A 288,358-nucleotide genomic window follows, 5' to 3' on the forward strand; every position below is an offset into this window, starting at 1 on the left:
TTATAGTAGTTATATTCTTGTATATAGGAACAGTATTATAGTAGTTATATTCTTGTACATAGGGGGCAGTATTATAGTAGTTATATTCTTGTATATAGGAGCAGTATTATACTAGTTATATTCTTGTACATAGGGGGCAGTATTATAGTAGTTATATTCTTGTACATAGGAGCAGTATTATAGTAGTTATATTCTTGTACATAGGAGCAGTATTATAGTAGTTATATTCTTGTACATAGGGGCAGTATTATAGTAGTTATATTCTTGTATATAGGAGCAGTATTATAGTAGTTATATTCGTGTACACAATTACAGTATTACAGTAGTTATATTCTTGTACATAGGAGCAGTATTATAGTAGTTATATTCTTGTACATAGGAGCAGTATTATAGTAGTTATATTCTTGTACATAGGGGGCAGTACTATAGTAGTTATATTCTTGTATATAGGAGCAGTATTATAGTAGTTATATTCTTGTACATAGGAGCAGTATTATAGTAGTTATATTCTTGTACATAGGAGTAGTATTATAGTAGTAATATTCTTGTACATAGGGGCAGTATTATAGTTGTTATATTCTTGTACATAGGGGCAGTATTATAGTAGTTATATTCTTGTATATAGGAGCAGTATTATAGTAGTTATATTCTTGTACATAGGAGGCAGTATTATAGTAGTTATATTCTTGTATATAGGAGCAGTATTATAGTAGTTATATTCATGTACATAGGGGGCAGTATTATAGTAGTTATATTCTTATACACAATTACAGTATTACAGTAGTTATATTCTTGTACATAGGAGCAGTATTATAGTAGTTATATTCTTGTACATAGGAGTAGTATTATAGTAGTAATATTCTTGTACATAGGGGCAGTATTATAGTTGTTATATTCTTGTACATAGGGGTAGTATTATAGTAGTTGTATTCTTGTACATAGGGGCAGTATTATAGTTGTTATATTCTTGTACATAGGAGCAGTATTATAGTAGTTATATTCTTGTACATAGGAGCAGTATTATAGTAGTTATATTCTTGTACATAGGGGGCAGTATTAGTGTAGTTATATTCTTGTACATAGGAGCAGTATTATAGTAGTTATATTCTTGTACATAGGAGTAGTATTATAGTAGTTATATTCTTGTACATAGGGGACAGTATTATAGTAGTTATATTCTTGTACATAGGAGTAGTATTATAGTAGTTATATTCTTGTACATAGGAGCAGTATTATAGTAGTTATATTCTTGTATATAGGAGCAGTATTATAGTAGTTATATTCTTGTACATAGGGGGCAGTATTATAGTAGTTATATTCTTGTACATAGGGGCAATATTATAGTAGTTATATTCTTGTACATAGGAGCAGTATTATAGTAGTTATATTCTTGTATATAGGAGCAGTATTATAGTAGTTATATTCTTGTACATAGGAGCAGTATTATAGTAGTTATATTCTTGTACATAGGAGTAGTATTATAGTAGTAATATTCTTGTACATAGGGGCAGTATTATAGTTGTTATATTCTTGTACATAGGGGCAGTATTATAGTAGTTATATTCTTGTATATAGGAGCAGTATTATAGTAGTTATATTCTTGTACATAGGGGGCAGTATTATAGTAGTTATATTCTTGTATATAGGAGCAGTATTATACTAGTTATATTCTTGTACATAGGGGGCAGTATTATAGTAGTTATATTCTTGTACATAGGAGCAGTATTATAGTAGTTATATTCTTGTACATAGGAGCAGTATTATAGTAGTTATATTCTTGTACATAGGGGCAGTATTATAGTAGTTATATTCTTGTATATAGGAGCAGTATTATAGTAGTTATATTCTTGTACACAATTACAGTATTACAATAGTTATATTCTTGTACATAGGAGCAGTATTATAGTAGTTATATTCTTGTACATAGGAGCAGTATTATAGTAGTTATATTCTTGTACATAGGGGGCAGTACTATAGTAGTTATATTCTTGTATATAGGAGCAGTATTATAGTTGTTATATTCTTGTACATAGGAGCAGTATTATAGTAGTTATATTCTTGTACATAGGAGTAGTATTATAGTAGTAATATTCTTGTACATAGGGGCAGTATTATAGTTGTTATATTCTTGTACATAGGGGCAGTATTATAGTAGTTATATTCTTGTATATAGGAGCAGTATTATAGTAGTTATATTCTTGTACATAGGGGGCAGTATTATAGTAGTTATATTCTTGTATATAGGAGCAGTATTATAGTAGTTATATTCTTGTACATAGGGGACAGTATTATAGTAGTTATATTCTTGTACATAGGAGCAGTATTATAGTAGTTATATTCTTGTACATAGGGGGCAGTATTATAGTAGTTATATTCTTGTACATAGGGGGCAGTATTATAGTAGTTATATTCTTGTACATAGGGGCAATATTATAGTAGTTATATTCTTGTACATAGGAGCAGTATTATAGTAGTTACATTCTTGTATATAGGAGCAGTATTATAGTAGTTATATTCTTGTACATAGGAGCAGTATTATAGTAGTTATATTCTTGTACATAGGAGTAGTATTATAGTAGTAATATTCTTGTACATAGGGGCAGTATTATAGTTGTTATATTCTTGTACATAGGGGCAGTATTATAGTAGTTATATTCTTGTATATAGGAACAGTATTATAGTAGTTATATTCTTGTACATAGGGGGCAGTATTATAGTAGTTATATTCTTGTATATAGGAGCAGTATTATACTAGTTATATTCTTGTACATAGGGGGCAGTATTATAGTAGTTATATTCTTGTACATAGGAGCAGTATTATAGTAGTTATATTCTTGTACATAGGAGCAGTATTATAGTAGTTATATTCTTGTACATAGGGGCAGTATTATAGTAGTTATATTCTTGTATATAGGAGCAGTATTATAGTAGTTATATTCGTGTACACAATTACAGTATTACAGTAGTTATATTCTTGTACATAGGAGCAGTATTATAGTAGTTATATTCTTGTACATAGGAGCAGTATTATAGTAGTTATATTCTTGTACATAGGGGGCAGTACTATAGTAGTTATATTCTTGTATATAGGAGCAGTATTATAGTAGTTATATTCTTGTACATAGGAGCAGTATTATAGTAGTTATATTCTTGTACATAGGAGTAGTATTATAGTAGTAATATTCTTGTACATAGGGGCAGTATTATAGTTGTTATATTCTTGTACATAGGGGCAGTATTATAGTAGTTATATTCTTGTATATAGGAGCAGTATTATAGTAGTTATATTCTTGTACATAGGAGGCAGTATTATAGTAGTTATATTCTTGTATATAGGAGCAGTATTATAGTAGTTATATTCATGTACATAGGGGGCAGTATTATAGTAGTTATATTCTTATACACAATTACAGTATTACAGTAGTTATATTCTTGTACATAGGAGCAGTATTATAGTAGTTATATTCTTGTACATAGGAGTAGTATTATAGTAGTAATATTCTTGTACATAGGGGCAGTATTATAGTTGTTATATTCTTGTACATAGGGGTAGTATTATAGTAGTTGTATTCTTGTACATAGGGGCAGTATTATAGTTGTTATATTCTTGTACATAGGAGCAGTATTATAGTAGTTATATTCTTGTACATAGGAGCAGTATTATAGTAGTTATATTCTTGTACATAGGGGGCAGTATTAGTGTAGTTATATTCTTGTACATAGGAGCAGTATTATAGTAGTTATATTCTTGTACATAGGAGTAGTATTATAGTAGTTATATTCTTGTACATAGGGGACAGTATTATAGTAGTTATATTCTTGTACATAGGAGTAGTATTATAGTAGTTATATTCTTGTACATAGGAGCAGTATTATAGTAGTTATATTCTTGTATATAGGAGCAGTATTATAGTAGTTATATTCTTGTACATAGGGGGCAGTATTATAGTAGTTATATTCTTGTACATAGGGGCAATATTATAGTAGTTATATTCTTGTACATAGGAGCAGTATTATAGTAGTTATATTCTTGTATATAGGAGCAGTATTATAGTAGTTATATTCTTGTACATAGGAGCAGTATTATAGTAGTTATATTCTTGTACATAGGAGTAGTATTATAGTAGTAATATTCTTGTACATAGGGGCAGTATTATAGTTGTTATATTCTTGTACATAGGGGCAGTATTATAGTAGTTATATTCTTGTATATAGGAGCAGTATTATAGTAGTTATATTCTTGTACATAGGGGGCAGTATTATAGTAGTTATATTCTTGTATATAGGAGCAGTATTATACTAGTTATATTCTTGTACATAGGGGGCAGTATTATAGTAGTTATATTCTTGTACATAGGAGCAGTATTATAGTAGTTATATTCTTGTACATAGGAGCAGTATTATAGTAGTTATATTCTTGTACATAGGGGCAGTATTATAGTAGTTATATTCTTGTATATAGGAGCAGTATTATAGTAGTTATATTCTTGTACACAATTACAGTATTACAATAGTTATATTCTTGTACATAGGAGCAGTATTATAGTAGTTATATTCTTGTACATAGGAGCAGTATTATAGTAGTTATATTCTTGTACATAGGGGGCAGTACTATAGTAGTTATATTCTTGTATATAGGAGCAGTATTATAGTTGTTATATTCTTGTACATAGGAGCAGTATTATAGTAGTTATATTCTTGTACATAGGAGTAGTATTATAGTAGTAATATTCTTGTACATAGGGGCAGTATTATAGTTGTTATATTCTTGTACATAGGGGCAGTATTATAGTAGTTATATTCTTGTATATAGGAGCAGTATTATAGTAGTTATATTCTTGTACATAGGGGGCAGTATTATAGTAGTTATATTCTTGTATATAGGAGCAGTATTATAGTAGTTATATTCTTGTACATAGGGGGCAGTATTCTAGTAGTTATATTCTTGTATATAGCAGCAGTATTATAGTAGTTATATTCTTGTACATAGGAGCAGTGTTATAGTAGTTATATTCTTGTACATAGGGGCAGTATTATAGTAGTTATATTCTTGTATATAGGAGCAGTATTATAGTAGTTATATTCGTGTACACAATTACAGTATTACAGTAGTTATATTCTTGTACATAGGAGCAGTATTATAGTAGTTATATTCTTGTACATTGGAGTACTATTATAGTAGTAATATTCTTGTACATAGGGGCAGTATTATAGTTATATTCTTGTACATAGGGGTAGTATTATAGTAGTTGTATTCTTGTATATAGGGGGCAGTATTATAGTCATTATATTCTTGTACATAGGAGCAGTATTATAGTAGTTATATTCTTGTACATAGGAGCAGAATTATAGTAGTTATATTCTTGTACATGGGGGCAGTACTATAGTAGTTATATTTTTCTACATAGGAGCAGTATTATAGTAGTTATATTCTTGTACATAGGGGGCAGTATTATAGTAGCTATATTCTTGTACATAGGAGCAGTATTATAGTAGTTATATTCTTGTACATAGGGGGCAGTATTATAGTAGTTATATTCTTGTACATAGGAAGCAGTATTATAGTAGTTATATTCTTGTACATAGGGGGCAGTATTATAGTAGTTATATTCTTGTACATAGGGGGCAGTATTTATAGTAGTTATATTCTTGTACATAGGAGCAGTATTATAGTAGTTATATTCTTGTACATATGAGCAGTATTATAGTACTTATATTCTTGTACATAGGAGCAGAATTATAGTAGTTATATTCTTGTACATAGGGGGCAGTATTATAGTAGTTATATTCTTGTACATAGGAGCAGTATTATAGTAGTTATATTCTTGTACATAGGAGCAGTATTATAGTAGATATATTCTTGTACATAGGGGGCAGTATTATAGTAGTTATATTCTTGTACATAGGAGCAGTATTATAGTAGTTATATTCTTGTACATAGGGGCAGTATTATAATAGGTATATTCTTGTACATGGGGGCAGTATTATAGTAGTATAGTAGTTATATTCTTGTATATGGGGGCAGTATTATAGTAGCTATATTCTTGTACATGGGGGCAGTATTATAGCAGTATAGTAGTTATATTCTGGTACATAGGGGCAGTATTATAGTAGTTATATTCTTGTACATAGGGCCAGTATTATAGTAGTTATATTCTTGTACATAGGGGCAGTATTATAGTAGTTATATTCTTGTACATAGGAGCAGTATTATAGTACTTATATTCTTGTACATAGGAGCAGAATTATAGTAGTTATATTCTTGTACATAGGGGGCAGTATTATAGTAGTTATATTCTTGTACATAGGAGCAGTATTATAGCAGTTATATTCTTGTACATTGGAGTACTATTATAGTAGTAATATTCTTGTACATAGGGGCAGTATTATAGTTATATTCTTGTACATAGGGGTAGTATTATAGTAGTTGTATTCTTGTATATAGGGGGCAGTATTATAGTCATTATATTCTTGTACATAGGAGCAGTATTATAGTAGTTATATTCTTGTACATAGGAGCAGAATTATAGTAGTTATATTCTTGTACATGGGGGCAGTACTATAGTAGTTATATTTTTCTACATAGGAGCAGTATTATAGTAGTTATATTCTTGTACATAGGGGGCAGTATTATAGTAGCTATATTCTTGTACATAGGAGCAGTATTATAGTAGTTATATTCTTGTACATAGGGGGCAGTATTATAGTAGTTATATTCTTGTACATAGGAAGCAGTATTATAGTAGTTATATTCTTGTACATAGGGGGCAGTATTATAGTAGTTATATTCTTGTACATAGGGGGCAGTATTTATAGTAGTTATATTCTTGTACATAGGAGCAGTATTATAGTAGTTATATTCTTGTACATATGAGCAGTATTATAGTACTTATATTCTTGTACATAGGAGCAGAATTATAGTAGTTATATTCTTGTACATAGGGGGCAGTATTATAGTAGTTATATTCTTGTACATAGGAGCAGTATTATAGTAGTTATATTCTTGTACATAGGAGCAGTATTATAGTAGATATATTCTTGTACATAGGGGGCAGTATTATAGTAGTTATATTCTTGTACATAGGAGCAGTATTATAGTAGATATATTCTTGTACATAGGGGCAGTATTATAATAGGTATATTCTTGTACATGGGGGCAGTATTATAGTAGTATAGTAGTTATATTCTTGTACATGGGGGCAGTATTATAGTAGCTATATTCTTGTACATGGGGGCAGTATTATAGCAGTATAGTAGTTATATTCTGGTACATAGGGGCAGTATTATAGTAGTTATATTCTTGTACATAGGGCCAGTATTATAGTAGTTATATTCTTGTACATAGGGGCAGTATTATAGTAGTTATATTCTTGTACATAGGAGCAGTATTATAGTACTTATATTCTTGTACATAGGAGCAGAATTATAGTAGTTATATTCTTCTACATAGGGGGCAGTATTATAGTAGTTATATTCTTGTACATAGGAGCAGTATTATAGTAGTTATATTCTTGTACATAGGAGCAGTATTATAGTAGATATATTCTTGTACATAGGGGACAGTATTATAGTAGTTATATTCTTGTACATAGGAGCAGTATTATAGTAGTTATATTCTTGTACATAGGGGGCAGTATTATAGTAGTTATATTCTTGTACATAGGGGGCAGTATTATATTAGTTATATTCTTGTACATAGGGAGCAGTATTATAGTAGTTATATTCTTGTACAAAGGGGCAGTATTATAATAGGTATATTCTTGTACATGGGGGCAGTATTATAGTAGTTATATTCTTGTATATATGGGGCAGTATTATAGTAGTTATATTCTTGTACATAGGAGCAGTATTATAGTAGTTATATTCTTGTACATAGGGGCAGTATTATAATAGGTACAGTTATATGAAAAAGTTTGGGCACCCCTATTAATCTTAAGCTTATTGTTTTATAAAAATTGGTGTTTTGCAACAGCTATTTCAGTTTGATATATGTAATAACTGTTGGACACAGTAATATTTCTGCCTTGAAATGAGGTTTATTGTACTAACAGAAAATGTGCAATCTGCATTCAAACAAAATTTGACAGGTGCATAAGTATGGGCACCTCACCAGAAAAGTGACATTAATACTTAGTAGATCCTCCTTTTGCAAAAATAACAGCCTCTAGTCGCTTTCTGTAGCTTTTAATGAGTTCCTGGATCCTGGATGAAGGTATTTTTGACCATTCCTCTTTACAAAACAATTCCAGTTCAGCTAAGTGTGATGGTCACCGAGCATGGGCAGCCCTCTTCAAATGATCCCACAGATGTTCAATGATATTCAGGTCTGGGGACTGGGATGGCCATTCCAGAACATTGTAATTGTTCCTCTGCATGAATGCCTGAGTAGATTTGGAGCGGTGTTTAGGATCATTGTCTTGCTGAAAGATCCATCCCCTGCGTAACTTCAACTTTATCACTGATTCTTGAACATTATTGACAAGAATCTGCTGATACTGAGTGGAATCCATGCGTCCCTCAACTTTAACAAGATTCCCGGTGCCGGCATTTACCACACAGCCCCAAAGCATGATGGAACCTCCACCAAATTTTACTGTGGGTAGCAAGTGTTTTTCTTGGAATGCTGTGTTTTTTTGCCGCCATGCATAACGCTTTTTTGTATGACCAAACAACTCAATCTTCGTTTCATCAGTCCACAGGACCTTCTTCCAAAAAGAAATTGACTTCTCCAAATGTGCTTTTGCATACCTCAGCCGACTCTGTTTGTGGCGTGCTTCTTTCGCATCACTCTCCCATACAGCTTCTCCTTGTGCAAAGTGCGTTGTGTAGTTGACCGATGCACAGTGACACCATCTGCAGCAAGTTGATGCTGCAGCTCTCTGGAGGTGGTCTGAGGATTGTCCTTGACTGATCTCACCATTCTTCTTCTCTGCCTTTCTGATGTTTTTCTTGGCCTGCCACTTCTGGCCTTAACAAGAACTTTCCCTGTGTTCTTCCATTTCCTTACTATGTTCCTCACAGTGGAAACTGACAGGTTAAATCTCTGAGACAGCTTTTTGTATCCTTCCCCTGAACAACTATGTTGAATAATCTTTGTTTTCAGATCATTTGACAGTTGTTTTGAGGAGCCCATGATGCCACTCTTCAGAGGAGATTCAAACAGGAGAACAACTTGCAAGTGGCCACTTTAAGTAGCTTTTCTCATGATTGCATACACCTGGCTATGAAGTTTAAAGCTCAATGAGGTTACAAAACCAAAAAAACTCAGTAAAAAGTAGGTAGGAGTGTTTAAAACAAGAAAATGATAAGGGTGTCCATACTTATGCACCTGTCAAATTTTGTTTGAATGCAGATTGCATATTTTCTGTTAGTACAATAAACCTCATTTCAAGGCAGAAACATTACTGTGTCCAACAGTTATTACATATATCAAACTGAAATAGCTGTTGCAAAAACACCAATTTTTATAAAACATTAAGCTTAAGATTAATAGGGGTGCCCAAACTTTTTCATATAACTGTATATTCTTGTACATGGGGGCAGTATTATAGTAGTATAGTAGTTATATTCTTGTACATGGGGGCAGTATTATAGTAGCTATATTCTTGTACATGGGGGCAGTATTATAGCAGCATAGTAGTTATATTCTGGTACATAGGGGCAGTATTATAGTAGTTATATTCTTGTACATAGGGGCAGTATTATAGTAGTTATATTCTTGTACATAGGAGCAGTATTATAGTACTTATTTTCTTGTACATAGGAGCAGAATTATAGTAGTTATATTCTTGTACATAGGGGGCAGTATTATAGTAGTTATATTCTTGTACAAAGGAGCAGTATTATAGTAGTTATATTCTTGTACATAGGAGCAGTATTATAGTAGATATATTCTTGTACATAGGGGGTAGTATTATAGTAGTTATATTCTTGTACATAGGAGCAGTATTATAGTAGTTATATTCTTGTACATAGGGGCAGTATTATAATAGGTATATTCTTGTACATAGGTTGCAGTATTATAGTATTTATATTCTTGTACATAGGGGGCAGTATTATAGTAGTTATATTCTTGTACATAGGAGCAGTATTATAGTAGTTATATTCTTGTACATAGGGGGCAGTATTATAGTAGTTATATTCTTGTACATACGGGGCAGTATTATAGTAGTTATATTCTTGTACATAGGGAGCAGCATTATAGTAGTTATATTCTTGTATATAGGGAGCAGTATTATAGTAGTTATATTCTTGTACATAGGAGCAGTATTATAGTAGTTATATTCTTGTACAAAGGGGGCAGTATTATAGTAGTTATATTCTTGTATATAGGGAGCAGTATTATAGTATTTATATTCTTGTACATAGGGGCAGTATTATAGTAGTTATATTCTTGTATATAGGGAGCAGTATTATAGTAGTTATATTCTTGTACATATGAGCAGTATTATAGTAGTTATATTCTTGTACATAGGAGCAGTATTATAGTAGTTATATTCTTGTACATAGGAGCAGTATTATAGTAGTTATATTCATATACATAGGGGGCAGTATTATAGTAGTTATATTCTAGTATATAGGAGCAGTATTATAGTAGTTATATTCTTGTACATAGGGGGCAGTATTATAGTAGTAATATTCTTGTACATAGGAGCAGTATTATAGTAGTTATATTCTTGTACATAGGAGCAGTATTATAGTAGTTATATTCTTGTACATAGGAGCAGTATTACAGTAGTTATATTCTTGTACATAGGAACAGTATTATAGTAGTTATATTCTTGTACATAGGAGCAGTATTATAGTAGTTATATTCTTATACACAATTACAGTATTACAGTAGTTATATTCTTGTACATAGGAGCAGTATTATAGTAGTTATATTTTGTACATAGGAGTAGTATTATAGTAGTAATATTCTTGCACATAGGGGCAGTATGATAGTTGTTATATTCTTGTACATAGGGGCAGTATTATAGTAGTTATATTCTTGTATATAGGAGCAGTATTATAGTAGTTATATTCTTGTACATAGTGGGCAGTATTATAGTAGTTATATTCTTGTACATAGGAGCAGTATTATAGTAGTTATATTCTTGTACATAGGGGGCAGTATTATAATAGTTATATTCTTGTACATAGGAGCAGTATTATAGTAGTTATATTCTTGTACATAGGAGCAGTATTATAGTAGTTATATTCTTGTACATAGGGGCAGTATTATAGTAGTTATATTCTTGTATATAGGAGCAGTATTATAGTAGTTATATTCATGTACATAGGGGGCAGTATTATAGTAGTTATATTCTTATACACAATTACAGTATTACAGTAGTTATATTCTTGTACATAGGAGCAGTATTATAGTAGTTATATTCTTGTACATAGGAGTAGTATTATAGTAGTAATATTCTTGTACATAGGGGCAGTATTATAGTAGTTATATTCTTGTATATAGGAGCAGTATTATAGTAGTTATATTCATGTACATAGGGGGCAGTATTATAGTAGTTATATTCTTATACACAATTACAGTATTACAGTAGTTATATTCTTGTACATAGGAGCAGTATTATAGTAGTTATATTCTTGTACATAGGAGTAGTATTATAGTAGTAATATTCTTGTACATAGGGGTAGTATTATAGTAGTTATATTCTTGTACATAGGGGGCAGTATTATAGTCGTTATATTCTTGTACATAGGAGCAGTATTATAGTAGTTATATTCTTGTACATAGGAGCAGTATTATAGTAGTTATATTCTTGTACATAGGGGGCAGTATTAGTGTAGTTATATTCTTGTACATAGGAGCAGTATTATAGTATTTATATTCTTGTACATAGGGGCAGTATTATAGTAGTTATATTCTTGTACATAGGAGCAGTATTATAGTAGTTATATTCTTGTATATAGGAGCAGTATTATAGTAGTTATATTCTTGTACATAGGAGCAGTATTATAGTAGTTATATTCTTGTACATAGGAGTAGTATTATAGTAGTAATATTCTTGTTCATAGGGGCAGTATTATAGTTGTTATATTCTTGTACATAGGGGCAGTATTATAGTAGTTATATTCTTGTATATAGGAGCAGTATTATAGTAGTTATATTCTTGTACATAGGGGGCAGTATTATAGTAGTTATATTCTTGTATATAGGAGCAGTATTATACTAGTTACATTCTTGTACATAGGGGGCAGTATTATAGTAGTTATATTCTTGTACATAGGAGCAGTATTATAGTAGTTATATTCTTGTACATAGGAGCAGTATTATAGTAGTTATATTCTTGTACATAGGGGCAGTATTATAGTAGTTATATTCTTGTATATAGGAGCAGTATTATAGTAGTTATATTCGTGTACACAATTACAGTATTACAGTAGTTATATTCTTGTACATAGGAGCAGTATTATAGTAGTTATATTCTTGTACATAGGAGCAGTATTATAGTAGTTATATTCTTGTACATAGGGGCAGTACTATAGTAGTTATATTCTTGTATATAGGAGCAGTATTATAGTAGTTATATTCTTGTACATAGGAGCAGTATTATAGTAGTTATATTCTTGTACATAGGAGTAGTATTATAGTAGTAATATTCTTGTACATAGGGGCAGTATTATAGTTGTTATATTCTTGTACATAGGGGCAGTATTATAGTAGTTATATTCTTGTATATAGGAGCAGTATTATAGTAGTTATATTCTTGTACATAGGGGGCAGTATTATAGTAGTTATATTCTTGTATATAGGAGCAGTATTATAGTAGTTATATTCTTGTACATAGGGGGCAGTATTCTAGTAGTTATATTCTTGTACATAGGAGCAGTATTATAGTAGTTATATTCTTGTACATAGGAGCAGTGTTATAGTAGTTATATTCTTGTACATAGGGGCAGTATTATAGTAGTTATATTCTTGTATATAGGAGCAGTATTATAGTAGTTATATTCGTGTACACAATTACAGTATTACAGTAGTTATATTCTTGTACATAGGAGCAGTATTATAGTAGTTATATTCTTGTACATAGGAGTACTATTATAGTAGTAATATTCTTGTACATAGGGGCAGTATTATAGTTATATTCTTGTACATAGGGGTAGTATTATAGAAGTTGTATTCTTGTACATAGGGGGCAGTATTATAGTCGTTATATTCTTGTACATAGGAGCAGTATTATAGTAGTTATATTCTTGTACATAGGAGTAGTATTATAGTAGTTATATTCTTGTACATGGGGGCAGTACTATAGTAGTTATATTTTTCTACATAGGAGCAGTATTATAGTAGTTATATTCTTGTACATAGGGGGCAGTATTATAGTAGCTATATTCTTGTACATAGGAGCAGTATTATAGTAGTTATATTCTTGTACATAGGGGGCAGTATTATAGTAGTTATATTCTTGTACATAGGAAGCAGTATTATAGTAGTTATATTCTTGTACATAGGGGGCAGTATTATAGTAGTTATATTCTTGTACATAGGGGGCAGTATTTATAGTAGTTATATTCTTGTACATAGGAGCAGTATTATAGTAGTTATATTCTTGTACATATGAGCAGTATTATAGTACTTATATTCTTGTACATAGGAGCAGAATTATAGTAGTTATATTCTTGTACATAGGGGGCAGTATTATAGTAGTTATATTCTTGTACATAGGAGCAGTATTATAGTAGTTATATTCTTGTACATAGGAGCAGTATTATAGTAGATATATTCTTGTACATAGGGGGCAGTATTATAGTAGTTATATTCTTGTACATAGGAGCAGTATTATAGTAGTTATATTCTTGTACATAGGGGCAGTATTATAATAGGTATATTCTTGTACATGGGGGCAGTATTATAGTAGTATAGTAGTTATATTCTTGTACATGGGGGCAGTATTATAGTAGCTATATTCTTGTACATGGGGGCAGTATTATAGCAGTATAGTAGTTATATTCTGGTACATAGGGGCAATATTATAGTAGTTATATTCTTGTACATAGGGCCAGTATTATAGTAGTTATATTCTTGTACATGGGGGCATTATTATAGTAGTTATATTCTTGTACATAGGAGCAGTATTATAGTACTTATATTCTTGTACATAGGAGCAGAATTATAGTAGTTATATTCTTGTACATAGGGGGCAGTATTATAGTAGTTATATTCTTGTACATAGGAGCAGTATTATAGTAGTTATATTCTTGTACATAGGAGCAGTATTATAGTAGATATATTCTTGTACATAGGGGGCAGTATTATAGTAGTTATATTCTTGTACATAGGAGCAGTATTATAGTAGTTATATTCTTGTACATAGGGGGCAGTATTATAGTAGTTATATTCTTGTACATAGGGGGCAGTATTATAGTAGTTATATTCTTGTACATAGGGAGCAGTATTATAGTAGTTATATTCTTGTACATAGGGGCAGTATTATAATAGGTATATTCTTGTACATGGGGGCAGTATTATAGTAGTTATATTCTTGTACATATGGGGCAGTATTATAGTAGTTATATTCTTGTACATAGGAGCAGTATTATAGTAGTTATATTCTTGTACATAGGGGCAGTATTATAATAGGTACAGTTATATGAAAAAGTTTGGGCACCCCTATTAATCTTAAGCTTATTGTTTTATAAAAATTGGTGTTTTTGCAACAGCTATTTCAGTTTGATATATGTAATAACTGTTGGACACAGTAATGTTTCTGCCTTTAAATGAGGTTTATTGTACTAACAGAAAATGTGCAATCTGCATTCAAACAAAATTTGACAGGTGCATAAGTATGGGCACCTCACCAGAAAAGTGATATTAATATTTAGTAGATCCTCCTTTTGCAAAAATAACAGCCTCTAGTCACTTCCTGTAGCTTTTAATGAGTTCCTGGATCCTGGATGAAGGTATTTTTGACCATTCCTCTTTACAAAACAATTCCAGTTCAGTTAAGTTTGATGGTCACCGAGCATGGGCAGCCCTCTTCAAATGATCCCACAGATGTTCAATGATATTCAGGTCTGGGGACTGGGATGGCCATTCCAGAACATTGTAATTGTTCCTCTGCATGAATGCCTGAGTAGATTTGGAGCGGTGTTTAGGATCATTGTCTTGCTGAAAGATCCATCCCCTGCGTAACTTCAACTTTATCACTGATTCTTGAACATTATTGACAAGAATCTGCTGATACTGAGTGGAATCCATGCGTCCCTCAACTTTAACAAGATTCCCGGTGCCGGCATTGGCCACACAGCCCCAAAGCATGATGGAACCTCCACCAAATTTTACTGTGGGTAGCAAGTGTTTTTCTTGGAATGCTGTGTTTTTTTGCCGCCATGCATAACGCCTTTTTGTATGACCAAACAACTCAATCTTGGTTTCATCAGTCCACAGGACCTTCTTCCAAAAAGAAATTGACTTCTCCAAATGTGCTTTTGCATTCCTCAGCCGACTCTGTTTGTGGCGTGCTTCTTTCGCATCACTCTCCCATACAGCTTCTCCTTGTGCAAAGTGCGTTGTATAGTTGACCGATGCACAGTGACACCATCTGCAGCAAGTTGATGCTGCAGCTCTCTGGAGGTGGTCTGAGGATTGTCCTTGACTGATCTCACCATTCTTCTTCTCTGCCTTTCTGATGTTTTTCTTGGCCTGCCACTTCTGGCCTTAACAAGAACTTTCCCTGTGTTCTTCCATTTCCTTACTATGTTCCTCACAGTGGAAACTGACAGGTTAAATCTCTGAGACAGCTTTTTGTATCCTTCCCCTGAACAACTATGTTGAATAATCTTTGTTTTCAGATCATTTGACAGTTGTTTTGAGGAGCCCATGATGCCACTCTTCAGAGGAGATTCAAACAGGAGAACAACTTGCAAGTGGCCACTTTAAGTAGCTTTTCTCATGATTGCATACACCTGGCTATGAAGTTTAAAGCTCAATGAGGTTACAAAACCAAAAAAACTCAGTAAAAAGTAGGTAGGAGTGTTTAAAACAAGAAAATGATAAGGGTGTCCATACTTATGAACCTGTCAAATTTTGTTTGAATGCAGATTGCATATTTTCTGTTAGTACAATAAACCTCATTTCAAGGCAGAAACATTACTGTGTCCAACAGTTATTACATATATCAAACTGAAATAGCTGTTGCAAAAACACCAATTTTTATAAAACATTAAGCTTAAGATTAATAGGGGTGCCCAAACTTTTTCATATAACTGTATATTTTTGTACATGGGGGCAGAATTATAGTAGTATAGTAGTTATATTCTTGTACATGGGGGCAGTATTATAGTAGCTATATTCTTGTACATGGGGGCAGTATTATAGCAGCATAGTAGATATATTCTGGTACATAGGGGCAGTATTATAGTAGTTATATTCTTGTACATAGGGGCAGTATTATAGTAGTTATATTCTTGTACATAGGAGCAGTATTATAGTACTTATTTTCTTGTACATAGGAGCAGAATTATAGTAGTTATATTCTTGTACATAGGGGGCAGTATTATAGTAGTTATATTCTTGTACAAAGGAGCAGTATTATAGTAGTTATATTCTTGTACATAGGAGCAGTATTATAGTAGATATATTCTTGTACATAGGGGGCAGTATTATAGTAGTTATATTCTTGTACATAGGAGCAGTATTATAGTAGTTATATTCTTGTACATAGGGGCAGTATTATAATAGGTATATTCTTGTACATAGGTTGCAGTATTATAGTATTTATATTCTTGTATATAGGGGGCAGTATTATAGTAGTTATATTCTTGTACATAGGAGCAGTATTATAGTAGTTATATTCTTGTACATAGGGGGCAGTATTATAGTAGTTATATTCTTGAACATAGGGGGCAGTATTATAGTAGTTATATTCTTGTACATAGGGAGCAGCATTATAGTAGTTATATTCTTGTATATAGGGAGCAGTATTATAGTAGTTATATTCTTGTACATAGGAGCAGTATTATAGTAGTTATATTCTTGTACATAGGGGGCAGTATTATAGTAGTTATATTCTTGTATATAGGGAGCAGTATTATAGTATTTATATTCTTGTACATAGGGGCAGTATTATAGTAGTTATATTCTTGTATATAGGGAGCAGTATTATAGTAGTTATATTCTTGTACATAGGAGCAGTATTATAGTAGTTATATTCTTGTACATAGGAGCAGTATTATAGTAGTTATATTCTTGTACATAGGAGCAGTATTATAGTAGTTATATTCTTGTATATAGGGAGCAGTATTATAGTAGTTATATTCTTGTACATAGGAAGCAGTATTATAGTAGTTATATTCTTGTACATAGGGGCAGTATTATAGTAGTTATATTCTTGTACATAGGAGCAGTATTATAGTAGTTATATTCTTGTACATAGGAGCAGTATTATAGTAGTTATATTCTTGTACATAGGGGGCAGTATTATAGTAGTTATATTCTTGTACATGGGGGCAGTATTATAGTAGTTATAGTCTTGTACATAGGAGCAGTATTATAGTAGTTATCTTCTTGTACATAGGAGCAGTATTATAGTAGTTATATTCTTGTACATAGGGGCAGTATTATAGTAGTTATATTCTTGTACAACAGCAGTATTATAGTAGTTATATTCTTGTACATAGGAGCAGTATTATAGTAGTTATATTCATGTACATAGGGGGCAGTATTATAGTAGTTATATTCTAGTATATAGGAGCAGTATTATAGTAGTTATATTCTTGTACATAGGGGGCAGTATTATAGTAGTTATATTCTTGTACATAGGAGCAGTATTATAGTAGTTATATTCTTGTACATAGGAGCAGTATTATAGTAGTTATATTCTTGTACATAGGAGCAGTATTACAGTAGTTATATTCTTGTACATAGGAACAGTATTATAGTAGTTATATTCTTGTACATAGGAGCAGTATTATAGTAGTTATATTCTTATACACAATTACAGTATTACAGTAGTTATATTCTTGTACATAGGAGCAGTATTATAGTAGTTATATTCTTGTACATAGGAGTAGTATTATAGTAGTAATATTCTTGCACATAGGGGCAGTATTATAGTTGTTATATTCTTGTACATAGGGGCAGTATTATAGTAGTTATATTCTTGTATATAGGAGCAGTATTATAGTAGTTATATTCTTGTACATAGTGGGCAGTATTATAGTAGTTATATTCTTGTACATAGGAGCAGTATTATAGTAGTTATATTCTTGTACATAGGGGGCAGTATTATAGTAGTTATATTCTTGTACATAGGAGCAGTATTATAGTAGTTATATTCTTGTACATAGGAGCAGTATTATAGTAGTTATATTCTTGTACATAGGGGCAGTATTATAGTAGTTATATTCTTGTATATAGGAGCAGTATTATAGTAGTTATATTCATGTACATAGGGGGCAGTATTATAGTAGTTATATTCTTATACACAATTACAGTATTACAGTAGTTATATTCTTGTACATAGGAGCAGTATTATAGTAGTTATATTCTTGTACATAGGAGTAGTATTATAGTAGTAATATTCTTGTGCATAGGGGCAGTATTATAGTTGTTATATTCTTGTACATAGGGGTAGTATTATAGTAGTTGTATTCTTGTACATAGGGGGCAGTATTATAGCAGTTATATTCTTGTACATAGGGGGCAGTATTATTGTAGTTATATTCTTGTACATAGGAGCAGTATTATAGTAGTTATATTCTTGTACATAGGAGTAGTATTATAGTAGTTATATTCTTGTACATAGGGGGCAGTATTATAGTAGTTATATTCTTGTACATAGGAGTAGTATTATAGTAGTTATATTCTTGTACATAGGAGCAGTATTATAGTAGTTATATTCTTGTATATAGGAGCAGTATTATAGTAGTTATATTCTTGTACATAGGGGGCAGTATTATAGTAGTTATATTCTTGTACATAGGGGCAATATTATAGTAGTTATATTCTTGTACATAGGAGCAGTATTATAGTAGTTATATTCTTGTATATAGGAGCAGTATTATAGTAGTTATATTCTTGTACATAGGAACAGTATTATAGTAGTTATATTCTTGTACATAGGAGTAGTATTATAGTAGTAATATTCTTGTACATAGGGGCAGTATTATAGTTGTTATATTCTTGTACATAGGGGCAGTATTATAGTAGTTATATTCTTGTATATAGGAGCAGTATTATAGTAGTTATATTCTTGTACATAGGGGGCAGTATTATAGTAGTTATATTCTTGTATATAGGAGCAGTATTATACTAGTTATATTCTTGTACATAGGGGGCAGTATTATAGTAGTTATATTCTTGTACATAGGAGCAGTATTATAGTAGTTATATTCTTGTACATAGGGGCAGTATTATAGTAGTTATATTCTTGTATATAGGAGCAGTATTATAGTAGTTATATTCGTGTACACAATTACAGTATTACAGTAGTTATATTCTTGTACATAGGAGCAGTATTATAGTAGTTATATTCTTGTACATAGGGGCAGTATTATAGTAGTTATATTCTTGTACATAGGAGCAGTATTATAGTAGTTATATTCTTGTACATAGGGGGCAGTATTATAGTAGTTATATTCTTGTACATAGGAGCAGTATTATAGTAGTTATATTCTTGTACGTAGGGGGCAGTATTATAGTAGTTATATTCTTGTACATAGGAAGCAGTATTATAGTAGTTATATCCTTGTACATAGGGGGCAGTATTATAGTATTTATATTCTTGTACATAGGGGGCAGTATTATAGTAGTTATATTCTTGTACATAGGGGGCAGTATTATAGTAGTTATATTCTTGTACATAGGAGCAGTATTATAGTAGTTATATTCTTGTATATAGGAGCAGTATTATAGTAGTTATATTCTTGTACATAGGGGGCAGTATTATAGTAGTTATATTCTTGTACATAGGGGGCAGTATTATAGTAGTTATATTCTTGTACATAGGAGCAGTATTATAGTAGTTATATTCTTGTACATAGGGAGCAGTATTATAGTAGTTATATTCTTGTACATAGGGGGCAGTTTTATAGTAGTTATATTCTTGTACATAGGGAGCAGTATTATAGTGGTTATATTCTTGTACATAGGGGGCAGTATTATAGTAGTTATATTCTTGTACATAGGAGCAGTATTATAGTAGTTATATTCTTGTACATAGGGAGCAGTATTATAGTAGTTATATTCTTGTACATAGGAGCAGTATTATAGTAGTTATATTCTTGTACATAGGGAGCAGTATTATAGTAGTTATATTCTTGTACATAGGAGCAGTATTATAGTAGTTATATTCTTGTACATAGGAGCAGTATTATAGTAGTTATATTCTTGTACATAGGGGGCAGTATTATAGTAGTTATATTCTTGTACATAGGGGGCAGTATTATAGTAGTTATATTCTTGTACATAGGAGCAGTATTATAGTAGTCATATTCTTGTATATAGGGGGCAGTATTATAGTAGTTATATTCTTGTACATAGGGAGCAGTATTATAGTAGTTATATTCTTGTACATAGGGGGCAGTATTATAGTAGTTATATTCTTGTACATAGGAGCAGTATTATAGTAGTTATATTCTTGTACATAGGGAGCAGTATTATAGTAGTTATATTCTTGTACATAGGAGCAGTATTATAGTAGTTATATTCTTGTACATAGGGAGCAGTATTATAGTAGTTATATTCTTGTACATAGGAGCAGTATTATAGTAGTTATATTCTTGTACATAGGGAGCAGTATTATAGTAGTTATATTCTTGTATATAGGGGCAGTATTATAGTAGTTATATTCTTGTACATAGGGGGCCTCATGATTTCTCTTCACACTTATGCACAAGATATATGATATGAGATGACATCTTTTATTATAATTTCTTTCCTTTCTTATTCTTCTTATGCTTTTCTTTTCCTCTTCCTATCTTTACCTATCTTAGATCAGTCACACATTTTACATCACTCGCTCAGGCGCCTCCTTCCCCAGAGACCTTTGTGTTAAAGTATTTTGTGTCTCAGGACTGGCACGTGAATGTGTGGACAACCAATCCGTCTTTACTCACCTGGGAATTGAGACCATGCTGGATCAGGAGCCCCGAGGCATCTTGTCTTCCTGGAGACTGGACCGTTCTGTACATTTATTCAGGAGCTGCAGTGATTCCTTCACAGACTTAATAATAATAAGAGATTATATACATTCAATTACCCAATGCAACGAGCAAATTACTATATTAGAAGAATAAAATACGTTGTCCACATAATGTACGCTCTATTTATTTCTATATAATCCAACCCTCAGGAGACCTGATTAATGGAAATGGTGAATTATTGGATTATAAAAAGTCCACAAAACCTCAGTTATGTAGGGTTACTGAAGTATCTGCAGATGGCCTGGTATGATCCCATGTGATCATTTGCTGCGCCTTTATAGTCTATGAAGACACACATCTTCCATGACCTCTGCTATGTGTCTGCCTACACTGTCCAGGACATCTCCTGCCCTCCTGCGGCTTCCATTACCTCTGCTACCTGTTCCTTGTCTTCTATGACATCTGTTACATGTCTTTCCTACTGCTTCCAGGATGTCTCCTGTCCGCCAGCAGCTTTGCAGATGGCCCAGCGCGCTCCCATGTGATCATCTTCCTGAGCCTATATAAGGCCTATTAAGACACACACTTGTGTCTTAGTAATCAGACTTTCTTGTTACTCCGCTACCTGTTTCTGGTCTTCCAGGAACTTGGTATGTGTCTGCCTATGGCTTCCAGAACATCTCCTGTCCTCCTGCAGCTTCCAGAATCTCTGCTCTCTGTTGTTGTCTTCCAGGACCTGTGCTACATATCTGCCTCCGTCTTTCAAGACGTATCCTGTACGCCTGTGGCTTCCTTACCTCTGCTACTTGTTCCCGGTCTTCCAGGACCCTCTGCTTTGTAACGAAAAAATCCAGCTTCCAAAAATCCAAATTTTATTGATAAAAAAGTAGCTTCACACAATTAGAAAAAGCTCCATGGCATAAGATAATCTCACATAGCAGAGCAGAGCGACATGTTTCAAACACACACTGGAGGTTTTTTTCAAAGCTTTTTTTTGTGTGAAGCTACTTTTTTATCAATAAACTTTGGATTTTTGGAAGCTGGATTTTTTTCGTCTCTTTGCTGTTTACCACGTGTGGCCACATGTTTCCCTTGCTTCCGTGCACCACAAGCGGTCCAGGTGAGCTGATTTTCTTGTTCACCCCTGCTTTGTGTCTGCCTACAGCTTCCAAGACGTCTCCTGTATGACTGCAGCTTCCAGTACCTCTGCTACCTATTCCCGCTCTTCTTCTCTGCTACATGTATTTCTGCGGCTTTCAGGATGTCTCCTGTCCTCCTGCAGATTGCAGAAGCTCTGCTATCTGCTCCTGGTCTTCCAAGACCTCTGCTACGTATCTGCCTGCAGCTTTCAAGACGTCTCTTGTCCGCCTGTGGCTCCCAATACCTCTGCTACCTGTTCCCAGTCTCCCAATACCTCTGCTTAATGTCTGCCTACAGCTTCCAGCACATCTCCTGTATGCCTGCGGCTTCCAGTACCTCTGCAACATATTCCTGCTCTTCTATAACCTCTGCTACGTGTCTTCCTGCGGCTTCCAGGATGTCTCCTGTCCTTCTGTAGATCCAAGAACCTCTGCTACCTGTTCCTGGTCTTCCGGGACCTATGCTACATGTCTACCTGCGCTTTCCAAGATGTCTCCTCTCCGCCTGAGGACTTTCGCTATCGGTTCCTGGTCCTTCAGGACCTTTTCTACCTGTTCCTGGTGTTCCAGGACCTCTGCTACCTATTACCAGTATTCCAGGACCTCTCCTACCTATTCCCAGTCTTCTAGGACCTCTGCTAGTTGTCTGTGGTCTCCAGGAACTCTATTACTTTTTTCGGGGCTCCTGCCTGTCATTGGTCTCCAGTACCTCTGCTACCTGTCTCCCACATGCCTCAGCTGCCTCCTTCACAGACGCCCATGGCCCATGTGCCCAAATAGACCTTGTGCTTTGAGGATCCACCTCACCAAGTGAGCCTAACAAATGCCTTAGGCAGCTACCTACGCTGCCTAAACATCACCTCGGAATAATAATGGAAGACTTTTTAAATATTGTAAATCTATATAATAGATATTAATGTGCAAAGAAACAGCTAACCGCTAGCAAAAAAAAAAAAAGAATCATTTTTATTCTGAAGTTTCCATCCACATGCTGGGACGAAAAAAGCCCACAATTACCATTAAGGGTGACTAAAACCTCTGAAATTCATTCATTTTTGGAAGAACTGACTACAGGGGATATTATGTTCGTGTTTAGAACAATTCTGCTCTTTTCTCAGCTTCTTGCCCTTTTATGAGCTCTCTGCTTTGTCGAATATCTCTTCCTCTAATGGGATTAATTAAATCTTGCTTGTCCTGGCTTTATGAATGTAGCTTCGCTCACCTATTGCATTAACTGGTCAACTTCAGCTCCATCACCATCTATCTTCATGTCAGCAGAACCGAGACATTTACAGTATTGCATTTTTTTCCAGCAAATGATACAATCCTTGATGCGCCTGAAGTACCAAGGCCAAGTATGCAGCAGATTCCTCGCCGTCCTGCTCCCGAATCTCGTCTATTCCTGCTACTTCCAGCGCCATAAACTTATATTCTTAAAGGGAACCTGTCATCAGAAAATTACCCATTGCTACATGTTTTGTGTTACATTCATTTTTGGGAAAAAAAACAATGTTTGACAATGATTGTTTTTCATATCATGATATTTATCCAAAAACTAAAATTAGGAATCTTGCACTTTTCACACTGGCCACTAGGGCTTTTTTTAAAGTCATATTTTCTGCCTTTTCAGGAAGAGTTTTGAGCAGTCTGCTTATCATCACAGGCAACATAATAATGATTGAAAACTCTTCTATACACAGCTGATAACTCAGGATTAGAGATGAGCCAACATTTGGGGTTCGTACAGGACAGTTCATGTCCGGTGCTAAACGTCGAACACGGACTTCTCCCGGAAGTCCGTTGCAATGTTCGGAGTTCTGGGGGAAGTCCGTTGGAATGTTCGGAGTTCTGGGGGAAGTCCGTTGGAATGTTCGGAGTTCTGGGGGAAGTCCGTTGGAATGTTCGGAATTTAGAGGGAAATCCGCTGGAATGTTCGGAATTTAGAGGGAAATCCGCTGGAATGTTCGGTATTCCAGGGGAAGTCTGATTACAGGCCCAGCGTCAGCACCCGGCGCACCCGAGCAAGTGCCGGAGCCCTGAGCAGGCAGGGGGGCCCACTCACCTTCGGGCACCCTGGCGTGCTATGGGACCCATGAGCAGTGTGGTGCTTGTGTCAGCGCCCCCCCGCTTGCTCAGGGCCTCAGGACCTCTCCCCGTGCCTCCGCAGCAGGTCCTATCTCCTCCGCGGCTGCTGCGCTGTGATGTCTCAAGTCAAAGGGCACAGTGACGTCTTTACACTGCGCTCTCTCCTGAGCAGTCACAGCGCACAGCGGGAAGACGCCAGCGACGCTGAGGAGTGCGGAGCAGGGGCAGCAGGTGAGAAGTGAGGTATTTGATTTTTTTTATATGTATGGAGGCATGGGGCATTATATGGGGGGGGGCAAGTGACATCCTGCATGGGGCATTATATTCGGGGGGGGAGAAGTGACATCTTGCATGGGGCATTATATGGGGGGAGAGGTGACATCCTGCATGGGGCATTATATTCGGGGGGGAGAAGTGACATCTTGCATGGGGCATTATATGGGGGGAGAGGTGATATCCTGCATGGGGCATTATATGGGGGGGAGAAGTGACATCCTGCATGGGGCATTATATGGGGGGAGAGGTGACATCCTGCATGGGGCATTATATGGGGGGAGAGGTGACATCTTGCATGGGGCACTATATGGGGGGAGAGGTGTTATCCTGCATGGGGCATTATATGGGGGGAGAGGTGACATCTTGCAAGGGGGAATTTTATGGGGGGAGAGGTGACATCCTGCATGGGGCATTATATGGGGGGGTGATATCCTGCATGGAGCATTACATGGGGGTATGACATCCTGCATGGGGCATTATATGGGAGGAGAGGTGACATCCTGCATGGGGCATTATATGGGGGGGAAGAGGTGACATCCTGCATGGGGCATTATATGGGAGGGTGACATCCTGCATTGGGCATTATATGGGATTAGAGGTGACATCCTGCATGGGGCATTATATGGGGGGGGGACATCCTGCATGGGGCATTATATGGGGAGGAAGTGAAATCCTGCATGGGGCTTTATGTGGGGGCACAACCTGCATGGGGCATTATGTGGAGGCCAGTATTCTGTATAGAGTGTTATAAGGGAGCCAGTATCCAGTATGGAGTGCTATATGGGGACCAGTATCCTGTATGGAGCGTTATATGGGGACGAGTATTCTTCATGGAGCGTTATATGGGGGCCAGTATCCTGTATGGAGCAATATATGGGGCCCATAGTACTGTATGGAGGACTATGATGTCTGGTCTGTGCTGTGCGCTGCGAGGATTCGCCAGTTTCTGAGCTATTGTAGAATTTACAATAGATATCGCTCATGTAATGTAAGAAGTGAAATCTTTGTCCTTGTACTATATATATATATATCTGTACATCATGAATCATGATATGTGTTAAAGCGGCCCACTGAGACACTTTCGCCCAGGGCCCACAAAAACTTGGAGCCGGGCCTGGTCCGATAGAATGTTCGGAGTTCCGGGGGAAGTCTGTTGGAATGTTCGGCATTCCAGGGGAAGTCCAATAGAGTGTTCGGTGTACCGGGGAAGTCCATTGAAATGTTCGGAGTTCCAGGGGAAGTCCGTTGGAATTTTCTGAGTTCCGGGGGAAGTTTTCTGCAGGGAGAGAGAGAGAATTTTTCTAGCTCAAAAGTTTGGGTCCTCATTGTTTTCAATGGGGTTTGGGTTCTGGTTCAAGTTCACGTAAAGTTTTGGTATCCAAATTGAACTTCCACGGGTCCACTCATCCCTACTCAGGTTCCACCAATCCCAATAGGCGATGTCACAGTTCCCCCTCCTCCTTTCAAAATGACCTTTGCACACGCTCATTAGACGCTTCCACAGGGTCAGACTCAGTTTATTGCTGCTAATGTACATGTGCATTTCCTGAAACAACAGAAAGTTAGAGTCTAAAAAGCCCCAGTGGCCGGTGTGAAAATTGTAAGAATTTTATTTTTATTTTTTAATAGATTGCGGTATCAAAAAAAATTGCCAAAAATTTAAAAAATAAAAATACATATAGTAGATAAACCTGATTTACACAATAGGTTATTTTCTGACCATAGCTTTCCTTTAATCTAAAGTACTAGGAAGGGTTAAGCACTTCATGACACAAAGGTTTCACCTCTTCTTCCTTTGGACACTTTGCATTGGCCGTGGGCGGCATGGAAGCGCAGTGGTTAGCACACGGCGGCGCAGTGGTTAGCACACGGCGGCGCAGTGGTTAGCACACGGCGGCGCAGTGGTTAGCACACGGCGGAGCAGTGGTTAGCACACGGCGGCGCAGTGGTTAGCACACGGCGGCGCAGTGGTTAGCACACGGCGGCGCAGTGGTTAGCACACGGCGGCGCAGTGGTTAGCACTGCAGCCTTGCAGCGCTGGGGTCCTGGGTTCAAATCCCCCGAAGGACAACATCTGCAAGGAGTTTGTATGTTCTCCCCGTGTTTGTGTGGGTTTCCTCCGGGTTCCTCCCACACTCCAAAGACATACTGATAGGGAATCTAGATTGTGAGCCCCAATGAGGACAGTGATGATAATGTATGTGAAGCTCTGCGGAATATGTTAGCGCTATATAAAAATAAAGATTATTATTATTTTTGGATTTTCGAATTCTAAAAAAAATTGATACATCTTAGCCAAAAGTATATGTACCCTTGAATCCATCGCATATAAAAACTCTGAACATTAATAGACATTCACTCTTTTGCTTGAAGAGCTGAGGTTGGGCGCGTATGAAGGTTGGGCACAGTTTAAGGTGGGGTACAGGATAAGGTTGGGTACGGATGAAGGTTGGGCACACATGAAGGTGGGGCACAGGATACGGTTGGGCACGGATGAAAGTTGGGCACAGATGAAGGTTGGGCACAGGATAAGATTGGACACAGGATAAGGTTGGGAGCAGATGAAGGTTAGGCACAGGATAAGATTGGGCATAGGATAAGATTGGGCACAGGATAAGGTTGGGCACAAGATAAGTTTGAGCATGGATGAAGGTGGGGCACAGGATAAGTTGGGGCACAGGATAAGTTGGGGCACATGATAAGGTGGGGCACAGGATAAGGTTGGGCATGGATGAAGGTTGGGCACACATGAAGGTGGGGCACAGGATACGGTTGGGCACACATGAAGGTGGGGCACAGGATAAGCTGAGGCACAGGATAATGTTGGGCACAGGATAAGGTTGGGCACAGGATAAGATTGGACACAGGATAAGGTTGGGAGCGGATGAAGGTTAGGCACAGGATAAGATTGGGCATAGGATAAGATTGGGCACAGGGTAAGGTTGGGCACAGGATAAGTTTGAGCATGGATGAAGGTGGGGCACAGGATAAGTTGGGGCACAGGATAAGGTTGGGCACAGGATAAGTTTGGGCACAGGATAAGGTTGGGCATAGGATAAGGTTGGGCATGGATGAAGGTGGGGCACAGGATACGTTGGGGCACAGGATAAGGTTGGGCACAGGATAAGGTTGTTCACGTAGTTGGTGTTCCAATTTATTACTATGGAAAATGGTACAAAACGCCATACAGTCAGATCTGCTTTTAGGTATAAATGTACCTTGTTATGGTGCGCACCACGTACATACACTAAGCGGGTGAAGAGTCAGTACTGATGTCACCAGGAGGATTGTACAGACCTGACATAAATTACTCATTCTTTTTTTTTTTCTATTGGGGGTTGTAACATTTTTCCAAAAATAGTGATGAGATATAACAACAAGTTAAAGGAGGGAGACATAGCATGGTGCATTATCAGTAAATCCAGTTCAACAGCAAAAATCCTGCAATCTGGCATCAAAGAGTCCTATTACCGCCACCGCTATTTGGTGCTGTAAGTAAATATGTCTATGAGAACCAATCATGGCTTGCTTGCTATTACAGCCTGGGTTATAATTTGGCCCTCTGAGCTCATATCGTCAGCAGATGTGCAGGGACGCATTGTGTTTACATGCACAACCATTGCCTTATGGATGTGATACATGTATAAGGTTCTTTATTGTTATCTTCCACATTTGGAGCATACAGGTGGTGGAGGATGCGGGCAGCACACGAAAACAAACAATGGCTTCCTGCAGCAGCACAACAGGTGCAGGATTCTTCCACAGTGGGTCCAAATTGACACAGATTGTGAAATTCATGACGTGCTGTTATACTTGGGCACCTCCTATAGATATTGGTGGTATATATATATATATATATATATGTATTGCACAATCTAGTCTCAGAAAGTGCTACAATATTGCATCCCTGACACCTCAATATATTTTACATTGAGATGCTTAGTAACTTTAGCCTTCATTATTTTGACCTAATCCAATAGTCAAAGAAAAATTGAGCCAAGACTGCTGGGGAACTAAAAGTCCCAGCATGGTCGAGACATGAAGAAGACCACAGGTTGCTCTAAATACTCTACAATCCTTTCTCTTCTTCCATTTCCTCTTCTTTCCCATCGCCTCCCTCCCCCCTTTTGTCCTCCCAATCTATGGGACCCTCTTCCAGCAGCTTCACTTGAGGGTCAGACAGTGGAAACTTAGAGGCAGTACGCCCCCTCCCTGTGACAGAGCCACCTCCTGGGTCTTCCCAGTCCACAGCTGTTTGGGAGGCTAGGATCCATCGCTGCTTGGTCTGCATTATTCTCTCCATCTATGAGGATGCAAAGGGGAATGTAAGGAGAGGAATCGCATGGAAGAAGCGAGAACTGCTCCATTATCATTGGCACAGATCTGAGCAGCGAGCTATCCACCGCCTTCCAGGGGATGATGTGAAATCCACATAGGAACAGGTTCATTTGCTCCATACATCTGACTGCTAAGCCTGATCCATCTGACTGCATAGGCTGGGGAGTGGGGGGGGAAGCTGGATTCAGCACTGATTGCTAACTTTGCAGAAAGGAAAGACTGGAAGAAGACCCCTTATTCCTGAAATAGTGCATAGAAAGGCTTGCCAGCTGAGGAGCCTGGAAGGATGCTGTCCCCAGCTCCTGCCATCATCCCCTGCAGTTCTTGGATTTTCTCTGAATCAGACACCAATGCTCTTCTGCATGATCTTCAGACTGCATGGCAGAGCTGAGAGGTGAGCAATCTATTTTATCTGCTGCTGATGATAATAAATACACTTATAGGGTACCTGTCCCCCCTCCTTACCCAAAACTGTGCACCCCCCTCTCTAATAATCCTGGAGCTGATCTTGGTTCCTCTAATCCTAGTCCAGAGAGAGAATGAAGTCATTGCATTAAAATAGGACGAGCAGGACTTCATTTTCTCCAGGACTTCATTATATCCATGGTGTAGGTGGCTTATAAAAGAGGAGGAGGGGGGTGTAGGATATAAGTTTTATGATAAGACGTATCTGTAGATCTTACATAGGTCTGCGTGTCCTTCACCATATGCTGGTTCAGAGTAGGGAGCTTAGAGTTGGGGGATTTTTGCAATGAAAATGAAATGCGTATATAAGAGGTATTATTAACCCATCCATGTAATGGGGGGGGGGATTTAATGGGGGCAGTAGATTTCAAATCTGAACGCAATGGGTTAAATTCTAATAGGGGATGGAGTGTGTGTGTGTGTGGGGGGGGATTCTTTTAATTTGCATTTTAATCCTTAAAGCGTGATAACCTTTCGATTAGATACAGTCACTTTCAGCTCCTGAGGCAAACAGGAAGCTGCCAAAGGGTTTTTTTGTTCCCATCAGTTGGGTTCACTTCGCCTCAATAGGGGATTTTAATGTCCCTATTGTTGCGACGAATGCATTCGCCTGATTCATGGGCTCCCCTATAGAGTCTCTTCCCCTGATTCATCGGCTCCCCTATAGAGTCTCTTCCCCTGATTCATGGGCTCCCCTATAGAGTCTCTTCCCCCCATTTCATGAGATCCTCATAGAGCGTCTTCCTCTGATTCATGAGATCCCCTATAGAGTCTCTCCCCTCAGTTCATGAGATCCCCTGTAGAGTCTCTCCCCCAATTCATGAGATCCCCATAGAGCCTCTTCCTCCAATTCATAAGATCCCCTATAGAGTCTCTTCTCCCCGATTCATGAGATCCCCTATAGAGTCTCTTCTCCCCGATTCATGAGATCCCCTGTAGAGTCTCTTCTCCCCGATTCATGAGATCCCCTATAGAGTCTCTTCTCCCCAATTCATGAGATCCCCTATAGAGTCCCTTCCTCCTTATTCATGAGATCCCCTATAGAGTCCCTTCCTCCTTATTCATGAGATCCCCTATAGAGTCTCTTCCCCTCGATTCATGGGCTCTCCTATAGAGTCTCTTCCCCATATTCATGAGATCCCCTATAGAGTCCCTTCCTCCTTATTCATGAGATCCCCTATAGAGTCTCTTCCCCTCGATTCATGGGCTCTCCTATAGAGTCTCTTCCCCCATATTCATGAGATTCTCTATAGAGTCTCTTCACCTGGTTCATGAGATCCCCTATAGAGTCTCTTCCCCTCAATTAATGAGATCCCCTATAGAATATCTTCACCCCAATTCATGAGATCCCCTATAGAGTCTCTTCACCCCATATTCATGAGATCCCCTATAGAATCTCTTCCCCTCAATTCATTAGATCCCCTATAGAGTCTCTTCACCCCATATTCATGAGATCCCCTATAGAATCTCTTCCCCTCAATTCATTAGATCCCCTATAGAGTCTCTTCACCCCATATTCATGACATCCCCTATAGAGTATCTTCCCGTAAATTCATGAGATCCCCTATAGAGTCTCTTCCCCTCAATTCACGAAATCCCCTATAGAGTCTCTTCACCCCAATTCATGACATCCCCTGTAGATTTTCTTCCCCTCAATTCACGAGATCCCCTATAGAGTCGCTTTCCCCCAATTCATGACATCCCCTATCGAGTGTCTTTTTCTCTTACTGTAAACAAAACAGTCTCTCTCTATATATATATATCCTCCCTCTTCCCTTGTAAAGAAAAAGGGAAAGAAGGTTGTCCTATAGTCTCCAGTCCTGGAGGTAGGTGGATGTAGGAGACATGATGAGCAGTATATGGAGGTGCTTCCAGGCTTGGAGGGGTTAAACAGACGTGCTCCATCACATCCCTCCCCTTCTGGCTTTAGTGAAGTGGAGACCAAGGCAGATGAAGTGATGAGGAGCATTTTTTGGCCAAAGTGGATGCTGGTTTCTACTCCCTCTGCCATTTGATGTTCCCCGAAGGACCTTTTTGCAGAATTTGGGGGGGCTCTTGGTTTCCTGGATGCTCTGGATGATGGGGACCCCCTATTTTCCTCCTTATTTTGCACTTGTTCAGGTCTTTGATGTGGATTTTGGAGTGTAAACACCAGTCATCATCTCCAACCCTTTGGTTCTCCTTGCAGATCTGTCCTATTCAGATTGGATCCAGAGAGGAGAAAGGATAGACGGGTGATCTTATCTGGATCTCCTCCACCCCAAAAAAAAAAAATCCAGGTCAGAAAACGACAAGGAATCGATTGCTCCAGTGATCAGGAGTGGGATGAAGACTTCTCCTTGAGTCTCTAGGGCTTCTGTCACCACCAGATTTCCTTTTTTTTTTGGCATGGGTTTTGGAAGGATCTGGTGTCTACTGGATCACAGCTGATCCCAGCAGCCTCAATGTGGATTTTATAATCGGGTTTTCCATTTCGTGAAGGAAATAACACTGATAACTTTACGCCTCCTACGTGTTCTGCACATTTTGCCATGGGATTGGAAATTGCCTAAATTCTTTCTCTCGTCGGAAACCAGTTGTGTATTTCGTTTTCCGCCTTCTATCCTACAAGTGAGATGTATGAGATGGAAAAGCAAGGATTGTTCAGTGCCCTTTGTTACCTGATGCTCAATTCCCCTCTCCTCTTCACTGTACACGGTGAGTACCTTTTATCTTGGATGATTTTGCTCCATTTTTTGTTGTTGCACCCTGCACCATTTTTTACAGGTGCAGCATTAAATGCCCAAAAAAATGTAAAAAAAATTAGAATTTCATATGAGAGATGTAGACAATAATGTAACATCTGCCTGGGATATAGATGCAAGAATAAAGGGGGGATGTAAATGGGTCATTGTGCAGGTGATCTAAAGGGGGGAGTAATGTGCATTGGGTTTGCTTTGATTTGCACAATTGCTGGTGGATTGGTCTGGGGGGGGGGGGGGTTCTGCACTAAGGGGGGGATGTCATTATCAGTGAGAGTAGCCAGGGATTGTTTTCCATGGAGAAGTGGATGCTGAGTAATATTGCATTATGTTACTTTTTAATCCACTGGAGTCTCATTGAACAGACCCCAGAGTAAAGCCAGATCAGATTAGAGCAGAACAGTCTGATCTTGTCTATTAATCTCTGCTGTTAACCACCCCCCCCCCTGTAAACTCTATCTTCTGCTCTCAGCCACATTCACCGAAGTCCCCAAAGATGTGACTATAAGGGAGGGAGATGATATAGAGATGCCTTGTGCTTTTCGTGCCAGCGGGTCCTCATCATTCTCTTTGGAAATCCAATGGTGGTACCTAAAGGAGGCGACCAGGGAAACTGCACTGGAGCTATCACTCACTGCTCCCGGGAGCAGGAACAAGGTAACGATCCGACTACGACTACGTTCCATGTGCAATGCAACACTGGACACATGAGTCACACAGCAATGGGCATAGGGGGTGGCAAAAAATCATCACTGCACCCCAAGAGGCTCCCTCCCAGCCCTGCAATTAGTTATTGAAATGGAGGTAAATAGCTATTGACAAGCAGAGTTATTGAGTTAAATGTATGCAAGGAAAGGCAGCAGAATGCAAGGAGCTGCCAAGAAGCATTGCACAGGATGAGCTGCTCCCAGAGCCCCCGGCTGGAAACCGAGGACTTGCTATTTTGGAGCTAGAAGTCAATTGACCCCTTTTTAATACAGGGGCAGCTCTGTGCTAAAGCAATCATTTACATTTATGTCATTTGGCCCAGGATGTGAAGAGGATCTGCTGTCCAAGAGCAGAGGCAGGGAGGCTGCAGAGGAGAGGTCCAAGAGCAGAGGCAGGGAGGCTGCAGAGGAGAGGTCCAAGAGCAGAGGCAGGGAGGCTGCAGAGGAGAGGTCCAAGAGCAGAGGCAGGGAGGCTGCAGAGGAGAGGTCCAAGAGCAGAGCCAGGGAGGCTGCAGAGGAGAGGTCCAAGAGCAGAGGCAGGGAGGCTGCAGAGGAGAGGTCCAAGAGCAGAGCCAGGGAGGCTGCAGAGGAGAGGTCCAAGAGCAGAGGCAGGGAGGCTGCAGAGGAGAAGTCCAAGAGCAGAGCCAGGGAGGCTGCAGAGGAGAGGTCCAAGAGCAGAGGCAAGGAGGCTGCAGAGGAGAGGTCCAAGAGCAGAGGCAGGGAGGCTGCAGAGGAGAGGTCCAAGAGCAGAGGCAGGGAGGCTGCAGAGGAGAGGTCCAAGAGCAGAGGCAGGGAGGCTGCAGAGGAGAGGTCCAAGAGCAGAGGCAGGGAGGCTGCAGAGGAGAAGTCCAAGAGCAGAGGCAGGGAGGCTGCAGAGGAGAGGTCCAAGAACAGAGGCAGGGAGGCTGCAGAGGAGAGGTCCAAGAGCAGAGGCAGGGAGGCTGCAGAGGAGAGGTCCAAGAGCAGAGGCAGGGAGGCTGCAGAGGAGAGGTCCAAGAGCAGAGCCAGGGAGGCTGCAGAGGAGAGGTCCAAGAGCAGAGGCAGGGAGGCTGCAGAGGAGAGGTCCAAGAGCAGAGGCAGGGAGGCTGCAGAGGAGAGGTCCAAGAGCAGAGGCAGGGAGGCTGCAGAGGAGAGGTCCAAGAGCAGAGGCAGGGAGGCTGCAGAGGAGAAGTCCAAGAGCAGAGCCAGGGAGGCTGCAGAGGAGAGGTCCAAGAGCAGAGGCAGGGAGGCTGCAGAGGAGAGGTCCAAGAGCAGAGGCAGGGAGGCTGCAGAGGAGAGGTCCAAGAGCAGAGCCAGGGAGTCTGCAGAGCAGAGGTCCAAGAGCAGAGGCAGGGAGGCTGCAGAGGAGAGGTCCAAGAGCAGAGGCAGGGAGGCTGCAGAGGAGAGGTCCAAGAGCAGAGGCAGGGAGGCTGCAGAGGAGAGGTCCAAGAGCGCAGGCAAGGAGGCTGCAGAGGAGAAGTCCAAGAGCAGAGCCAGGGAGGCTGCAGAGGAGAGGTCCAAGAGCAGAGCCAGGGAGTCTGCAGAGCAGAGGTCCAAGAGCAGAGGCAGGGAGGCTGCAGAGGAGAGGTCCAAGAGCAGAGGCAGGGAGGCTGCAGAGGAGAGGTCCAAGAGCAGAGCCAGGGAGGCTGCAGAGGAGAGGTCCAAGAGCAGAAGCAGGGAGGCTGCAGAGGAGAGGTCCAAGAGCAGAGGCAGGGAGGCTGCAGATGAGAGGTCCAAGAGCAGAGCCAGGGAGGCTGCAGAGGAGAGGTCCAAGAGCAGAGGCAGGGAGGCTGCAGAGGAGAGGTCCAAGAGCAGAGCCAGGGAGGCTGCAGAGGAGAGGTCCAAGAGCAGAGGCAGGGAGGCTGCAGAGGAGAGGTCCAAGAGCAGAGGCAGGGAGGCTGCAGAGGAGAGGTCCAAGAGCAGGGGCAGGGAGGCTGCAGAGGAGAGGTCCAAGAGAAGAGGCAGGGAGGCTGCAGAGGAGAGGTCCAAGAGCAGAGCCAGGGAGGCTGCAGAGGAGAGGTCCAAGAGCAGAGGCAGGGAGGCTGCAGATGAGAGGTCCAAGAGCAGAGCCAGGGAGGCTGCAGAGGAGAGGTCCAAGAGCAGAGCCAGGGAGGCTGCAGAGGAGAGGTCCAAGAGCAGAGGCAGGGAGGCTGCAGAGGAGAGGTCCAAGAGCAGAGCCAGGGAGGCTGCAGAGGAGAGGTCCAAGAGCAGAGCCAGGGAGGCTGCAGAGGAGAGGTCCAAGAGCAGAGCCAGGGAGGCTGCAGAGGAGAGGTCCAAGAGCAGAGCCAGGGAGGCTGCAGAGGAGAGGTCCAAGAGCAGAGGCAGGGAGGCTGCAGATGAGAGGTCCAAGAGCAGAGCCAGGGAGGCTGCAGAGGAGAGGTCCAAGAGCAGAGCCAGGGAGGCTGCAGAGGAGAGGTCCAAGAGCAGAGGCAGGGAGGCTGCAGAGGAGAGGTCCAAGAGCAGAGGCAGGGAGGCTGCAGAGGAGAGGTCCAAGAGCAGAGGCAGGGAGGCTGCAGAGGAGAGGTCCAAGAGCAGAGGCAGGGAGGCTGCAGAGGAGAGGTCCAAGAGCAGAGCCAGGGAGTCTGCAGAGCAGAGGTCCAAGAGCAGAGGCAGGGAGGCTGCAGAGGAGAGGTCCAAGAGCAGAGGCAGGGAGGCTGCAGAGGAGAGGTCCGAGAGCAGAGGCAGGGAGGCTGCAGAGGAGAGGTCCAAGAGCAGAGCCAGGGAGGCTGCAGAGGAGAGGTCCAAGAGCAGAAGCAGGGAGGCTGCAGAGGAGAGGTCCAAGATCAGAGGCAGGGAGGCTGCAGAGGAGAGGTCCAAGAGCAGAACCAGGGAAACTGCAGAGGAGAGGTCCAAGAGCAGAGGCAGGGAGGCTGCAGAGGAGAGGTCCAAGAGCAGAGGCAGGGAGGCTGCAGAGGAGAGGTCCAAGAGCAGAGGCAGGGAGGCTGCAGAGGAGAGGTCCAAGAGCAGAGGCAGGGAGGCTGCAGAGGAGAGGTCCAAGAGCAGAGCCAGGGAGGCTGCAGAGGAGAGGTCCAAGAGCAGAAGCAGGGAGGCTGCAGAGGAGAGGTCCAAGATCAGAGGCAGGGAGGCTGCAGAGGAGAGGTCCAAGAGCAGAACCAGGGAAACTGCAGAGGAGAGGTCCAAGAGCAGAGGCAGGGAGGCTGCAGAGGAGAGGTCCAAGAGCAGAGGCAGGGAGGCTGCAGAGGAGAGGTCCAAGAGCAGAGGCAGGGAGGCTGCAGAGGAGAGGTCCAAGAGCAGAGACAGGGAGGCTGCAGAGGAGAGGTCCAAGAGCAGAACCAGGGAGGCTGCAGAGGAGAGGTCCAAGAGCAGAGGCAGGGAGGCTGCAGAGGAGAGGTCCAAGAGCAGAGGCAGGGAGGCTGCAGAGGAGAGGTCCAAGAGCAGAGGCAGGGAGGCTGCAGAGGAGAGGTCCAAGAGCAGAGCCAGGGAGTCTGCAGAGCAGAGGTCCAAGAGCAGAGGCAGGGAGGCTGCAGAGGAGAGGTCCAAGAGCAGAGGCAGGGAGGCTGCAGAGGAGAGGTCCGAGAGCAGAGGCAGGGAGGCTGCAGAGGAGAGGTCCAAGAGCAGAGCCAGGGAGGCTGCAGAGGAGAGGTCCAAGAGCAGAGCCAAGGAGGCTGCAGAGGAGAGGTCCAAGAGCAGAAGCAGGGAGGCTGCAGAGGAGAGGTCCAAGATCAGAGGCAGGGAGGCTGCAGAGGAGAGGTCCAAGAGCAGAACCAGGGAAACTGCAGAGGAGAGGTCCAAGAGCAGAGGCAGGGAGGCTGCAGAGGAGAGGTCCAAGAGCAGAGGCAGGGAGGCTGCAGAGGAGAGGTCCAAGAGCAGAGGCAGGGAGGCTGCAGAGGAGAGGTCCAAGAGCAGAAGCAGGGAGGCTGCAGAGGAGAGGTCCAAGAGCAGAGGCAGGGAGGCTGCAGAGGAGAGGTCCAAGAGCAGAGGCAGGGAGGCTGCAGAGGAGAGGTTCAAGGGTGGTCTGATTTATTGGGTCATATTCTGTTAATATGGAGATCTGTCAGTCCAGAGAGGCTGGAGGAGGAGACACATGGAGGAGATTTATATACAGGAGATACATAGATGAGATACACAGGATCCACATATAAGGGATATTCATCCTGAACTCTGCAGATAATCTCCTGTCCCTCCTCTGCCCTCCACACATCTGTCTCTCATCACTCTCTCCCTCATCCTTCTTTCTCTCTCCTCACCCTCCATCGCTCTCCCTCACCTCCTCTTTCCTCTGCCTCTCTCACAGCCTCACCTTATTTCCCCATCTTTCTCCTTCTCTCTGTTCTTTCTCTTTTTTTGCTTTTCTGTCTCTTCTGTTATTTTCTTTATTTACCACTTTTTTTTCTTTTCTTTTTTTATTCTTTCTTTGACCTGTTATTTCTCAGTGTGCAAATAAATACTCCTCACTCTGCCTCATCCTAATTACACTGAAAGGTCAGATCAATCTCATATCTATCTATCATCTATTATCTATCATCTATTATCTATCATCTATTATCTATCATCTATCTATCTATTATCTATCTATTATCTATCTATTATCTATCTATCATCTATCTATCATCTATCTATCTATCTATCATCTATCTATCTATCTATTCTCTATCTATCATCTATCTATCATCTATCTATCTATCTATTATCTATCTATCTATCATCTATCTATCATCTATCTATCTATCTATCTATCATCTATCTATTATCTATCATCTATTATCTATCATTTATCTATTATCTATCTATTATCTATCTATATATCTATTATCTATCTATCATCTATCTATTATCTATCTATCTATATATCTATTATCTATCTATTATCTATTATCTATCTATCCATTATCTATCTATCTATCTATCATCTATTATCTATCTATTATCTATCTATCTATCTATCATCTATCTATTATCTATTATCTATCTATCTATTATCTATCTATCTATCTATTATCTATCTATTATCTATCTATTATCTATCTATCTATTATCTATCTATTATCTATCTATTATCTATCTATCTATTATCTATCTATCTATCTCTCTATTATCTATCTATCAATCTTTCCATCTATCTATTATCTATCTATTATTATCTATAGATTATCTTACTATCTATTTATTATCTATCATCTATTATCTATCATCTATCTATTATCTCTCTATGATCTATCTATGATCTCTCTATTATCTATCCCTCTATCTATCTATCTATTATCTATCTATCTATTATCTATCTATTATCTATCTATCTATCTATTAATCTATTATCTATCTATTATCTATCTATTATCTATCTATCTATTATCTATCTATCTATCCATCTATCTGCCTATTATTTGGGTTCCCACTCCCTTCCATATGTGCGGGGTTACACTATCTTTTTCCTGCCCGTCCTCCATAGACCCTGATGTGATATTTGAGGGGGTGCAGTGATGTCCCCTGGACTCTCCCCAGTATTTGTGGTTTCGCCTCCTCCGTTGCAGCAGAGATCGGCCGTTGATCTCTGCTACTTGTGTGTATACAGCCCTGAGGCGGCCGCGCACCGGGGAGCAGCACCGGCTCCTGCTTACGAGATGGTGATTACCGTCATGGCAGTGCGGCCCCCCAGATGGCCGGTGAAAGCCTCATTCACACTAGACCTTAGAAGGTGCGGTATTATTGCGCAGTGTCCCACAATGTCACCTTGCTGTCCACTCACTTCTGTTTCTCTCTCATTTTTTCAGGTCATTGCCAATAAGGACGGGACAAAAATCAGTGTAAGTGGCCGGGTCTCTTCTTTAATTTCATCCCATTTGTAAAAATTTGCAAAAATGAAGACTTCAATAGAGAGTCATTCGGACGAAGGTTTCGCTGTGATACATTAAAAGCGAAGCTGCGTAATCATAATGGTGGGCAAATAGGGAGTCGAATCACAAACGGGTGAAACCGCTCACCTCAGATGTAGCAGAGTTGGTCAGGTTTGGTGGGTGCCAACAAGTCACTCCTCTTTGGCCTGGTAAACGACTGAGGAAGCAAAGCGAAACCTAGAGGAAAGAAAATCCCAACTCCAACTAGTAGATTGACCTACAGTCCTATGTAAAATCACATGGCACGACCATGTGTCTTTATGGTGCACAAAGCTGGTATCCTGGTGTGGTAGATTGATCCAGATAGAAGAAGCCCCTTCTTCATAATGCACAATCCCACCTGCTTTGGGGCTAGATGTGGCCCCTGGACCTCTTGGGTCCCCGGTTGCACCTATGGTTTGTCCGCCCTGCGTTGCATCCTTCCAGCAAGGACCCCAATGGCGTTTTGTCCTCCCGAGGGATGAGATTAATAAGAGTGGGGGATGAGCTGCAGATTATGTGATGGTGGTCTTATTTCGATGCTTCATTCTTTGGCTCGGGATCGATGATGAATGAGTTGAGCTTTAAGTCCAGGATATTTTAGGAGGAAATCTATCTGTGATAAAGGCCATGGGTGAGACCTTTATGTTTGGGGAGGCTTAAACCACAATGGGTGAAAATTGGGAAGACTTGAAATGACGGAGATGAAAAAGAACCTAGAAGAAGCAATCAGAGTCTGGCACAATGGGGGCTTTATCCTCTACGGGGGGCCCTGCTGCGTGCATCATCATAGGGAAAACTGCTTACAGCCCCCCTGCCCCTCCCCCGTTCAGGCCAAACACAGAAATGTCCCCACGTGCATCTATGTACCGGTGCCTCTAGGGGGGGCCATAAGGAACTAAGCCTATAGTCAGCCCATCCATTGGTTTAAAAGCCGTTATCAATCCAATAGATCATTACCAGGCCATCACGTTGTGGTTATTGGGACACATGGGTAATGATAAAACTGCTTGCTGTCAGTAAATGGTGGCATTTGTGTGGATGGAAACTGGTGCAGAGAATGTGCATAACCCTGGAGTCCAGACTGATACATTGTATCAAGAGCAGAGAATGCACAGAACCCTGGAGTCCAGACTGATACATTGTATCAAGAGCAGAGAATGCACAGAACCCTGGAGTCCAGACTGATACATTGTATCAAGAGCAGAGAATGCACAGAACCCTGGAGTCCAGACTGATACATTGTATCAAGAGCAGAGAATGCACAGAACCCTGGAGTCCAGACTGATACATTGTATCAAGAGCAGAGAATGCGCACAACCCTGGAGTCCAGACTGATACATTGTATCAAGAGCAGAGAATGCACAGAAGCCTGAAGTCCAGACTGATACATTGTATCAAGAGCAGAGAATGCACAGAACCCTGGAGTCCAGACTGATACATTGTATCAAGAGCAGAGAATGCGCAGAACCCTGGAGTCCAGACTGATACATTGTATCAAGAGCAGAGAATGCACAGAAGCCTGAAGTCCAGACTGATACATTGTATCAAGAGCAGAGAATGTGGAATATACAAATAGAACAGTAAAGATGTAACCATAACAAACTCTCAGCTGTGAGGAGAAGGGCTCTCACCACCTGGGTGCAGTGAAGAACGTCCTCATTCACTGAGATATATATATGTATTTACATCAAAATTATAGTTTTTGAAATGCAGACACTATTCACAGAGCCGGGGGCTCGGGGGGCTGACACGTCCCAATACTGAAACATTTAGCAGGTTACAAGGTAACGAGGAGAATAGATGACATGGGTGTGTTTGTCGTTAGTAGGATTCACTATCAGGCGGCTTTCAGAATTAATTTTATTACAAAGCCCCCAGCAAATCCTCTCAACAAAATAGTAACCCACCTCCCACCGCAGATGATAAATTATCTATGTGCTCAGGATGTAGGAAGCCGAAGAGAAGGAAAAGCAGAGAGCAACATGAGGGAGGGATAGATAGATAGATAGATGATAGATAGATGATAGATAGATAATAGATAGATAGATAATAGATAGATAATAGATAATAGATAGATAGATAGATAATAGATAGATGATAGATAGATGATAGATAGATAATAGATAGATAGATAATAGATAGATAATAGATAGATAATAGATAGATAGATAGATAGATAGATAGATAATAGATAGATAGATGATAGATAGATAGATAATAGACAGATAGATAGATAGATAATAGATAGATAGATAATAGATAGATAGATAGATAGATAATAGATAGATGATAGATAGATAGATAATAGATAGATAGATAATAGATAGATAGATAGATAATAGATAGATAGATAGATGATAGATAGATAGATAGATAGATAATAGATAGATAGATAATAGATAGATAGATAGATAATAGATAGATAGATAGATGATAGATAGATAGATAATAGATAGATAGATAATAGATAGATAGATAGATAATAGATAGATAGATAGATGATAGATAGATAGATAGATAGATAATAGATAGATAGATAATAGATAGATAGATAATAGATAGATAAATAGATATATAGAGGGATAGATAATAGATAGATAGATAATAGATAGATAGATAGATAAATAGATATATAGAGGGATAGATAATATATAGATAGATAATAGATAGATAGATAGATAATAGATAGATAAATAGATATATAGAGGGATAGATATATGTAAAAAAAAACTGACCAGCACATCCCAAATGTGAACAGGTGCAAGCTGCAGAAACTGCATAAGATATATAAAAAGAAAGCGCAGCAGCACTCCATTATGGCCAAGATACATAAAGACAATAAAACCATTTAATTTAAACTGTGTTATTACTCAATAAGCTTTACTTACAAAAAACTGAGGTTCTTAGCGCATAAATTGGCCAATTCATGTGTGCCCATCAACCGCTGCAAGGTGACCTCCCGTCTGATGGGTACTACTCTGCCTACATGCCTCTCTTGGGCTACAAGCCTATAACTCTGGACAGGACATGCCACTTCTGGGCTGAAACACCTACAATTTAAATGGGCTGGTAGAATAGAACATACATCACCTGCTGGTTAAATGGGGGGAGTGCAAGGTCAAACAGGAGGCAGTTCCCACCTCCTATAGTAATATGTCAAAAAAAAAAAAGGGGATAGATAGATAGATGATAGATAATAGATAGATAATAGATAGATAATAGATAGATAGATAATAGATAGATAATAGATAGATGATAGATAGATGATAGATAATAGATAGATAATAGATAGATAGATAGATGATAGATAGATAATAGATAGATAGATGATAGATAATAGATAGATAATAGATAGATAATAGATAGATAGATAATAGATAGATATATAGATAATAGATAGATAGATAATAGATTGATAATAGATAGATAGATAATAGATAGATAATAGATAGATAGATAGATAGATAGATAATAGATAGATAGATAATAGATAGACAGATGATAGATAATAGATAGATAGATAGATAATAGATAGATAGATGATAGATAATAGATAGATAATAGATAGATAATAGATAGATAGATGATAGATAGATAGATAATAGATAGATAATAGATAGATAATAGATAGATAATAGATAGATAATAGATAGATAGATAGATGATAGATAGATAATAGATAGATAGATGATAGATAATAGATAGATAATAGATAGATAATAGATAGATAGATAATAGATAGATATATAGATAATAGATAGATAGATAGATAGATAGATAGGTAATAGATAGATAATAGATAGATAATAGATAGATAGATAATAGATAGATATATAGATAATAGATAGATAGATAATAGATTGATAATAGATAGATAGATAATAGATAGATAATAGATAGATAGATAGATAGATAGATAGATAGATAATAGATAGATAGATATATAGAGGGATAGATAATATATAGATAGATAATAGATCGATAGATAATAGATAGATAATAGATAGATAATAGATAGATAGATAGATAATAGATAGATAGATGATAGATAATAGATAGATAGATGATAGATAATAGATAGATAATAGATAGATGATAGATAATAGATAGATAGATGATAGATAATAGATAGATAATAGATAGATGATAGATAGATAATAGATAGATAGATAGATAATAGATGATAGATAGATAATAGATAGATAGATGATAGATAATAGATAGATAATAGATAGATAGATAATAGATAGATAATAGATAGATAGATAGATAATAGATAGATAATAGATAATAGATAGATAATAGATAGATAGATAGATAATAGATAGATAGATAGATAGATAGATAATAGATAGATAATGGATAGATAGAGGGATAGATAATAGATAGATAGATAATAGATAGATAATAGATAGATAATGGATAGATAGATAATAGATAGATAGATAATAGATAGATAGATAATAGATAGATAGAGGGATAGATAGATAGATGATAGATAGATAATAGATAGATAATAGATAGATGATAGATAGATAATAGATAGATGATAGATCGATAATAGATAGATAGATAATAGATAGATAGATGATAGATAGATAATAGATAGATAGATAATAGATAGATGATAGATAGATGATAGATAGATAATAGATAGATAGATGATAGATAGATAATAGATAGATGATAGATAATAGATAGATAGATAGATAATAGATAGATAGATAGATAATAGATAGATAATAGATAGATAATAGATAGATAGATAATAGATAGATGATAGATAATAGATAGATAATAGATAGATAGATAATAGATAGATAATAGATAGATAGATAGATAGATAGATAGATAGATAATAGATAGATAGATATATAGAGGGATAGATAATATATAGATAGATAATAGATCGATAGATAATAGATAGATAATAGATAGATAGATAGATAGATAATAGATAGATAGATGATAGATAATAGATAGATAGATGATAGATAATAGATAGATAATAGATAGATGATAGATAATAGATAGATAGATGATAGATAATAGATAGATAATAGATAGATGATAGATAGATAATAGATAGATAGATAGATAATAGATAATAGATAGATAATAGATAGATAGATAATAGATAGATAATAGATAGATAGATAGATAATAGATAGATAATAGATAATAGATAGATAATAGATAGATAGATAGATAATAGATAGATAGATAGATAGATAGATAGATAATAGATAGATAGATAATAGATAGATAGAGGGATAGATAATAGATAGATAGATAATAGATAGATAATAGATAGATAATGGATAGATAGATAATAGATAGATAGATAATAGATAGATAGATAATAGATAGATAGAGGGATAGATAGATAGATGATAGATAGATAATAGATAGATAATAGATAGATGATAGATAGATAATAGATAGATGATAGATCGATAATAGATAGATAGATAATAGATAGATAGATGATAGATAGATAATAGATAGATAGATAATAGATAGATGATAGATAGATGATAGATAGATAATAGATAGATAGATGATAGATAGATAATAGATAGATGATAGATAATAGATAGATAGATAGATAATAGATAGATGATAGATAGATAATAGATAGATAGATAATAGATAGATGATAGATAATAGATAGATAGATAGATGATAGATAGATGATAGATAGATGATAGATAGATAGATGATAGATAGATAGATAGACAGATGTATTATTCTCTGCCCCTATAACCAGCAGTGGGGGCGGCGCTGCTATAGTAATGTCACATAGAGGAAGAATCAGAAAATTAAGGGGTCACCATTGCCGGTATATTGAGGTCCTATGGTCATTTTCTATCTGTTTCTGGAGACGGTGGGTGACGATCACTATGGCGAGTGAGTTTTTGATGTTGCAGATTTTCCGCACCCGTCAATTAAAACAGGTAACTTGCATTTTTTTCAAAAAGACGCACCATCAAAAAACTCATTATGTGAACGCAGCCTTAGTGACAAAACACGCACCCACGTCATCAAGCCATGGTCCGGCTGAGTTTTCAGGTTGCAGTAATTAAACAATAATGTTTCTATTCACTGACAGCGAGCAGAGATCTCGAAGATGAATTAGAAATTGGAACAAACTTGTTAATCCATATTTTTTATTAGCATTTTGGCGCTGCTCTATAAATCTCTTGGAATGAGACGGGATGGATTAACGTCTGGTTCTCGTTGCAGACTGTTCGGGTCCAGGGCAATGACATCTCCCACCGGCTGAGGCTCTCCAACGTCAGGAAGCAGGACGAAGGAGTGTACGAGTGCCGGGTGTCAGACTATGGAGACGATGAGACTCAGGAACACAAAGCCCAGGCAATGCTTCGGGTGATTTCACGCTATTCTCCACCTGACATGCAGGCGGCCGAGGCTGTATCCCACATCCAGAGCAGTGGACCCCGTAGGAATAACCCTGGTAATAGAGCAACTCCAGAACCTGGAAACAAGCGCCCCAACCCTGCAGGAGAAAGCCTGGCCTCATCCCCAGCCACTGCAGCATCCTCCTCAGCCTCCCCTGCACCTGGGAAAGCAGCTATTCTGCGGCAGCAGCATGGTACCGGTGAGTTATCTGCTGATCTGCACTGCCATCTAGTGGATGCTACTAGGTACTGCGTGACAAAAAAATTCTTTGGCACGCTGGGTACTTTAGTGTCAAAAACAAACATGCAAAAAAAATCCATTACCAGGTCCATTCTTTTCTATGGGATCTATAAGGTCTCTGTGGGTAGGGATTTCTTTGGTGGTCACATGAGGACTTATGCGTTGCATTGTGATACTTTGTCTTTATTTTCTGACTACTTTGAAAGGAAAAACTTGCAGAAAGTTGGGTCCCTCCTAAATGAGAATCAGTCCTTCTGAATCCAGAATTGTTTCTTATAGAGTAATTATCCTTCGTAGAAGCGTTTGATATCTCCGTCATGTCGTGCCAATGATAAGTGTCGGCGGTACATATATATACGTATATATACCACTACTCGTAGCTGGACTTATCATCATAGTGCCGCCATCACTGTTCAGACGTCCTTACTTCAGAAGGTGATCATTGATGTCAGGCAGCCACCACAACTCAATGGGGTAATAAAGAAGATTTATAGGGGGTCTGCTAGACAAGGCAAGGGGAGAGGGCTCACAAAGTGTAATATTTTGGGATATATGAAGTGGGTAATCTGCCAATTCCTACAATTAAATGAATAACTTCAATTTTAGATTGCAGAATTCACATAATACTGCCATATAGGGCCTACATAATACCACCATACTGTGTCTACCAAATACTGCCATATAGGACGCACATAATACCACCATACAGTGTCTAACAAATACTGCAATATGGTGCCAATACATTACCACCGTACAGTGTCTACCAAATACTGCCATATAGTGCCTATAGGATACCACCATACAGTGTCTACCAAATATTGCCGTATAGGGCCCACATAATATCACCATACAGTGTCTACCAAATACTGCCATATAGGACACACATAATACCACCATACAGTGTCTACCAAATACTGCCATACAGTGCTTATACATTACCACCATAAAGTGTCTAACAAATACTGCCATATAGTGCCTATAGGATACCACCATACAGTGTCTACCAAATGCTGCCATATAGTGCCAACACAATACAACTATACAGTGTCTACCAAATACTGCCATATAGGGCCCACATAATACCACAATACAGTGTCTATCAAATACTGTCATATGGTGCCAGTGCCTATACAATACCACCATGCAATGTCTACCAAATACTGCCGTATCATGTTGTGGTAGTATGACTCACTCAGCTGCTCTCAGAGGTAGACACAGGAACACTTGGGGTTAATGTCCGTGGCTGGGTTATTACTTCATAAACCAGAAAACAAAATAGTAACACAAAACGGCTCACTTTGGCATAAATGAAAATCCACAACACTCAGAAAGTCCTTTCCACTGCGGCCCCGGCCTTGTGGAAAACAACACACGTCAGCTCACACTGGAGCACTGGACTGGAGACTTCCTTGTCCCCAAACATACAACAGAGAAAAAACTCAATAGATTTACATTTAACTTCCCCAACTGCACCCTTGGGGTGGAGATATGGTGAGTGTCCGTCCCACCCATCTCTTACAGTCACTCACAAAAAAAAAACAACCCTGTCATGGCCGATTAACCCATCAGCACATAACATGCTGGAGAGAAACGTCTGGGTTTCCATCAGGGAAGATAGCAATCTTCATGAGACATACAGTATCTCCCCTCACATGTACGTCGCCAGTGACCCTGTCACATATTCCCACCCTCTGCCCATAGCTTGGGGTTTTGGCACCTTCAGACACCAAACAGGGAATTCTAGAGAGGGCACCAGCGTTATCGTGTAAATTCCCGGGACTATGCTCTACGTGGAAACTAAAGTCGAGAGGCCTAAGAACCACCTAGTCACCTGGACATTCTTACCCTTCTTTTCCCTTAACCATCTCAGAGGAGCATGGTCTGACACTAGTTTAATCCTACGGCCTAGTAGGTAATACTTCAGCTTATCCATGGCCCATTTTATGGCTAAGCAATCTTTCTCGACAATGGCACAATTCTTCTCGCAGGAAGAGAGCTTCCGACTCAGATACAGAATGGGATGATCTTCACCATTTATCTCTTGAGACAGCATGGCTCCCAAGCCAAATTCTGAAGCATCTGTCTGGACCACAAATTCTTTACTAAAGTCCAGTGTGACCAGGACCAGCTACTTACATAGTGCCAGCTTCAGCTATTGGAACGCCATCTCCGTTTCAGCAGTCCATTTGGCCATCGTCGATTTGGTGCCTTTAAGAAGATCCATCAGAGGTCCGTCAATCATGGCAAAATTTGGGATAAACCGCCGGTAATATCCTACAATTCCAAGATAAGCTCGCACCTGCTTCTTGAAGAGCGGTTGCGGCCACTTCTGAATTGCCTTGACCTTGTTTACTTGTGGCTTCATTTCGCCTCTCCCGACGATATAGTCTAAGTACTTGGCTTCCTCCTTCGCAATGGCAACATTTTTAGGATTTATAGTAAACCCCGCTTTTCTCAGAGCATCCAGAATCGCCTGTACCTTTTGTAGATGACTACCCCAGTCTGAGCTGAAGACCACAATGTCATCAAGGTAGGCTGTGGCATACTTCTTGTGTGGGGCTAGGATCCGATCCATGGCCCTATGGAAGGTGGCTGGTGCCCCCTGTAGTCTGAAAGGCATTCTGATGCATTGAAAGCACCCATCAGGTGTCGAGAAGGCAATCTTTTCCTTGGCCCTCTGGGACATGAGAATCTGCCGGTAGCCCTTCGTCAGGTCGAGGGTGGTAATGTATCTCGCAGGTCCAAGCCTCTCAATGAGTTCTTTGAAGCGAGGCATCGGGTACACGTCAAACTTGGACACTTCATTCAGCTTGCGGTAGTCATTGCAAAACCACCACTCCCCGTCGGGCTTTGGCACGAGGACAATGGGACTCGACCATCTGCTTTTTGACTCCTCTTTCACCCTGAGGTCTAGCATTCGCTTCACCTTAGTTGAGATTACCTCACGGAGTGCTTCTGGAATCCTATATGGCTTAAGGTTCACCCTAATATGCGGTTCTGTCAGTACGTCATGCTTCACTCCCTGCGTACACCCCGGCAACTCCGAGAACAGGTCACGGTTTCACTACAACAGTTCTCGACACTGTTGCTTCTGGGCCAGCGATAGAGTTTCCGCAATCGTGACTTCCTCCACTTTGGCTTCGGGACGGACTTCCAGGCAAGGAGCTTCCAGCGTTTCCTGATCTCGTCACGGCTTGAGCAAGTTCACATGGTATACTTGGTGAGGCTTCCTTCATCCTGGCTGGTGGACCTTCTAATTAACCTTGCCCAGTTTTTCCACCAACTCATATGGGCCTTGCCACTTGGCTAGGAACTTGCTCTTGACCATGGGGATAAGCACCAGTACGCGGGACCCAGGCTGGAACTGCCTCAGCCTCGCTGATTGGTTGTACACCTTTGCCTGTGCCTCCTGTGCTTGGAGAAGACGCGCCTTCACAATAGGCATCACTTTCGCTATTCTCTTTTGCAACTGGGCAACGTGCTGTATGACGCTCCGGTGGGGCGTGACCTCGGCTTCCCAGGTTTCCTTGGCGATGTCTAGGAGCACTCACAGATGTCAACCATACAGAAGCTCGAACGGAGAGAAACCAGTGGAGGCTTGAGGAACTTCTCTGATGGAGAAGAGCAGAAATGGAAGCAGATAGTCCCAGTCTTGACCATCTTTCTCAATGACCTTCTTGAACATTGCCTTTAGGGTCTTATTGAAATGGTCTACTAGGCTGTCTGTCTGCGGATGGTAGACTGAGGTTTGCGTCTGGGCAATCTGGAGGACCTTACACAGCTCCTTGCTCATGAAGGAGCTGCTCCATCAAGATCTTCTTTGGCTGGCCCTACCTGGCCAAAATATGAATAAGTTCCCGGGCTATACTTTTGACTGAGGAGCTCCTTAGTGGTACTGCTTCTGGGTACCGGGTCGCATAGTCCATGACCACTAGGATGTATTGATGCCCACGTGCAGGTTTAACTAAGGGACCTACCAGGTCCATGGCAATCCTCTCAAATGGGACCTCTATCAAGGGTAACGGGACTGGGGGACTGCGGAAGTGAGAAGAGGGAGCAGTTATCTGGCAGGTGGGGCAGGACCTACAATAATTTAGGATCTCCCTGTAGAATCCGGGCCAATAGAACCTCCGCATTATCCTCTGCTGAGCTTTCTCTACACCCAGATGTGCCCTCAAAACATGCGAATGGGCCATGTCAAAAATTCTCCTCCAATAGGGTCCTGGAACAAACAGCTGCTCCAGTATCTCACCTCCCTTCAGTTTGGTTACCCGATACAATAACTCCCCACTAACTTCAAAGTGTGGGACTCTGGTGTCTGCCCCTGGCTCTTGAGCAACCACATTACAGACGGTAACATTGTCAAACACCCTCTTTAAGGTAAGGTCCCTAACTTGAGCAGTCTCAAAGTTCTCTCCGGACACTTCCAACTCAGGGAGGTTGGTCTCCTCGGTCACCGTCTCATCCTCCTCACCGACTAGGACACACAGGAGAAACTCCTCCATCTTTGTTTTCAATGGAGTTTCTTCCCGAAGGATCTGGCTTTTGTCCGACACACTCGATGCAATCCTCTTTTGCCACAAATCCCAAAACAAGGAAAAGTCTTGCCCCAATATGACAGGATGTATCAAGTCCTTGACTGCCCTGACCACATGGGACTGGGCATCGCAATCTGTTCCCATGGTTACTCTGGCCATAGGGTAGTCCTTGACGTTGCCATGTATACAGCCCATGGATTTGGCAGGGATCACCTTGTGGGGAAGTGTAGCTCTGATCAGGGTCACCAAACTTCCCGATTACAATGGTACAAGCACCATTACCCCATTAATTGATGCAGCACACAACGGCGCCTCATCCCATTGGGTTGACAGTCCACACTACAGGCCGGATAGGCGTAATAGGAACAATGCCGGCCTAGGCTGCAGTCCATTGGTTCAGGGGACATATGACTATGTTTCCAAGATTGCGACATAACCAACAGACCACATCCTTAACAACTGCCTTTTGGGAACCCTTACCAGGATTGGGACGCCCCCCGTTTGTGGTTCTAGACCCCCTCCGTGGTGAGCCCACCCTATTTGGGTATGCCAGTATGGGGAAGTGACCATGTCCGGTTTACCGAGGGATTTCTCGACCACCTGGTACCTCTCTACTAGCCCAACCAGGTCGTCCGCATTCCGTGGGTCGCCCTGGGCAACCAAGGTCTGCACTGGCCTGGGAAGGGAGTGGATGAATCTGTCCATCACCACACGCTCGACCATCTGGGCAGGAGTGGAAGACTCTGGCTGCAACCACTTTTGGACCAGATGCAGCAAGTCAAACATCTGCGAGCAAGGGGGTTTGTCGCCATCATATGCCCAGTGGTGAACTCGTTGGGCTCTAACCAACATAGTCACTCCCAGGCATGTCAAGATTTCGGCCTTCAACTTGGCATATTCCTTGGCATCCTGCAGTGCTAAGTCATAATATGCCTTTTGGGTTTCGCCTGTCAAATATGGCACCAGCACTTCCGCCCACTGCTCTTGCGGAAGTCTCTACCGATCCGCCACCCTCTCAAAAACTGTGAGAAAAGCTTCCACCTCATCCCCCGGGGTCATCTTCTGCATGGCCCATCTTACCAAATTCCGGACATCGGTGTTGTCACCTGGACTTAGGGGAGGGGTGGTTCCTCTGCTGCAGACATCCCCTGCCAGGAGTTCCATCTGCCTCATCAGGAGTTTATTTGTCTCCTGCTGGGCCTGCTGCTGCTCTTGGTGTTGTGGTAGCTGCTGCTGTTGCTGCTCTCAGTGCTGCTGTAGCTGCTGCTGTTGCTGTTGCTTTCAGTGCTGCTGTAGCTGTTGCTGGTGCAGCTGCTGTTAGCTTAGGATCAGGTGCTTGATCAGCTACTCCATTTTGTCTGACCACTGTTCCATTCCTATAGCCACCTTTATCCAGGACATGCAGATTTCCGTACTAGCTACACGTTTTCCTGGAACGTTGCCCGCATTCGAAACACCAACTGTAGTAGATCGGCACATTGAGCTGCTCTCAGAGGTAGGCACAGGAACACTTGGGGTTAATGTCCGTGGCTGGGTTATTACTTCATAAACCAGAAAAAAAATACTAACACAAAACGGCTCACTTTGGCATAAATGAAAATCCACAACACTCAGAAAGTCCTTTCCACTGCGGCCCCGGCCTTGTGGAAAACAACACACGTCAGCTCACACTGGAGCACAGGACTGGAGACTTCCTTGTCCCCAAACATACAACAGAGAAAAAACTCAATAGATTTACATTTAACTTCCCCAACTACACCCTTGGGGTGGAGATATGGTGAGTGTCCGTCCCACCCATCTCTTACAATCACTCACAAAAAAGCCAACCCTGTCATGGCCGATTAACCCCTCAGCACATAACATGCTGGAGAGAAACGTCTGGGTTTCACATTACGGAAGATAGCAATCTTCGTGATACATATCTCACTTACATTTCCAGTGACCCTGTCAGTGTCTATACAATACCACGATAAAGTGTCTACCAAATACTGCCATATAGTGCCTATACAATACCACCATACAGTGTCTACCAAATACTGCCATATGGTGCCTATACAATACCATCATACAGTGTCTACTAAATACTGCCATACAGTGCTTATACAATACCACCATACAGTCTCTACCAAATACTGCCATATAGTGCCTATATAATACCACCATACAGTGTCTATTAAAGACTGCCATATGATGCCTATATAATATCATCATACAGTATCTATTAAATACTGCCATATTGTGTCTATACAATACCACCATACAGTATCTACCAAATACTGCCATATAGTGCCTATACAATACCACCATACAGTGTCTACCAAATACTGCCATATAGTGCCTATATAATACCACCATACAGTGTCTATTAAAGACTGCCATATGATGCCTATATAATATCATCATACAGTATCTATTAAATACTGCCATATTGTGTCTATACAATACCACCATACAGTATCTACCAAATACTGCCATATAGTGCCTATACAATACCACCATACAGTGTCTACCAAATACTTCAATACTTCAATTTTGGACAAATAATACCTATGTGAATTATCTATATAATACTGCCCTATAATGCCCAATTGATGCCACCATATCGTTTTTATCAGATATCGCCATATACTGCTCAATGAATACCGCCGTACAGTGTCTATCAAGTACCACCATATAGTGGTTACATAATAACACTATATGCAGTGTCTGACATATACCATCACATAGCGCTCTCTGAATATCGCCATACACTATAATATATCATCCCAGATTGCAGGTTTAATACCTCCATACAGCGTCTACACGATGCCACCATATAGAGCTCACTTAAATTTACCATACAGTGTCTACAAAAAAACGCCATATAGTGCACACATAATACTACTATATTGTGCCTTCTTAATACCACGAAACAGTGTGTACAAAATCCTGCCATATAGTACTCACTATATAACACTGCTATACTGTGGTCCAGTCATAGTAAATAACCCCAGCAGTGGGTATAACGATACTATCCGTGACACTCCCCAGGGAGTGATGCAGTGCGTCTTCCCTGCAGGTTCCCTTTAATGGCGCCCTCAGTACAGTAGCATAGCGGTATGGAGTGTGTAGAGGGCTTTCTGCTAGTGGAGATCAGACGACCCCGGCTCCGAGCAAATGAGGAAAAAGTCACTTTTTGTCTATTTAAATTTTAAATATCCACTGATGTGATGAAATTGTCGGCCCTGGAGGCCCCCGGCGGAGCACAGAGTGCAGCCAGACAGTATTTAAAATTAATAATTAATACCGCAAACAGTGTCGTTAGCCTATCCGCTCTCCTCGGGAGTCCCAGCAGCCGGAGGTGATGAGATGAAAGCATCACTGGCTCTGGAGCCTATTCAATGAGATCGGCCGCTGCGGCTGGGACTGAGGTCCCTGAATGTCACTTAAGGTAAGAAATGGAGGATTTAAAGGGGAAGCGCCCAAAAAGAGATTCTTTAATGGAATGTATCTGAATGTGCGTGTACAGTTTTAAGTGAAGCTTGTTTGCTTTTTATGTGAATTTGATTCCGTGTTTTCAATCTTTCCAACTGTATAAAACTACAACTCCCAGCATGCCATTGAGAGAATTTAGCCTTATAGGGTAACATCTTACAACCTGAGGCTCCCCAGCTGTTTGCAAAACTACAACTCCCAACATGGCATAAAAACAGGAGATATTTGATCCCAGTGTCCAGTTTTAGAGCACAGTTTTGCAATCTAGTATTTGGCATCACTACAACTCCCAGCAAGTCCTGACAGACGAGGAAATTTAGTTCCATTGACCATTAATCTATATAACTGGACCTACAGGAGCCTGGGAAAGCTGAGTGTTGAGTGCACCCATGTATGGAGCGAGCCATTAATGTCTATACAGCTGGCCCTACAGGAGCCTGGGAAAGCTGAGTGCACCCATGTATGGAGCGAACCATTAATGTCTATACAGCTGCCCCTACAGGAGCCTGGGAAAGCTGAGTGCTGAGTGCACCCATGTATGGAGCAAGTCATTAATGTCTATACAGCTGGCCCTACAGGAGCCTGGGAAAGCTGAGTGCACCCATGTATGGAGCGAACCATTAATGTATATACAGCTGGCCCTACAGGAACCTGGGAAAGCTGAGTGCTAAGTGCACCCGTGTATGGAGCGAACCATTAATGTCTATACAGCTGGCCCTACAGGAGCCTGGGAAAGCTGAGTGCACCCATGTATGGAGCGAACCATTAATGTCTACACAGCTGGCCCTACAGGAGCCTGGGAAAGCTGAGTGCACCCATGTATGGAGCGAACCATTAATGTCTACACAGCTGGCCCTACAGGAGCCTGGGAAAGCTGAGTGCACCCATGTATGGAGCGAACCATGAATGTCTACACAGCTGGCCCTACAGGAGCCTGGGAAAGCTGAGTGCTGAGTGCACCCATGTATGGAGCGAACCATTGAGGTGAAGGGTGCATTGCTGGAAAAGGGAAAAAAAAAAAAACTCTTTAAATCTCTTAGTTTGCGAGTGTGAACGAGCTGCGTGTGTCCGGAGCGTAAGTGGGAACGAAAGTAAGTGTGTGACTTGTTTTTCAGTGACTTTGGATTCAGGGAGTTTGGAAGGGAGGACTTTGGACTGAATTGCTGTCTGTATTTCATTAATTCTTTACTTTTCTTTTTACTTAACATTCTGTCTATTGCAATCCCCATTAGGAAATGAGCTCCATTATTGACAATGCTATCCAGTGTACATCTTGCCACATGTATGCATTCCTTGAACAGCCGGTCGAGGTTGCTTACTGCTGCGCGAGATGTGTGCACATCTGGCAACACTGAGATCCATTGACAACATGGAAAGGAGTCTGCTGCTCACTGAGCAGCTGCTTACTGGGGTAGATGTGGGGGAGGGTGGTAGTCGGGAGCTGCAGGACAGTGAGGTCGCTAGCTGGGTGACAGTTAGAAGGGGTGGTAGAGGGAAGAGTGCCAGGGAGGCTAGTCCTGATCTGGCACACCCCAATAAGTTTGCAAAGTTGGCAGATGAGGGGAGTGACGGGGGGGGGGTGTTTATATATAAAATCATCCTTAAAACCTGTCTTGCGGGAGGATATATGTGAATCTAATGAAAATGTAGAGTCCCTGTGGGTGGAGATAAGGGGAGGGGGAAAAATAATAAATTACTGATAGGGGTTTGTTATAAGTCTCCAAAAATAATGGAAGTAGCGGAGAATATCCTCGTAAAGCAAATAGATGAAGCAGCGACTCAAGGAGAAGCCATTATTATGGGAGACTTCAACTACCCTGAAATACATTGGGGGACAGAAACATGTAGTTCAAGCAAAGGTAATAGGTTTTTGACAACTATGAGAGACAATTACCTTTCACAACTGGTTCAGGACCCAACAAGAAGGGGGGCACTGCAAGACCTAATATTAACCAACAGGCCAGACCGCATATCAAATATACGAGTTGGGGGTCACTTGGGTAATAGTGATCACAAAATAATACGTTTTCATGTAACCTTTAATAAGATGTGTAGTAGAGGGGTTAAAAGGACACTAAACTTCAGGAAGGCAAATTTCCAACGGTTAAGAGATGATCTTAGTGCAATAAACTGGGACGATATCCTGAGACATAAAGCTACACAAAGCAAATGGGAGACATTTATTAACATCCTGAATAGGACCTGTGCACAATATATACCCTATGGGAATAAACATGCTAGAAATAGGAGGAAACCACTATGGCTAAATAGAGCTGTAAGGGGTGCAATAAGTGACAAAAAGAAAGCATTTAGAGAACTAAAGCAAGTAGGTAGTGATGAGGCATTAAATAAATATAGAAAATTAAATAAATTATGTAAAAAACAAATCAAGGCAGCAAAGATTGAGGCAGAGAGAATCATTGCCAGAGAAAGTAAAAATAGCCCCAAAATATTCTTTAACTACATAAATAGTAAAAAACTAAAAAATGATAGTGTTGGCCCCCTTAAAAATAGTCTGGGTGAAATGGTGGATGAGGATGAGGAAAAAGCCAATATGCAAAATGATTTTTTTTCAACCGTATTTACACAAGAAAATCGTATGACAGAAAACATGATCAGTGATAACAAAAATTCTCCATTAAATGTCACTTGCTTAACCCAGCAGGAAGTACGGCGGCGTCTAAAAATCACTAAAGTTGACAAATCCCCGGGCCCGGATGGGATACACCCGTGAGTACTGCAGGAATTAAGTAACGTCATAGATAGACCATTATTTTTAATCTTTAAAGATTCCATAATAACAGGGTCTGTACCACAGGACTGGCGTATAGCAAATGTGGTGCCAATATTCAAAAAGGGGACAAAACCTGAACTTGGAAATTATAGGCCGGTAAGCTTAACCTCTACTGTGGGTAAAATCCTGGAGGGTTTCCTAAGAGATGCTATACTAGAGTATCTGAAGAAGAATAACCTCATGACCCAATATCAACATGGGTTTACAAGGGACCGTTCCTGTCAAACTAATCTGATCAGCTTTTATGAGGAGGCAAGTTCTGGACTGGACCAAAGAAATGCAGTGGATGTTGTGTATATGGACTTTTCAAAAGCATTTGATACGGTTCCACACAAAAAGTTCATGCATAAAATGAGAACAATGGGGATAGGGGGAAATATATGTATGTGGGTTAAGAATTGGCTCAGTGATAGGAAACAAAGGATGGTTATTAATGGAAAACACTCAGACTGGGTCTCAGTTAACAGTGGGGTACCACAGGGGTCAGTATTGGGCCAGCTTCTTTTTAACATATTTATTAATGACCTTGTAGGGGGCATACAGAGTAATATTTCAATATTTGCAGATGACACTAAACTCTGCAGGGTAATCAATACAGAGGAGGACAATTTTATATTACAGGAGGATCTATGTAAACTAGAAGCTTGGGCTGATAAATGGCAAATGAGCTTTAATGGGGATAAATGTAAGGTAATGCACTTGGGCAGAGGAAATAAAATGTATAATTATATGCTTAATTGTAAATCACTGGGCAAAACTGTAACTGAAAAAGACCTGGGTGTATTGGTGGACGATAAGCTCACGTTTAGTGGCCAGTGTCAGGCAGCTGCTGCAAAGCCAAATAAAATAATGGGATGCATTAAAAGAGGCATAGATGCTCATGAGGAGAAGATAATTTTACCTCTATACAAGTCATTAGTGCGACCACACTTAGAATACTGTGTACAGTTCTGGTCTCCGTTGTATAAGAAAGACATAGCTGAACTAGAGCGGGTGCAGAGAAGAGCGACCAAGGTTATTAGAGGACTGGGGGGTCTGCAATACCAAGACAGGTTATTAGAGGACTGGGGGGTCTGCAATACCAAGACAGGTTATTAGAGGACTGGGGGGTCTGCAATACCAAGACAGGTTATTAGAGGACTGGGGGGTCCGCAATACCAAGACAGGTTATTACACTTGGGGTTATTTAGTTTGGAATAACGAAGGCTTAGGGGTGATCTTATTACTATGTACAAGTATATGGGGGGACAGTACAAAGACCTTTCTACTGATCTTTTTACTCTGAGGCCAGAGACGGGGACAAGGGGGCATCTTCTACGTCTGGAGGAAAGAAGGTTTAATCATAATCACAGACGCGGATTCTTTACTGTAAGAGCAGTGAGACTATGGAGCTCTCTGCCGCATGATGTAATGAGGGATTCACTACCAAAATGTAAGAAGGGCATGGATGCCTTTCTTGAAAAGTATAATATTACAGGTTATAAATACTAGATTCCTTGATAGGGCGTTGATCCAGGGAACTAGTCTGATTGTCGTATGGAGTCGGGAAGGAATTTTTTTCACCAATGTGGAGCTTAGTGTTTGCCACATGGGGTTTTTTTTGCCTTCCTCTGGATCAACATGTTAGGATATGGGTTGAACTAGATGGACTTAGTCTTCCTTCAACCTTAAAAACTATGTTACTATGAATGTCTATACAGCTGGCCCTACAGGAGCCTGGGAAACCTGAGTGCTGAGTGCACCCATGTATGGAGCGAGCCATGAGGATGAATAATTCCATGATACTCTTGACTGTCTTTCCAGCAGATTGGTGCCCAAGATAGTACAAAACATCCTGTTCTGCCTCTCACCATCCTGTTTGCCTTGGCAGCAGCCGCCTGACACTAGTTGTAATATTTAAAGTTACATTCAGGTAAAGGTACATTATTTACTAAACAACAATGTTTCTCCAATTAGTAACTAATCATTCCCAGCATTGTCCCCTCCGATGAGAGTAATCTTACATTTATAAGTGATAAACATAATTTTACCATAATACACCATACAAATCTCCGGTAGCAAACACTGTATTACCGCAGTATATCATACATTGTACAGTGTATTACCACAGTATATCATACAGTGTACAGTGTATTACCACAGTATATCATACATTGTACAGTGTATTACCACAGTATATCATACAGTGTACAGTGTATTACCGCAGTATATCATACAATGTACAGAGTATTACCTCAGTATATCATACAGTGTACAGAGTATTACCTCAGTATATCATACAGTGTACAGAGTATTACCTCAGTATATCATACAGTGTACAGAGTATTACCACAGTATATCATACAGTGTACAGTGTATTACCTCAGTATATCATACATTGTACAGTGTATTACCACAGTATATCATACAGTGTACAGTGTATTACCTCAGTATATCATACAGTGTACAGTGTATTACCACAGTATATCATACAGTGTACAGTGTATTACCTCAGTATATCATACAGTGTACAGTGTATTACCGCAGTATATCATACATTGTACAGTGTATTACCACAGTATATCATACAGTGTACAGTGTATTACCACAGTATATCATACAGTGTACAGTGTATTACCTCAGTATATCATACAGTGTACAGAGTATTACCTCAGTATATCATACAGTGTACAGTGTATTACCTCAGTATATCATACAGTGTACAGAGTATTACCTCAGTATATCATACAGTGTACAGTGTATTACCACAGTATATCATACAGTGTACAGTGTATTACCTCAGTATATCATACAGTGTACAGAGTATTACCTCAGTATATCATACAGTGTACAGTGTATTACCTCAGTATATCATACAGTGTACAGAGTATTACCTCAGTATATCATACAGTGTACAGTGTATTACCGCAGTATATCATACAGTGTACAGTGTATTACCTCAGTATATCATACAGTGTACAGTGTATTACCACAGTATATCATACAGTGTACAGTGTATTACCACAGTATATCATACAGTGTACAGTGTATTACCTCAGTATATCATACAGTGTACAGAGTATTACCTCAGTATATCATACAGTGTACAGTGTATTACCTCAGTATATTATACAGTGTACAGTGTATTACCTCAGTATATCATACAGTGTACAGAGTATTACCACAGTATATCATACAGTGTACAGTGTATTACCTCAGTATATCATACAGTGTACAGTGTATTACCTCAGTATATCATACATTGTACAGTGTATTACCACAGTATATCATACAGTGTACAGTGTATTACCTCAGTATATCATACAGTGTACAGTGTATTACCGCAGTATATCATACATTGTACAGTGTATTACCACAGTATATCATACAGTGTACAGTGTATTACCACAGTATATCATACAGTGTACAGTGTATTACCTCAGTATATCATACAGTGTACAGAGTATTACCTCAGTATATCATACAGTGTACAGTGTATTACCTCAGTATATCATACAGTGTACAGTGTATTACCGCAGTATATCATACAGTGTACAGTGTATTACCTCAGTATATCATACAGTGTACAGTGTATTACCTCAGTATATCATACAGTATACAGAGTATTACCTCAGTATATCATACAGTATACAGTGTATTACCGCAGTATATCATACAGTGTACAGTGTATTACCACAGTATATCATACAGTGTACAGTGTATTACCTCAGTATATCATACAGTATACAGTGTATTACCTCAGTATATCATACACTGTACAGTGCATTACCTCAGTATATCATACAGTGTACAGTGTATTACCGCAGTATATCATACAGTGTACAGTGTATTACAACAGTATATCATACAGTATACAGAGTATTACCTCAGTATATCATACAGTGTACAGTGTATTACAACAGTATATCATACAGTATACAGAGTATTACCGCAGTATATCATACAGTGTACAGTGTATTACAACAGTATATCATACAGTATACAGTGTATTACCTCAGTATATCATACAGTGTACAGTGTATTACCTCAGTATATCATACAGTATACAGTGTATTACCGCAGTATATCATACAGTATACAGAGTATTACCTCAGTATATCATACAGTGTACAGTGTATTACCTCAGTATATCATACAGTATACAGAGTATTACCTCAGTATATCATACAGTGTACAGTGTATTACCTCAGTATATCATACAGTATACAGTGTATTACCGCAGTATATCATACAGTATACAGTGTATTACCGCAGTATATCATACAGTGTACAGTGTATTACCGCAGTATGTCATACAGTGTACAGTGTATTACCTCAGTATATCATACAGTGTACAGTGTATTACCTCAGTATATCATACAGTATACAGAGTATTACCTCAGTATATCATACAGTGTACAGTGTATTACCGCAGTACATCATACAGTGTACACTGTATTACCTCAGTACATCATACAGTGTACAGTGTATTACCTCAGTATATCATACAGTGTACAGTGTATTACCTCAGTATATCATACAGTGTACAGTGTATTACCGCAGTATATCATACAGTGTACAGTGTATTACCACAGTATATCATACAGTATACAGTGTATTACCACAGTATATCATACACTGTACAGTGCATTACCTCAGTATATCATACAGTGTACAGTGTATTACCGCAGTATATCATACAGTGTACAGTGTATTACAACAGTATATCATACAGTGTACAGTGTATTACCTCAGTATATCATACAGTATACAGAGTATTACCTCAGTATATCATACAGTGTACAGTGTATTACCTCAGTATATCATACAGTATACAGTGTATTACCGCAGTATATCATACAGTGTACAGTGTATTACCACAGTATATCATACAGTGTACAGTGTATTACCTCAGTATATCATACAGTATACAGAGTATTACCTCAGTATATCATACAGTGTACAGTGTATTACCACAGTATATCATACAGTGTACAGTGTATTACCGCAGTATATCATACAGTATACAGTGTATTACCGCAGTATATCATACAGTGTACAGTGTATTACCTCAGTATATCGTACAGTGTACAGTGTATTACCTCAGTATATCATACAGTATACAGTGTATTACCTCAGTATATCATACAGTATACAGAGTATTACCTCAGTATATCATACAGTATACAGTGTATTACCACAGTATATCATACAGTGTACAGTGTATTACCGCAGTATATCATACAGTGTACAGTGTATTACCACAGTATATCATACAGTATACAGTGTATTACCTCAGTATATCATACAGTGTACAGTGTATTACCGCAGTATATCATACAGTGTATTACCGCAGTATATCATACAGTGTACAGTGTATTACCTCAGTATATCATACAGTGTACAGTGTATTACCTCAGTATATCGTACAGTATACAGTGTATTACCTCAGTATATCATACAGTGTACAGTGTATTACCGCAGTATATCATACAGTATACAGTGTATTACCTCAGTATATCATACAGTGTACAGTGTATTACCGCAGTATATCATACAGTGTATTACCGCAGTATATCATACAGTGTACAGTGTATTACCTCAGTATATCATACAGTGTACAGTGTATTACCTCAGTATATCATACAGTGTACAGTGTATTACCGCAGTATATCATACAGTGTACAGTGTATTACCACAGTATATCATACAGTGTACAGTGTATTACCACAGTATATCATACAGTGTACAGTGTATTACCGCAGTATATCATACAGTGTATTACCGCAGTATATCATACAGTGTACAGTGTATTACCTCAGTATATCATACAGTATACAGAGTATTACCTCAGTATATCATACACTGTACAGTGTATTACCACAGTATATCATACAGTGTACAGTGTATTACCTCAGTATATCATACAGTATACAGTGTATTACCACAGTATATCATACACTGTACAGTGTATTACCACAGTATATCATACAGTGTACAGTGTATTACCGCAGTATATCATACAGTGTACAGTGTATTACCACAGTATATCATACAGTATACAGAGTATTACCTCAGTATATCATACACTGTACAGTGTATTACCACAGTATATCATACAGTGTACAGTGTATTACCTCAGTATATCATACAGTATACAGTGTATTACCTCAGTATATCATACACTGTACAGTGTATTACCACAGTATATCATACAGTGTACAGTGTATTACCTCAGTATATCATACAGTATACAGTGTATTACCACAGTATATCATACAGTGTACAGTGTATTACCTCAGTATATCATACAGTGTACAGTGTATTACCTCACTATATCATACAGTGTACAGTGTATTACTGCAGTATATCATACAGTGTACAGTGTATTACCGCAGTATATCATACAGTGTACAGTGTATTACCTCAGTATATCATACAGTGTACAGTGTATTACTGCAGTATATCATACAGTGTACAGTGTATTGCCTCAGTATATCATACAGTGTACAGTGTATTACCTCAGTATATCATACAGTATACAGTGTATTACTGCAGTATATCATACAGTGTACAGTGTATTACCTCAGTATATCATACAGTGTACAGTGTATTACCGCAGTATATCATACAGTGTACAGTGTATTACCTCAGTGTATCATACAGTGTACAGTGTATTACCACAGTGTATCATACAGTGTACAGTGTATTACCTCAGTATATCATACAGTGTACAGAGTATTACCTCAGTATATCATACACTGTACAGTGTATTACCTCAGTATATCATACAGTGTACAGTGTATTACCACAGTATATCATACAGTATACAGAGTATTACCTCAGTATATCATACACTGTACAGTGTATTACCACAGTATATCATACAGTGTACAGTGTATTACCTCAGTATATCATACAGTATACAGTGTATTACCTCAGTATATCATACACTGTACAGTGTATTACCACAGTATATCATACAGTGTACAGTGTATTACCTCAGTATATCATACAGTATACAGTGTATTACCGCAGTATATCATACAGTGTACAGTGTATTACCTCAGTATATCATACAGTGTACAGTGTATTACCACAGTATATCATACAGTGTACAGTGTATTACCTCAGTATATCATACAGTGTACAGTGTATTACCACAGTATATCATACAGTGTACAGTGTATTACCTCAGTATATCATACAGTGTACAGTGTATTACTGCAGTATATCATACAGTGTACAGTGTATTACCGCAGTATATCATACAGTGTACAGTGTATTACTGCAGTATATCATACAGTGTACAGTGTATTACCTCAGTGTATCATACAGTGTACAGTGTATTACCACAGTGTATCATACAGTATACAGTATATTACCGCAGTATATCATACAGTGTACAGTGTATTACCGCAGTATATCATACAGTGTACAGTGTATTACCTCAGTATATCATACAGTGTACAGTGTATTACTGCAGTATATCATACAGTGTACAGTGTATTACCTCAGTATATCATACAGTGTACAGTGTATTACCACAGTATATCATACAGTGTACAGTGTATTACCGCAGTATATCATACAGTGTAGAGTGTATTACCGCAGTATATCATACAGTATACAGTGTATTACCGCAGTATATCATACTGTGTACAGTGTATTACCTCAGTATATCATACAGTGTACAGTGTATTACCACAGTATATAATACAGTGTACAGTGTATTACTGCAGTATATCATACAGTGTACAGTGTATTACCGCAGTATATCATACAGTATACAGTGTATTACCGCAGTATATCATACAGTGTACAGTGTATTACCCCAGTATATCATACAGTGTACAGTGTATTACCGCAGTATATCATACAGTATACAGTGTATTACCTCAGTATATCATACAGTGTACAGTGTATTACCCCAGTATATCATACAGTGTACAGTGTATTACCTCAGTATATCATACAGTGTACAGTGTATTACCCCAGAATATCATACAGTGTGCAGTGTATTACCTCAGTATATCATACAGTGTACAGTGTATTACCCCAGAATATCATACAGTGTACAGTGTATTACCTCAGTATATCATACAGTATACAGTGTATTACCTCAGTATATCATACAGTGTACAGTGTATTACCGCAGTATATTATACAGTGTACAGTGTATTACCTCAGTATATCATACAGTGTACAGTGTATTACTGCAGTATATCATACAGTGTACAGTGTATTACCGCAGTATATCATACAGTGTACAGTGTATTACCTCAGTATATAATACAGTGTACAGTGTATTACTGCAGTATATCGTACAGTGTATTACCGCAGTATATCATACAGTGTACAGTGTATTACCACAGTATATCATTCAGTGTACAGTGTATTACCTCAGTATATCATACAGTGTACAGTGTATTACCTCACTATATCATACAGTGTACAGTGTATTACTGCAGTATATCATACAGTGTACAGTGTATTACCTCAGTATATCATACAGTGTACAGTGTATTACCTCACTATATCATACAGTGTACAGTGTATTACCTCAGTATATCATACAGTGTACAGTGTATTACCGCAGTATATCATACAGTGTACAGTGTATTACCTCAGTATGTCATACAGTGTACAGTGTATTACTGCAGTATATCATACAGTGTACAGTGTATTACCTCAGTATATCATACAGTATACAGTGTATTACTGCAGTATATCATACAGTGTACAGTGTATTACCTCAGTATATCATACAGTGTACAGTGTATTACCGCAGTATATCATACAGTGTACAGTGTATTACCTCAGTGTATCATACAGTGTACAGTGTATTACCACAGTGTATCATACAGTGTACAGTGTATTACCTCAGTGTATCATACAGTGTACAGTGTATTACCACAGTGTATCATACAGTATACAGTATATTACCGCAGTATATCATACAGTGTACAGTGTATTACCGCAGTATATCATACAGTGTACAGTGTATTACCTCAGTATATCATACAGTGTACAGTGTATTACTGCAGTATATCATACAGTGTACAGTGTATTACCTCAGGATATCATACAGTGTACAGTATATTACCACAGTATATCATACAGTGTACAGTGTATTACCGCAGTATATCATACAGTGTAGAGTGTATTACCGCAGTATATCATACAGTATACAGTGTATTACCGCAGTATATCATACTGTGTACAGTGTATTACCTCAGTATATCATACAGTGTACAGTGTATTACCACAGTATATAATACAGTGTACAGTGTATTACCCCAGTATATCATACAGTGTACAGTGTATTACCGCAGTATATCATACAGTATACAGTGTATTACCTCAGTATATCATACAGTGTACAGTGTATTACCCCAGTATATCATACAGTGTACAGTGTATTACCTCAGTATATCATACAGTGTACAGTGTATTACCTCAGTATATCATACAGTGTACAGTGTATTACCCCAGAATATCATACAGTGTACAGTGTATTACCTCAGTATATCATACAGTATACAGTGTATTACCTCAGTATATCATACAGTGTACAATGTATTACCGCAGTATATTATACAGTGTACAGTGTATTACCTCAGTATATCATACAGTGTACAGTGCATTACTGCAGTATATCATACAGTGTACAGTGTATTACCGCAGTATATCATACAGTGTACAGTGTATTACCTCAGTATATCATACAGTGTACAGTGTATTACTGCAGTATATCGTACAGTGTATTACCGCAGTATATCATACAGTGTACAGTGTATTACCTCAGTATATCATACAGTGTACAGTGTATTACCACAGTATATCATTCAGTGTACAGTGTATTACCTCAGTATATCATACAGTGTACAGTGTATTACTGCAGTATATCATACAGTGTACAGTGTATTACCACAGTATATCATTCAGTGTACAGTGTATTACCCCAGTATATCATACAGTGTACAGTGTATTACCTCAGTATATCATACAGTGTACAGTGTATTACCCCAGAATATCATACAGTGTACAGTGTATTACCTCAGTATATCATACAGTGTACAGTGTATTACCCCAGAATATCATACAGTGTACAGTGTATTACCTCAGTATATCATACAGTATACAGTGTATTACCTCAGTATATCATACAGTGTACAGTGTATTACCGCAGTATATTATACAGTGTACAGTGTATTACCTCAGTATATCATATAGTGTACAGTGTATTACTGCAGTATATCATACAGTGTACAGTGTATTACCTCAGTATATCATACAGTGTACAGTGTATTACTGCAGTATATCATACAGTGTACAGTGTATTACCTCAGTATATCATACAGTGTACAGTGTATTACTGCAGTATATCATACAGTGTACAGTGTATTACCACAGTATATCATTCAGTGTACAGTGTATTACCTCAGTATATCATACAGTGTACAGTGTATTACTGCAGTATATCATACAGTATACAGTGTATTACCTCAGCATATCATACAGTGTACAGTGTATTACCGCAGTATATCATACAGTGTACAGTGTATTACAACAGTATATCATACAGTATACAGTGTATTACTGAAGTATATAATTCAGTGTACAGTGTATTACCACAGTATATCATACAATGTACAGTGTATTACCGCAGTATATCATACAGTGTACAGAGTATTACAACAGTATATCATACAGTGTACAGTGTATTACCTCAGTATATCATACAGTGTACAGTGTATTACCACAGTATATCATACAGTGTACAGTGTATTACCACAGTATATCATACAGTGTACAGTGTATTACCGCAGTATATCATACAGTATACAGTGTATTACCGCAGTATATCATACAGTGTACAGTGTATTACCTCAGTATATCATACAGTGTACAGTGTATTACCACAGTATATCATACAGTGTACAGTGTATTACCGCAGTATATCATACAGTGTACAGTGTATTACCTCAGTGTATCATACAGTGTACAGTGTATTACCACAGTGTATCATACAGTATACAGTGTATTACCTCAGTATATCATACAGTGTACAGTGTATTACCTCAGTATATCATACAGTGTACAGTGTATTACCACAGTATATCATACAGTGTACAGTGTATTACTGCAGTATATCATACAGTATACAGTGTATTGCCACAGTATATCATACAGTGTACAGTGTATTACTGCAGTATATCATACAGTGTACAGTGTATTACCGCAGTATATCATACAGTGTAGAGTGTATTACCACAGTATATCATACAGTGTACAGTGTATTACTGCAGTATATCATACAGTGTACAGTGTATTACCGCAGTATATCATACAGTGTAGAGTGTATTACCACAGTATATCATACAGTATACAGTGTATTACCGCAGTATATCATACTGTGTACAGTGTATTACCTCAGTATATCATACAGTGTACAGTGTATTACCACAGTATATAATACAGTGTACAGTGTATTACTGCAGTATATCATACAGTGTACAGTGTATTACCACAGTATATCATACAGTATACAGTGTATTACCGCAGTATATTATACAGTGTACAGTGTATTACCACAGTATATCATACAGTGTACAGTGTATTACCCCAGTATATCATACAGTGTACAGTGTATTACCACAGTATATCATACAGTATACAGTGTATTACCTCAGTATATCATACAGTGTACAGTGTATTACCCCAGTATATCATACAGTGTACAGTGTATTACCTCAGTATATCATACAGTGTACAGTGTATTACCTCAGTATATCATACAATGTACAGTGTATTACCACAGTATATCATACAGTGTATAGTGTATTACCTCAGTATATCATACAGTGTACAGTGTATTACCGCAGTATATCATACAGTATACATTGTATTACCTCAGTATATCGTACAGTGTACAGTGTATTACCGCAGTATATCATACAGTGTACAGTGTATTACCGCAGTACATCATACAGTGTACAGTGTATTACCCCAGAATATCATACAGTGTACAGTGTATTACCTCAGTATATCATACAGTATACAGTATATTACCTCAGTATATCATACAGTGTACAGTGTATTACCGCAGTATATCATACAATGTACAGTGTATTACCGCAGTATATCATACAGTATACAGTATATTACCTCAGTATATCATACAGTGTACAGTGTATTACTGCAGTATATCATACAGTGTACAGTGTATTACCTCAGTATATCATACAGTGTATTACTACAGTATATCATTCAGTGTACAGTGTATTACCACAGTATATCATACAGTATACAGTGTATTACCTCAGTATATCATACAGTGTACAGTGTATTACCGCAGTATATCATACAGTGTACAGTGTATTACAACAGTATATCATACAGTATACAGTGTATTACTGAAGTATATAATTCAGTGTACAGTGTATTACCGCAGTATGTCATACAGTGTACAGTGTATTACCTCAGTATATCATACAGTGTACAGTGTATTACTGCAGTATATCATACAGTGTACAGTGTATTACCGCAGTATATCATACAGTGTACAGTATATTACCTCAGTATATCATACAATGTACAGTGTATTACCTCAGTATATCATACAGTGTACAGTGTATTACTGCAGTATATCATTCAGTGTACAGTGTATTACCTCAGTATATCATACAGTGTACAGTGTAGTACCACAGTATATCATACAGTATACAGTGTATTACCGCAGTATATCATGCAGTATACAGTGTATTACCTCAGTATCTCATACAGTGTACAGTGTATTACCTCAGTATATCATACAGTGTACAGTGTATTACCGCAGTATATCATACAGTATACAGTGTATTACCTCAGTATATCATACAGTGTAGAGTGTATTACCTCAGTATATCATACAGTGTACAGTGTATTACCACAGTATATCATACAGTGTACAGTGTATTACCTCAGTATATCATACAGTGTACAGTGTATTACCACAGTATATCATACAGTGTACAGTGTATTACCTCAGTATATTATACAGTGTACAGTGTATTACCTCAGTATATCATACAGTGTACAATGTATTACCTCAGTATATCATACAGTGTACAGTGTATTACCACAGTATATCATACAGTGTACAGTGTATTACCTCAGTATATCATACAGTATACAGTGTATTACCACAGTTTATCATACAGTGTACAGTGTATTACCTCAGTATATCATACAGTGTACAGTGTATTACCACAGTATATCATACAGTGTACAGTGTATTACCTCAGTATATCATACAGTATACAGTGTATTACCACAGTATATCATACAGTGTACAGTGTATTACCGCAGTATATTATACAGTGTACAGTGTATTACCACAGTATATCATACAGTATACAGTGTATTACCTCAGTATATCATACAGTGTACAGTGTATTACCTCAGTATATCATACAGTATACAGTGTATTACCACAGTATATCATACAGTGTACAGTGTATTACCGCAGTATATTATACAGTGTACAGTGTATTACCACAGTATATCATACAGTGTACAGTGTATTACCTCAGTATATCATACAGTATACAGTGTATTACCACAGTATATCATACAGTGTACAGTGTATTACCTCAGTATATCATACAGTATACAGTGTATTACCACAGTATATCATACAGTGTACAGTGTATTACCTCAGTATATCATACAGTGTACAGTGTATTACTGCAGTATATCATACAGTGTACAGTGTATTACCTCAGTATATCATACAGTGTATTACTACAGTATATCATTCAGTGTACAGTGTATTACCACAGTATATCATACAGTATACAGTGTATTACCTCAGTATATCATACAGTGTACAGTGTATTACCGCAGTATATCATACAGTGTACAGTGTATTACAACAGTATATCATACAGTATACAGTGTATTACTGAAGTATATAATTCAGTGTACAGTGTATTACCGCAGTATGTCATACAGTGTACAGTGTATTACCTCAGTATATCATACAGTGTACAGTGTATTACTGCAGTATATCATACAGTGTACAGTGTATTACCGCAGTATATCATACAGTGTACAGTATATTACCTCAGTATATCATACAATGTACAGTGTATTACCTCAGTATATCATACAGTGTACAGTGTATTACTGCAGTATATCATTCAGTGTACAGTGTATTACCTCAGTATATCATACAGTGTACAGTGTAGTACCACAGTATATCATACAGTATACAGTGTATTACCGCAGTATATCATGCAGTATACAGTGTATTACCTCAGTATCTCATACAGTGTACAGTGTATTACCTCAGTATATCATACAGTGTACAGTGTATTACCGCAGTATATCATACAGTATACAGTGTATTACCTCAGTATATCATACAGTGTAGAGTGTATTACCTCAGTATATCATACAGTGTACAGTGTATTACCACAGTATATCATACAGTGTACAGTGTATTACCTCAGTATATCATACAGTGTACAGTGTATTACCACAGTATATCATACAGTGTACAGTGTATTACCTCAGTATATTATACAGTGTACAGTGTATTACCTCAGTATATCATACAGTATACAGTGTATTACCACAGTATATCATACAGTGTACAGTGTATTACCGCAGTATATTATACAGTGTACAGTGTATTACCACAGTATATCATACAGTATACAGTGTATTACCTCAGTATATCATACAGTGTACAGTGTATTACCTCAGTATATCATACAGTATACAGTGTATTACCACAGTATATCATACAGTGTACAGTGTATTACCGCAGTATATTATACAGTGTACAGTGTATTACCACAGTATATCATACAGTGTACAGTGTATTACCTCAGTATATCATACAGTATACAGTGTATTACCACAGTATATCATACAGTGTACAGTGTATTACCTCAGTATATCATACAGTATACAGTGTATTACCACAGTATATCATACAGTGTACAGTGTATTACCTCAGTATATCATACAGTATACAGTGTATTACCTCAGTATATCATACAGTGTACAGTGTATTACCTCAGTATATCATACAGTATACAGTGTATTACCACAGTATATCATACAGTGTACAGTGTATTACCGCAGTATATTATACAGTGTACAGTGTATTACCACAGTATATCATACAGTGTACAGTGTATTACCTCAGTATATCATACAGTATACAGTGTATTACCACAGTATATCATACAGTGTACAGTGTATTACCTCAGTATATCATACAGTATACAGTGTATTACCTCAGTATATCATACAGTGTACAGTGTATTACCTCAGTATATCATACAGTATACAGTGTATTACCACAGTATATCATACAGTGTACAGTATATTACCTCAGTATATCATACAGTATACAGTGTATTACCACAGTATATCATACAGTGTACAGTGTATTACCTCAGTATATCATACAATATACAGTGTATTACCTCAGTATATCATACAGTATACAGTGTATTACCGCAGTATATCATACAGTGTACAGTGTATTACCTCAGTATATCATACAGTGTACAGTGTATTACCACAGTATATCATACAGTATACAGTGTATTACCACAGTATATCATACAGTGTACAGTGTATTACCGCAGTATATTATACAGTGTACAGTGTATTACCACAGTATATCATACAGTGTACAGTGTATTACCTCAGTATATCATACAGTATACAGTGTACTACCACAGTATATCATACAGTGTACAGTGTATTACCGCAGTATATTATACAGTGTACAGTGTATTACCACAGTATATCATACAGTGTACAGTGTATTACCTCAGTATATCATACAGTATACAGTGTATTACCACAGTATATCATACAGTGTACAGTGTATTACCGCAGTATATTATACAGTGTACAGTGTATTACCACAGTATATCATACAGTGTACAGTGTATTACCGCAGTATATCATACAGTATACAGTGTATTACCTCAGTATATCATACAGTGTACAGTGTATTACCTCAGTATATCATACAGTATACAGTGTATTACCACAGTATATCATACAGTGTACAGTGTATTACCTCAGTATATCATACAGTATACAGTGTATTACCTCAGTATATCATACAGTGTACAGTGTATTACCTCAGTATATCATACAGTATACAGTGTATTACCACAGTATATCATACAGTGTACAGTATATTACCTCAGTATATCATACAGTATACAGTGTATTACCACAGTATATCATACAGTGTACAGTGTATTACCTCAGTATATCATACAATATACAGTGTATTACCTCAGTATATCATACAGTATACAGTGTATTACCGCAGTATATCATACAGTGTATTACCTCAGTATATCATACAGTATACAGTGTATTACCACAGTATATCATACAGTGTACAGTGTATTACCGCAGTATATTATACAGTGTACAGTGTATTACCACAGTATATCATACAGTGTACAGTGTATTACCTCAGTATATCATACAGTATGCAGTGTATTACCACAGTATATCATACAGTGTACAGTGTATTACCTCAGTATATCATACAGTGTATTACCTCAGTATATCATACAGTGTACAGTGTATTACCTCAGTATATCATACAGTGTACAGTGTATTACCTCAGTATATCATACAGTATACAGTGTATTACCACAGTATATCATACAGTGTACAGTATATTACCTCAGTATATCATACAGTATACAGTGTATTACCACAGTATATCATACAGTGTACAGTGTATTACCTCAGTATATCATACAATATACAGTGTATTACCTCAGTATATCATACAGTATACAGTGTATTACCGCAGTATATCATACAGTGTACAGTGTATTACCGCAGTATATCATACAGTATACAGTGTATTACCACAGTATATCATACAGTGTACAGTGTATTACCTCAGTATATCATACAATATACAGTGTATTACCGCAGTATATCATACAGTGTACAGTGTATTACCTCAGTATATCATACAGTATGCAGTGTATTACCGCAGTATATCATACAGTATACAGTGTATTACCGCAGTATATCATACAGTATACAGTGTACTACCGCAGTATATCATACAGTATACAGTGTATTACTGCAGTATATCATACAGTATACAGTGTATTACCTCAGTATATCATACAGTGTACAGTGTATTACCGCAGTATATCATACAGTATACAGTGTATTACCTCAGTATATCATACAGTATACAGTGTATTACCGCAGTATATCATACAGAGTACAGTGTATTACCTCAGTATATCATACAGTGTACAGTGTATTACCGCAGTATATCATACAGTGTACAGTGTATTACCGCAGTATATCATACAGTAAACAGTGTATTACCACAGTATATCATACATTGTACAGTGTATTACCGCAGTATATCATACAGTGTACCGTGTATTACCGCAGTATATCATACAATGTACAGTGTATTACCGCAGTATATCATACAGTGTACAGTGTATTACCTCATTATATCATACAGTGTATTACCGCAGTATATCATACAGTAAACAGTGTATTACCACAGTATATCATACATTGTACAGTGTATTACCGCAGTATATCATACAGTGTACCGTGTATTACCGCAGTATATCATACACTGTACAGTGTATTACCGCAGTATATCATACAGTGTACAGTGTATTACCTCATTATATCATACAGTGTACAGTGTATTACCGCAGTATATCATACAGTGTACAGTGTATTACCTCATTATATCATACAGTGTACAGTGTATTACTGCAGTATATCATACAGTATACAGTGTATTACTGCAGTATATCATTCAGTGTACAGTGTATTACCGTGTTTCCTCGAAAGTAAGACCCCCCCGAAAGTAAGGCAGGGTGGGGGGTTTCGGGGGGGGGGGGTCCGCCAATGTAGGGCACCCCCCGAAAGTAAGGCAGGGTGGGACTTTTGGGGGTAAAATTAATGTAAGACAGGGCCTTACTTTCGGGGAAACACGGTACCTCAGTATATCATACAGTGTACAGTGTATTACTGCAGTATATCATACAGTATACAGTGTATTACCTCAGTATATCATACAGTATACAGTGTATTACCTCAGTATGTCATACAGTGTACAGTGTATTACTGCAGTATATCATACGGTGTACAGTGTATTACTGCAGTATTTCATACAGTGTACAGTGTATTACCTCAGTATATCATACAGTGTACAGTGTATTACCACAGTATATCATACAGAGTACAGTGTATTACCTCAGTATATCATACAGTATACAGTGTATTACCTCAGTATGTCATACAGTGTACAGTGTATTACTGCAGTATATCATACAGTGTATTACCACAGTATATCATACAGTATACAGCGTATTACCTCAGTATATCATACAGTGTACAGTGTATTACCGCAGTATATCATACAGTGTACAGTGTATTACCTCAGTATATCATACAGTATACAGCGTATTACCTCAGTATATCATACAGTGTACAGTGTATTACCACAGTATATCATACAGTATACAGCGTATTACCTCAGTATGTCATACAGTGTACAGTGTATTACTGCAGTATTTCATACAGTGTACAGTGTATTACCTCAGTATATCATACAGTATACAGTGTATTACCACAGTATATCATACAGTGTACAGTGTATTACTGCAGTATTTCATACAGTGTACAGTGTATTACCTCAGTATATCATACAGTATACAGTGTATTACCGCATTATATCATACAGTGTACAGTGTATTACCACAGTATATCATACAGTATACAGTGTATTACCTCAGTATATCATACAGTGTACAGTGTATTACCGCAGTATATCATACATTGTACAGTGTATTACCACAGTATATCATACAGTGTACAGTGTATTACCGCAGTATATCATACAGTATACAGTGTATTACCACAGTATATCATACAGTGTACAGTGTATTACCTCAGTATATCATACAGTGTACAGTGTATTACCGCAGTATATCATACAGTGTACAGTGTATTACTGCAGTATATCATACAGTATACAGTGTATTACCTCAGTATGTCATACAGTGTACAGTGTATTACTACAGTATATCATACAGTATACAGTGTATTACTGCAGTATATCATACAGTGTACAGTGTATTACCACAGTATATCATACAGTGTACAGTGTATTACCTCAGTATATCATACAGTGTACAGTGTATTACCGCAGTATATCATACATTGTACAGTGTATTACCACAGTATATCATACAGTGTACAATGTATTACTGCCGTATATCATACAGTGTACAGTGTATTACCGCAGTATATCATACAGTATACAGTGTATTACCTCAGTATATCATACAGTATACAGTGTATTACCACAGTATATCATACAGTGTACCGTGTATTACCTCAGTATATCATACAGTGTACAGTGTATTACCGCAGTATATCATACAGTGTACAGTGTATTACTGCAGTATATCATACAGTATACAGTGTATTACCTCAGTATGTCATACAGTGTACAGTGTATTACTACAGTATATCATACAGTATACAGTGTATTACTGCAGTATATCATACAGTGTACAGTGTATTACCACAGTATATCATACAGTATACAGTGTATTACTGCAGCATATCATACAGTATACAGTGTATTACCTCAGTATATCAAACAGTATACAGTGTATTACCTCAGTATGTCATACAGTGTACAGTGTATTACTGCAGTATATCATACAGTGTACAGTGTATTACCTCAGTATGTCATACGGTGTACAGCGTATTACCTCAGTATGTCATACGGTGTACAGTGTATTACTGCAGTATATCATACAGTATAGAGCGTATTACCTCAGTATATCATACAGTGTACAGCGTATTACCTCAGTATGTCATACGGTGTACAGTGTATTACTGCAGTATATCATACAGTGTACAGTGTATTACCTCAGTATATCATACAGTGTACAGTGTATTACCACAGTATATCATACAGAGTACAGTGTATTACCGCATTATATCATACAGTGTACAGTGTATTACCACAGTATATCATACAGTATACAGTGTATTACCTCAGTATATCATACAGTGTACAGTGTATTACCGCAGTATATCATACATTGTACAGTGTATTACCACAGTATATCATACAGTATACAGTGTATTACCTCAGTATATCATACAGTGTACAGTGTATTACCTCAGTATATCATACAGTGTACAGTGTATTACCGCAGTATATCATACAGTATACAGTGTATTACCTCAGTATATCATACAGTATACAGTGTATTACCACAGTATATCATACAGTGTACAGTGTATTACCTCAGTATATCATACAGTGTACAGTGTATTACCACCGTATATCATACAGTGTACAGTGTATTACCGCAGTATATCATACAGTATACAATGTATTACCTCAGTATATCATACAGTATACAGTGTATTACCACAGTATATCATACAGTGTACAGTGTATTACCGCATTATATCATACAGTGTACAGTGTATTACCGCAGTATATCATACAGTGTACAGTGTATTACCTCAGTATATCATACAGTATACAGTGTATTACTACAGTATATCATACAGTATACAGTGTATTACCGCAGTATATCATACAGTGTACAGTGTATTACCACAGTATATCATACAGAGTACATTGTATTACCGCATTATATCATACAGTGTACAGTGTATTACCACAGTATATCATACAATGTACAGTGTATTACCTCAGTATATCATACAATGTACAGTGTATTACCTCAGTATATCATACAGTGTACAGTGTATTACCACAGTATATCATACAGTGTACAATGTATTACCGCAGTATATCATACAGTATACAGTGTATTACCTCAGTATATCATACAATGTACAGTGTATTACCTCAGTATATCATACAGTGTACAGTGTATTACCACAGTATATCATAGAGTGTACAATGTATTACCGCAGTATATCATACAGTATACAGTGTATTACCACAGTATATCATACAGTGTACAGTGTATTAACGCAGTATATCATACAGTGTACAGTGTATTACCGTATTATATCATACAGTGTACAGTGTATTACCGCAGTATATCATACAGTGTACAGTGTATTACCGCATAATATCATACAGTGTACAGTGTATTACCGCAGTATATCATACAGTGTACAGTGTATTACCACAGTATATCATACAGTATACAGTGTATTACCTCAGTATATCATACAGTGTACAGTGTATTACCGCAGTATATCATACAGTGTACAGTGTATCACCGCATAATATCATACAGTGTACAGTGTATTACCGCAGTATATCATACAGTGTACAGTGTGTTACCGCAGTATATCATACAGTATACAGTGTATTACCTCAGTATATCATACAGTGTACAGTGTATTACTGCAGTATATCATACAGTGTACAGTGTATTACCGCAGTATATCATACAGTGTACAGTGTATTACTACAGTATATCGTACAGTGTATTACCGCAGTATATCATACAGTGTATTACCGCAGTATATCATACAGTGTACAGTGTATTACCACAGTATATCATACAGTATACAGTGTATTACCGCAGTATATCATACAGTATACAGTGTATTACTACGGTATATCATACAGTGTACAGTGTATTACCGCAGTATATCATACAGTGCACAGTGTATTACCGCAGTATATCATACAGTGTACAGTGTATTACCTCAGTATATCATACAGTGTACAGCGTATTACCGCAGTATATAATACAGTGTACAGCGTATTACCGCAGTATATCATAGTGTACAGTGTATTACCGCAGTATATCATACAGTGTACAGTGTATTACCGCAGTATATCATACAGTATACAGTGTATTACCGCAGTATATCATACAGTGTACAGTGTATTACCGCAGTATATCATACAGTGTATTACTGCAGTATATCATACAGTTTACAGTGTATTACCGCAGTATATCATACAGTATACAGTGTATTACCGCAGTATATCATACAGTGTACAGTGTATTACCGCAGTATATCATACAGTATACAGTGTATTACCGCAGTATATCATACAGTGTACAGTGTATTACCTCAGTATATCATACAGTATACAGTGTATTACCGCAGTATATCATACAGTGTACAGTGTATTGCCGCAGTATATCATACAGTATACAGTGTATTACCGCAGTATATCATACAGTGTACAGTGTATTGCCGCAGTATATCATACAGTGTATTACCGCAGTATATCATACAGTGTACAGTGTATTACCGCAGTATATCATACAGTGTATTACCGCAGTATATCATACAGTGTACAGTGTATTACTGCAGTATATCATACAGTGTACAGTGTATTACCACGGTATATCATACAGTGTACAGTGTATTACCTCAGTATATCATACAGTGTACAGTGCATTACCGCAGTATATCATACAGTGTACAGTGTATTACTGCAGTACATCATACAGTGTATAGTGTATTACCACAGTATATCATACAGTGTACAGTATATTACCTCAGTATATCATACAGTGTACAGTGTATTACCTCAGTGTATCATACAGTGTACAGTGTATTACCACAGTATATCATACAGTGTACAGTGTATTACCGCAGTATATCATACAGCGTACAGTGTATTACCTCAGTATATCATACAGTGTATTACCGCAGTATATCATACAGTGTACAGTGTATTACTGCAGTATATCATACAGTGTACAGTGTATTACCACATTATATCATACAGTATACAGTGTATTACCCCAGTACATCATACAGTGTACAGTGTATTACCACAGTATATCATACAGTGTACAGTGTATTACCTCAGTATATCATACAGTGTACAGTGTATTACCGCAGTATATCATACAGTGTACAGTGTATTACCTCAGTGTATCATACAGTGTACAATGTATTACCTCAGTATATCATACAGTGTACAGTGTATTACCGCAGTATATCATACAGTGTACAGTGTATTACCTCAGTGTATCATACAGTGTACAGTGTATTACCGCAGTACATCATACAGTGTACAGTGTATTACCACAGTATATCATACAGTGTACAGAGTATTACCTCAGTATATCATACAGTGTATAGTGTATTACCTCAGTGTATCATACAGTGTACAGTGTATTACCTCAGTATATCATACAGTGTACAGTGTATTACCGCAGTATATCATACAGTGTACAGTGTATTACCTCAGTTTATCATACAGTGTACAGTGTATTACCACAGTATATCATACAATGTACAGTGTATTACCTCAGTATATCATACAGTGTACAGTGTATTACCACAGTATATCATACAGTGTACAATGTATTACCGCAGTATATCATACAGTATACAGTGTATTACCACAGTATATCATACAGTGTACAGTGTATTAACGCAGTATATCATACAGTGTACAGTGTATTACCGCAGTATATCATACAATATACAGTGTATTACCGCAGTATATCATACAGTGTACAGTGTATTACCACAGTATATCATACAGTGTACAGTGTATTACCGCATAATATCATACAGTGTACAGTGTATTACCGCAGTATATCATACAGTGTACAGTGTATTACCACAGTATATCATACAGTGTACAGTGTATTACTGCAGTATATCATACAGTGTACAGTGTATTACCGCAGTATATCATACAGTATACAGTGTATTACCACGGTATATCATACAGTGTACAGTGTATTACCTCAGTATATCAAACAGTGTACAGTGCATTACCGCAGTATATCATACAGTGTACAGTGTATTACTGCAGTACATCATACAGTGTATAGTGTATTGCCACAGTATATCATACAGTGTACAGTGTATTACCTCAGTATATCATACAGTATACAGTGTATTACCTCAGTATATCATACAGTGTACAGTGTATTACCTCAGTGTATCATACAGTATACAGTGTATTACCACAGTATATCATACAGTGTACAGTGTATTACCGCAGTATATCATACAGCGTACAGTGTATTACCTCAGTATATCATACAGTATACAGTGTATTACCGCAGTATATCATACAGTGTACAGTGTATTACTGCAGTATATCATACAGTGTACAGTGTATTACCACAGTATATCATACAGTATACAGTGTATTACCACAGTATATCATACAGTGTACAGTGTATTACCGCAGTATATCATACAGTGTACAGTATATTACCCCAGTACATCATACAGTGTACAGTGTATTACCACAGTATATCATACAGTGTACAGTGTATTACCTCAGTATATCATACAGTGTACAGTGTATTACCGCAGTATATCATACAGTGTACAGTGTATTACCTCAGTATATTATACAGTGTACAGTGTATTACCACAGTATATCATACAGTGTACAGTGTATTACCTCAGTATATCATACAGTGTACAGTGTATTACCTCAGTTTATCATACAGTGTACAGTGTATTACCTCAGTATATCGTACAGTGTATTACCGCAGTACATCATACAGTGTACAGTGTATTACCTCAGTTTATCATAGTGTACAGAGTATTACCTCAGTGTATCATACAGTGTACAGTGTATTACCGCAGTACATCATACAGTGTACAGTGTATTACCGCAGTATATCATACAGTGTACAGTGTATTACCTCAGTTTATCATACAGTGTACAGTGTATTACCTCAGTATAACATACAGTGTACAGTGTATTACCGCAGTATATCATACAGTGTACAGTGTATTACCACAGTATATCATACAATGTACAGTGTATTACCTCAGTATATCATACAGTGTATTACCACAGTATATCATACAGTGTACAATGTATTACCGCAGTATATCATACAGTATACAGTGTATTACCACAGTATATCACACAGTGTACAGTGTATTAACGCAGTATATCATACAGTGTAAAGTGTATTACCGTATTATATCATACAGTGTACAGTGTATTACCGCAGTATATCATACAGTGTACAGTGTATTACCGCATAATATCATACAGTGTACAGTGTATTACCGCAGTATATCATACAGTGTACAGTGTATTACCGCAGTATATCATACAGTATACAGTGTATTACTGCAGTATATCATACAGTGTACAGTGTATTACCGCAGTATATCATACAGTATACAGCGTATTACCTCAGTTTATCATACAGTGTACAGTGTATTACTGCAGTATATCATGCAGTATACAGTGTATTACTGCAGTATATCATACAGTGTACAGTGTATTACCGCAGTATATCATACAGTATACAGTGTATTACTGCAGTATATCATACAGTGTACAGTGTATTACGCAGTATATCATACAGTGTATTACCGCAGTATATCATACAGTGTACAGTGTATTACCGCAGTATATCATACAGTATACAGTGTATTACCGCAGTATATCATACAGTGTACAGTGTATTACCGCAGTATATCATACAGTGTATTACTGCAGTATATCATACAGTATACAGTTTATTACCGCAGTATATCATACAGTGTACAGTGTATTACCTCAGTATATCATACAGTGTACAGTGTATTACTGCAGTATATCATACAGTGTACAGTGTATTACCTCAGTATATTATACAGTGTACAGTGTATTACCTCAGTATATCATACAGTATACAGTGTATTACCACAGTATATCATACAGTGTACAGTGTATTACCGCAGTATATTATACAGTGTACAGTGTATTACCACAGTATATCATACAGTATACAGTGTATTACCTCAGTATATCATACAGTGTACAGTGTATTACCTCAGTATATCATACAGTATACAGTGTATTACCACAGTATATCATACAGTGTACAGTGTATTACCGCAGTATATTATACAGTGTACAGTGTATTACCACAGTATATCATACAGTGTACAGTGTATTACCTCAGTATATCATACAGTATACAGTGTATTACCACAGTATATCATACAGTGTACAGTGTATTACCTCAGTATATCATACAGTATACAGTGTATTACCACAGTATATCATACAGTGTACAGTGTATTACCTCAGTATATCATACAGTATACAGTGTATTACCTCAGTATATCATACAGTGTACAGTGTATTACCTCAGTATATCATACAGTATACAGTGTATTACCACAGTATATCATACAGTGTACAGTGTATTACCGCAGTATATTATACAGTGTACAGTGTATTACCACAGTATATCATACAGTGTACAGTGTATTACCTCAGTATATCATACAGTATACAGTGTATTACCACAGTATATCATACAGTGTACAGTGTATTACCTCAGTATATCATACAGTATACAGTGTATTACCTCAGTATATCATACAGTGTACAGTGTATTACCTCAGTATATCATACAGTATACAGTGTATTACCACAGTATATCATACAGTGTACAGTATATTACCTCAGTATATCATACAGTATACAGTGTATTACCACAGTATATCATACAGTGTACAGTGTATTACCTCAGTATATCATACAATATACAGTGTATTACCTCAGTATATCATACAGTATACAGTGTATTACCGCAGTATATCATACAGTGTACAGTGTATTACCTCAGTATATCATACAGTGTACAGTGTATTACCACAGTATATCATACAGTATACAGTGTATTACCACAGTATATCATACAGTGTACAGTGTATTACCGCAGTATATTATACAGTGTACAGTGTATTACCACAGTATATCATACAGTGTACAGTGTATTACCTCAGTATATCATACAGTATACAGTGTATTACCACAGTATATCATACAGTGTACAGTGTATTACCTCAGTATATCATACAGTATACAGTGTATTACCACAGTATATCATACAGTGTACAGTGTATTACCGCAGTATATTATACAGTGTACAGTGTATTACCACAGTATATCATACAGTGTACAGTGTATTACCTCAGTATATCATACAGTATACAGTGTATTACCACAGTATATCATACAGTGTACAGTGTATTACCGCAGTATATTATACAGTGTACAGTGTATTACCACAGTATATCATACAGTGTACAGTGTATTACCTCAGTATATCATACAGTATACAGTGTATTACCACAGTATATCATACAGTGTACAGTGTATTACCGCAGTATATTATACAGTGTACAGTGTATTACCACAGTATATCATACAGTGTACAGTGTATTACCTCAGTATATCATACAGTATACAGTGTATTACCACAGTATATCATACAGTGTACAGTATATTACCTCAGTATATCATACAGTATACAGTGTATTACCACAGTATATCATACAGTGTACAGTGTATTACCTCAGTATATCATACAATATACAGTGTATTACCTCAGTATATCATACAGTATACAGTGTATTACCGCAGTATATCATACAGTGTATTACCTCAGTATATCATACAGTATACAGTGTATTACCACAGTATATCATACAGTGTACAGTGTATTACCGCAGTATATTATACAGTGTACAGTGTATTACCACAGTATATCATACAGTGTACAGTGTATTACCTCAGTATATCATACAGTATGCAGTGTATTACCACAGTATATCATACAGTGTACAGTGTATTACCTCAGTATATCATACAGTGTATTACCTCAGTATATCATACAGTGTACAGTGTATTACCTCAGTATATCATACAGTGTACAGTGTATTACCTCAGTATATCATACAGTATACAGTGTATTACCACAGTATATCATACAGTGTACAGTATATTACCTCAGTATATCATACAGTATACAGTGTATTACCACAGTATATCATACAGTGTACAGTGTATTACCTCAGTATATCATACAATATACAGTGTATTACCTCAGTATATCATACAGTATACAGTGTATTACCGCAGTATATCATACAGTGTACAGTGTATTACCTCAGTATATCATACAGTATACAGTGTATTACCACAGTATATCATACAGTGTACAGTGTATTACCTCAGTATATCATACAATATACAGTGTATTACCGCAGTATATCATACAGTGTACAGTGTATTACCTCAGTATATCATACAGTATGCAGTGTATTACCGCAGTATATCATACAGTATACAGTGTATTACCGCAGTATATCATACAGTATACAGTGTACTACCGCAGTATATCATACAGTATACAGTGTATTACTGCAGTATATCATACAGTATACAGTGTATTACCTCAGTATATCATACAGTGTACAGTGTATTACCGCAGTATATCATACAGTATACAGTGTATTACCTCAGTATATCATACAGTATACAGTGTATTACCGCAGTATATCATACAGAGTACAGTGTATTACCTCAGTATATCATACAGTGTACAGTGTATTACCGCAGTATATCATACAGTGTACAGTGTATTACCGCAGTATATCATACAGTAAACAGTGTATTACCACAGTATATCATACATTGTACAGTGTATTACCGCAGTATATCATACAGTGTACCGTGTATTACCGCAGTATATCATACAATGTACAGTGTATTACCGCAGTATATCATACAGTGTACAGTGTATTACCTCATTATATCATACAGTGTATTACCGCAGTATATCATACAGTAAACAGTGTATTACCACAGTATATCATACATTGTACAGTGTATTACCGCAGTATATCATACAGTGTACCGTGTATTACCGCAGTATATCATACACTGTACAGTGTATTACCGCAGTATATCATACAGTGTACAGTGTATTACCTCATTATATCATACAGTGTACAGTGTATTACCGCAGTATATCATACAGTGTACAGTGTATTACCTCATTATATCATACAGTGTACAGTGTATTACCGCAGTATATCATACAGTGTACAGTGTATTACCGCAGTATATCATACAGTGTACAGTGTATTACTGCAGTATATCATACAGTATACAGTGTATTACTGCAGTATATCATTCAGTGTACAGTGTATTACCGTGTTTCCTCGAAAGTAAGACCCCCCCGAAAGTAAGGCAGGGTGGGGGGTTTCGGGGGGGGGGGGTCCGCCAATGTAGGGCACCCCCCGAAAGTAAGGCAGGGTGGGACTTTTGGGGGTAAAATTAATGTAAGACAGGGCCTTACTTTCGGGGAAACACGGTACCTCAGTATATCATACAGTGTACAGTGTATTACTGCAGTATATCATACAGTATACAGTGTATTACCTCAGTATATCATACAGTATACAGTGTATTACCTCAGTATGTCATACAGTGTACAGTGTATTACTGCAGTATATCATACGGTGTACAGTGTATTACTGCAGTATATCATACAGTGTACAGTGTATTACCTCAGTATATCATACAGTATACAGTGTATTACCTCAGTATGTCATACAGTGTACAGTGTATTACCTCAGTATATCATACAGTGTACAGTGTATTACCACAGTATATCATACAGAGTACAGTGTATTACCTCAGTATATCATACAGTATACAGTGTATTACCTCAGTATGTCATACAGTGTACAGTGTATTACTGCAGTATATCATACAGTGTATTACCACAGTATATCATACAGTATACAGCGTATTACCTCAGTATATCATACAGTGTACAGTGTATTACCGCAGTATATCATACAGTGTACAGTGTATTACCTCAGTATATCATACAGTATACAGCGTATTACCTCAGTATATCATACAGTGTACAGTGTATTACCACAGTATATCATACAGTATACAGCGTATTACCTCAGTATGTCATACAGTGTACAGTGTATTACTGCAGTATTTCATACAGTGTACAGTGTATTACCTCAGTATATCATACAGTATACAGTGTATTACCACAGTATATCATACAGTGTACAGTGTATTACTGCAGTATTTCATACAGTGTACAGTGTATTACCTCAGTATATCATACAGTATACAGTGTATTACCGCATTATATCATACAGTGTACAGTGTATTACCACAGTATATCATACAGTATACAGTGTATTACCTCAGTATATCATACAGTGTACAGTGTATTACCGCAGTATATCATACATTGTACAGTGTATTACCACAGTATATCATACAGTGTACAGTGTATTACCGCAGTATATCATACAGTATACAGTGTATTACCACAGTATATCATACAGTGTACAGTGTATTACCGCAGTATATCATACAGTGTACAGTGTATTACTGCAGTATATCATACAGTATACAGTGTATTACCTCAGTATGTCATACAGTGTACAGTGTATTACTACAGTATATCATACAGTATACAGTGTATTACTGCAGTATATCATACAGTGTACAGTGTATTACCACAGTATATCATACAGTGTACAGTGTATTACCTCAGTATATCATACAGTGTACAGTGTATTACCGCAGTATATCATACATTGTACAGTGTATTACCACAGTATATCATACAGTGTACAATGTATTACTGCCGTATATCATACAGTGTACAGTGTATTACCGCAGTATATCATACAGTATACAGTGTATTACCTCAGTATATCATACAGTATACAGTGTATTACCACAGTATATCATACAGTGTACCGTGTATTACCTCAGTATATCATACAGTGTACAGTGTATTACCGCAGTATATCATACAGTGTACAGTGTATTACTGCAGTATATCATACAGTATACAGTGTATTACCTCAGTATGTCATACAGTGTACAGTGTATTACTACAGTATATCATACAGTATACAGTGTATTACTGCAGTATATCATACAGTGTACAGTGTATTACCACAGTATATCATACAGTATACAGTGTATTACTGCAGCATATCATACAGTATACAGTGTATTACCTCAGTATATCAAACAGTATACAGTGTATTACCTCAGTATGTCATACAGTGTACAGTGTATTACTGCAGTATATCATACAGTGTACAGTGTATTACCTCAGTATGTCATACGGTGTACAGTGTATTACTGCAGTATATCATACAGTATAGAGCGTATTACCTCAGTATATCATACAGTGTACAGTGTATTACTGCAGTATATCATACAGTGTACAGTGTATTACCTCAGTATATCATACAGTGTACAGTGTATTACCACAGTATATCATACAGAGTACAGTGTATTACCGCATTATATCATACAGTGTACAGTGTATTACCACAGTATATCATACAGTATACAGTGTATTACCTCAGTATATCATACAGTGTACAGTGTATTACCGCAGTATATCATACATTGTACAGTGTATTACCACAGTATATCATACAGTATACAGTGTATTACCTCAGTATATCATACAGTGTACAGTGTATTACCTCAGTATATCATACAGTGTACAGTGTATTACCGCAGTATATCATACAGTATACAGTGTATTACCACCGTATATCATACAGTGTACAGTGTATTACCGCAGTATATCATACAGTATACAATGTATTACCTCAGTATATCATACAGTATACAGTGTATTACCACAGTATATCATACAGTGTACAGTGTATTACCGCATTATATCATACAGTGTACAGTGTATTACCGCAGTATATCATACAGTGTACAGTGTATTACCTCAGTATATCATACAGTATACAGTGTATTACTACAGTATATCATACAGTATACAGTGTATTACCGCAGTATATCATACAGTGTACAGTGTATTACCACAGTATATCATACAGAGTACATTGTATTACCGCATTATATCATACAGTGTACAGTGTATTACCACAGTATATCATACAATGTACAGTGTATTACCTCAGTATATCATACAATGTACAGTGTATTACCTCAGTATATCATACAGTGTACAGTGTATTACCACAGTATATCATACAGTGTACAATGTATTACCGCAGTATATCATACAGTATACAGTGTATTACCTCAGTATATCATACAATGTACAGTGTATTACCACAGTATATCATACAGTGTACAGTGTATTACCTCAGTATATCATACAGTGTACAGTGTATTACCACAGTATATCATACAGTGTACAATGTATTACCTCAGTATATCATACAGTGTACAGTGTATTACCTCAGTATATCATACAGTGTACAGTGTATTACCACAGTATATCATACAGTGTACAATGTATTACCGCAGTATATCATACAGTATACAGTGTATTACCTCAGTATATCATACAATGTACAGAGTATTACCTCAGTATATCATACAGTGTACAGTGTATTACCACAGTATATCATAGAGTGTACAATGTATTACCGCAGTATATCATACAGTATACAGTGTATTACCACAGTATATCATACAGTGTACAGTGTATTAACGCAGTATATCATACAGTGTACAGTGTATTACCGTATTATATCATACAGTGTACAGTGTATTACCGCAGTATATCATACAGTGTACAGTGTATTACCGCATAATATCATACAGTGTACAGTGTATTACCGCAGTATATCATACAGTGTACAGTGTATTACCACAGTATATCATACAGTATACAGTGTATTACCTCAGTATATCATACAGTGTACAGTGTATTACCGCAGTATATCATACAGTGTACAGTGTATCACCGCATAATATCATACAGTGTACAGTGTATTACCGCAGTATATCATACAGTGTACAGTGTGTTACCACAGTATATCATACAGTATACAGTGTATTACCTCAGTATATCATACAGTGTACAGTGTATTACTGCAGTATATCATACAGTGTACAGTGTATTACCGCAGTATATCATACAGTGTACAGTGTATTACTACAGTATATCGTACAGTGTATTACCGCAGTATATCATACAGTGTATTACCGCAGTATATCATACAGTGTACAGTGTATTACCACAGTATATCATACAGTATACAGTGTATTACCGCAGTATATCATACAGTATACAGTGTATTACTACGGTATATCATACAGTGTACAGTGTATTACCGCAGTATATCATACAGTGCACAGTGTATTACCGCAGTATATCATACAGTGTACAGTGTATTACCTCAGTATATCATACAGTGTACAGCGTATTACCGCAGTATATAATACAGTGTACAGCGTATTACCGCAGTATATCATAGTGTACAGTGTATTACCGCAGTATATCATACAGTGTACAGTGTATTACCGCAGTATATCATACAGTATACAGTGTATTACCGCAGTATATCATACAGTGTACAGTGTATTACCGCAGTATATCATACAGTGTATTACTGCAGTATATCATACAGTTTACAGTGTATTACCGCAGTATATCATACAGTATACAGTGCATTACCGCAGTATATCATACAGTGTACAGTGTATTACCGCAGTATATCATACAGTATACAGTGTATTACCGCAGTATATCATACAGTGTACAGTGTATTACCTCAGTATATCATACAGTATACAGTGTATTACCGCAGTATATCATACAGTGTACAGTGTATTGCCGCAGTATATCATACAGTATACAGTGTATTACCGCAGTATATCATACAGTGTACAGTGTATTGCCGCAGTATATCATACAGTGTATTACCGCAGTATATCATACAGTGTACAGTGTATTACCGCAGTATATCATACAGTGTATTACCGCAGTATATCATACAGTGTACAGTGTATTACTGCAGTATATCATACAGTGTACAGTGTATTACCACGGTATATCATACAGTGTACAGTGTATTACCTCAGTATATCATACAGTGTACAGTGCATTACCGCAGTATATCATACAGTGTACAGTGTATTACTGCAGTACATCATACAGTGTATAGTGTATTACCACAGTATATCATACAGTGTACAGTATATTACCTCAGTATATCATACAGTGTACAGTGTATTACCTCAGTGTATCATACAGTGTACAGTGTATTACCACAGTATATCATACAGTGTACAGTGTATTACCGCAGTATATCATACAGCGTACAGTGTATTACCTCAGTATATCATACAGTGTATTACCGCAGTATATCATACAGTGTACAGTGTATTACTGCAGTATATCATACAGTGTACAGTGTATTACCACATTATATCATACAGTATACAGTGTATTACCCCAGTACATCATACAGTGTACAGTGTATTACCACAGTATATCATACAGTGTACAGTGTATTACCTCAGTATATCATACAGTGTACAGTGTATTACCGCAGTATATCATACAGTGTACAGTGTATTACCTCAGTGTATCATACAGTGTACAATGTATTACCTCAGTATATCATACAGTGTACAGTGTATTACCGCAGTATATCATACAGTGTACAGTGTATTACCTCAGTGTATCATACAGTGTACAGTGTATTACCGCAGTACATCATACAGTGTACAGTGTATTACCACAGTATATCATACAGTGTACAGAGTATTACCTCAGTATATCATACAGTGTATAGTGTATTACCTCAGTGTATCATACAGTGTACAGTGTATTACCTCAGTATATCATACAGTGTACAGTGTATTACCGCAGTATATCATACAGTGTACAGTGTATTACCTCAGTTTATCATACAGTGTACAGTGTATTACCACAGTATATCATACAATGTACAGTGTATTACCTCAGTATATCATACAGTGTACAGTGTATTACCACAGTATATCATACAGTGTACAATGTATTACCGCAGTATATCATACAGTATACAGTGTATTACCACAGTATATCATACAGTGTACAGTGTATTAACGCAGTATATCATACAGTGTACAGTGTATTACCGCAGTATATCATACAATATACAGTGTATTACCGCAGTATATCATACAGTGTACAGTGTATTACCACAGTATATCATACAGTGTACAGTGTATTACCGCATAATATCATACAGTGTACAGTGTATTACCGCAGTATATCATACAGTGTACAGTGTATTACCACAGTATATCATACAGTGTACAGTGTATTACTGCAGTATATCATACAGTGTACAGTGTATTACCGCAGTATATCATACAGTATACAGTGTATTACCACGGTATATCATACAGTGTACAGTGTATTACCTCAGTATATCATACAGTGTACAGTGCATTACCGCAGTATATCATACAGTGTACAGTGTATTACTGCAGTACATCATACAGTGTATAGTGTATTGCCACAGTATATCATACAGTGTACAGTGTATTACCTCAGTATATCATACAGTATACAGTGTATTACCTCAGTATATCATACAGTGTACAGTGTATTACCTCAGTGTATCATACAGTATACAGTGTATTACCACAGTATATCATACAGTGTACAGTGTATTACCGCAGTATATCATACAGCGTACAGTGTATTACCTCAGTATATCATACAGTATACAGTGTATTACCGCAGTATATCATACAGTGTACAGTGTATTACTGCAGTATATCATACAGTGTACAGTGTATTACCACAGTATATCATACAGTATACAGTGTATTACCACAGTATATCATACAGTGTACAGTGTATTACCGCAGTATATCATACAGTGTACAGTATATTACCCCAGTACATCATACAGTGTACAGTGTATTACCACAGTATATCATACAGTGTACAGTGTATTACCTCAGTATATCATACAGTGTACAGTGTATTACCGCAGTATATCATACAGTGTACAGTGTATTACCTCAGTATATTATACAGTGTACAGTGTATTACCACAGTATATCATACAGTGTACAGTGTATTACCTCAGTATATCATACAGTGTACAGTGTATTACCTCAGTTTATCATACAGTGTACAGTGTATTACCTCAGTATATCGTACAGTGTATTACCGCAGTACATCATACAGTGTACAGTGTATTACCTCAGTTTATCATAGTGTACAGAGTATTACCTCAGTGTATCATACAGTGTACAGTGTATTACCGCAGTACATCATACAGTGTACAGTGTATTACCGCAGTATATCATACAGTGTACAGTGTATTACCTCAGTTTATCATACAGTGTACAGTGTATTACCTCAGTATAACATACAGTGTACAGTGTATTACCGCAGTATATCATACAGTGTACAGTGTATTACCACAGTATATCATACAATGTACAGTGTATTACCTCAGTATATCATACAGTGTATTACCACAGTATATCATACAGTGTACAATGTATTACCGCAGTATATCATACAGTATACAGTGTATTACCACAGTATATCACACAGTGTACAGTGTATTAACGCAGTATATCATACAGTGTAAAGTGTATTACCGTATTATATCATACAGTGTACAGTGTATTACCGCAGTATATCATACAGTGTACAGTGTATTACCGCATAATATCATACAGTGTACAGTGTATTACCGCAGTATATCATACAGTGTACAGTGTATTACCGCAGTATATCATACAGTATACAGTGTATTACTGCAGTATATCATACAGTGTACAGTGTATTACCGCAGTATATCATACAGTATACAGCGTATTACCTCAGTATATCATACAGTGTACAGTGTATTACTGCAGTATATCATACAGTATACAGTGTATTACTGCAGTATATCATACAGTGTACAGTGTATTACCGCAGTATATCATACAGTATACAGTGTATTACTGCAGTATATCATACAGTGTACAGTGTATTACGCAGTATATCATACAGTGTATTACCGCAGTATATCATACAGTGTACAGTGTATTACCGCAGTATATCATACAGTATACAGTGTATTACCGCAGTATATCATACAGTGTACAGTGTATTACCGCAGTATATCATACAGTGTATTACTGCAGTATATCATACAGTATACAGTTTATTACCGCAGTATATCATACAGTGTACAGTGTATTACCTCAGTATATCATACAGTGTACAGTGTATTACTGCAGTATATCATACAGTGTACAGTGTATTATCTCAGTGTATCATACAGTATACAGTGTGTTACTGCAGTATATCATACAGTGTACAGTGTATTACCGCAGTATATCATACAGTATACAGTGTATTACCGCAGTATATCATACAGTGTACAGTGTATTACTGCAGTATATCATACAGTGTACAGTGTATTACCTCAGTATATCATACAGTATACAGTGTATAACCGCAGTATATCATACAGTGTACAGTGTATTACTGCAGTATATCATACAGTGTACAGTGTATTACCGCAGTATATCATACAGTGTACAGTGTATTACCTCAGTGTATCATACAGTGTACAGTGTATTAAAGCAGTTTATCATACAGTGTACAGTGTATTACTACAGTACATTATACAGTGTACAGTGTATTACTACAGTACATTATACAGTGTACAGTGTATTACCACAGTATATCATACAGTGTACAGTGTATTACCGCAGTATATCATACAGTGTACAGTGTATTACCTCAGTGTATCATACAGTGTATTACCACAGTATATCATACAGTGTACAGTGTATTACCGCAGTATATTATACAGTGTACAGTGTATTACCTCAGTGTATCATACAGTGTACAGTGTATTACCACAGTATATCATACAGCGTACAGTGTATTACCGCAGTATATCATACATCGTACAGTGTATTACCTCAGTATACCATACAGTGTACAGTGTATTACCACAGTATATCATAGAGTGTACAGTGTATTACCTCAGTATATCATACAGTGTACAGTGTATTACCGCAGTATATCATACAGTGTACAGTGTATTACCACGGTATATCATACAGTGTACAGTGTATTACCTCAGTATATCATAGAGTGTACAGTGTATTACCTCAGTATATCATACAGTGTACAGTGTATTACCGCAGTATATCATACAGTGTACAGTGTATTACTGCAGTACATCATACAGTGTATAGTGTATTACCACAGTATATCATACAGTGTACAGTATATTACCTCAGTATATCATACAGTGTACAGTGTATTACCTCAGTGTATCATACAGTGTACAGTGTATTACCACAGTATATCATACAGTGTACAGTGTATTACCGCAGTATATCATACAGTGTATTACCGCAGTATATCATACAGTGTACAGTGTATTACTGCAGTATATCATACAGTGTACAGTGTATTACCACATTATATCATACAGTATACAGTGTATTACCCCAGTACATCATACAGTGTACAGTGTATTACCTCAGTATATCATACAGTGTACAGTGTATTACCGCAGTATATCATACAGTGTACAGTGTATTACCTCAGTGTATCATACAGTGTACAGTGTATTACCGCAGTACATCATACAGTGTACAGTGTATTACCTCAGTATATCATACAGTGTACAGTGTATTACCTCAGTTTATCATACAGTGAACAGTGTATTACCTCAGTATATCGTACAGTGTATTACCGCAGTATATCATACAGTGTACAGTGTATTACCACAGTATATCATACAGTGTACAGTGTATTACCTCAGTATATCATACAGTGTACAGTGCATTACCGCAGTATATCATACAGTGTACAGTGTATTACTGCAGTACATCATACAGTGTATAGTGTATTACCACAGTATATCATACAGTGTACAGTGTATTACCTCAGTATATCATACAGTATACAGTGTATTACCTCAGTATATCATACAGTGTACAGTGTATTACCTCAGTGTATCATACAGTGTACAGTGTATTACCACAGTATATCATACAGTGTACAGTGTATTACCGCAGTATATCATACAGCGTACAGTGTATTACCTCAGTATATCATACAGTATACAGTGTATTACCGCAGTATATCATACAGTGTACAGTGTATTACTGCAGTATATCATACAGTGTACAGTGTATTACCACAGTATATCATACAGTATACAGTGTATTACCACAGTATATCATACAGTGTACAGTGTATTACCGCAGTATATCATACAGTGTACAGTATATTACCCCAGTACATCATACAGTGTACAGTGTATTACCACAGTATATCATACAGTGTACAGTGTATTACCTCAGTATATCATACAGTGTACAGTGTATTACCGCAGTATATCATACAGTGTACAGTGTATTACCTCAGTGTATCATACAGTGTACAGTGTATTACCGCAGTACATCATACAGTGTACAGTGTATTACCACAGTATATCATACAGTGTACAGTGTATTACCTCAGTTTATCATACAGTGTACAGTGTATTACCTCAGTATATCGTACAGTGTATTACCGCAGTACATCATACAGTGTACAGTGTATTACCTCAGTTTATCATAGTGTACAGAGTATTACCTCAGTATATCATACAGTGTACAGTGTATTACCGCAGTACATCATACAGTGTACAGTGTATTACCGCAGTATATCATACAGTGTACAGTGTATTACCTCAGTTTATCATACAGTGTACAGTGTATTACCTCAGTATAACATACAGTGTACAGTGTATTACCGCAGTATATCATACAGTGTACAGTGTATTACCACAGTATATCATACAATGTACAGTGTATTACCGCAGTATATCATACAGTATACAGTGTATTACCACAGTATATCATACAGTATACAGTGTATTACTGCAGTATATCATACAGCGTACAGTGTATTACCACAGTATATCATACAGTGTACAGTGTATTACCACAGTATATCATACAGTGTACAATGTATTACCGCAGTATATCATACAGTATACAGTGTATTACCACAGTATATCATACAGTGTACAGTGTATTAACGCAGTATATCATACAGTGTACAGTGTATTACCGTATTATATCATACAGTGTACAGTGTATTACCGCAGTATATCATACAGTGTACAGTGTATTACCGCAGTATACCATACAGTATACAGTGTATTACTGCAGTATATCATACAGTGTACAGTGTATTACCGCAGTATATCATACAGTATACAGCGTATTACCTCAGTATATCATACAGTGTACAGTGTATTACTGCAGTATATCATACAGTATACAGTGTATTACTGCAGTATATCATACAGTGTACAGTGTATTACCGCAGTATATCATACAGTATACAGTGTATTACTGCAGTATATCATACAGTGTACAGTGTATTACGCAGTATATCATACAGTGTATTACCGCAGTATATCATACAGTGTACAGTGTATTACCGCAGTATATCATACAGTATACAGTGTATTACCGCAGTATATCGTACAGTGTACAGTGTATTACCGCAGTATATCATACAGTGTATTACTGCAGTGTATCATACAGTATACAGTTTATTACCGCAGTATATCATACAGTGTACAGTGTATTACCGCAGTATATCATACAGTGTACAGTGTATTACTGCAGTATATCATACAGTGTACAGTGTATTATCTCAGTGTATCATACAGTATACAGTGTGTTACTGCAGTATATCATACAGTGTACAGTGTATTACCGCAGTATATCATACAGTGTACAGTGTATTACCTCAGTATATCATACAGTGTACAGTGTATTAAAGCAGTTTATCATACAGTGTACAGTGTATTACTACAGTACATTATACAGTGTACAGTGTATTACCACAGTATATCATACAGTGTACAGTGTATTACCGCAGTATATCATACAGTGTACAGTGTATTACCTCAGTATATTATACAGTGTACAGTGTATTACCTCAGTATATCATACAGTATACAGTGTATTACCGCAGTATATCATACAGTGTACAGTGCATTACTGCAGTATATCATACAGTGTACAGTGTATTACCTCAGTATATCATACAGTATACAGTGTATAACCGCAGTATATCATACAGTGTACAGTGTATTACTGCAGTATATCATACAGTGTACAGTGTATTACCGCAGTATATCATACAGTGTACAGTGTATTAAAGCAGTTTATCATACAGTGTACAGTGTATTACTACAGTACATTATACAGTGTACAGTGTATTACCACAGTATATCATACAGTGTACAGTGTATTACCGCAGTATATCATACAGTGTACAGTGTATTACCTCAGTGTATCATACAGTGTACAGTGTATTACCACAGTATATCATACAGTGTACAGTGTATTACCGCAGTATATCATACAGTGTACAGTGTATTACCTCAGTGTATCATACAGTGTACAGTGTATTACCACAGTATATCATACAGCGTACAGTGTATTACCGCAGTATATCATACATCGTACAGTGTATTACCTCAGTATACCATACAGCGTACAGTGTATTACCACAGTATATCATAGAGTGTACAGTGTATTACCTCAGTATATCATACAGTGTACAGTCTATTACCGCAGTATATCATACAGTGTACAGTGTATTACCACGGTATATCATACAGTGTACAGTGTATTAACTCAGTATATCATACAGTGTACAGTGCATTACCGCAGTATATCATACAGTGTACAGTGTATTACTGCAGTACATCATACAGTGTATAGTGTATTACCACAGTATATCATACAGTGTACAGTATATTACCTCAGTATATCATACAGTGTACAGTGTATTACCTCAGTGTATCATACAGTGTACAGTGTATTACCACAGTATATCATACAGTGTACAGTGTATTACCGCAGTATATCATACAGCGTACAGTGTATTACCTCAGTATATCATACAGTGTATTACCGCAGTATATCATACAGTGTACAGTGTATAACTGCAGTATATCATACAGTGTACAGTCTATTACCGCAGTATATCATACAGTATACAGTGTATTACCACAGTATATCATACAGTGTACAGTGTATTACCTCAGTATATCATACAGTGTACTGTGTATTACTACAGTACATCATACAGTGTACAGTGTATTACCACAGTATATCATACATTGTACAGTGTATTACCGCAGTATATCATACAGTGTACAGTGTATTACCTCAGTATATCATACAATGTACAGTGTATTACCTCAGTGTATCATACAGTGTACAGTGTATTACCACAGTATATCATACAGTGTACAGTGTATTACCTCAGTATATCATACAGTGTGCAGTGTATTACCTCAGTGTATCATACAGTGTACAGTGTATTACCACAGTATATCATACAGCGTACAGTGTATTACCGCAGTTTATCATACAGTGTACTGTGTATTACTATAGTACATCATACAGTGTACAGTGTATTACCACAGTATATCATACATTGTACAGTGTATTACCGCAGTATATCATACAGTGTACAGTGTATTACCTCAGTATATCATACAATGTACAGTGTATTACCTCAGTGTATCATACAGTGTACAGTGTATTACCGCAGTTTATCATACAGTGTACTGTGTATTACTACAGTACATCATACAGTGTACAGTGTATTACCACAGTATATCATACAGTGTACAGTGTATTACCTCAGTATATCATACAGTGTACAGTGTATTACCTCAGTGTATCATACAGTGTACAGTGTATTACCACAGTATATCATACAGCGTACAGTGTATTACCGCAGTATATCATACAGCGTACAGTGTATTACCTCAGTATATCATACAGTGTACAGTGTATTACTGCAGTATATCATACAGTGTACAGTGTATTACCACAGTATATCATACAGTGTACAGTGTATTACCGCAGTATATCATACAGTGTACAGTGTATTACCGCAGTACATCATACAGTGTACAGTGTATTACCTCAGTATATCATACAGTGTACAGTGTATTACCGCAGTACATCATACAGTGTACAGTGTATTACCACAGTATATCATACAGTGTACAGTGTATTACCTCAGTTTATCATACAGTGTACAGTGTATTACCTCAGTATATCGTACAGTGTATTACCGCAGTACATCATACAGTGTACAGTGTATTACCTCAGTTTATCATACAGTGTACAGTGTATTACCTCAGTTTATCATACAGTGTACAGTGTATTACCTCAGTATATCGTACAGTGTATTACCTCAGTATATCATACAGTATACAGTGTATTACCGCAGTATATCATACAGTATACAGAGTATTACCTCAGTATATCATACAGTGTACAGTGTATTACCTCAGTTTATCATACAGTGTACAGAGTAGTACCTCAGTGTATCATACAGTGTACAGTGTATTACCGCAGTACATCATACAGTGTACAGTGTATTACCGCAGTATATCATACAGTGTACAGTGTATTACCTCAGTTTATCATACAGTGTACAGTGTATTACCTCAGTATATCATACAGTGTACAGTGTATTACCACAGTACATCATACAGTGTACAGTGTATTACCTCAGTATATCATACAGTGTACAGTGTATTACCTCAGTATATCATACAGTGTACAGTGTATTACCTCAGTATATCATACAGTATACAGTGTATTACCTCAGTATATCATACAGTATACAGTGTATTACTGCAGTATATCATACAGTGTACAGTGTATTACCGCAGTATATCATACAGTATACAGTGTATTACCTCAGTATATCATACAGTGTACAGTGTATTACCGCAGTACATCATACAGTGTACAGTGTATTACCACAGTTTATCATACAGTGTACAGTGTATTACCTCAGTATATCATACAGTGTACAGTGTATTACCGCAGTATATCATACAGTGTACAGTGTATTACCTCAGTTTATCATACAGTGTACAGTGTATTACCACAGTATATCATACAGTATACAGTGTATTACCACAGTATATCATACAGTGTAGTGTATTAACGCAGTATATCATACAGTGTACAGTGTATTACCGTATTATATCATACAGTGTACAGTGTATTACCGCAGTATATCATACAGTGTACAGTGTATTACCGCATAATATCATACAGTGTACAGTGTATTACTGCAGTATATCATACAGTGTACAGTGTATTACCACAGTATATCATACAGTATACAGTGTATTACTGCAGTATATCATACAGTGTACAGTGTATTACCGCAGTATATCATACAGTATACAGTGTATTACCTCAGTATATCATACAGTGTACAGTGTATTACCGCAGTTTATCATACAGTGTACAGTGTATTACTACAGTATATCGTACAGTGTATTACCGCAGTATATCATACAGTGTACAGTGTATTACCGCAGTATATCATACAGTATACAGTGTATTACTACGGTATATCATACAGTGTACAGTGTATTACCGCAGTATATCATACAGTGTACAGTGTATTACCTCAGTATATCATACAGTGTACAGTGTATTACCTCAGTGTATCATACAGTGTACAGTGTATTACCGCAGTATATCATACAGTGTACAGTGTATTACTGCAGTATATCCTACAGTGTACAGTGTATTACCTCAGTATATCATACAGTGTACAGCGTATTACCGCAGTATATAATACAGTGTACAGCGTATTACCGCAGTATATCATAGTGTACAGTGTATTACCGCAGTATATCATACAGTATACAGTGTATTACCGCAGTATATCATACAGTGTACAGTGTATTACCGCAGTATATCATACAGTGTATTACTGCAGTATATCATACAGTGTACAGTGTATTACTGCAGTATATCATACAGTATACAGTTTATTACCGCAGTATATCATACAGTGTACAGTGTATTACCGCAGTATATCATACAGTGTACAGTGTATTACCTCAGTATATCATACAGTATACAGTGTATTACCGCAGTATATCATACAGTGTACAGTGTATTACCGCAGTATATCATACAGTGTACAGTGTATTACCACAGTGTACAGTGTATTAAAGCAGTTTATCATACAGTGTACAGTGTATTACTACAGTACATCATACAGTGTACAGTGTATTACCACAGTATATCATACAGTGTACAGTGTATTACCGCAGTATATCATACAGTGTACAGTGTATTACCTCAGTGTATCATACAGTGTACAGTGTATTACCACAGTATATCATACAGTGTACAGTGTATTACCGCAGTATATCATACAGTGTACAGTGTATTACCTCAGTGTATCATACAGTGTACAGTGTTTTACCACAGTAAATCATACAGCGTACAGTGTATTACCTCAGTATATCATACAGCGTACAGTGTATTACCACAGTATATCATACAGTGTACAGTGTATTACCTCAGTATATCATACAGTGTTCAGTGTATTACCGCAGTATATCATACAGTGTACAGTGTATTACTGCAGTATATCATACAGTGTACAGTGTATTACCGCAGTATATCATACAGTATACAGTGTATTACCACAGTATATCATACAGTGTACAGTGTATTACCTCAGTATATCATACAGTGTACAGTGTATTACCGCAGTATATCATACAGTGTACAGTGTATTACTGCAGTACATCATACAGTGTATAGTGTTTTACCACAGTATATCATACAGTGTACAGTGTATTACCTCAGTATATCATACAGTGTACTGTGTATTACTACAGTACATCATACAGTATACAGTGTATTACCTCAGTATATCATACAGTGTTCAGTGTATTACCGCAGTATATCATACAGTGTACAGTGTATTACTGCAGTATATCATACAGTGTACAGTGTATTACCGCAGTATATCATACAGTATACAGTGTATTACCACAGTATATCATACAGTGTACAGTGTATTACCTCAGTATATCATACAGTGTACAGTGTATTACCGCAGTATATCATACAGTGTACAGTGTATTACTGCAGTACATCATACAGTGTATAGTGTTTTACCACAGTACATCATACAGTGTACAGTGTATTACCACAGTATATCATACAGTGTACAGTGTATTACCACAGTATATCATACATTGTACAGTGTATTACCGCAGTATATCATACAGTGTACAGTGTATTACCTCAGTATATCATACAATGTACAGTGTATTACCTCAGTGTATCATACAGTGTACAGTGTATTACCACAGTATATCATACAGTGTACAGTGTATTACCTCAGTATATCATACAGTGTGCAGTGTATTACCTCAGTGTATCATACAGTGTACAGTGTATTACCACAGTATATCATACAGCGTACAGTGTATTACCGCAGTTTATCATACAGTGTACTGTGTATTACTATAGTACATCATACAGTGTACAGTGTATTACCACAGTATATCATACATTGTACAGTGTATTACCGCAGTATATCATACAGTGTACAGTGTATTACCTCAGTATATCATACAATGTACAGTGTATTACCTCAGTGTATCATACAGTGTACAGTGTATTACCGCAGTTTATCATACAGTGTACTGTGTATTACTACAGTACATCATACAGTGTACAGTGTATTACCACAGTATATCATACAGTGTACAGTGTATTACCTCAGTATATCATACAGTGTACAGTGTATTACCTCAGTGTATCATACAGTGTACAGTGTATTACCACAGTATATCATACAGCGTACAGTGTATTACCGCAGTATATCATACAGCGTACAGTGTATTACCTCAGTATATCATACAGTATACAGTGTATTACCGCAGTATATCATACAGTGTACAGTGTATTACTGCAGTATATCATACAGTGTACAGTGTATTACCACAGTATATCATACAGTGTACAGTGTATTACCGCAGTATATCATACAGTGTACAGTGTATTACCACAGTATATCATACAGTGTACAGTGTATTACCTCAGTATATCATACAGTGCACAGTGTATTACCGCAGTACATCATACAGTGTACAGTGTATTACCACAGTATATCATACAGTGTACAGTGTATTACCTCAGTTTATCATACAGTGTACAGTGTATTACCTCAGTATATCGTACAGTGTATTACCGCAGTACATCATACAGTGTACAGTGTATTACCTCAGTTTATCATACAGTGTACAGTGTATTACCTCAGTTTATCATACAGTGTACAGTGTATTACCTCAGTATATCGTACAGTGTATTACCTCAGTATATCATACAGTATACAGTGTATTACCGCAGTATATCATACAGTATACAGAGTATTACCTCAGTATATCATACAGTGTACAGTGTATTACCTCAGTTTATCATACAGTGTACAGAGTAGTACCTCAGTGTATCATACAGTGTACAGTGTATTACCGCAGTACATCATACAGTGTACAGTGTATTACCGCAGTATATCATACAGTGTACAGTGTATTACCTCAGTTTATCATACAGTGTACAGTGTATTACCTCAGTATATCATACAGTGTACAGTGTATTACCGCAGTACATCATACAGTGTACAGTGTATTACCACAGTATATCATACAGTGTACAGTGTATTACCTCAGTATATCATACAGTGTACAGTGTATTACCGCAGTATATCATAGTGGACAGTGTATTACCGCAGTTTATCATACAGTGTACAGTGTATTACCTCAGTATATCATACAGTATACAGTGTATTACCTCAGTATATCATACAGTATACAGTGTATTACTGCAGTATATCATACAGTGTACAGTGTATTACCGCAGTATATCATACAGTATACAGTGTATTACCACAGTATATCATACAGTGTAGTGTATTACCTCAGTATATCATACAGTGTACAGTGTATTACCTCAGTATATCATACAGTGTACAGTGTATTACCGCAGTACATCATACAGTGTACAGTGTATTACCACAGTATATCATACAGTGTACAGTGTATTACCTCAGTTTATCATACAGTGTACAGTGTATTACCTCAGTATATCATACAGTGTACAGTGTATTACCGCAGTATATCATACAGTGTACAGTGTATTACCTCAGTTTATCATACAGTGTACAGTGTATTACCACAGTATATCATACAGTATACAGTGTATTACCACAGTATATCATACAGTGTAGTGTATTAACGCAGTATATCATACAGTGTACAGTGTATTACCGTATTATATCATACAGTGTACAGTGTATTACCGCAGTATATCATACAGTGTACAGTGTATTACCGCATAATATCATACAGTGTACAGTGTATTACTGCAGTATATCATACAGTGTACAGTGTATTACCACAGTATATCATACAGTATACAGTGTATTACTGCAGTATATCATACAGTGTACAGTGTATTACCGCAGTATATCATACAGTATACAGTGTATTACCTCAGTATATCATACAGTGTACAGTGTATTACCGCAGTATATCATACAGTGTACAGTGTATTACTACAGTATATCGTACAGTGTATTACCGCAGTATATCATACAGTGTACAGTGTATTACCGCAGTATATCATACAGTATACAGTGTATTACTACGGTATATCATACAGTGTACAGTGTATTACCGCAGTATATCATACAGTGTACAGTTTATTACCTCAGTATATCATACAGTGTACAGTGTATTACCTCAGTGTATCATACAGTGTACAGTGTATTACCGCAGTATATCATACAGTGTACAGTGTATTACTGCAGTATATCCTACAGTGTACAGTGTATTACCTCAGTATATCATACAGTGTACAGCGTATTACCGCAGTATATAATACAGTGTACAGCGTATTACCGCAGTATATCATAGTGTACAGTGTATTACCGCAGTATATCATACAGTATACAGTGTATTACCGCAGTATATCATACAGTGTACAGTGTATTACCGCAGTATATCATACAGTGTATTACTGCAGTATATCATACAGTGTACAGTGTATTACCTCAGTGTATCATACAGTGTACAGAGTATTACCGCAGTATATCATACAGTGTACAGTTTATTACCGCAGTATATCATACAGTGTACAGTGTATTACCGCAGTATATCATACAGTGTACAGTGTATTACCTCAGTATATCATACAGTATACAGTGTATTACCGCAGTATATCATACAGTATACAGTGTATTACTGCAGTATATCATACAGTATACAGTTTATTACCGCAGTATATCATACAGTGTACAGTGTATTACCGCAGTATATCATACAGTGTACAGTGTATTACCTCAGTATATCATACAGTATACAGTGTATTACCGCAGTATATCATACAGTGTACAGTGTATTACCGCAGTATATCATACAGTGTACAGTGTATTACCTCAGTGTATCATACAGTGTACAGTGTATTACCACAGTATATCATACAGTGTACAGTGTATTACCGCAGTATATCATACAGTGTACAGTGTATTACCTCAGTGTATCATACAGTGTACAGTGTTTTACCACAGTAAATCATACAGCGTACAGTGTATTACCTCAGTATATCATACAGCGTACAGTGTATTACCACAGTATATCATACAGTGTACAGTGTATTACCTCAGTATATCATACAGTGTTCAGTGTATTACCGCAGTATATCATACAGTGTACAGTGTATTACTGCAGTATATCATACAGTGTACAGTGTATTACCGCAGTATATCATACAGTATACAGTGTATTACCACAGTATATCATACAGTGTACAGTGTATTACCTCAGTATATCATACAGTGTACAGTGTATTACCGCAGTATATCATACAGTGTACAGTGTATTACTGCAGTACATCATACATTGTACAGTGTATTACCGCAGTATATCATACAGTGTACAGTGTATTACCTCAGTATATCATACAATGTACAGTGTATTACCTCAGTGTATCATACAGTGTACAGTGTATTACCACAGTATATCATACAGTGTGCAGTGTATTACCTCAGTGTATCATACAGTGTACAGTGTATTACTGCAGTATATCATACAGTGTACAGTGTATTACCTCAGGTTATCATACAGTGTACAGTGTATTACCTCAGTATACCATACAGTGTACAGTGTATTACCGCAGTATATCATACAGTGTACAGTGTATTACCACAGTATATTGTAGCACCCTGAGGATTCGGCTGCTACAGGGGTATTGCACCTCAACCCAGAGGTGTGATATTCCACTCCCGGGTAAGGATGGAGTGTGGGACTGAGCTCAGTCAGCTGCATGCACTACACACATCCCATTTCCGAGGAGCAGACCGACGGTACTCCCACTTAGAAATGTGCAGGTACGACCGAGTCTGTTCCTGGCTGGAGTGGGAGGGGGGTGGTACATCCCAAGTAGTGTAGGGGCAGATAGGGGGAGCAGCCTGGGTAAAGATAGGAGCTCATTGGGTGCTGGTCACCTGAGCTCACACATAGAGGGTGTATATAAGGTGGGCACCAACTAAGATCAGGGTCAGTTGTAGAGAACAAGTCAGTTGGAGAGGAGCCTGTCTGATGCAGAGAACAAATCAGCAGAGAGAAGGAAACAGCAGCCCTGGAGAGAGAGAGAGTGGAGCAGAGAAAGACCCAGAGGGGGAAGACTGAAGGGACCCAAGAACCCAAATTAGAGCACCGGGTGAGGAGTCAGCAAAAGGGTACCGGAACCCAAACTGGTGGGGGTAAAAACAATCCCCAGCCAGAGACCGGAGGCCGTGGGCAGCATCTGCCACGGTCACCCACCACATTCACCCCGAAGGCACACCACATGAAGGGTCAGGGAACCCAAGGCCAAGGGTGTCCCAACAGCAGGCCCGAGGGAGCTGGACCTAGGTGGATCACTGGTGGGGACGGCTGAAGAAAGGACAGAGGGAGAGCTCAGGGCCACGCTCCGGACTTGTTTGGGGGTTGGCTGGATCCAGGACCTGTTGGACGCAGCACGGCTCGGGTGGTCACTAGCAGCTGGAGTGACCAGTACAACATCTGCAGTAAGTAAACACCCTTAACTGCACTACCCGACTCTGTCTTCATTGCCGTCTGCACTGCACCACCACAACCCCCATCCTCTGCGCCTGTCCCCTCTGAGGCTATACCCCTCCCGTTGGGGGTTATCCCACCAAGCTGCGCACCCACCATTAGCCTCAGCGGACCCTGCTGCAGCGGCGGCCACAGTGTCCGCATCACAACGGGTGGCGTAGTCGACACAAAAGAACTCTTAATAACATCTGTAGGACTGCCACATAACACTGAGCTTGACGCCCTGGGCACGGGGCCGGGTCACAGCCGCTCGGAGACTACAACCCCCCCCATCTGATCCGGTGCCGGGTATTCCCCTAAAAAAAGGAATATGTCCCAGGGGGCGCATCAACTTTGGCGTAGTCGGCAGGATTACGTGCCCGCAACACCCGGGTACTGCGTGCCTGAAGAAAAGTGCAAGTTTACCTCAGAAAGAAGTCTCCCGCCGGTTCCGGAGGGTCCACGCCATCGGACTCCATCACCAGTCGTTTCCCGCCGATTGTCCGCCATTTCCAACTTGTTCCCGCCATCTGCAGAGTTTCCCGCCACTGGGCGACGCTTCCCGCCAAAAACGCAGATTTCCCGCCTTGGAAGAGCAGCGGACGCCATTATGGGCGTGCCAAAGGAGGGCAGGAGGCCGCCTCCCATCGTGGGCCAGGACAGAAAATGGCGCCAAAAGTGGAAACCGCCCCCACCAACAGAAACTGTGATGCTGGAGGTGTCTGTCAGCGTGAAAGAACTACCCCTGGAGCTGACAGTCACCGAGTTGCCCCGGGACCGCCCTCGAAGTGGGAGGAGACGAAAGAGAAGAGAAAAGATGGGTGCCGCCTGGAGCAGTCTGGAGCGAGCGGACCCGGAGGCAAGAGGTCTAACGAGGAGTAGCGGAGGAGCTCACCCGGAGATGGAGAGAAAGCAGAACAGCACCGGCCCGCTGGCCAGGAGTCTGCTAGAGACCGAGGAAGGAGGGCAGAGCAGCACCGGCCCGCTGGCCAGGAGCCTGCCGGAAGAAGAGCAGAGCAGCACCGACCCGATGGTCAGGAGCCTGCTAGAGTCCACAACCCCGCTAGGTCTAGCGGAGATCTTAGCGCAGCTCCCCCGAGACCGGGAGGGTGCACAAACTGCCTTGGAGGGCCTCGCAAGGAGGATGGCCCGGGTACAGCGTGAGATACTGGCGGAGTGGAGCCGGGAGATGGCCCAGCAAGCTGGAACCCGTCCACGGAGCATGCTCCCCTGGGAGAGGACACCAACTGCCTCTACGGATGACGCGGGAGGACCCAAGATCGGAGACGGCGCTGAGAAGGGAGCCGAACGTATGAAGGCAGGTAAAGGGGACGCTGATACCCCATACCGAGAGACCGCCCACCTGCCCCGGTTCCCCGTCGCAGAGCCCGAAAGTCCCCCGTCCGTGCCCGTAACCGCCATGTCACCGCTAATGACTAGGCCCCGACCGGAAGCCGCCGCAGCGACCCCTGTGACGTCACGCGCCTCGACCCGGAGCGTGACAAAGCAGGAAATACCACCAGCCTGGTCGCAAGGCCTAGTACCCCCGGGCGCCGCATCACCAACAGCGCCCCCTACCTCCGCGGAGCCTCCGGCCTGGCCGCAAGGCCAGGTAGCCCAGGGTGCCGCCGTCCTAACGGTGCCCTTCACCTTCCAGGTGCCCCAGGCCTGGCCGCAAGGCCTGGGCAACCCGGGCGCCACCACCACCGCGCCCGCACCCGTAAAACCAAGGGTGCCACACCTGGGGGAGGACTTGTTCAGCCAGCTCACATGGCCGGACGGGCGGCCCTTTATCTGGCCCGAAGGATACCATGAGCTGGAACGGCAGCAGAAACTAAGACCCCTGGATGAACCCCTGATTCCGGCTCCGAAGCCCGTGGCACGGATCTCGCCCCCGCTAACGGAAGCACAGTTTGAGTGGGACCCCACGGGAGAAGATTTGATGGGGTTCACCGGAGAAACTCGGGCAGTCGCCGCTGAGCGTACTGAGTGTTGTCGTCAGCAGCTAGCAGAGTTTGCGAGAGAACGGGAGGAGAGGCGGGTCAGAGAACAACAGGCCCAAATCCGGAGCGCGGAGCAGAAGAGCCGGACTAGGAGGAACCCCCGTGCAGCGCACTGTCCCCGCACCATCGGGACGGTGATAAAGTTCAACCCGCAGCATGGGTGGGGCTTTATTCGGGACCGTAACAACCGCGGTGACGTTTTTGTGACCCGCAGAGACGTCGAGTCCCACCTGCCGGAAGGTCACAAAGGCCGTGACCTCTACGTCGGAGACGAGGTCACTTTCACCCGGCACAAGTGTGCCAAAGGACCTTACGCCCTCCACGTACACCGCTTGACGGAGGAGGAGTTGCGGTACGGGGAGGAGGAGCCAGAGGACCCGGACGGGTCTGAAGCAACACCATATCACCAAGAAAAAGCAGGAGGGAGCCGTCGTTGAGGACGGGAGTAGAGACTGTATATAGTTGCCCGTCGGGGCACAGTGAACCGTTGCTGCTAAAATAGTCCCCGTTGGGACCAGTGAACTGTTTACCCGTTAACCCCTTAATCCCACAGGCTGAGGACTGTGAGCAGCCATTCCCTTCCCTCTACCTGGCCGAGGACTGAGAGCGGCCAACTTCCCCTGTATATAGTTGCGCGTCCTAAAGCGCCCCCTACCGGTTTTATAGGAAAACCAGTTTTTCTAAGAGACTGTCGCACTTTTCCCGGACACACGTTACACAGTGTCCGAAGGAGGAACCAGAAACAAGAGACGACGAGAATGTTATATGAAAAGTTTTATATATATAATGTTTTATATGTTTTATTATGTTTATATGAAAAATTTTGTATGTTTTGGTGTTTTTGTCTTTACAGCCCGAGGACGTGCTGTGATTTACCAGGGGGGAATGTAGCACCCTGAGGATTCGGCTGCTACAGGGGTATTGCACCTCAACCCAGAGGTGTGATATTCCACTCCCGGGTAAGGATGGAGTGTGGGACTGAGCTCAGTCAGCTGCATGCACTACACACATCCCATTTCCGAGCAGCAGACCGACGGTACTCCCACTTAGAAATGTGCAGGTACGACCGAGTCTGTTCCTGGCTGGAGTGGGAGGGGGGTGGTACATCCCAAGTAGTGTAGGGGCAGATAGGGGGAGCAGCCTGGGTAAAGATAGGAGCTCATTGGGTGCTGGTCACCTGAGCTCACACATAGAGGGTGTATATAAGGTGGGCACCAACTAAGATCAGGGTCAGTTGTAGAGAACAAGTCAGTTGGAGAGGAGCCTGTCTGATGCAGAGAACAAATCAGCAGAGAGAAGGAAACAGCAGCCCTGGAGAGAGAGAGAGTGGAGCAGAGAAAGACCCAGAGGGGGAAGACTCAAGGGACCCAAGAACCCAAATTAGAGCACCGGGTGAGGAGTCAGCAAAAGGGTACCGGAACCCAAACTGGTGGGGGTAAAAACAATCCCCAGCCAGAGACCGGAGGCCGTGGGCAGCATCTGCCACGGTCACCCACCACATTCACCCCGAAGGCACACCACATGAAGGGTCAGGGAACCCAAGGCCAAGGGTGTCCCAACAGCAGGCCCGAGGGAGCTGGACCTAGGTGGATCACTGGTGGGGACGGCTGAAGAAAGGACAGAGGGAGAGCTCAGGGCCACGCTCCGGACTTGTTTGGGGGTTGGCTGGATCCAGGACCTGTTGGACGCAGCACGGCTCGGGTGGTCACTAGCAGCTGGAGTGACCAGTACAACATCTGCAGTAAGTAAACACCCTTAACTGCACTACCCGACTCTGTCTTCATTGCCGTCTGCACTGCACCACCACAACCCCCATCCTCTGCGCCTGTCCCCTCTGAGGCTATACCCCTCCCGTTGGGGGTTATCCCACCAAGCTGCGCACCCACCATTAGCCTCAGCGGACCCTGCTGCAGCGGCGGCCACAGTGACCGCATCACAACGGGTGGCGTAGTCGACACAAAAGAACTCTTAATAACATCTGTAGGACTGCCACATAACACTGAGCTTGACGCCCTGGGCACGGGGCCGGGTCACAGCCGCTCGGAGACTACAACCCCCCCCATCTGATCCGGTGCCGGGTATTCCCCTAAAAAAAGGAATATGTCCCAGGGGGCGCGTCAATATCATACAGCGTACAGTGTATTACTGCAGTATATCATACAGTGTACAGTGTATTACCTCAGTTTATCATACAGTGTACAGTGTATTACCTCAGTATATCATACAGTGTACAGTGTATTACCACAGTATATCATACAGCGTACAGTGTATTACTGCAGTATATCATACAGTGTACAGTGTATTACCTCAGTTTATCATACAGTGTACAGTGTATTACCTCAGTATAACATACAGTGTACAGTGTATTACCGCAGTATATCATACAGTGTACAGTGTATTACCACAGTATATCATACAATGTACAGTGTATTACCGCAGTATATCATACAGTATACAGTGTATTACCACAGTATATCATACAGTATACAGTGTATTACTGCAGTATATCATACAGCGTACAGTGTATTACCACAGTATATCATACAGTGTACAGTGTATTACCACAGTATATCATACAGTGTACAATGTATTACCGCAGTATATCATACAGTATACAGTGTATTACCACAGTATATCATACAGTGTACAGTGTATTAACGCAGTATATCATACAGTGTACAGTGTATTACCGTATTATATCATACAGTGTACAGTGTATTACCGCAGTATATCATACAGTGTACAGTGTATTACCGCAGTATACCATACAGTATACAGTGTATTACTGCAGTATATCATACAGTGTACAGTGTATTACCGCAGTATATCATACAGTATACAGCGTATTACCTCAGTATATCATACAGTGTACAGTGTATTACTGCAGTATATCATACAGTATACAGTGTATTACTGCAGTATATCATACAGTGTACAGTGTATTACCGCAGTATATCATACAGTATACAGTGTATTACTGCAGTATATCATACAGTGTACAGTGTATTACGCAGTATATCATACAGTGTATTACCGCAGTATATCATACAGTGTACAGTGTATTACCGCAGTATATCATACAGTATACAGTGTATTACCGCAGTATATCGTACAGTGTACAGTGTATTACCGCAGTATATCATACAGTGTATTACTGCAGTATATCATACAGTATACAGTTTATTACCGCAGTATATCATACAGTGTACAGTGTATTACCGCAGTATATCATACAGTGTACAGTGTATTACTGCAGTATATCATACAGTGTACAGTGTATTATCTCAGTGTATCATACAGTATACAGTGTGTTACTGCAGTATATCATACAGTGTACAGTGTATTACCGCAGTATATCATACAGTGTACAGTGTATTACCTCAGTATATCATACAGTGTACAGTGTATTAAAGCAGTTTATCATACAGTGTACAGTGTATTACTACAGTACATTATACAGTGTACAGTGTATTACCACAGTATATCATACAGTGTACAGTGTATTACCGCAGTATCTCATACAGTGTACAGTGTATTACCTCAGTATATCATACAGTGTACAGTGTATTACCTCAGTATATCATACAGTATACAGTGTATTACCGCAGTATATCATACAGTGTACAGTGCATTACTGCAGTATATCATACAGTGTACAGTGTATTACCTCAGTATATCATACAGTATACAGTGTATAACCGCAGTATATCATACAGTGTACAGTGTATTACTGCAGTATATCATACAGTGTACAGTGTATTACCGCAGTATATCATACAGTGTACAGTGTATTAAAGCAGTTTATCATACAGTGTATAGTGTATTACTACAGTACATTATACAGTGTACAGTGTATTACCACAGTATATCATACAGTGTACAGTGTATTACCGCAGTATATCATACAGTGTACAGTGTATTACCTCAGTGTATCATACAGTGTACAGTGTATTACCACAGTATATCATACAGTGTACAGTGTATTACCGCAGTATATCATACAGTGTACAGTGTATTACCTCAGTGTATCATACAGTGTACAGTGTATTACCACAGTATATCATACAGCGTACAGTGTATTACCGCAGTATATCATACATCGTACAGTGTATTACCTCAGTATACCATACAGCGTACAGTGTATTACCACAGTATATCATAGAGTGTACAGTGTATTACCTCAGTATATCATACAGTGTACAGTCTATTACCGCAGTATATCATACAGTGTACAGTGTATTACCACGGTATATCATACAGTGTACAGTGTATTAACTCAGTATATCATACAGTGTACAGTGCATTACCGCAGTATATCATACAGTGTACAGTGTATTACTGCAGTACATCATACAGTGTATAGTGTATTACCACAGTATATCATACAGTGTACAGTATATTACCTCAGTATATCATACAGTGTACAGTGTATTACCTCAGTGTATCATACAGTGTACAGTGTATTACCACAGTATATCATACAGTGTACAGTGTATTACCGCAGTATATCATACAGCGTACAGTGTATTACCGCAGTATATCATACAGTGTACAGTGTATTACCCCAGTATATCATACAGTGTATTACCGCAGTATATCATACAGTGTACAGTGTATTACTGCAGTATATCATACAGTGTACAGTGTATTACCACATTATATCATACAGTATACAGTGTATTACCCCAGTACATCATACAGTGTACAGTGTATTACCACAGTATATCATACAGTGTACAGTGTATTACCTCAGTATATCATACAGTGTACAGTGTATTACCGCAGTATATCATACAGTATACAGTGTATTACCCCAGTACATCATACAGTGTACAGTGTATTACCACAGTATATCATACAGTGTACAGTGTATTACCTCAGTATATCATACAGTGTACAGTGTATTACCGCAGTATATCATACAGTATACAGTGTATTACCCCAGTACATCATACAGTGTACAGTGTATTACCTCAGTATATCATACAGTGTACAGTGTATTACCTCAGTTTATCATACAGTGTACAGTGTATTACCTCAGTATATCGTACAGTGTATTACCGCAGTATATCATACAGTGTACAGTGTATTACCACAGTATATCATACAGTGTACAGTGTATTACCTCAGTATATCATACAGTGTACAGTGTTTTACCACAGTATATCATACAGTGTACAGTGTATTACCGCAGTATATCATACAGTGTACAGTGTATTACCTCAGTGTATCATACAGTGTACAGTGTATTACCGCAGTACATCATACAGTGTACAGTGTATTAGCACAGTATATCATACAGTGTACAGTGTATTACCCCAGTACATCATACAGTGTACAGTGTATTACCACAGTATATCATACAGTGTACAGTGTATTACCTCAGTATATCATACAGTGTACAGTGTATTACCGCAGTATATCATACAGTGTACAGTGTATTACCTCAGTACATCATACAGTGTACAGTGTATTACCACAGTATATCATACAGTGTACAGTGTATTACCACAGTATATCATACAGTGTACAGAGTATTACCTCAGTATATCATACAGTGTACAGTGTATTACCACAGTATATCATACAGTGTACAGTGTATTACCGCAGTATATCATACAGTGTACAGTGTATTACCTCAGTTTATCATACAGTGTACAGTGTATTACCTCAGTATATCATACAGTGTACAGTGTATTACCACAGTATATCATACAATGTACAGTGTATTACCTCAGTATATCATACAGTGTACAGTGTATTACCACAGTATATCATACAGTGTACAATGTATTACCGCAGTATATCATACAGTATACAGTGTATTACCACAGTATATCATACAGTGTTCAGTGTATTAACGCAGTATATCATACAGTGTACAGTGTATTACCGTATTATATCATACAGTGTACAGTGTATTACCGCAGTATATCATACAGTGTAAAGTGTATTACCGCATAATATCATACAGTGTACAGTGTATTACCGCAGTATATCATACAGTGTACAGTGTATTACCACAGTATATCATACAGTGTACAGTGTATTACTGCAGTATATCATACAGTGTACAGTGTATTACCGCAGTATATCATACAGTATACAGTGTATTACCACGGTATATCATACAGTGTACAGTGTATTACCTCAGTATATCATACAGTGTACAGTGCATTACCGCAGTATATCATACAGTGTACAGTGTATTACTGCAGTACATCATACAGTGTATAGTGTATTACCACAGTATATCATACAGTATACAGTGTATTACCTCAGTATATCATACAGTATACAGTGTATTACCTCAGTATATCATACAGTGTACAGTGTATTACCTCAGTATATCATACAGTATACAGTGTATTACCTCAGTATATCATACAGTGTACAGTGTATTACCTCAGTATATCATACAGTATACAGTGTATTACCGCAGTATATCATACAGATCATACAGTGTACAGTGTATTACTGCAGTATATCATACAGTGTACAGTGTATTGCCACAGTATATCATACAGTATACAGTGTATTACCACAGTATATCATACGGTGTACAGTGTATTACCGCAGTATATCATACAGTGTACAGTATATTACCCCAGTACATCATACAGTGTACAGTGTATTATCACAGTATATCATACAGTGTACAGTGTATTACCTCAGTATATCATACAGTGTACAGTGTATTACCTCAGTGTATCATACAGTGTACAGTGTATTACCGCAGTACATCATACAGTGTACAGTGTATTACCACAGTATATCATACAGTGTACAGTGTATTACCTCAGTATATCATACAGTGTACAGTGTATTACCTCAGTTTATCATACAGTGTACAGTGTATTACCTCAGTATATCGTACAGTGTATTACCACAGTATATCATACAGTATACAGTGTATTACCTCAGTTTATCATACAGTGTACAGTGTATTACCGCAGTACATCATACAGTGTACAGTGTATTACCGCAGTATATCATACAGTGTACAGTGTATTACCTCAGTTTATCATACAGTGTACAGTGTATTACCTCAGTATAACATACAGTGTACAGTGTATTACCGCAGTATATCATACAGTGTACAGTGTATTACCACAGTATATCATACAATGTACAGTGTATTACCTCAGTATATCATACAGTGTATTACCACAGTATATCATACAGTGTACAATGTATTACCGCAGTATATCATACAGTATACAGTGTATTACCACAGTATATCATACAGTGTACAGTGTATTAACGCAGTATATCATACAGTGTACAGTGTATTACCGTATTATATCATACAGTGTACAGTGTATTACCGCAGTATATCATACAGTGTACAGTGTATTACCGCATAATATCATACAGTGTACAGTGTATTACCGCAGTATATCATACAGTGTACAGTGTATTACCGCAGTATATCATACAGTATACAGTGTATTACTGCAGTATATCATACAGTGTACAGCGTATTACCGCAGTATATCATACAGTGTACAGTGTATTACCTCAGTATATCATACAGTGTACAGTGTATTACTGCAGTATATCATACAGTATACAGTGTATTACTGCAGTATATCATACAGTGTACAGTGTATTACCGCAGTATATCATACAGTATACAGTGTATTACTGCAGTATATCTTACAGTGTACAGTGTATTACGCAGTATATCATACAGTATACAGTGTATTACCTCAGTATATCATACAGTATACAGTGTATTACTGCAGTATATCATACAGTGTACAGTGTATTACCGCAGTATATCATACAGTATACAGTGTATTACCTCAGTATATCATACAGTGTACAGTGTATTACCGCAGTACATCATACAGTGTACAGTGTATTACCACAGTATATCATACAGTGTACAGTGTATTACCTCAGTTTATCATACAGTGTACAGTGTATTACCTCAGTATATCATACAGTGTACAGTGTATTACCGCAGTATATCATACAGTGAACAGTGTATTACCTCAGTTTATCATACAGTGTACAGTGTATTACCACAGTATATCATACAGTGTAGTGTATTAACGCAGTATATCATACAGTGTACAGTGTATTACCGTATTATATCATACAGTGTACAGTGTATTACCGCAGTATATCATACAGTGTACAGTGTATTACCGCATAATATCATACAGTGTACAGTGTATTACCGCAGTATATCATACAGTGTACAGTGTATTACCACAGTATATCATACAGTATACAGTGTATTACTGCAGTGTATCATACAGTGTACAGTGTATTACCGCAGTATATCATACAGTATACAGTGTATTACCTCAGTATATCATACAGTGTACAGTGTATTACTGCAGTATATCATACAGTGTACAGTGTATTACCGCAGTATATCATACAGTGTACAGTGTATTACTACAGTATATCGTACAGTGTATTACCGCATTATATCATACAGTGTACAGTGTATTACCGCAGTATATCATACAGTATACAGTGTATTACTACGGTATATCATACAGTGTACAGTGTATTACCGCAGTATATCATACAGTGTACAGTGTATTACCTCAGTATATCATACAGTGTACAGTGTATTACCTCAGTGTATCATACAGTGTACAGTGTATTACCGCAGTATATCATACAGTGTACAGTGTATTACTGCAGTATATCCTACAGTGTACAGTGTATTACCTCAGTATATCATACAGTGTACAGCGTATTACCGCAGTATATAATACAGTGTACAGCGTATTACCGCAGTATATCATAGTGTACAGTGTATTACCGCAGTATATCATACAGTATACAGTGTATTACCGCAGTATATCATACAGTGTACAGTGTATTACCGCAGTATATCAAACAGTGTATTACTGCAGTATATCATACAGTGTACAGTGTATTACTGCAGTATATCATACAGTATACAGTTTATTACCGCAGTATATCATACAGTGTACAGTGTATTACCGCAGTATATCATACAGTGTACAGTGTATTACCTCAGTGTATCATACAGTGTACAGTGTATTAAAGCAGTTTATCATACAGTGTACAGTGTATTACTACAGTACATCATACAGTGTACAGTGTATTACCACAGTATATCATACAGTGTACAGTGTATTACCGCAGTATATCATACAGTGTACAGTGTATTACCTCAGTGTATCATACAGTGTACAGTGTATTACCACAGTATATCATACAGTGTACAGTGTATTACCGCAGTATATCATACAGTGTACAGTGTATTACCTCAGTGTATCATACAGTGTACAGTGTTTTACCACAGTATATCATACAGCGTACAGTGTATTACCTCAGTATATCATACAGCGTACAGTGTATTACCACAGTATATCATACAGTGTACAGTGTATTACCTCAGTATATCATACAGTGTTCAGTGTATTACCGCAGTATATCATACAGTGTACAGTGTATTACTGCAGTATATCATACAGTGTACAGTGTATTACCGCAGTATATCATACAGTATACAGTGTATTACCACAGTATATCATACAGTGTACAGTGTATTACCTCAGTATATCATACAGTGTACAGTGTATTACCGCAGTATATCATACAGTGTACAGTGTATTACCGCAGTATATCATACAGTATACAGTGTATTACCACAGTATATCATACAGTGTACAGTGTATTACCTCAGTATATCATACAGTGTACAGTGTATTACCGCAGTATATCATACAGTATACAGTGTATTACCACAGTATATCATACAGTGTACAGTGTATTACCTCAGTATATCATACAGCGTACAGTGTATTACCACAGTATATCATACAGTGTACAGTGTATTACCTCAGTATATCATACAGTGTTCAGTGTATTACCGCAGTATATCATACAGTGTACAGTGTATTACTGCAGTATATCATACAGTGTACAGTCTATTACCGCAGTATATCATACAGTATACAGTGTATTACCACAGTATATCATACAGTGTACAGTGTATTACCTCAGTATATCATACAGTGTACTGTGTATTACTACAGTACATCATACAGTGTACAGTGTATTACCACAGTATATCATACATTGTACAGTGTATTACCGCAGTATATCATACATTGTACAGTGTATTACCTCAGTATATCATACAATGTACAGTGTATTACCTCAGTGTATCATACAGTGTACAGTGTATTACCACAGTATATCATACAGTGTACAGTGTATTACCTCAGTATATCATACAGTGTGCAGTGTATTACCTCAGTGTATCATACAGTGTACAGTGTATTACCACAGTATATCATACAGCGTACAGTGTATTACCGCAGTTTATCATACAGTGTACTGTGTATTACTATAGTACATCATACAGTGTACAGTGTATTACCACAGTATATCATACATTGTACAGTGTATTACCGCAGTATATCATACAGTGTACAGTGTATTACCTCAGTATATCATACAGTGTACAGTGTATTACCTCAGTGTATCATACAGTGTACAGTGTATTACCACAGTATATCATACAGCGTACAGTGTATTACCGCAGTATATCATACAGCGTACAGTGTATTACCTCAGTATATCATACAGTATACAGTGTATTACCGCAGTATATCATACAGTGTACAGTGTATTACTGCAGTATATCATACAGTGTACAGTGTATTACCACAGTATATCATACAGTGTACAGTGTATTACCGCAGTATATCATACAGTGTACAGTGTATTACCACAGTATATCATACAGTGTACAGTGTATTACCTCAGTATATCATACAGTGTACAGTGTATTACCGCAGTACATCATACAGTGTACAGTGTATTACCACAGTATATCATACAGTGTACAGTGTATTACCTCAGTTTATCATACAGTGTACAGTGTATTACCTCAGTATATCGTACAGTGTATTACCGCAGTACATCATACAGTGTACAGTGTATTACCTCAGTTTATCATACAGTGTACAGTGTATTACCTCAGTTTATCATACAGTGTACAGTGTATTACCTCAGTATATCGTACAGTGTATTACCTCAGTATATCATACAGTATACAGTGTATTACCGCAGTATATCATACAGTATACAGAGTATTACCTCAGTATATCATACAGTGTACAGTGTATTACCTCAGTTTATCATACAGTGTACAGAGTAGTACCTCAGTGTATCATACAGTGTACAGTGTATTACCGCAGTACATCATACAGTGTACAGTGTATTACCGCAGTATATCATACAGTGTACAGTGTATTACCTCAGTATATCATACAGTGTACAGTGTATTACCGCAGTACATCATACAGTGTACAGTGTATTACCACAGTATATCATACAGTGTACAGTGTATTACCTCAGTATATCATACAGTGTACAGTGTATTACCGCAGTATATCATAGTGGACAGTGTATTACCGCAGTTTATCATACAGTGTACAGTGTATTACCTCAGTATATCATACAGTATACAGTGTATTACCTCAGTATATCATACAGTATACAGTGTATTACTGCAGTATATCATACAGTGTACAGTGTATTACCGCAGTATATCATACAGTATACAGTGTATTACCTCAGTATATCATACAGTGTACAGTGTATTACCGCAGTACATCATACAGTGTACAGTGTATTACCACAGTATATCATACAGTGTACAGTGTATTACCTCAGTTTATCATACAGTGTACAGTGTATTACCTCAGTATATCATACAGTGTACAGTGTATTACCGCAGTATATCATACAGTGTACAGTGTATTACCTCAGTTTATCATACAGTGTACAGTGTATTACCTCAGTTTATCATACAGTGTACAGTGTATTACCTCAGTATATCGTACAGTGTATTTCCTCAGTATATCATACAGTATACAGTGTATTACCGCAGTATATCATACAGTATACAGAGTATTACCTCAGTATATCATACAGTGTACAGTGTATTACCTCAGTTTATCATACAGTGTACAGAGTAGTACCTCAGTGTATCATACAGTGTACAGTGTATTACCGCAGTACATCATACAGTGTACAGTGTATTACCGCAGTATATCATACAGTGTACAGTGTATTACCTCAGTTTATCATACAGTGTACAGTGTATTACCGCAGTACATCATACAGTGTACAGTGTATTACCACAGTATATCATACAGTGTACAGTGTATTACCTCAGTATATCATACAGTGTACAGTGTATTACCGCAGTATATCATAGTGGACAGTGTATTACCGCAGTTTATCATACAGTGTACAGTGTATTACCTCAGTATATCATACAGTATACAGTGTATTACCTCAGTATATCATACAGTATACAGTGTATTACTGCAGTATATCATACAGTGTACAGTGTATTACCGCAGTATATCATACAGTATACAGTGTATTACCTCAGTATATCATACAGTGTACAGTGTATTACCGCAGTACATCATACAGTGTACAGTGTATTACCACAGTATATCATACAGTGTACAGTGTATTACCTCAGTTTATCATACAGTGTACAGTGTATTACCTCAGTATATCATACAGTGTACAGTGTATTACCGCAGTATATCATACAGTGTACAGTGTATTACCTCAGTTTATCATACAGTGTACAGTGTATTACCACAGTATATCATACAGTATACAGTGTTTTACCACAGTATATCATACAGTGTAGTGTATTAACGCAGTATATCATACAGTGTACAGTGTATTACCGTATTATATCATACAGTGTACAGTGTATTACCGCAGTATATCATACAGTGTACAGTGTATTACCGCATAATATCATACAGTGTACAGTGTATTACTGCAGTATATCATACAGTGTACAGTGTATTACCACAGTATATCATACAGTATACAGTGTATTACTGCAGTATATCATACAGTGTACAGTGTATTACCGCAGTATATCATACAGTATACAGTGTATTACCTCAGTATATCATACAGTGTACAGTGTATTACCGCAGTATATCATACAGTGTACGGTGTATTACTACAGTATATCGTACAGTGTATTACCGCAGTATATCATACAGTGTACAGTGTATTACCGCAGTATATCATACAGTATACAGTGTATTACTACGGTATATCATACAGTGTACAGTGTATTACCGCAGTATATCATACAGTGTACAGTGTATTACCTCAGTATATCATACAGTGTACAGTGTATTACCTCAGTGTATCATACAGTGTACAGTGTATTACCGCAGTATATCATACAGTGTACAGTGTATTACTGCAGTATATCCTACAGTGTACAGTGTATTACCTCAGTATATCATACAGTGTACAGCGTATTACCGCAGTATATAATACAGTGTACAGCGTATTACCGCAGTATATCATAGTGTACAGTGTATTACCGCAGTATATCATACAGTATACAGTGTATTACCGCAGTATATCATACAGTGTACAGTGTATTACCGCAGTATATCATACAGTGTATTACTGCAGTATATCATACAGTGTACAGTGTATTACTGCAGTATATCATACAGTATACAGTTTATTACCGCAGTATATCATACAGTGTACAGTGTATTACCGCAGTATATCATACAGTGTACAGTGTATTACCTCAGTATATCATACAGTATACAGTGTATTACCGCAGTATATCATACAGTGTACAGTGTATTACCGCAGTATATCATACAGTGTACAGTGTATTACCTCAGTGTATCATACAGTGTACAGTGTATTAAAGCAGTTTATCATACAGTGTACAGTGTATTACTACAGTACATCATACAGTGTACAGTGTATTACCACAGTATATCATACAGTGTACAGTGTATTACCGCAGTATATCATACAGTGTACAGTGTATTACCTCAGTGTATCATACAGTGTACAGTGTATTACCACAGTATATCATACAGTGTACAGTGTATTACCGCAGTATATCATACAGTGTACAGTGTATTACCTCAGTGTATCATACAGTGTACAGTGTTTTACCACAGTAAATCATACAGCGTACAGTGTATTACCTCAGTATATCATACAGCGTACAGTGTATTACCACAGTATATCATACAGTGTACAGTGTATTACCTCAGTATATCATACAGTGTTCAGTGTATTACCGCAGTATATCATACAGTGTACAGTGTATTACTGCAGTATATCATACAGTTTACAGTGTATTACCGCAGTATATCATACAGTATACAGTGTATTACCACAGTATATCATACAGTGTACAGTGTATTACCTCAGTATATCATACAGTGTACAGTGTATTACCGCAGTATATCATACAGTGTACAGTGTATTACTGCAGTACATCATACAGTGTATAGTGTTTTACCACAGTATATCATACAGTGTACAGTGTATTACCTCAGTATATCATACAGTGTACTGTGTATTACTACAGTACATCATACAGTGTACAGTGTATTACCACAGTATATCATACATTGTACAGTGTATTACCGCAGTATATCATACAGTGTACAGTGTATTACCTCAGTATATCATACAATGTACAGTGTATTACCTCAGTGTATCATACAGTGTACAGTGTATTACCACAGTATATCATACAGTGTACAGTGTATTACATCAGTATATCATACAGTGTGCAGTGTATTACCTCAGTGTATCATACAGTGTACAGTGTATTACCACAGTATATCATACAGCGTACAGTGTATTACCGCAGTTTATCATACAGTGTACTGTGTATTACTATAGTACATCATACAGTGTACAGTGTATTACCACAGTATATCATACATTGTACAGTGTATTACCGCAGTATATCATACAGTGTACAGTGTATTACCTCAGTATATCATACAATGTACAGTGTATTACCTCAGTGTATCATACAGTGTACAGTGTATTACCGCAGTTTATCATACAGTGTACTGTGTATTACTACAGTACATCATACAGTGTACAGTGTATTACCACAGTATATCATACAGTGTACAGTGTATTACCTCAGTATATCATACAGTGTACAGTGTATTACCTCAGTGTATCATACAGTGTACAGTGTATTACCACAGTATATCATACAGCGTACAGTGTATTACCGCAGTATATCATACAGCGTACAGTGTATTACCTCAGTATATCATACAGTATACAGTGTATTACCGCAGTATATCATACAGTGTACAGTGTATTACTGCAGTATATCATACAGTGTACAGTGTATTACCACAGTATATCATACAGTGTACAGTGTATTACCGCAGTATATCATACAGTGTATTACCGCAGTACATCATACAGTGTACAGTGTATTACCACAGTATATCATACAGTGTACAGTGTATTGCCTCAGTATATCATACAGTGTACAGTGTATTACCGCAGTACATCATACAGTGTACAGTGTATTACCACAGTATATCATACAGTGTACAGTGTATTACCTCAGTTTATCATACAGTGTACAGTGTATTACCTCAGTATATCGTACAGTGTATTACCGCAGTACATCATACAGTGTACAGTGTATTACCTCAGTTTATCATACAGTGTACAGTGTATTACCTCAGTTTATCATACAGTGTACAGTGTATTACCTCAGTATATCGTACAGTGTATTACCTCAGTATATCATACAGTATACAGTGTATTACCGCAGTATATCATACAGTATACAGAGTATTACCTCAGTATATCATACAGTGTACAGTGTATTACCTCAGTTTATCATACAGTGTACAGAGTAGTACCTCAGTGTATCATACAGTGTACAGTGTATTACCGCAGTACATCATACAGTGTACAGTGTATTACCGCAGTATATCATACAGTGTACAGTGTATTACCTCAGTATATCATACAGTGTACAGTGTATTACCGCAGTACATCATACAGTGTACAGTGTATTACCACAGTATATCATACAGTGTACAGTGTATTACCTCAGTATATCATACAGTGTACAGTGTATTACCGCAGTATATCATAGTGGACAGTGTATTACCGCAGTTTATCATACAGTGTACAGTGTATTACCTCAGTATATCATACAGTATACAGTGTATTACCTCAGTATATCATACAGTATACAGTGTATTACTGCAGTATATCATACAGTGTACAGTGTATTACCGCAGTATATCATACAGTATACAGTGTATTACCTCAGTATATCATACAGTGTACAGTGTATTACCGCAGTACATCATACAGTGTACAGTGTATTACCACAGTATATCATACAGTGTACAGTGTATTACCTCAGTTTATCATACAGTGTACAGTGTATTACCTCAGTATATCATACAGTGTACAGTGTATTACCGCAGTATATCATACAGTGTACAGTGTATTACCTCAGTTTATCATACAGTGTACAGTGTATTACCTCAGTTTATCATACAGTGTACAGTGTATTACCTTAGTATATCGTACAGTGTATTACCTCAGTATGTCATACAGTATACAGTGTATTACCGCAGTATATCATACAGTATACAGAGTATTACCTCAGTATATCATACAGTGTACAGTGTATTACCTCAGTTTATCATACAGTGTACAGAGTAGTACCTCAGTGTATCATACAGTGTACAGTGTATTACCGCAGTACATCATACAGTGTACAGTGTATTACCGCAGTATATCATACAGTGTACAGTGTATTACCTCAGTTTATCATACAGTGTACAGTGTATTACCTCAGTATATCATACAGTGTACAGTGTATTACCGCAGTACATCATACAGTGTACAGTGTATTACCACAGGATATCATACAGTGTACAGTGTATTACCTCAGTATATCATACAGTGTACAGTGTATTACCGCAGTATATCATAGTGGACAGTGTATTACCGCAGTTTATCATACAGTGTACAGTGTATTACCTCAGTATATCATACAGTATACAGTGTATTACCTCAGTATATCATACAGTATACAGTGTATTACTGCAGTATATCATACAGTGTACAGTGTATTACCGCAGTATATCATACAGTATACAGTGTATTACCACAGTATATCATACAGTGTACAGTGTATTACCTCAGTTTATCATACAGTGTACAGTGTATTACCTCAGTATATCATACAGTGTACAGTGTATTACCGCAGTACATCATACAGTGTACAGTGTATTACCACAGTATATCATACAGTGTACAGTGTATTACCTCAGTTTATCATACAGTGTACAGTGTATTACCTCAGTATATCATACAGTGTACAGTGTATTACCGCAGTATATCATACAGTGTACAGTGTATTACCTCAGTTTATCATACAGTGTACAGTGTATTACCACAGTATATCATACAGTATACAGTGTATTACCACAGTATATCATACAGTGTAGTGTATTAACGCAGTATATCATACAGTGTACAGTGTATTACCGTATTATATCATACAGTGTACAGTGTATTACCGCAGTATATCATACAGTGTACAGTGTATTACCGCATAATATCATACAGTGTACAGTGTATTACTGCAGTATATCATACAGTGTACAGTGTATTACCACAGTATATCATACAGTATACAGTGTATTACTGCAGTATATCATACAGTGTACAGTGTATTACCGCAGTATATCATACAGTATACAGTGTATTACCTCAGTATATCATACAGTGTACAGTGTATTACCGCAGTATATCATACAGTGTACAGTGTATTACTACAGTATATCGTACAGTGTATTACCGCAGTATATCATACAGTGTATTACCGCAGTATATCATACAGTATACAGTGTATTACTACGGTATATCATACAGTGTACAGTGTATTACCGCAGTATATCATACAGTGTACAGTGTATTACCTCAGTATATCATACAGTGTACAGTGTATTACCTCAGTGTATCATACAGTGCACAGTGTATTACCGCAGTATATCATACAGTGTACAGTGTATTACTGCAGTATATCCTACAGTGTACAGTGTATTACCTCAGTATATCATACAGTGTACAGCGTATTACCGCAGTATATAATACAGTGTACAGCGTATTACCGCAGTATATCATAGTGTACAGTGTATTACCGCAGTATATCATACAGTATACAGTGTATTACCGCAGTATATCATACAGTGTACAGTGTATTACCGCAGTATATCATACAGTGTATTACTGCAGTATATCATACAGTGTACAGTGTATTACCTCAGTGTATCATACAGTGTACAGAGTATTACCGCAGTATATCATACAGTGTACAGTTTATTACCAAAGTATATCATACAGTGTACAGTGTATTACCGCAGTATATCATACAGTGTACAGTGTATTACCTCAGTATATCATACAGTATACAGTGTATTACCGCAGTATATCATACAGTATACAGTGTATTACTGCAGTATATCATACAGTATACAGTTTATTACCGCAGTATATCATACAGTGTACAGTGTATTACCGCAGTATATCATACAGTGTACAGTGTATTACCTCAGTATATCATACAGTATACAGTGTATTACCGCAGTATATCATACAGTGTACAGTGTATTACCGCAGTATATCATACAGTGTACAGTGTATTACCTCAGTGTATCATACAGTGTACAGTGTATTACCACAGTATATCATACAGTGTACAGTGTATTACCGCAGTATATCATACAGTGTACAGTGTATTACCTCAGTGTATCATACAGTGTACAGTGTTTTACCACAGTAAATCATACAGCGTACAGTGTATTACCTCAGTATATCATACAGCGTACAGTGTATTACCACAGTATATCATACAGTGTACAGTGTATTACCTCAGTATATCATACAGTGTTCAGTGTATTACCGCAGTATATCATACAGTGTACAGTGTATTACTGCAGTATATCATACAGTGTACAGTGTATTACCGCAGTATATCATACAGTATACAGTGTATTACCACAGTATATCATACAGTGTACAGTGTATTACCTCAGTATATCATACAGTGTACAGTGTATTACTGCAGTACATCATACAGTGTATAGTGTTTTACCACAGTATATCATACAGTGTACAGTGTATTACCTCAGTATATCATACAGTGTACTGTGTATTACTACAGTACATCATACAGTGTACAGTGTATTACCACAGTATATCATACATTGTGCAGTGTATTACCGCAGTATATCATACAGTGTACAGTGTATTACCTCAGTATATCATACAATGTACAGTGTATTACCTCAGTGTATCATACAGTGTACAGTGTATTACCACAGTATATCATACAGTGTACAGTGTATTACCTCAGTGTATCATACAGTGTACAGTGTATTACCACAGTATATCATACAGCGTACAGTGTATTACTGCAGTATATCATACAGTGTACAGTGTATTACCACAGTATATCATACAGCGTACAGTGTATTACTACAGTACATCATACAGTGTACAGTGTATTACCACAGTATATCATACATTGTACAGTGTATTACCGCAGTATATCATACAGTGTACAGTGTATTACCACAGTATATCATACATTGTACAGTGTATTACCGCAGTATATCATACAGTGTACAGTGTATTACCTCAGTATATCATACAATGTACAGTGTATTACCTCAGTGTATCATACAGTATACAGTGTATTACCTCAGTATATCATACAGTGTGCAGTGTATTACCTCAGTGTATCATACAGTGTACAGTGTATTACCACAGTATATCATACAGCGTACAGTGTATTACCGCAGTTTATCATACAGTGTACTGTGTATTACTATAGCACATCATACAGTGTACAGTGTATTACCACAGTATATCATACAGTGTACAGTGTATTACCACAGTATATCATACATTGTACAGTGTATTACCGCAGTATATCATACAGTGTACAGTGTATTACCACAGTATATCATACAATGTACAGTGTATTACCTCAGTGTATCATACAGTGTACAGTGTATTACCACAGTATATCATACAGTGTACAGTGTATTACCACAGTATATCATACAATGTACAGTGTATTACCTCAGTGTATCATACAGTGTACAGTGTATTACCACAGTATATCATACATTGTACAGTGTATTACCGCAGTATATCATACAGTGTACAGTGTATTACCTCAGTATATCATACAATGTACAGTGTATTACCTCAGTGTATCATACAGTGTACAGTGTATTACCGCAGTTTATCATACAGTGTACTGTGTATTACTACAGTACATCATACAGTGTACAGTGTATTACCACAGTATATCATACAGTGTACAGTGTATTACCTCAGTATATCATACAGTGTACAGTGTATTACCTCAGTGTATCATACAGTGTACAGTGTATTACCACAGTATATCATACAGCGTACAGTGTATTACCGCAGTATATCATACAGCGTACAGTGTATTACCTCAATATATCATACAGTATACAGTGTATTACCGCAGTATATCATACAGTGTACAGTGTATTACTGCAGTATATCATACAGTATACAGTGTATTACCACAGTATATCATACAGTGTACAGTGTATTACCGCAGTATATCATACAGTGTACAGTGTATTACTGCAGTATATCATACAGTATACAGTGTATTACCACAGTATATCATACAGTGTACAGTGTATTACTGCAGTATATCATACAGTATACAGTGTATTACCACAGTATATCATACAGTGTACAGTGTATTACTGCAGTATATCATACAGTATACAGTGTATTACCGCAGTATATCATACAGTGTACAGTGTATTACTGCAGTATATCATACAGTATACAGTGTATTACCACAGTATATCATACAGTGTACAGTGTATTACTGCTGTATATCATACAGTGTACAGTGTATTACCACAGTATATCATACAGTGTACAGTGTATTACCGCAGTACATCATACAGTGTACAGTGTATTACCACAGTATATCATACAGTGTACAGTGTATTACCTCAGTATATCATACAGTGTACAGTGTATTACCTCAGTGTATCATACAGTGTACAGTGTATTACCGCAGTACATCATACAGTGTACAGTGTATTACCACAGTATATCATACAGTGTACAGTGTATTACCTCAGTTTATCATACAGTGTACAGTGTATTACCTCAGTATATCGTACAGTGTATTACCGCAGTACATCATACAGTGTACAGTGTATTACCTCAGTTTATCATACAGTGTACAGTGTATTACCTCAGTTTATCATACAGTGTACAGTGTATTACCTCAGTATATCGTACAGTGTATTACCTCAGTATATCATACAGTATACAGTGTATTACCGCAGTATATCATACAGTATACAGAGTATTACCTCAGTATATCATACAGTGTACAGTGTATTACCTCAGTTTATCATACAGTGTACAGAGTAGTACCTCAGTGTATCATACAGTGTACAGTGTATTACCGCAGTACATCATACAGTGTACAGTGTATTACCGCAGTATATCATACAGTGTACAGTGTATTACCTCAGTTTATCATACAGTGTACAGTGTATTACCTCAGTATATCATACAGTGTACAGTGTATTACCGCAGTACATCATACAGTGTACAGTGTATTACCACAGTATATCATACAGTGTACAGTGTATTACCTCAGTATATCATACAGTGTACAGTGTATTACCGCAGTATATCATAGTGGACAGTGTATTACCTCAGTTTATCATACAGTGTACAGTGTATTACCTCAGTGTATCATACAGTGTACACTGTATTACCACAGTATATCATACAGCGTACAGTGTATTACCGCAGTATATCATACAGCGTACAGTGTATTACCTCAGTATATCATACAGTATACAGTGTATTACCGCAGTATATCATACAGTGTACAGTGTATTACTGCAGTATATCATACAGTGTACAGTGTATTACCACAGTATATCATACAGTGTACAGTGTATTACCGCAGTATATCATACAGTGTACAGTGTATTACCGCAGTACATCATACAGTGTACAGTGTATTACCACAGTATATCATACAGTGTACAGTGTATTACCTCAGTATATCATACAGTGTACAGTGTATTACCGCAGTATATCATACAGTGTACAGAGTATTACCTCAGTGTATCATACAGTGTACAGTGTATTACCGCAGTACATCATACAGTGTACAGTGTATTACCTCAGTTTATCATACAGTGTACAGAGTATTACCTCAGTGTATCATACAGTGTACAGTGTATTACCTCAGTATATCATACAGTGTACAGTGTATTACCACAGTATATCATACAGTGTACAGTGTATTACCTCAGTTTATCATACAGTGTACAGTGTATTACCGCAGTATATCATACAGTGTACAGTGTATTACCACAGTATATCATACAGTGTACAGTGTATTACCTCAGTATATCATACAGTGTACAGTGTATTACCGCAGTATATCATACAGTGTACAGTGTATTCCCTCAGTTTATCATACAGTGTACAGTGTATTACCTCAGTTTATCATACAATGTACAGGGTATTACCGCAGTATATCATACAGTGCACAGTCTATTACTACAGTATATCATACAGTGTACAGTGTCTTACTACAGTATATCATACAGTGTACAGTGTATTACCGCAGTTTATCATACAGTGCACAGTCTATTACTACAGTATATCATACAGTGTACAGTGTCTTACTACAGTATATCATACAGTGTACAGTGTATTACCGCAGTATATCATACAGTATACAGTGTATTACCTCAGTATATCATACAGTGTACAGTGTATTACCACAGTATATCGTACAGTGTATTACCTCAGTGTATCATACAGTGTACAGTGTATTACCGCAGTATATCATACAGTGTACAGTGTATTACCTCAGTATATCATACAGTGTACAGTGTATTACCACAGTATATCATACAGAGTACAGTGTAGTACCGTAGTATATCATACAGTGTACAGTGTATTACCACACTATATCATGCAGTGTATAGTGTATTACCGCAGTATATCATACAGTATACAGTGTATTACCTCAGTATATCATACAGTGTACAGTGTATTACCGCAGTATATCATACAATGTACAGTGTATTACCTCAGTGTATCATACAGTGTACAGTGTATTACCACAGTATATCATACAGTATACAGTGTATTAAAACAGTATATCATACAGTGTACAGTGTATTACCGCAGTATATCATACAGTGTACAGTATATTACCGCAGTATATCATACAGTGTACAGTGTATTACCTCAGTATATCATACAGTGTACAGTGTATTACCGCAGTATATCATACAGTGTACAGTGCATTACCACAGTATATCATACAGTATACAGTGTATTACCTCAGTGTATCATACAGTGTACAGTGTATTACCACAATATATCATACAGTATACAGTGTATTAAAGCAGTATATCATACAGTGTACAGTGTATTACCACAATATATCATACAGTATACAGTGTATTAAAGCAGTATATCATACAGAGTACAGTGTATTATCGCAGTATATCATACAGTGTACAGTATATTACCGCAGTATATCATACAGTATACAGTGTATTACTGCAGTATATCATACAGTGTACAGTGTATTACCTCAGTATATCATACAGTGTACAGTGTATTACCACAGTATATCATACAGTATACAGTGTATTAAAGCAGTATATCATACAGTGTACAGTGTATTACCGCAGTATATCATACAGTGTACAGTATATTACCGCAGTATATCATACAGTGTACAGTGTATTACCTCAGTATATCATACAGTGTACAGTGTATTACCGCAGTATATCATACAGTGTACAGTGTATTACCTCAGTGTATCATACAGTGTACAGTGTATTACTGCAGTATATCATACAGTGTACAGTGTATTACCTCAGTATATCATACAGTGTACAGTGTATTACCACAATATATCATACAGTATACAGTGTATTAAAGCAGTATATCATACAGTGTACAGTGTATTACCGCAGTATATCATACAGTGTACAGTATATTACCGCAGTATATCATAAAGTGTACCGTGTATTACCGCAGTATATCATACAGTGTATTACTGCAGTATATCATACAGTGTACAGTGTATTACTGCAGTATATCATACAGTATACAGTTTATTACCGCAGTATATCATACAGTGTACAGTGTATTACCGCAGTATATCATACAGTGTACAGTGTATTACCTCAGTATATCATACAGTATACAGTGTATTACCGCAGTATATCATACAGTGTACAGTGTATTACCGCAGTATATCATACAGTGTACAGTGTATTACCTCAGTGTATCATACAGTGTACAGTGTATTAAAGCAGTTTATCATACAGTGTACAGTGTATTACTACAGTACATCATACAGTATACAGTGTATTACCGCAGTATATCATACAGTGTACAGAGTATTACAACAGTATATCATACAGTGTACAGTGTATTACCTCAGTATATCATACAGTATACAGAGTATTACCTCAGTATATCATACAGTGTACAGTGTATTACCACAGTATATCATACAGTGTACAGAGTATTACCTCAGTATATCATACAGTGTACAGTGTATTACCTCAGTATAACATACAGTATACAGAGTATTACCTCAGTATATCATACAGTGTACAGTGTATTACCGCAGTATATCATACAGTGTACAGTGTATTACCTCAGTATATCATACAGTGTACAGAGTATTACCTCAGTATATCATACAGTATACAGTGTATTACCACAGTATATCATACAGTGTACAGTGTATTACCTCAGTATATCATACAGTGTACAGAGTATTACCTCAGTATATCATACAGTGTACAGTGTATTACCTCAGTATATCATACAGTATACAGTGTATTACTGCAGTATATCATACAGTGTATTACCTCAGTATATCATACAGTGTACAGTGTATTACCGCAGTATATCATACAGTGTACAGAGTATTACCACAGTATGTCATACAGTATACAGTGTATTACCTCAGTATATCATACAGTGTAGAGTATTACCGCAGTATATCATACAGTGTACAGTGTATTACCACAGTATATCATACAGTGTACAGGGTATTACCGCAGTATATCATACAGTGTACAGAGTATTACCTCATTAAATCATACAGTGTACAGAGTATTACCACAGTATATCATACAGTATACAGTGTATTACCTCAGTATATCATACAGTGTACAGAGTATTACCTCATTAAATCATACAGTGTACAGAGTATTACCACAGTATATCATACAGTGTACAGTGTATTACCTCAGTATATCATACAGTATACAGAGTATTACCTCAGTATATCATACAGTGTACAGTGTATTACCACAGTATATCATACAGTGTACAGAGTATTACCTCAGTATATCATACAGTGTACAGTGTATTACCACAGTATATCATACAGTGCACAGAGTATTACCTCAGTATATCATACAGTATACAGTGTATTACCGCAGTATATCATACAGTGTACAGTGTATTACCGCAGTATATCATACAGTATACAGTGTATTACCGCAGTATATCATACAGTGTACAGAGTTATACCGCAGTATATCATACAGTGTAGAGTATTACCGCAGTATATCATACAGTGTACAGTGTATTACCACAGTATATCATACAGTGCACAGAGTATTACCTCAGTATATCATACAGTATACAGTGTATTACCGCAGTATATCATACAGTGCACAGAGTATTACCTCAGTATATCATACAGTATACAGTGTATTACCGCAGTATATCATACAGTGTACAGTGTATTACCGCAGTATATCATACAGTATACAGTGTATTACCACAGTATATCATACAGTGTACAGTGTATTACCGCAGTATATCATACAATGTACAGAGTATTACCTCATTATATCATACAGTGTACAGAGTATTACCTCAGTATATCATACAGTATACAGTGTATTACCTCAGTATATCATACAGTGTACAGTGTATTACCGCAGTATATCATACAGTGTACAGTGTATTACCTCAGTATATCATGCAGTGTACAGTGTATTACCTCAGTATATCATACAGTGTACAGTGTATTACCACAGTATATCATACAGTGTACAGAGTATTACCTCAGTATATCATACAGTGTACAGAGTATTACCTCATTATATCATACAGTGTACAGAGTATTACCTCAGTATATCATACAGTATACAGTGTATTACCTCAGTATATCATACAGTGTACAGTGTATTACCTCAGTATATCATACAGTGTACAGAGTATTACCGCAGTATATCATACAGTGTACAGTGTATTACCTCAGTATATCATGCAGTGTACAGAGTATTACCACAGTATATCATACAGTGTACAGTGTATTACCACAGTATATCATACAGTGTACAGTGTATTACCTCAGTATATCATGCAGTGTACAGTGTATTACCTCAGTATATCATGCAGTGTACAGAGTATTACCTCAGTATATCATACAGTGTACAGAGTATTACCTCAGTATATCATACAGTGTACAGAGTATTACCTCATTATATCATACAGTTTACAGTGTATTACCTCAGTATATCATACAGTATACAGTGTATTACCTCAGTATATCATACAGTGTACAGTGTATTACCTCAGTATATCATACAGTGTACAGTGTATTACCTCAGTATATCATACAGTGTACAGAGTATTACCGCAGTATATCATACAGTGTACAGTGTATTACCTCAGTATATCATGCAGTGTACAGAGTATTACCACAGTATATCATACAGTGTACAGTGTATTACCTCAGTATATCATACAGTATACAGTGTATTACCTCAGTATATCATACAGTGTACAGAGTATTACCTCATTATATCATACATTGTACAGTGTATTACCGCAGTATATCATACAGTGTACAGTGTATTACCGCAGTATATCATACAGTGTACAGTGTATTACCTCAGTATATCATGCAGTGTACAGAGTATTACCACAGTATATCATACAGTGTACAGTGTATTACCTCAGTATATCATACAGTGTACAGAGTATTACCTCATTATATCATACAGTGTACAGTGTATTACCGCAGTATATCATACAGTGTACAGAGTATTACCGCAGTATATCATACAGTGTACAGTGTATTACCTCAGTATATCATGCAGTGTACAGAGTATTACCTCAGTATATCATACAGTGTACAGTGTATTACCTCAGTATATCATACAGTGTACAGAGTATTACCTCATTATATCATACAGTGTACAGTGTATTACCGCAGTATATCATACAGTGTACAGTGTATTACCGCAGTATATCATACAGTGTACAGTGTATTACCTCAGTATATCATACAGTGTACAGTGTATTACCGCAGTATATCATACAGTTTACAGTGTATTACCTCAGTATATCATACAGTGTACAGTGTATTACCACAGTATATCATACAGAGTACAGTGTATTACCGCAGTATATCATACAGTATACAGTGTATTACCACAGTATATCATACAGTGTACAGTGTATTACCACAGTATATCATACAGTGTACAGTGTATTACCTCAGTATATTATACAGTGTACAGTGTATTACCTCAGTATATCATACAGTGTATTACCTCAGTATATCATACAGTGTACAGTGTATTACCTCAGTATATCATACAGTATACAGTGTATTACTGCAGTATATCATACAGTATACAGTGTATTACCACAGTATATCATACAGTGTACAGTGTATTACCGCAGTATATCATACAGTTTACAGTGTATTACCTCAGTATATCATACAGTGTACAGTGTATTACCACAGTATATCATACAGTGTACAGTGTATTACCGCAGTATATCATACAGTATACAGTGCATTACCACAGTATATCATACAGTGTACAGTGTATTACCACAGTATATCATACAGTGTACAGTGTATTACCTCAGTATATCATACAGTGTACAGTGTATTACCGCAGTATATCATACAGTGTACAGTGTATTCCCTCAGTTTATCATACAGTGTACAGTGTATTACCTCAGTTTATCATACAATGTACAGGGTATTACCGCAGTATATCATACAGTGTACAGTGTATTACCTCAGTATATCATACAGTGTACAGTGTATTACCACAGTATATCATACAGTGTACAGTGTATTACCGCAGTATATCATACAGTATACAGTGTATTACCACAGTATATCATACAGTGTACATTGTATTACCTCAGTTTATCATACAATGTACAGGGTATTACCGCAGTATATCATACAGTGTACAGTGTATTACCTCAGTATATCATACAGTGTACAGTGTATTACCACAGTATATCATACAGTGTACAGTGTATTACCTCAGTTTATCATACAATGTACAGGGTATTACCGCAGTATATCATACAGTGTACAGTGTATTACCTCAGTATATCATACAGTGTACAGTGTATTACCACAGTATATCATACAGTATACAGTGTATTACCACAGTATATCATACAGTGTACATTGTATTACCACAGTATATCATACAGTGTACATTGTATTACCGCAGTATATCATACAGTATACAGTGTATTACCACAGTATATCATACAGTGTACATTGTATTACCACAGTATATCATACAGTGTACATTGTATTACCGCAGTATATCATACAGTGTACAGTATATTACCGCAGTATATCATACAGTGTACAGTGTATTACCGCAGTATATCATACAGTATACAGTGTATTACCACAGTATATCATACAGTGTACATTGTATTACCACAGTATATCATACAGTGTACATTGTATTACCGCAGTATATCATACAGTATACAGTGTATTACCACAGTATATCATACAGTGTACATTGTATTACCACAGTATATCATACAGTGTACAGGGTATTACCGCAGTATATCATACAGTGTACAGTGTATTACCTCAGTTTATCATACAATGTACAGGGTATTACCGCAGTATATCATACAGTGTACAGTGTATTCCCTCAGTTTATCATACAATGTACAGGGTATTACCGCAGTATATCATACAGTATACAGTGTATTACCACAGTATATCATACAGTGTACAGTGTATTACCACAGTATATCATACAGTGTACAGTGTATTACCTCAGTTTATCATACAGTGTACAGTGTATTACCGCAGTATATCATACAGTGTACAGTGTATTCCCTCAGTTTATCATACAGTGTACAGTGTATTACCTCAGTTTATCATACAATGTACAGGGTATTACCGCAGTATATCATACAGTGTACAGTGTATTACCACAGTATATCATACAGTGTACAGTGTATTACCTCAGTATATCATACAGTGTACAGTGTATTACCTCAGTATATCATACAGTGTACAGAGTATTACCTCAGTATATCATACAGTGTATTACCACAGTATATCATACATTGTACAGTGTATTACCACAGTATATCATACAGTGTACAGAGTATTACCTCAGTATATCATACAGTGTATTACCTCAGTATATCATACAGTGTACAGTGTATTACCACAGTATATCATACAGTGTACAGTGTATTACCACAGTATATCATACAGTGTACAGTGTATTACCACAGTATATCATACAGTGTACAGAGTATTACCTCAGTATATCATACAGTGTATTACCGCAGTATATCATACAGTGTACAGTGTATTACCACAGTATATCATACAGTGTACAGTGTATTACCTCAGTATATCATACAGTGTACAGAGTATTACCTCAGTATATCATACAGTGTACAGTGTATTACCACAGTATATCATACAGTGTACAGAGTATTACCTCAGTATATCATACAGTGTATTACCGCAGTATATCATACAGTGTACAGTGTATTACCTCAGTATATCATACAGTGTACAGTGTATTACCACAGTATATCATACAGTGTACAGTGTATTACCTCAGTATATCATACAGTGTACAGAGTATTACCTCAGTATATCATACAGTGTACAGTGTATTACCACAGTATATCATACAGTGTACAGAGTATTACCTCAGTATATCATACAGTGTATTACCGCAGTATATCATACAGTGTACAGTGTATTACCACAGTATATCATACAGTGTACAGTGTATTACCTCAGTATATCATACAGTGTACAGAGTATTACCTCAGTATATCATACAGTGTATTACCACAGTATATCATACAGTGTACAGTGTATTACCACAGTATATCATACAGTGTACAGAGTATTACCTCAGTATATCATACAGTGTACAGTGTATTACCACAGTATATCATACAGTGTACAGTGTATTACCTCAGTATATCATACAGTGTACAGTGTATTACCACAGTATATCATACAGTGTACAGTGTATTACCTCAGTATATCATACAGTGTACAGTGTATTACCTCAGTATATCATACAGTGTACAGAGTATTACCTCAGTATATCATACAGTGTACAGTGTATTACCACAGTATATCATACAGTGTACAGTGTATTACCTCAGTATATCATACAGTGTATTACCGCAGTATATCATACAGTGTACAGTGTATTACCACAGTATATCATACAGTGTACAGTGTATTACCTCAGTATATCATACAGTGTACAGAGTATTACCTCAGTATATCATACAGTGTATTACCACAGTATATCATACAGTGTACAGTGTATTACCACAGTATATCATACAGTGTACAGAGTATTACCTCAGTATATCATACAGTGTACAGTGTATTACCACAGTATATCATACAGTGTACAGTGTATTACCACAGTATATCATACAGTGTACAGTGTATTACCTCAGTATATCATACAGTGTACAGTGTATTACCACAGTATATCATACAGTGTACAGTGTATTACCTCAGTATATCATACAGTGTACAGTGTATTACCTCAGTATATCATACAGTGTACAGAGTATTACCTCAGTATATCATACAGTGTACAGTGTATTACCACAGTATATCATACAGTGTACAGAGTATTACCTCAGTATATCATACAGTGTATTACCGCAGTATATCATACAGTGTACAGTGTATTACCACAGTATATCATACAGTGTACAGAGTATTACCACAGTATATCATACAGTGTACAGTGTATTACCTCAGTATATCATACAGTGTACAGTGTATTACCTCAGTATATCATACAGTGTACAGAGTATTACCGCAGTATATCATACAGTGTACAGTATATTACCACAGTTTGTGACATTTCATATTCCAGGTCCCTCAGCTCTGTAGGACTTGTTGCGCTCGGACGTCAGTAATCAGCCGCAATGTCGGATTTTCTTCTGTAAATGATGGATTTGGTGCCATTTCTACCTTCCCGTCTTAAATCAATGCGGCGACGCATTCCCAACACAGAGGATATAAGTACAGATCTACCAGGGGTTAATGGAGATCCGGAGCCTCAGATGGGAAATCTTCTTTATTTAGCAGAGTTTTCAGCATTATTTATGTGCCATCTGCAATCAGCCATAGACCAGATTCGGTGCGGAGGAGTCAGGAACCTTACGGCGGCCATGAGAGACACAAGAGCATAGAACAACACTGTGCCCGATTCTTGTGCCCGGACAAACAGTAGTTAAAGTATTTCCATAATATTGGGATCATTAATAGTGTGAGGAGCTGGCTTTCTTCTAAGACTATTGGACCAATGCACGTAGAGCGGAGTCCACGCCTCTAAGGGATGATGACTTTTCCAGCACAGAGCACTGGTTCTTATTATTGTGTTTTATTAGTGATTTGTTTGCTCATCAGTTCAGCCTCCGGAATCAATGCTTTCATTCAGTGACAGTAAGCAGAGGAGGACGTGTGGGTAGGAGATTGATAATCAGGTAAAGCAATCATTCCATTAATCTAGTTAGTATCTTAGGGGCCTTAAGCCATTGTCCTGCCAGCCACTAGTTCCATTGTATAGATGAGGTAAGTAGACCCAGAGGAGCCGTCACCACAGAGAGTCTCACATGCAGTCCCAGCAGATGGGTTTTAACCTGTCAAAAATACCTCCACCAATGCACAGTTAGCTTTGTGGGGGATGGTGTAAACACTTCTGCCCATTCAGGGGGCAGATCCCAGGGAGGGAGGGAAAATAAGCCTCATGATTAGTCAGGGAGTGGGGAGAGTGACATTGAATGGAGAGGATTAAGGCTGAGGACCTGGATCCATGGATGGATAGACTATGGAATTTGGAGATTGGTTGCCAGCTGGGCTGGACACACGTGCTACAATTGTGGGATCTACTTTCTGGATTTGATGAACTTTCTTAAGGACTATTGCTGCTCGATACATGGACTTCAGTCGTGTTATCTGTTTCCTGGAGGAGCGTAGACTTTGGCTACAGACTATACTGGCAGGAGATACGAAATCTGTGGGCGTGGTATGGTGGAGGTGGAACTACCTATCCCGGGTTGGGAACTTGAGTTCTGAGAGAACTGTATTTTGGCCCTTTTACCAGGAATTGTTATAAAACCTTGGATATAAAGAATAAAATATTGTTGCATCGTTAACCTGCCTAGGTGATTACTACAACCCACAACCTCAGATCTTCACTAATGTTATAAATCATAATGGAGTATTATATAAGAATTTCACTGAAGACAACTGCAGACTAATTGTCCTGTGTGAACCCAGCCTGAAGTTGCATTTGGATATGGTACTGTACTACAATGCGGAAAATGTACGGCACTCTGCTGTGGGCACTGCATGGTTGTATTAAGCACTGTATGGCTCTGTATTATGTTGGGATTAACTTTGTCATCTAAGAACTGCATGGTAGTAGTAGGACGGTAGTATTTTTTGGGCACTGTATGGCAGGACTATGTGAGCAACGTATATTAGTTGGACTCCCACCGACTGATCTAGAAGTTCTCACCTATACTACAGTTATTATCACCTATCTTCCTTGGCAAACCCTTTAGGTTGTTCTATGCAGAAATATTATATTACTGTCAGAGGTGTGTCAGATTTGACAGACAGTCATTCTGGATCCGGCTGTAGAAGGTTGCTGCACTTGGCCTTGCAGACACCTTCTTGATCCTGTCATCATCCCCCCCTCTCTAGGACTCAGCGGTGATCTCCACCTTCTGCTGCTAATTGACACACCCTTGCTGGATCTTTAAATACACTCATTTTCTCTAGAGAGTTTCTGGTGATGAGAGTAAATTACTCTGTTCAGGTCTGAGTTCTAGCAGTCAGCTAGATTCTCCTTGGAGTTCCTTTGTGGATTGTAGTCGTGTTCTTTCTGGTGTCTTCTCAAAGATAAGTGTATTCCCTTGTCTGTTTCCCTGGTTTGTTTTTAGCTGCAGTGGGGGCTGACTAGTGCTCATCCCTCCCCCTCCCTACCTAGGGCCTAGCTGTAGGGTCAGCCAGGGCTAAGCTATCCTGCTCAGTGATAGGTGCGGAACCTATTTAGGGATGATAAGGGAGTCAGGTGTTGTTGGATCTGCTTAGGGGTCTCCACTCCACCTTTCTCTAGTTGCTGGGCTTCCCCCCTTTTCCCGTCATCGTACGCTCGGTTCTTCCTATACCTAGTGTCAGTAATTCACAGAGACGACATTGGGGAGATCACACAATATCTCACCGCTGCCGTCACTTTTTCAAGAATTCACAGGATTGAGCAGGGATTCGCGAGCACACGATCCCGATAGCTACGTCGTGAGCAATCAGCAAGCAAGCAGAAAGTGTATGGCGTCACACCTCCGGATTCCAACGCATGGAATATGTGTATATGCCGCAGTACAGTTACTGCCAGCTTCACGATAGCCCAATTATTATTATTCGCTGCCACCACCGGCCAATTTGAAATATAATACAGGCCTGGTCGGACGCCTGCGTTCTGGTAGCATATATGGCTTTGGGGGAGGGAACGATTACAGAGCAAAAGAAATAGGACTATTACATTTTATATTTAATCCAAAACGGAGGCAGTGTTTAGGAAGACTATAGAAGATTTTACAAAAGGAGACAATATAATAAATATGCAGTTACACAAAATAATAAGGATTAAAGAAGAAACTTACTATTCGATCGCAGAGATGATTCAATATAGGTGGAGGGGAGGCACTCCAGATTTGACTGTTACCGAACGGGATCCGTTGCTTATAATAAATATATACTCCCGGCTGTGAATACCACTCCCACTTTGGCTGAGTCCTTTATGCCAAAGGGGAGACCTGAACACACCCCCTGGAATGACATTATGTGGGCTGGACTCCAGCCTTCATATTTTCATTAGAATATCTGGCTTTTGCAATAACTTATCGCCGGTTGGTCTCAGAAGCCCAAAAGTGGTACCATATTCTCTATTATGATTTTACCTTTCTCCAGAGACCATACACGACATAGTTGCAGTCTGTTATTTTAGCACTGTTGCGCCACAGCTCCCTGAAGGAGCTTACAGCTACGGGAAAATAAGCATATTGTTCCTTAGCTCACCCTGCCTCTAAAACTATGGGCCTCATTATTATCGGACGTATGGAACTTTAGTTATTCCATATTTCATATTGGTGCCGGCCCGGCTGTAGCTCCCTGTTGAATTCCCGGGAACTAAGTCCTCCTTAGCTAGATGTAAATTGTCACAGGTCTGTGTCAGAGGAAAGCACACTCACATGCTAATTGGGTTTGTAGCACCTCTCCTTGTACTGCCATCTGCCTAAGCTACTTCTGCTGTGGGTGATAATTTGCAAACAGGCAGCTGTGTGGAGTGTCAGTTCCTCTCCTCTGCCAAATACTATAGGGGAGGGGGGATAAGGGATTTGGGAGAAGTTGTTAATATTTTCTTAATATTTTTCTGACACCTAGCATGACAATTACTAAATGGGATCTGTATATCAGTTCACATTGCACTGTATGGCGGCATTATTCTGTATATTGAAATCGTATGTCATTTTTAGGTGGACAACATATGTGATCGCTGCAAGTTTGTATCATTTTGTTAACTATATCCCCTTTTATTTAGACACTGTGGGCAATACATGACAGTATTATGCGGACTTAGTAGTTTGATACTGTATTTAAAGGGAACCAGTCACGTCCAGAAACACTTTACCAGCAGATATAGGGTTAATCCGCAGGGAAATAGCATTTTACTCCTGTGTAGCCGGCTTACTGGAGCAGCAGCTAGAGGGAGAAAATGAAGTTATATTCTCCCTGCAGCCGCTGGCTACTGCTGAGAGCAATTACAGTTACCGCTGCTTAATTATTATTATTATTATTATTTATTATTATAGCGCCATTTATTCCATGGCGCTTTACATGTGAAAAAGGGGGTATAATACAAGAACAATTACAATAATCTTGAACACAATGTGACAGCGACTGGTACAGGAGGAGCGAGGACCCTGCCCGCGAGGGCTCACAATCTACGAGGGATGGGTGAGGATACAGTAGGTGAGGGTAGAGCTGGTCGTGCAGCGGTATGGTGGAGCGAGGGTTACTGCAGGTTGTACGCTTGTCGGAAGAGGTGGGTCTTCAGGTTCCTTTTGAAGGTTTCCACGGTAGGCGAGAGTCTGATATGTTGGGGTAGAGAGTTCCAGAGTAGGGCGGAAGCATGGGAGAAATCTTGTATACGGTTGTGGGAGGAGGAGATAAGAGGGGAGTAGAGAAGGAGATCTTGTGAGGATCGGAGGTTGCGTGCGGGTATGTAACGGGAGACCAGGTCACAGATATATGGAGGAGACAGGTTGTGAATGGCTTTGTATGTCATGGTTAGGGTTTTGAACTGGAGTCTCTGAGCAATGGGGAGCCAGTGAAGAGATTGACAGAGAGGAGAGGCCGGGGAATAGCGGGGGGACAGGTGGATTAGTCGGGCAGCAGAGTTTAGGATAGATTGGAGGGGTGCGAGAGTGTTAGAGGGGAGGCCACAGAGCAGGAGGTTGCAGTAGTCAAGGCGGGAGATGATGAGGGCGTGCACTAGTGTTTTTGCAGATTCATGGTTTAGGAATGTGCGGATCCGGGAGATATTTTTGAGTTGGAGTCGGCAGGAAGTGGAAAGGGCTTGGATATGTGGTTTGAAGGAGAGTTCCGAGTCCAGGGTTACCCAAGGCAGCGAGCTTGAGGGACTGGGGAGAGTGGGCAGCCATTGACGTTGATAGATAGGTCAGTTGGGAGGGTTGAATGAGATGGCGGAAAGATGATGAATTCTGTTTTGTCCATGTTAAGTTTTAGAAATCTGGCAGAGAAGAAGGATGAAATAGCGGACAGACATTGTGGGATTTTGGTTAATAAGGAGGTGATATTGGGTCCAGAGAGGTAGATCTGTGTGTCATCGGCATAGAGGTGATAATGAAACCCATGAGACTCTATGAGCTGTCCCAGGCCTAAGGTGTAGATGGAGAAGAGCAGGGGTCCAAGAACTGAACCTTGAGGGACGCCGACAGATAGGGGGTGAGATGAAGAGGTGGTGTGTGAGTGGGAGACACTTAATCCCATATCTGCAGATAAATTGTGTTTCTGCAGGTGACAGGTTCTCTTTAAGACATATCAGTCTTTTGAGAATAAGCCGTCGTCTGTGGACATGAGGAATAACATTTTTTCTCGCCGTTTTATGACCTGTATCCAGTATTTTCACTAGTTTTGCAATTTGCTCCATCTCAAATTGTCAGTTGTCTCTGGGCTGGTGGGTAGAAATTGTCTGCTATGATTTCTCCAATACACAGTACAAGGCAAGGACATGAGGGATTCCTGCTCTCCTGTCTTCGTCTAGTAAATGTTCAGAAATAGTAGCAGCCACAGCATGATAGAAATTATACCCAGCACCATGCAGTGTAGCTGTGATTCCAGCACTAAGGTGAGATAAGGCACTTAGTAGAAAGCAGAAGCATGAAGCATAGAGGACATTACACCCAGTCCTTGCAGTGTAGCTGTGAATCCAGCACTAAGGTGAGATAAGACACTTAGAAAGCAAAAGCACTGTCTCATGTTTTGCTACTTCTCCCCCTACAATTTTCATAGATTTTCATGGGCAGCTGTCCTCAGTAAGCTGAAAGCCTATTTTATTTTGAACCAGATTGAGTTTAGCAGTTTTTCAGAGTGGATGATGAATTCAGAATAGTAGTGGAACAGTGGCTCATAAGTGGAGAAAGAAGTAGATTTTTCTGATAAGGTACATTCTGAAGTGTCTTAATTGCACTGGTGTAGCCATTTAAATAGGTATGTGAGCAGTATATGGCAGTATTTTGAGTGCACTCTATGGCGGTCTTATTTGTCCTGTCTGCATAGGACAACAGTGATTGATCTGTGTGAGGAGCTGATCACTTACTAAAGACTACTGAACCAATGCATGTAGAGGGGAAGTCCATGGCAATAAGGGATGCAGACTTTCCAGCATGGAACAGCGGTTCCATCAATCTTATTCTTGCGTTTTATTAGTGATTTGGTTGCTCAGCAGTTCAGCCTCAGGAATCAATGCTTCCAATCAGTGACCGTATCTTAGGGCCCTTAAGCCATTGTTCTCTCAGCCACTAGGCCCATTGGGTGGATGGGGAGAGTAGACCCAGCGGAGCTGTCACCACAGAGAGTCACACATGCAGTTTCAGGTGATGGGTTTGGCCTGAGAAAAATACCTTCACTAATACACACTTCGCTTTGGGGGGAGGGTGTGAACACTCTGTCCATTGATGGGGCTGAACCCAGTGAAGGAGAAAAAGAAGCCACATTTCTAGTCAAAGGTGAGCTGGAGTGGGTTTTACGTGCTACGGTCATGATATCCGTCGTCTGGAGGAGCATAGGCTGTGACTGCTGATATCTCGACAGGAGATACCCAAAGCTGTTTCCCAACCAAAAGTTGTGAGACAGTGGGTATCACCTGGTGCGGGGGCAGTGGAACTACTGATACCGGGTTGGAAACGTGAGGACTGAGAGAATTGCATTTTGGCCATTCACCTGGAATTGCTGTATTAACATAGACAGAAGAAATAAATTAATTGCATCGTTAACCAGCCTAGGTGATTATTACAACCCACAACCTCACATCTTCACAAGTAGTAAAATGTTGAACTATGTTTTTGCTTTCTGCTAAATGTTTTATATCACCCCAGAGCTGGATTCACATCTGCACTGTTCAGTACTGCTGCATAATGTCCTTCATTCTGCTGCTGCTTTTGAACCATACCAACAGGAGAGAAAAAATCCCTCGTCTGTTTGTGCTTTGTATGGAAGCTACTCTTCATTCATAGGAGCTAGTCTTTATCCATATGAGCTAGTCTCCATCCACTAGCTTAGAGACAACTGAAAGTTAAAGATAAAGCCGCAGAGGAAGGGAAAACGATTGAAAAATGCAGGATACAAGTCATAAAATGGCGTTATTCCTCAGAGATAATGATCATTATTAGATTTGCACCTTTATTTTATCCAAATTTTGGTGATTTTAGCCTGTTTTTTGCATTGTATTCTCCTTTCAATTTTGCCTTTCTTTTTTAAAGTTTATTTTATATGTATTTGCCTGTTTTTGTTTTTTTTTATATTTATCGCTGTGGGAGGGGTTTGGGGTGTCCAGATGTCTTGGGCTGATTCACCAATTGTAACTTTTTAAAAAATTGCAAACATTTTACCCAAATAAACTCCTGCCCACTCTCCTGGAGGGATTTTATGTATGTCTGACAAAAAAAAAGAAAACTGTGACTTAAAAAAAAATAAATAAAAATGCAAATGATGAATCAGACCCTTTGTATCTACAGGAGACAATTCTGCTTATTGCACATGAAGTTATAGAACTTGAAGGTTCAGTTGTGACTCAGGAATGAGCAGTGATCCACAGTCAGGTCTGTGGTGCAGAGTCATTCACTATCCTCTGATGACAAACACTGGGGAACAATGGGATCGATGCATCATGTTCCTTGGAGTAATGACTTTATAAAGTCTTCATTTAGTGAGGCTCTTGTGAGGTGGCGGAGCGTCTACGTGGAGCTCTGCTGTCAGGATACAGATTCATCCTTAGATGTAGCTGCCGTCATCACTGCTACAATGTATATTACATAGGAGATTGGTTCTTATGTACGGGGTCTATATCTCACCTTATGCAAGATTTCTGCAGAACCGATGTCACACTGGACACAGTGAGGACATGAGCATCACATACCACACACATATGTATTACAGTGTCCTCTGACACCAATTTCCAGTAAGGTAATCAAGAGCTGACAGTCTAAGTTTCTTAGATGTAGGGTTGTACAATAGACACACAAGTAGGAAATTGAATAGTGAACCAGCTTAATTAACATGCAAAAGTTCCTTTTAGGACAAAGACCATGAGGAGGTCTATTGTACGTGGACAAAGAGTTACAGATTGGACAAATAGTTAAGACAGGAAAGGGCTTTTTAAGTTTTGAGAGGATTAAAGTGAATATCTCACACCCTTTAAGGATAGCTATTGTCACCCAGGATACACATTTCTTTCATCAGAACAGCTTCAGCTAGACGTGATGTCTCCGAAAGAAAATATTGAGTATTGAGGTTTGTATAAATCCGATATTGATGAGACATAAATTTTCAGCACCAGGGCGAACTGGGGAAGAATATGCATATTTTTCCCTAACTGTTACCACTGCCTATAGGCCACAAATTGATAATGGGCCAATCGCTGACAACAGCCAGATCATGTTTGCTCTCTGGGTAACAATGAAATCGCATTAAAAAATATGGTTGTGACAGAGTGCACCCCCCTCAGCCTGTTTTCATGGTCCATACTGTAATCAGGCCTGCATTAGCATATTCTGTCCTGCATCTGGTGGGGGCATGTGTGTGTTTGTTCCACTCTGCAGGGTGCGTCCCTTAAATACACAACTCTGTGCACCAGTTCCAGTTCTAGAAGATTCTTCATTCTCTGAGTTACCTGCAGTAAATGTTTAAGGGGGTAGGGTGTGAGTATCTCGGTCCAACCAGGGGGCTGATCCCAAGAGAAGGAGAACTATAAGCCACATGTTTGGGTTGTTAGTTGATGCTGTGCCGTGTGAAGGGCTAGGATCTGTTGCTGAGGCCAGATCCTGGTGCAGTGTATGGAGACTGGAGATCAGTTGCCACGTGGGATTGTGATGTCTTGCCATTCTGCTGGATTTGAGGACTTAGTCTAAGATTGTTGTTGCATTTTCCTTGGCATCGGCTTACCAAGTGGCACCCCCGGATTTTTCCTTTTTTGTGTGGCCACCCTGAAGAGTCTAAGGAAGCATAGCAACATTTGGTGTAATATTCTCCTAGTCACAATAAAGGTTGTTGGATTGTTCATAGGCTGTCACGGGTGTCTCTGGTGTGACAGACAGTCGCTCTGGAGCCGGCTGTAGAAGGTCACTGCACTTGGCATTTCAGACGCCTTTTTAATTCCCTCATCTCTGTAGTATAGCTTTATCCTTCTTCCTTTAGGACCCAGCAGCGACCTCCACCTTCTGCTGCTGATTGACACACCCTTGCTGGGTAGTTAAATAGTCTCAGTTTCTCCAGAGAGTTGCCGGTGATAGTTCTATGTACCTCTGTGTAGGCTTGGAGCACTAGCAGTCAGCTAGTTTCTTCTCTGGTGTCAGTGGAGGACAGTTGGCGTTATCTCTCTGGTATCTGCTCAAGCTAAGTGTATCCCCTTTGTTTTTCTACCTTTTTGTCTTTAGTTTGTAGTGGGGCTTTACTAGTGCTCACGCTGTCCCCTGCCTAGGGCCAAGCTCTAGGGACATTCAGGGCTTAGGTTCCTGCTCGGCGATAGGTGCGGAACCTACTGTATATAGGGATGATAGGGTAGGCCGGGTGATATTAGATCTGCCTAGTGGTTTCCACTCTCCCTTTCCCTAGTGTTTGGGCTTCCTCCCCCTCTTCCCTTCGTGTTGCACTTAGTCTTTCCCTCACCCTCACCGTGACATCGGCCTGCTGTCTCTGCCTGCTCCGCCTCACACCCTGTCACAATGGTGGCAATCTCAAACTTCTGCGATAATCCGGAGAGAATTTATCGCATAAGTGGGATTTTCATAATATCCAGAAGGGTTGACAACAACTCACAACCCGACCCATGTGAGGTCATCACGGTGGGGTGTGGGGGTGTAATTCAAGTGCTAATAAAAGATCAAGACAAATTATGATCTGCGTTCCTTTAGAGAGCTACACACCTCATGTATGCATGAAGCCCATTCCCTGAACGTCCCCAAGCAAAGCACTCTCCTTTGGCTAAGTTGACTCCTCTCTGTGAGTGCAGTAGTAAGTTCTTTTGTTAATCCCTTTTATTTTCTTTAACTGTATATGCTGTACTTTTTTGTCCCCTTTGTAAAATCTTTTGTTTATTTTTTATAAACACTACCTGCTTTTGGATTAAATATAAATTGTAATAGTTCTGCTCCTTTTGTCTGTCAACTGCGCCTCGAAACCATACGCTACCTACCAGGCTCGAGTCAGCTTGTAAAACCTGACTGGTGGTGGCAGCTAATAACTCTTGAAAGATTATCATGGAATTTGCAGTGACCGTATCGGAGGTATATACATATATTCCATGCGTTGGAATCGGGGGTGTATATACCATACACCCACTGTTAGTTTCCCGATAACCGGCCTAGTAGTGGTGACAGCCAGCGGCATCCTCCGTTAATCGTCGGCCAATCGTGTAATTGTCCGGATGATAGGGGGCAGCAGAGAGCAGTTCGACAGAAATATCACAGAGGGCGGTTCTGCATGAACTCCCCAGGCTGCAATATTCTTGACACACAGGTACACACATACATGTAGCAGTACACACACACGTGCAGATACAAGAATATGTGCATTCATACACTTACACACAAGTTACATATGTACATGCTGCTGAGCACTTACACGTACAGTATACACACACACACACACATGCATACACATATACAATTAGGTCCAGAAATATTTTGACAGTAATCTGGTGGGGACTCGGCCATTGCAGAATATTCCTCTTCTTTGCTTTCGCAGGATGTTTTGGGTCATTGTCCATCTGTCCTATGAAGCGCGGTCCAATCAACCTTGCTGCATATGGTCGAATCTGTGCAGAAAGTCTCGCCTGTACACACAGGATTCATCCGGCAGCTTCTGTCTTCAGTCCCATCATCAATAACCACTAGTGACCATTGACCATTGGCAGCCATGCATGCCCGCACCATCACACACAGCCTCCACCATGTGTTACAGAGGATGTGCTGAGGATCAGGAGCCGTTCCAAGCCTTTTCCAAACTTTCTCCTTCCCATCATTCTGGTACAGGATGATCTTAGTTTTGCATTTCCAGAACTGGGAGCTTCTGTAGATGTTTTTTGGTAAAGTCTAATCTGACCTTTCTATTTTTAAGGCTGATCGGTGGTTTGCACCTTGTGGTGACCACTCTGTATTTGCTCTCATGTAGTCTTCTCTTTATGGTAGACTTAGATACTGTGGGTCCCATAATACTGTATGGAGGAGTATATGGGGCCCATAATACTGTAAAGAGGAGTATATGGGGCCCGTAATACTGTATGGAGGAGTATATGGGGCCCATTATACTGTATGGAGGACTATGTGGGGGCCATTATATTATATGGAGGACGATGTGGGGCCATTATACTATATAGAGGGCTATGTGGGGCCATTATACTATATAGAGGGCTATGTGGGGGCCATTATACTAGTTGGAAGACTATGTGGGGCCCATTTTACTGTTTGCGGGTATATGTGGGGGGCCATTGTACTGTTGCAGGTCTATGTAGAGGGACTGTGAAGACCCGGGGTCTTCCGTGGGCATACTACTCAAACAACACAGGGTGAGGATAGAACAGTGTGGCAATATTTTATTGAACCATTAAATGGATAATAAACACATAGAACAGTCCCAGCAAATACCCAAGATGGTGCAAAACTTGCACAGTCTCACCCTTTCGCTGGCCCGCCTGGGATAGAACAGCTGCGACTTTGGGACTTCCAGGGCTAACTACCTCAACCAGTGCCCCTCCCCCCACTTTTGGCAGGCCCCCACAGAGAGAAGGTAGCTGCAAGCTTAGGAAGCTGACAGTCCATCGAGGATCCCACCCTGGCTTCTCCTAACAACTCCATGGGTTCCAGGTGACTTCATTGTCCCAACCTGGCTTTCTCTGAGTGTCTCCATGGGTTCCAGGTAACCAGAGGGTCCCAACCTGGCAACCCCAAACAACATATCCATGGGGCTAGGTGACCTCATTGTCCCAATCTGGCTCCCCCAAATGTATCCATGGGTTCTCTGATGGTCACTGGAGCAGATCTGTATCCTTCCAGTCAGGGTCGTGTACCCTTAGGCTGGACTTATGTGGAATCCAAATCTGTGTCTCTCTGGATGGAGCCATGCTACCAAACAACTGTTCTGAAGAGTGTCTTTGATTCTTTGATTTTCTGATTTCTCTTTGCAGCAGGATAGAAAACCCTTTTTTTTTATTTACATATGTTGCTAAGGTCATCAGTCACGGGTCAGGGGGAAAGTTGCAGGGCTCAGGTCTCATTGTTTGAGCATTTAATCAATTTACATAGTTGATATCCCCCTGCTCTGTAAACCACCAAACTGGCTGGCTTAGTACAATATGTAATTAGCATATTAACAAACACTATTGTTCTCAGACCAAAAGAAGTCAACATTCAGACTTATACAAATAATAGTCTGTCCTTCTTGACCCACCGAAGAAACACAAATAAATTCTCAAGCAAACACAAAAATAATAGTGTATTTCTCCTGCCTTAACAAATCTAGACGTCTGGGTAATTAAGATTAGAAGCTGTGTCATCACAGGGGCATTATATTGTTTTCAGGTATATGTGGGGGCCATTATACTATATGGAGGGCTATGTGGGGGCCATTATACTATTTTGAGGGCTATGTGGGGGCCATTATACTATATTAAGGACTATACTGTTTTCAGGGCTATTTCAGGGGCCATTATACTGTTTGGAGGAATATGTCGGGGTCATGATATTTTTTGGAGGGCTATGTGAGGGCCATTATACTATATGCAAGCAACTATACAGTGTGAAGGTTTTTTGTGGGGTCCATAATACTGTGTAGAGGGCTGTGTAAGGGTCAGTATGCTGTTTTGAGGGCTGGGTGGGGGCCATTTTACTGTTTGGAGGGCTCGTGGAGGCTATTATACAATGTGGATTGTTGTGTTGGGGCCATCATACTGAGTGGAGGGGAGTGGGTGCCATTATACTGTATGGAGGCCCATTATACTGCATGGAGAGCTGTGTGGCGATCACAGTTGGGGCATCATACTGTGTTGGAGTCACTATACTTTGCTGGGGGAGAGTTGAGGGGGGGTACAGTGGGGTCATCATACCATGTGTGTAGGTAGGGGGTACTCTGGAAGAATTCACTGTGGGTGTATCATACTGTGTTTCAGGGGGACACTATAGTTGGCATCATACTTTATTGGGGAAATGAAAGGACAATCTAGGGGCTTCAATAGAAGGAAAATTACTTTGTAAGGGCTGCTGCAGCTGTGAGGTGTGCTCTTCTGTATCCCCGTCGAATATTAAGGTTTTTTTGGGGGTGGGGCCAATTAGAACTTGTGCTATGGGGTCCCATGATTTCTATGTATGCCTCTGCTATGACTCCTAGATTAGTTGTGTAAAGATCTGAGATTGTGGGTTTTAATAATCACCTAGGCAGGTTAACAATGCAACAATATTTTATTCCTCACATCCATGGTTACACAGCAATTCCAGGTAAAAGTCCAAAATACAATTGTCTCAGTCCACAAGATCCCCTTCCCGGGACAGTAGTTCCACTGACTTTGTGCCAGTATAGTCTGTAGTCACAGTCCCCGATCCTCCAGACGACAGGTAAAACAATGGAAGCATAGGTATCCAGTAGCAACAATCCTTTAAGAAAGGTTAAATCCAAACGACAGATCCCACAATTGTAGCATGTTTATCCAGTCAAATTGGTAACTGATCGCCAACATTCTATATGCCATCGATCCATCCATCCTTCCAGGTCCTCGGTCTCAATCCTTTTCCTTCAATGTCATTCCACACAACTCCCCACTAAACACGTGGCTTCTTTTCTCCTTCACTGAGATCTGCCCCCTGAATGGGCAGAACTGCTCTCACCCTGCCCCCCAAAGCTAAGTGTCATTAGTGGAGGTATTTTCTCAGGTCGAACCCATCACCTGGGTTTGCATGTGCAACTCCCTGTGGTGACGGCTCCATCGGATCTTCTTTCAACACTCAAACAAGGGGCCTGGATGCTGTTTGAACAATGGTTTAAGGCTCCTGAGATACTAATGAGATTACTGGAATGCTGGACACTTTACAAGTAAAATTATTGCACATAAACTGACGAGCAAGCAGAACAATAAAACACAGCAATAAATTGTGGGGGTCGTGATGACATTCCACTCGTCCTCCAGTCACTCCAAATTCAAACTATGAGCATGGGTCAACCATTCAAAGAATGAGTCAGACAACAAGCTGGTTCAAGCTCAGAGCATGCTCAGAAGGCTACTACAGACAACGTCCTCAGCAATGTTCTGAATTTATTTTTTACATGCACAAATCTAAATACACTACATAATGGGGAGGGGATAGGGGTTGTCCGGGGCGGGGTAAGCCATGAAAGTCCAGTGTCTGGCCACTCCTGATTGGTCCACATCTCCTTATCTCAGTCTCTGGGCAGATATTGCAGCCGTCAGCTTATAATCTTGTTTCGTTTCTCTGAAATAAGTCTTGGCAACACTAGAAATATCTTAGTTTAAGTTTCGATTTGAGTATTACATAGCAAGGAAAGCTTATTGTTATATGACACAAAATGGTGGTTAGTACATTAGCAAAAAAGCGTATAAAAATTACAAAAGTATAAAAGTTACAAATATATATATATTCTCTTTTACCCCGACATTCCCCCCTAAACACTAAGCTTTCCTTTGCTTCGGGGCCTTTGAGACTGTCCATGTGTGGGGAGAGGGGAGGTGGATTTCTTCACCCAATCATCTTAGAAGCTGCCCCCTTATGGGACGCCCCCAGACAATTGAGCCCTACCCTAAATGACACATGGAGTTCTCCCAACTGATCCTAAACTAAATCTTTCAATTGAACTTTGTTATGGGGGGCTGGTCAGACTTGTTCAAAGGAGTATATTTCTCTATATAAGGGGACTATGCAGCACAGGACCACCAGGCCCAATACTAGTAGGCCTCCCATTACTAGACAAACTTGTTGGAAGAATCCCTTGAGCCCTCCCAACCAACTTGAGAAGAAGGAGGTATCTACCCCTGTGTGGTAGCTGTCCACTCTGGGACAGACAGTAAGCATATGGAAAGGATATAGAAGAAGGTAGTCATCTTTTATAGACTCGTTCTGTCTCTCTTGCAGTGGGAGGCGTGAATCCAGGTGCTCTTGCCCTCAAGCTTCAGAGCCGTCGGGGTGGTGAGAAGCACAGTGTACGGTCCCTCGAACCGCGGCTGGAGGCAGTCTTTCCGGACAAACTTCTTCACATACACTAGATCGCCTGGGATGAAATCATGTACTGCATCACCTGTAGATTCTGGGAGAGAAGCAGATACTGGAGAGCGGGTGTTAGTCAATTCTCTAGACAAGGCAATCACAAATTTTACCACTCTATCATGTGTTTCAGACAACTCTTGGGGCCTAATCTCTCCTATCTTGGGTGGGGTCCCAAACAAAATTCTATAGGGAGTCAGCCCATGTTTGGCCTGAGAAGTGTGTGTGATGTGATGCAATACTATGGGGAGTGGGTCGGGCCAGGGGAGGGGATGATCTTGGGTCATTTTCAAGAGCTGGGTCTTGAGTGTGGAATTCATCCTTTCCACTTTGCCTGAACTGGCAGGATGGTATGGAGTGTGGAGGCCCAAATCTGTTCCCAACATGTTCCAGAGTTCTTCGTAGATATTTGCTGTGAAAGCTGGTTCTTGATCCGATTCTATGACTTGGGGAACTCCAAATCTGCAGGCAATTTCGGTGATCAGTTTCTTGGCTGTGACTTTAGCAGTCATGTTGACAACCGGGTAGGCCTCGGGCCAGGCTGAGAACATATCCACGGCTACCAAAACGTACTCCTATTTTCCTGCTTTAGGCATTTGGATATGGTCGACTTGTATTCTCTGCCAAGGGTAGTCTGGTTTAGCCAGGTGTTGGAGAGGGACCCGTGCCGTACACGTTGGGTTGCAGGTAGCGCAGACAGAGCAGAATTTTGAGTATGCAGTCACAGTGGAAGAGATTCCGGGTGCAAAGTACAGTTTCTTGATACATGCCAAGGCTTGATTCTTTCCTCTGTGTGTAGGCCCGTGAGCCCATGCTGCCACAGCTGAGTACATGCGTCTAGGCAAGCAAGGCTTCCCATCCACTTGGTAAAGAGTCGAGTTGACCTTTGAATCTTTGCGACATGCCAGCACGGCTCCTGCCGCTTTCCATTGCTTGACTTCTTCAGTGGGGGGTCTTCCTTTGTTCCTCACACAATTTTTCTTTAGGCATCCTGACCCCCCTGGATTCCACTCGTGTCTCCGCTGGACTTGTATGGTCTTCCGCCGGCTGTTCCTTGGCTCTTGCTCTAGTGAGCGCCACAGCTACGGTTTGCAGAGTCTCTCCCATCTCTTCTTCCTTTTCCTGCCACTTTGATGACACATTCTCCACTGCTGCAGTCTTGGCTGCTTGGTCAGCTAGGTGATTGCCCCTGGCTTCTCTGGATTCTAGTCTTCCATGAGCCTTGACCTTCATAACAGCAACCTAAATGGGTAATTCCAGGGCCTTCATTAGGGCCTTAATCCATGAGACATGTTTCACTGGTGTACCTGCAGCTGTGATGAATCCTCTAGACTTCCACAAGAGTCCAGAATCATTGCAAATTCCATATCCATACCTGGAATCGGTATATATATATATATTCGCCTTTGTTCCTGCTGCCAGGTGGCAGGCCTCTGTGAGAGCCACAAGTTCAGCTTCTTGTGCAGACATGTATGGTGGTAGAGCTTCAGCCTTGAGGACTGTTAGGTCTGTTGTGACAGCATATCCCGTGTGGAACCTCCCTTGAGGGTCTGCGAGCGGATGTGCCACCATATTCTCTGGAGCAGAAGTCTCTTCCTGCAAAATTTTTATACAATCATGAGGTTCCACCAGGGTCCAGGCGGGCTGAGTAGTAGCCCAAAGGCCGATACTTATGATCATAGCGTTGTGCTAGAACTCCAGAGGCATGACCTTCCGATTTCGAGACAAAAAAGTGAAATGGCTGAGTATAGTCTGGTAAGCCCAAGGCCGGGGCAGAGACAACAGCCTGTTTAAGACGGTCAAAACATAGTCTGTGTTGATGAGAAACACGTGGATCTTCAGCATAAAACCAAACTGAGCCTTCATCCTTGAGACAGTCGTACAGAGGTTGCATGAGCTTTGAGGCATCAGGGATCCATTGCCTGCAGTAAGTGATGAGGCCAAGGAAAGTCTGCATAGCGGAATAGGTGGTTGGGAAAGTGATATCCATGATGGCTTGTTTTCTTTCTTCAGTCAGATGTCTAGTACCTTGTGATATACAATGTCCGAGGAAAATGACCTTGGGCAGACACCATTGGATTTTGCCTTTCGAGACTTTACAGTTAGCTGAGTGAAGAAACTAGAGAAGGGATGCTGACATCTCTGGCAAATTTTCTTCAGTGCCACATAGCAAAAGATCATTCACATACTGTAGAAGGGTGACCTGAGGGTTATCTTGAACCCATGGCTCCAGAATAGACTTCATAGAATGAGTGAATTGGTTAGGAGAGTTCTGGGCTCCTTGAAAGGTGAAGGCAAAAAGAAACCACGAATCTTCATGTAAGGGTATACTGAAAAAGGCGTTGGCCAGATCTAACACCGTAAACAAGGTGGCCGTTGGAGACAGCTGAGACAAGAGGGTGTTTGGGTTGGGTACCACTGGAGTTTCTAAAATGGTAGCTGCATTGACGGCTCTGAGATCCTGAACCAACCGGTATCTTGGAGGCTCTCCCGGAGCGGTTTTCTTTTTTACAGAAAAAAGGGGTGTATTGCATGGAGATACACATCTGACAAGGACTCCTGATTCCAGGAGGGAAGCGACTTGGGTACCCAAGCTTTGTTCTTGTGCAGCCTTGAGGGGGTATTGTGGCAACCGTGGATACCTGTGTCCAGGCTTGAGGTGTACTCGGACCGGGGGAACCTGCAGGAGGCCGACGTCCTCTGGCCCACTGGACCACAGAGAGTGAGGTTGTATGGTCATCATCATGAGAGGGAAGGCTTTAAGAACACAGCGGTCTTCAGTCCCTTGTTCGGAATGAGGGTCCCGCAAAAAAAGCTCCATACCATGGTTTCCGAAGGTAATTGTTGCCTTCATCCGCTCTAAGAGATCGGCTCCCAACAGATTGACAGGGCAAGTTTCAGAGACCAAGAATCTTGTGAGCACTCCGGTGAACGGTCCTGCAGACACAGGGACTGTGAGTGGAGAGGAAATATGTTGGCCTTCCACCCCAACACAGGTGAGGGTATCCGATGATAGGGATACAGAAGGAGGGAGCTGTGCAGAGGAAATGACAGATGTGGCCGCCCCAGTGTCCACCAGGAACTCCAGTGGTTGATGGTCCACCTGTAAAGTGACAGTCTCTGAGGATGTGGTCAAGGCTACCACACTCCCAACATAACATTCATCCTTCAGAATCACGAGATTGTCTTCTGTTTCTAGATGATCCCTTGTCATCTCTTCTGTCTTGTTTTCTATATGTGGGAGGAGTATCATCACCTGTGCCTTTAACCATTACCCACTTGATTCCATGTTGGTTGCCAGGGGGTGGGTAGCTTTCTTGAGCTTGATATACCATGGCAGGAGCGGCTTTCTTCTTTGGCTTAGTATCCTTTTCCATTTTTAGCATTGATTTTTGGAAAGCTTTAACGATATCCACCGCGTCGTTGAAAGAAGAAGAACGAATCTCGGGCCGTACTCTCAGGACTTCATCTCTGAGAGCGTCTTGTAGGCCATCTACTAGGGCCTGAACCAACAGAGCGGCCTGCGTCTTGACGTGAAAACTGTATCCGAGATCCTCAAAATGCATGCTGAGTTTTGCAGCATATCTTTCCACAGATTTAACAGGGTCTTGTTGAACATCTTGTACAGACCCAGCTTGATCTGACAAACGATTCTGAGCCCAGGCTTTTAACTGTTTCATGTATTCTAGGCCGGATTCATACGTACTAAGGGGTCCTGCTTTTGTGGAAACCATGGCCTTTTGAAAGCTCTCCGTTTTTGGCTAAGTGAGCCTGGCATTCTGCAGCCAGAGTAGAACCAACAGCAAGGGAAATTTTGCGAGCCAATCCTCCAACATGGCTCATACAGGTGTTTGCAGGGTTGACTATGGCCCCCACCCGATGTGTAAGGATGTCACCATAGCCTATTGCCAGAGTGACAGGGCGTCCTGATGGGTCTACTAGATTACGGGAGCGGCAGGGGTCCCAGACTTCTGAGGGGCTGAGGGGTGGTGCTCTTTCAGCAGTTGCTTGGAGCAAGGGCCGGAGTACGGGTAATGGATATGGGGTGGAGGATGCCATAGGAGACGTATGGGGTAAAGGAGGGGGGGGGCTGGAGTATCTTGAGCCCATCCCTCATCTGGCTCCGTATCGTCTTGAGTAACAGTATGTTGGCGGAGGGAGAGCAGTCTGGCCTGAAATTCTGGGGAGTTGAGGAGGATATCCCCAGGGTTGTGGGTGACTCCCATAGGAAACAGGGGAAGCGTCTCAGCATCGTGGACTGGAGCAGAGGGTGTCACATTAGTTTCAGATGGGTGCTCTGGGACTGCGGGCTTTTCCACCTGTGCTGGTGGCTGGTAATATGCACCGGACGGATCTAGTAGTGGATATAGGCCGGATTGGGGCTTTCCGGGCCTCCCACAACAAGTAAGAGGTGTAACAAGATGGCCGTTGGAGGGAGGAGGTGGAGTGGGATTGTTCTTGGAGGCAGGCTGGGCATCGTGCCATGGGCGGCCCCCCCCCCAGACACAGCAGAACTCCGGGTTCTGCTGTCAGCACATACGACACATCCATCCTTCCGATGATTTAGCGTCGGCGCCATTATAGGGTGGTGGCTGAGGGCTCGGTGTAGTGACAGGCATCAACGGGATTACGGCCAATTTAGGGTCACATAACAAATCACATTCTGCAGCTTTCATGTATCCGAACAAAGGCTCGGCATTCTCTGTCCCCCCCTGCACCATCTACTCTAAGATGTGCTTGAGTCTGGTGCAAAAATCCTCACCCAACTTTCCCAACTTCTGTGTAACACATTCTTTCCAAACTGAAGACTAAAGCCTGCCTGTACTGGATAAGCTTATCATATTCTACAAATTCCTAACATTCTTCTTGCCTTCTTGCCTTCCCGTAACTCCACTAATTGGCTTAACTCCCACAGCAGCATTCCACAACTTACGAGATCTTTCAAATTTGAATATACTCAGCATTTTCTTATAGAATGCAATGATCTGTCGCGACTCAGATCACTGGTGCAGTCCACAGGTCGCCATTCCTCAGTGTAGAGCACACCTCAATACACTGATGAGATAGAGAGACACCTCAATCTAACTCCTTTCCTAGCCTTGAATGGCGACTTTACAGTGCGACTCACCACGGCACCCTGACTACAGGTCACCACCCGTCAGTGTAGAGACACCTCGATACACTGATGAGATAGAGAGACACCTCAATCTATCTCCTTTCCTACCACGGTACCACCCGACAGTGTAGAGACACCTCGATACACTGTTTAGATAGAGAGACACCTCAATCTATCTGCTTTCCTACCACGGTACCACCCGACAGTGTAGAGACACCTCGATACACTGTTTAGATAGAGAGACACCTCAATCTATCTGCTTTCCTACCACGGTACCACCCGACAGTGTAGAGACACCTCAATACACTGTTTCCTAACCTTGACTTTACAGCAGTCTCTGTGTTAGACGAAGAGCACACCTCAATTCGTCACAGATTCTTTCTCCCTTATACTACAATTCAGGAATGCTTTGTAACCTTGACTATCAGTCACGGGAGGCAGCTATCTAAGAAAAGTACAGTGACCGGGGGAGGAGGAGGTGGTGTGCACACGAGCACGCGCAGGCATGCGACGTCACTCGTTTTAACACTTGCTGGTTCAGGACGTGGTGCGGGACGCCCAAGGTCTCACCACTCGACCGATCACCCACCCAGATCCAACCTGACAATCCCACAGGAACCGCTGCGGCTGACACTCAGGCAAGTGAAACATATATAAAATACATCTCAACTTACCGTGTTCGATGGAGGTTGATCAGGCCTCAAATTCAGCCACCGCGGTCACCACCAGGGAAATCAGCAATATGGGTCCGGGAGGGCGGCGTACCGCTAGCCACGCCCCACGTTGGGCGCCATTTGTGGGGGTCGTGATGACATTCCACTCGTCCTCCAGTCACTCCAAATTCAAACTATGAGCATGGGTCAACCATTCAAAGAATGAGTCAGACAACAAGCTGGTTCAAGCTCAGAGCATGCTCAGAAGGCTACTACAGACAACGTCCTCAGCAATGTTCTGAATTTATTTTTTACATGCACAAATCTAAATACACTACATAATGGGGAGGGGATAGGGGTTGTCCGGGGCGGGGTAAGCCATGAAAGTCCAGTGTCTGGCCACGCCTGATTGGTCCACATCTCCTTATCTCAGTCTCTGGGCAGATATTGCAGCCGTCAGCTTATAATCTTGTTTCGTTTCTCTGAAATAAGTCTTGGCAACACTAGAAATATCTTAGTTTAAGTTTCGATTTGAGTATTACGTAGCAAGGAAAGCTTATTGTTATATGACACAAAATGGTGGTTAGTACATTAGCAAAAAAGCGTATAAAAATTACAAAAGTATAAAAGTTACAAATATATATATATTCTCTTTTACCCCGACAAAATCACGAATAAAACACAATAATAATATCGACAGAAACGGCGCTCCGTGCTGGAAAAGTCTCATAGTCTTTAGTAAGTGGGCAGTTCCTCACAAGTTGTAACCCAGCTTTTCCGGATCCAGATAAAACAAAAAAAGTAGATAAAGAAGCAATTCCAGTGCTGCAAAAGGAAGAGGAACACTGTACAGGTCAGCTCAGGTAAAAGAAAAAAATAGTAATAGAAAGTGTGACTAAGCGCTGTTTTAATGGCCCCCTGATTTGTAGTCCGGAAGCTTTACAGTCTAGTAGTGGTGGTAGCAGGCAGAAGGCTGAACCTGTATTGAATATTTGTCGCACTCTCCGTAGAGGCTCGGGGGGGGGAGTCAGATAATTTTGAAATACTTTTATTAATTTGACCATCAAGTAAACAAAAATGATTATTCTGATTTCAAGGACAAATATATTCCAGCTGTTCACACACATTCAGTCTCCAGAACCCCGAGACGAGATCCGGCTGATGTAGGAAACCGCTGGTCGCTTCACTTTAGCTTTAGAGAGCAGCAAAACTGATTACTACTGATTGGTCCATTCAGAAACAAGTGATCTATTACCAGGAAACCAATATGTTTATCATACAAAGTGTCACCTCATGTTCATAACAGTGTAGACATAGTACCTGGTATAACCTAGGTATCTCCTGTGTATAATTATATATGTACAGCTGGTATAACCTGGGTATCTTCTGTATATAATTAATTATGTACAGCTGGCATAACCTGGGCATCTTCTGTATATAATTATATTTGTTACACGCACGCCGCTAGGTTCAGATAGGGGCGAGACAGGTTACATGAATTCTTTGGAATCCTGGGGGAACCGTTACTCAGGGCGACCATAGACCATGTGCTGCAGCTTCTCTCAGGCACAAAGGGGTATTGACCCATAGGCACGTAGGTTGTTTCTCTTGCTGACCAGACACACTTGTCAAGAGTCCTCATAAACGGTAGAACAGTAGCATTTAATAAGAAGCCGCACAGTCAGTGCAAGTTAAGTCTTATGAGCAACAGGCTCCAGCGACAAACAGTACAGTTTCCTTAGCAGCACAGCAGTTCACAGTCTTCCCAGTAGTACAGGACAGCACAGTTCTAATGCAAAGGCACATTAATGAACACATCATTCTTTACAGCACAGTGAGATGGAGGAGGGGGGATTTGATGAGGGAGATGATCCCTGTGACACAATTCCTTCCAGTCCTTATCTTTCTGCCTGACAATACTCTGCACTGTTAGTTCAGGAACTCTTCCTGACCTGTGCTTAGCTTCACTCCTGACTTGAATCCTTTTCACTTGCAGGGGTGCTTCTGTGAGACACAGAACACACACACTCCACCTTTCTCTTTGGCTCCAGCCGGACAGTAAACAACTTCCCCACAATCCCCCTGGGGCTCTGCTAAAACACTCCCCTTCTCCTGTGATTGTGTTAACTCCTCTAGTTGCTGGATGCTTCTGGAGCACAACACTTCGTGTCTCATGTGCTTGTGTTACTTCTAATAGTTGTTGAATGCTTTTAAAGCAACAGCACTACTTCTGCATGTCACACTCTGCAACAGCACTACTTCTGCATGTCACACTCTTCCCTCCTTTTTGAATGTCGTCTTCAACATTCGTCTTAATTGGTCAATCTGACCAATTCTGAGACGGTGGTGAAAATTGGATAACTTTATATACAAATTTACATTGTCAAATTGGTATAACGTTCATAAACATTGATAATAACCTAATCTTACGACCTTTTTCTTGTAGGATGCCTGTAAGAAATAAACAATTAACACAATTAAAACAATCAGCATCTCTTCAGCTGGAGCTTTTCGTACGTCTTCAACCATCTCTCTCTCTCTATGCTTTAACAGTTCTTTGTTTCTTCAAAGTCTTTTAAGGAAAATGTAAGCATGAAAACAAGTCTTTCCATCAGGCAACACCTTCCATACTGCCTGTCGGTGGTGAATACCACTCAAGTGGGCCCACCTGGTCCACAGGCAGAGATACCGGTTTCCAGTCGACAGTCCTTGGCACTTGACTCGGTTCACCAAGTGTCTCATACATCAGCATCATGGGCCTCCTCACTGTTCTGAGGGACAGTTTTAGCTACCTATTTGCTCTATTCTGCTTTACCCAAGCTACTTTATAAACCGCTGTGCCTTGCAGTGCTAGTGCACAGTTCTCTGTGCTGTTCATCGCTGTCTGCAAGGTCTGTGTGTGTGAGTGCAGCTCACCCTGTAGTGTGTGCTTCAGCCAAGTCTGGTTGTAGTGCACTCAGTGTGTGTCACTGCCTCATACATTGTCCTTTTTTGCCAATTCATAATTTTTCCTGATATCTCCTATTAGTGTGGTGGTTCCATCCGTATTCAGCTAAATTGGTTCCAAACACACTATATAGGAGTAGATAGAGAATTTTTTTTGGTCTTGCAGCGCTAGTGCACAGTGCTCTGCCTCATACATGTCTCATGTGCTCGTGTTACTTCTAATAGTTGCTGAATTGTTTTAAAGCAACAGCACTACTTCTGCATGTCACACATACAGTATGTACAGCTGGTATAACCTGAGTATCTTCTTTATATAATTATATGTACAGCTGGTATAACCTGGGTATCTTCTTTGTATATTTATATATGTACAGCTGATATAACCTGAGTATCTTCTTTATATAATGATATATGTACAGCTGGTATAACCTGGGCATCTCCTGTATATAATTATATATGTACAGCTGGTATAATCTGAGTATCTTCTATATATAATGATATATGTACAGCTGGTATAACCTGGGCATCTCCTGTATATAATTATATATGTACAGCTGGTATAATCTGGGTATCTTCTATATATAATGATATATGTACAGCTGGTATAACCTGGGCATCTCCTGTATATAATTATATATGTACAGCTGGTATAACCTGGGTATCTCCTGTATATAATTATATATGTACAGCTGGTACAACCTGTGCATCTCCTGTATATAATTATATATGTACAGCTGGTATAACCTGGACATTTCCTGTGTATAATTATACAGGTACAGATGGTATAACCTGGGCATCTCCTTTATATAATGATATAGGTACAACTTGTATAACCTGGGTATCTCTTGTATATAATTATATATGTAGAGCTGGTATAATCTGGGTATCTTCTATATATAATGATATATGTACAGCTGGTGTATCCTGGGCATCTCCTGTATATAATTATATATGTACAGCTGGTATAACCTGGGCATCTCCTGTATATAATTATATATGTACAGCTGGTATAACCTGGGCATCTCCTGTACATAATTATATATGTACAGCTGGTATAACCTGGGTATCTCCTGTATATAATTCTATATGTACAGCTGGTATAACCTGGGCATCTCCTGTATATAATGATATATGTACAGCTGGTATAACCTGGACATCTCCTGAATATAATGATATATGTACAGCTGGTGTAACCTGGACATCTCCTGAATATAATGATATATGTACAGCTGGTATAACCTGGGCATCTCCTGTATATAATTATATATGTACAGCTGGTATAACCTGGGTATCTTCTGTGTATAATTATATATGTACAGCTGGTATAATATGAGTATCTTCTTTATATAATTATATATGTACAGCTGGTATAATCTGGGCATCTTCTGTATATAATTATATAAGTACAGGTGGTATAATCTGAGTATTTTCTTTATATAATTATATATGTACAGCTGGTATAACCTGAGCATCTCCTGTATATAATGATATATGTACAGCTGGTATAACCTGGGCATATCCTATGTATAATGATATATGTACAGCTGGTATAACCTGGGCATCTTCTGTATATAATTATATAAGTACAGGTGGTATAATCTGAGTATCTTCTTTATATAATTATATATGTACAGCTGGTATAACCTGGGCATCTCCTGTATATAATTACATACAGTATGTACAGCTGGTATAACCTGGGCGTCTCCTGTATATAATGATATATGTACAGCAGGTATAACCTTGGTATCTCCTGTATATAATTATATATGTACAGCTGGTATAACCTGGGCATCTCCTGTATATAATTATATATGTACAGCTGGTATAACCTGGGCATCTTCTGTATATAATTATATAAGTACAGCTGGTATAATCTGAGTATCTTCTATATATAATTATATATGTACAGCTGGTATAACCTGGGCATCTCCTGTATATAATGATATATGTACAGCTGGTATAACCTGGGCATCTTCTGTATATAATTATATAAGTACAGCTGATATAACCTGGGCATCTCCTGTATATAATTATATATGTACAGCTGGTATAACCTGGGCATCTCCTGTATATAATTATATATGTACAGCTGGTATAACCTGGACATCTCCTGTATATAATTATATATGTACAGCTGGTATAACCTGGGCATCTCCTGTATATAATTATATATGTACAGCTGGTATAACCTGGGCATCTCCTGTGTATAATTATATATGTACAGCTGGTATAACCTGGGCATCTCCTGTATATAATTATATATGTACAGCTGGTATAACCTGGACATCTCCTGTATATAATTATATATGTACAGCTGGTATAACCTGGACATCTCCTGTATATAATTATATATGTACAGCTGGTATAACCTGGGCATCTCCTGTATATAATTATATATGTACAGCTGGTATAACCTGGGCATCTCCTGTATATAATTATATATGTACAGCTGGTATAACCTGGGCATCTCCTGTATATAATTACATACAGTATGTACAGCTGGTATAACTTATACATCTTCTTGTACATAGTTGTATGGACCGTGCTGGTATAACCTGGGTATAATCTCCTTCTTGTATTGGACGGCAGATCAGATATCACTCTCACATTGTGCTGCTGCTGCAGGATGTGGAGGAACTTGGCATATTTTGAGTAGGCATAATATTTTATTTCTGCCAAAGTAAATTATGCTGCTGAAATTAAAGTAGTGTTTATGGTAATGAATGCGAAGAGGAGAGAGGTTACTGCACAATCCTCGCCTCCTGCTGCTATTTCTTTACAAGGAACATTTGCATTTTTTGTCTTTCACTGAGAAAAATAAATAACCTTCATCCCAGCATCATTTCACCCCTGATAGTGCAGTTACAGGAATTCAGTGCCAGGGACCACCACTACCGCCTGTACGGTGGACCCCCGCAATCACATATGGGTGGGGTATTATCATAGTCGGAGAACAGCCCTGTAACAATATGGAAGCAAGGGGACATATCACTGCACAACCAGGTAGTGCTGATCACCTTGTTGAGGGGCAATAGCTGCCATACTTGTTACCACCTGGATTTCCCAGAATCAGATCTTACAAATCTGAGTATATATTTGTCTGGCTCATAAAGGGGTCCCAAGCCCCTATCAGGGCATATAGAAAGGTTACTATTACAGCCCCTTTAAGAGGAAATACTCTGAAACAATCACCTCTAAATGATCGCTGTCGTTTCAACAAGCTTTGCATAAAGGAATAGTACAAGTGAATTTAAGAAAGTTTGCAACACATATCTGCTTCTTTTTCCACTTATGAGCCACTTCTACTCCTCATAGTCATTATTTACTCTTCAAATCAGCTGCTATCGATTTAACTCTAAACCCCATGTGGAATCAGATTACAGCTGCCTATTGAAGTCTATGGACTTGAGATTACTCACATTACTCGTCTGAGGATGGCATCGCAATCCTTGGACTGGCCGTCGGCTCTGCTGACTGGAGCGTGACTGTTGCATAGAAATACAGGCTGTCACGCTTAGGTAAGGACAGCCAACTTCCAGTCCGAGAATTGCAATGCGATCCTCGCGCGAGTAATACGGCAGTCTGACTGCACCCTTACTTTCCCTCTGGCTCTGTCTCTTCTCTCACCATGCTTCCCTCCCACTCTCAAGTCCGTTGACTTTAATATGCAGCTGTAATCTGATTCCATAATAATACAGTAGTCTGACTACATCCTAAGACAGATGCTGCTGCTTTCTATTAAGTTTTTTATCTCCCTCTATAGCTGGATTCACATCTGCATCTGTATTCATGCTAAAAAACTGCTATAATCCATCTTGGTCAAAGCAAAATGGACTGCCAGCTCACTGAGGACAGCTGACTATGAAAATCTATGAAGTTGGGAGGGAGAGAAGTAGTGTGAGGAGCTGGCCTTGTTCTAAAGACTATTGGACCAATGGACGTAGGGCGGAATCCGCGGCTCTAAGAGATGCAGACTTTTTCCAGCACGGAGCACCAGTTACGTCAATCATATTGTTATATTTTATTACAAATTTGCTTGCTGTGTTTCAGTAGACATTCGCTTGCTCGTCATGTCAGCCTCAGGAATCAATGATTCCATTCAGTGACAGTAAGCAGGGGAAGACATGCAGGATGGATGTATACATAAAGCCAGGCAGGAGATCTCTAAAGGTAAATGTAAAATCATTCCATTAATCTCGTTAGTGACTCAGGGGCCTTAAGCCATTGTTCTCCCAGCCACTAGTCCCATTGTATGTATGGGGGTAGTAGACCTAACAGAGCCATCACCACAAGGAGTCTCACATGCAGTCCCAGGTGATGGGTTTGGCCTGAGAAAAAATACATTTACTAATGCACATTTAGCTTTGTGGAGTAGGGTATGAACACTTCTGCCCATTCAGGGGGCTGATCCCAGGGAGGGAGGAATAAACCACATGTTTAGTCAGAGAGCTGATGGAATGATGTCGAAGGGATAGGATCTAGCCTGAGGTCCTGGAGCCCATGGATGGATGGCCTATGGAGTTTGGAGATTGGTTGTCAGCTGGCCTGGATAAACAAGCTACAGTTGTGGGATCTGTCATCTGGATTTGATGAACTTTCTTAAGGACTCTTGCTACTGGAAACATGGGCTTCTATCGCGTTATCTGTCACCTGAAGGAGCATGGACTGTGACTACGGACTATACTGGCGGGAGATACGAAATCTGTGGGCCAACCAAAAGTTGGAAAACAGTGAGTATCGCCCGGTATGGGGACAGTGGAACTACCACCGCAGGGAGGGGATCTTGTGGACTGGGGGCAATGTATTTTGGCCATTTACCTGGAGTTCTTGTAAAACTATGGATGTAAGGAATAAAAAATAGTTGCATCATTAACCTGCCTAGGTGATTATTACAACCCACAACCTCAGGTCTTCACAAGTAGTAAAATGTTGAACTGTGTTTCTGCTTTCTGACAAGTGTTTTATCTCACCACAGCGCTGGATTCACATCTGCACTGTTCAGTACTGCTGCATAATATCCTCCATTCTGCTGCTGCTTCTGCACCGTATAGACAGAGGAGAAAGAATCCCTGGTGTCTGTTTGTGCTTTGTATGGCAGACGTCATAGGAGCTAGTCTTCATCCATTTAGAGCAAGTCTCCATCCACTTAGAACTAGTCTCCATCCACTTAGAGCTAGTCTCCATCCATAGGAGCTAGTCTCCATCCACTTAGAGCTAGTCTCCATCCATAGGAGCTAGTCTCCATCCACTTAGAGTTAGTCACCATCCATAGGAGCTAGTCTCCATCCACTTAGAGCTAGTCTCCATCCACTTAGAGCTAGTCTCCATCCACTTAGAGCTAGTCTCCATCCATAGGAGCTGGTCTCCATCCACTTAGAGCTAGTCTCCATCCACTTAGAGCTAGTCTCCATCCACTTAGAGCTAGTCTCCATCCATAGGAGCTAGTCTCCATCCACTTAGAGCTAGTCTCCATCCACTTAGAGCTAGTCTCCATCCACTTAGAGCTAGTCTCCATCCATAGGAGCTAGTCTCCATCCACTTAGAGCTAGTCTCCATCCATAGGAGCTAGTCTCCATCCACTTAGAGTTAGTCACCATCCATAGGAGCTAGTCTCCATCCACTTAGAGCTAGTCTCCATCCACTTAGAGCTAGTCTCCATCCACTTAGAGCTAGTCTCCATCCACTTAGAGCTAGTCTCCATCCATAGGAGCTAGTCTCCATCCACTTAGAGCTAGTCTCCATCCATAGGAGCTAGTCTCCATCCACTTAGAGCTAGCCTCCATCCACTTAGAGCTAGTCTCCATCCACTTAGAGCTAGTCTCCATCCATAGGAGCTAGTCTCCATCCACTTAGAGTTAGTCACCATCCATAGGAGCTAGTCTCCATCCACTTAGAGCTAGTCTCCATCCATAGAAGCTGGTCTCCATCCACTTAGAGCTAGTCTCCATCCACTTAGAGCTAGTCTCCATCCATAGGAGCTAGTCTCCATCCATAGGAGCTAGTCTCCATCCACTTAGAGCTAATCTCCATCCACTTAGAGCTAGTCTCCATCCCCTTAGAGCTAGTCTCCATCCACTTAGAGCTAGTCTCCATCCACTTAGAGCTAGTCTCCATCCATAGGAGCTAGTCTTCATCCACTTAGAGCTAGTCTCCATCCATAGGAGCTAGTCTCCATCCCCTTAGAGCTAGTCTCCATCCCCTTAGAGCTAGTCTCCATCCACTTAGAGCTAGTCTCCATCCACTTAGAGCTAGTCTCCATCCATAGGAGCTAGTCTCCATCCCCTTAGAGCTAGTCTCCATCCCCTTAGAGCTAGTCTCTATCCACTTAGAGCTAGTCTCTATCCACTTAGAGCTAGCCTCCATCCACTTAGAGCTAGTCTCCATCCATAGGAGCTAATCTCCATCCATAGGAGCTAGTCTTCATCCACTAGTTTACAGACAACTGAAAATTAGAGAAAGCCGCAGAGAAAGGGAAAATGAGTGAAAAATGCAGGATACAAGTCATAAAATGGCATTATTCCTCATGTGCACATACATGTTAGCTTATTCTGAAAGTACAGGTACGCTTTAATTATGGAGTCTGACCCTTACCCGGCATATTTCATATTCTTTACACTTAAAGTAAAAATCTTCTATCTCATGGGTCAGAGGCCGAGGTTTCCATCTTTCCTCCAAAGCTTTTTGCATTTACAATAGCAGCCAAATGCTGATGTCAGATCCCAAATCCTTTGCCCTAAGTGGTCGGCGTAATTGTGTTGTCTCAGTGCAGCTCCGTCTGCAAGGATTCCTGCGTGCCATGTCTGGTAATGACATCAGCCTGGCACACACCGCATCCTGGCATGTCTGGAGTCTTACAGAATGGGCAACTCATTACAACGTGGATCTGCCCATTGTCTTCTGCTTGCATTGTCCGGCTGTGGCATGTAGCACAGACAACATCGGCACGGAGGATGGTACTACGCTTGCATATTACTGACCCTGCTCTAGTAAACCTATTCAGTCATTAATGGTATTAAAATTAAATATTAGAACGACCTATCAAGTTTTGCATCATCTCCTCGCCCCTCCCTGCACATTGACTCCTGCACAGGTCACAGAGCATGCCCACAACACACTAACATAGAAGATAATAGATGATGTCACAGCCAACCTCTTCTCCAGTTCACAGCTGCTCTCAAGATGTCTGCCCCCCAAAATCATCTACAATCATAAAAGAGGAGAAAAAATAAAATCTACATTTAAGAAATGTATTTAAAAACAGATTAGAAAAAAATTTTATTTCATAGTTCTGGTATAATTTAATAAAAACATAAGTAAAACATTTCCTCTATGTGCTCATAATCTAGGAGTAACTGGTATCATGTGTGTACTATATGGGCACTGTTATATAAGAGTAACTGGTATCACGTGTGTACTATATGGGTACTGTTATATAAGAATAACTGGTATCATGTGTGTATTATATGGGCACTGTTATATAAGAGTAACTGGTATCATGTGTGTACTATATGGGCACTGTTATATAAGAGTAACTGGTATCATGTGTGTACTATATGGGCACTGTTATATAAGAGTAACTGGTATCGTGTGTACTATATGGGCACTGTTATATAAGAGTAACTGGTATCATGTGTGTATTATATGGGCACTGTTATATAAGAGTAACTGGTATCATGTGTGTACTATATGGGCACTGTTATATAAGAGTAACTGGTAACGTGTGTACTATATGGGCACTGTTATATAAGAGCAACTGGTATCACGTGTGTACTATATGGGCACTGTTATATAAGAGTGTCAGGGACGACACCGGCAGGATCACACAATATCCCACCGCTGCTACCAATTTGTCAGGGAATCCTATCCACACACAGTCAGGAACGGCACCGCGGAGATCACGCAATATCTCACCGTGCCGTCACGTTGTCCGTATTTCGTCCGGAGTCGCGAGCACGACTACTCTCTACGGAGGTATCGGTAAGTGACCAGTGAGCGTATGGTGCAACACCCTGGGTTCCACAGCCAGGAAACCGTGTTTAACGCCCTCCGTACGGTCACTGTCACCTTCACGATAGCTCAATTATTAATACTCTCTGCCACCACCGGACGAGTTTGCAATAAAATACAGGCCTGGCCGGACGCCTGCCTTTTGGTAGCGTATACGGCTTCGGGGAAGGGAACGATTACAGAACAAAAGAAACAGAACTATTAAATTTTATATTTAATCCAAAAGGGAGGCAGTGTTTAGGAAAAATATATACAAGGATGTTACAAAGGGGACATTAAAATACATATGCAGATACATAAAATAAAACAGGATAAAAAGTGAAACTTGCACTATAAAGTTCGCTGCGACAACTCAATATAGGTGGAGGAGGGGCTCCCCGGTTGGAATATGCTGTTATTGAACAGGACCCGTTGCTTATAATTCGTATTCCCCCCTGGCAATGAGTGCTCCTGTCTTCTCCATAGATTCTTTTATACCTAAGGTGAGATCTGGCCACACGCCCCTTGTGGTGACCTCATGTGGGCCAGTCTCCAGCCTGTACATTTTTATTAGAAACGCTAACTTCTGCGATAACTCATCGCTCGTTGATCGCAGAAGCTCGCAAACTACGCCATTTTTTCCCTTCTGATTTTATCTTTATTTTGATATCACACTTCGCATAGCTGCAATCTGCCATTCTGGTGTTTTTGCGCTGCAGCTCCCTGATTTTGGTTACAGTCCTGGAAAACTACCTATACATTCCTGGGCTGATTTGGTCAACACATATGGGTCTCGTTATTGCCGGACGTATGGAACACATAATATCTCATAATTCATATCGGAGTCATCATGTCTGCAAATTTCCCTTTGAAACTCGGGAAACAGCTTCAACAGTTACACGCAAATTAGTGCAAGCCTGCATTTTAATTACCTCCTGCGTCTTTCAGGGACAAGATGCTTGCTTCCTAATGAAGTTATAAAACTCCTTGGCTGGTCGTATTTGCATAAACTATTTACAAGGCTTGGGTTAATTGGGGCTTTTCTGATGAGCAGAAGGGGAATAAGGGAGGGGGGTGAACATCTACGTCAGGCACATATGGAAGAACATTTTGCTGATATTAATATTTTCCTTACAAAGAGTAACTGGTATCATGTGAGTACTATATGGGCACTGGTATATAAGAGTAACTGGTATCACGTGTGTACTATATGGGCACTGTTATATAAGAGTAACTGGTATCATGTGTGTACTATATGGGCACTGTTATATAAGAATAACTGGTATCATGTGTGTATTATATGGGCACTGTTATATAAGAGTAACTGGTATCATGTGTGTATTATATGGGCACTGTTATATAAGAGTAACTGGTATCATGTGTGTATTATATGGGCACTGTTATATAAGAGTAACTGGTATCATGTGTGTATTTTATGGGCATTGTTATATAAGAGTAACTGCTATCACGTGTGTACTATATGGGCACTGTTATATAAGAGTAACTGGTATCGTGTGTATTATATGGGCAACTGTTGTATAAGAGTAACTGGTATCATGTGTGTACTATATGGGCACTGTTATATAAGAGTAACTGGTATCATGTGTGTACTATATGGGCACTGTTATATAAGAATAACTGGTATCATGTGTGTACTATATGGGCACTGTTATATAAGAATAACTGGTATCATGTGAGTACTATATGGGCACTGTTATATAAGCGTAACTGGTATCATGTGTGTACTATATGGGTACTGTTATATAAGAGTAACTGGTATCATGTGTGTACTATATGGGCACTGTTATATAAGAGTAACTGGTATCATGTGTGTACTATATGGGCACTGTTATATAAGAATAACTGGTATCATGTGTGTATTATATGGGCACTGTTATATAAGAATAACTGGTATCATGTGTGTACTATATGGGCACTGTTATATAAGAGTAACTGGTATCGTGTGTACTATATGGGCACTGTTATGTAAGAGTAACTGGTATCATGTGTGTACTATATGGGCAATGTTATATAAGAGTAACTGGTATCATGTGTGTACTATATTGGCACTGTTATATAAGAGTAACGGGTATCGTGTGTACTATATGGGCACTGTTATATAAGAGTAACTGGTATCATGTGTGTACTATATGGGCACTGTTATATAAGAATAACTGGTATCATGTGTGTATTATATGGGCACTGTTATATAAGCGTAACTGGTATCATGTGTACTATATGGACACTGTTATATAAGAGTAACTGGTATCATGTGTGTACTATATGGGCACTGTTATATAAGAATAACTGGTATCATGTGTGTATTATATGGGCACTGTTATATAAGCGTAACTGGTATCATGTGTGTACTATATGGGCACTGTTATATAAGAGTAACTGGTATCATGTGTGTACTATATGGGTACTGTTATATAAGAGTAACTGTTATCGTGTGTACTATATGGGCACTGTTATATAAGAGTAACTGGTATCATGTGTGTACTATATGGGCACTGTTATATAAGAATAACTGGTATCATGTGTGTATTATATGGGCACTGTTATATAAGCGTAACTGGTATCATGTGTGTACTATATGGGCACTGTTATATAAGAGTAACTGGTATCATGTGTGTACTATATGGGCACTGTTATATAAGAATAACTGGTATCATGTGTGTATTATATGGGCACTGTTATATAAGAGTAACTGGTATCATGTGTGTACTATATGGGCACTGTTATATAAGAGTAACTGGTATCATGTGTGTACTATATGGGCACTGTTATATAAGAATAACTGGTATCATGTGTGTATTATATGGGCACTGTTATATAAGAGTAACTGGTATCATGTGTGTACTATATGGGCACTGTTATATAAGAGTAACTGGTATCACGTGTGTACTATATGGGCACTGTTATATAAGAGTAACTGGTATCCTGTGTGTATTATATGGGCACTGTTATATAAGAGTAACTGGTATCATGTGTGTATTATATGGGCAACTGTTATATAAGAGTAACTGGTATCATGTGTGTACTATATGGGCACTGTTATATAAGCGTAACTGGTATCATGTGTGTACTATATGGGTACTGTTATATAAGAGTAACTGGTATCATGTGTGTACTATATGGGCACTGTTATATAAGAGTAACTGGCATCATGTGTGTACTATATGGGCACTGTTATATAAGAGTAACTGGTATCATGTGTGTACTATATGGGCACTGTTATATAAGAGTAACTGGTATCATGTGTGTACTATATGGGCACTGTTATATAAGAGTATCTGGTATCATGTGAGTACTATATGGGCACTGTTATATTAAAGTAACTGGTATCATGTGTGTACTATATGGGCACTGTTATATAAGAGTAACTGGTATCATGTGTGTACTATATGGGCCCTGTTATATAAGAATAACTGGTATCATGTGTGTATTATATGGGCACTGTTATATAAGAATAACTGGTATCATGTGTGTACTATATGGGTACTGTTATATAAGAGTAACTGGTATCATGTGTGTACTATATGGGCACTGTTATATAAGCGTAACTGGTATCATGTGTGTACTATATGGGCACTGTTATATAAGAGTAACTGGTATCATGTGAGTACTATATGGGCACTGTTATATAAGAGTAACTGGTATCCTGTGTGAATTATATGGGTACTGTTATATAAGAGTAACTGGTATCATGTTTGTACTATATGGGCACTGTTATATAAGCGTAACTGGTATCCTGTGTGTATTATATGGGTACTGTTATATAAGAATAACTGGTATCATTTGTGTATTATATGGGCACTGTTATATAAGAGTAACTGGTATCCTGTGAGTACTATATGGGCACTGTTATATAAGAGTAACTGGTATCATGTGTGTGACGCGCCCCCTGGGCCAGTGCTGTTAGGGATACCCGGAGCCGGATCAGATGGGGGTTGTAGTCTCCGAGTGGCTGTGACCCGGTCCGTGCCCAGGGTGTCAAGCTCAGTGTGTGGCAGTCCTTATGATGTTACTAGATGTTCTTTTGTGTCGACTATGCCACCCGTTGATTTGCGGTCAATACGGCCGCCGCTGCAGCAGGGTCCGCTGAGGCTGGTGATGTATGTGCAGCTCAGGTAGTATAACCCCCAACGGGAGGGGTATAGCCTCAGGGGGTCAGTTGCAGAGGATGGGGGTTGTGGTGGTGCAGCGGGGATGGAAATGAGACTCAGAGTCGGGCTGTGCAGTTCAGGGTTTGTTTACTTACTGCAGTTGTTCTGGTCACTCCGGCCTTAAGTGACCACCCGAGCCGTGCTGCGTCCACCAGGTCCTGGACTCGGCCAACCCCCAGGTGATTCTGGAGCGTGGTCCTGAGCTCCCTTTCTGTCCTGTCCTCTTCTCTGGCCTTCCCCACCAGGGATCCACCTATGTCCGGCTCCCTCGGGCCTCTTGGTGGTAAACCCTTGTCTCTGGGTTCCCTGACCCTATTCGTGGTCTGCCTTCCGGGTGGATTTAGTGGGTGATCGTGGCAGATCCTGCCCACGACCTCCGGTTCCTGGCTAAGGTGTGCTGTAGCCTCTGCCAGCTTGGGATCCGGTACCCTGTTGCCAACTCTTCACCCTCTGGTCTAATTTGGGCTCTTGGAGTTCCTTCTTTCTCCCCCTCTGGGTCTTTCTCTCTCCTCTCTCTCTCTTGGCCTTGGAGCTGCTCTTCTCCTCTGCTCTCTTCCTCTGACTCTGCAAAAGACTGACAGACTGACTGACTGACTTCTCACAGACTGACCCTGATCTAAGATGGTTCCCACCTTATATACTCCCTCTATGTGTGAGCTCAGGTGACCAGCACCCAATGAGCTCCTAGCTCTACCCAGACTGCTCCCCCTATCTGCCCCTACACTACTGGGATGTTCCACCCCCCTCCCACTCCAGCCAGGAACAGACACTGTTGTACCTGCACATTTCTCTAGTGGGAGTACCATCAGTCTGTTCCCCGGAAATGGGATGTGTGTAGTGCATGCAGCTAACTGAGCTCAGTTCCACACTCCATCCTTACCCGGGAGTGGAATACCACACCTCTGGCTGAGGTGCAATACCCCTGTAGCAGCCGAATCCTCAGGGTGCTACATTCCCCCCTGGTAAATCACAGCACGTCCTCGGGCTGTAAGATATAAACATCCACAAACATACATTTTTTTTTTCATAAAACATAAACATATAAAACATCATCAGCAGCAATACACTTTTCATATAAACATTCTTGTTTCTGGTTCCTCCGGTCACGGTGCAACTTGTGACCGGGTAAAGTGCTACAGTCTCTTGAAGAAAACAGTTTCCTATAAAACCGGTAGGGGGCGCTTTAGGAAGCGCAACTATATACAAGGGGATATGGCCGCTCTCAGTCCTCGGCCAGGTATTAGGAACTAGGGACACACGGGCATCAGTTCAATTGGCTGGTCCCAACGGGGACTATATTTTAACTAGAACAGTTCTTATACCCTGACGGGTAACTATGTACAGTCTCTCTCTACCGTACTTCAACGACGGCGTCCTCCTGCTCTTTCTTGTTGGTTGGTTTCAGTTTCAGACCCGTCCGGGTCCTCTTGCTCCTCCTCATACCGCAGCTCCTCCTCCGTCAGGCGATGCACATGGAGGGCGTAGGGTCCTTTGGCACACTTGTGCCGGGTGAAGGTGACCTCGTCCCCTACATACAGGTCACGACCTCTGTGTCCCTCCGGCAGATGGCTTTCTACGTCTCTGCGGGTCACAAAGACGTCGCCGGGGGTATGATGGTCTCTAATAAAGCCCCATCCGTGCTGCATGTTGAATTTTATCACAGTCCCGGTGGAAGGGGGACCATGAGCTGCACGGGGATTCCTCCTGGTCCGGCTCTTCTGCTCCGCGCTCCTTATCTGCGCTTGCTGTTCCCGGACCCGCCTCTCTCTCCGCTCCCTCTCAAAGACCTCGAGCTGCTGGCGGCAGCACTCTGCACGCTCCGCTGCGGCTGCCCGAGTCTCCTGAGTGAACCCCATGAGGTCTTCTCCGGTGGGATCCCACTCAAACTGGGTCTCTTCTAGCGGGGGCGAGATCCTCTTCATGGGCTTTGGAGCCGGGATCAGGGGTTCGCACATGGCCCTTGCTTTTTGCAGCTCCAGCTGGATGTATTCCTGGGGCCATACGAAGGGCTGCCCATACGGGCACGTATGCTGGGCGAACAGGTCCTCACCCAGGTGCGGTACTTTAGGTGTTATGGGCGCCGTGGTGGTAGCGGCGCCCGGGTTAACCAGGCCTTGCGATCAGGCCTGGGGCACCTTGAAAGTAAAGGGCACCGTAAGAACGGCGGCGCCCTGTGTTACTTGGCCCTGCGACCAGGCCGGGGGCTCCGCGGAGGTAGGGGGCGCTGTTGGTATTGCGGCGCCCGGGGGTACTAGGCCTTGCGACCAGGCCGATGGTACTTCCTGCTTGGCCACGCTCGGGGTCGAGGCGTGTGACGTCACAGGGGTCGCGGCTTCCGTTTGAGGCCTAGTCTGCGGCGGTGACGTTGCAGCGACGGGCACGGCAGGGGGTACTTCGGGCTCTGCGACGGGGAGCTGGGGCAGGCACGCGGTTTCCCGGCTCGGGGTAGTGACGTCCCCTTTACCTGCCTCCATTCGTTCGGCTCCCTTCTCGGCGCCGTCTCCTGCCTTCATTCCTCCTGCGCCATCCTCAGAGGCGGTCTGTCTCCTCGTCTCGGGTGGCGTGCTCCGCTGACGGATTTCGGTCTGCTGGGCCATCTCTCGGCTCCACTCCGCCAACGTCTCTCGCTGTACCCGGGCCATCCTCCGTGCTAGGCCCTCCAGCGCGGTCTGTGCACACTCCCGGTCTCGGGGGAGCTGTGCCAGGATCTCCACTAAGCCTAGTGGGGTTGTTGCTTGCAGCAGGCTCCTGACCACTGGGTCGGTGCTGCCTGTCTCTCCCTCCATCTCCGGGTAGGCTCTCTCTGGACTCTCCTCCAGACTCCTTGTCTCCGGGTGCGCTCTCTCCAGACTGCTCCAGGCGACACCCATCTTTGTTCTCTTCTTCTGTCTCCGCCCACATCGAGGGTGGTCCCGGGGCAACTTCAGTTCCAGGGGCAGTTCTCTTACGCTGATGGACACTTCCAGCATCACAGTCTCTGTTGGTGGGCACGGTTTCCGCTTTTGGCGCCATTCTTCGACCTGGCCCACGATGGGAGGTGACCTCTTGCCACCCTCTGGCACGCCCATAATGGCGTCCGCTCTTCCAAGGCGGGAAATCTTCGGAAATGGCGGGAATCGTCTCCCAGTGGCGGGAAACTCCATGGATGGCGGGAAAAAGCTGCAAATGGCGGACAACCGGCGGGAAACGACCTGTGATGGGGCCCGATGGCGGGGACCCTCCGGAACCGGCAGGAGACTTCTTTTTGAGGTAACGGTGTACTTTTCTTCAGGCACGCAGTACCCGGTTGTTGCGGGCACGTTATCCTGCCGACTTCGCCAAAGTTGACGCGCCCCCTGGGCCAGTGCTGTTAGGGATACCCGGAGCCGGATCAGATGGGGGTTGTAGTCTCCGAGTGGCTGTGACCCGGTCCGTGCCCAGGGTGTCAAGCTCAGTGTGTGGCAGTCCTTATGATGTTACTAGATGTTCTTTTGTGTCGACTACGCCACCCGTTGATTTGCGGTCAATACGGCCGCCGCTGCAGCAGGGTCCGCTGAGGCTGGTGATGTATGTGCAGCTCAGGTAGTATAACCCCCAACGGGAGGGGTATAGCCTCAGGGGGTCAGTTGCAGAGGATGGGGGTTGTGGTGGTGCAGCGGGGATGGAAATGAGACTCAGAGTCGGGCTGTGCAGTTCAGGGTTTGTTTACTTACTGCAGTTGTTCTGGTCACTCCGGCCTTAAGTGACCACCCGAGCCGTGCTGCGTCCACCAGGTCCTGGACTCGGCCAACCCCCAGGTGATTCTGGAGCGTGGTCCTGAGCTCCCTTTCTGTCCTGTCCTCTTCTCTGGCCTTCCCCACCAGGGATCCCACCTATGTCCGGCTCCCTCGGGCCTCTTGGTGGTAAACCCTTGTCTCTGGGTTCCCTGACCCTATTCGTGGTCTGCCTTCCGGGTGGATTTAGTGGGTGATCGTGGCAGATCCTGCCCACGACCTCCGGTTCCTGGCTAAGGTGTGCTGTAGCCTCTGCCAGCTTGGGATCCGGTACCCTGTTGCCAACTCTTCACCCTCTGGTCTAATTTGGGCTCTGGAGTTCCTTCTTTCTCCCCCTCTGGGTCTTTCTCTCTCCTCTCTCTCTCTTGGCCTTGGAGCTGCTCTTCTCCTCTGCTCTCTTCCTCTGACTCTGCAAAAGACTGACAGACTGACTGACTGACTTCTCACAGACTGACCCTGATCTAAGATGGTTCCCACCTTATATACTCCCTCTATGTGTGAGCTCAGGTGACCAGCACCCAATGAGCTCCTAGCTCTACCCAGACTGCTCCCCCTATCTGCCCCTACACTACTGGGATGTTCCACCCCCCTCCCACTCCAGCCAGGAACAGACACTGTTGTACCTGCACATTTCTCTAGTGGGAGTACCATCAGTCTGTTCCCCGGAAATGGGATGTGTGTAGTGCATGCAGCTAACTGAGCTCAGTTCCACACTCCATCCTTACCCGGGAGTGGAATACCACACCTCTGGCTGAGGTGCAATACCCCTGTAGCAGCCGAATCCTCAGGGTGCTACATTCCCCCCTGGTAAATCACAGCACGTCCTCGGGCTGTAAGATATAAACATCCACAAACATACATTTTTTTTTTCATAAAACATAAACATATAAAACATCATCAGCAGCAATACACTTTTCATATAAACATTCTTGTTTCTGGTTCCTCCGGTCACGGTGCAACTTGTGACCGGGTAAAGTGCTACAGTCTCTTGAAGAAAACAGTTTCCTATAAAACCGGTAGGGGGCGCTTTAGGAAGCGCAACTATATACAAGGGGATATGGCCGCTCTCAGTCCTCGGCCAGGTATTAGGAACTAGGGACACACGGGCATCAGTTCAATTGGCTGGTCCCAACGGGGACTATATTTTAACTAGAACAGTTCTTATACCCTGACGGGTAACTATGTACAGTCTCTCTCTACCGTACTTCAACGACGGCGTCCTCCTGCTCTTTCTTGTTGGTTGGTTTCAGTTTCAGACCCGTCCGGGTCCTCTTGCTCCTCCTCATACCGCAGCTCCTCCTCCGTCAGGCGATGCACATGGAGGGCGTAGGGTCCTTTGGCACACTTGTGCCGGGTGAAGGTGACCTCGTCCCCTACATACAGGTCACGACCTCTGTGTCCCTCCGGCAGATGGCTTTCTACGTCTCTGCGGGTCACAAAGACGTCGCCGGGGGTATGATGGTCTCTAATAAAGCCCCATCCGTGCTGCATGTTGAATTTTATCACAGTCCCGGTGGAAGGGGGACCATGAGCTGCACGGGGATTCCTCCTGGTCCGGCTCTTCTGCTCCGCGCTCCTTATCTGCGCTTGCTGTTCCCGGACCCGCCTCTCTCTCCGCTCCCTCTCAAAGACCTCGAGCTGCTGGCGGCAGCACTCTGCACGCTCCGCTGCGGCTGCCCGAGTCTCCTGAGTGAACCCCATGAGGTCTTCTCCGGTGGGATCCCACTCAAACTGGGTCTCTTCTAGCGGGGGCGAGATCCTCTTCATGGGCTTTGGAGCCGGGATCAGGGGTTCGCACATGGCCCTTGCTTTTTGCAGCTCCAGCTGGATGTATTCCTGGGGCCATACGAAGGGCTGCCCATACGGGCACGTATGCTGGGCGAACAGGTCCTCACCCAGGTGCGGTACTTTAGGTGTTATGGGCGCCGTGGTGGTAGCGGCGCCCGGGTTAACCAGGCCTTGCGACCAGGCCTGGGGCACCTTGAAAGTAAAGGGCACCGTAAGAACGGCGGCGCCCTGTGTTACTTGGCCCTGCGACCAGGCCGGGGGCTCCGCGGAGGTAGGGGGCGCTGTTGGTATTGCGGCGCCCGGGGGTACTAGGCCTTGCGACCAAGCCGATGGTACTTCCTGCTTGGCCACGCTCGGGGTCGAGGCGTGTGACGTCACAGGGGTCGCGGCTTCCGTTTGAGGCCTAGTCTGCGGCGGTGACGTTGCAGCGACGGGCACGGCAGGGGGTACTTCGGGCTCTGCGACGGGGAGCTGGGGCAGGCACGCGGTTTCCCGGCTCGGGGTAGTGACGTCCCCTTTACCTGCCTCCATTCGTTCGGCTCCCTTCTCGGCGCCGTCTCCTGCCTTCATTCCTCCTGCGCCATCCTCAGAGGCGGTCTGTCTCCTCGTCTCGGGTGGCGTGCTCCGCTGACGGATTTCGGTCTGCTGGGCCATCTCTCGGCTCCACTCCGCCAACGTCTCTCGCTGTACCCGGGCCATCCTCCGTGCTAGGCCCTCCAGCGCGGTCTGTGCACACTCCCGGTCTCGGGGGAGCTGTGCCAGGATCTCCACTAAGCCTAGTGGGGTTGTTGCTTGCAGCAGGCTCCTGACCACTGGGTCGGTGCTGCCTGTCTCTCCCTCCATCTCCGGGTAGGCTCTCTCTGGACTCTCCTCCAGACTCCTTGTCTCCGGGTGCGCTCTCTCCAGACTGCTCCAGGCGACACCCATCTTTGTTCTCTTCTTCTGTCTCCGCCCACATCGAGGGTGGTCCCGGGGCAACTTCAGTTCCAGGGGCAGTTCTCTTACGCTGATGGACACTTCCAGCATCACAGTCTCTGTTGGTGGGCGCGGTTTCCGCTTTTGGCGCCATTCTTCGACCTGGCCCACGATGGGAGGTGACCTCTTGCCACCCTCTGGCACGCCCATAATGGCGTCCGCTCTTCCAAGGCGGGAAATCTTCGGAAATGGCGGGAATCGTCTCCCAGTGGCGGGAAACTCCATGGATGGCGGGAAAAAGCTGCAAATGGCGGACAACCGGCGGGAAACGACCTGTGATGGGGCCCGATGGCGGGGACCCTCCGGAACCGGCAGGAGACTTCTTTTTGAGGTAACGGTGTACTTTTCTTCAGGCACGCAGTACCCGGTTGTTGCGGGCACGTTATCCTGCCGACTTCGCCAAAGTTGACGCGCCCCCTGGGCCAGTGCTGTTAGGAATACCCGGAGCCGGATCAGATGGGGGTTGTAGTCTCCGAGTGGCTGTGACCCGGTCCGTGCCCAGGGTGTCAAGCTCAGTGTGTGGCAGTCCTTATGATGTTACTAGATGTTCTTTTGTGTCGACTACGCCACCCGTTGATTTGCGGTCAATACGGCCGCCGCTGCAGCAGGGTCCGCTGAGGCTGGTGATGTATGTGCAGCTCAGGTAGTATAACCCCCAACGGGAGGGGTATAGCCTCAGGGGGTCAGTTGCAGAGGATGGGGGTTGTGGTGGTGCAGCGGGGATGGAAATGAGACTCAGAGTCGGGCTGTGCAGTTCAGGGTTTGTTTACTTACTGCAGTTGTTCTGGTCACTCCGGCCTTAAGTGACCACCCGAGCCGTGCTGCGTCCACCAGGTCCTGGACTCGGCCAACCCCCAGGTGATTCTGGAGCGTGGTCCTGAGCTCCCTTTCTGTCCTGTCCTCTTCTCTGGCCTTCCCCACCAGGGATCCACCTATGTCCGGCTCCCTCGGGCCTCTTGGTGGTAAACCCTTGTCTCTGGGTTCCCTGACCCTATTCGTGGTCTGCCTTCCGGGTGGATTTAGTGGGTGATCGTGGCAGATCCTGCCCACGACCTCCGGTTCCTGGCTAAGGTGTGCTGTAGCCTCTGCCAGCTTGGGATCCGGTACCCTGTTGCCAACTCTTCACCCTCTGGTCTAATTTGGGCTCTTGGAGTTCCTTCTTTCTCCCCCTCTGGGTCTTTCTCTCTCCTCTCTCTCTCTTGGCCTTGGAGCTGCTCTTCTCCTCTGCTCTCTTCCTCTGACTCTGCAAAAGACTGACAGACTGACTGACTGACTTCTCACAGACTGACCCTGATCTAAGATGGTTCCCACCTTATATACTCCCTCTATGTGTGAGCTCAGGTGACCAGCACCCAATGAGCTCCTAGCTCTACCCAGACTGCTCCCCCTATCTGCCCCTACACTACTGGGATGTTCCACCCCCCTCCCACTCCAGCCAGGAACAGACACTGTTGTACCTGCACATTTCTCTAGTGGGAGTACCATCGGTCTGTTCCCTGGAAATGGGATGTGTGTAGTGCATGCAGCTAACTGAGCTCAGTTCCACACTCCATCCTTACCCGGGAGTGGAATACCACACCTCTGGCTGAGGTGCAATACCCCTGTAGCAGCCGAATCCTCAGGGTGCTACATGTGTATTATATGGGCACTGTTATATAAGAGTAACTGGTATCATGTGTATTATATGGGCACTGTTATATAAGAGTAACTGGTATCCTGTGTATTATATGGGCACTGTTATATAAGAGTAACTGGTATCATGTGTGTACTATATGGGCACTGCTATATAGGAATAACTGGTATCCTGTGTGTACTATATGGGCACTGTTATATAAGAATAACTGGTATCATGTGTGTACTATATGGGCACTGTTATATAAGAGTAACTGGTATCATGTGTGTACTATATGGCCACTGTTATATAAGAATAACTGGTATCATGTGTACTATATGGGCACTGCTATATAGGAATAACTGGTATCCTGTGTGTACTATATGGGCACTGTTATATTAGAGTAACTGGTATCATGTGTACTATATGGGCACTGTTATATAAGAGTAACTGGTATCATGTGTGTACTATATAGGCACTGTTATATAAGAGTAACTGGTATCATGTGTGTATTATATGGGCACTGTTATATAAGAATAACTGGTATCATGTGTGTATTATATGGGCACTGTTATATAAGAGTAACTGGTATCATGTGTGTACTATATGGGCACTGTTATATAAGAGTAACTGGTATCATGTGTGTACTATATGGGCACTGTTATATAAGAGTATCTGGTATCATGTGAGTACTATATGGGCACTGTTATATTAGAGTAACTGGTATCCTGTGTGTACTATATGGGTACTGTTATATAAGAGTAACTGGTATCATGTGTGTACTATATGGGCACTGTTATATAAGCGTAACTGGTATCATGTGAGTACTATATGGGCACTGTTATATAAGAGTAACTGGTATCATGTGTGTACTATATGGGCACTGCTATATAGGAATAACTGGTATCCTGTGTGTACTATATGGGCACTGTTATATAAGAATAACTGGTATCATGTGTGTATTATATGGGCACTGTTATATAAGAGTAACTGGTATCATGTGTGTACTATATCGGCACTGTTATATAAGAATAACTGGTATCATGTGTGTATTATATGGGCACTGTTATATAAGAGTAACTGGTATCATGTGTGTACTATATGGGCACTGTTATATAAGAGTAACTGGTATCATGTGTGTACTATATGGGCACTGTTATATAAGAGTAACTGGTATCATGTGTGTACTATATCGGCACTGTTATATAAGAATAACTGGTATCATGTGTGTATTATATGGGCACTGTTATATAAGAGTAACTGGTATCATGTGTGTATTATATGGGCACTGTTATATAAGAATAACTGGTATCGTGTGTGTACTATATGGGCACTGTTATATAAGAGTAACTGGTATCATGTGTGTACTATATGGCCACTGTTATATAAGAATAACTGGTATCATGTGTACTATATGGGCACTGTTATATAAGAGTAACTGGTATCATGTGTGTACTATATGGGCACTGTTATATAAGAGTAACTGGTATCATGTGTGTATTATATGGGCACTGTTATATAAGAGTAACTGGTATCACGTGTGTACTATATGGGCACTGTTATATAAGAATAACTGGTATCATGTGTGTATTATATGGGCACTGTTATATAAGAATAACTGGTATCGAGTGTGTATTATATGGGCACTGTTTTATAAGAGTATCTGGTATCATGTGTGTACTATATGGGCACTGTTATATAAGAGTAACTGGTATCATGTGTGTATTATATGGGCACTGTTATATAAGAGTAACTGGTATCATGTGTGTACTATATGGGCACTGTTATATAAGAGTAACTGGTATCATGTGTGTACTATATGGGCACTGTTATATAAGAGTAACTGGTATCATGTGTGTACTATATGGGCACTGTTATATAAGAGTAACTGGCATCATGTGTGTACTATATGGGCACTGTTATATAAGAGTAACTGGCATCATGTGTGTACTATATGGGCACTGTTATATAAGACTAACTGGTATCATGTGTGTACTATATGGGCACTGTTATATAAGAGTAAATGGTATCCTGTGTGTATTATATGGTCACTGTTATATAAGAGTAACTGGTATCATGTGTGTATTATATGGGCACTGTTATATAAGAGTAACTGGTATCATGTGTGTATTATGGGCACTGTTATATAAGAGTAACTGGTATCCTGTGTGTAAAATATGGGCACTGTTATATAAGAGTAACTGGTATCCTGTGTGTATTATATGGGCACTGTTATATAAGAATAACTGGTATCATGTGTGTACTATATGGGCACTGTTATATAAGAGTTACTAGTATCCTGTGTGTATTATATGGGCACTGTTATATAAGAATAACTGGTATCCTGTGTGTATTATATGGGCACTGTTATATAAGAGTAACTGGTATCATGTGTGTATTATGGGCACTGTTATATAAGAGTAACTGGTATCCTGTGTGTAAAATATGGGCACTGTTATATAAGAGTAACTGGTATCCTGTGTGTATTATATGGGCACTGTTATATAAGAATAACTGGTATCATGTGTGTACTATATGGGCCCTGTTATTTAAGAATAACTGGTATCATGTGTGTACTATATGGGCACTGTTATATAAGAGTAACTGGTATCATGTGTGTACTATATGGACCCTGTTATATAACAGTAACTGGTATCATGTGTGTACTCTATGGGTACTGTTATATAAGAGTAACTGGTATCATGTGTGTACTATATGGGCACTGTTATATAAGAGTAACTGGTATCATGTGTGTATTATGGGCACTGTTATATAAGAGTAACTGGTATCCTGTGTGTAAAATATGGGCACTGTTATATAAGAGTAACTGGTATCCTGTGTGTATTATATGGGCACTGTTATATAAGAATAACTGGTATCATGTGTGTACTATATGGGCCCTGTTATTTAAGAATAACTGGTATCATGTGTGTACTATATGGGCACTGTTATATAAGAGTAACTGGTATCATGTGTGTACTATATGGGCACTGTTAAATAAGAGTAACTGGTATCATGTGTACTATATGGGCACTGTTATATAAGAATAACTGGTATCATGTGTGTACTATATGGGCCCTGTTATATAACAGTAACTGGTATCATGTGTGTACTATATGGGTACTGTTATATAAGAGTAACTGGTATCATGTGTACTATATGGGCCCTGTTATATAACAGTAATTGGTATCATGTGTACTATATGGGCACTGTTAAATAAGAGTAACTGGTATCATGTGTACTATATGGGTACTGTTATATAAGAGTAACTGGTATCCTGTGTGTAAAATATGGACACTGTTATATAAGAGTAACTGGTATCCTGTGTGTATTATATGGGCACTGTTATATAAGAATAACTGGTATCATGTGTGTACTATATGGGCACTGTATATAAGAGTAACTGGTATCATGTGTGTACAATATGGGCCCTGTTATATAAGAATAACTGGTATCATGTGTGTACTATATGGGCACTGTTATATAAGAGTAACTGGTATCATGTGTGTACAATATGGGCCCTGTTATATAACAGTAACTGGTATCATGTGTGTACTCTATGGGTACTGTTATATAAGAGTAACTGGTATCATGTGTGTATTATATGGGCACTGTTATATAAGAGTAACTGGTATCCTGTGTGTAAAATATGGGCACTGTTATATAAGAGTAACTGGTATCCTGTGTGTATTATATGGGCACTGTTATATAAGAATAACTGGTATCATGTGTGTACTATATGGGCCCTGTTATATAAGAATAACTGGTATCATGTGTGTACTATATGGGCACTGTTATATAAGAGTAACTGGTATCATGTGTGTACTATATGGGCCCTGTTATATAACAGTAACTGGTATCATGTGTGTACTCTATGGGTACTGTTATATAAGAGTAACTGGTATCATGTGTACTATATGGGCACTGTTATATAAGAATAACTGGTATCATGTGTGTACTATATGGGCCCTGTTATATAACAGTAACTGGTATCATGTGTGTACTATATGGGTACTGTTATATAAGAGTAACTGGTATCATGTGTACTATATGGGCCCTGTTATATAACAGTAACTGGTATCATGTGTACTATATGGGCACTGTTAAATAAGAGTAACTGGTATCATGTGTACTATATGGGCACTGTTATATAAGAATAACTGGTATCATGTGTGTACTATATGGGTCCTGTTATATAACAGTAACTGGTATCATGTGTGTACTATATGGGTACTGTTATATAAGAGTAACTGGTATCATGTGTGTACTATATGGGCCCTGTTATATAACAGTAACTGGTATCATGTGTGTACTATATGGGTACTGTTATATAAGAGTAACTGGTATCATGTGTACTATATGGGTACTGTTATATAAGAATAACTGGTATCATGTGTTTACTATATGGGCACTGTTATATAAGAGTAACTGGTATCATGTGTGTATTATGGGCACTGTTATATAAGAGTAACTGGTATCCTGTGTGTATTATATGGGCACTGTTATATAAGAGTAACTGGTATCATGTGTGTACTATATGGGCCCTGTTATATAAAAATAACTGGTATCATGTGTGTACTATATGGGCACTGTTATATAAGAGTAACTGGTATCATGTGTGTACTATATGGGCACTGTTATATAACAGTAACTGGTATCATGTGTGTACTATATGGGCACTGTTATATAAGAGTAACTGGTATCATGTGTGTATTATATGGGCACTGTTATATAACAGTAACTGGTATCATGTGTGTACTCTATGGGTACTGTTATATAAGAGTAACTGGTATCATGTGTGTATTATATGGGCACTGTTATATAAGAGTAACTGGTATCCTGTGTGTAAAATATGGGCACTGTTATATAAGAGTAACTGGTATCATGTGTGTATTATATGGGCACTGTTATATAAGAATAACTGGTATCATGTGTGTACTATATGGGCCCTGTTATATAAGAATAACTGGTATCATGTGTGTACTATATGGGCACTGTTATATAAGAGTAACTGGTATCATGTGTGTACTATATGGGCCCTGTTATATAACAGTAACTGGTATCATGTGTGTACTATATGGGTACTGTTATATAAGAGTAACTGGTATCATGTGTGTACTATATGGGCACTGTTAAATAAGAGTAACTGGTATCATGTGTACTATATGGGCACTGTTATATAAGAATAACTGGTATCATGTGTGTACTATATGGGCCCTGTTATATAACAGTAACTGGTATCATGTGTGTACTATATGGGTACTGTTATATAAGAGTAACTGGTATCATGTGTACTATATGGGCCCTGTTATATAACAGTAACTGGTATCATGTGTACTATATGGGCACTGTTATATAAGAGTAACTGGTATCATGTGTGTACTGTATGGGCACTGTTATATAAGAGTAACTGATATCCTGTGTACTATATGGGCACTGTTATATAAGAGTAACTGGTATCATGTGTGTACTATATGGGCACTGTTAAATAAGAGTAACTGGCATCACGTGTGTACTATATGGGCACTGTTATATAAGAGTAACTGGTATCATGTGTGTACTATATGGACACTGTTATATAAGAATAACTGGTATCATGTGTGTACTATATGGGCCCTGTTATATAACAGTAACTGGTATCATGTGTGTACTATATGGGCACTGTTATATAAGAGTAACTGGTATGTGTGTACTGTATGGGCACTGTTATATAAGAGTAACTGATATCCTGTGTACTATATGGGCACTGTTATATAAGAGTAACTGGTATCATGTGTGTACTATATGGGCACTGTTAAATAAGAGTAACTGGTATCATGTGTACTATATGGGTACTGTTATATAAGAGTAACTGGTATCATGTGTGTACTATATGGGCCCTGTTATATAACAGTAACTGGTATCATGTGTGTACTATATGGGCACTGTTATATAAGAGTAACTGGTATCATGTGTACTATATGGGTACTGTTATATAAGAATAACTGGTATCATGTGTGTACTATATGGGCCCTGTTATATAACAGTAACTGGTATCATGTGTGTATTATATGGGCACTGTTATATAAGAATAACTGGTATCATGTGTGTACTATATGGGCCCTGTTATATAACAGTAACTGGTATCATGTGTGTACTATATGGGCACTGTTATCTAAGAGTAACTGGTATCATGTGTTTACTATATGGGCACAGTTATATAAGAGTAACTGGTATCCTGTGTGTACTATATGGGCACTGTTATATAAGAGTAACTGGTATCATGTGTGTACTATATGGGCACTGTTATATAAGAGTAACTGGTATCCTGTGTGTATTATATGGGCACTGTTATATAAGAGTAACTGGTATCATGTGTGTACTATATGGGCACTGTTATATAAGAGTAACTGGTATCATGTGTGTACTATATGGGCACTGTTATATAAGAGTAACTGGTATCCTGTGTGTATTATATGGGCACTGTTATATAAGAGTAACTGGTATCATGTGTGTACTATATGGGCACTGTTATATAAGAGTAACTGGTATCCTGTGTGTATTATATGGGCACTGTTATATAAGAGTAACTGGTATCCTGTGTGTACTATATGGGCACTGTTATATAAGAGTAACTGGTATCATGTGTGTACTATATGGGCACTGTTATATAAGAGTAACTGGTATCCTGTGTGTATTATATGGGCACTGTTATATAAGAGTAACTGGTATCATGTGTGTACTATATGGGCACTGTTATATAAGAGTAACTGGTATCCTGTGTGTAAAATATGGGCACTGTTATATAAGAGTAACTGGTATCCTGTGTGTATTATATGGGCACTGTTATATAAGAGTAACTGGTATCATGTGTACTATATGGGCACTGTTATATAAGAATAACTGGTATCTTGTGTGTACTATATGGGCCCTGTTATATAACAGTAACTGGTATCATGTGTGTATTATATGGGCCCTGTTATATAACAGTAACTGGTATCATGTGTGCATTATATGGGCACTGTTATATAAGAGTAACTGGTATCCTGTGTGTCTTATATGGGCACTGTTATATAAGAATAACTGGTATCATGTGTGTATTATATGGGCACTGTTATATAAGAGTAACTGGTATCATGTGTGTATTATATGTGCATTATTATATAAGAATAACTGGTATCATGTGTGTATTATATGGGCACTGTTATATAAGAATAACTGGTATCCTGTGTGTACTATATGGGTACTGTTATATAAGAATAACTGGTATCATGTGTGTGCTATATGGGCACTGTTATATAAGAATAACTGGTATCATGAGTGTATTATATGGGCACTGTTATATAAGAGTAACTGGTATCCTGTGTGTATTATATGGGCACTGTTATATAAGAATAACTGGTATCATGTGTGTACTATATGGGCACTGTTATATAAGAATAACTGGTATCATGTGTGTACTATATGGGCACTGTTATATAAGAGTAACTGGTATCATGTGTGTATTATATGGGCACTGTTATATAAGAGTAACTGGTATCATGTGTGTATTATATGGGCACTGTTATATAAGAGTAACTGGTATCCTGTGTGTATTATATGGGCACTGTTATATAAGAGTAACTGGTATCGTGTGTACTATATGGGCACTGTTATATAAGAGTAACTGGTATCGTGTGTATTATATGGGCACTTTTATATAAGAGTAACTGGTATCATGTGTGTATTATATGGGCACTGTTATATAAGATTAACTGGTATCCTGTGTGTACTATATGGGCACTGTTATATAAGAGTAACTGGTATCATGTGTGTATTATATGGGCACTGTTATATAAGATTAACTGGTATCCTGTGTGTACTATATGGGCACTGTTATATAAGAGTAACTGGTATCCTGTGTGTATTATATGGGCACTGTTATATAAGAGTAACTGGTATCATGTGTGTACTATATGGGCACTGTTATATAAGAGTAACTGGTATCCTGTGTGTATTATATGGGCACTGTTATATAAGAGTAACTGGTATCATGTGTGTATTATATGGGCACTGTTATATAAGAGTAACTGGTATCCTGTGTGTATTATATGGGCACTGTTATATAAGAATAACTGGTATCATGTGTGTATTATATGGGCACTGTTATATAAGAGTAACTGGTATCCTGTGTGTATTATATGGGCACTGTTATATAAGAGTAACTGGTATCATGTGTACTATATGGGCACTGTTATATAAGAATAACTGGTATCATGTGTGTACTATATGGGCACTGTTATATAAGAGTAACTGGTATCATGTGTGTATTATATGGGCACTGTTATATAAGAGTAACTGGTATCCTGTGTGTATTATATGGGCACTGTTATATAAGAATAACTGGTATCATGTGTGTATTATATGGGCACTGTTATATAAGAGTAACTGGTATCCTGTGTGTATTATATGGGCACTGTTATATAAGAGTAACTGGCATCATGTGTGTACTATATGGCCACTGTTATATAAGAGTAACTGGTATCATGTGTGTATTATATGGGCCCTGTTATTTAAGAATAACTGGTATCATGTGTGTATTATATGGGCACTGTTATATAAGAGTAACTGGCATCATGTGTGTACTATATGGCCACTGTTATATAAGAGTAACTGGTATCATGTGTGTATTATATGGGCACTGTTATATAAGAGTAACTGGTATCCTGTGTATATTATATGGGCACTCTTATATAAGAATAACTGGTATCATGTGTGTATTATATGGGCACTGTTATATAAGAGTAACTGGTATCCTGTGTGTATTATATGGGCACTGTTATATAAGAATAACTGGTATCATGTGTGTATTATATGGGCACTGTTATATAAGAGTAACTGGTATCCTGTGTGTATTATATGGGCACTGTTATATAAGAATAACTGGTATCATGTGTGTACTATATGGGCACTGTTATATAAGAGTAACTGGTATCATGTGTGTATTATGGGCACTGTTATATAAGAGTAACTGGTATCCTGTGTGTATTATATGGGCACTGTTATATAAGAGTAACTGGTATCATGTGTGTATTATATGGGCACTGTTATATAAGAGTAACTGGTATCCTGTGTGTATCATATGGGCACTGTTATATAAGAGTAACTGGTATCGTGTGTACTATATGGGCACTGTTATATAAGAGTAACTGGTATCGTGTGTATTATATGGGCACTGTTATATAAGAGTAACTGGTATCATGTGTGCATTATATGGGCACTGTTATATAAGATTAACTGGTATCCTGTGTGTACTATATGGGCACTGTTATATGAGAGTAACTGGTATCATGTGTGTATTATATGGGCACTGTTATATAAGATTAACTGGTATCCTGTGTGTACTATATGGGCACTGTTATATAAGAGTAACTGGTATCATGTGTGTTTTATATGGGCACTGTTATATAAGAGTAACTGGTATCATGTGTGTATTATATGGGCACTGTTATATAAGAATAACTGGTATCTTGTGTGTATTATATGGGCACTGTTATATAAGAGTAACTGGTATCATGTGTGTATTATATGGGCACTGTTATATAAGAGTAACTGGTATCCTGTGTGTATTATATGGGCACTGTTATATAAGAATAACTGGTATCATGTGTGTATTATATGGGCACTGTTATATAAGATTAACTGGCATCCTGTGTGTACTATATGGGCACTGTTATATGAGAGTAACTGGTATCATGTGTGTATTATATGGGCACTGTTATATAAGATTAACTGGTATCCTGTGTGTACTATATGGGCACTGTTATATAAGAGTAACTGGTATCATGTGTGTTTTATATGGGCACTGTTATATAAGAGTAACTGGTATCATGTGTGTATTATATGGGCACTGTTATATAAGAATAACTGGTATCTTGTGTGTATTATATGGGCACTGTTATATAAGAGTAACTGGTATCACGTGTGTACTATATGGGCACTGTTATATAAGAGTAACTGGTATCATGTGTGTACTATATGGGCACTGTTATATAAGAGTAACTGGTATCCTGTGTGTATTATATGGGCACTGTTATATAAGAATAACTGGTATCATGTGTGTACTATATGGGCACTGTTATATAAGAGTAACTGGTATCCTGTGTGTATTATATGGGCACTGTTATATAAGAGTAACTGGTATCATGTGTGTACTATATGGGCACTGTTATATAAGAGTAACTGGTATCATGTGTGTATTATATGGGCACTGTTATATAAGAGTAACTGGTATCATGTGTGTATTATATGGGCACTGTTATATAAGACTAACTGGTATCATGTGTGTACTATATGGGCACTGTTATGTAAGAGTAACTGGTATCCTGTGTGTATTATATGGGCACTGTTATATAAGAGTAACTGGTATCCTGTGTGTATTATATGGGCACTGTTATATAAGAGTAACTGGTATCCTGTGTGTATTATATGGGCACTGTTATATAAGAGTAACTGGTATCCTGTGTGTATTATATGGGCACTGTAATATAAGAATAACTGGTATCCTGTGTGTATTATATGGGCACTGTTATATTAGAGTAACTGGTATCATGTGTGTACTATATGGGCACTGTTATATAAGAGTAACTGGTATCCTGTGTGTATTATATGGGCACTGTAATATAAGAATAACTGGTATCCTGTGTGTATTATATGGGCACTGTTATATTAGAGTAACTGGTATCCTGTGTGTACTATATGGGTACTGTTATATAAGAGTAACTGGTATCATGTATGTATTATATGGGCACTGTTATATAAGAGTAACTGGTATCCTGTGTGTATTATATGGGCACTGTTATATGAGAATAACTGGTATCATGTGTGTATTATATGGGCACTGTTATATAAGAGTAACTGGTATCCTGTGTGTATTATATGGGCACTGTTATATAAGAGTAACTGGTATCATGTGTTTATTATATGGGCACTGTTATATAAGAGTAACTGGTATCATGTGTGTACTATATGGGCACTGTTAAATAAGAGTAACTGGTATCATGTGTGTACTATATGGGCACTGTTATATAAGAGTAACTGGTATCCTGTGTGTACTATATCGGCACTGTTATATGAGAGTAACTGGTATCCTGTGTGTATTATATGGGCACTGTTATATAAGAGTAACTGGTATCATGTGTGTACTATAGGGGCACTGTTATATAAGAATAACTGGTATCATGTGTGTACTATATGGACACTGTTATATAAGAGTAACTGGTATCCTGTGTGTATTATATGGGCACTGTTATATGAGAATAACTGGTATCATGTGTGTATTATATGGGCACTGTTATATAAGAGTAACTGGTATCCTGTGTGTATTATATGGGCACTGTTATATAAGAGTAACTGGTATCATGTGTTTATTATATGGGCACTGTTATATAAGAGTAACTGGTATCATGTGTGTACTATATGGGCACTGTTAAATAAGAGTAACTGGTATCATGTGTGTACTATATGGGCACTGTTATATAAGAGTAACTGGTATCCTGTGTGTACTATATCGGCACTGTTATATGAGAGTAACTGGTATCCTGTGTGTATTATATGGGCACTGTTATATAAGAGTAACTGGTATCATGTGTGTACTATAGGGGCACTGTTATATAAGAATAACTGGTATCATGTGTGTACTATATGGACACTGTTATATAAGAGTAACTGGTATCATGTGTGTATTATATGGCCACTGTTATATAAGAGTAACTGGTATCATGTGTGTACTATATGGGCACTGTTATATAAGAGTAACTGGTATCATGTGTGTATTATGGGCACTGTTATATAAGAGTAACTGGTATCCTGTGTGTATTATATGGGCACTGTTATATAAGAGTAACTGGTATGATGTGTGTACTATATGGGCACTGTTATATAAGAGTAACTGGTATTCTGTGTGTAAAATATGGGCACTGTTATATAAGAGTAACTGGTATCCTGTGTGTATTATATGGGCACTGTTATATAAGAGTAACTGGTATCATGTGTACTATATGGGCACTGTTATATAAGAATAACTGGTATCATGTGTGTACTATATGGGCACTGTTATATAAGAGTAACTGGTATCATGTGTGTATTATATGGGCACTGTTATATAAGAGTAACTGGTATCCTGTGTGTATTATATGGGCACTGTTATATAAGAATAACTGGTATCATGTGTGTATTATATGGGCACTGTTATATAAGAGTAACTGGTATCCTGTGTGTATTATATGGGCACTGTTATATAAGAATAACTGGTATCATGTGTGTATTATATGGGCACTGTTATATAAGAGTAACTGGTATCCTGTGTGTATTATATGGGCCCTGTTATTTAAGAATAACTGGTATCATGTGTGTATTATATGGGCACTGTTATATAAGAGTAACTGGCATCATGTGTGTACTATATGGGCACTGTTATATAAGAGTAACTGGTATCATGTGTGTATTATATGGGCACTGTTATATAAGAGTAACTGGTATCCTGTGTATATTATATGGGCACTCTTATATAAGAATAACTGGTATCATGTGTGTATTATATGGGCACTGTTATATAAGAGTAACTGGTATCCTGTGTGTATTATATGGGCACTGTTATATAAGAATAACTGGTATCATGTGTGTATTATATGGGCACTGTTATATAAGAGTAACTGGTATCCTGTGTGTATTATATGGGCACTGTTATATAAGAGTAACTGGTATCATGTGTGTACTATAGGGGCACTGTTATATAAGAATAACTGGTGTCATGTGTGTACTATATGGGCACTGTTATATAAGAGTAACTGGTATCCTGTGTGTATTATATGGGCACTGTTATATAAGAGTAACTGGTATCATGTGTGTACTATATGGGCACTGTTATATAAGAGTAACTGGTATCATGTGTGTATTATGGGCACTGTTATATAAGAGTAACTGGTATCCTGTGTGTATTATATGGGCACTGTTATATAAGAGTAACTGGTATGATGTGTGTACTATATGGGCACTGTTATATAAGAGTAACTGGTATTCTGTGTGTAAAATATGGGCACTGTTATATAAGAGTAACTGGTATCCTGTGTGTATTATATGGGCACTGTTATATAAGAGTAACTGGTATCATGTGTACTATATGGGCACTGTTATATAAGAATAACTGGTATCATGTGTGTACTATATGGGCACTGTTATATAAGAGTAACTGGTATCATGTGTGTATTATATGGGCACTGTTATATAAGAGTAACTGGTATCCTGTGTGTATTATATGGGCACTGTTATATAAGAATAACTGGTATCATGTGTGTATTATATGGGCACTGTTATATAAGAGTAACTGGTATCCTGTGTGTATTATATGGGCACTGTTATATAAGAATAACTGGTATCATGTGTGTATTATATGGGCACTGTTATATAAGAGTAACTGGTATCCTGTGTGTATTATATGGGCCCTGTTATTTAAGAATAACTGGTATCATGTGTGTATTATATGGGCACTGTTATATAAGAGTAACTGGTATCCTGTGTATATTATATTGGCATTCTTATATAAGAATAACTGGTATCATGTGTGTATTATATGGGCAGTGTTATATAAGAGTAACTGGCATCATGTGTGTACTATATGGGCACTGTTATATAAGAGTAACTGGTATCATGTGTGTATTATATGGGCACTGTTATATAAGAGTAACTGGTATCCTGTGTATATTATATGGGCACTCTTATATAAGAATAACTGGTATCATGTGTGTATTATATGGGCACTGTTATATAAGAGTAACTGGTATCCTGTGTGTATTATATGGGCACTGTTATATAAGAATGACTGGTATCATGTGTGTATTATATGGGCACTGTTATATAAGAGTAACTGTTATCCTGTGTGTATTATATGGGCACTGTTATATAAGAATAACTGGTATCATGTGTGTACTATATGGGCACTGTTATATAAGAGTACCTGGTATCATGTGTGTATTATGGGCACTGTTATATAAGAGTAACTGGTATCCTGTGTGTATTATATGGGCACTGTTATATAAGAGTAACTGGTATCATGTGTGTATTATGGGCACTGTTATATAAGAGTAACTGGTATCCTGTGTGTATTATATGGGCACTGTTATATAAGAGTAACTGGTATCATGTGTACTATATGGGCACTGTTATATAAGAATAACTGGTATCATGTGTGTACTATATGGGCAATGTTACATAAGAGTAACTGGTATCATGTGTGTATTATATGGGCACTGTTATATAAGAGTAACTGGTATCCTGTGTGTATTATATGGGCACTGTTATATAAGAGTAACTGGTATGATGTGTGTACTATATGGGCACTGTTATATAAGAGTAACTGGTATCCTGTGTGTAAAATATGGGCACTGTTATATAAGAGTAACTGGTATCATGTGTACTATATGGGCACTGTTATATAAGAATAACTGGTATCATGTGTGTACTATATGGGCACTGTTACATAAGAGTAACTGGTATCATGTGTGTATTATATGGGCACTGTTATATAAGAGTAACTGGTATCCTGTGTGTATTATATGGGCACTGTTATATAAGAATAACTGGTATCATGTGTGTACTATATGGGCACTGTTATATAAGAGTAACTGGTATCATGTGTGTATTATATGGGCACTGTTATATAAGAGTAACTGGTATCCTGTGTATATTATATGGGCACTGTTATATAAGAATAACTGGTATCATGTGTGTATTATATGGGCACTGTTATATAAGAGTAACTGGTATCCTGTGTGTATTATATGGGCACTGTTATATAAGAGTAACTGGTATCATGTGTACTATATGGGCACTGTTATATAAGAATAACTGGTATCATGTGTGTACTATATGGGCACTGTTATATAAGAGTAACTGGTATCATGTGTGTATTATATGGGCACTGTTTTATAAGAGTAACTGGTATCCTGTGTGTATTATATGGGCACTGTTATATAAGAATAACTGGTATCATGTGTGTATTATATGGGCACTGTTATATAAGAGTAACTGGTATCCTGTGTGTATTATATGGGCACTGTTATATAAGAATAACTGGTATCATGTGTGTATTATATGGGCACTGTTATATAAGAGTAACTGGTATCCTGTGTGTATTATATGGGCCCTGTTATTTAAGAATAACTGGTATCATGTGTGTATTATATGGGCACTGTTATATAAGAGTAACTGGCATCATGTGTGTACTATATGGGCACTGTTATATAAGAGTAACTGGTATCATGTGTGTATTATATGGGCACTGTTATATAAGAGTAACTGGTATCCTGTGTATATTATATGGGCACTGTTATATAAGAATAACTGGTATCATGTGTGTATTATATGGGCACTGTTATATAAGAGTAACTGGTATCCTGTGTGTATTATATGGGCACTGTTATATAAGAATAACTGGTATCATGTGTGTACTATATGGGCACTGTTATATAAGAGTAACTGGTATCCTGTGTGTAGTATATGGGCACTGTTATCTAAGAGTAACTGGTATCATGTGTGTATTATATGGGCACTGTTATATAAGAGTAACTGGTATCCTGTGTGTAAAATATGGGCACTGTTATATAAGAGTAACTGGTATCATATGTGTACTATATGGGCACTGTTATATAAGAGTAACTGGTATCCTGTGTGTAAAATATGGGCACTGTTTTATAAGAGTAACTGGTATCATGTGTGTACTATATGGGCACTGTTATATAAGAATAACTGGCATCATGTGTGTATTATATGGGCACTGTTATATAAGAGTAACTGGTATCATGTGTGTATTATATGGGCACTGTTATATAAGAGTAACTGGTATCATGTGTGTACTATATGGGCACTGTTATATAAGAGTAACTGGTATCATGTGTGTATTATATGGGTACTGTTATATAAGAGTAACTGGTATCATGTGTGTATTATATGGGTACTGTTATATAAGAATAACTGGTATCGTGTGTTTACTATATGGGCACTGTTATATAAGAGTATCTGGTATCATGTGTGTATTATATGGGTACTGTTATATAAGAGTAACTGGTATCATGTGTGTATTATATGGGCACTGTTATATAAGAATAACTGGTATCGTGTGTTTACTATATGGGCACTGTTATATAAGAGTAACTGGTATCGTGTGTATTATATGGGCACTGTTATATAAGAATAACTGGTATCGTGTGTTTACTATATGGGCACTGTTCTATAAGAGTAACTGGTATCCTGTGTGTATTATATGGGCACTGTTGTATAAGAATAACTGGTATCGTGTGTTTACTATATGGGCACTGTTATATAAGAGTAACTGGTATCCTGTGTGTATTATATGGGCACTGTTATATAAGAGTAACTGGTATCCTGTGTGTATTATATGGGCACTGTTATATAAGAATAACTGGTATCGTGTGTTTACTATATGGGCACTGTTATATAAGAGTAACTGGTATCATGTGTGTATTATATGGGCACTGTTATATAAGAATAACTGGTATCATGTGTACTATATGGGCACTGTTATATAAGAGTAACTGGTATCATGTGTGTACTATATGGGCCCTGTTATATAGGAATAACTGGTATCGTGTGTGTACTAATGATGAGCGAGCGCTAAAATGCTCGGGTACTCGTTGTTTGAGTCGAGCACATTGGAATACTCGGGTTCTCGACCCGAGTATCGAGCCCAATGTAAGTCTATGGGAAACTCGAGCATTTTTCAGGCGGTTCCCCCCGGCGGTCTGCAGAGGCCTAAAGATTACCCAAATCGATGGGAACAGTGCTCAAATGACATGGGGACAGCATGGGGAAGACCCCTGGAAGCATTTCTGACTCCCAGATCACTGCTGTCAACAACGTGATCAGAGTATTACGCCACTTTTACGGACTCACAATAAAACATACAAAAACAAAGCCAAAATGTATTTTCCTGGGAAATATGTTAAGGAACATCCTTTCCAGGGTAAAGACTTGTGTATAAGGCAAAATAAATAACAAAAAACAAAAATACTCCTCCACAACTTGGGTTATGTTCACTTGTAGCGTTTTTGATGCGTTTTTGCACTTTTGTATTGCTTTCAACCGTGACAAATACATTTTCCAACCTTATCTGGCCATGTGCTGTGTGAGATATCATCAGACACATCGTGTTTCATTTATGAAGGAGGGACTCTGAGAGTCACAACGACTATTTTTATAGGGCCATCAGGCGGCCTTTACTATTCTTAGAGAGCCATCAGTCGGCTATGTTTTATTGTTCCCATTACTAAAGAGTGGGTCTCCTATACTGTTATTGCGTATGCAGTGAGTGCCAGGGCTGCCCAAAATTTGCACACACTCCAATACCACTTTGAAAATTTGGATGCACCCCAATACCCCTTTGAAGAGACTTAGAGGAGGGCCTCCTGAAAACAATGTTCCCATTATTAGTAAGTAGGTCTCCCATTGTGTTTGCCTATGCAGTGAATGCAAAGGTTGCCAAAAATTTGAAGGCACTTCATTGCCCCTTGAAAGAGACGTGGAGGTCAGAGGGCCTCATGAAAACAATGTTCCCATTATTAGGAAGTGGGTCTCCCATTGTGTTTGCCTATGCAGTGAATGCAAGGGTTGCCAAAAAATTGAAGGCACTCCAATGCCCCTTGGAAGAGACTTAGAGGGCCTCATAAAAAAATGTTCCCATTAGAAAGGAGCGGGTCTCCTATACTTGTAATGCCCATGCACTAAGTGTATGGGCTGACAAACATTTACCCCTGGGGGCTATACATGAACATACAGTAAAAAAAATTTTTTACGGGCATCATAAACACCCTGTAAAAAATTATGTGGGTGTTGCATCACGGACCACGGTCACCCTGGTGATATGGTGGTGGAGGGTGAGGAGAAGGAGGAGGACAAGAGCAAATAGCCAAAATTAGGATGCGTATACCCATGTGTGGGTGTGAAAAGGTGCATGGGAATACACCTCCCAAGAAAAGACACTGGATTTGAGTTTATGTTACGCTGCTATCATTCAGTGGTGTTGAGAAGTCTGGCCCAATCCAGCCCTTGTTCATTTTTATAACAGTCAGCCTGTCAGTATTTTCAGTTGACAGGCGGATGCGCTTATCAGTTATAATTCCACCAGCGGCACTAAAAACCCGCTCTGATAAAACGGCAGGGCAGCCCAGGACCTCCAAGGCATAGAGAGCCAGTTCATTCCACGTATCCAGCTTGGATACCCAATAATTATAAGGCACAGCGGAATCACGGAGGACGTTGGTACGGTCGGCAAGGTACTCCCTCAGCATCTTCCCAAACTTTGCACTCCTTGTGAGAGCACCCCGCGACTCAGGCCTGTGCGATTGGAGGGTCTGAGAAAACTCTCCCAGAACTTTGACCGTGTTCCCCTGCCTCTGCTGGATTGAAGTTGTGTCTCTCTCGCCTGTACTCCTTGGTTGTCCAACGAAGTGTGCCCTCTGCCGCCAGCATTTTCAGATGGGAATTTTTTTAATAGTTCCGCAACAAGGGCCTTCTGGTACTGCCCCATTTTTGTAGACCTGTCCGCCTCAGGAATATGAGATATAAAGTTCTCCTTGTAGCGTGGGTCTAGAAGTGTCACCAACCAGTAATGACTGTCACCCAAAATTTTGAGAACGCGAGGGTCATTGGAAAGGCAGCGTAACATAAACTCAGCCATGCGTGCCAGACTACTAACAGGCAAGACTTCCGTGTCCTCAGCAAGAGGATGACTGACCATGTTGTCCTCCTCCTCTCTGTCCTCTGGCCATCCACGCTGAACAGACGGTATGACAGCTGTGCAGGTAGTACCGTCTATAGCCCATGAAACTAGCTCCTGTCCTTCCTCCTCCTCTTCCTCATTCTCACCCAATCCACGTTGGGATGAGATGAGGCTGGGCTGTGTGTAATCACCCTGTATGGTTCCTTGCTCCATCTCATCGTGCTCCGCCTGCAATGCATCCTCTTTGATTGTGAGCAGAGAGCGTTTCAAAAAACAGAGAAGCGGGATGGTGACGCTAATTATGGTGTCATCATCGCTCACCATCTTGGTGGAGTCCTCAAAGTTTTGGAGGATGGTACATATGTCTGACATCCATGTCCACTCCTGAGGTCTTATGTGTGGAGTCTGAACTGAATAGCGACGGCCTTGTTGATGCTGGTACTCAACAACTGCCCTCTTCTGCTCACAAATCCTTCCCAACACCTGCAGTGTAGAGTTTCAACGAGTGGGGACATCACACACCAGTCTGTGAGCTTTAAGCTGCAAATGCTGCTGAAACACGGCAAGGGCGGCAGAAGCTGTAGGTGACTTTCTAAAATGGGCACACAGGCGGCATGCTTTAACAAGCAGATCCGGCAGCTCCGGGTAGGATTTGAGAAACCGCTGAACCTCGAGGTTAAGCACATGAGCCAGGCATGGTATGTGTGTGAGCTCGCCTCACCTCAGAGCCACCACCAGGTTCTGGCCATTGTCACACATGACCATGCCTGGCTGTAGGTTCAGCGGTGTGAGCCACAGATCTGCCTGATCTTTCAGGGCTGTCCACAACTCTTCAGCATTGTGCGGTTTGTCACCTAAGCATATTAGCTTCAGCACAGCCTGTTGCTGCTTGGCCGAGGCAGTGCTGCAGTGCTTCCAGCTTGTGACTGATGCGGTCATTTCGGAGATGGAGGCTGAAGAGGAGGAGGAGGCTGAGGTGCAGGAGCTGTAGACCGTGGGGGCAACCCTGATTGACCTAGGGCCCGCAATCCTTGGCGCTGGGAGGACGTGTTTCGACCCAAGGTCCAACTGGGTCGCGGCTTCCACTTTGTTTACCCAGTGTTCCGTCAGCGAGATGTACCGTCCCTGCCCACAAGCACTTGTCCATGTGTCCGTGGTTAGGTGGACTTTCCCGGTAACTGCGTTGTTGAGGGCACGGCTAATGTTTTGGAGCACGTGCTTGTGTAATGCGGGGACGGCACACCGGGAGAAATAGTGGCGGCTGGGGACCGAGTACCGAGGGACAGCCGCCGCCATCAGGTTGCGGAATGCTTCCGTCTCCATGAGCCTAAAAGGCAACATTTCGAGCACAAGGAGTCGTGAAATGTTAGAATTTAGTAGTGTGGCCTGTGGGGTGTTGGCTGCGTATTTGCGCTTGCGTTCCAAGGACTGGGGTAGGGACAACTGAACGCTGCGCTGGGACAAGGACGTGGACGTGCTTCCTGATGCTGCTACTTGAGAGTGTGTAACGACAGGTGCAGGGCAGGAGGTGTCTTCGCATGCACCATGGACAGGGGATTGGCTTGCATGCACAACAGAAGAAGAAGCAATGGTGCCACCCGCAGACACTGTTCCTTGACCCTGGGGTTCGGCCCATAAAGTCGGGTGCTTTGCTGCCATGTGCCTGATCATGCTGGTGGTGGTCAGGCTGGTCGTTTTGCGATCCCTGCTGATGCTGGCCTGGCTGGTGGTGCAAATGGCCTTTTTGGGGTCATCGGCCGAGTCTTTAAAAAACAAACAGACTCGGTAAGACCTAATAGTTGTACTGGCAACTTCCTTCGTGTTGGTGCTACGGGGAACGGTTGCCTTCTTTCTGTCTGCGGCCACCACACTGCTTCTTCCTGCCTGTTGGGGTGCTCTGCCTCCCTCCCCCTGTGTGCTGCTGTCCTCGCTCTGCATGTCCTCCTGCCAGGTTGGGTCAGTCACTTTATCATCCACCACCTCGTCTTCCACTTCTGCACTCTGGTACTCCTCCTGACTTTCTGGCAATTGTGTCTCATCATCGTCCTCATCTTGTGAAACTTTCCCACCATCGAATTCGTGTGACCGTGGCTGCTCAAATATTTGGGATTCGCTACATGCGATCTCCTCTTGCCCCGCTTCAAGTGGACCGGGCGAGAGGCCCGAATCTATAAATGGAAAAGTGAACAGCTCTTCAGAGTGTCCAAGTGTGGGATCAGTTGTCTCTGGGCACTCGGCATGGTGGGAGGAATGAGGATCAGTGTGAGGAATATGCGGTCCAGACTCACGGCTACTGAGACTTGACCATGTGGAAGACAGGGTGGTGGCTAAGTGACTGAAAGCATTATCCGTTATCCAACCAACAACCTTTTGACACTGCTCTGGGTTCAATAGTGGTGTGCTGCGGTCCCCTAGGAATTGGGACAGGAAGGTCAGGCGAGAAGATGTGGGTGTTGGTTGTGGCATAATTTCAGCTTGCCCACGGCCTTGTCCTCGGCCTCTGCATGCACCATCACCATCACGTCCAGTTCCTTGTCCCTTACCCCGTCCCTTGCCACGTGCCTTGCCCATTTTAAATGGAGGACAGTATCTTCCACGCTCACTACAAATGACTGCGTTTGGAGCGAACTTATATGTGATCCGTGTGACGGAGAAAACACAGTTTTAAATACCTGACCAGTAGGTAAGTAGTTTGAACAGCAAACTGGTGTCAATAGGTTCATTGACACACTGAAAGAAATTTTTAATGGAGGCCAGAAATGGCAGTATTTTCTGACAATGTATATGTGATCCGTGTGACGGAGAAAACAGAGTTTTAAGTAGCTGGGTTTCTAGCGCTGTAATATGGAAAGGACCTGGCTGTATTCTGCAGTGCCAACAAGAAAATGGCGCAGAAAAAACGGTGTTCTCTGGATTGCTTTTTAAGCAAATAATGAGGATTAAGATCCAAAAAAAGTATTCCTGGCCCCTGAGACCTGGGCCTTTGTATAGAAATATCTAACAGCAGCAGAAGGCAGAACTGGAATGGAGCCTCTTGTGCTATATGCACTGCTGTCTGCTATACACCCTGCCTGCCTATACACCCTGCCTGCCTGATATCTCTGCAGATGGATTAGTCCTCAGAAGGACTGTTTGTTGAGATGGATATGTGTAATGTACGGTGTTTCTCCCTACACTACCTAATACACAAGCAAATCTCTCCCTGACACAGCAGCAGCTCTCCCTACACTGTCTGATCCGGAGTGACTGTGACGATCATGGCGGCGCCAGGTCTGATATAGATCTGATGATGCTGTGCGGCCAGCCAATCACTGTAATGCCACAACCAACATGGCTACGGAATTACAGTGACTGGCTGGCAATCCCTGCATGTACATTGGCTCTGTAAAGAGCGCCAAACATGCAGGGAGGAGACCCGAGCTCCCGCCCGAGTAACCCGGAAATACTTGGTGAGCTCAGAGCATCTCGAGTACTGAGATGCTCGGGCGAGTACCGAGTACTCGCGAGTATGCTCGCTCATCACTTGTGTGTACTATATGGGCACTGTTATATAAGAGTAACTGGTATCATGTATAAAGTTGTTGGGAACCGCTAGTTGCCATATGGCCTTTACTGTATACCATATTTCCCTGAATTAACATCTAAAAGGGACTCTGCATTTTGGAAAATCCCTTTAACTAAAAAGGTCCCTACCTTAAAAATAAGCTGATCTTCACAACTTCAGGAAATATTTCTTTCTCGGGGAGTTTTTTTTTTTTCCTGAAGCAACTTTTGTAGCTTTTTGATTGGACAGTTCCTAGTTTGAATCAGAGTCTGCTACAAAATGTCACATGCTTTCTTTTTTTCCCACCAGAAGTCTTTCAAGACCTGTTCAAGACAAGAAAAATAAAGAAAACTCTAAAAAAAAAATTCCTCCTATGAACAGCAAAGTGGATTAATCATACAAATGATTAAGAAGAGTTTTGAAGCAATTTTTGAGAAATATTTTGCAAAGGATTCGCTACAAAAATCACCTAAAAAATGGAAAAATGGTAGAAACTCTCCTCCTACGCTTTACTGGTCGTTTTTAAAAAAAAGCCCGTGGGAATAAAAGAAAATACCTGTTACCTTAAAACAGATCTTAAAGCAGAGATGTCAAACTCAAACACATAGAGGGCCAAAATTAAAATCTTGGACAAAGTCAGGGGCCAACCAGTTTTCAGTATAATAGGACCCACAAAGTCCTCCATACAGAATAATGGCCCCACATAGTCCTCCACAGTATAATGGGCCCCACATAGTCCTCCATACAGAATAATGGACCCCACATAGTCCTCCATACAGAATAATGGCCGCACATAGTCCTCCATGCAGTATAGTGGGCCCCACATAGTCCTCCATACACTATAATGGGCCCCGCATAGTCCTCCATACAGTATAATGGGCCCACATAGTCCTCCATACAGTATAATGGGCCCCACATAGTCCTCCATACAGAATAATGGCCGCACATAGTCCTCCATGCAGTATAGTGGGCCCCATATAATCCTCCATACACTATAATGGGCCCCGCATAGTCCTCCATACACTATAATGGGCCCACATAGTCCTCCATACAGTATAATGGGCCCCACATAGTCCTCCATGCACTATAATGGGCCCCGCATAGTCCTCCATGCACTATAATGGGCCCCGCATAGTCCTCCATACAGTATAATGGGCCCCACATAGTCCTCCATACAGTATAATGGGCCCCACATAGTCCTCCATACAGAATAATGGCCCCACATTATCCTCCATACAGTATTATGGCCCCACATAGTCCTCCATACAGTATAATGGGCACCACATAGACCTCCATACAGTATAATGGGCTCCACATAGTCCTCCATACAGTATAATAACCCCACATAGTCCTCCATACAGAATAATGGCCGCACATAGTCCTCCATGCAGTATAGTGGGCCCCACATAGTCCTCCATACACTATAATGGGCCCCGCATAGTCCTCCATACAGTATAATGGGCCCACATAGTCCTCCATACAGTATAATGGGCCCCACATAGTGCTCCATACAGAATAATGGTCCCCACATAGTCCTCCGTACAGTATAATGGGCCCCACATAGTCCTCCGTACAGTATAATGGGCCCCACATAGTCCTTCATACACTATAATGGGCCCCGCATAGTCCTCCATACAGAATAATGGCCGCACATAGTCCTCCATGCAGTATAGTGGGCCCCATATAATCCTCCATACAGTATAATGGGCCCCGCATAGTCCTCCATACAGTATAATGGGCCCACATAGTCCTCCATACAGTATAATGGGCCCCACATAGTCCTCCATACACTATAATGGGCCCCGCATAGTCCTCGATACAGTATAATGGGCCCCACATAGTCCTCCATACAGAATAATGGCCCCACATTGTACTCCATACAGAATAATGGCCCCACATTGTCCTCCATACAGTATTATGGCCCCACATAGTCCTCCATACAGTATAATGGGCACCACATAGACCTCCATACAGTATAATGGGCCCCACATAGTCCTCCATACAGTATAATAACCCCACATAGTCCTCCATACAGAATAATGGCCCCACATTGTCCTCCATACAGTATAATGGGCCCACATAGTCCTCCATACAGTATAATGGGCCCACATAGTCCTCCATACTGTATAATGGGCCCCACATAGTCCTCCATACAGTATAATGGCCCTTCATTGTCCTCCATACAGTATAATGACCCCACATAGTCCTCCATACAGTATAATGGGCACCACATAGCCCTCCATACAGTATAATGGGCCCCACATAGTCCTCCATACAGTATAATAACCCCACATAGTCCTCCATACAGAATAATGGCCCCACATTGTCCTCCATACAGTATAATGGCCCCACATTGTCCTCCATACAGTATAAAGGCCCCACATTGTCCTCCATACAGTATAATGGGCCCACATAGTCCTCCATACAGTATAATGGGCCTCACATAGTCCTCCATAAAATCTTGGACAAAGTCAGGGGCCAACCAGTTTTCAGTATAATAGGACCCACAAAGTCCTCCATACAGAATAATGGCATCACATAGTCCTCCATACAGTATAATGGCCCCACATAGTCCTCCACAGTATAATGGGCCCCACATAGTCCTCCATACGGAATAATGGCCCCACATAGTCCTCCATACAGAATAATGGCCGCACATAGTCCTCCATGCAGTATAGTGGGCCCCACATAGTCCTCCATGCAGTATAGTGGGCCCCACATAGTCCTCCATACACTATAATGGGCCCCGCATAGTCCTCCATACAGTATAATGGGCCCACATAGTCCTCCATACAGTATAATGGGCCCCACATAGTCCTTCATACACTATAATGGGCCCCGCATAGTCCTCCATACAGAATAATGGCCGCACATAGTCCTCCATGCAGTATAATGGGCCCACATAGTCCTCCATACAGTATAATGGGCCCACATAGTCCTCCATACAGTATAATGGGCCCACATAGTCCTCCATACAGTATAATGGGCCCCGCATAGTCCTCCATACAGTATAATGGGCCCCACATAGTCCTCCATACAGTATAATGGGCCCCACATAGTCCTCCATACAGAATAATGGCCCCACATTATCCTCCATACAGAATAATGTCCCCACATAGTCCTCCATACAGTATAATGGGCACCACATAGACCTCCATACAGTATAATGGGCTCCACATAGTCCTCCATACAGTATAATAACCCCACATAGTCCTCCATACAGAATAATGGCCGCACATAGTCCTCCATGCAGTATAGTGGGCCCCACATAGTCCTCCATACACTATAATGGGCCCACATTGTACTCCATACAGAATAATGGCCCCACATTGTCCTCCATACAGTATTATGGCCCCACATAGTCCTCCATGCAGTATAATGGGCACCACATAGACCTCCATACAGTATAATGGGCCCCACATAGTCCTCCATACAGTATAATAACCCCACATAGTCCTCCATACAGAATAATGGGCCCACATTGTCCTCCATACAGTATAATGGGCCCACATAGTCCTCCATACAGTATAATGGGCCCACATAGTCCTCCATACAGTATAATGGGCCCACATAGTCCTCCATACTGTATAATGGGCCCCACATTGTCCTCCATACAGTATAATGGCCCCTCATAGTCCTCCATACAGTATAATGGGCACCACATAGTCCTCCATACAGTATAATGGGCCCCACATAGTCCTCCATACAGTATAATAACCCCACATAGTCCTCCATACAGTATAATGGCCCCACATTATCCTCCATACAGTATAATGGCCCCACATTGTCCTCCATACAGTATAATGGCCCCACATTGTCCTCCATGCAGTATAATGGGCCCACATAGTCCTCCATACAGTATAATGGGCCTCACATAGTCCTCCATACAGAATAATGGCCCCATATAGTGCTCCATACAATATAATGGCCCCACATAGTCCTCCATACAGTATAATGGCCCCACATAGTCCTCCATACAGTATAATAGCCCCACATAGGGAACCATACAGAATAATGGCCCACATTATCCTCCGTACAGTATAATGGCCCCACATAGTCCTCAATACAGAATAATAGCCCCACATTGTCCTCCATACAGTATAATGGGCCCCACATAGTCCTCCAGACAGTATAATGGCCCCACATAGTCCTCCAGACAGAATAATGGCCCACATTATCCTCCGTACAGTATAATGGCCCCACATAGTTCTCCGTACAGTATAATGGTCCACATTATCCTCCATACAGTATAATGGCCCCACATAGTCCTCCAGACAGTATAATGGCCCCACATAGTCCTCCATACAGAATAATGGCCCACATTATCCTCCGTACAGTATAATGGCCCCACATAGTTCTCCATACAGAATAATGGCCTCACATAGTCCTCCGTACAGTATAATGGCCCCACATAGTCCTCAATACAGTATAATGGCCCCACATAGTCCTCAATACAGTATAATGGCCCCACATAGTCCTCCATACAGTATAATGGCCCCACATAGTCCTCCATACAGTATAATAGCCCCACATAGTGCTCCATACTGATTAATGGCTCCACATTATCCTCCATACAGTATAATGGCCCCACATAGTCCTCCATACAGAATAATGGCCCTGCATAGTACTCCATACAGAATAATGGCCCCACATTGTCATCCATACAGTATAATGGGCCTCACATAGTCCTCCATACAGTATAATGGGCCCCACAAAGTCCTCCAGACAGTATAAAGGGCCCCACATAGTTCTCCATACAGTATAATGGGCCCCACATAGTCCTCCATACAGTATAATGGCCCCACATAGTCCTCCATACAGTATAATGGCCCCACATAGTCCTCCATACAGTATAATGGGCCCCACATAGTCCTCATACAGTATAATGGGCCCCACATAGTCCTCATACAGTATAATGGGCCCCACATAGTCCTCCATACAGTATAATGGGCCCCACATAGTCCTCCAGACAGTATAAAGGGCCCCACATAGTCCTACATACAGTATAAAGGGCCCAACATAGTCCTCCATACAGTAAAATTTGCCCCACACAGTCCTCCATACAGTATAATGGGCCCCACACAGTCCTCCATACAGTAAAATGGGCCCCACACAGTCCTCCATACATCTCAAAAAAATCTGTGGGAACATAGCCTAAGGCTGGATTCACACATCAGTCTGGACCGTGATGCACGGACCGGCTGTGGGTCTCCTGACCCGACCTCGATAGCCTCATATATTCCTATATGATCACGGACCGTGATGCAGGAGGTGTGAATGCCGCCTTAGACTGCAGCCGCTCCCAGCATTCAGTCCTTGCGGAGACGCACATTCTGCAGGGACGGGGTCCGGGCATTTCTGTCCAGTACGGGCTATCTGCGAGGGCCGCTCGGTATCCGCAGCTCTTTGTGCTCTTCTGATAATGTCTGTGATTAGATTTTGCTTTGCTCATCGCTGATTACCATCCCTGTGCAGCTGCCCGGTATAGAAAACCCGAGTGGTTTGTGCTGAGGCCACCAAACACGCTAATTTCCATCTTCTATACATTCACCATCTAACCCTGATTGCATAAAGCGCGCACAATGCCAGCGCTGAAAGCTGCAGACTGAGGCCAATCAGCGGATCAAAATATCCCTGATTAGATATTATAAGTGGAGCGCACGTCCCTTCCAGATAGATGAGCGCTCATGTTGGCCGCATCTCGAGGTGGGGGATTCATTGCTCAAGCTGCAGAGCTGACCCCGAGGAACCCCATTATGCAAAGGAAAGCTTCAGTGACCTTCCTGGCATTGATATACAATGTACAAATAACAGATCCAACCATTGAAAAAAAAACAGCAGCTTAGAGGTAAAATATTCATTAGGATTTTGGGTGGGGGCAAACTGGCTGATAACCGAACAACTGGTTGAATTTGAATGCACAGTTAATAGAGAGAAGCTAGTCACGATCCCTCCGCTCAGTGTGTCTTGGACGCTGTGATTGACAGCTCATTCTCCCAATCTAGTGCAGGGGCATGCTGAGCTGTTGGTGTTTTGACTGACAGCTCCTTCTCCCAATCTAGCGCAGGGGCATGCTGAGCTGTCGGTATTTTGATTGACAGCTCATTCTCCCAATCTAGTGCAGGGGCGTGCTGAGCTGTCGATATTTTGATTGACAGCTCATTCTCCCAATCTAGCGCAGGGGCGTGCTGAGCTGTCGGTATTTTGATTGACAGCTCATTCTCTCAATCTAGTGTAGGGGCGTGCTGAGCTGTCGGTATTTTGATTGACAGCTCATTCTCCCAATCTAGTGCAGGGGCATGCTGAGTTGTCGATGTTTTGATTGACAGCTCATTCTCCCAATCTGGTGCAGGGGCGTGCTGAGCTGTCAGTATTTTGATTGACAGCTCAGCCGTCCTATCTGAGACTGGGAGCTTCCTTCAGGTGTTCCCTGTTCCAGGTTATCACCCAGCTACTTAGCTGAGCTGTCAGCCACAGATCTCTGCCAGATGTAGTAACCATTCAATGGTTTGCCTTGTATTCCTGTACTCTGTTTGTTGATCTATTGCTGCCTGACCTTGGACCTCGTTCTGACCATCCGTTTGTCTAGCCCCTTTTGCTCTGATCTGCTATCTTCCTGGTATTCCGACCTCGGACAGTGACCTGACTTCGCCTTTGTCTTTCCCCTTTAGTTTACAATGTGCTCTCTTGGTATTTGAATGTTTGGCTACCCTGCCTCATGGCTTGTCCGTGAGTAGTCACTAGCATCATACTAGTCTTCAAGGTTGCCTTTCTCATTGGTCTCCCAGTTTCCTATATTTGCATGTCCCCGTGTAACAACCCTTCCGTTGGATGTATTGAGACCTGTATAGAAGGATAGAGATACAGGTTGCTGATATAGCAACATCTTCACACCAAAGAGGTCAAGGAATTGTAATATTGGTAAGGAAGAAGGTCCTGGCAGGGCTGTACCTAGATATCTTTATTTCACAGTTGTTTGCAGGACTAACAGTGTTTAGTTCAACTCCTCTAACTTTCCCTTTTTTCCTTCCTTCAGATTCATAGGGAAAACGTGTGCACTCATACAAATATATAAAAACTACTTACACAGATTTTAAGTTCCATAAACAGCAGTTCCCCTGCTTGTTGATGGCTTCCCTGTAGGAAACAGAACATTTCTTCATAGGAGAGCGTAAAATTAACTCTCTGGAGACACTATAAAAGGCAATAGATGGTAGTGAAATGTAAAGCATCCCTTTTAGTAGTTGCCTATCTTATAAAGTAGACCTGGGCAAAGTGCGACCCGCTGGCCACATCCGGTCCTCTGGCTGTTCCAGATCGAGACAGCCGAAGGGCTGAACACACTGGTCCATGGTCCGCACCATGCAGCTGCCCTCCCTCTCCCATATTTCCGATATTACTGCTATCTGCATCTTCAAGGTGAAAATAGTTGTGAATATAATGGCGGAGGAGGGGACAGCGGGCTCCTTCTTCCACTATTCAGCATGTACAACTGAGACAGCAGACTTAATGATGTCACTACTTCATGTCTGCTGTGCCATGCCTCAGTGTACACAGCAAAGACTGGAGCTGAGCACCAGGGGAATAGAAACTAGGACAGTATGTGTTTTTTTTTTTTTGCTTTTATATGTGTGTGTGTATGTAGAGGGAGTATGTGGGGCCTTATACTGTATATAGGAGGCTATGTGAGGCACAGATTGTGTATAGGAGGCTATGTGGGGGCTCATATTGTATATATGAAGGCTATATGGGGGCTCATACTGAATATACAGTTATATGAAAAAGTTTGGGCACCCCTATTAATCTTAAGCTTAATGTTTTCTTAAAATTGGTGTTTTTGCAACAGCTATTTCAGTTTGATATATGTAATAACTGTTGGACACAGTAATGTTTCTGCCTTGAAATGAGGTTTATTGTACTAACAGAAAATGTGCAATCTGGATTCAAACAAAATTTGCCAGGTGCATAAGTATGGGCACCCTTATCATTTTCTTGTTTTAAATACTCCTACCTACTTTTTACTGACTTACTAAAGCACTTTTTTGGGTTTTGTAACCTCATTGAGTTTTGAACTTCATAGCCAGGTGTATGCAATCATGAGAAAAGCTACTTAAAGTGGCCACTTGCAAGTTGTTCTCCTGTTTGAATCTCCTCTGAAGAGTGGCATCATGGGCTCCTCAAAACAACTGTCAAATGATCTGAAAACAAAGATTATTCAACATAGTTGTTCAGGGGAAGGATACAAAAAGCTGTCTCAGAGATTTAACCTGTCAGTTTCCACTGTGAGGAACATAGTAAGGAAATAGAAGAACACAGGGACAGTTCTTGTTAAGGCCAGAAGTGGCAGGCCAAGAAAAGCATCAGAAAGGCAGAGAAGAAGAATGGTGAGATCAGTCAAGGACAATCCTCAGACCACCTCCAGAGAGCTGCAGCATCAACTTGCTGCAGATGGTGTCACTGTGCATCGGTCAACTATACAGCGCACTTTGCACAAGGAGAAGCTGTATGGGAGAGTGATGCAAAAGAAGCCGTTTCTGCAAGCACACCACAAACAGAGTCGGCTGAGGTATGCAAAAGCACATTTGGAGAAGCCAATTTCTTTTTGGAAGAAGGTCCTGTGGACTGATGAAACCAAGATTGAGTTGTTTGGTCATACAAAAAGGCGTTATGCATGGCGGCAAAAACACAGCATTCCAAGAAAAACACTTGCTACCCACAGTAAAATTTGGTGGAGGTTCCATCATGCTTTGGGGCTGTGTGGCCAATGCCGGCACCGGGAATCTTGTTAAAGTTGAGGGACGCATGGATTCCACTCAGTATCAGCAGATTCTTGACAATAATGTTCAAGAATCAGTGATAAAGTTGAAGATACGCAGGGGATGGATCTTTCAGCAAGACAATGATCCAAAACACTGCTCCAAATCTACTCAGGCATTCATGCAGAGGAACAATTACAATGTTCTGGAATGGCCATCCCAGTCCCCAGACCTGAATATCATTGAACATCTGTGGGATCATTTGAAGAGGGCTGTCCATGCTCGGCGACCATCAAACTTAACTGAACTGGAATTGTTTTGTAAAGAGGAATGGTCAAAAATACCTTCATCCAGGATCCAGGAACTCATTAAAAGCTACAGGAAGTGACTAGAGGCTGTTATTTTCGCAAAAGGAGGATCTACTAAATATTAATGTCACTTTTCTGGTGAGGTGCCCATACTTATGCACCTGTCAAATTTTGTTTGAATGCAGATTGCACATTTTCTGTTAGTACAATAAACCTCATTTCAAGGCAGAAACATTACTGTGTCCAACAGTTATTACATATATCAAACTGAAATAGCTGTTGCAAAAACACCAATTTTTATAAAACATTAAGCTTAAGATTAATAGGGGTGCCCAAACTTTTTCATATAACTGTAGTAGGTTACGTGGGGGTTCATACTGTACATGTGGAGGCTCTGTGGGGGCTCATACTGTATATATGGAGGCTATGTGGGGCTCATACTGTATATATGGAGGCAATGTGGGGGCTCATACTGTATATATGGAGGCTATGTGGTGGCTCATACTGTATATAGGAGGCTATGTGGGGGTTCATATTGTATATATGGAGGCTATGTGGGGGCTCATACTGCACATAGGGGAGCTGTGTGGGTGGCTCATACTGTATATATGGAGGCTATGTGAGTGCCCATACTGTATATATAGAGGCTATGTGGGGGCTCATACTGTATATATGGAGGCAATGTGGGGCTCATACTGTATATATGGAGGCTATGTGGGGGTCATACTGTATATATGGAGACTATGTGGGTGCCCATACTGTATATATGGAGGCAATGTGGGGGCTCATACTGTATATATTGGGGCTATGTGGGGGCTCATACTGTATATATGGAGGCTATGTGGGGGCTCATACTGTATATATGGAGGCTATGTGGGCGCTCATACTATATATATGGAGGCTATGTGGGCGCTCATACTGTATATATGGAGGCTATGTGAGGGCTCATACTGTATATATGGAGGCTATGTGAGGGCTCATACTGTACATAGGGGAGCTGTGTGGGTGGCTCATACTGTATATATGGAGGCTATGCAGGGGTTCATACTGCACATAGGGGAGCTGTGTGGGTGGTTCATACAGTATAAATGGAGGCTATGTGGGGGCTCATACTGCACATAGGGGAGCTGTGTGGGTGGTTCATACAGTATAAATGGAGGCTATGTGGGGCTCATACTGCACATAGGGGAGCTGTGTGGGTGGTTCATACTGTATATATGGAGGCTATGTGGGGGCTCATACTGCACATAGGGGATCTGTGTGGGTGGCTCATACTGTATATATGGAGGCTATATGGGGGCTCGTACTGTATATACGGAGGCTATGTGGAGGCTCATACTATATATTTGAGGCTATGTGAGGGCTCATACTGTATATATAGAGGCTATGTGGGGCTCATACTGTATATAAGGGGTTATATGGGGCACAGACTATGTATTGGGCTATGTGGGAGCTTATTGTCTATAGAGGGGTTGTGTGGGGATTAGCACCCTATATAGAGTATATGTGATGGCTCATACTGTATATGGGGGCTGTGTGTGGGCTCATATGGTATATAGGGGGATGTCAGCATGCTTAATACTGCTCAATATTATGTGATACAGTTAATATTAATATAAAATAATTATAATTCATATGTTAATATTAATATTGAGCAGAATTAATTTCAACCTACTGGTTCGACCCTCAACATCAGTCACCGACCGTCTCTCATGTCGCCCCTCAAATGAATTGCCCACCCCTGATATAAAGGATCATACTGCCACCTAGTGCCCAGATTTGCACCATCATCCGTGCCATGTGTACATTGAGCACTAAGTTGGCGATATACTGCTGATGCAGAGCGGATTCCGTTCTTCTTTTCTAATACCTTTAAATATTCTGTCTTGGACGGAAACTGCACAAAATCACATATTCCGGATAATTTTCCTCTAATCCCAGGTCGGCTAAAAAAGAATTTATCAAATCAAGCTGTCAAAAAGTCATTGAAATCAAAAGCTGCAAATATTCATTCCTGACAATTGTTTCTTAAAAAATAGCAGCGGCTAATCAACAGGAGCGAGCAAGAAAGCGACAGGCGAGCCCCAATGGCGGCTGTTTATTCATCAGTGTCACGGCTGCCCTTCTACTCCGGTGTCCCAGCTGCTCCTCACGTTCTTCCTGAAGGAGTGATGACATTTCTGGAGACACCATGTATCAAGCGGATGACAGTCGCACGGAGGAATGGGCGATAAGAAAGGCGACCGCAAGTTTCAGAAATAACGCAATGTTTTTTTTTCGCTTTTCTATTTTGTTTATAAACACCTGGGAAAGAAAGAAGGAAGGAATGAGCGCTATTATTTTTATTACCTTTTATTATTATTGATCATTATCTTTTATTATTATTTATTATTTTTATTACCTTTTATTATTATTGATCATTATCTTTTATTATTATTTATTATTTTTATTACCTTTTATTATTATTGATCATTATCTTTTATTATTATTTATTATTTTTATTATCTTTTTTTATTAGTAGTTTTTTTTATCCTTTTTTTATTAGCATTTACTATTTTTATCTTTTATTATTATTTTTTAATATTATCTTTTTTTATTTGTTATTTTTATCATTCATTATTGTTGTATCATTTTTTATTTTTTGCACTATCCTTTTTTTATTATGTGTTATTTCTCTATCTTGTTTTATTTTTCATTATTATATTTTATTCATTTTTTTATATTATCTTTTTTTATTATCTTTTATTATTATATCTTATTATTTTTCTTTTTTTTTAGGATTATCTTTTAGAATTCAATTGTTATTATATTAATATTGTGATATTTTATAGAAATTATTACTTTATTACCAAATTTATCAATATTTTCCATGATGGGTTGTCCAGTACTTTATATATATCGATGACCTATCCTTAGCATAGGTCATCAATATGAGATGGGTGAGGGTGCGACACCCGGCACCTCCACCAATCAGCTGTTCCTAGTGCTGACGGCGTACAGATGCACTCCATAGCGCCGCCAACTGTATAGTGGCTGCAGCCAGGTACTGCAGATCCACTCCTATTTAAAGTATCATCAATAAATAATACTGGACTACCCCTTTAAATATAAAACTTCTATCTACACATTTTACTCCATCTCCCCTTAGGTTTACAACTTTTTGGGGGACTTTTGCAATGCATCTACATAAAAAACCATTCCGCCATTGAACACCCACTTTTTTGAAGTGGCAAGAGCGTCGTAAAATAGTAAAACAGTTGCACGTTTTTGTACCACATGTTTTAGTCTTCATGCACCAGGATGCAAAGTTTCTCTTCCTCTTCTCCATTAAGCTGAAGTCCTGGAAGAGATCGGAGTTACCTGAAGTGTCATCTTACTGCTGAGCATTTGGTGCAGTGTTGTAGAAAGTAGGTGTCAAGGAAAAACACTCTGCTGCCTCCAATCGTCAGGACAATTCCGCAATTGACTGACGAGTGATGGACGATGCCGCGGCTGCTTCCACTAATAGGCCGGTTATTGGGAAACTCACAGTGAGTGTATGGTATATACACCTCCGATTCCAATGCATGGAATATATATCTCGTTCTTGCTTATCTCGGTGCCATCACCATTATGTTACTGCCCTTTATGCAATCGGGATATTTTTTTTTTCGAGTGGAAACCACAACATTGAGTGTTTTTAACATAACAGCAGGGCGCCTGCATGGACATTATAATACATGCAATATTAAGAAACCATTTGCACAACCTTCTGAGTGCAGAATATGTGCAGAATACAGAGCAGGCGGGCCACGGTAGATATTTCTGCTTTTACTCAATGTCCGCGCAACCAAGTGTGACCAATGTCAATTCAATCAGACATACTGGAGGCAACGCTGCCCTCTGGGGGCCGTCAATGTAATAGCAGTTTATTTACGATATCTTTAGGTTGGAGCAGCGTGTGCGTTTTAGGACGGATTCACCATATCTGGATTGTCCAAATACGTTACACCATTGCATTTACTTACCGTCAATCTAAAGCCCAATTCCATATAGGATTGATGCTAATATCAATAAAAAATTATATATCCATTAATCTTCTTCCATAGAAAGAGATTTGTTACTGCACGTCAGTCACTGGAAAGTCATGAAAATATGCAAAACTGTAGGCAACAGAGGGGAGAACCCCATTCTAATAGAGGGAGGGTCCCCATTTTGAGATCCAGAGCATTTCCCGCTCTGGAGGACCTGTCTTGTTGCACACTGTGCAATACTTCATTTCTCCAGTGGTGGCACTGCAGGAAAATGTAACACTTACTACAAGCTTTGCTCCGAGATTGACACTGATCACTAAGGAATTTTGTGATAGGCTCATTATTAAAAGATCCTTCTAAGAAGTAGGGATTGTGCTAAGAGGAGAACCCCTTTAAGTTGAGTCATAGAAGCCCATCATAATTGATTAATTGGGTTCAATGTCTCATTTTGATACATTTCCCCCCAATGTATCATTACAGATTGCAACGACCCAACGTGTCATCTCCAGCTCCGGTAATGAGGCCATAGACGATATTATAAAGATGGCCACCAGCAGGGGTCGGGTAGATGGTCACATTTCTATTTCTCCAGCCTTGAGGGTCTCGGAGGACCCGTGACTGCAGGAGTCTCATGGCGTCTCATTTGCAATTCCATGAATAAAGAAATGCAAGGAAGGCTCCCGACATGTTTACTTCTCATTACAAAGCTCAGCTCGGTGATTCCGCCTGGCGGTGTATACAGCGCTCAATACGGGGGGAACACGTGGAGGAGGGTAATTGAATATAATGGGATTTCGCAAACCAGTACACATGGGCCGGTTGGCTGCACAAATTGAAATTGCATCTGTAGGCACAATATGTTGCAGCTGTTATGACAAATATATAGGAAGCCAAATCTTGACACAGGTATACATTATATTTGTCTATTCCCGTAATCACCGCTCTTGGGAGGTGTTAAAGGGACACGAACCCGAAACTGACTATAAACATTTTCAGAATCGCTATTTTATGCTGATTTATGTTACGTTAGATCAGATTTTGTAATGCAGAGAATCAAGTCCTCTGCATGGACAGAGCTTATAGCTACATTCTTTCTGCTTGTAGTCACCACTAGGGGGAGCTCCCTGCTTATACATTAAACTCAATAATACAAAAGTATGCAGTGAGCTCCCCCTAGTGGTGGCTGATGATAGACAATAAGATTATTTAAAGTGCTCCGTTCTTGTTGGATTTGATTTTTTCAGGGGTTAAGGGAGTGTAAATAGTTTTTCTGTTGCTCATTTTCTCCTCTATATTAAACATCTTTTATTTACACCTATTGCATAATGTAACCTGTAACTTAACCGACCACCAGTTACAATAGTCAGTCACTGTATTTGGTAGAAATCATTCTCCTCTTGCTTCCATTATTTCTCACAAACTAAATTAGGACATGTCCTCCAACTAGTCCCTCTGCACTTCCCTCTGCTCCTCCAATTATCCTCCCTGCTCCCATTGTCCCATCTCTTTTTCTGCCTCCATTTCTCCTACATGCTTGACTCACTTCTTATATCCCTCCCATTCTCTATTTCTCTGCCATTCTATCAGCTCCTCCCACTCTCCTCTATATCCCTTCCATTCTCATCTATACTTTTCCCTTTCTCCTCTTTGATCCTCCTATTTTCCTATGCTCTGCCTTTCATCTCAGCTCCTCCCATTCTCCTCCATATCCTTCCCTTTATTCTCTCTGCTCCTCCTATTCTCCACTGCTCTTCCTACTTTCCTCTCTGCTCCATCTTTCCTCCTCTGCTCCTCCTAATTTCCTCTGTGTTCCTAATACTTTCCTCTCTGCTCCATCTTTCCTCCTCTGCTTCTCCTACTTTCCTCTCTGTTCCTAATACTTTCCTCTCTGCTCCATCTATTCTCCTCTGTTCCTCCTACTTTCCTCTCTGCTCCCTCAATTATTTATGTCCCTCCATTCTCCTTTCTACTTCTCCCATTTTTGCCCTTCCCACGCAATCAGTATGATTGACTGTAAGCGTAAGGTGCCCAAGCGAGGTAGTCGTGGGCGAGCTGTAGCCCATGCGCTCTTTGGCACACTACAGACAAATTGTGCCCTTGCTCTGGTGTGCTGCCATGTACAGTATGTGGTGTCTCCCACTTACTTCTGGCCAGCCGGCCTCTTCAGACTCCAGGAATTCCCCTTCTGGAACCAGGGCAGCAATTAATTCAGAGGACACAGAGTTCATTAAAACAACCAGAACTTTACTTGGTAACTGGCAGTATTTACAGGCAGGTATAAAGGATAAGGCCCAACAGGTTGTCATCTTTCCCACAGGTACCGAGTACAACTTAAGCCCTGGTTCCTGATCTAGGTGAAGCATCTGTTTCTTTCTTCTCTAGCCCTAGAGATTGTTCCTCACCAATGACAGTATATCTGGATCCCATATCACTCCGCCTCTGAGCTTGAGTCCTGACTTCTTCTGCAGCCTCGCAGACAGAATGTGCCCCCAGGCCCCCGACGACTATCTCGAGGTTCTCAGACAGGCTAAGGGATTCTCTGGCGATCCACTGTCCGGGATACTAGGCCCGTGTCTACCCTAGCAGACCCTACAAAGCCTGCTGGTTTCTGCTGTACTGCACACTACTGACTATGCTCACTTCCTGCACTTGACACTCAGTTCCCCCTCCTTCTACTGGGCCGGCTGTTACAGTTAACCCTACCTAGGCCAAACTGCAGCACCGGAGGGTTCTAACTTCAGGAACGTACTTTTAACCCTTTAGTATCAGGAGCGGACTATCACCTCTACCACTACTACATAAGCCATCTAGGGAATAGTTTTCCACCCATGACATGACACTGGTACAATGGGAGCCATTTATACAACTCAGCACAAAGACACGTCCCTGAGGATCCTGTGGGCAACACCGCCATGTATAGACCACAAAAACTGGGCTGATATCTATTGAACCATATGGTAGATTCATACAAAAAAAAATACTCAGGGGAGCAGGGGAGGTGATGTGAAGCTGATGATATATTAAGAAATGTATTAACACAGGGTAGATATTGGTTTGAGCCAAGTTTTCAAGTTATCCCCTATCCATAACTTTCTTACTGGGAGTGCCGAAGACCAGCTCGGCTATTTCCCACACTCCCATTGAGAATGAATGCGCATGCTTGGCCTCCATTCAGATGAAGATCTTCAGAGCGTCAGTAGGGATCCGACCCAGCAGTCGGACCCCCAGTGATCAGGAAGTTATCCTTAAAGAGGCCCCTTCTGGGATCTTAAAAGGGATTATTCACCTTTAAAATGAATATACTGTTAATTAACACATACTTTGAATTACTTATCTGAGTCGTTATACTCCAGTCACATCCAAAGCTGCAATGAAATTTTAACTTGTTTATTCTCTACCTGTTAAGGCTACTATCTCGCTGCTGCCACCTATTGGGCCAGTGCCTGTACTGCGCATGATAGAAGCAAACTCTTAATCAGATTTTCTCTTGTCTTGCAGGAACGGGACCAAATCTTGCCAGTGATCCAATCCTCTACACGTTCCTGTTGGTAATTCATCAGCTCGTCTTCTTACTACTCAATCACTGATGGACCATTTTGTGAATCATTCCTGAACCAACCAAACAGCCCATAGGAACTTTATCCAAATCCCTCCCTTTAACGAAAGCTGCAAATTTAGAAAGGACAGGAAAAAAATTTTAAAAAAGACTGAATGAAGCATGGCAAATACTTCACGGTGAAAAAAAAATAAAATGTAATAAAAAAAAATTTAAAAAAAACATATTTTTGGAGAAACTTATAAGAAATGAACCGCCCAAAACGACGCGACAAGTTTCCAACGAAAACAAAGAGTCTGGTCTCCGCCTTGCTGCGCGCCCGGCCCGTTATGATTTCTGAACGTGACTTTGAGATCCATAACTTATCAGGCATTTACGTTAAAAAAAAAAAAAAAGAATTAAAAAAAAAATTGTTGTCATTCTTTTCGTTCTTTTTTGCACGAACTGTTGATCAGTTATTTTTATGATGACCAGTAAACTTATTGAGTTGCCAGCGAAGTTCTCCCGGGAAAAGAAAAGAAAAAGAATACTTTTAATTAGAATGTGTTTAACGTTTTGATTTTTTTTTTTTTTTTTTTACCCTTTTTTTTTTCTGTAATTAAATTATTTGATTTCAGTAATTTTTTTTTTTTTTTCTTCGTCAGAAGGCACATGTCAGATCCATCGTTAATCACCGTCGATAATATTTATTTTTAAATAAAGATTGGAAACATGAAAAGAAAATTTGTTTATAACGAAAAAAATAAATAAATACTGTATTGTATAATGCTGAATAACAGTTGAATAAAATGATTTTGAGATAAGACCCCGATATTTTATATTCGGTAAAAACCTTGGAATTATCTATAATTTTGCAGAAAAAAAAGTGAAGAATAAAGGAAATCAGATTTGTCACCACATTTTACTATACAAACTAAACATTATTTTTAAAGTGATATCTTAGACCTGATGAGACTGTGGTACTTACTGTTAAAATCTGTATCAGAGTGGATGTATAATTCTAAGTCTTTGCCCACCTAGCATGATTGCCAGCTAACACAGAAGCTCCATCTGTCTAGTATAAATGACAGCGCTTTTGTGTTCCTCCTCCCTGCTGCTTCTACATGTCAGCCCACCTAAACAGATTGCTAGCTCCTCAGCATCCCCCCTGTCTGTTGCTGTAGAATTGCCACCCACCAGCATGATTGACAGATCATCAGTGTCTCTACTCTATGCTACTACTGAAATTTTTCACTGTTCAGTACAAGCTGCAGCATCAGGCTGGATGGGCAGAGATTGAATAGCTGTCAGTCTGGGTGGGTGGAGACTGAAGAACTGTCAGTCTGGGTGGGTGGAGACTGAAGAACTGTCAGTCTGGGTGGGTGGAGACTGAATAGCTGTCAGGCTGGATGGGCAGAGATTGAATAGCTGTCAGTCTGGGTGGGTGGAGACTGAATAGCTGTCAGGCTGGATGGGCAGAGATTGAATAGCTGTCAGTCTGGGTGCGTGGAGACTGAAGAACTGTCTGTCTGGGTGGGTGAAGACTGAAGAACTGTCAGTCTGGGTGGGTGAAGACTGAAGAGCTGTCAGTTTTGGTGGGTGGAGACTGAATAGCTGTCTGGGTGGGTGGAGAGTGAATAGCCGTCAGTCTGGGTGGGTGGAAACGGAATAACTGTCAGTCTGGGTGGGTGGAGATTGAATAGCTGTCAGGCTCGGTGGGTGGAGAGTGAATAGCTGTCAGGCTGGGTGGAGAGTAAATAGTGGCAGTCTGAGTGGGTGAAGGCTGAATAGCTGTCAGGCTGGGTGGGTGGAGAGTGAATAGTGGCAGTCTGGGTGGGTGAAGACTGAATAGCTCTCAGGCTGGGTGGGTGGAGAGTGAATAGCGGTCAGGCTGGGTTGGTGGAGAGTGAATAGTGGCAGTCTGGGTGGGTGAAGACTGAATAGGTGTCAGTCTGGGTGCGTGGAGATTGAATAGCTGTCAGTCTGGGTGGGTGGAGACTGAATAGCTGACAGTCTTAGTGGGTTGAGACTGAATAGCTGTCAGGCTGCTTGGGTGGAAACTGAATAGCTGTCAGTCTGGGTGGGAGGAGACTGAATAGCTGTCAGGCTGGGTGGGTGGAGACTGAATAGCTGTCAGTCTGGGGGGGTGGAGACTGAATAGCTGTCAGTCTGGGTGGGAGGAGACTGAATAACTGTCAGTCTGGGTGGGAGGAGACTGAATAGCTGTCAGTCTGGGTGGGCGAAGACTGAATAGCTGTCAGTCTGGGTGGGTGGAGACTGAATAGCTGTCAGTCTGAGTTGGTGGTGACTGAATAGCTGTCAGTCTGGGTGCGTGGAGATTGAATAGCTGTCAGTCTGTGTGTGTGTAAAGTTAATAACTGTCAGCTTGGGTGGGTGGAGATTGAATAGCTGTCAGCCTGGGTGGGAGGACACTGAATAGCTGTCAGTCTGGGTGGGAGGAGACTGAATAGCTGCTGTCAATATGGGTGGGTGGAGACTGAATAGCTGTCAGTCTGTGTGTGTGGAAAGTTAATAGCTGTCAGCTTGGGTGGGTGGAGATTGAATAGCTGTCAGTCTGGGTGGGAGGAGACTGAATAGCTGCTGTCAATCTGGGTGGGTAGGTGGAGACTGGATAGTTGTCAGTCTGGGTGGGTGGAGACTGTATAGCTGTCAGTCTGGGTAGGTGGAGACTGAACAGCTGTCAGTCTGGGTGGGTGGAGACTGAATAGTTGTCAGTCTGGGTGGGTGGAGAATGAATAGTTGTCAGTCTGGGTGGGTGGAGAATGAATATCTGTCAGGCTGGGTGGGTGGAGACTGAATAGCTGTCAAGCTGGGTGGGTGGAGACTGAATAGCTGTCAGTCTGGGTGGAGGCTGAATTGCTGTCAGGCTGGGTGGGTGGAGACTGAATAGCTGTCAGTTTGGGTGGGGGGAGACTGAATTGCTGTCAGGCTGGATGGGTGGAGAGTGAATATCTGTCAGTCTGGGTGGGTGGAGACAGAACAGCTGTCAGGCTGGATGGATGGAGACTGAATAGCTGTCAAGCTGGGTGGGTTGAGACTGAATAGCTGTCAGGCTGCTTGGGTGGAAACTGAATAGCTGTCAGTCTGGGTGGGAGGAGACTGAATAGCTGTCAGGCTGGGTGGGTGGAGACTGAATAGCTGTCAGGCTGGGTGGGTGGAGATTGAATAGCTGTCAGTCTGGGTGGGTGGAGACTGAATAGCTGTCAGTCTGGGTGGGAGGAGACTGAATAGCTGTCAGTGTTGGTGGGCGGAGACTGAATAGCTGTCAGTCTGGGTGGGCGGAGACTGAATAGCTGTCAGTCTGGGTGGGCGGAGACTGAATAGCTGTCATTCTGGGTTGGCAAAGACTGAATAGCTGTCAATCTCGGTGAGAGAAGATTGAATAGCTGTCAGTCTGGGTGGGTGGAGACTGAATAGCTGTCAGGCTGGGTGGGTGGAGAGTGAATAGCCGTCAGTCTGGGTGGGTGGAAACGGAATAACTGTCAGGCTGGGTGGGTGGAGATTGAATAGCTGTCAGGCTCGGTGGGTGGAGAGTGAATAGCTGTCAGGCTGGGTGGAGAGTAAATAGTGGCAGTCTGAGTGGGTGAAGACTGAATAGCTGTCAGGCTGGGTGGGTGGAGAGTGAATAGTGGCAGTCTGGGTGGGTGAAGACTGAATAGCTGTCAGGCTGGGTCGGTGGAGAGTGAATAGTGTCAGTCTGAGTTGGTGGAGACTGAATAGCTGTCAGCCTGGGTGGGTGGAGACTGAATAGCTGACAGTCTTAGTGGGTTGAGACTGAATAGCTGTCAGGCTGCTTGGGTGGAAACTGAATAGCTGTCAGTCTGGGTGGGAGGAGACTGAATAACTGTCAGTCTGGGTGGGAGGAGACTGAATAGCTGTCAGTCTGGGTGGACGGAGACTGAATAGCTGTCAGTCTGGGTGGGCGGAGACTGAATAGCTGTCATTCTGGGTGGGTGGAGACTGAATAGCTGTCAAACTGGTTGGGTAGAGACTGAATAGCTGTCAGTCTGGGTGGGTGGAGACTGAATAGCTGTCAGTCTGGTTGGGTAGAGACCAAATAGCTCTCAGTCTGGATGTGTGGAGACTGAATAGCTGTCAGTCTGGGTGGGAGGAGACTAAATAGCTGTCAGTCTGGATGGCAGAAGACTGAATAGCTGCTGTCAATATGGGTGGGTGGAGACTGAATAGCTGTCTGTCTGGGAGTGTGGAAACTGAATAGCTGTCAGCTTGGGTGGGTGGAGATTGAATAGCTGTCAGTCTGGGCGGGAGGACACTGAATACCTGCTGTCAATCTGGGTGGGTAGGTGGAGACTGGATAGTTGTCAGTCTGGGTGAGTGGAGACTGGATAGCTGTCAGTCTGGGTAGGTGGAGACTGAACAGCTGTCAGTCTGGGTGGGTGGAGACTGAATAGTTGTCAGTCTGGGTGGGTGGAGAGTGAATATCTGTCAGGCTGGGTGGGTGGAGACTGAATAGCTGTCAAGCTGGGTGGGTGAAGACTGAATAGCTGTCAGTCTGGGTGGGTGAAGACTGAATAGCTTTCAGTCTGGGTGGAGGCTGAATTGCTGTCTGGCTGGGTGGGTGGAGACTGAATAGCTGCCAGTCTGAGTGGGTGGAGACAGAATAGCTGTCAGTTTGGGTGGGGGGAGAATGAATTGCTGTCAGGCTGGATGGGTGGAGAGTGAATATCTGTCAGTCTGGGTGGATGGAGACTGAACAGCTGTCAGGCTGAACGGATGGAGACTGAATAGCTGTCAAGCTGGGTGGGTGGAGACTGAATAGCTGTCAGTCTGGGTGGGTGGAGACTGAATAGCTGTCAGGCTGGGTGGGTGGAGAGTGAATATCTGTCAGGCTGGGTGGGTGGAGACTGAATAGCTGTCAAGCTGGGTGGGTGGAGACTAAATAGCTGTCAGTCTGGGTGGGTGGAGACTGAATAGCTGTCAGGCTGGGTGGAGAGTGAATATCTGTAAGGCTGGGTGGGTGGAAACTGAATAGCTGTCAAGCTGGTTGGGTGGAGACTGAATAGCTGTCAGTCTTGGTGTTTGTGGAGACTGAATAGCTGTCAGTTTGGGTGGGTGGAGACTGAATTGCTGTCAGGCTGGGTGGGTGGAGACTAAATATCTGTCAGGCTGGGGGGGTGGAGACTGAATAGCTGTCAAGCGGGGTGGGTGGAGACTAAATAGCTGTCAGTCTGGGTGGGTGGAGACTGAATAGCTGTCAGTCTGAGTTGGTGGAGACTGAATAGCTGTCAGTCTGGGTGCGTGGAGATTGAATAGCTGTCAGCCTGGGTGGGAGGACACAGAATAGCTGTCAGTCTGGGTGGGAGGAGACTGAATAGCTGCTGTCAATATGGGTGGGTGGAGACTGAATAGCTGTCAGTCTGTGTGTGTGGAAAGTTAATAGCTGTCAGCTTGGGTGAGTGGAGATTGAATAGCTGTCAGTCTGGGTGGTCGGAGACTGAATAGCTGCTGTCAATCTGGGTGGGTAGGTGGAGACTGGATAGTTGTCAGTCTGGGTGGGTGGAGACTGTATAGCTGTCAGTCTGGGTAGGTGGAGACTGAACAGCTGTCAGTCTGGGTGGGTGGAGACTGAATAGTTGTCAGTCTGGGGGGGGTGGAGAGTGAATATCTGTCAGGCTGGGTGGGTGGAGACTGAATAGCTGTCAAGCTGGGTGGGTGGAGACTGAATAGCTGTCAGTCTGGGTGGGCGGAGACTGAATTGCTGTCAGTCTGGGTGGGTGGAGACTGAATAGCTGTCAGTCTGAGTTGGTGGAGACTGAATAGCTGTCAGTCTGGGTGCGTGGAGATTGAATAGCTGTCAGTCTGTGTGTGTGGAAAGTTAATAACTGTCAGCTTGGGTGGGTGGAGATTGAATAGCTGTCAGCCTGGGTGGGAGGACACTGAATAGCTGTCAGTCTGGGTGGGAGGAGACTGAATAGCTGCTGTCAATATGGGTGGGTGGAGACTGAATAGCTGTCAGTCTGTGTGTGTGGAAAGTTAATAGCTGTCAGCTTGGGTGGGTGGAGATTGAATAGCTGTCAGTCTGGGTGGGAGGAGACTGAATAGCTGCTGTCAATCTGGGTGGGTAGGTGGAGACTGGATAGTTGTCAGTCTGGGTGGGTGGAGACTGTATAGCTGTCAGTCTGGGTAGGTGGAGACTGAACAGCTGTCAGTCTGGGTGGGTGGAGACTGAATAGTTGTCAGCCTGGGTGGGAGGACACTGAATAGCTGTCAGTCTGGGTGGGAGGAGACTGAATAGCTGCTGTCAATATGGGTGGGTGGAGACTGAATAGCTGTCAGTCTGTGTGTGTGGAAAGTTAATAGCTGTCAGCTTGGGTGGGTGGAGATTGAATAGCTGTCAGTCTGGGTGGGAGGAGACTGAATAGCTGCTGTCAATCTGGGTGGGTAGGTGGAGACTGGATAGTTGTCAGTCTGGGTGGGTGGAGACTGTATAGCTGCTGTCAATATGGGTGGGTGGAGACTGAATAGCTGTCAGTCTGTGTGTGTGGAAAGTTAATAGCTGTCAGCTTGGGTGAGTGGAGATTGAATAGCTGTCAGTCTGGGTGGGAGGAGACTGAATAGCTGCTGTCAATCTGGGTGGGTAGGTGGAGACTGGATAGTTGTCAGTCTGGGTGGGTGGAGACTGTATAGCTGTCAGTCTGGGTAGGTGGAGACTGAACAGCTGTCAGTCTGGGTGGGTGGAGACTGAATAGTTGTCAGTCTGGGGGGGGTGGAGAGTGAATATCTGTCAGGCTGGGTGGGTGGAGACTGAATAGCTGTCAAGCTGGGTGGGTGGAGACTGAATAGCTGTCAGTCTGGGTGGGCGGAGACTGAATAGCTGTCAGTCTGGGTGGGTGGAGACTGAATAGCTGTCAGTCTGAGTTGGTGGAGACTGAATAGCTGTCAGTCTGGGTGCGTGGAGATTGAATAGCTGTCAGTCTGTGTGTGTGGAAAGTTAATAACTGTCAGCTTGGGTGGGTGGAGATTGAATAGCTGTCAGCCTGGGTGGGAGGACACTGAATAGCTGTCAGTCTGGGTGGGAGGAGACTGAATAGCTGCTGTCAATATGGGTGGGTGGAGACTGAATAGCTGTCAGTCTGTGTGTGTGGAAAGTTAATAGCTGTCAGCTTGGGTGGGTGGAGATTGAATAGCTGTCAGTCTGGGTGGGAGGAGACTGAATAGCTGCTGTCAATCTGGGTGGGTAGGTGGAGACTGGATAGTTGTCAGTCTGGGTGGGTGGAGACTGTATAGCTGTCAGTCTGGGTAGGTGGAGACTGAACAGCTGTCAGTCTGGGTGGGTGGAGACTGAATAGTTGTCAGCCTGGGTGGGAGGACACTGAATAGCTGTCAGTCTGGGTGGGAGGAGGCTTAATAGCTGCTGTCAATATGGGTGGGTGGAGACTGAATAGCTGTCAGTCTGTGTGTGTGGAAAGTTAATAGCTGTCAGCTTGGGTGGGTGGAGATTGAATAGCTGTCAGTCTGGGTGGGAGGAGACTGAATAGCTGCTGTCAATCTGGGTGGGTAGGTGGAGACTGGATAGTTGTCAGTCTGGGTGGGTGGAGACTGTATAGCTGTCAGTCTGGGTAGGTGGAGACTGAACAGCTGTCAGTCTGGGTGGGGGAAGACTGAATAGCTTTCAGTCTGGGTGGAGGCTGAATTGCTGTCTGGCTGGGTGGGTGGAGACTGAATAGCTGTCAGTCTGAGTGGGTGGAGACTGAATAGCTGTCAGTTTGGGTGGGGGGAGACTGAATTGCTGTCAGGCTGGATGGGTGGAGAGTGAATATCTGTCAGTCTGGGTGGGTGGAGACAGAACAGCTGTCAGGCTGGACGGATGGAGACTGAATAGCTGTCAAGCTGGGTGGGTTAAGACTGAATAGCTGTCAGGCTGCTTGGGTGGAAACTGAATAGCTGTCAGGCTGGGTGGGAGGAGACTGAATAGCTGTCAGGCTGGGTGGGTGGAGAATGAATAGCTGTCAGGCTGGGTGGGTGGAGATTGAATAGCTGTCAGTCTGGGTGGGTGGAGACTGAATAGCTGTCAGTCTGGGTGGGAGGAGACTGAATAGCTGTCAGTGTAGGTGGGTGGAGACTGAATAGCTGTCAGTCTGGGTGGGCGGAGACTGAATAGCTGTCAGTCTGGGTGGGCGGAGACTGAATAGCTGTCATTCTGGGTTGGCAAAGACTGAATAGCTGTCAATCTCGGTGAGAGAAGATTGAATAGCTGTCAGTCTGGGTGGGAGGAGACTGAATAGCTGCTGTCAATATGGGTGGGTGGAGACTGAATAGCTGTCAGTCTGGGTGGGAGGAGACTGAATAGCTGTCAGTGTTGGTGGGCGGAGACTGAATAGCTGTCAGTCTGGGTGGGCGGAGACTGAATAGCTGTCAGTCTGGGTGGGCGGAGACTGAATAGCTGTCATTCTGGGATGGCAAAGACTGAATAGCTGTCAATCTCGGTGAGAGAAGATTGAATAGCCGTCAGTCTGGGTGCGTGGAAACGGAATAACTGTCAGGCTGGGTGGGTGGAGATTGAATAGCTGTCAGGCTCGGTGGGTGGAGAGTGAATAGCTGTCAGGCTGGGTGGAGAGTAAATAGTGGCAGTCTGAGTGGGTGAAGACTGAATAGCTGTCAGGCTGGGTGGGTGGAGAGTGAATAGTGGCAGTCTGGGTGGGTGAAGACTGAATAGCTGTCAGGCTGGGTCGGTGGAGAGTGAAGAGTGGCAGTCTGGGTGGGTGAAGACTGAATAGCTGTCAGTCTGAGTTGGTGGAGACTGAATAGCTGTCAGCCTGGGTGGGTGGAGACTGAATAGCTGACAGTCTTAGTGGGTTGAGACTGAATAGCTGTCAGGCTGCTTGGGTGGAAACTGAATAGCTGTCAGTCTGGGTGGGAGGAGACTGAATAGCTGCCAGGCTGGGTGGGTGGAGACTGAATAGCTGTCAGGCTGGGTGGGTGGAGATTGAATAGCTGTCAGTCTGGGTGGGTGGAGACTGAATAACTGTCCGTCTGGGTGGGAGGAGACTGAATAACTGTCAGTCTGGGTGGGAGGAGACTGAATAGCTGTCAGTCTGGGTGGACGGAGACTGAATAGCTGTCAGTCTGGGTGGGTGGAGACTGAATAGCTGTCAGACTGGTTGGGTAGAGACTGAATAGCTGTCAGTCTGGGTGGGTGGAGACTGAATAGCTGTCAGTCTGGTTGGGTAGAGACCAAATAGCTCTCAGTCTGGATGTGTGGAGACTGAATAGCTGTCAGTCTGGGTGGGAGGAGACTAAATAGCTGTCAGTCTGGATGGCAGAAGACAATAGCTGCTGTCAATATGGGTGGGTGGAGACTGAATAGCTGTCTGTCTGGGAGTGTGGAAACTGAATAGCTGTCAGCCTGGGTGGGTGGAGATTGAATAGCTGTCAGCCTGGGTGGGAGGACACTGAATAGCTGTCAGTCTGGGTGGGAGGACACTGAATAGCTGCTGTCAATCTGGGTGGGTAGGTGGAGACTGGATAGTTGTCAGTGTAATGCACACGCCCGGACTGACTGGCGTGTGCGTGTTTATGTAGTGATTCCACTGTGCAATGAACCGGAGAGTGCCTGGAGGGGCGTAACTAAGTATCTGCCCGATCCGACCAAGGTCGCACGACGGCATACGACGCCAGTGCACCAGGGAGGAACCGAGCAGAGGAACCAGGGTCTACTCCAGGTCAGACTCCGGACACGGCTGTTGACCCACACCGGGGAATACAGGAACAGGCAGACTAGAGCGCAGGCTGGGTAGGGTCCAGTACAGACTGGGAGACAAATTCGAAACCGCAGACGCGGTGGACAGGGCAGAGCAAAGCGAAAACCGCAGACGCGGTGGACAGAGCTGAGCAAAGCGAAAACTGCAGACGCGGTGGACAGAGCTGAGCAAAGCGAAAACAGCAGACGCGGTGGACAGAGCTGAGCAAAGCGAAAAAAGCAGACGTGGTGGACAGAGCTGAGCAAAGCGAAAACCGCAGACGCGGTGGACAGAGCTGAGCAAAGCGAAAAAAGCAGACGCGGTGGACAGAGCTGAGCAAAGCGAAAACCGCAGACGCGGTGGACAGAGCTGAGCAAAGCGAAAACCGCAGACGCGGTGGACAGAGCTGAGCAAAGCGAAAACAGCAGACGCGGTGGACAGAGCTGAGCAAAGCGAAAACCGCAGACGCGGTGGACAGAGCTGAGCAAGGCGAAAACCGCAGACGCGGTGGACAGAGCTGAGCAAAGCGAAAACCGCAGACGCGGTGGACAGAGCTGAGCAAAGCGAAAACCGCAGACGCGGTGGACAGAGCTGAGCAAAGCGAAAACCGCAGACACGGTGGACAGAGCTGAGCAAAGCGAAAACCGCAGACGCGGTGAGGACAGGGCTCTGTACACACGGAACAGACTAGAAGGGAAAGGCAGAACCAGATACCCACAGGGTACTTGCAGAGAAGTAGCGAGTTGACCACAAACTCACAAACGGAAGTACAGAGACAACGAGCAGGAGTTAGGTACGAGTTCAGACTCTGCAGAAAAAGGGAAAGTACGGACATAGAGAAAAACAAAACAGGCTAGGAGAGTATTCAGACAAGAACAGACACAGCAGCAAGATACAGGAGCGGGTTTACACAGGCCTGGAAATACAGCCTCCAGGATAGGCAGAAGACAACAGGCTAGAAGATAATGCAGACAGGACACAGTTCAGACACGGGAACTGATACCGAAGGCAGGAAACATAAATGGGACCTGGCATATCAGTGACCAAAGGCCAACTGACAGAACACAATGCCCAGGCAGGAACTCACTGGAGCAGCCTGATTAAACACCAGATGGCAGACAGCAATAGGCTGAGGACGCACAAGGGGTGACCCCGCAGCAGGTACAAAAAGCAGGAAGTGATCGGGCGCCGCCCTTAAGCAGCAGACACAGAGGCAAACAGACAGCATGGAGGGAAGCCAGGCCAGCAAACTGGACTGGAGATCAAGTGCGCGCTCCTGCACAGTGGGAGATGGACCACTATGCAAGGACGCCGCCACGTATGTTGCAGTCAGTCTGGGTGAGTGGAGACTGGATAGCTGTCAAGCTGGGAAGGTGGAGACTGAACAGCTGTCAGTCTGGGTGGGTGGAGACTGAATAGTTGTCAGTCTGGGTGGGTGGAGAGTGAATATCTGTCAGGCTGGGTGGGTGGAGACTGAATAGCTGTCAAGCTGGGTGGGTGAAGACTGAATAGCTGTCAGTCTGGGTGGGTGAAGACTGAATAGCTTTCAGTCTGGGTGGAGGCTGAATTGCTGTCTGGCTGGGTGGGTGGAGACTGAATAGCTGCCAGTCTGAGTGGGTGGAGACAGAATAGCTGTCAGTTTGGGTGGGGGGAGAATGAATTGCTGTCAGGCTGGATGGGTGGAGAGTGAATATCTGTCAGTCTGGGTGGGTGGAGACTGAATAGCTGTCAGGCTGGACGGATGGAGACTGAATAGCTGTCAAGCTGGGTGGAGACTGAATAGCTGTCAGTCTGGGTGGGTGGAGACTGAATAGCTGTCAGGCTGGGTGGGTGGAGAGTGAATATCTGTCAGGCTGGGTGGGTGGAGAGTGAATATCTGTCAGGCTGGGTGGGTGGAAACTGAATAGCTGTCAAGCTGGTTGGGTGGAGATTGAATAGCTGTCAGTCTTGGTGTTTGTGGAGACTGAATAGCTGTCAGTTTGGGTGGGTGGAGACTGAATTGCTGTCAGGCTGGGTGGGTGGAGACTAAATATCTGTCAGGCTGGGTGGGTGGAGACTAAATAGCTGTCAGTCTGGGTGGGTGGAGACTGAATAGCTGTCAGGCTGGGTGGGTGGAGAGTGAATATCTGTCAGGCTGGGTGGGTGGAAACTGAATAGCTGTCAAGCTGGTTGGGTGGAGATTGAATAGCTGTCAGTCTTGGTGTTTGTGGAGACTGAATAGCTGTCAGTTTGGGTGGGTGGAGACTGAATTGCTGTCAGGCTGGGTGGGTGGAGACTAAATATCTGTCAGGCTGGGTGGGTGGAGACTAAATAGCTGTCAGTCTGGGTGGGTGGAGACTGAATAGCTATCAGGCTGGATGGGTGGAGAGTGAATATCTGTCAGTCTGGGTGGGTGGAGACAGAATAGCTGTCAGGCTGGATGGATGGATACTGAATAGCTGTCAGTCTGGGTGGGTGGAGACTGAATAGCTGTCAGTCTGGGTGGGTGGAGACTGAATAGCTGTCAGGCTGGGTGGGTGGAGAGTGAATATCTGTCAGGCTGGGTGGGTGGAAACTGAATAGCTGTAAAGCTGGGTGGGTGGAGACTAAATAGCTGTCAGTCTGGGTGGGTGGAGACTGAATAGCTGTCAGGCTGGGTGGGTGGAGAGTGAATATCTGTCAGGCTGGGTGGGTGGAAACTGAATAGCTGTAAAGCTGGGTGGGTGGAGACTGAATAGCTGTCAGTCTTGGTGTTTGTGGAGACTGAATAGCTGTCAGTTTGGGTGGGTAGAGACTAAATAGCTGTCAGTCTGGGTGGGCGGAGACTGAATAGCTGTCAGTCTGGGTGGGCAGAGACTGAATAGCTGTCAGTCTGGGTGGGCAGAGACTGAATAGCTGTCAGTCTGGGTAGGTAGAGACTGAATTGCTGTCAGGCTGGGTGGGTGGAGACTGAATAGCTGTCAAGCTGGGTGGGTGGAGACTGAATAGCTGTCAGTCTTGGTGTTTGTGGAGACTGAATAGCTGTCAGGCTGGGTGGAGAGTAAATAGTGGCAGTCTGGGTGGGTGAAGACAGAATAGCTGTCACGCTGGGTGGTGAGTAAATAGTGGCAGTCTGGGTGGGTGGAGACTGAATAGCCGTCAGTCTGGGTAGGTAGAGACTGAATAGCCGTCAGTCTGGGTAGGTAGAGACTGAATTGCTGTCAGGCTGGGTGGGTGGAGACTGAATAGCTGTCAGTCTTGGTGTTTGTGGAGACTGAATAGCTGTCAGGCTGGGTGGAGAGTAAATAGTGGCAGTCTGGGTGGGTGGAGACTGAATAGCCGTCAGTCTGGGTGGGTGGAGAGTGAATAGTGGCAGTCTGGGTGGGTGGAGACTGAATAGCCGTCAGTCTGGGTGGGTGGAGAGTGAATAGTGGCAGTCTGGGTGGGTGAAGACTGAATAGCTCTCAGGCTGGGTGGGTGGAGAGTGAATAGTGGTAGTCTGGGTGGGTGAAGACTGAATAGCTCTCAGGCTGGATGGGTGGAGAGTGAATAGTGGCAGTCTGGGTGGGTGAAGACAGAATAGCTGTCACGCTGGATGGGTGGAGAGTGAATAGTGGCAGTCTGGGTGGGTGAAGACAGAATAGCTGTCAGTCTTGGTGTTTGTGGAGACTGAATAGCTGTCAGGCTGGGTGGAGAGTAAATAGTGGCAGTCTGGGTGGGTGGAGACTGAATAGCCGTCAGTCTGGGTGGGTGGAGAGTGAATAGTGGCAGTCTGGGTGGGTGAAGACTGAATAGCTGTCAGGCTGGGTGGGTGGAGAGTGAATAGTGGCAGTCTGGGTGGGTGAAGACTGAATAGCTCTCAGGCTGGGTGGGTGGAGAGTGAATAGCGGTCAGGCTGGGTGGGTGGAGAGTGAATAGCGGTCAGGCTGGGTGAGTAGAGACTGAATACACTTGGATTCATAGGCTTTGTCACTCTAACTGGTCTCATAAAATTCACAAAAAATCAACTTACTGCGATATGGTTAACCACAGTAAGTACACCAGTCTCATCAGGTCTAACAGATCTAGCTGCTATATATACAGCTTATATTTTGAAATCTGGTGACAGATCTGGTTTAAAGCTTTTGGACCTAGGAAAAATTGTAACAAGACCCCCAACTATGATGCGTTACAATACTGGTCTTCTCATACGAGGAAAGAAGACCTTAGGGCCTCCTGGACTCCTTAAAATCAGGTCTCTACAGACTTAGGTCTATAATGAAGAGTCATGTGATTGTGTTTGGCTTAGCTAAAATTGCTCACAGTGAAGATGGGCAGATGTGACGAACTAATCTTCTTACTGAATGGCACTTTTGGTAAATCTTTTAGTGGATCCATTAACTCAGCATTATATGGATGGTGACAATTTGCATTGTTACAATATTGTAGGTCTGAGATTATTCCAAGGTGCGAACATGTCACTAGTAATGGACTTTCGGTAAGTTCTTGAAGCAGCTGACTGATAAGTGCAGCATATAAGGGTCCAAAAATTATCACATTACCCAAAAATATTTGCAATAATTCAGTCTCCACGTCCAGGCAGCCATTGTGGTGCACACATATGTGACTACATGACGGATACAGATAGTTTGGTACATGACAAATAACTTTTTTTTGTTTTTGTCTTTGAACTTAGTATTTGTTACTCTGATTTGTTTTACACTTTATATATTTTTGATCTCTGGTCTCGTTGGTTGCATTTAGCTGTGGATCCATTATATCCATCTATGTTTTTTATTCTGGTGCCTGAAAATAGTTTGCTACTTCTAGTCTTATCATAAAGTTTTTGAAACTGTCTACACGAGAGCTAGAAATGTCAGAGAAATGGCAAGATGAAGCCCCAGAGAGACCAGGATCTGCCCTGATTGTGAGAGCGACAGCTAATTACTAGGAAAAGGCAGCTTTGAATTTCCAAAATTCTCAAGGGAACATGTCAGGACCATTTTACTACTGAAGCCTGTCTTGTCGTAATCCGATGTGCCAGCGATAAGAAGAATGCAAATTAGCCTGGAAGTGAATTGTGGGCGTGTTTCTGCAATCTAAATACATTGACACGCCTCCAATGTTCTTCTAGGCTCATTTGCATGTGGCTTCAAAACTTCTTAGCGCTGGCACATTGGATTACTACAAAATAGGAGTTCAATGAAGGACTGGACCTCTTAAAGGGTGCTTTATAATCAGTGAGGTATCAAAAACAGATGGTGGCTGGTATAGATTTCATTTTCAGGTACACAGACAACCCAAAAGATGCCCCTCTACATACTTTTGGTGGTCCTATTCCAGGGAGGTATGTAATGCCAGTCTTGATAAATTCCAGAAGCTTTTTAGTTATTTGGAGGGATTTTTGCTAGAGGCGGGGACTTTTCTTTTGTCCTCCTCCCTGCCCAGGACGTCCTTTCCAAGCTAAACCCAAGAGTTAATTGGCGACTCTCTGCTCTGGAGGATTAGTGAAACAGGATTTGGTCCAGAGATGTTCAAGGTTTCCCGAAACGGTTTCACTTCGCCCCATTGGTTGGGTTTTTGGGCAAAGTTCCTTTTAAATAGTCTTATAGCATCATTGTATCAACATGCTGGAGTCCGCACCATGTTTTCGACACCTCCACGATTTGCAGCATTTAAGGAAAACATTGCATATTGTACCACTAGATACCTAAAGAAGAAAGAGCTCTCAGCATGGACCATTACTGGGTATTTTTAGATTTTCGTACCTGTGAATTTGGAAAAAAAAAAAAGCCAAGAAATTCCATTCTGCAGACGTGAATTACAATACAACAGGCGAGGATCGCAGCGGGGGATTAAAACGAGAGGAAGGAGAGATGGAAAATATATGCAGATGCCAATGAGCAGACATTTAAAAGTATTATCTCTGCTAAACAAGAGCCGGAGTGTTGATGAGAAGACGGAGCAAGCGACGGAGGAGGCGGCAGAGGTCACATCAATGGCTTATTGTGCAGGATGGGGAGAGGGGGCGAAGCGGGGGGGGGGAAACAAATGGACTAATCACAAGGAACCAAAAGGTGATCCGAATTCCAAAGAACGGGGTGATCCGGAGTCCGTAGAAAGGGACGAAGCGCACATCGAGGGATAATTTTAGCTTCAAGTATTTACAACCTCGTCTTTTGTTCATCTTTTTATATAGTTAGGTTCAGAAGACAAAATTTAAAGAGATTTTCTTGGAGATTTTTACACTTTAGTTTGCAGAATGAGGAGCATATGTCCCGTGCGGCACCCGTCTGCTTCTTGATGACTTGATTCTCTTCCCTTCTTGCAGCGGTCACAACATGACCCTCGGGAGGCGGATCATTTGGAGAAGAAGGCTAGTCGCGATTTTCTGAACCATGCGCAGATTAAATTTTATTTTACCCTGGCGCCTGCTCACTTTTTGCTATATATCATAAATGGCCAGAATATACCAGAAACTCCAATACATGTGCTCAACCATTATTAATACATATACTATGACCAATCATACAGTCATATTTATCCAGGGTCAGGACAGATGATCTAAAGAATGCCCCTAACGCGCGTTTCACGTTTTTAGCTTCCTCAGAGGGAATACAGCACTTTTTGCTGTATTGCACTATGCATCTGTGGCACCCCAGGGGTCTGGTTGCCACAGTAATTGAAATATTATCTCTGGGAGCAAGTGGGAGGTTTCTCTGGTCAGGAGCCCTAAGCATGCAACACGGCCCACCCAGACCTGGGAGGGGAGGAATCTGCCCTTATAAACTGGGTCTGGGGCGGGATTAGGAGAGACAGAGCCTGCAGAACAAGCAGAGCAGTCAGAGCCTGAAGAGGGAGAACTACAACAGGAGCTCTGTAGGAGCAGGAGCAGAAGACCAGGGGCTGGAAGCAGAGATATAGCTCGCCCTGGCAGAGTAACTTAGTAACCGGACACCGGAGTCCGAGGCTGTGGGGACTGATATACACCCAGCAGCAGAAACCAGCCGGCAGGGGATTCCAGGTCCTCTGGCCTTAGAAGCCCGGAGGCTCAGTCACAAAGAAGGGACCAGACCCGCCATCCAGGAGCGGGAGCTAACAGAAGGCCCCAAGTCACCAGCCATACGGGTGAGCACCACAGGGTATACTCAGGGACGTGGGCTACTTGTAACCGCTTACAGCAAGGTAGCCAGGAAGAGTGCAGATAAGCGGGGAGGCCTACAACTCCACCTGACCAGGGGAACTCCTGCTTGCTCGCAGACTGACCAGGCCCCTTATAGTAGCCAGTACTCCTGGGAGGGTCTGCCTTATAACACCAGTAAAGACCCTGAACTGCAACTACACGTCTCTGTGTTTCATCGCCGCACCAGCACCATCAGTACTGGGACGATCACACCACTACTCCCATCATCCACACTGGCTGCCCTGAGGCAATACTTCTCCCGTGGGGAGTTATCCCATACTTGGCTGCGTATACAACATCAGCCTCAGCGGTCTGCAGCGCAGCGGCGGTCCCCACTGACCGCAATCCACGGGTGGCGTAGTCGGACACTTATTATTACACTAAGACTGCCACTGGTTTGACCACCCTGAGCCACGGACCGGGTCGCCGCCACACGGAAGACTACAACCCCAGCATTCTACAAAAGGCCCGGTTCCGGGTTCCCCATGCGGCCCAGGGGGCGAGTCACATCAAATGGCTGGCAGGGGAAAAAAAGAGTGGAAGATGCCGAAAGCGCAAAAGGGCCATGAAAACAACTAGTCTGGTGGCAGAGAGAAGACATAAAAAATAGAGAAAAAAAAAATGTGTCATTTTTATTAAAGGGGTTGTCCATGACTTTAACATTGATGGCCTATGATTAGGATAGGTCATCAATGTCTGATCAGTGGGGGTGCAACAGCTGGCACCTCCACAGATCAACTGTTCCCAGTGTCTGTGATGACTGGAACTACTGCACAGCACCGTCAACAGAGTAGTGGCCGCGGCCGGGAACTGTACGTACGCCACCTGTGCAAATCAATAGAGGGTGGATGTGTAGTACCCGGCCGCGACCACTTTGCTTTCAACGGAGCTGTGCAGCAATTCGACACTGGGAACAGTTGATCCGCGGAGGTGCCAGGTATAGCACCCCCACCGATCAGACATTGATGACCTATCCTAAGGATAGTCCATCAATGTTAAAGTCCCGGACAACCTCTTTAAATAGCAGCAACATTGGGAGTGTGTTTAAAGAATTTATTTCGGGGTTGGAAAATCCCTTTAAGCCTCGTTGGACACAGAGCAATTTACATTTTATCTATATTTTTAATTTTTATCATTATTATTCTCTGTTTTTTTATCATCATTATTAGGAATAACCCTTTAAAAAAAGTGCTTGGCTAGTAGTGGACAACCCATCTAATACTACAAGTGCACCATACAGCTGTACCAGTGCCTCTCCCCCATGCAGATGAATCTTGTGCAGTGATTTAATGATTTATATTCATTTTTTTGCCAGATACGTTCATACGTCTTCGAAATAGACCAGGGTTTCCGAAATACGGCATTTGGTCCAAGTATCATATTTGTAATATATTTGCATTAGAAAACTGCGGAGCAAATCTTCCCTTAGTGCATATATATATATTACATACACACATGCATGTATATATTCCATTTTGAAGACTACGTCTTAAATCCCCTTTTCCAAACGTGCGACACCTTTAAATCCCTTTTTTGAAAATGAAGAAATAAAAAAGATCTGATTTTCCGAGGATACAGGTGGATAGTAATGACTTAAATTAAAATGGAGCGTGTCGAGTCAGGCGCCGGCTGCGCGGAGAACGCAGGATTTCATAAGCCTTTCGGAGGGGCTCACTGGCTCAATCTATTGTGAAAAATTGCTCATTCCTGACAACATAATTATATTACTTTCAAAGAAGTGGATAATAAGAGATCTCGTGGGGCAACTGCGCTCTGAAAACTTGGGTCTTGTTTCTGAGCAGTAATTACAATCCTGCCGGTGGCTTTTGTATATTGTGTAAAGGTAATAGAGTTTTCGTCTGTAAATAAAAACAGGAGAAAAAAAAAAACTAAGAAGATAAAGAAAACAACGTTTCAATATTTTAATTTTTTTTCCCACTTTTCTGCAATGATAAGACTTCTATTTGTTCACCATATAGTTTTTTTTTTATTGTCCGGCTCAGCCACGTGGCGAGGAAAGTAAAGGAGAGTTAGTACCCATGAATAGCAGATACGAGTTTGTAAAGAAAAAGTTCTGATAGTCAGGGGTAAATTCGGATGCAGAGGCTTGAATACAAAATTTGCAAAAAGCTACCTTGCATTCCAGGAATAGTAATATTTTGTTACATACACCGGTTCATAGAGCGGATATAGGCACAGGTCCTGGGTGGTACAGAATATTGGACATGAGATAGACAGCAGGGTCCATGATCAGCGATGGAGTCTCAGCAGGCTCAACTTCAGTATGCAAGCAGAGATGAACGAACCTGAACTTAAAAGTTAACAGTCCAGTGCTAAACGCCGAATACGGACTTATGCTGGAATGTTCGGAGTTCCGGGGGAAATCCAGGAGGAAGAAGACAAAGAGAGAACTTACCTGCTCCAAAGTTCAAGTCTCCATTTTTTCAATGGGGTTCGGGTTCTAGTTCAAGTTTGGGTATGGTTCTGATACTCGAACAGAACTTTGGACTAAAGTTTGGGAAGGGTACAAGAACCTGAACTTCCACCGGGCTCCGGTTTAAAATGAGGGGCGCCACATTCAGGACTTAGCATACAGGTTGTAGACATAGATCTCAAAACCACGTTTATACACTGAGGGTTCTTTATCAGCGAGCCCAAATGTTTCCAGGGTAAAGAGTTAAGGCTGGGTCAAGGGGTTCTGGATGTTGGACATGGGGTAAACTTGAGCTCAGTTTGTGGCAAGAAGAGGGGTCCTCGCAGGCTTATCTTCAAGATAAGGACACAAGAACAGATACAGGTCCGGATATATGCGGGAGACTGCGGAATTAAGTCCACAACCGCCCGCGAATCTGTGTTCTCCATCTGGGTCTTGGCATGCTCATATTTGAAAATCCAGGTACAAGATACCCAACTCCCATCCAGGAATAGGATCAGATCCATTGTTCAAAATGGAGTTACAAGTCCACAAATTTATATCCCAAAGGACCCTTCACTGTGAAAGCAAATCCAATAGGTTTCGGGGGTGCAGACTACAGGAACAGGATGGAGATACTCTCAAAGCGTAGGCAGCACCCGGAGACAGGGCAACTAACCCTCTAGTGCAACGCAAAGGAAACATGGCAGGCACTGAGGTCAATGTACGGGGGATAGAAGCATCTCACCCACCACCCTGATAAGTGATTTCAGAACTCTTACAATTTCACAAACCAAGAGTGAGACCACACGTGATGTCTGGTCGCACGCTGTTAAAGTCAGCCCACCATCCTGGCCAGTTGCCGCACAATTTAGTTTCCCATTATGCGTCCTTTAAGATGCCTTAGGTGGGTGGCGCTATGGCGCGTGGCCGCACCCATGAGTAGCAGTGTGCGCTCTAGTGGAGACCCAAACTTACATCATAGTCAGCCATTTTTGACTCGTGGAAGCAAAGTCTGGTCACCCAGAAGTCTACACTGACACTATAGTGTAGCCTCTCCTACCACTTACTCGTGGAGAGCCATAGGCCACCATAAACATTAGATAATTGGCACTGATTTAAAAAGGATCTAACAAAATTAAAGGTGGGGTGTCATCTTTGCAACCCATTTTTCAACTGAAGTCGGCTTGCCTGCCCCTATGGGTCTACTCAAACTTCCAGAGTTCATCCAGTATATAGCAAATGGAAAAACGGTAGAAAGACACCTGAAAAATATGGGCGCCCCAAGTCAACTGTAATTGGACACTGGAACCAGTCCATCCAGTTATTGTTCCTTTTTACTTTCATAAATATCCAGTCAAGTAATATTCTCAATAGAATGGAAGACTCTGACCAATTTGATATTTCTATGCTCCAATAGGGTGTATGTAAATGGGCTGATGTTATGAGATGATCCCTTAAATCAAAGGTGTATGGGCAGCTTTAGTCCCATTGGATTAGTGTAACACTTGTTGCTGGCGCCCCTGCATGGTTCCCCTTCCTCCTCCATGCATACTCACCGCTCCAGCCGCGCGGCATGGTCTCCAGTGTGCTCCCTGTCTTCTGCTGTAGTGCGCACCTCAGTTTCTGGCAGCGCGCCTAGTGCGTGCATTCATGCTCCCCTGCTCTTAAAGGGCCAATGGCTGGAAGGCATTTAATAAAAAAGTACACCTGGCTCTCAGCCAATAGCTGGGAGACATCTTTTTTAAAAGGCACCCTCCCCAATAGGGAGGTGGCAAGCAAGCAAAGTTTCATTAGGTAGTTTGTAGTCTACTAGTAAAGTTGTGAGGTCCTCTGGGCCTGGTGTGGCCATTGTCCTGAACCTGAAGTCCCTGGTCCTTGTGCAGCAAGTCCTGAACCCAAAGTCCCTCGTCCTTTCTGGTCAGTCCTGAACCCGAAGTACCTGGTCCTTGTGCAGCCAGTCCTGAACCCAAAGTCCTTGGTCCTTGTGCGGTCAGTACTGAACCCAAAGTCCCTAGTCCTTGTGCGGCCAGTCCTGAACCCAAAGTCCTTGGTCCTTGTGCGGCCAGTCCTGAACCTGAAGTCTCTGGTCCTTGAGCGGCCAGTCCTGAACCCAAAGTCCCTGGTCTTTGTGTGGCCAATCCTGACCCCAAAGTCCCTAGTCCTTGTGCAGCGAGTCCTGAACTCAAAGTCCCTGGTCCTTGTGCGGCCAGTCTTGAACCCGAAGTCCCTGGTCTTTGTGTGGCCAACCCTGACCCCGAAGTCCCTAGTCCTTGTGCGGCCAGTCCTGAACCCGAAGTCCCTGGTCCTTTTACGACCAGTCCTGAACCCGAAATCCCTGGTCCCTGTGCAGTCAGTCTCGAACCCTAAGTCCCTGAACCTAGTGCGGTCAGTTCCTGAACCTCGTTCCCCGGTCCATGTGCGGCCAGTCCCTGAATCTATATCCCGTGTGTCTGAACGTGTGCCTGTCCGAGTGCCCCGTATATCCGGACTGTTAAAACCAGTCTCCGAATCAGTCCTGTCTAAGTCTCCGTGTCAGTAACCGTTCTGCCAGAGGATCCAGAACCTAGTAGTCTGAATGGAGCCCGAGTCCTATCTATGTCTGTGTACCTGACCTCGGGGGTCAGGAACTGCAGTACCAGGAACTGCCTAGGAGTGATGCCTGGTGGCTACCTGGAGCCAAGCCTGACTCCAGCATCAGGAGCTAGGGGGAACACCACGTAGGCACTTAGCTTCGCCCCTCCTAGGTAAGCGCTGTGGCACAGTGGGTCCACAAACCACGTGGTGAGCCACCTGCGTGCGTAACAATTAGTACATAACAGAAAGACAGTCATTCACATGATAGTCCACATCTGAATAGGGTTGTAATTTCCCTAAATGCAGAAGACAACCTGGACAAAACTGGGCTAAGCACGAAAAATATACCTTTAATAAAGCAGCCAATGTTCTACAAAAAAAAAAAAATTTCAATAAAAATCTGGAAATTCACGGCTTTAACAAACGCCTGAATGTTTTGCTACGAGCGGAGATATAAATAGGTGCGGGAATTTTTTTTCTTCTTCTCCTGAACAATTCCTGATTACATCCCCATTATTTTCTGTTCTAATAATTTCCTGCCATGCTCCGACTACCACTTGGCAGAAGCGTGTCACGGAGGTTTTTATTTTTAGGAATCACGGGCCAGTCTCAAATATGTGAATTTCATTATTTCAACAACGAAAAGAAAAAAAAATTATTCTTTGAAGACTTGACATCTACTGCACATTACACAGTGGCGGGAGGAAAACAGAAAACCCGAAAATGTATTTCAGGTCCAAAAATATTCATCTTCATCTTTGTACATGGCGGGCAGACAAAGGTAGACGGAGCTAATTCATGTGCAAATGTGCTTGTCGGAGAAACGTCTGCTACAGAAGAGCGTGAGATGGAAAATAGAGACAAATTATTCTAACCCATAGGATTTCTGTGTGCGTCCATGAAGGTAAATACTTTCCCCCTTCTAGACTTGTGCAAGAAGTTTGAAGGAACACTCCAAGAAGAACTCCATTGTGCTTCTTGCAAGGTTTAATTGGCCGGACTTTTCTCTTTGGTATTGTTTGACTGTATCAAGCACCGTCCTCCAAGGAGGACCACTAGGCTTCTTGCTCCAAAATTCTGGCTTAACTGGCGCAAAAAACCAACTTGTCTTTCATGGCTTACCCCACTTTTATTATGTGTCTTGATGATCTATTGGTAAGTGGGCGGAAAAGGATGTTTGACCTAATTTGCAATCCCGTACACCAAAATGTGCCAATTTTGGAGTAACTTCACTGACGAAAGTGAGACAACTAATAGTGTAAACTGGACGATCCAAAGACAGCATAAGTCACTAATTCTACATCTGGCACATTGTAGGACTGGCTAGTGTAGGTTTGCGCTGTCTAAACGTTGGACAGCCCCAATTATGTATTTTGACTAAAGTGTTCCTCTAGGGAAGGAGGGAAGTTTCAGCTGCCCCTCTGCAATGTCTTCAATGTAGACCAAGTAAACGCTACACGTCTCCACTAGAGATGAGCGAACCCGAACTGAAAAATTTGGGGTTTGTACCGGGCAGTTAGTGTCTGGTTCTAAACGCTGAACACGAACTTCTCCCGGAAGTCCGTTGCAATGTTCGGAGTTCCGGGGGAAGGTGAGATTTTTCCAGCACAAAACTTTGGGTCCCCATTGTTTTCAGTGGGGTTCGGGTTCTGATTCAAATTTGGGTACAGTTCTGGTACCCAAACCGAACTTTGGAATAAAGTTCAGAACGGGTACCAGAACTCAAACTTCCACGGGTCCACTCATCCCTAGTCTCCACTGATCTTCAGTGGAGACCAAGCAAGTCCCATCTCTTGCTCTACAGCTAAGTCTTCAAAGGAGATCCAGAAAGACCTCTGCTCCAAATGAAGACCATGAAAGTACCTTCTTTTGCTCCACTCCTAGGTCTTCAATGGAGACCCAGCAAGACTTCTACTCCAATTTAGAACAGACAATTCCCTTCTCTTGATTCCTTGATATTTATTCAATGTGTACCAAGCAAGCCCTTCACTCCAATGGGGGTCAGACAAGTTCCTTCGCTTGCTCCACTGCTATGATTTTCATGGAGACCAGGCTCGCAAGGCACTTCTCTTTCTCTACGACTATGTCTTCAATAGATACCTAGAAAACCCTCCACTGCAATGAAGATCAAATAAGTCCATTCTTTTGCTCCAATGCTATGTCTTCAATGGAGACAAGGCAAGTCCTCCACTCCGATAGAAGCCAGATAAGTCGCTTCTCTTGCTCTGCTGCTCCATCTTCAGAATAGACCAAGCCAATCCCTTTTCCAACCATTGCTATGGCTTCTAAGTAGGATAAGCAAACCTCTTCACCTACTCCATTGCTTTAGCTTACATGCAGACCAGAGATGTCCTTTTTATTGCTACACTGGTATGCCTTCAATAGATACTAGGTTAATCCTTCCAATATCCCACTGCTCTATCTTCAATGAAGACCAAGTAAGTCTTCTCCACAGCTTCTCCACTTCTCCAGAGGTAACAAGTCTTCTGCTCTATCTTCCAGTAGATAAGTCAAGTCGCTCACTCGCTTCACTCTTATGTCTTTAATTGAGACTAGGCAAGTCCCTTCTCTTGCTCAACTGCTGTCTTCAAGGTAGACTAGGTTCTTCTTGGACTACAATTCTATGTCTTTAATCAAGGCGAGGAAGACCCTTCCTAAAGATAAACCTCACCCACCAGACTACAGTAGAAAATGGAGAAGGATTCTCTCTTTTAGCCATTTTATTAATTTTAGGAGGACATGTAAAGGCTTGTAGACTGCCAGAAAGCTATTTTCCTTTTATTCCATTTCTAAGTTGAGTGCCCCTTTAAAATGTGAAGTTTTTTTTGCTTCTCTAGGTCACAAGAAATGAGCAAATGTCATCCATTATCTCTAAATCAGTACCTGGATAGAGATGAGTGATCCCGAACTATTAAGTTCAGGGTTTGTATCGGACACCTAGTTTCCGGGGCTGAACTCTGGACACGGACTTCTCCTCAGTTTGCAAGGAGAGAGATTTTTGCAGCTCCAAAGTTCGGGTCACCATTGATTTCTATAGGTGTGGGGTTCAAGTTTGGGTAGAGTTCTGGTTCCCGAACTTTTGACGAAAGTTCGGTTGAACCCAACGAACTCGAAACTCCACGGGTCGGCTCATTCATGTACCTGGATGTTATATGCCAAGAGAATGAGCCATATAGAGTTACCCAATAAATTCCAGAGTGGATTTGTCTCATGCGGACATACCCTAAAGGGGAAAGAGGTCTGTTAAAAGATTTTTCTTTGGGACCTAGACGTTATCTGTTAAAAGGTACCTCCTAAAATTGCATTGTATTGTAAATGAGCCACCATAAAGTGACATTTGGACTAAGAAAAAAAAAGCTTAAAGGAAGACACCACCCCAATATCTGGAGGGTGGGTGAGAGGTGTTAACTTAGACGTTACCAAAAAGTTTTGTTGTGCAAACTTACACTCAGTTCATTCATAATCTCTGCCCTTTTCCCATTTCTTACCTACAGACTTTGTTTTGCACTATTTTCATAAGTTCTCTTCAATAAGTTACTCCTTATTTTCCGGGGTGTACTGTGCCTTTAAGTGCATCAAGCCTGAGTGATGAATGTTGGTGTTTCTATGTGAGGTGCAGAATAATGAGCTCGGCGCTGGCTGAAAACATCATTATTCTTGTTTGGATAGGATTGTTTTTAAAACTAAATTACCTTGACTTATCTGTTTCTCCTCAGACGACACATTCGCCGGTGGAAGTGTGAAATATTTTGGTGGAACTAATATTTGTGGTGTTAATTAAAGATGTTTATTAATGATTAATGGTGGAATTGATGCACTTCATAAATAGGTGGGAAGGACGCGAGGAGCAACGCATAACGACGTACCAAAGAAAAGCCTAATACACTTCAGTTTCCTCCCGCACTGATTAACTGATAGAGATTTAGATTGTGAGCACCAATGGGGACAGTGATGTTGTCTGTACAGGGCTATGGAATATGGTGGAGCATGCTTTATACGTATGCCTCTGGTGGAGCATGCTTTACAGGTACTCCTCTGGTGGAGCGTGCTTTACAGGTACTCCTCTGGTGGAGCATGCTTTACAGGTACCCTCTGGTGGAGCGTGCTTTACAGGTACCCTCTGGTGGAGTGTGCTTTACAGGTACCCTCTGGTGGAGCGTGCTTTACAGGTACTCCTCTGGTGGAGCGTGCTTTACAGGTGCTCCTCTGGTGGATCGTGCTTTACAGGTACCCTCTGGTGGAGCGTGCTTTACAGGTACTCCTCTGGTGGAGCATGCTTTACAGGTGCTCCTCTGGTGGAGCGTGCTTTACAGGTACTCCTCTGGTGGAGCGTGCTTTACAGGTACCCTCTGGTGGAGCGTGCTTTACAGGTACTCCTCTGGTGGAGCATGCTTTACAGGTACTCCTCTGGTAGAGCGTGCTTTACAGGTACTCCTCTGGTGGAGCGTGCTTTACAGGTGCTCCTCTGGTGGAGCATGCTTTACAGGTGCTCCTCTGGTGGAGCATGCTTTACAGGTGCTCCTCTGGTGGAGCATGCTTTACAGGTACTCCTCTGGAGCGTGCTTTACAGGTACCCCTCTGATGGAGCGTGCTTTACAGGTACTCCTCTTATGGAGCGTGCTTTACAGGTGCTCCTCTGCTGGAGCATGCTTTACTGGTACTCCTCTGGTGGAGCGTGCTTTACAGGTACTCCTCTGATGGAGCGTGCTTTACAGGTACTCCTCTGATGGAGCGTGCTTTACAGGTGCTCCTCTGGTGGAGCATGCTTTATTGGTACTCCTCTGGTGGAGCGTGCTTTACAGGTACTCCTCTGGTGGAGCATGCTTTACAGGTACTCCTCTGATGGAGCATGCTTTACAGGTACTCTGCTACTGGAGCATGCTTTACAGGTGCTCCTTTAGTGGAGCATGCTTTATAGGTACTCCTCTGATGGAGCGTGCTTTACATGTATGCCTCTGGTGGAGCATGCTTTACAGGTATGCCTCTAGTGGAGCATGCTTTACAGGTACTCCTCTGATGGAGCGTGCTTTACAGGTACTCCTCTGATGGAGCGTGCTTTACAGGTACTCCTCTGGTGGAGCATGCTTTACAGGTACTCCTCTGATGGAGCGTGCTTTACAGGTACTCCTCTGATGGAGCGTGCTTTACAGGTACTCCTCTGGTGGAGCATGCTTTACAGGTACTCCTCTGATGGAGCGTGCTTTACAGGTACTTCTCTGGTGGAGCGTGCTTTACAGGTACTCCTTTGGTGGAGTATGCTTTACAGGTACTCCTCTGGTGGAGCATGCTTTACAGGTACACCTTTGGTGGAGCGTACTTTACAGGTACTCCTCTGGTGGAGCGTGCTTTACAGGTACCCTCTGGTGGAGCGTGCTTTACAGGTACTCCTTTGGTGGAGCTTGCTTTACAGGTACTCCTCTGGTGGAGCGTGCTTTACAGGTACTCCTCTGGTGGAGCATGCTTTACAGGTACTCCTCTGGTGGAGCATGCTTTACAGGTACTCCTCTGGTGGAGCATGCTTTACAGGTACTCCTCTGGTGCAGCGTGCTTTACAGGTACTCCTCTGGTGGAGCGTGCTTTTCAGGTACTCCTCTGGTGGAGCATACTTTACAGGTACTCCTTTTGTGGAGCGTGCTTTTCAGGTGCTCCTCTGGTGGAGCATGCTTTACAGGTACTCCTCTGGTGGAGCGTGCTTTACAGGTGCTCCTCTGGTGGAGCGTGCTTTACAGGTACTCCTCTGGTGGAGCGTGCTTTACAGGTACTCCTCTGGTGGAGCATGCTTTACAGGTACTCCTCTGGTGGAGCGTGCTTTACAGGTACTCCTCTGGTGGAGCGTGCTTTAAAGGTACTCCTCTGGTGGAGCGTGCTTTACAGGTACCCTCTGGTGGAGCGTGCTTTACAGGTACTCCTCTGGTGGAGCGTGCTTTACAGGTACCCTCTGGTGGAGCGTGATTTACAGGTACCCTCTGGTGGAGCGTGCTTTACAGGTATTCCTCTGGTGGAGCATGCTTTACAGGTACTCCTCTGGTGTAGCATGCTTTACAGGTACCCTCTGGTGGAGCGTGCTTTACAGGTACTCCTCTGGTGGAGCATGCTTTGCAGGTACTCCTCTGGTGGAGCATGCTTTACAGGTACTCCTTTGGTGGAGTATGCTTTACAGGTACTCCTCTGGTGGAGCGTGCTTTACAGGTACCCTCTGGTGGAGCGTGCTTTACAGGTACTCCTCTGGTGGAGCGTGTTTTACAGGTACTCCTCTGGTGGAGCATGATTTACAGGTACTCCTCTGGTGGAGCGTGCTTTACAGGTACCCACTGGTGGAGCGTGCTTTACAGGTATTCCTCTGGTGGAGTGTGCTTTACAGATATTCCTCTGGTGGAGCGTGCTTTACAGGTACTCCTCTGGTGGAGCGTGCTTTACAGGTACTCCTCTGGTGGAGTGTGCTTTACAGGTACTCCTCTGGTGGAGTGTGCTTTACAGGTACTCCTCTGGTGGAGCGTGATTTACAGGTACTCCTCTGGTGGAGCGTGCTTTACAGATACTCCTCTGGTGGAGCGTGCTTTACAGGTACTCCTCTGGTGGAGCGTGCTTTACAGGTACTCCTCTGGTGGAGTGTGCTTTACAGGTACTCCTCTGGTGGAGTGTGCTTTACAGGTACTCCTCTGGTGGAGCGTGATTTACAGGTACTCCTCTGGTGGAGTGTGCTTTACAGATACTCCTCTGGTGGAGCGTGCTTTACAGGTACCCTCTGGTGGAGCGTGCTTTAGAGGTACTCCTCTGGTGGAGTGTGCTTTACAGGTACTCCTCTGGTGGAGCGTGCTTTACAGGTACTCCTCTGGTGGAGCATGCTTTACAGGTACTCCTCTGGTGGAGCGTGCTTTACAGGTACTCCTCTGGTGGAGCGTGCTTTACAGGTACCCTCTGGTGGAGCATGCTTTACAGGTACCCTCTGGTGGAGAGTGATTTACAGGTGCTCCTCTGGTGGAGCGTTCTTTACAGGTACTCCTCTGGTGGAGCGTGCTTTACAGGTACTCCTCTGGTGGAGCCTGCTTTACAGGTACTCCTCTGGTGGAGCGTGGTTTACAGATACTCCTCTGGTGGAGCATGCTTTACAGGTACTCCTCTGGTGGAGCGTGCTTTACAGGTACTCCTCTGGTGGAGCCTGCTTTACAGGTACTCCTCTGGTGGAGCGTGGTTTACAGATACTCCTCTGGTGGAGCGTGCTTTACAGGTACTCCTCTGGTGGAGCGTGCTTTACAGGTACTCCTCTGGTGGAGCATGCTTTACAGGTACTCCTCTGGTGGAGCCTTCTTTACAGGTACTCCTCTGGTGGAGTGTGCTTTACAGGTACTCCTTTGGTGGAGCATGCTTTAGAGGTGCTCCTCTGGTGGAGCGTGCTTTACAGGTACTCCTCTGGTGGAGCGTGCTTTACAGGTACTCCTCTGGTGGAGCGTGCTTTACAGGTACTCCTCTGGTGGAGTGTGCTTTACAGGTACTCCTCTGGTGGAGCATGCTTTACAGGTACTCCTCTGGTGGAGCGTGCTTTACAGGTACTCCTCTGGTGGAGCGTGCTTTACAGGTACCCTCTGGTGGAGCGTGCTTTACAGGTACTCCTCTGGTGGAGCGTGCTTTACAGGTACCCTCTGGTGGAGTGTGCTTTACAGGTATTCCTCTGGTGGAGCATGCTTTACAGGTACTCCTCTGGTGTAGCATGCTTTACAGGTACCCTCTGGTGGAGCGTGCTTTACAGGTACTCCTCTGGTGGAGCATGCTTTGCAGGTACTCCTCTGGTGGAGCATGCTTTACAGGTACTCCTTTGGTGGAGTATGCTTTACAGGTACTCCTCTGGTGGAGCGTGCTTTACAGGTACCCTCTGGTGGAGCGTGCTTTACAGGTACTCCTCTGGTGGAGCGTGCTTTACAGGTACTCCTCTGGTGGAGCATGCTTTACAGGTACTGCTCTGGTGGAGCGTGCTTTACAGGTACCCTCTGGTGGAGCGTGCTTTACAGGTATTCCTCTGGTGGAGCATGCTTTACAGATACTCCTCTGGTGGAGCGTGCTTTACAGGTACTCCTCTGGTGGAGCGTGCTTTACAGGTACTCCTCTGGTGGAGTGTGCTTTACAGGTACTCCTCTGGTGGAGTGTGCTTTACAGGTACTCCTCTGGTGGAGCGTGATTTACAGGTACTCCTCTGGTGGAGCGTGCTTTACAGATACTCCTCTGGTGGAGCGTGCTTTACAGGTACTCCTCTGGTGGAGCGTGCTTTACAGGTACTCCTCTGGTGGAGTGTGCTTTACAGGTACTCCTCTGGTGGAGCGTGATTTACAGGTACTCCTCTGGTGGAGCGTGCTTTACAGATACTCCTCTGGTGGAGCGTGCTTTACAGGTACCCTCTGGTGGAGCGTGCTTTACAGGTACTCCTCTGGTGGAGTGTGCTTTACAGGTACTCCTCTGGTGGCGCGTGCTTTACAGGTACTCCTCTGGTGGAGCGTGCTTTACAGGTACTCCTCTGGTGGAGCGTGCTTTACAGGTACTCCTCTGATGGAGCGTGCTTTACAGGTACCCTCTGGTGGAGCGTGCTTTACAGGTACCCTCTGGTGGAGCGTGATTTACAGGTACCCTCTGGTGGAGCGTGCTTTACAGGTATTCCTCTGATGGAGCATGCTTTACAGGTACTCCTCTGGTGTAGCATGCTTTACAGGTACCCTCTGGTGGAGCGTGCTTTACAGGTACTCCTCTGGTGGAGCATGCTTTACAGGTGCTCCTCTGGTGGAGCGTGCTTTACAGGTGCTCCTCTGGTGGAGCGTGCTTTACAGGTACTACTCTGGTGGAGCGTGCTTTACAGGTACTCCTCTGGTGGAGCGTGCTTTACAGGTACTCCTCTGGTGGAGCGTGCTTTATAGGTACTCCTCTGGTGGAGCGTGCTTTACAGGTACTCCTCTGGTGGAGCGTGCTTTACAGGTGCTCCTCTGGTGGAGCGTGCTTTACAGGTACTCCTCTGGTGGAGCGTGCTTTACAGGTGCTCCTCTGGTGGAGCGTGCTTTACAGGTACTCCTCTGGTGGAGCGTGCTTTACAGGTACTCCTCTGGTGGAGCGTGCTTTACAGGTACTCCTCTGGTGGAGCGTGCTTTACAGATACTCCTCTGGTGGAGCGTGCTTTACAGGTACTCCTCTGATGGAGCGTGCTTTACAGGTACCCTCTGGTGGAGCGTGCTTTACAGGTACTCCTCTGGTGGAGCGTGATTTACAGGTACCCTCTGGTGGAGCGTGCTTTACAGGTACTCCTCTGGTGGAGCGTGCTTTATAGGTACTCCTCTGGTGGAGCGTGCTTTACAGGTGCTCCTCTGGTGGAGCGTGCTTTACAGGTACTCCTCTGGTGGAGCGTGCTTTACAGGTGCTCCTCTGGTGGAGCGTGCTTTACAGGTGCTCCTCTGGTGGAGCGTGCTTTACAGGTGCTCCTCTGGTGGAGCGTGCTTTACAGGTACTCCTCTGGTGGAGCGTGCTTTACAGGTACCCTCTGGTGGAGCGTGATTTACAGGTACCCTCTGGTGGAGCATGCTTTACAGGTACTCCTCTGGTGGAGCGTGCTTTATAGGTACTCCTCTGGTGGAGCGTGCTTTACAGGTGCTCCTCTGGTGGAGCGTGCTTTACAGGTACTCCTCTGGTGGAGCGTGCTTTACAGGTGCTCCTCTGGTGGAGCGTGCTTTACAGGTACTCCTCTGGTGGAGCGTGCTTTACAGGTGCTCCTCTGGTGGAGCGTGCTTTACAGGTACTCCTCTGGTGAAGCATGCTTTACAGGTACTCCTCTGGTGGAGCGTGTTTTACAGGTACTCCTCTGGTGGAGCGTGCTTTACAGATACTCCTCTGGTGGAGCGTGCTTTACAGGTACTCCTCTGGTGGAGCGTGCTTTACAGGTGCTCCTCTGGTGGAGTGTGCTTTACAGGTGCTCCTCTGGTGGAGCGTGCTTTAGAGGTGCTCCTCTGGTGGAACGTGCTTTACAGGTACTCCTCTGATGGAGCGTGCTTTACAGGTACTCCTCTGATGGAGCGTGCTTTACAGGTACTCCGCTACTGGAGCATGCTTTACAGGTGCTCCTTTAGTGGAGCATGCTTTATAGGTACTCCTCTGATGGAGCGTGCTTTACATGCATGCCTCTGGTGGAGCATGCTTTACAGGTATGCCTCTAGTGGAGCATGCTTTACAGGTACTCCTCTGATGGAGCGTGCTTTACAGGTACTCCTCTGATGGAGTGTGCTTTACAGGTACTCCTCTGGTGGAGCATGCTTTACAGGTACTCCTCTGATGGAGCGTGCTTTACAGGTACTCCCCTGATGGAGCGTGCTTTACAGGTACTCCTCTGGTGGAGCATGCTTTACAGGTACTCCTCTGATGGAGCGTGCTTTACAGGTACTCCTCTGGTGGAGCGTGCTTTACAGGTACTCCTTTGGTGGAGTATGCTTTACAGGTACTCCTCTGGTGGAGCATGCTTTACAGGTACACCTTTGGTGGAGCGTACTTTACAGGTACTCCTCTGGTGGAGCGTGCTTTACAGGTACCCTCTGGTGGAGCGTGCTTTACAGGTACTCCTTTGGTGGAGCTTGCTTTACAGGTACTCCTCTGGTGGAGCGTGCTTTACAGGTACTCCTCTGGTGGAGCATGCTTTACAGGTACTCCTCTGGTGGAGCATGCTTTACAGGTACTCCTCTGGTGCAGCGTGCTTTACAGGTACTCCTCTGGTGGAGCGTGCTTTTCAGGTACTCCTCTGGTGGAGCATACTTTACAGGTACTCCTTTTGTGGAGCGTGCTTTTCAGGTGCTCCTCTGGTGGAGCATGCTTTACAGGTACTCCTCTGGTGGAGCGTGCTTTACAGGTGCTCCTCTGGTGGAGCGTGCTTTACAGGTACTCCTCTGGTGGAGCGTGCTTTACAGGTACTCCTCTGGTGGAGCATGCTTTACAGGTACTCCTCTGGTGGAGCGTGCTTTACAGGTACTCCTCTGGTGGAGCGTGCTTTACAGGTACTCCTCTGGTGGAGCGTGCTTTACAGGTACCCTCTGGTGGAGCGTGCTTTACAGGTACTCCTCTGGTGGAGCGTGCTTTACAGGTACCCTCTGGTGGAGCGTGATTTACAGGTACCCTCTGGTGGAGCGTGCTTTACAGGTATTCCTCTGGTGGAGCATGCTTTACAGGTACTCCTCTGGTGTAGCATGCTTTACAGGTACCCTCTGGTGGAGCGTGCTTTACAGGTACTCCTCTGGTGGAGCATGCTTTGCAGGTACTCCTCTGGTGGAGCATGCTTTACAGGTACTCCTTTGGTGGAGTATGCTTTACAGGTACTCCTCTGGTGGAGCGTGCTTTACAGGTACCCTCTGGTGGAGCGTGCTTTACAGGTACTCCTCTGGTGGAGCGTGCTTTACAGGTACTCCTCTGGTGGAGCATGATTTACAGGTACTCCTCTGGTGGAGCATGCTTTACAGGTACCCTCTGGTGGAGCGTGCTTTACAGGTATTCCTCTGGTGGAGCGTGATTTACAGGTACTCCTCTGGTGGAGCGTGCTTTACAGGTACTCCTCTGGTGGAGCGTGCTTTACAGGTACTCCTCTGGTGGAGTGTGCTTTACAGGTACTCCTCTGGTGGAGCATGCTTTACAGGTACTCCTCTGGTGGAGCATGCTTTACAGGTACTCCTCTGGTGGAGCGTGCTTTACAGGTACTCCTCTGGTGGAGCGTGCTTTACAGGTACCCTCTGGTGGAGCGTGCTTTACAGGTACTCCTCTGGTGGAGCGTGCTTTACAGGTACCCTCTGGTGGAGTGTGCTTTACAGGTATTCCTCTGGTGGAGCATGCTTTACAGGTACTCCTCTGGTGTAGCATGCTTTACAGGTACCCTCTGGTGGAGCGTGCTTTACAGGTACTCCTCTGGTGGAGCATGCTTTGCAGGTACTCCTCTGGTGGAGCATGCTTTACAGGTACTCCTTTGGTGGAGTATGCTTTACAGGTACTCCTCTGGTGGAGCGTGCTTTACAGGTACCCTCTGGTGGAGCGTGCTTTACAGGTACTCCTCTGGTGGAGCGTGCTTTACAGGTACTCCTCTGGTGGAGCATGCTTTACAGGTACTGCTCTGGTGGAGCGTGCTTTACAGGTACCCTCTGGTGGAGCGTGCTTTACAGGTATTCCTCTGGTGGAGCATGCTTTACAGATACTCCTCTGGTGGAGCGTGCTTTACAGGTACTCCTCTGGTGGAGCGTGCTTTACAGGTACTCCTCTGGTGGAGTGTGCTTTACAGGTACTCCTCTGGTGGAGTGTGCTTTACAGGTACTCCTCTGGTGGAGCGTGATTTACAGGTACTCCTCTGGTGGAGCGTGCTTTACAGATACTCCTCTGGTGGAGCGTGCTTTACAGGTACTCCTCTGGTGGAGCGTGCTTTACAGGTACTCCTCTGGTGGAGTGTGCTTTACAGGTACTCCTCTGGTGGAGTGTGCTTTACAGGTACTCCTCTGGTGGAGCGTGATTTACAGGTACTCCTCTGGTGGAGCGTGCTTTACAGATACTCCTCTGGTGGAGCGTGCTTTACAGGTACCCTCTGGTGGAGCGTGCTTTACAGGTACTCCTCTGGTGGAGTGTGCTTTACAGGTACTCCTCTGGTGGCGCGTGCTTTACAGGTACTCCTCTGGTGGAGCGTGCTTTACAGGTACTCCTCTGGTGGAGCGTGCTTTACAGGTACTCCTCTGGTGGAGCGTGCTTTACAGGTACCCTCTGGTGTAGCGTGCTTTACAGGTACCCTCTGGTGGAGCGTGATTTACAGGTACCCTCTGGTGGAGCGTGCTTTACAGGTATTCCTCTGATGGAGCATGCTTTACAGGTACTCCTCTGGTGTAGCATGCTTTACAGGTACCCTCTGGTGGAGCGTGCTTTACAGGTACTCCTCTGGTGGAGCATGCTTTACAGGTGCTCCTCTGGTGGAGCGTGCTTTACAGGTACTCCTCTGGTGGAGCGTGCTTTACAGGTGCTCCTCTGGTGGAGCGTGCTTTACAGGTACTACTCTGGTGGAGCGTGCTTTACAGGTACTCCTCTGGTGGAGCGTGCTTTACAGGTACTCCTCTGATGGAGCGTGCTTTATAGGTACTCCTCTGGTGGAGCGTGCTTTACAGGTACTCCTCTGGTGGAGCGTGCTTTACAGGTGCTCCTCTGGTGGAGCGTGCTTTACAGGTACTCCTCTGGTGGAGCGTGCTTTACAGGTGCTCCTCTGGTGGAGCGTGCTTTACAGGTACTCCTCTGGTGGAGCGTGCTTTACAGGTACTCCTCTGGTGGAGCGTGCTTTACAGGTACTCCTCTGGTGGAGCATGCTTTACAGATACTCCTCTGGTGGAGCGTGCTTTACAGGTACTCCTCTGATGGAGCGTGCTTTACAGGTACCCTCTGGTGGAGCGTGCTTTACAGGTACTCCTCTGGTGGAGCGTGATTTACAGGTACCCTCTGGTGGAGCGTGCTTTACAGGTACTCCTCTGGTGGAGCGTGCTTTATAGGTACTCCTCTGGTGGAGCGTGCTTTACAGGTGCTCCTCTGGTGGAGCGTGCTTTACAGGTACTCCTCTGGTGGAGCGTGCTTTACAGGTACTCCTCTGGTGGAGCGTGCTTTACAGGTGCTCCTCTGGTGGAGCGTGCTTTACAGGTGCTCCTCTGGTGGAGCGTGCTTTACAGGTACTCCTCTGGTGGAGCGTGCTTTACAGGTACCCTCTGGTGGAGCGTGATTTACAGGTACCCTCTGGTGGAGCGTGCTTTACAGGTACTCCTCTGGTGGAGCGTGCTTTATAGGTACTCCTCTGGTGGAGCGTGCTTTACAGGTGCTCCTCTGGTGGAGCGTGCTTTACAGGTACTCCTCTGGTGGAGCGTGCTTTACAGGTGCTCCTCTGGTGGAGCGTGCTTTACAGGTACTCCTCTGGTGGAGCGTGCTTTACAGGTGCTCCTCTGGTGGAGCGTGCTTTACAGGTACTCCTCTGGTGAAGCATGCTTTACAGGTACTCCTCTGGTGGAGCGTGTTTTACAGGTACTTCTCTGGTGGAGCGTGCTTTACAGATACTCCTCTGGTGGAGCGTGCTTTACAGGTACTCCTCTGGTGGAGCGTGCTTTACAGGTGCTCCTCTGGTGGAGTGTGCTTTACAGGTGCTCCTCTGGTGGAGCGTGCTTTAGAGGTGCTCCTCTGGTGGAACGTGCTTTACAGGTACTCCTCTGATGGAGCGTGCTTTACAGGTACTCCTCTGATGGAGCGTGCTTTACAGGTACTCCTCTGGTGGAGCGTGCTTTACAGGTACTCCTCTGATGGAGCGTGCTTTACAGGTACTCCTCTGATGGAGTGTGCTTTACAGGTACTCCTCTGGTGGAGCGTGCTTTACAGGTACTCCTCTGGTGGAGCGTGCTTTACAGGTACTCCTCTGGTGGAGCGTGCTTTACAGGTACTCCTCTGGTGGAGCGTGCTTTACAGGTACTCCTCTGATGGAGCGTGCTTTACAGGTACTCCTCTGATGGAGTGTGCTTTACATGTACTCCTCTAGTGCTTTTCCATTACATCTCTGATAGAGCATCCACTTTACACAGAACCAGCAAGGAGCAGCGGTGAGAAGTTTACAGCCACCCATTTTCTCTAAAGTGTAGAGAGTGGTTGAGGGCAACTAGATTAAAAGAACCAGCACCAATAGGGGGCGCAATTTTGTCACCTGCTCTTCACATTTACTTAGCCCGCTTTCTCAGGAGAGGAACAAATTTACAGCATAACCAATGTATATTAGGATTGAAGCTACAAGTATTAGTATTATCGGCCTGCTCAGACCCCAGAATCAGTCATATGTCTCCAGGAATGGAGCTGCCTATACAATCTATAGGACGGCTGCATTGTCTGAGCTCTGGGGGAAACATAAAGCAATTAAGAGTGCGGCAGATCTGTAGAAGGTGTCAGCTCCCTCTTCTCAATGCAGCAGAAATTTTTTTTTTCATTTATTCGATGGGGAGGGGGAAGTATTTATAGTGCGGCGTATTGAGCGAGCCTCGGTGTCACTCACATTGTAATATGTTTGAATGACAGGGATAAAATTAGTCAGCGACTCCCCTGATCCGGAAGTCAGTGATTTGTTTTCATTAGGTTTGCTGTTTTGTGAGGAGGTGGATGTGTCTGGACTGCGGGATGAGCTGCTCCCGGTCTCTACACTCAATGCTTCCTCTGATCACTCAGCAGCAGGAAAGAAACAAGGAGGAAACAGACGAACAATATTTATAATACTGGGTAATGAGAAAACTGGAAAACTCACTATTATAGTAGTTATATTCTTGTACATAGGAGCAGTATTATAGTAGTTATATTCTTGTACGTAGGAGCAGTATTATAGTAGTTATATTCTTGTACATAGGAGCAGTATTATAGTAGTTATATTCTTGTACATAGGAGCAGCATTATAGTAGATATATTCCTGTACATAGGGGGCAGTATTATAGTAGTTATATTCTTGTACATAGGGGGCAGTATTATAGTAGTTATATTCTTGTACATAGGGTGCAGTATTATAGTAGTTATACTCTTGCATATAGGAGCAGTATTATAGTAGTTATATTCTTGTACATAGGAGCAGCATTATAGTAGATATATTCCTGTACATAGGGGGCAGTATTATAGTAGTTATATTCCTGTACATAGGGGCAGTATTATAGTAGTTATATTCTTGTACATAGGTGGCAGTATTATAGTAGTTATATTCTTGTACATAGGTGGCAGTATTATAGTAGTTATATTCTTGTACATAGAGCAGTATTATAGTAGCTATATTCTTGTACATAGGAGCAGTATTATAGTAGTTATATTCTTGTATATAGGGGGCAGTATTATAGTAGTTATATTCTTGTACATAGGGGGCAGTATTATAGTAGTTATATTCTTGTACATAGGGGGCAGTATTATAGTAGTTATATTCCTGTACATAGGGGGCAGTATTATAGTAGTTATATTCTTGTACATAGGGGGCAGTATTATAGTAGTTATATTCTTGTACATAGGGTGCAGTATTATAGTAGTTATACTCTTGCATATAGGAGCAGTATTATAGTAGTTATATTCTTGTACATAGGAGCAGCATTATAGTAGATATATTCCTGTACATAGGGGGCAGTATTATAGTAGTTATATTCCTGTACATAGGGGCAGTATTATAGTAGTTATATTCTTGTACATAGGTGGCAGTATTATAGTAGTTATATTCTTGTACATAGGTGGCAGTATTATAGTAGTTATATTCTTGTACATAGAGCAGTATTATAGTAGCTATATTCTTGTACATAGGAGCAGTATTATAGTAGTTATATTCTTGTATATAGGGGGCAGTATTATAGTAGTTATATTCTTGTACATAGGGGGCAGTATTATAGTAGTTATATTCTTGTACATAGGGGGCAGTATTATAGTAGTTATATTCTTGTACATAGGGGCAGTATTATAGTAGTTATATTCTTGTACATAGGAGCAGCATTATAGTAGATATATTCCTGTACATAGGGGGCAGTATTATAGTAGTTATATTCCTGTACATAGGGGCAGTATTATAGTAGTTATATTCTTGTACACAGGGGGCAGTATTATAGTAGTTATATTCTTGGACATAGGTGTCAGTATTATAGTAGTTATATTCTTGTACATAGAAGGCAGTATTATAGTAGTTATATTCTTGTACATAGGGGGCATTATTATAGTAGTTATATTCTTGTACATAGGGACAGTATTATAGTAGTTATATTCTTGTACATAGGGGGCAGTATTATAGTAGTTATATTCCTGTACATAGGAGCAGTATTATAGTAGTTATATTCTTGTACATAGGGGGCAGTATTATAGCAGTTATATTCTTGTACATAGGGGGCATTATTATAGTAGTTATATTCTTGTACATAGGGACAGTATTATAGTAGTTATATTCTTGTACATAGGGGGCAGTATTATAGTAGTTATATTCTTGTACATAGGAGCAGTATTATAGTAGTTATATTCTTGTACATAGGAGTAGTATTATAGTAGTTATATTCTTGTACATAGGAGCAGCTTTATAGTAGTTATATTCTTGTACATAGGGGGCAGTATTATAGTAGTTATATTCTTGTATATAGGGGGCAGTATTATAGTAGTTATATTCTTGTACATAGGGGGCAGTATTATAGTAGTTATATTCTTGTACATAGGTGTCAGTATTATAGTAGTTATATTCTTGTACATAGAAGGCAGTATTATAGTAGTTATATTCTTGTACATAGGGGGCATTATTATAGTAGTTATATTCTTGTACATAGGGACAGTATTATAGTAGTTATATTCTTGTACATAGGGGACAGTATTATACTAGTTATATTTTTGTACATAGGAGCAGTATTATAGTAGTTATATTCTTGTACATAGGAGCAGTATTATAGTAGTTATATTCTTGTACATAGGTGGCAGTATTATAGTAGCTATATTCTTGTACATAGAGCAGTATTATAGTAGCTATATTCTTGTACATAGGAGCAGTATTATAGTAGTTATATTCTTGTATATAGGGGGCAGTATTATAGTAGTTATATTCTTGTACATAGGGGGCAATATTATAGTAGTTATATTCTTGTACATAGGGGGCAGTATTATAGTAGTTATATTCTTGTACATAGGAGCAGTATTATAGTAGTTATATTCTTGTACATAGGAGCAGTATTATAGTAGCTATATTCTTGTACATAGAGCAGTATTATAGTAGTTATATTCTTGTATATAGGGGGCAGTATTATAGTAGTTCTATTCTTGTCCAAAGGAGAGGATAGACGTGTGCTTGAGAGCTCTCAGCAGGGCGGAGGCTTCTGACCCAGGTGGAGGGGAGGGGAGCTGGGCTGATGATCCAGGGAAAGCCCCTGGTCTGGAGTCTGGCCTGCAGCCTGCACCTGATGGTAATGGAAAGCTGGAGATGGTGGCTGGTGAGTCTTCTAAACCTGCTTGTTATGTTGGAGGATTAAATGCTAAAGTTACAAGGCAAAGTATATTTAAGCTGGAATTGCTTATCAGCAAACTAAAAGAAGAAATTAAGAAAGAGACTGATCCTAAGGTAAAACTGATGAAGTGTGAGTGTCTGGATGATTGCAGCCGAGAGCTGCTGATCAGGAAAGAAAAACTGGAGAAAGGTTTATACTCTGTGTCCAGAAAGGAGACTTGGGCTAAAGAGACAAAAAAAGAATCCAGAGCCCAGACTGTGAGCAGAAAACGCTTTATTGGGAATAAGGACATTAAATATAAAACTGTGTACAGCATTGTGGAGCAAGGAAGCCCAGTGAGAAGTGCAGCGCTGATATCAGGGGCACAATGTGAGGGGTCCGAGACACCAGAAAGTGCTGCAGAGGAAAGTGTGCCAGCAAACGAGGGGTTAACTGCAGTGACCTCTCTATGCAGCAATGAAGTGAGCTCAGCTGCTGAGAGTGAGAAAGAAAGTGCACCCTGTACTGATACTGTGAGTGAGACCCCCCTCAGCGCTGTGAGTGAGACCCCGCTCACTGGTGCTAGTGAATGTCTGTCTGCAACAGATAATACAAATATTATAATGGACTCTGAACCCTCCATGTCAGTGACTGGAGACAATACTGTGCAGCAATCAGTGGTGATGGACTCTATGTCATGTATGTCAGCGGATGGAGACCACACTGCAGTGGTAATGGACTCTGAACCCTCCATGTCAGTGAATGGAGACAATACTGTGCAACCATCAGTAGTAAATCTGGGTGTTGTTGCAGCACAGTCAGGTGTCAGTAATCATGGAGCTAGGGAGATCTCCAGCACTAATCCTCCAGCAGCGGTGGAGATCTCCAGCACTGATCCACCTGCGGCTGGTGAAAGCTCCGGCACTGACCCATCTGCGGCTGGTGAAAGCTCCGGCACTGACCCATCTGCGACTGGTGAAAGCTTCGGCACTGACCCATCTGCGGCTGGTGAAAGCTCCAGCACTGACCCATCTGCTGACCATCAGTTCAGGAGACTGTTTTCTAACGTCACCAGACCAGTGAACCCCCCACCTCAGAGGAGAAACGCAGTAAGGATAAAATACACAGGACCAGAGGAGAACATCCCATCCAGAATTTACATTGGGAAAGTTCTCCTGAAAGACTTCATGAAGTTCAATGCGTCTGAGGTCTACGCTCTGATCCATATCCCATCCAGCAGGATCTATGACATCAGCTTTAAGCTCCAGTGTGATCTGGATCTGTTCTGGAACATCTATAATGACACCAGAGAAGATGAGATCTGGGATCACCTCCATTGTATCCAGCTGTCTAAGCCGCAGGAGATAACGGCCACTGTCCTGTTCCAGTCTGAGGTGGTGGCGGTGGCGGATCTGCAGCACTGGCTGAACCGGCAGTGCATAGTGAGAACTCATCCCGACAAGATCTATGATGAGGAGCAGATATGGAATGGAGGATATACACTGAAAATCCAGCTGATACAAGAGAGCGGTGTGACCAGACATCTGCCGCACTCCTTCTACCTGGGGTCAGAGAGGGGGATCTGCTACTACCCTGGTCAGCCACGTCTGTGCCATAGATGTGGGGGCCGGCATCTCGCCATAAACTGCTCTCGTATCACATGCTCATTATGTGGACAGTCAGGTCATACAAAGGACAAATGCACAGGACCCGTCATCTGTAATCTGTGCTCAGAACCAGGGCATACGTTCCGGGATTGCCGGCATGCAGAACATAATAAATATAATGGCCAGACCTCCTCAGAAGTTGTACAGGAAGATGTCACCAGAGGTTCTGATGTCCCAGAAGCCAGTATGGATGAGGACAGAAGTGACATTATCAGTGAACCTGCTCCAGAGTCTGAGGTACTAACGGATGCTGCACTACTAGGACCACCAGCCACTGAAGAACCATCTAAAGGCCCACCAGCCACTAAAGAAAGACCTAAACCGCCATCAGCCAATATAATAAGACCTAAGCTTCGATCAGCCACTAAAGTAGGGCCTAAAACGCCAGTTGTTAAAGAGAGGCCTAAGGTGTCCAGAAAGCCTGCCACCAAACCATCCAAACATCAGCCCAGTACATCTGTGGAAGCAGTTAGTCCGCCTGCACTGTCCAGTGTGGATGAGGAAGGCTTTGTGACCGTAAAAAGAAAAAATGCATCTGTGGATCCCACCAGAAAAGTCACAACAGTACAGAAAACCTCTGAGCCTCCAGTGCTGGCGATAAGTCCTGGACGTTACAATGTGCTGGGAAAAGACGACCAAGAAGAAGAGGCACAAATGGAGCAAAGTCCTTCATGCGTCCTAGAAAACGTCTCTGATGAGGTGGATCCTGACCCTCCCGTGTCCACAAAGAGATGGGGCACTACAGGTGACAGCAGTGGAAGGAGGAAGAAGACTAAAAAGTCCAAGTGATCAGGATGCAGCTGAGAATAAGCTCCATTAATGTGAACAGTGTGAGGACTGTGAGCCGGCGGCAGGCGATTTACCAGCGTTTATCTGACGAGAGATCTGACGTCTTCTTCTTGCAGGAGACGTATCTGAAGAGCAATGCCCATGTGTATGCTGCTAAGAGAGACTGGAGACTTGGGCCGTCATACTGGTCCTTCGGTCTGGAGAGAAATGACGGTGTGGGGGTCCTCTTTAATACCATGAATGTCCAGGTGGACAGAGTCCTGGAGATCTGTCCGGGTCGCTGTCTGATGCTGGACTTTACATTGGACTCCATCCATTATAGAGCGATAAACATTTATGCTCCGCAGACCAGGAAAGAGCGGAGGGAACTGTTTGACCACATGAAACCATATTGCTTTACATCTAAAGTATTTATATTGTGTGGGGACTTTAATAATGTGTCCTGTAATGTGGACAGATCCAGTAGTCATAAGCAACTAAGATATGATGAGACGTTCCTTAATAATATAGTCCAGCAGGCCCACCTAGTAGACCCCTATGGGTCTCATCATACCAGTAAGACGTACACTTACCATAAGGGTGGTAATGCCAGTAGGATAGACCGGGTGTATATAAAGAGGGAGGTGAGATGCTCTCAGTACAGGATCAGCCCCCTGGAATATTCGGACCATTGTATGGTGAGTGTGACGCTGGATTTGGCCCAAGCTGTGGTCTGTGGAAAGGGGTACTGGAAGGTGAACAGCTCTGTGGTCCAAGATCCTCGGTTCAGAGAGGCCTTCACCACATTCTATAATGAGCGTAGGACCACCCAATGTATGTGTGATGACACAGCTGAGTGGTGGGAGATCATGAAGAGTGACATCAAGCAGTTTATTATACGAGCAGCCAGGAGACGTAGTAATATGGATTATATGAGATACACAGCCCTGAGACTGCACCTCAGCCGGCTATACAGCAGGATGAATGGTGGAGAGAAGGTGGATGGACGGAGCGTCAGCCATATAAAGCAGCGGATGAGGGAGCTGCAGTACGATCGCCTCAAGTCTCTCAAGGCGGAGGGACAGTTTGATAGTTGGGGCGTCCATAACCCAGATCCCTTTATTGCCTGTAAGAACAGGGTTAGTAAGAAGCTGATCACTGGCTTGTTAGATGAGAATGGGGTGGAGCAGTCAGAGCCGGAGAAAGTCCACAGGATCATTGGTGATTATTATAGAGATCTGTATAAAGGGGCTCATATTGATAAGGATGACATTAAAGCCTATCTGAAGGGGGTGTCCCTACCAACGTTAGACCTGGTGCAGGCAGATAGTATGGCCGATCCCATAACTGAGGATGAGGTGAAGAGGAGCATTGACTCCTTAAAGGCCAACAAGAGCCCAGGACTGGACGGCCTGACCAGCGAGTTTTACAAAGAGTTCAGGGACTTGTTGGCTCCGGACCTGGTGCAGATCTATAATGATTGCCTCTCTGCAGGGAAGCTCCTACAGTCCCAGTATAGATCTGTTCTGGTTCTCTTAGCAAAGAAGGGAAATCTAAAAGATGTAAAGAACTGGCGTCCACTGTCTTTGCTAAACACTGACTATAAAATCCTGGCCAAGATCTTGTATTATCGGCTGAGTGAGGTGGCGGGTGAGCTGATCATCGCCAACCAGACGTGTGGTGTGAAGGGTCGGACGATAGAGGACTCATTGCTGCTGGTGAGAGAAGCTGTGACGTACATTAAGCAGCACAATGTGGGGGCGTATATTGTGGGCTTAGACCAGTGTAAAGCCTTTGATAGAGTCCATCATGACTACCTGTACCAGGTGTTGTTACACTATGGCCTCCCGGTGCGGTTTGTGCAGTGGCTGCAGGTTGTGTATAAGGAGGCTGTAAGCCTGCCGCTGATTAATGGTGACTTGACCGAGCCCTTCAGGATCATGTCAGGGGTGAGGCAGGGCTGTCCTCTCAGCCCATTGTTGTATGTTTTCAGTCTGGATCCTTTCCTCAGAAAAGTGCAGGATCATAGAGGTTTCACAGGGCTGAGGTGTCGCCTGCAGAGTACAGTGGAGGATGTAAAGTTCTGCGCCTATGCGGATGACGTGTCGGTGGTGGTGTCGTCTAGAGATGACTGTGCGGCTCTACAGCAGGAGATGACAGCCTTCTCCAATGTGTCTAACTCCTCTGTGAACATGGAGAAGAGCGAGGCGTTGTGGTTGGGGGGTGACAGTGATGTCTTCTCTGTGCCCTTCAGAACAGTTCAGGGTCAGATAAAGATTTTGGGAGTAGTGTTTGGAGCTGTAGATGATGGGAACATGAACTGGGAGGAGAAACTGGTGGTGTGTGAGCAGAAGGTGCAGAGCTGGAGACACTGGAAGCTGACGTATCTGGAGAAGGTCCGCCTGCTGAAGACCTTCTTGCTCCCGCTCTTCCTCTATATCAGTGTGGTGTTCCCTGTGCCCGATGCGTTACTCCCCAGACTTACCAATGTCTTCTTTCACTTCTTGTGGGGTAACAGAGTGAATGTGGTCAGGAGAAACATTGTCTATCTCCTCCATAAGGAGGGTGGTCTCTCCATGCCCTGTCCTGAGCTCTTCTTTAATCTCATGTTTCTTATGAAGAATTTTTCATTTTGTAAGAATTCAGAGAAGACGCCATGGTCTTGTTTGTTTAAGAGCCAGATCCAGCAGTTTGTGTCCGTGTGGTCGGTAGGGGACCCCATCAAGAGAATCTCAGGACGACTAAAGAATAATGTTTCTTGGTATGGTGTCCATGTAATAAGTAAGGTTATTAGATGGAGGATCCTGTATGAGGACGTCAGGCAGCTCAGTAGGAAGGAGTTGTATAAGAACGTGCTGTCATCTCACTTTAGTGTCCATGTTCAATTGAGGGGCGCCCTAAGTCTAGATGTAAAACAGGCTGCAAAAAACGTACTAGATCCCAGAGTTCCCCCTCATATGAGAGACGTGGCGTGGCTGGGGCTCCATGGTAAGATGTACGTCAGAGACAACCTAAAGTGCAGGAATGTATCAGACAGATCCTGTCCTAGGGAAGAGTGCCCCCATATACAGGAGACCATGGAGCATCTGCTTCTAGAGTGTCCCTTCAGTATGCAGGTATGGGAGTGTGTGTCCTTATCCCTAAAGTTACCGCACCTGGTGGGACAGTCGTATGGTCAGCTGCTGTACGGAGACTTCCAGCCTGAGCTCAGGGCGTATAACAGAAGCTCCCTGTATGTAATAAATGTGGTGACCATCTATCATCTGTGGTGCGCACGGTGCTGCCTGCTCATCAATAAGGAGGTCCTGTCCTGTGATAGTGTCAGGTATAAGATCCTGGAAAGTCTTTAGACAGTGTATAAAAAAGATATAAAGATTAACTCAGGTAATGTGAACTGGAGGAACATTCATGTGGCTGGATTTATTAATGTTATCTAATATTATTGTGTAAGTGATGTAACAACACAGTATTTATTTTCTTTAATATTTATTATTTTGTGATTTTAATGTAATTATTCTGTAATATTTGGTTGTCAGTTTTAAATAAAAAGATCATTATAGTAGTTATATTCTTGTACATAGGGGGCAGTATTATAGTAGTTATATTCTTGTACATAGGGGCAGTATTATAGTAGTTATATTCTTGTACATAGGGGCAGTATTATAGTAGTTATATTCTTGTACATAGGAGCAGTATTATAGTAGTTATATTCTTGTACATAGGGGCAGTATTATAGTAGTTATATTCTTGTACATAGGAGCAGTATTATAGTAGTTATATTCTTGTACATAGGAGCAGTATTATAGTAGTTATATTCTTGTACATAGGAGCAGTATTATAGTAGTTATATTCTTGTATATAGGAGCAGTATTATAGTAGTTATATTCTTGTACATAGGGGCAGTATTATAGTAGTTATATTCTTGTACATAGGGGCAGTATTATAGTAGTTATATTCTTGTACATAGGAGCAGTATTATAGTAGTTATATTCTTGTACATAGGAGCAGTATTATAGTAGTTATATTCTTGTACATAGGGGCAGTATTATAGTAGTTATATTCTTGTACATAGGGGCAGTATTATAGTAGTTATATTCTTGTACATAGGAGCAGTATTATAGTAGTTATATTCTTGTACATAGGAGCAGTATTATAGTAGTTATATTCTTGTACATAGGAGCAGTATTATAGTAGTTATATTCTTGTACATAGGAGCAGTATTATAGTAGTTATCTTCTTGTACATGGGGGGCAGTGTTATAGTAGTTATCTTCTTGTACATGGGGGGCAGTATTATAGTAGTTATATTCTTGCACATAGGTGCAGTATTATAGTAGTTATATTCTTGTACATAGGTGCAGTATTATAGTAGTTATATTCTTGTACATAGGGGCAGTATTATAGTAGTTATATTCTTGTACATACAGTACAGACCAAAAGTTTGGACATATCTTCTCATTTAATGATTTTTCTGTATTTTCATGACTATGAAAATTGTACATTCACACTGAAGGAATCAAAACTATGAATTAACACATGTGGAATTATATACTTAACAGAAAAGTGTGAAACAACTGAAAATATGTCTTATATTCTAGGTTCTTCAAAGTAGCCACCTTTTGCTTTGATGACTGTTTTGCACCCTCTTGGCCTTCTCTTTATGAGCTTCAAGAGGCAGTCACCGGAAATGGTCTTCCAACAATCTTGAAGGAGTTCCCAGATATGCTTAGCATTTGTTGGCCCTTTTGCCTTCACTCTGCAGTCCAGCTCATCCCAAACCATCTCGATTGGGTTCAGTTCTGATGACTGTGGAGGCCAGGTCATCTGGCGTATCACCCCATCACTCTATTTCTTGGTCAAATAGCCCTTACACAGCCTGGAGGTGTTTGCGGTAATTGTCCTGTTGAAAAATAAATGATGGTCCAACTAAACGCAAACCGGATGGAATAGCATGCTGCTGCAAGATGCTGTGGTAGCCATGCTGGTTCAGTATGCCTTCAATTTTTAATAAATCCCCAACAGTGTCACCAGCAAAGCACCCCCACACCATCACACCTCCTCCTCCATGGTTCAAGGTGGGAACCAGGCATGTAGAGTCCATCCGTTCATTTTTTCTGCGTCGCACAAAGACACGGTGGTTGCAACTAAAGATCTCAAATTTGTATTCGTCAGACCAAAGCACAGATTTCCACTGGTCTAATGTCCATTCCTTGTGTTCTTTAGCCCAAACAAGTCTCTTCTGCTTGTTGCCTGTCCTTAGCAGTGGTTTCCTAGCAGCTATTTTACCATGAAGGCCTGCTGCACTAAGTCTCCTCTTAACAGTTGTTGTAGAGATGTGTCTGCTGCTAGAACTCTGTGTGGCGTTGAATTGGTCTCTCATCTGAGCTGCTGTTAACCTGCGATTTCTGAGGCTGGTGACACGGATAAACTTATCCTCAGAAGCAGAGATGACTCTTGGTCTTCCTTTCCTGGTGCGGTCCTCATGTGAGCCAGTTTCTTTGTAGCGCTTGATGGTTTTTGCAACTGAACTTGGGGACACATTCAAAGTTTTCCCAATTTTTCGCACTGACTGACCTTCATTTCTTAAAGTAAAGATGGCCACTCATTTTTCTTTACTTAGCTGCTTTTTTCTTGCCATAATACAAATTCTAACAGTCTATTCAGTAGGACTATCAGCTGTGTATCCACCAGACTTCTGCACAACACAACTGATGGTCCCAACCCCATTTATAAGGCAAGAAATCCCACTTATTAAACCTGACAGGGCACACCTGTGAAATGAAAACCATTTCCGGTGACTACCTCTTGAAGCTCATCAAGAGAATGCCAAGAGTGTGCAAAGCAGTCATCAAAGCAAAAGGTGGCTACTTTGAAGAACCTAGAATATAAGACATATTTTCAGTTGTTTCACACTTTTTTGTTATGTATATAATTCCACATGTGTTAATTCATAGTTTTGATGCCTTCAGTGTGAATGTACAATTTTCATACTCATGAAAATACAGAAAAATCTTTAAATGAGAAGGTGTGTCCAAACTTTTGGTCTGTACTGTAGGTGCAGTATTATAGTTGTTATATTCTTGTACATAGGTGCAGTATTATAGTAGTTATATTCTTTTACATAGGAGCAGTATTATAGTAGTTATATTCTTGTACATAGGGAGCAGTATTATAGTAGTTATATTCTTGTACATAGGGGCAGTATTATAGTAGTTATATTCTTGTACATAGGAGCAGTATTATAGTAGTTATATTCTTGTACATAGGGGCAGTATTATAGTAGTTATATTCTTTTACATAGGAGCAGTATTATAGTAGTTATATTCTTTTACATAGGAACAGTATTATAGTAGTTATATTCTTTTACATAGGAGCAGTATTATAGTAGTTATTTTCTTTTACATAGGAGCAGTATTATAGTAGTTATATTCTTGTACATAGGGAGCAGTATTATAGTAGTTATATTCTTGTACATAGGGGCAGTATTATAGTAGTTATATTCTTGTACATAGGGGGCAGTATTATAGTAGTTATATTCCTTTACATAGGAGCTGTATTATAGTAGTTATATTCTTGTACATAGGAGCAGTATTATAGTAGTTGTATTCTTGTACATAGGAGCAGTATTATAGTAGTTATATTCTTGTATATAGGTGCAGTATTATAGTAGTTATATTCTTGTACATAGGGAGCAGTATTATAGTAGTTATATTCTTGTACATATGGGCAGTATTATAGTAGTTATATTCTTGTACATAGGGGCAGTATTATAGTAGTTATATTCTTGTACATAGGAGCAGTATTATAGTAGCTATATTCTTGTACATAGAGCAGTATTATAGTAGCTATATTCTTGTACATAGGAGCAGTATTATAGTAGTTATATTCTTGTATATAGGGGGCAGTATTATAGTAGTTATATTCTTGTACATAGGGGGCAGTATTATAGTAGTTATATTCTTGTACATAGGGGGCAGTATTATAGTAGTTATATTCTTGTACATAGGAGCAGTATTATAGTAGTTATATTCTTGTACATAGGTGCAGTATTATAGTAGTTATATTCTTGTACATAGGAGCAGTATTATACTAGTTGTATTCTTGTACATAGGAGCAGTATTATAGTAGTTGTATTCTTGTACATAGGAGCAGTATTATAGTAGTTATATTCTTGTATATAGGTGCAGTATTATAGTAGTTATATTCTTGTACATAGGTGCAGTATTATAGTAGTTATATTCTTGTATATAGGGGCAGTATTATAGTAGTTATATTCTTGTACATAGGGGCAGTATTATAGTAGTTATATTCTTGTACATAGGTGCAGTATTATAGTAGTTATATTCTTTTACATAGGAGCAGAATTATAGTAGTTATATTCTTGTACATAGGGAGCAGTATTATAGTAGTTGTTAGAACTCTCCTGTTAGTTTTTTTTTAGTTTGCTGGTCACATGACCATTTTTGCCTATTTAATCCGGCTCCGCCCTCCTGGTCTTGCTGGACTTCATTGTATTTACTTCTCTTGAGCTAGCTTGGTGCTCTGTTGCCGTTCTCTGTTAGTTTTGCTAGGTCTTCTGACCTCTATGCTTTTTGTTGTGTGTTTGTCTTTGACTGCTACTATTTCTGCTAGGAGGTGTCCAACTTATCCCAGTCCCTAGTTCTTGTAGGGATCTCTCCCTAACATCTATAGGTCTTCGTTCAGACTAGCCGAGGACTTTAGCGGGTCTGATCGCAGGATCAGGTTCCCCGTTACATCGTAGGGATCTAGTTTAGTTCTATTGTAGGGACAGTTCTCCTGTCTTTCCTTAGTCCCTGTAGCAGATCATAACAGTAGTTATATTCTTGTACATAGGGGCAGTATTATAGTAGTTATATTCTTGTACATAGGTGCAGTATTATAGTAGTTATATTCTTGTACATAGGAGCAGTATTATAGTAGTTATATTCTTGTACATAGGGAGCAGTATTATAGTAGTTATATTGTTGTACATAGGGGGCAGTATTATAGTAGTTATATTCTTGTACATAGGGGCAGTTTTATAGTAGTTATATTCTTGTACATAGGGGCAGTATTATAGTAGTTATATTCTTGTACATAGGTGCAGTATTATAGCAGTTATATTCTTGTACATAGGTGCAGTATTATAGTAGTTATATTCTTGTACATAGGGAGCAGTATTATAGTAGTTATATTGTTGTACATAGGGGGCAGTATTATAGTAGTTATATTCTTGTACATAGGGGCAGTATTATAGTAGTTATATTCTTGTACATAGGGGCAGTATTATAGTAGTTATATTCTTGTACATAGGAACAGTATTATAGTAGTTATATTGTTGTACATAGGGGGCAGTATTATAGTAGTTTTATTCTTGTACATAGGGGCAGTATTATAGTAGTTATATTCTTGTACATAGGGGCAGTATTATAGTAGTTATATTCTTGTACATAGGGAGCAGTATTATAGTAGTTATATTGTTGTACATAGGGGGCAGTATTATAGTAGTTATATTCTTGTACATAGGGGCAGTATTATAGTAGTTATATTCTTGTACATAGGAGCAGTATTATAGCAGTTATATTCTTGTACATAGGGAGCAGTATTATAGTAGTTATATTGTTGTACATAGGGGGCAGTATTATAGTAGTTATATTCTTGTACATAGGGGCAGTATTATAGTAGTTATATTCTTGTACATAGGGGCAGTATTATAGTAGTTATATTCTTGTACATAGGGGCAGTATTATAGTAGTTATATTCTTGTACATAGGTGCAGTATTATAGTAGTTATATTCTTTTACATAGGAGCAGTATTATAGTAGTTATATTCTTGTACATAGGGGGCAGTATTATAGTAGTTATATTCTTGTACATAGGAGCAGTATTATAGTAGTTATATTCTTGTACATAGGAGCAGTATTATAGTAGTTATATTCTTGTACATAGGGGCAGTATTATAGTAGTTATATTCTTGAACATAGGGAGCAGTATTATATTAGTTATATTCTTGTACATAGGGGCAGTATTATAGTAGTTATATTCTTGTATATAGGTGCAGTATTATAGTAGTTATATTCTTGTACATAGGGGCAGTATTATAGTAGTTATATTCTTGTACATAGGAGCAGTATTATAGTAGCTATATTCTTGTACATAGGAGCAGTATTATAGTAGTTATATTCTTGTACATAGGAGCAATATTGTCATGAAAACGACACCCACTTGGGTCAGACCTTGCAGCTCTCTGGCGCCCCCTTATCCTGCTGGTCAAACACGGTATTGACCGAAGATACGCATGGGTGCAGCTGCTCTAATTTATGTCGACTATTGCAGCACGTGATGTGACAGGACGTATATATACCACCAGTTCGTTCCAGGAACGTATATACACCTCCGACCAGCAACCCTCAAACCACAATATCACATAAACACTGGTATACTGCCACCACCGATCGCTTAACAGGTGGATCGGGTACCTGGTAGGTAACGTGAATTAGCGGGTGAGGAACGTGTTTGCTCGACATAGGACAAGAAGAACAAAGCTGGTAAATAATAATGATTTACTCCCAAAGGGGGGCAGTGTTTACAAAATATATACAAGTTATTATAAAGGAGACAATTTACATGTATGCATAAACAGTTCTTAAAATAAAAGGGATAAGTAATAGCAAAACCTGCGCCACGAGGTGATGGTCTCAGATTCTGTGGGGGGGACGGCTCCCCGGAAATTAGAGGTGATTCTTCTTACGCCGCGTGATGTGCGTGCGTTCGACGTCCCTGAGAAGAATGGCCGATCTGGTTTTTAGCAAGCAGCCAAAACTCTGGGAGACACCCCTTATTTACCTTACAAGGGGGCTCGGCTTTGCGAGCCCACCCAGCTGCAGAAGACCTAAAAAATCCTTCAGATTCCATATCTTGGTGTGGGGGGGTCCCACATCCAAGAGGGAGACATCATCTTGACCGTCACCAATATTCATGAAGATAGATATTAAATATGAAACCTCTATGACGCTCAGAAGCTCAGAATCCATTATCTCAGTTCCCGGTCATTCCTCAGTTATGCAAGTTATACTATTGTAATGGGAAAAAGGTAAGCATTCAAAAAAAGTGGTTCCGATGTTTCGGTCAGACCTGTGCGTGATTAAAATTGGCATAAAACGTTTGTACAATTAAACAATGGGATTTTTTGGAGGGATTTTCCGGTTTGTACCAGTGCTTGCCCTGGACTGAGGTTTTATGGCGGGTCATAAAGATTCCTGATTTGGGGAAAAGCAAAAGTGAGTTCTATGTCTTCTCTTACAAACGGATAGGGGGTGGGGGTTTTCCTTTTTAAAACATCTCTCATTTTTAAAACTCGGGCAAAAATACCTTTTGCCTGACACCTCCCCCTTTTAGATTGCGCTATGGAGGTAGGACCTTCTGGTACTCCTCCAAGCGTATGTCTGGAGGCTCCCCTCGCCGGGACAACCCATCGGCATTGCCATGCTCGCTGCCCTTGCGGTGTTGAACGGTAAAGTCGTACTGCTGGAGGGTGAGGCTACAGCGTAACAACCTTCCGTTGGCACCTGACATGGTGTGCAGCCAACTGAGGGGGTTGTGGTCAGTCACAACAGTGAAGGGGCGCCCGTACAAGTAAGACTGTAAGCGGTTGAGGGCCCATACAATGGCCAGGCACTCCTTCTCTATGGTGGAATAGGCCACTTCCCTCGGCAGCAGTTTCCGGCTTAGGTACAACACGGGGTGTTCTTGGTTCCCCGAGTCGACCTGGCTGAGTACAGCACTGAGGCCAAACTCACTGGCGTCGGTCTGTACTAAGAGTGGCCGTGTGCCGTTGACCGCCTTTAGTACAGGAGAGCTGCTCAGGGCAGTCTTCAAAGCCCTAAAGGCCACCTCGCATTCATCCGTCCATTTGACGGAATGGGGTAGGCTCTTCCTGGTGAGGTCTGTCAAGGGCTTCGCAAGGCTACTATAGTCCTGCACAAAGCGTCTATAGTACCCTGCGGTGCCCAAGAAGGACTGCACCTGCTTCTTGGTCCTGGGGGTGGGCCAGGACACGATAGCGTCCACCTTCCCAGGCTCTGGCTTCAGAGTACCCCCACCTACCCGGTGCCCCAGGTAGTGGACCTCGTTCATGCCCATCTGACACTTTCCCGGCTTGATGGTCAAGCCCGCCTGGTGAATGCGCCCGAGCACCTGCTGCAGATGCTCGAGGTGATCCTCCCAGGTGGGACTGAAGATGGCAATGTCATCCAGGTACACCACTGCGTACCTCTCCAGTCCCTGGAGCAGGTGGTTGACCATTCGCTGGAACGTGGCAGGGGCATTTTTCATGCCGAAGGGCATGACCGTGGATTCATACAATCCGAAGGGGGTGATAAAGGCGGACTTCTCCTGGGCCCCGGGGCTCAAGGGAATCTGCCAATATCCCCGACTCAAATCCATAATGGAGAGATAGCTCGCGCTGGCTAACCGCTCCAGCAGCTCCTCAATGCGTGGCATTGGTTGTGCGTCAGAGGCGGTGATAGCGTTGAGCCCCCTGTAGTCCACACAGAACCGGGTGGTCCGGTCCTTCTTAGGCACCAGGACTACAGGTGAGGCCCACGCGCTCTTGGACCGCTTAATCACCCCCAACTGCAGCATCTCCTCGACCTCCTGGCGCATGACATGCTGCACCTCGTCGGAGATTCGATAGGCTGTCCACCGGAGTGAGGCATGATTCCCGGTGTCCACTTCATGGACCGCCACTTCAGTCCTGCCAGGCAGGTTGGTGAACACTGCTTGGAAGGGTTTCAGCACTGCTTGCATCTGAGACCTCCTCTAGGGACCCGCTGGCCTTCGCTTGGGCGAGCATGTCTAAGAGGGGGTCATCCTCCCCATCCTCGGGCAGGTTGCAGACCGGTAGGACACAGGTTCCACGTTCTTGATGAGCCTTCATCATATTAACGTGAAACGCCTTCCGCCTACCCCGCTCGTGGTCAAGTGTGATCACGTAGGTGACCGGGTTGAGCTGTTGGTGAATGACGTACGGGCCTTCCCAGGCCGCCTGAAGCTTGTCCTTTGGTACGGGGACCAGCACCCACACCTTCTGACCCACCTGGTAGGTCCGTTCTCGGGCGTTCTGGTCGTACCAATGCTTCTGGTCAGCCTGGGCTTGCGCCATGTTGTCATGCACCAACTGCGTCAAGGTCTGCATCTTGTCACGGAAGCGCATGACATACTCCACGATGGACACTCCTGGGGAGCTCAGCTCTTCTTCCCAGAATTCCCTTATCAAACCAAGGGGTCCTCGGACACGCCTGCCATACAGGAGCTCAAAGGGGGAGAACCCCGTTGAGGCCTGTGGAACCTCTCTGTAAGCAAATAGCAGGTGTGGGAGGTAACACTCCCAGTCGCGACCCTGGGTCTCAACCAGCATTTTTAACATCTGTTTGAGGGTACCGTTGAATCACTCACACAAACCATTGGTCTGTGGGTGATACGCGCTCGATACCAGATGCTGCACCTGCATTTTTTTACATAGGGCCTCCATTAAGCGTGACATGAACTGGGTCCCCTGGTCGGTAAGCATCTCCCTGGGAAATCCTACTCGCGAAAAGATGGCCAAGAGGGCGTCCGCCACCTTATCCGCCCTAATTGAGGACAGGGCTACTGCCTCCGGATACCGGGTAGCATAGTCTACCACGGTAAGGATGAAACGTTTTCCAGAGCTGCTGGGTGTGGCCAGTGGTCCCACAATGTCCACAGCAATCCTCTGGAAAGGCTCCTCTATCACTGGCAAAGAGATCAGGGGGGCTTTGGGGGCCGGCCCTGACTTTCCCACTCTTTGACACGTGGTACAGGAGCGACAGTAGTTCACCACATCTGTCCTCATTTTGGGCCAATAAAAGTGATGAGACAGCCGGGCCTTGGTTTTGCTAACCCCCAAGTGTCCAGCGAGTGGAATTTCATGGGCGATCCGCAACAACTCGTCCCTGAATTGGTAGGGGACGACCAGCTGTCTTTCCCTCAGCCACTCCTGTTGGGGTGTACAGGGAACTGTCTCCCGGTACAACCTCCCTTGGTCCCAGAATACCCTCTCCTTATCAGACTTGGAGGTGGGCTTCTCAGCGAGGCTCCTTAACGTCTCCAGGCTAGCATCTGAGTGCAGAGCTGCCTGAAACTCCTGGCTGGAGGAAGCCAGAAGTGAGGTTAAGGCCACGTCCTCACTAGGACCCTCTGGGACCGGCTCTGGGTCCATACCTGATCCTGTTATTCCTCTGTCTAAGGAGGGTCCAGAAGGCAGGGCGTTACTTGCATTCTGGGCACTCTGACTGCGGGTAACAGCAGCTATATAGGCCGTCTCCCCGGGGAATAACACCGTCTCATTAGCCTGAGAGGCCATGAGAACTACTTCTCCATCATCTTCCATTACCTCAGGCACAGTGCTACGTATGGGGCAGCTACCATCAGCCAGGTCTCCATCTGTTGTGACACTGGTCACTGGCACAGCACCACCTGCTTCATGGTCCTCGTGCCTCTCCCCATTACCCTTGGCACTGACCTTTGCTCCTGCTAGGGGATCCTCAGCAACATCACCCCGCAGAGTGACATGGCTGAGTTCTCCTGCACCTTCCAAGACAACAACATCATCATCATGATCATCATCATCATCATCATCATCATGATCAGGTAAAGCATTGACATTCACAGTATCAGTATTAACCTTACCAACCGCATCAGATCGGGGAGGGGTGTTAGGGACATAATAAGCAAGCATCCTCCCCAAATCAGTTCCCAACAAAACATTTGCAGGTAGGTTTTTGGATACTCCCACTTCCTTCACCCCACTCCCCGCACCCCAATCAATAAAAACCCGGGCCATGGGCAAGGGGCATCGGACGCCCCCAATCCCGGTGACAGTCAGGGTCTTTCCTGGAATAAGCGCTTCAGGGGACACCAGTTCGGGTCGGATGAGGGTTCGTTCGGCCCCAGTGTCCTTGAGGCCTACAGTGAGAGTGTCCCCCACCCTGACAGACTGAAAGTTTTCACAGGCCCTCCCAACCGGCCCACCCACCAAAAGAACTGAGGCATTAGGCCCTGGGGCCTTGGATGGGGGGTTCTTCCTCTGCTTCTCTGGGCAAGTGGCGCTGAGATGACCAGTCTGGTTGCAGGAATAACACCTGCGGGCATCAGATGCAGGCCGGGCCTTGGTAACGGGAAAAAGGCCTCCGGAAGGTCAGCTGGCAGGGGCAGGGATAGTGGTTGATGGCTTACCCCCTTTCCAGCTGGTGACGACCGGCTTCCGCACCTCTGGTCTCCGGTTGGCCTCGTAGGTGTCTGAGATCTGCGCTGCTTTATTGGCATCAGGTGGCTCCCGATCCATCACGAACTGCCGTACCTCAGTCGGACACAGATGCAGGAACTGGTCTTTCACCATCAGATCCTTTAGCTGCTCAAAGGTGGTCGCTGACAGTCCTTGGATCCACTGCTCAAAGTTGGTTCTGAGCCCGTCTACCACATCGCTGTAGGTGTCTTGTGGTCCACGTTGGAGGGTTCTGAATTTTTTCCGGTAAACCTCCGGAGTCAGCTGGTACTTTTTTATCAGGGCCTGCTTGACGGCCTCATAGTCTCCATTCTGCTCTCGAGGGAGAGAAGCGAACACCTCCAAAGCTTTTCCTCGGAGCCCTGGAGTCAAATATCTTGCCCATTGGTCGGTGGGCAGCTGATACTGCCTGCAGGCCTTTTCAAAGCCTCGCAGAAATGTGTCCAAGTCCCCATCCTTTTCCATCACAGGGAAGTGCTCAGGACGAGGTTTAAAGCAGCTGGCACTGTTGGACTCACGGGTCCGCGTAGAGGGCGACTCCTTCTGAATCCGGGCTAGCTCCAGCTGGTGTTGTCGGTCAGCTTGTCGCTCAGCAGCCTCTCGGTCAGCTTGTCGCTCAGCCCGCTCCTGGAATTTCAGGATCAGCTGCAGTCGTCCTTCACGATCGTCTGTGGCGAGCTCCTCCAAGGCCATCTGCAGGTGGGGGTCCACACTACCCTGGTTGCGGGTATGGCTGGCAATCACCGGTTGGACCCCTGCAGCAGCGCCATCCGGGCCTTGGCTGGCCGCCCCCTCATCAGGGCTCCGCTGTCGGACGGGCTCTGCAGCATCTTGTAACAGTTCAGAAATCATTTGTTCTCTGCTTTTGCCGTGGGGGTCAATGCCTTTGATTATACATATTCCAATAAGAGTGTCCTTTTTCTGCTGGTGATACCAGGACTCCCCAACTACGACCATGATCACCAAAATAAAAATAGAAAAGAAAAAACAAAGAAGGGTAGGGGTAACTGCTACACATACAGTATTGTCTCAGATCTAATAAACACTGAGTTCAATCTTCAAAACTTTTGAGCAGGGTCCAGGTAAGAACCGTGCAAGTTTTTAGTGAGAGGAATGATTGCTCAAACCAGATCACTAATGTCCTATAATCCCACCGCTGCCACCAATTTGTCAGGAAAACGACACCCACTTTTGGGTCAGATCTTGCAGTTCTCTGGCACCCCCTTATCCTGCTGGTCAAACACGGTATTGACCGAGGATAAGCACGGGTGCAGCTGCTCTAATTTATGTCGACAATTGCGGCACGTGATGTGACAGGACGTATATATACCTCCAGTTCCTTCCAGGAACGTGTATATACCTCCGACCAGCCACCCTCAAACCACAATATCACATAAACACTGGTATACTGCCACCACCGATCGCTTAACAGGTGGATCGGGTACCTGGTAGGTAACGTGAATTAGCGGGTGAGGAACGTGTTTGCTCGACATAGGACAAGAAGAACAAAGCTGGTAAATAATAATGATTTACTCCCAAAAGTGGGCAGTGTTTACAAAATATATACAAGATATTATAAAGGAGACAATTTACATGTATGCATAAAACAGTTATTAAAATAAAAGGGATAAGTAATAGCAAAACCTGCGCCACGAGGTGATGGTCTCAGATTCTGTGGGGGGGACGGCTCCCTGGAAATTAGAGGTGATTCTTCTTACGCCGCGTGATGTGCGTGCGTTCGACGTCCCTGAGAAGAATGGCCGATCTGGTTTTTAGCAAGCAGCCAAAACTCTGGGAGACACCCCTTATTTACCTTACAAGGGGGCTCGGCTTTGCGAGCCCACCCAGCTGCAGAAGACCTAAAAAATCCTTCAGATTCCATATCTTGGTGTGGGGGGGTCCCACATCCAAGAGGGAGACATCATGTTGACCGTCACCAATATTCATGAAGATAGATATTAAATATGAAACCTCTATGACGCTCAGAAGCTCAGAATCCATTATCTCAGTTCCCGGTCATTCCTCAGTTATGCAAGTTATACTATTGTAATGGGAAAAAGGTGAGCATTCAAAAAAAGTGGTTCCGATGTTTCTGTCAGACCTGTGCGTGATTAAAATTGGCATAAAACGTTTGTACAATTAAACAATGGGATTTTTTGGAGGGATTTTCCGGTTTGTACCAGTGCTTGCCCTGGACTGAGGTTTTATGGCGGGTCATAAAGATTCCTGGTTTGGGGAAAAGCAAAAGTGAGTTCTTTGTCTTCTCTTAGGGGGTGGGGGTTTTCCTTTTTAGAACATCTCTCATTTTTAAAACTCGGGCAAAAATACTTTTTGCCTGACAAGTATTATAGTAGTTATATTCTTGTACATAGAGGTAGTATTATAGTAGTTATATTCTTGTACATAGAGGTAGTATTATAGTAGTTATATTCTTATACATAGGGGCAGTATTATAGTAGTTATATTCTTGTACACAGGAGGCAGTATTATAGTAGTTATATTCTTGTACATAGGAGCAGTATTATAGTAGTTATATTCCTGTACATAGGGGGTAGTATTATAGTAGTTATATTCTTTTACATAGGAGCAGTATTATAGTAGTTATATTCTTTTACATAGGAGCAGTATTATAGTAGTTATATTCTTGTACATAGGTGCAGTATTATAGTAGTTATATTCTTGTACATGGGGCAGTATTATAGTAGTTATATTCTTGTACATGGGGCAGTATTATAGTAGTTATATTCTTGTACATAGGGGCAGTATTATAGTAGTTATATTCTTGTACATAGGAGCAGTATTATAGTAGCTATATTCTTGTACATAGGGGCAGTATTATAGTAGTTATATTCTTGTACATAGGTGCAGTATTATAGTAGTTATATTCTTGCACATAGGGGCAGTATTATAGTAGTTATATTCTTGTACATGGGGCAGTATTATAGTAGTTATATTCTTTTACATAGGAGCAGTATTATAGTAGTTATATTCTTTTACATAGGAGCAGTATTATAGTAGTTATATTCTTGTACATAGGTGCAGTATTATAGTAGTTATATTCTTGTACATAGGGGCAGTATTATAGTAGTTATATTCTTGTACATAGGAGCAGTATTATAGTAGTTATATTCTTGTACATAGGTGCAGTATTATAGTAGTTATATTCTTGTACATAGGGGCAGTATTATAGTAGTTATATTCTTTTACATAGGAGCAGTATTATAGTAGTTATATTCTTTTACATAGGAGCAGTATTATAGTAGTTATATTCTTGTACATAGGTGCAGTATTATAGTAGTTATATTCTTGTACATAGGGGCAGTATTATAGTAGTTATATTCTTGTACATAGGGGCAGTATTATAGCAGTTATATTCTTGTACATAGGGGGCAGTATTATAGTAGTTATATTCTTGTACATAGGGGCAGTATTATAGTAGTTATATTCTTTTACATAGGGGCAGTATTATAGTAGTTATATTCTTTTACATAGGAGCAGTATTATAGTAGTTATATTCTTGTACATAGGGGCAGTATTATAGTAGTTATATTCTTGTACATAGGTGCAGTATTATAGTAGCTATATTCTTGTACATAGGGGCAGTATTATAGTAGTTATATTCTTGTACATAGGTGCAGTATTATAGTAGTTATATTCTTGCACATAGGGGCAGTATTATAGTAGTTATATTCTTGTACATGGGGCAGTATTATAGTAGTTATATTCTTGTACATGGGGCAGTATTATAGTAGTTATATTCTTGTACATAGGGGCAGTATTATAGTAGTTATATTCTTGTACATAGGAGCAGTATTATAGTAGCTATATTCTTGTACATAGGGGCAGTAGTATAGTAGTTATATTCTTGTACATTGGGGCAGTATTATAGTAGTTATATTCTTGCACATAGGGGCAGTATTATAGTAGTTATATTCTTGTACATGGGGCAGTATTATAGTAGTTATATTCTTTTACATAGGAGCAGTATTATAGTAGTTATATTCTTTTACATAGGAGCAGTATTATAGTAGTTATATTCTTGTACATAGGTGCAGTATTATAGTAGTTATATTCTTGTACATAGGAGCAGTATTATAGTAGTTATATTCTTGTACATAGGGGCAGTATTATAGTAGTTATATTCTTGTACATAGGAGCAGTATTATAGTAGTTATATTCTTGTACATAGGGGCAGTATTATAGTAGTTATATTCTTGTACATAGGTGCAGTATTATAGTAGTTATATTCTTGTACATAGGGGCAGTATTATAGTAGTTATATTCTTTTACATAGGAGCAGTATTATAGTAGTTATATTCTTTTACATAGGAGCAGTATTATAGTAGTTATATTCTTGTACATAGGTGCAGTATTATAGTAGTTATATTCTTGTACATAGGGGCAGTATTATAGTAGTTATATTCTTGTACATAGGGGCAGTATTATAGCAGTTATATTCTTGTACATAGGGGGCATTATTATAGTAGTTATATTCTTGTACATAGGGGCAGTATTATAGTAGTTATATTCTTTTACATAGGGGCAGTATTATAGTAGTTATATTCTTTTACATAGGAGAAGTATTATAGTAGTTATATTCTTCTACATAGGGGGCAGTATTATAGTAGTTATATTCTTGTACATAGGAGCAGTATTATCGTAGTTATATTCTTGTACATAGGAGCAGTATTATAGCATTTATATTCTTGTACATAGGTGCAGTATTATAGTAGTTATATTCTTTTACATAGGGGCAGTATTATAGTAGTTATATTCTTGTACATAGGTGCAGTATTATAGTAGTTATATTCTTGTATATAGGTGCAGTATTATAGTAGTTATATTCTTGTACATAGGTGCAGTATTATAGTAGTTATATTCTTGTACATAGGAGCAGTATTATAGTAGTTATATTCTTGTACATAGGAGCAGTATTATAGTAGTTATATTCTTGTACATAGGAGCAGTATTATAGTAGTTATATTCTTGTACATAGGAGCAGTATTATAGTAGTTATATTCTTGTACATAGGAGCAGTATTATAGTAGTTATATTCTTGTACATAGGGGCAGTATTATAGTAGTTATATTCTTGCACATAGGGGGCATTATTATAGTAGTTATATTCTTGCACATAGGGAGCAGTATTATAGTAGTTATATTCTTGCACATAGGGGGCAGTATTATAGTAGCTATATTCTTGTACATAGGGGCAGTATTATAGTAGTTATATTCTTGTACATAGGTGCAGTATTATAGTAGTTATATTCTTGCACATAGGGGCAGTATTATAGTAGTTATATTCTTGTACATGGGGCAGTATTATAGTAGTTATATTCTTGTACATGGGGCAGTATTATAGTAGTTATATTCTTGTACATAGGAGCAGTATTATAGTAGCTATATTCTTGTACATAGGGGCAGTATTATAGTAGTTATATTCTTGTACATAGGGGCAGTATTATAGTAGTTATATTCTTGCACATAGGGGCAGTATTATAGTAGTTATATTCTTGTACATGGGGCAGTATTATAGTAGTTATATTCTTTTACATAGGAGCAGTATTATAGTAGTTATATTCTTTTACATAGGAGCAGTATTATAGTAGTTATATTCTTGTACATAGGTGCAGTATTATAGTAGTTATATTCTTGTACATAGGGGCAGTATTATAGTAGTTATATTCTTGTACATAGGAGCAGTATTATAGTAGTTATATTCTTGTACAAAGGGGCAGTATTATAGTAGTTATATTCTTGTACATAGGTGCAGTATTATAGTAGTTATATTCTTGTACATAGGGGCAGTATTATAGTAGTTATATTCTTTTACATAGGAGCAGTATTATAGTAGTTATATTCTTTTACATAGGAGCAGTATTATAGTAGTTATATTCTTGTACATAGGTGCAGTATTATAGTAGTTATATTCTTGTACATAGGGGCAGTATTATAGTAGTTATATTCTTGTACATAGGGGCAGTATTATAGCAGTTATATTCTTGTACATAGGGGGGCAGTATTATAGTAGTTATATTCTTGTACATAGGGGCAGTATTATAGTAGTTATATTCTTTTACATAGGGGCAGTATTATAGTAGTTATATTCTTTTACATAGGAGCAGTATTATAGTAGTTATATTCTTGTACATAGGGGGCAGTATTATAGTAGTTATATTCTTGTACATAGGAGCAGTATTATCGTAGTTATATTCTTGTACATAGGAGCAGTATTATAGCATTTATATTCTTGTACATAGGGGCAGTATTATAGTAGTTATATTCTTGTACATAGGTGCAGTATTATAGTAGTTATATTCTTGTACATAGTGGGCAGTATTATAGTAGTTATATTCTTGTACATAGGGGGCAGTATTATAGTAGTTATATTCTTGTACATAGGGGGCAGTATTATAGTAGTGATATTCTTATACATAGGGGCAGTATTATAGTAGTTATATTCTTGTATATAGGGGGCAGTATTATAGTAGTTATATTCTTGTACATAGGTGCAGTATTATAGTAGTTATATTCTTGTACATAGGAGCAGTATTATAGTAGTTATATTCTTGTACATAGGAGCAGTATTATAGTAGTTATATTCTTGTACATAGGGGCAGTATTATAGTAGTTATATTCTTGCACATAGGGGTCATTATTATAGTAGTTATATTCTTGTACATAGGGAGCAGTATTATAGTAGTTATATTCTTGCACATAGGGGGCAGTATTATACTAGTTATATTCTTGTACATAGGAGCAGTATTATACTAGTTATATTCTTGTACATAGGAGCAGTATTATAGTAGTTATATTCTTATACATAGGAGCAGTATTATACTAGTTATATTCTTGTACATAGGAGCAGTATTATACTAGTTATATTCTTGTACATAGGAGCAGTATTATACTAGTTATATTCTTGTACATAGGAGCAGTATTATAGTAGTTATATTCTTGTACACAGGAGCAGTATTATAGTAGTTATATTCTTGTACATAGGGGCAGTATTATAGTAGTTATATTCTTGTACATATTAGCAGTATTATAGTAGTTATATTCTTGTATATAGGGGCAGTATTATAGTAGTTATATTCTTGTACATAGGTGCAGTATTATAGTAGTGATATTCTTGTACATAGGTGCAGTATTATAGTAGTTCTTATAGCTCAGAAATTCTCCTCCCATTATGACGAGAAGATGAAATATCAGTTTTATCCAGCGCTTTTATGGCAGTGACATTTAGAGTAATAAAATAAGGAATTTAGTAAATCCTATTTCTTAGAGCGTCTCTTTACCATATTTTCACCATTCATGTGAATAACAATAGCAACTGGAATTACCCTTTAAAATTTGCAGGGATGTTTTTCTTTCTGGCTTGGCTTTTCTGTAGGAGGATAATGACAGATTCATGCTCGGTAACTGGCAGCGAGCAGGGAGTCCGGTGTCTGCACCTGGTGCTCGCTGAATTTGCCTTTTTTTTTTTGCTGTTGCGCTGCCTTGTACCTGCTACTTTGCAGGTTATCTCCTGCCGTGTCCATGCTCTGTGAACATTCAGCCAAATGAAACCCAATTTCACTTTCTCTTTTCGCCTCCTTTTCTTACTTATTAGCCTTCGAGCCTTATGTAACGGTATTTTACGTGCGCTGAAGCCATGTTTAGTTTACCCAAAACTTCAGTCACTAATGGATGAAAACTATGAATGCTGCTTGTGTATCTGAAGAATGAAGAGCGCTCCGCAGCCCCAGCGATCTAATGAATCATAATGTATTATAAAGTTCACATTGATCAATAGTTAATGAATGGGGATCTTCTATGAAAAAGGACTCGTGAAAGGTTAATCCTAGCTGCAGGCTACAAGAGTCCGATCGTTACACCTTGTAGCTACTCATCAATTAACCATGTTCGTCTGTAGACGCGAGGCCGGGAAGCAGCGCCGGGAACCAAAGCGCGAAAATGGAAATGTAGATTGTTCCCAATTATTTGTTTATTATAATAACCTTTGCCTGTTTGTGTAATGAGCGGCTAATGGAGAGGAGGAAAGTGATCCGCAGAGTATGCGTTCTGCAATCTGTAGCGCTGGATGGGGGCAGATGGACTATTTCGGTGCATTCTGGAACAAATTGTATCCAGTTTTCGACTTACTTATTTTTTTCGGAAATGGGTCTGGCTTTGTGGGGAGGGGCATGGCTTAGCTTAAAAGGGGTTTGGCTTAAAATGCGCACAAAATTTCTCATCCATCCACTATGATAAATTGGCCGCAAGTTTATGCTGTCTATACACCCTTGAAATTGTTCCAGAAAATGAAGTATTTCTCCCAGACAATTATCACAATTACGAATGTTTTGTTATACACATGTTTATTTGGTTTGTGTGTATTGGAACAACACAAAAAAAAAAACAGAGAAAAAAAAAGGTATATTGGACATAGTTGGACAAAACAGCTAGCAACTTTCCAAAATTGTGGCTAAACAACTTTGTTTCAAGCATGGGATGCTCGTTCACACTCACCTGTGGCGAGTAACAGGTGTGGGCAGTATGAAAAAAGGGAGAAGTTGACTCAATCGTTGCATTGTGTGTCTGTATGTGCCACACTAAGCATGGAGAACAGAAAGAGGAGAAGAGAACAGTCTGAGGACTTGAGAACCCAAATTGTTGAAAAATGTCAACAATCTCAAGGTTACAAGTTAATCTCTGGAGATGAAAATCACACCTGAAACCAGATAAAAAAGGGAGAAGTTGACTCAATGGTTGCATTGTGTGTCTGTGTGCGCCACACTAAGCATGGAGAACAGAAAGAGCAGAAGAGAGCTGTCTGAGGACTTGAGAACCAAAATTGTTAAAAAA

General features: G+C 41.4%; 1 protein-coding gene across 2 annotated transcripts; it reads left to right on the forward strand.

Annotated features, from left to right (window-relative positions):
* The first annotated feature begins 28,754 nt into the window (after positions 1-28,754).
* VSTM2B (V-set and transmembrane domain containing 2B) lies at positions 28,755-223,805 on the forward strand. Of its 2 annotated transcripts, none has more exons than XM_073659648.1 (6): positions 28,755-29,325; positions 31,585-32,093; positions 32,610-32,794; positions 38,556-38,588; positions 44,907-45,282; positions 222,945-223,805. In XM_073659648.1, exons 2-6 carry the CDS (start codon positions 32,012-32,014, stop codon positions 223,031-223,033), a joined length of 765 nt encoding a protein of 254 aa, XP_073515749.1. In that variant the 5' UTR covers positions 28,755-29,325; positions 31,585-32,011; the 3' UTR covers positions 223,034-223,805. The 2 variants fall into 2 exon arrangements, with proteins under 2 accessions (XP_073515749.1, XP_073515750.1); XM_073659649.1 differs by lacking the exon at positions 28,755-29,325 and adding an exon at positions 29,689-29,708.
* The last annotated feature ends 64,553 nt before the right edge of the window (positions 223,806-288,358 follow it).

The sequence above is a fragment of the Phyllobates terribilis genome, unplaced genomic scaffold (assembly GCF_046119375.1).
Source record: "Phyllobates terribilis strain yellow unplaced genomic scaffold, ASM4611937v1 Scaffold_14__1_contigs__length_39327217, whole genome shotgun sequence".
Taxonomy (NCBI): Eukaryota; Metazoa; Chordata; class Amphibia; order Anura; family Dendrobatidae; genus Phyllobates; species Phyllobates terribilis.

Coding starts and splice junctions, on each gene's coding strand:
- VSTM2B (XM_073659648.1), top strand. CDS start 32,012: ATGTATGAGATGGAAAAGCAAGGATTGTTCAGTGCCCTTTGTTACCTG. Junction 32,094..32,609: donor TCTCCTCTTCACTGTACACG/GTGAGTACCTTT, acceptor TTCTGCTCTCAG/CCACATTCACCGAAGTCCCC. Junction 45,283..222,944: donor GCGGCAGCAGCATGGTACCG/GTGAGTTATCTG, acceptor CTTGTCTTGCAG/GAACGGGACCAAATCTTGCC.